Raw genomic sequence first — 206,146 nt, 5'->3', positions numbered from 1 at the left:
AGTTTGAGATGCCGCAGTGGCATATTCAAACCACCTGGAAGCTTTAAAACAGGGATGGGGAGGGGCTGCACGGGGGTTTGTTTAAAGGTCTTGGGTGATCCTAAGGGTAACTAGAGCTGAGCACTACCATGGAACACACAAACTCCAACCTCTGCCAGCTTCAGGGCAATGTCCCCTCCTGCCACACGGCAAGCTCCATGCCAGCCCCCAGGTCATAGAAGTGTCAGAGGGATGGTGGAACTAGATGGAGGAAAAAGGTGGATTTCGGAACAGGGATAAAACATGGCACTCCCCACGGCCTGCAGAGCTCTAAGACTGTTTGACTTGCCAGTTTGCGAAGTCATGGTCCCTTCTTTAGAAGGCCTGGAGTGTTTCCAAAAAACTCACTATTGCCTTCTACAAAATGCTTTGATAGACAAGTCTGATTTTTTTAAACAGATTTTTAAATTGTGAATCAGATGGCAGGGGGGTTGTAACTGCAGACACTGTCCAGCTTTACCCAAAATTCTACTTTGCATCAGTTACCTCCTCATTCAAACCCATCTCCACAATTACCTACCCAAGTCATTCAGCAAGTTTTTGAGTGCCCAACATGGGCCAGGGACTGGCCACAATTCCTGGACTCTCCGTACCTGAACTTCTCGTGGCTTATCCATGCTTCTCCCCTCTTCTGGAAGCTCCAGGGCCTCCCCACATCCCTAGCAGCACTCACCTCCTCATTCCTGCCCTGGAGTATCTTCCTTCGCTCTCCCTCAGGGGCCCGGGTCAGGCCTCTCTTCTTCCGCTGGGCCTGCTGCCATTAGCTTGCATTCCTCCCATCTCAGCAGCACTACCTCGGTAAGCTCTTGGTGAAGTCTGTATTTTCCGCAAGTGTGGTTTTATTTTTTCAGTTTACCTTTCCTCAAAAATGCATGCAGAGTGCTCACAGCAAAGTGCCTGGAACACAGTAAACTTTCAGTGAATGTCACCTTCTATTTCAAGGCTTGGAATAGCACACACACCTGTTAGCTGGCTTGCAGCAGGGGTGGGTGAATTAGTGGGCTGATGGGTCACAAGGTAACAAGACTAAAGAAAGCATTGTCCTGGACATCAACTGCTTTATTTATAAGACTTTAATCCATGTCACAAGTTGCATTTAAGATGGTTTACTTCAAAGAAACACATACAGCAGTGTGACCACTTTTAATCATCATGTAATAAAACATTGCTTATGTCTTAAATGTCCCACAAAACACATCAAAGCAATTTTCAAAGAGCTTAAAGCAAATACAGAGAGCAAGTCCCAAGTCAGGAAAGGCAGCAATAGATGTTCAGACTCTACTAGTTTCCTAGAAACTGCTGAAGCAAAATGCCACAAAGTAGATGGCTTAAACCATGGAGATTTATTGTCTCATAACTCTGGAGGCTAAAAGTCCAAAGTCAAGGTATTGGCATGACTGGTTCCCTCTGCAGGCTCTGGGGAAGAATCAATTCCATGCCTCTCTCCTGGTTTCTGGTGACTTGTCACCCGTCTTTGGCATTTCTTGCCTTTCAGATGCATCGTCCAATCTCCGCCTTCACGTTCACATGGCATTCTCTTGCGTGCATCTGTGTCCAAATTTCCCATTTATATAAAGACAATAACCTATTGGAGTAGGAACCCACCCAGTATGACCTTATCTTCATTACATCTCCCACATGCTATTTCCAAATGAAGGTCACACTCTGAGGTCCTGAAGCTTAGGGCTTCACATGAATTTTTGGAAGACACGGTTCAATCTGTAACAAACTCCTAAAACACAAGGTACAGTCGGGAACACTCCACCAGACTTCACAGCCCTTAAAACCACCGTTGCAGATTCTCAGATCAAGGGGACCTCCACGTGGTGATCCACAGGGGAGCTTTCAGAGGAAATATTCATACAAGGAATGTCTAATCCTTGTTTCAGGAGTGTTGTTTGTTTTGAAGAGGAACTGAGATGCAGATCAGGACCCTGGGGGCCACAGAAATCCCCTGAGTGCCAGTGGGGGGGGTGGGGGAAAGTATAAAAGTTCAGCTCACCTCTCCTCCTTGGTAGGCATTTCAACAGAGGCAGTGCTTCCTGCCCGCAGATTAGCACTTTCAGACCATCGCCACCCCATCTATAAACTCTGTCTGACTCTAGGCAGCAGGGCAGGGCCCAGCTTCAACCTGTACACATTGCTGCAGTGCCCCCAGAAAGTTTCAGCAGCAATATCAGGACTTAGATGGTGAAGGGAGCTTAACACCTGCTCCCCGACTTTCCAAAGTAAGCTCTGTCATTTTCACGAATGTCAAAGGAATAGAACACCTACCCACTCTCAGCAAGCAACATATGGCTGTACACCCTCAAGTTCTTCCAAAGAGCTAGTGCCTCTGAATAGAGTGCGGTCACTCTTCCAACTTGTCAGGAGTGCTTTTACCTCATCGCCACTAGAGGGCAGGCTATTAAAACGTTCCTTTCAAACTAGAGGTTCTGCAAAAGCAAAAGCTAACTCAAGCTGACGAGCTGCACATTTAAAAGGCAGCTTTCTAGCTGGCCCTCTTGCACAGGAATTGCAACTACACAGTCAATGAAGAGCAACAGCATGCAAACTGCTGCCTTGTTTGTATGCTACAGTTTGCTTTTTGGAGTAGCTTTACAGGGTGAAGCCCAGGAACTAACCTGCTCTTCCTTCGGCTTTTTGGGAGTTCCTAGAAGTGAAGGGGTAAATTGCATGGCCAGGACAGGTCCTGAGGAGTTTGGTCTGGGTTAAAGGAAATCAAGATGGACTCACTCGGGCATCCCTCCCCTTGAAGGCCAAACTTACACAAGAACTACTCAGCATGAAAATCCCCCAAAGGAAGCTGTATTCAATTAACTATTCAATTAACTGTATAAGCTATATCCCTTAACTAAGTCTTGAAAACTTTAATGTTATAAACTCTTTTGTTGCAAACTCTTCCAAAAAAGAAAGGCTCAAGTTTACAGATGGCTTTGGTCCCTAAGCAGTCTGGCCTCCCTTCTCTGACCCCTGCCCCCAACCAGATACACCGGCTTTGTCTGTTGTCATGCCTAGACTTTATCATGTCACCACAATAAGGCCAAGATAGAGTATTTCCAAACACTGCATTTTCCTTCTCATTCAAAGCTTAGGCTTCCTCCTCCTCGGAAGGCATCACAAAGAAACAGCCCCCTGGCCTCCCTGGAGAGAGCTGGCCACCAACCCTGCTGGCCAGTGTTTATGGAGAGGTTCCCAGTCCTTCCTTGGAGGTCTCCACAGGATCTCCCTAGAGGAGGAGGGCTTTGTGGAATAAATGATAAAGGAGCTGGGGAGGGCCTTGCCAGGTCCCTGGGTTAGGGGTTCTCACTGTTCAGCCCACCAGCTTCCCAGGGCTCCAGTCCAAGCCTGCCGGAAACAGGAAACTGTGGAATTAGTGCATCCATGCCTGCTCTCCCCCTACCCCCACCCCCGCCAACCAGCACACACAAAGCCCGGAGGAGGAAGCGGGCTGCATAAGAAGAAAAAGCCAAGCAACACTTTTCAGCACCCCCTTGAGAAAAGGGTGGCAGGGACCTGGAGCAGGAAGAAAGCTGAAAGAGGAGAGGTTTATTTTTTGTGAGGAAAAAAAAAAAAAGGAGAAAGAACAAGGAAAGGCACTTCTTTTTCAAGTGCTTCATGACATGAAATTCTACTTTTGAATTCCTGCATTCATTAAAAAAAAACAAAAAACTATTAGATATTTGTAAATCACAGAAGGGAATGCTATTTGTGGGCAACTGGTCAAATGAGAGATAAAGACAAATCCAATAATCATCCTCCAATGTCTATCCCCCAAACTTGGAAGAAACTTCCTATAAATTCTAAGCTTTGTAGACAAAGCATCTTTTTTACTTCTGAGCTGTGACATTTCTCCTTTGTTGGCCCAGAGTTTGCTCTGAACAAAGAGATCCAATTACCTCACATGTATACATAATTTCTACAGCACAACTAAGAAAACTCAAGAAATATGAATTGGTTATCTCCAGTTACCCCTGATAAATTTCCTTATAGCCATAATAACAAAATAACATTGTCTCAAATATCCAGACAAGTGAGCTACACTGTATCTCAAACAAGTATGGGAACACAGCTTCAAGGTCTGAGAATACTGTATGAACTTTCAATTTTTATTTTATCTTTTTAGTAGTGTGCAAGACAGAAGCCTTCTGCAGAGATAGTTCACAATGAAAGGACATTTATCAATACACTAGTATTTTAATCTTAAAAGCTCAGGTGGGTTTTTAAGAATCCTGCTCAAAGAGACTGCTAGAAATTATTTTCCCATAAAGAGCTTGTGAAGAACTTATTAAGATTTACCTAGGTCTATGGGTCCTAAATCTTATTGTGTGTTAAATTTTCATGGGAGTTTCTTAAAAAAAAATATAAGCTCTGACTCCCACTCCAGGATTGCTAGGGGCAAAGCCTGATCTGTATTCTGCCTGGTCCCCAGGTGATGGTGACCGCAGACAGTGATTTCGGAGACAGATTTCCTACATCCTCAGTTCTGCCCCATCTCTCATTAGTTTGTGTCCAGCAGCACAAAGGACCTTTCCTTCCCCAGACACAAAATGTTCCCTCTCTCTCTTTTCACTCTGAGAGAACCTGATCAGAGGGGTGCCTTGACAAGTGTCTTTCCCAGACACGGAGCAACAGTTCACCTGGAAACTTGTCAAAAATGCACATTCTCAAGCTCCACCCAAGACCCACTAAATGAGAAATTCTGGGGATGTGGCAAACCCAGTAATTTGTGTGCTAACAAGCTTTCCAGGAGATTCCAATGCATGCTAATGTGTGATCACCACTGGATTAGAGAATTTCACAACCACAAGAGAGAATGAAGACAGATAGAACTCCATGTAAGGTAGAACCAAGTTTATTAATGACAGCCTTTATTATAACCACTCTCAAGTATATAAAAAAAAGGGTGATTAATTAAAATTTAGAACTCGGACTTGCTGTTTGGCCTTTTAATGCATGTGCCAAAGGAAGGGAAGCTGGCCTGATTCTGAATCAACTGGTCAGGTGGAGTTCACTGGAGAATGAATGAGGTACAAACAAGAGTGCCAACCACAGGGCTCAAGTCTTCTCCAGGTTGGAATGACAATCAACATGGAATGACAACAGTGGTGGGGACAGAGGTGAAATAAAATTATCTCACAGCCAGAAGATGGAATGAACATCTCTTAACTACACTGAGACACAAAAACACACGTGCAGAGTCATACACACCTTCACTCTGGAGACTAGATTTTCAAAGCATTTTTGTCCTTTCTCTGAGCAGACGGACACGTTCATCAGCCACAGCGATGCAACATGGGGCCACAATGGAAAACCTTGCTAAGCTTCCACAAGCTATGCTAGCTGGCTGCCCAGTTCTGTGTGGGCAAATGTGTCATCTCTGTGAGACATGCCTGCGGTTTTCCCACAGATTAAGATCTGCTCCCCGGGGTTGCTGACATCCTGGTAGATACCAGTTAGGATTAAACTCTGGGGGCAAAACTCATCCCCACCCCCCACCTGGAGAGGGGACAGGGCGAGCGGCAGTCTCTGCAAGTGTTTCCCACCTTATCACAGAACTCTCGGCCAATCAGCACTCCCCCTTGAGGCGTCTGTGCTTCGTTGCCATGCTGTTGCTGAGTCGGCTCTGAGGACAGAAGCAGCTCTGGTCTTGCACTCTGGGTTTGTTTTTGTTGTTGTTTCATAAAAACAAACAAAAACCAGAAGGAGAAAACCATCAGAAGCTTCTGACTCTGTCAACACCATTTCAGAACTGGGTTTAATTCCATTCCCAGAGAAAGAGGGAGCCTGCAGAAGAGGCCATGACGATCGATCGACATGGTTCAGACACTGAGGCCACAGACGCCCCGCTGGTCCCTTCCCAGATGGAGGACAGGACACACCACTCAAGGCTGCAGACCCACGAAATAAATCCTGACAGAAGAACGTTTATAAAGCCTTGTAGGAATAGACGGCATGAAAAGGAGCTGGTGGATTCAGATTCACAGGTCATGCAGAGAGATTATATAAAAAATTAATATTCGAGCTGAGTAAAAAAAAAAAAATCTAAAATTTAAGAGAAACTGTATCATAGCTTTCGCTTCTGGAAGACAAAAAAAGGGGGGCCCACAACAAAACAAAACCCTAGAGTATTCCAGAGTTTCAAAAAAACCCAAAAACTAATTTGGAGGGCTGCAGCATTCACTACCTCTTCGTTAACCTCACTTTCTCCTTGGATTTCATTGATAAATAAAGCCCAAGCCTACTTACAGAAAAGATCTGTCCTGCTAGAACTCAGCATCGTGAAATGTTCCAAAGCCCCTGCTCAGCACGCAAGGAATACACAGCTTCTACGAGGACACACGCCAGGAGAGACCAGAAGAGTCCACCCAAGCTCCTTGTCAAATGCAGTCACAAAATGGGAACCCAAAGGCAAGCTGTTCTCTTCCTGGGATGATGGTTGTTAACAGTTCCTTGAAACGTACAGTGAAGGGATGCTAAAATCACACCCCTCCCAGGTAAGGGGCTGACTTTCAGAAATAACACACTTCCTCAGGCTGTAGCACAGAAGACAGCCTTCCCATCACTGAAGCAGGAACAACTCTTCCACAAACTTAGTACATCTGGCTCCCCCACCCTTCCTTTTTTTTTCATTTGGTAAGTATCCAACCTTCCAGAAATTCATGGCTACAGTAGAGATTCATGGCGCAAAGACTTTCATACTGGTTATTTTTTAATTCTGTCAGTGAGCAGCATTTCCCAGTTTTACCCCCCACCAAAACTAAGTTCTTGGCAGCTCCATCAGTTGGGATTGCGGGATGCCTCTGAGGTCAGAGTCCGTGCAGCATGGGTGTCAGGTGGGCGCACTGGAGGGTCAGGAAGGCTGGGTCTGTCCAGTGTCTGGAAGTGGCTGTGGCAGGCGCTTTACCAGCTAGCCCTGACAGCCTCGATATCACTCACCAAGTTCTGGGCCAGGCAGATTCCGAAGATCTGAGAAAGGTAGGGATGGCGGAAAGTTTAGGCTTTTTCTTTTGGCTACTGACTCTCATTTTTTTAAATATAAATTTATTTAATTGGAGGTTAATTACTTTACAATATTGTATTGGTTTTGCCATACATCAACATGAATCCGCCACAGGTATACACGTGTTCCCCATCCTGAACCCCCCTCCCTCCTCCCTTCCTGTACCATCCCTCTGGGTCATCCCAGTGCACCAGCCCCAAGCATCCAGTATCATGCATTGAACCTGGACTGGTGATTCATTTCATATATGATATTATACATGTTTCAATGCCATTCTCCCAAATCATCCCACCCTCTTCCTCTCCCACAGAGTCCAAAAGACTGTTCTACACATCTGTGTCTCTTTTGCTGTCTCACATACAGGGTTATCATTGCCATCTTTCTAAATTCCATATATATGCGTTAGTATACTGTATTGGTGTTTTTCTTTCTGGCTTACTTCACTCTGTATAATAGGCTCCAGTTTCATCCACCTCATTAGAACAGACTCAAATGTATTCTTTTTAATGGCTGAGTAATACTCCATTGTGTATATGTACCACAGCTTTCTTATCCGTTCATCTGCTGATGGACATCTAATCTAGGTTGCTTCCATGTCCTGGCTATTGTAAACAGTGCTGGGATGAACACTGGGGTACACGTGTCTCTTTCAGTCCTGGTTTCGTCGGTGTGTATGCCCAGCAGTGGGATCAAAATTGAGATAGAATTCACATCCCACAGAATTCATCCTTTTAAAGTGTACAATGTAGTGATTCTCAGTACATTCATGAAAATGTGCGACCATCACCACACTATCTGAATCCAGAACACTTTCATTACCCCCCAAAGGAATTCTGTACCCTGGGACAGTCAGCCCACCATCCCCCTCATCCTGGCAGTCCTAGAAAACACTATTTTCTGTCTCTGTGGATCTGCTTATTTTGGACATATAAACAGAATCCTATAATACACAGCCTTTCTGTTGGTCTGCTTTCATGGAGTGAAATGTCTTCAAAGTTCATCCATGTTGCAACAGTAGCTTGATTCTTTTGATGGCTGAATAATATTCCATTATATGGACAAACTTCATTTTGTTTATCCATTCATCAGATGATGGACATGTGGATGGTTTCCACTTTTCGGCTATTGCAAATAATGCTGCTATGAACATGGATGTACAAGTTTTTGGGTAAACATGCTTTCAGTACTTTGGGGCACATACATACCTAGGAGCCAAATTGCTGAGTCATATGGTTACTCTAATTTTCTCATGAACTAGCAAATTGTTTTCCAAAGATACTGTGTCCATTTCATTCCCCTTAGTGATGTTTGAGGGTTCCAATTTCTCTACATCCTAACCAGTTCTTATTAATGTCTGTCTTTATCATAGCCAACCTAATATGTATGAAGTGGTATCTCATTGTGGTTCTGAATTTCTCTAATAATTAACGATGTCATTACAAAGAGCTAATGTGTATCTTCTTCAGAGTAATGTCTATTCAAATCCTTTGCTCACCTTTAAATAGGCTTTGTCTTTTTTTTTTAATAGTTGAGTTGTTCTTTATATATTCTATACACAGGACCCTGAACAGATGCACTGATATGCAAAATTTTTTCTCCCATTTTGTGGGCTTTCTTTTCACTTTCTCAATTGTATCCTTTTCAGCACAGAAGTTTTTAATTTTGATGAAGTCCAATTTATCCACTCTTTTTGGTTGCTTGTGCTTTTAGCATTATATCTAAGAAAACACTTGTCTAATTCAAGATCACAAAGATTTACACCTATACTTTCTTCTAAAACTTTTATAGCTTTACCTTTTACATTTAGGTATTTGATCAGTTCTGAGTTAATTTTTATATGTGATTAGGGATCCAAATGCAGTCTTTTGTATAAACAACCCAACACCATTTGCTGAAAAGACCATTCTTTCCCCACTGAATGGTCTTGGTTCCCTGGTCAAAAAAAGTCAGCTGACCATAGACTAGAGGGTTTTTTTGAACTTTCAGTTCCATTCCACTAAACTATATGTCCAACAATACGCCAGTATACACTATCTTGATTACTGTAGCTCTGACAAAAGTTTTGAATTGGGAAGTATGAGTTCTCCAACCTTGTGCTTTTTAAAGTGTGCTTTGTTATTCTGGGTCCCTTGAATTTCCACATGAATTGTAGGATCAGCTTGTCCCTTTCTGTAAATAAGCCAGTTGTCATTTTGGCAGGGGCCGCACTGAATCTTGTAGATCAACTTGGAGAGTATTGCCACCTTCACAATATTAAATCTTCCAGTCTATGACAATGGATGACTTTCCATTTATTCAGGTCTTCTTTAATTTCTTTCAATCATTGTGCCTCATTTGTGGCCCTCTCTGTTGAAAGTATCACATCTCCACAAAAAGAAAAGCCCAGTTCTTGGGGCTTCCCAGGAGGAAAAGTGGGTGCTCTCTTTCCTTCCCAGTACTTTGGAAAGATGATCCAGAGAGAGAAAGGAGCACAGAGTGTCTGAGAAACTCCAAAAAACCTTAGCCTGGGCCACTGGGCAAGGCTCTCCATCTGACCATTCCTGTCTGATCAGCTGTCACAATGGCACATCACTAACCCCATGGAAATGCTGGAAAGCCAGCAGGCAATTAGTGACCCCAGCAATTTTTCCATCTTGAAAAGGAAGAAAGGTTCCCTAAAGTCTTTCAGGATAGTAGCATCTAACATCACAGCCTTAACAAAATACAAACCAAATAGAGTTGAGGTTTGTTCCCCAGCCCTCCAAGGTGTCTTAACAACTGTGACGTGGAGGGACTAAAGCAAAGCCTCTGTCCTGGTGAGGGCTCTCCCAGGGCACCATCTCCCGGGACAGCCGCCTTACCTGCAGCAAGGCAATGCCTATGAAAATGCCAGCCACAATGGTTAGGTTGTCCTGCAACCACTTCTCAAACTGGGGCACACAGCCTTTCGTGTAGATTACGATCTGCTGATCAACTTCCTTCACAGGGGAAAGGAGAGCACAGCGTCACCACACGAATTAAAAAGCTCCTCCAACACCCTTCGTGCTAAGCGACAAGACGGGATTCCACTTACTGGTTTTTGCCTGGCATCATAGCCACACTGAGTGTTGATGACATCTTCCTGGTGGAGAAAAGAAAGAGAAAACTGAAATTCACTCTTGTCAGACAGAAAGTCCATCCACACTCAGCAGAAGATCCCTGCTAAATGTTGGTTACAAAATGTTTATTTGGGCACACAGATGTCCCAATAAACACTTTCACAGAAAATTCCATAGAATTATTATAACCATCCTCAGGAGGTATTAAATATTCCTTCCTTTCCAAATGAGGAAAACTGAGACTCAGGAAATATCAGAAAGACTAGCAATTCCATTATGAGGGAGTCTCTGAACTCAAAGTTGATAACCTCAAGAAGCTTATGGGTTTAGGGAACTGGAGACAGACAAAAACCACGGTTAAAAGTTTCTTCTAGTGACTTTCATAATGATTGTCTCCATTTATGCTCTCCAGTGGGGAATTCTATTTTTGAATCTATATACTAGTATACTTGCTTCTCTGGTGGCTCAGACAGTAAAGAATCTACCTGCAATGCAGGAGACCAAGGGTTGATCCCTGAGACAGGAAGATTCCCTGGAGAAAGGAAAGTCAGCTCACTCCATTTTTCCAGGCTATTCTTGCCGGGAAAATTCCATGGACAGAGAAGCTTGGCGGGCTACAGTCCATGGGGTCACACAGTGTCAAACACGACCAAGTGTCTAAGATACAATACATACACTTGTGTATTGTTTAAATGGTTTTTCCACGAGAACAAGTAATTCTGATAATTAAAAGCAACGCCCTGACCACACGTGTGTGGACAGGCGCTCCGACACCTCACAGGCCTGAGAAGAGATGTGGGTTCTGCCGTTTCAGGTTTGTGTATGCGTCTCCTCAGCAGGGCATGCGGGGGATTTTACTAGCTTAGCATTTATGGAATGAGACATCTCGTCCCAAAGGATCTGCAATTGATAGGTGGGGGTGGCATCTTCTGAGAATCTTCAGAATTCTGCTGGAATATTCACTCAGGGCAGAGGCAGGAGACAGACAGAGTGCAGCTGTGCCTGCTGCCTGGGCGGGCGGGCGCCCTGGACTCTGTGCTGGGTGCGCTCTTGCCTCCCAGTCCTCCCAGGGGAAAGGAGAAGGGAGCTGGTGAGGAAGGCTGGCTTTCCAGGGGAGGGTCCAGAGCGCAGTCCTCACCGATTCTCAGTCTCCTTCAGACAAAGAGAACAGCCCAGGCTGAGCCTAGGGAAGTTCTCCTTTGCTACCTGAGACCACTGTCCCCTTCTCTCTCTCTTTTCATTTTTTAAATTGAAGGATAGTTGATTTACAATATTAGCTTCAGGGGCATAGCATAATAATCCAGTGTTTTTACAGATGAACAACGGCCCCTTTTAAAGAGCCCCACACCACCCACCTTGCAGGGGAGAACCAGCCACTGAAATCAGCACTCATGTGGCCCTGTCCCTTGTAGGGAAGGGTGGGTCTGGGGGAAGACACCGGGGGGTTGACCGGTCAGAGAGAGGCTGAGGAGCAAGGAAAGGCCAAGGGCACCTTCTCTCTCACATTTACTGTTCTAACCTTCAATTCTGGCTTTTATATACAGCTGGGGAGTTGCACTTTAAGCCATACTATGTATCAGACTTCCCTGATGGCTCAGACAAAAGAATCTGCCTGCAATGAGGGAGGTCTGGGTTCGATCCCTGGGCTGGGAAGATCTCCTGGGGAAGGGAATGGCAACCCACTCCAGTATCCTTGCGTGGAGAATTCCATGGACCGAGGAGCCTGGCGGGCTACAGTCCATGGGGTTGCAGAGTCTGACTAGACTGAGACACATTCACTATACCAGACAAATAATTTGACTCAAAATACAATCAAACCCACAGTAAAGAGGGTGGCTTGTGGACAGGTTTTATAATTTTTCCTAAAATACAAACTGCAGTGACTGTCACCGTTCTGGCCAAGAGTGTGGGCAGCCACAGTCTTCCTGCAGTGGTCTCGTGCTCGCTTGTGTCAGACTCCTCTCCTATTCCTAGGACTGCTTCAGAGCTAAGTCAGCAAGAAAAGGGTTACTAACCCCAAGCAACGCAGTGTTTCCGTATAAGCCCATCCTTCTCATGAGGAAGGAATACAGGCAATATGGGCAGCTTCCTGAGTTTAGGCTCGGCCCCATTGCTCGCCAGCAGTGCGAACCTGGGGAAGCTACGTAAACTCCATGGGCCTTGATTTCACCTGAAAAGGGAAGATAATGGTAGTATCTGCCAGCGGGAAGGTTCCAAAGTGAAATGAGCCAACACGCACACAGGCTTAGAACAGGAACCAGCACGCACCGCTAAATTAACGTTGGGCATGAGTCGAACACGACTGAGCAACTAACATACACATATATATATATATATATATATATATATATGATTACTCCTATTGAGATGATCTGAGCTCTAACGCCCCACCCCCTGCAAGAGGAGCTACAATTAGGAATAGGTGGGTAAGAAGAGGTTTCCAGAAAAAAAAGAAACCGCTCATCCCATACACACTGTCGGTGTGATGCACGGCCAGCGGGTTTCTGGCAGTCACTTACCGCAGGGTCTTTAGTACAGCAGGAGAAGGGCACGCCGCATCGCTCTCGACTTGCATTGGAATCTGTGCAATTGAAGTAAATATTTAGGTTCCAATCATCAGCTCCAAAAGCCCCACAGCACTGCCACTAGAGCAAACAGGAGAGAATTAGAACATCTCAACTTGGCGGCGACCAGGTGCCTACGCTCCACCTGGCAGAATGACCCACACCCAGCTTCTGCCAGCTCTAACCTTCTCTCTGGCCCAGAATTTTACTTTTAAACCAAGACGGACCTAAAGGGCCACCGTAAAAGCTTCTGAGTTAAGGCTGAAGGTGTGTAGTAAGTCTGTGCTGGTGATGACCAAAAAAGCCACAGGACCCATGGTGGGAGGTGGAGGAAGGGTAGGGAAGGATTGTACAAGCAGGGCCCAGTCAGAGCAAAGTCTGTTTGGTTCAAGTCCATGAAGGAACACTCTAGGACAGCAAGCAGCAAGCAGTGTCTGAAGGCGGCAACTGGGGTTGTGGTAGGAGATCCATGGGTTTACTTCTTTTTAAAATTTCCATCTCTACACAGTTTTTATCTATTTTACTGAGATAGAATTGACATACAATAAAACGCACATATTTAAAGTGTATAACTTGGTACGTTTTCACATACTTATACATCATAAAAGCATCGTCGCAAGCAAGATAGTGAGCATATCCGTTACCACCCCCCAAGTTTGAAAGGCATACTTTTTATTCTGCATCTGTTTCTATTCTGAATTTTTAAAAACAAGAGCATGGATTTAGATTTTCAACCTAAAAACTGCAATCAGTTAAAATATAATAAAACAAGCTGTTAAATTCAGTGAGTCTTAAGGCTAGATTCCAGGGTGGCTCCATCAAAAGCCCCTCTGACACTCCCCCATGCTGGCCCAGTCCAACTTCTCTGAGTTAAATAAACATCATGCCTTGACCATCGTAAGGGTTTCAAGATCAATAGCTACTTCAAAGTATTAAAATCCAAGAGAGAAAAGTGAAATCACATGAAATAACAGAATTCCAATATAAAGCAGACAGCATCTCAAGAGAACGTGTATCCGCATGTTCTTCCAGCTCATTGGATCCTCCGAAGGCTTGGGTTGTACATCTCCAGTTGGCCTACAAAGCTCCATCAGATCTGTCATGCAAACTAGTCAGCAATAATACTTGGCAAGGTGTGAGCTTGCATCCATTATGACCCAACAAAACAGTCAAGTCTGCTGAGGAAATGAATCAGGGTTTAATTTCACACCTGAGGGACAGTAGGCTCCAGGACAGTCGTTGCATCATAAAACAAAACCAGCACAATTCAGCTCACTTCTGAGTGCCTATCAGGGCAGGGGGCCTCCCCCACGGCAAGCACCAACACAGCCCTCTCCTCCCTTTATCAAAGGGATCCAGCTCACTCTGGAAAACCAGCCAGCCGAGAGACAGCCACTGGCCCACTGAGTTTCTGTCTGGCCTCCAGTTCTGCCACATACACGACACATACATGAATGTCAATGGACACAGCTGATCAGGTCTGCTCCGCCATCTAGCTTTTCAGTGCATGCAGATAAAGGCTGTCAGTTTGCAGGACAATAACACCTGAAGCCTAATACAAACCCGTGTACCTCTTATTAGTGTCAGAACGTCCCCATGAGTTAAAACAGCGGCTACTATTATTTCCATTTTACTCTTAGGGAAACAGCTCAAGGTCCTTTTAGCTCAAGGTCCCTTAGCTGATGTGATTTTGGCACTTGCTGTGTGTCTTCTGGTTTATACCATGTTGCATTTTGAGTGGAACAGGGCATCTGTTGCCTCATTTGCACCGCAGAGGCCACTGTCTCACAGACACGTTGAGAAACTAGAATGGGAGGCAGCTCTACTCTACAGATTACTCACTCGTGACAAGTCACCAAGGCTTAGAAGTTTCTCAGTTTTCAGTTTCAGGTATTTGGATAAGCATAATTTTAGGAACTTGGTGGATAAATATTCTATTGCTACGTACATTATTATGAGATATGAAGCATGGAGAATGACCAAAAAGGGGACCAAGAATAGAAAAAATCCACATTTAACCTCCCCTCTGCCAAAAAAGAGGGTAAACCTATAGCAAAACAAGAGTCTTCAAATGTTGACAGGAGTGAGCACCCTTGATGATAGCCTCTTTGCCTAAGAGTTTTCTTCTTTGTTCTTAGTAGAAACTGAGATAAGTGAAAAATCAGACATTTCCCATTAGAATACAAATCATGTAAGTTATACAGCAAGTTAGAAAACAAGCGAACAAATGAAAAAACACATGCAGAAGAGTCAGAGGTAGGTTGCAACTGGCAGACGCAGAAGCCAGGAGGAACATTCATTGGGTTCATCCTTCCAAGAAGGCTTTCAACCTGAAAATAAGCCACATTTAAACTTACATATTCCTGGGTGAAGTCTATGAGGTTCTGCAAATCTATGTCATCCCTGTATGCTCTGATGTTGTTGTTTATAAAGAAATACAGCTGGTCTTTGATCCAGTCTTTGAAAACAAATGCCAGAACCCCAGCAGTGAGCTCCAGGAAGAAAATAATTCCCAGGAACACAGAAAACTAAAACAAAAGACACAGAGAGAACAGTTATAAGTGCTATTTTTGGTCATATATAGTTAAATGGTTTCTTCTAAAAAGGTTTGTAATTATACTGGGTTATTACCCATGCCCAAAGAAGATAACCTTCAATTTCTTAAGATTCATTAATAGAGTATTACACTCCAAAAAAGAATTTCTAAAAATCATTTCATAATCATATTTTAGGGGCTCTGGTGTTCCATTTTGGTAATTAACCAACAAAGCCCATAAGCAAACATGGATAATAGGAATCTCTCATTAGACCCACATTAACGCCTAATGAGTTTCTCCTGATTAATGCACTTGTCAGACGCTTGAACAATGACCTGCCCCTACCTCTGGTAAGCTTTTGTAATGTTGAAAGATAAATTATCCCAATTTTTTTAAGACTGTCTGTCATTTGCTACTGTGGCCTTGATTCTGGATGCAATATATTCCTTTTCTGGATTCAGGACACCATTTTTTTAATTCCCCTTTGCACCTGCTACATAGGGTAAAAGAGATGTGTTCATCTTAGATGAAGAGGTCAAAGAGGAAGTTGGTGGGGAGCAGGGGGTGGGGAGGAGGTAAGCTGTGACACGAACAAAATTTCCCATCATGAAAATAAAATGAAACCACTGGCTTGAGCACTTTCTTGGGAATGCGAGCCATGCCAGCCTTCCCTTGTGAAGCACCAGGCTCGTGATATTTTAAATAACATCAACACACAGCCAGAGGAAGACTTCCGGCTGACGTAGACAATAAGAATTTAAGAAGAAGGCTGGAGACCACAGGATACACGGTCATTGCCCATAAATCTGGAGAAATTTCCCTTTCATCTAACACACCCAGAAGTGCCTCATCTTAGTCATATCTACATCCCGCTCACGCCCATGCTTCTTTCCGCCTCCTCCCACCCCCACATTCTCACCCTTTGCAAACTATTTCACTCAAACGGATTATGAGAAATGAAGCTGTAAAGGACCAGAGGGTAAACTTCTGGTGACAAGGGAAGAGAGGGTAACACTGGGGCCACCCGTTCTGCTGGGCTCCTGCCACTCACTGAGTGGCTAGGGGGAAAGGCGCGAAAGCTGCCGCTGTGTCTGCATTCATCGAGCAGACAGCAAGGCGCTCAGGAGAGGAAAACACACTGGCGAGGGGTGCAAAGAAAGTGTCGTGATTTGCTTACAAAAATTTTAAAAATGCTTTTTTTAATTTAACAAACATCTACTGAATGGCCCCCGAGAGCGCAGGCCCTGGCCTGGGTGGGCCTTGCAGAGTCAAGGGCAGGTAGGACCACAGCCCTGCCCCCAGAGAGCCCACAGTCTTCTGTGATTGGGGTCGGGGGTTGCAGAGGACCGTGGAGCCAGGTCTTTCCATGTTAGACAGTGTTTATCCAAAATGCTTGGAGGAGGGGCAAGAGGGAGGGGACGGAGGGTTTCGAAGGAAGAAAGAAGGGCCTGCCAAAGTCTAGGACCCCATGGTTTAGGCCACAGTTCTAGACCTTCTAGCTCAGCCCCTCAGGTTCCACAGAGCTCTTGGCTATCGGTCCTTGGTGAGTTCACCAGAAAAGGAATCTAAACAGCTCTTAACAGTCGTCAGTAGTACCAATAATTTCAAAGTAAGCTCTCCTTAATCTAGAAAAAAGAGAGGAAAAAAATCCTATCACTTTTTCACACAGTGCCTACCCCACCACATAAAACGACTCCCTCCCTTATCAGGGAGTACTCTACACATGTAAATATAACAGACAACACACTATAGGAATGAGAAAGACCATAGCTGGTGCACAGGTGTGTACAGGCAAACCAGAGGCCATGCAAAGGTATCAATCAGATGTCTGTCCTTGCCTCCATCATAGAGGTAAGCTCACTTTCCAGTCACTCTGGTATGGTTTCCCATAATGAATCATATTGTACATAATCAGAAATTGAGTCCAAATAAAATTCTCAAGTATTTGGCAGAAATCTGCCTCCCTCAGATGCTAATTTCCCCCATTTCCTATGGGGCAGAGACTGACGCACAGGCTTCATCTCAGGGCCTCAGTCAACCAGGAAGCTCCATTCCCAGCTCCTGGATTTCCCTCAGCAGTTCTCTTAGCCTTCTGGCATCCAACCTTTGAGGCTGTTTGGAGCTGTGTTGACATTTACTTCCTGCTTCTGTCACAGCTCCTGCTCAAAGCATATTCTAGGCCAGTTTTGATTGTACTAAGTGGAGAGAGAGGGCATTTAAAATATTCTCCAAGTCTTAAAAAAAAAAACAAAAACAAAAAACAAGAAACAGAACAATTCTCTTCATTTTCAATGTGGGACTTCGTAAATTAAGATGCTAATCTAGAGAAATGTATGTATTTCTGTCTGTTCAGTTAACTCTGGTATCTTCCACTACAAAAATCATCACATCTACTAAAGATACTACCCTTATAAACTAAACCATGTGCAAGTAAATCACATTAAAGGGGAAAAGGAGACGAACACTGATAAAACAGTGGCCAGCAGTAAGTATGATCCGAGGCCACTGAGGCTATAGAAAAGCTGAGTGAGGTGAGCTCAAACATTTAGAAATATCTCATGTCAAGAAGACTGGTGGGTTGGTAGGGACAAAGCTCTCCTGAGGACTCCAGATATCAAGACTAGGTGGGGAATAAAGTGTGAGTGTGAGTGTGAGTGTGTGTGTGTGTGTGTGTAAAACTATTTGCAACATGTGGTTGTGCTGTGATTAGTCGCTCAGTTCACGTCTGACTGTCTGTGACCCCATGGATTGTAGCCTGCCAGGTCCTTCTGTCCACAGGGATTCTCCAGGCAAGAATACTAGAGTGGGTTGCCATTTCCTTCTCCAGTGGATCTTCCCAACCCAGGGATTGAACCCAGCTCTCTCACATTGCAGGAATAGTCTTTACTTGCAACACAGACCTACATATTAAGAACAGAGAACCAAGCGCTCATTAAATTGTACACAGGACCAAGCAATCCTTGCTTTTCCCTATTAGCATGAGTTATACGAACTTTTAAGTTAAACAGCCTCCAGAACCTTGTCTGAGGCAGAGGCGCTGAAATTCAAAAAGAGTTAGCCTGGGGGCACAGATGATGAAACTGAGTCTGCTTTTCTTAGGGAAATTCAAGAAAAGATGCCAGAGGCAACGTGGTGAAAGTGCTAAGATGGGAGTCTCAGGCAGCATGGCTGTTGGGACCAGCTCCAGCTGATGCTCTTGTTTTAGGTGAGCATGTCCCTAGACGATGCTGCATCAGCAGACGGAGAGGAGGAGCCAGGGACAGCGGCTGGGACACCAGTGCGGATCTCTCCAAGTCCCACGGTCTCCCCTCAACATGGAAAGATGGGTTGTTTTTTTTTTTTTTTTAATTTAAATTCATTTTTCTGTTCTTGGAGAGGGACGTGGATGCTGTTGTGCTATGAGACAGATACCCACCAGAATGCTAAGCTCCGGATAGACAGGTACACTCCTGACCACTGACTATACCTACCAAACTGACTTCAGAGACACAGAGGGAAGCACATGCCATTTTGATCTCCTGTGGAAGAAATCTCCAAAGGAAGAGGCTTTTCCTTTTCATTCTTGACTTTTAGTACTTACCTACCCCTGAGTCAAACTCCTCCAAAAATATTCATGCTAACAGATCACACCAAATATCCTATAAGCGATCGAAAAATTATGCTGGTCACACAAAGGCGGCCTTTGCACTAGCAGAGAACACAGGAAGTGTGTGTTTACTGTTTCTCTATAGTCACCAGAACCTACTGTTTAACAGATTTAATCTGGACAGGTCACAGCCACTGTGCTTATGTCTGGCTTCTCTGAACCGACCACCTGAAAGTCAGTCAGCTTTCTACTGACTATGTGCTTAAAAGAGGGGGCAAAAATCACCCAAAAGAAGAAAACTAGATACATATACAGGCCTACTTTAGTCCTATAGCTACTTTCGGGGCTGGACTGCAAACTTGTGATATCTATGTACAAAACCTCCATGGTGGTGCTGATGTTATTAAGGAGCCACGGGTAGAGGGAGCTTCCCAGGTGGTGTTAGTGATAAAGAACCCACCCACCAATGCAAGAGACATAAGAGACATGGGTTCAACCCCTGGGTCCAGAAAATCCCCTGGAGAAGGGCATGGCAACCCACTCACAGTATTCTTGTCTGGAGAATCCCATGGACAGAGGAGCCTGGAGGCTACAGTCCACAGGGTCGCAAAGAGTCAAACACAGCTTAGTAACTTAGCACGCAGGCACACGGGTAGAGGAGGGTGGTGCTGGGCATCCAAAGTGCTCTCCTAAAAGAGAAGCATTACCCAGGCCACAGTATTCCCAGTGCCCCCGGTTGTGGCTCACTCCTGCCTCGACAGGGTGTCCTCCTGATGTGAGATGAGGGTCTGGCTCTCGGTGTGTAAGTGGAGTACGATACTTACAAACTTGAGAAGGAAAGTGTTTTCTCGCAGAGCTCCAATGCACCCAGCAAATCCCAGGATGAACATCACTCCTCCCACCACGAGGAAGAGCCAAACCGGATCAAAGCCGCCGAGGTCGGTGATGGAAGAGATGTTGGACAGAACTCCCTGTTGGACAGACACACAACAGGGCATCAGGAGGCAGGGTCAGTTTTCCAGTATGAAAAATGATTGCCGTGGTCTCTCTCTGCCCCACCCCAGGAAAACCTTCACAGGGGATCTGATCACATCACATCACGTCAAGAAACACTACAAAATAGAGAAAAGAAAAGAAAAAGAGAAGAAAAACTACTTTCTTTCCAAGGTCTAGATGGGTTCATATTTTTGATAAAACTATATAAAGCGAAGACATGATCCCAAGAAACTCACTAGACCCTATATGGAAAAGATACGGTTGTTACCTTTGCTTTCCGTATCTCCAAATACAAGTGGTCTTGAGTAAAAACCAGATGTGTAGGAAAAACACCTTTCAACACCCAAAAGGAGTCATCCTTAAAGCCCTGGGGCATGCAGATGCCAGACCAGAGCCAGCTCCAAGCCCTTGGCATTTCTCAGGAAAATAAGGGTAGAGCTGCAGTCTTAATGCTAACATGGCAGCCAGCCCCAGCCCCAAGACTCTAAAAGTTTTCCAGGGAAAAACTCACCTCAGGCCTACCCTTGAACTTTCAGGAGATCCCATCAAGCTCATATCCCCAAAGCCCACTTGAGTGATTTGTACTGATAGGCTGCCCATGTTGAGTTACTAGGGTATTTCCTTACTCCCCCTTTTTTAAGGACTGGGATTTAAATGACTTACAAATCAGAGGTTATTCCCCAGCTTGTAACCTGTTTATTCTCCTGCCAAAAGAACCCAGAGTAATTTCATGTCTCCACAAATAATACCACTTCTTTACTGAAGTCTTTTCTTCCTTAAGTGTGATATCACATCAAATACCACCCAGAATCTATGTTAGAAATTATGAGATTTTTTTTCTTTTAAATGGAAGGTATATATTTAATATTCATTCTTACAGAGGCCAGCTACTGTTATTTTGAAACTGTGGAAGTCTATGAGTCTTAAATATCCAATATCATCAATATTTTTTTCTTATTAAATTTGTTTTGAGCTCTCAAAATACCCCCAGAGTACCATGATATAGTTTTCTATAAAACCTTTAAAATTAAACAATTTGTTTTCAAAGCATTCCCAACAACATGGAAGAATAGGAAGCAATCATCTCCTTTTATACTTGAAGAAAATGGAAACAGAGAGGTCTGGTGGCTTGCTGAAGGTCTCACAGCTATTGATTTTTTAGAACCAGAACAGGATACCTACTTCAATAATCCTTGTCTACCAAATGGAAGCTATGTATTTGCTTCCCAGCACTTCTCAGTCAGCACTAATCAACACTGGAGTTTAGGGTTTTGATGTTTTAACCAATTTTAAAGTTGCAGCAATGTTGAACAAGAGAATTTGTAAGGTTTTTGTTTCTTGTGGGGGGCGGGGGTGGGCAGGGATCACCTTAAGGACAATAATAGAATGTAATAATAGTACGCATGAGGCATAAAGGACTCTTCCAATGTTCAATTAAACCTTATGAAAAAGGCCAGAGTTTAAATAAAGTCTCAAATGAAGGGCTGAGAGATTATTAAACACTTAGGAATGTAGGGTGTATTCACTAATGTCTGGGGTGACATCATACAAGGCAACCACACCCTTCATGAAACTGCATAGACCAATGGTTTGATCCAATCTTGTGTTTCTTAGAGTTCCAACTTCTGACCTGTGAGTACTCCACAGGGAAAAAGGAGAACACAGAAATACCATAACCAATTGTCCACCTACACAAACGATGCTGAGAGGGGAAAAAAACTGCTAGAGAAGTCAGACAAAATCTAAGTGACAGTAAGTGGTGAGGGTCACGCAATGGGGAGAAATCAACCTCTCCCCTCAAAATGCCTATGAACATAAGTGTTAATACTTCAGGTCCTGATGTTTCAGACCCACTCAGCCAGGAGAGGAGAGGGCTTTGGGGCTATGTGATGACATTCTTACACTTTATAAAGTCAACTTAATTATGGGAGAAGTAGATTCAATTTACCTGGCACCAAGACTAGAAGAGACAGGAAGAGATGTCAGTTCCAGCATAAAGAGACCTTTCTAATGCCAGCAGGTCTCCAGTCATGGGCTGGAGAAGGCTGCTTGAGAAACCAGGGCTTCCCTTCATGGGGGTGTTTCCCCTCATGGGGGAGTCAAAGCTGTGAACCTCCATCAGCAGGACTCCAGGAGGGATTCTCAAGTGAAGGGGAAAGAGGGACTTACTGACCTTTAGGTTCCTTCCAACTTTAAGACCGTTCTATGATTTCATCCATGTTTAATGGGCTTGTTGTTTGTGATTCACACCAGAGTCTGAGCAAAGATCAGATTGTTCCCAAACACTCTTTGGTGATCCATGGCTGTTCACAAAGAGCTCCGTGGATAACAAGGACAGTTATCTGGGGAATTCAGCAAAACAAGCAACCCAGCACACACATATACACATACACACACCTGGGCCTGAAATACCAAGACATTCCCTCCCTTAAAGGCAAAAAAAAGTGTGATCCCAACTGTCAGTGGATTCCTGGGGCATTGTCCTCTCTGGGTTTAATTTGGAATATGAGAATTTGGCTTCTCAGACAAACTCATTTCCATACTTTTAGATTCCCCAGCCTGCAGGGGCAGTTTTAATTGAGAGGCCTTCAACTGTTTCCATGGAAACAACAATCATTTGGGGCCCGAGCTGGACTGCAGATCCTACTCATTTAATCCTACACTGTGGCCAAAGACAGGGCTGGAGCCAGATACTGAGAGCGTGGAGGAAATAAAATTCTGCAAAGGACAGAAAAGACGACCAAGAACTTTATTTTTAATGAATTCCAGGTAGTCATCTGCTGGAAACTGACTCAAATCTTAAAACACAAAGTGCGGCAGTCAATGCCCAGTTTTCTTTTCCTTAGGATTAGGATGGCTTACCTGAATGGAGATAAGTAAAAAAGACTTTTTCACCTGTGCAATGCCTCCAAATAGTCACTAAAGAGCAGTCGCACGGCTTCTAACGACACAGAGCGACCGAAGGGGAGCTGATCTTAATCGTGGCCACAAAGGCCGAGGATTACAGAAATGATGGGCCGCGGACAGCTCAGCCTCCCGCTGTCTTAAAGACGGGGTCTTTCCCTGGACTTTTTGATTGTGTTAAGCTCAATTTGACAAATGAGTAAGAAGTGCTAGAACATGCCAGCTGAAGAATAATTATAATTCAAGCTTGTAGTTAACAAGCCGCCGGAAGGGAAAAAAAAAAAATCTAAGATTACAGTTAAGTCAGCCAAGGGATTTAAAATAGACATTCAGATTCGTGGTAAATCCTCAGGAATGTGCAAGCCCGCCGCCGGCAGCAGACACCTAGGCTTCGAGGAACCTCGAAGAGGGCACCGCCCTGTTCTTCTGGGAATAGGGCCTCCTTCTCCTTGTAAAGGTTCACTCTTCCCAAACCCACTCCATGAGCTACTCAAGAGTTCTCTGGGTGAGAGAAAGCCTGAAATTCCCCTTTCTCAACCCCAGGATTTAGAATAAATATCTGTCTCTAGTGGCTGAAGCTATAAAAGATTCAACTCTGGAGCCCCGTGCTGTGTGATTTTCACTTTGCAGAGACAGTCAGTCTGCAGCGAGGAACGGGTAATGAGAGTAGGCAGAGAAATCCTGCTGCTATTCGATCCTGGCCTGACCATGAGTTCTGCAAGTCACTCAGGACCCTTAGACTCCATGACTGCACAAATGGGTTCTATCTGGAGCCGATTTGTACCTGAGGAGCTCCACACAACAAAACAAAGCACTGAAAACACTGTGCCTTATCGCTGCATGTATGGCTACATACACAGACACACACACACACACACAAGCACCACCAAAACTAAGGCTCTCTGGAGCAGCATGGAAACATACACGCTAACATGCGTAAAATAGATAGCCAGTGGGAATTTGCTCTATGATACAGGGAACTCAAACTGGGGCTCTTGACAGCCTAGAGGGGCAGGATGGGGTAGGAGGTGGGAGGGAGGTTCAAGAGGAAGGGGACATAGGTATACCTATGGTTGGCTAGTTCAAGTTGATGTTTGCCAGAAACCAACACAGTATTATAATTATCCTTCAATTTTAAAAAAAAAAAAAAGGAAAAAAAAGAAATAAAATTTATCCATTTGAATTTTTATTTAAAAAAAAAAACACAAAAACTAAAGCTCCCAATTTACACTGGAAAAAAGTGTTGGGGGTGGAGCGAGAACAGGCAGGAGGTGGGATGGGAAGGTGTTAGATTTAAGGATACCTTTCCTCAGCTAGTTGATATTTCCAGTCCACACAGCAACTGAGTCAGTGTAAAGAGCCTCATTCATGTTGACTCACTATCAAGTCAGCATCATTTATGAAACAAGCAGTTATGGAAGGAACTTTTAGGTTTTGTCTATGTCACCGACAATCCAGACATGATTTCAGCTCTAGTTCTCCATATTGACTTGAGTGTTCCGTCCTTGGGTTCAAATAACAACTTTTTAAAACTCAAACTTATTGAAAAAAATAAACTGATACAAAATGTTACCTGGCCGCCCTCCTTTGCACCCCAGACTACTGCTGATGTGAGAACACCACACACAGCCTGCATGTGCACCCCACTAGGAAGTCCGCCTCTTCCTCCTGTGTGTATCCTGCAGCAAAGCCCTTGGAGTCAAAGACGTCAAGGGCACTAGATTTTGTGTGTAAGCTCAGAAAATATCCTCTGAAGTGGAATCTAATTGGCATAAGGGAAAATGGGTGAGAAGCAGAGTAGTTGTCTGCATGTAGTTGCTCCTTTAGTCATTTGTGATGGCTGATGTGAAGGTGAAAATCTGAACAGCAGCGGCAAAGACAGGAAAGGAAAGAGGCAGAATGAGAGAGAAAGCCAGAGACCAAGACTGCAGCTCACAAGAAGAATATATTCAAATACCGCAGTCTCCAGAATATAGGCGGATTCCCTATATACATATTCTTTGTTAATACACTGCATGCATGCTAAGTCACTTCAGTCATGTCAGACTCTGCAAATCTCTGTCCAAGGGATTCTCCAGGCAAGAATACTGGAGTGTGGTGCCAAGTCCTCCTCCAGGGAATCTTGCCAACCCAGGGACTGAACCCCTCTCTCTTACGCCTCCTGCATTGGTAGGTGGGTTCTATACCACCTGCACCAACTGGGAAGCCTGTTAATGTATTAAGATTATATTAAGAAAAATTAGTATAAATGAGCATTCAAAAGAATTCTTCATATCCATACTATCTACATGAAAGTGAACATCGCTCCATCGTGTCTGACTCTTTGCAACCCTGTGGACTATATAGTCCATGGGATTCTCCAGGCCAGAATACTGGAGTGGGTAGCCTTTCCCTTCTCCAGGGGATCTTCCCAACCTGGGGATCGAACAAACCCAGGTCTCTCCCATTGCAGGTGGATTCTTTACCAGCTGAGCCACAAGGGAAGCCCAAGAATACTTGAGTGGATAGCCTATCCCTTCTCCAATGGATCTTCCCAACCCAGGAATCGAACCGGGGTTTCCTGCATTGCTGGCGGATTCTTTACCAACTGAGCTATCAGGGAAGCCCATACTATCTATACCTGTATCTATATTCTTGTGACTCTCAGTCATCTCCAAGTCTACAGCTTTTGCTGCAGCAGAAGCAAAAACAAATTGACCATAACAAAGTGCTGCTATAAAGACAAAATGAACAGCAGCCAATTTAAAAAGTTGAAACAAATACTTTCAGCAAATCAGCCAGTGCACAAATTGGCTATAAGACACCTAGCTCTTGGCATATCAATCTGGAGCTTTCAAGTGATGATTCACCAGTGAAAAGAGGAGATTTCCACTATCCCCGAAGTACTAGACAGTATCTTGCAGAACGAAGCAGTGGGACCAATAGGTGTCTAAGAAATAAGATACATTAATGGAACACAGCTGAGGCAGTATCATTATAGCAGAAGTTTAGAGAGTCAACAAACAAGAAGCGTACCGAGGTGCATCTGTCACCATACAAAGTGGGAAAAAGAAAGTAAAGTCACTCAGTCGTGTCCGACTCTTTGAGACCCCGTGGCCTGCAGCCTATCAGGCTCCTCTGTCCATGGGATTTTCCAGGCAATAGTCCTGGAGTGGATTGACATTCCCTTCTCCAGGGGATCTTCCCAACCCAGGGCTCGAACCCAGGTCTCCCACATTGTAGACAGACGCTTTACCGTCTGAGCCACCAGGGAAGTCCTACAAGGGAGACTGAAATTCCAGCCACTCAGACAAGCCTGCTCTAGGGTGTGCTAGAGAGCATTCCAGTCTCCTTCTGCACAAACCACCCTGTACTCAAGCTCCCTGGCTCACCTGCAATCTCCCCTGGAATCCAGAAAAAGGGGTGGTCTATAGACAAGAGCTGGGTTTGATCCCTGGGTTGGGAAGATCCCCTGGAGAAGGAAATGGCAACCCACTCCAGTATTCTGGCCTGGAAAATTCCATGGACTGTATAATCCATGGGATCACAGAGTCAGACACGACTGAGCTACTTTCACTTCAGACAAGAGCTATGACAGACCTAGACAGTGTGTTAAAAAGCAAAGACATCACTTTGCCAACAAAGGTCTGTAAAGTCAAGGCTATGTTCTTTCCAGTAGTCATGTATGGATGTGAGAGTTGGACCATAAAGAAGGCTGAGCACCATAGAATTGATGCTTTCGAACTGTGCTGCTGGAGAATACTCCTCAGAGTCCCTTGGACAACAAGAAGCTCAAACCAGTCAATCCTAAAGGAAATCAGTCCCGCATGTTCATTGGAAGGAATGATGCTGAAGCTAAAGCTCTAACACTTTGGCCACCTGATGTGAAGAACTGACTCCTTGGAAAAGATCCTGATGCTGGGAAAGATAGAAGAAGGAGGAGAGGGCCTCAGAGGATGAGATGGCTGGATGGCATCACTGATGCAATGGACATGAACTTGAGCAAACTCCAGGAGACAGTGAGGGACAGGGAATCCTGACGTGCTGCAGCCCATGGGGTCACAAATAGTTGGACACGACTTGGCAACTGAACAACAGACAAGGGTTAAATGTAGGACAGACAGAGAGGATGACTACGTAGAAGATTACGTTGTCTTGAATTTCAGTTACACTACTTACTACCTGAGTGATCTTGGTTCAGGTACCAAACCTGCCTAAACCTCAATTTCCACACCTGTGAAATGGTACCCTACATCATAAGGTTACTATGAGGATGTAGAAAATAATCCAAGTAAATTCAAATATTAGGCTACGTCTTTGGCAAATAAGAATTCAATCACAGTTGATCAGCATCATCATTTCATCACTACTAAACTGGACCAAGAGGATGACAGCGGATGCTACAGAACAGAGTCCCTGGCTCACGGCCTGTCAGGAACCGGGACCACACAGCAAGAAGCAAGCGAGCAAAGCCTCCTCGTGCCACTCCGCCATCACTGTGCTACCGCCTGAACCACACCATCCCCCGGCCCCAGCCCATCCCATGGGAAAACTGTCTTCCATGAAACCGGTCCCTGGTGCCCAAAATGTCGGGGACCGCTGCTATTGAAGCATGCTGGAGGGGCCTCTAACCAACAGCTTTGGAGAGAAATCTATTTCGCTCTGGCACTTGGCCTGCCTGACCCACTTCCAAGAAAGCCATGCCCACGTAGGATGATGTCTTAAGGAGGTGGGAGGAACTGACCTGCCAGTCAACCTTCTTTCTCGAGAAATGGGAAGTCACCTGAAAGGCACTCAGAGTAAAGGCAGAAGGGGAGAGAGAGGTCAGGAGTAAGCAGAAGCCACGAGGGGGTGGGAGCCAAGAGTACAAAGAAGCGGTGAAGCAGAGGAGCGAGCAGAGAGAAGCAGCTGGGTGCAGGTCAGCCGCCACGCGGCCGAGATTACACACCTCAACCAGGCCAGGGCACCGCTGCTGCTTAGAAACCCGGCCAGGCACCCTGGGCACCAGAGAGTCACGGCTCCCGGGTGACTTTTGTTCCTAAACCACGTCCCATTCCCTGTGAGGACTCATCCGTCAGGGGTCTGATCGGCCTGGTATGTCTCAGTGTGCTTGCGCTCAGTCACTGCAGCTGTGTCCGACTCTGCGACACCATGGACTGTAGCCCATCAGGCTCCTCTGTCCAGGGTTTCTCCAGGCAAGAACACTGGAGTGGGTTGCCGTGTCCTCCTCCAAGGGAACTTCCCTACCCCAGGATTGAACTCCTCTCTCTTACATCTCCTGCCTTGGCAGGTGGGTTCTTTACCACTAGCACCACCTGAGAAGACCCTGGTATGTCTCAGTCAGGATGTGAAAAACCAGCCCATCTTCCCTCCAACTTCCATCTCCTCAGCACCTCATGCATTCAATAATCTCTGGAATTTAAGTCATTTCTTTCCAGGGTTCTGCAATCAAGGACTATGTTCTGAGTGTTACTGTTTCTTCCAGTAAGAGGTTTCTACACATGTGCAGATATGAACATGCAAGCAAAGCTCCAGGAGGGTTTCAAACCCATAAACCTCAGGAGTATCTGTGGTTTTCCCCAGCAGCACAGAGCAGCCTGTGTGTGCCACCTGGCAAGCTTCACTTTCTTTTCTCTCAACTCACACAGCAAAAAAAAAAAAAGCAAAAATAGCATCAATAAGCCCCTAAGTCTGGGACTCTTCTGCTTTGGCATATACGAGCACATTCCTTCCAGCGGCTGGATGAGAAACAGAGAGACAAACCTATGGAATGTGCAGGCACAGCCAGGCCAGATAGGCCCCTCTGAAATTTATGATCCTGCGTCCCGCCTTGCCCACCCTCTCTACACTTCACTGGGTGAAACAGGCACCAGTTTTCCTAGAGTAAGAGAGGGAGCAGCATTTCCCTACTTGAGAAAGAATGCCAAGACAGGACAGTTTCAAGAAAATGAGCCACTTGGAGGGGGTGGTCCTGGAAAGCTGGTGACGATGACCACAGGAAGTCCAAGCTGGGCCACAGGGCCACCTGCCCCCAACAAGTCATCAGAGATCCTCTACAGATGTTAAGGACAAAGTTGCTCTGCACACCCCAGAACCCCCGTCTGTCTAAGCAACTGCTGCAGAATCCAAGGAGAGGATGCAGAGAGACAGGAGCTTGCTGGGACCTGAGCAGTTCAGGGAGATGAAAGGGTGCAGGGCAGCGTAACTCACAGCCTGGCAAAGAGACATGAGGTTAAAGGAAGACCAGACGCTTTCAAGACATGTGGTTTCCCGTATTTTTCTTGTCAGAAAAGGTCATGGTGAGATTCAAGTAATCCTTTCTTAAAGATAAAAAATGGCCATGACCTGCTTTTGTGGTGAGAAAGAAGAAGAGAGAGAGAGTCATGTCTCAGGGCTCCAGAAAATCCTGCAACCGAGCCTCCGATGGGGAGGTCAGCCATGTGGTGCCCTCGCTGGTACTGTGCTCAGGCCAGGAAACCACCACCGCCACCTGGGCGGAGCAACTGCCTCTTCGAACAAGGAAACACAGCCACCTGCAAAAGTGTCATTTTTCAAAAACCCAGCATGCTCCGAGCCACTCTCCAGGTATTTCATGTCCACGTGCAGAAGATAAGAAACATATCCAGAATATTCCTAAGTAAAAAGTTTAAACTGAAATATGTAATAAAGGCTCTGATCACAGTGTCCCTACAACTAAAGCAAAAAACAAAACAAAACAAAAACAAAAACAAAACAAACCCCAAACAACAAACGAAAGTCTAATGTAGTGGTAGGTGATCACTGTATCCTAGAGCTTCAGAGATGCACAACTCATTCAGTTCCTGAGCAAACAGTTTCCTGAGAATCACCTGAGAGGTGCCAGGTACTTGTGCAAGTCATGGATATTCAGAGTGAACGTATGGGGACACCCTCAGGAGCTAGTCTAGAGGGGGGACAGGTTAGTAGGAGGGTTCTGGGCAGAGGTATTAGTGTGTGTTACGTGAGTGTACACAGGAGGGGCAGGAGGTCATGTCAGCAAGGGCAGAGACAAAGTGGCAGGACCTGGCCCACCACGGGGTGTACGTGTGACTGTCACAAGTGGTGAGAGGAGACAGAGGCTGGTGGAGCATGGCTGGGTTTGACTCTGAAGGCCTTCTGAGCAGAGGAGGGTCACATGTGAATTCAGAAAGCTCACTCCTTGGGCAGCAGGTAGAGGCTGAGGAAGCTGCTGGGAGGTCCTGTGGGGATGCTGAACTGTGGGATGAAAGCCATGTAAGGGCTACACGACTGAGCGCTGACTCTGCCAGGCTCAGAGCTACCTGGATAATTTCCCCCTCACAGTTAACCTTCTAGGTACGACTATTTTCCCTGGCAGGACACAGACCCAGAGATGGAGTAACTTGCCAGGTGACCCAGGCGAGAAAGTGGCAGAGCAGGGGTTTGAGCCCAGAGCAGTGTTCCAACCACGATGCTCTACTGTCTAAAGAGAAAAAGCAGCAGTGGGCAAGACTGTTCTTGTTTCCAACGTAACATCATATGTGCGTGCACGCGTGCTAAGTCCTTCAGTCGCGTCCAAGTCCTTGCAACACTATGGACTGTAGCCCATCAGGCTCCTCTGTCCATGGGTTCTCCAAGCATGAATACTGGAGTGGGCTGCCAGGCCCTTCTCCAGGGGCTCTTCCTGACCGGGGATCAGACTCGTCTCTCATGTCTCCTGCACTGACAGGCAGGTTCTTCACCACTAGCGCCACCTGGGAACGTACACCTGTCTCCAAAATGTTAAGAAAAATGTGATAGTCTTATCTCACACTTTACCGGTCACGATCTGAAAACCCAAGTGAATAGGAGATGACCTCCTACTGTGTGTGCACACACAGACACACACACCATGAAGCGAAGAACTTCCTTCTTTGGCACACCTCAGTGAAAGCAAGGGGATGAGGGGCTGGGTTATGGAATGAGATTTCTCTGGAGAAAGCAACTGCTGTGTTGTGTGACTCCACTTCCTAGATAAGGGAGCAGATTTCTTTTCATCCAAAACCTAGTAAGGAAGTTTCAAGAGGATCCCTGAGGAAGCTCGGAGACACAGGGTCTAGGCAGGGGTACTGGGTGGCCACCTAGAACAGGGATGCCCACCCAGCGAAGGGGAACTGCAAGGCAGCGGGACTCTTGGGGAAACTTCAAAAGGGCCAAGGCACCATCCCCTTTACCACCTGCCAGGCTCAGAGAGCAAAGCTGCACCCACGTTTCTGCCCTGGCAGGAAGTGGGAGAGAAACCTCTGGGGGATCGGGGAGGGGGGACAGGAGGAAACAGGGGGCAAAGGCCTCACCCCTTCCTCTCTCCAGGGGCCCAAGGTTGACTGTGCCAGGCAAGGCAAACATTTTAAAGTAAAGTGAGGCTAGGGTTTCAATTTTTATCCAGCCCTGTCTAATAACTGGGCTTCCCTGGTGGCTCACATGGTAAAGAATCCGCCTACAGTGCAGGAGACCCGGGTTCAATCCCTGGGTTGGGAAGATTCCCTGGAGAAGGAAATGGCAACCCACTCCAGTATTCTTGTCTGGAGAATTCCATGGACAGAGGGGGACACCAGTCCATGGGGTTGCAAAGAGTCAGACATGATTGACTAGTATTTTTATTTCTAATAACTGGGTCTGGACTGGTGCCTAAAATGAGAATGTGTGTGTGCTAAGTCGCTTCAGTTATGTGCAACTCTGTGCGACTCTATGGACTGTAGTCACCAGGCTCCTTTGTCCATGGGATTTCTCCAGGCAAGAATATTGGAGTGGGATGTCATTTCTTCCCCCAGGGCACCTTCCTGACCTGGGGTAGGACTGTGGTATCTGAGGGTGGACAACAAAGACACTCAATTTTTGATCCACCTGAATTTTCATTCCTGATAAATTTCTCTGCAAAAAAGTTTACAGGGACATACAAAAAGAGAAAAATTAAGGGTTTTTCCCCTAACGTATTTCATGCCTCTGCTAAGCATACTGGTTACAGCACCTCAGAGCACAGGCTGACTTTCCAGGTACTCAACAAAAGCTGGTCAGTTTGCAGATTTTCAACGGCAACAGAGAACCTGTGGGGATCACATGCACAATTGAGAACGAGATGCAAACGTACATTTCAGTCCATGAAATGAAGCCGTCAAAAGTATTCTCGGCATCTCAGAAATGTCTCCTTCAAGTACTTTCTCAGGGGAGGCAAGCATTTTTCTCTTTAAGTTGCCTGGGTAACCGCTTCCACCTACCACTTCCCTCTGGCTACCTTGACCACCACCATTATGAATTGCTTGAATCACTGAATCTCCTCGTCTAACTTTTCCTTCCTGGGAAAATTGGGAAAGTTCTTCCAAGTTGAGCCTTCTGTACAATCGTGACAGGCAGCAACCGGTGGGTTCTGAAGTGAGACTGGCATTACAGATAGTGGTCAGGGGGAAGGCCTCCAGGAAAAAGACTCACCCTTGTCTCCAGGACAGCCTGGGAGAAAGCTGATAAAGACTAGAGAGCTCCTCTCATGGCCAGTCCACCTGCCAGGGTCAGCCCTGTGCCCCAGCAGTGACAGACGAGGCAGGGGACTCAGGAAGGAGACCCCATGGGGTCTGCAACAATGTACACAGCTCTCCCAGACATTCTCATTCACGTGGCCATGAGCACCCGGCATCCAAGATGCAGGAGGCACCCAGCCAGGCCTGGGCGCAACGGGCTGAAGAAGACAGGCTCCTGTCCTCAAGGAGCTTCCAGGTCAGACAAGCCAGGCCAGGTTCCCCCTCCACCCAGAAGGCTGGTGCTGTGTGAGAGGTGGCAGGAGGCGCAGGAGGAGCCAAAAGCTCACACTGAGGACCAGGGAAACCCACTTTTCCCACTTGGAAAAGCCGTGTCTCCCCCTTGCGCTCAACAGTGTTGGGGGCAGCAGCCCTACTTACGACTGTTAGCGATCTATCACCCAGCCTCTTGCCCCTACCTAAGAATTAAGTCAAAAGCATTACCATGGGAATTCCCTGGCCGCCCAGTGGTTAGGACTCCTCGCTCCCATTGCCGAGGGCCCAGGGTTCAATCTGGATGGGGGAACTCAAATTGCATAAAATCCCGCACAAAGCAGGGAAAAGGTATAAACATTGGGCAAAACGGAAAAGGGAAGATATCCCCAATTCTTCTGAAGTCAAGACAATCATACACAGATTACCACTTACATGCTAGAAATAATTTTTTTTCCTCTGGATGTTAGAAATCTGCTGTTTCTAACACTGAATGAACCCCTACCATATCAGATACCAGAAACCACATATCACTTTACTTCCTTTTAGGCTGTACGAACTGATAATATGCTTACTAGGGTCTGAATGATAGAGCCAGGGCGGAAAAGAATGCTTTCATCTTCCCTTTGCGCATTCATTCTCCCACGAGCAGGCTTCTTGAATGTCTATTACGTGTCAGCTAACGTTCTAAGCACTAGAGTGTAGTAGTAAACAGAAGTCCCTGTTTAGGGGGAAAAAAAAACCGTGTGAGTGGTAAGTCCTTTTACAACACAGAGTAGGGGAAAAGCACATGGAAGTGGGGAAAGGGGCTGGGACTAGCGTGAGAGTGGCTGCTTCAAATAGGCCAGGGAGGCCCACAGACGAAGGTGGCCCTGCAGCAGAGACCAGGAAGCAGAGGCAAGCAGCTGTGTGGACCTCTGGCGAAGAGCGCACCTCGCAGGGGATGAGTGGCACGAAGGCCCCGGGGTGGCGGGTCCATCCGAGATGGTGGAGGAACACGGGCGGGAGCGCCCCAGGGGAGGGAGCGCAGCATGGGAAAGGAGGACCCAGAAATAACACAGTACTGTACTCAGCTTTGAGTGAGACAGTAAATGCGCTGGGGGGCTTGAAGTAGAGACGCGACAGGATTCTGCCTTATGCTTGAAAGAATCACTCTGGAGAACTCCCTGGCAGTTCAGTCGTTAGAAGTCCATGCTTTCACTGCTGGGGGCCTGGGTTCAAACCCTGGTCAAGGAACTAAGATCTCATAAGCTGTGAGTGCGGCCAAAAACAGAGAAAGTAATCATAAAAATAAAAAATGAATAAAAGAATCACTTTGGCTGCTGTTTGGAGACGGCCAGGGCTGGGAGTGGAGGCACAGAGCAGAGGCTGGGGAACAACAGAGGCGTCTGTACTAACAGAGGCAAAAGGCGGCAGCTTAGACTAGTGTGTAGAAGTGGAGGTGGTTGGAAGAAATCATATTCTCAGTGCAGTTTCAAAACAGAGCTGACAGTGTTTGCTGACAGACTGGATGCGGTATGAGAAGAAAAGACAAGGGTGTCAAGAACACCCAGGCAAGTGAAGAGGACCAAGCCACCATCTCCTGCAACTGGGAAGAGAAGGTGTGAGGGGAGAAATCAGGAGTATTTCTCTGGGCTATAAAGCTTCAGAAGCCTGGCGGGCCTTTCAGCAGAGATGCTGGGCATGAGATTGGGGTTCAGAAGAGGTCAGGACCACAGATGTAAATTTGAAGTCATCAGTGATTATTTAGAGAAGGAAATGGCAACCCACTCCAGTACTCTTGCCTGGAGAATCCCATGGAGGGAGGAGCCTGGTAGGCTACAGTCCATGGGGTCGCAAAGAGTAGGACACGACTGAGTGACTTCACACCAGTGATTAATGATGCTTGAGGCCTTGAGCCTGAACGAGAACTCCCAGAGCGTGAGTGAAGAGAAACAAGGGGTTTCTCCAAAATTCAGAAGTTCAAGAGGAAGCTGGACTTTACAAACAAGTATGAGAAGGCACTGCTAATGAGGTATGAAACCCAAGAATGTGATGGATCTTGGAAGCCAAGTAGCAAAGTGTTCCTGGAAGAGAAGAATGATTAAACATGCCTCAGTCCTCACTTGACTGATAAAGGTTTCTGGGTACCTGGGCAAGAAAATGATGTTCAATGAGAAAGTGCCAGCCAGGTTCATATGAGTCCTAGGCTAGTTATTCAGAGAAAAGAGAAGAAGCAGAAAGACAGTCTGATACAATGACAAGTAGATGGATTAGAGACTCCTTGACTAATGACACCCAAGGGCACACACAAGTCAATGATGTCAACCCCAAAGGAAATTTCCAGTGACATGTCACTGGGTTCTGTCCTCAGCCTGCTCAATATGTCACTGCCTTCTATCAGTGATAACTATACTTGACTGCAATCAGAATAATACAGGAAGCTTGTAAAACAGAGCCTCCTGGTGTCCACACCCAGACCTACTGAATCCGAATTTGCCAGGTAGCACTGGAGCAAGGAGTTAAAGGAAGGTCTGAGTTAAAAGGAGGTCTTGAGCGAGGATATTGATGAAAACCAAGCTGAGCGGAGTGGGGAATGTGCTGGTTGATGGAGCACAGAGCTTCCAGCTCCAGAGCAATCTCTGCAGGTAGACAGACAGGTAGAACAGACCTGGGGCAATCTGGACTCTTGAATCTGCCTCTGAAAATCAGCCAGATGTGAGATGGAGGGAGGAAACCCAGCGGACCTGGACCAACCTGAGACCACTCAGTGATACACTGTGTGACCTCAAGTGGTACTGAGCGCAGACAGGAGAGGGGGGACGTGATCCGGCCATACACTCTACGGCCCCTAAAACATCCTCTCCCTGGAGAAGAGGACCCATAGGGAGGTCAGAGGAGCGAGATCAAGATGGCAGAGGGATCCCCCACCTCCACCAGAGCCTGGAAACTCACAAGGAAACACACCAAGGACTAAATACAGAGAAGGGCTTACAATGGGACCCAATGGGGCAGACCTACATTCCATGAATGAAAACCAGTAGGACATGATTCTGATTTGGCAGGAGGAAGGTCTTTCTAACAGTAAGAGGAACCCAGAGAAAAGTGGTGAGTGCTTTGCCCCAGGAACTGTTCAACTTCTATACACTCCAAATCAGCATGAATGGCAATGTATTACTTTATTTATAGATCCGCTGGAGGAGGAAATGGCAACTCACTCCAGTATTCTTGCCTGGAGAATCCCATGGACAGAGGAGCCTAGCAGGCGTCAGTCCGTGGGGTCGCAAGCATCAGACATGACTGAAGTGCAGTTTATGTATATCAGCACGCCCGTCCTCGAACAAACTAGCACTCATAGTTCATGTATATATGCACGCCCATCCTAGAACATGCACCCCCTGAAGAATTACATGCCCAGAATCAAGCACAAGCCATGCCCCATGCTGTGCGCTCAAGAATGTTCTTTGAATGGATGAGGTGATTTCTGCCGGACGCTGCCAAGCTTGTTGTGGAGGTAACTCATGCCATGTGACTGTTAACATTCCTTCTAAAATCGCAGATCCTATGATTTCTGAAAAACTGCACATAAACCAGTTTCCCCTGGAGACACATACATCTTTTGCATCTTGATGGTGATCTGGAAGCTAGATTAAATGTATTATTTAATTATTAAGTCTAATATTCAACTGTAATATTAGTCCTAAATCTCAGGCTGGTATTTTTAATGATTTTTGCCTCCAATGTTTCTGTGCTCCACATAAAAATGTGCAAAACCCCATCTATTAAAGAAATCTGATCCTTCCAGCCGTGACCCAGTTTGGGGATTTACCCTCTGGGCTTCTTTTCAAGTAAATGTCACCACATCTCCGTTGGGGGGATTTACTGATTCACAGGCTGGTGTGAGCCGCCCTGCAGGTGCACGCGGCCGTCACCCTTGGCTGGCTGCGGTTCACCTCAGAACATCATCCCAGCAGTGGCCTGGTCTAGGTTAGAACTTATCCCCAAGGGCTTCAGCGGAGCAGCCTCTGCAGCTACCAAGTCAATCAATGAACATCAAACCCTCCTTAAGAGACCCCAGAACAAAGCCGATTCTCAGTCCACAGATCAGAGCCTGGAATGCTCCTAAAATCTGAGGCAGCTCCCAAAGCCCCCATTCTGTGCTGGTGCCCATGTAGAAGTGGACACACTCCACCAGGGCATCCAAGGAAGGGAACCATGTCCCAGAAAGCATGTACCTTACACCAGGCTCAGTGTGGGGAGCCACCCTACTTCATCCTCACAGCAACCCTACAAGCTGACACGAGTGTCCTTTGGATAAACCAGGGAAGGGTACCCAGAGATGCTAAACCACTTGCCCAAAGTCACGCTGACAGCAAAGGAAGGAGTCAGTATTGAACTCTGGTCTTTCAGCCCAGAGCTGTGCTTTTTTTTTTTTTTCTTTTCCCTCATGGCAACCAGAGTGATCTTAAAACAAAAGCCAGATTAGGACACTCCCTTAATGCCCGGGCCTCTGCAGGGCCCTGCCCCTCCTGGGTCTGCCTGCCTCTCTGGCCACCTGCCTTATATCTAGCTCTCCCTTCCTACTGGCATTCTTCCTGTTCCTCGGAATCGCTATGTGCCTGACTTGGGGCCGCTGGACTTGCTACTCCCCCAGTGCTCTGCAGACCCCTCTTTACTTCATCCAGGTCTCTGCTCCAGTGCCCTCTTGTCAGGGAGGCCATTCCCAAGTGCTCTATCTAAAAGAGATCCCTTTCGGGGTTTCCTTGGTGGCTCAGTGGTAAAGAATCCACCTGCCAAAACAAGAGAAACAGGTTTGATCCCTGGTCCAGGAAGATTCCACATGCAACTAAATCCATGCCCCACAACTACTGAGCCTGCACTCTAAAGCCCAGGCGCCTTAACTACGAAGCCCACAAGCTGCAACTTCTGCAGCCCATGCGCCCTAGAGCCTGTGCTCCACCAGAGAGGCCACGGCACTGCAATTGCAGAGTGGCCTCCACTCACCACAACTAGAGAAAAGCCCGCACAGCGACAAAGACCTAACACAGCCAAAAATAAATTAATAAAAAGTAAGGGAGACCTCTTCCCCACCACTCTAAGCAGCCCTTACTCTATACCTTGCGTTTCTCAGCACTCATCCACACCTGCACATGTGTTCCTGGCTAGCTAACTGCTGGTGCCCCCACTAAAAACAAGCCCCATGGGACAGGGACTCAGCAGCATTTGCTGCAGCATCCTCACCCCCAGACTCAGGGCCCAAACACACGGCCAGTGTGCACCATACTGAGCTGTCACACGTCCTGTACCCTCCGCTACCTCCGCGTAGTCCCAGCTCCCAGAGTCCTGCTACACAGTAGCTGGGCAACCCCGGCCAGGTAACTCCAGCTCTGCAGAGAAGCCTTCCCTTTGCTGATACCAGCCCTGAAAACGGAGGGAACTGTTATTTCATCCCTCCCTAGAGACCACATCATCCCCTTGCTCTGATATTTGTATGATACTGTCGGTTTTAGAATTTTGTGATTTTATCAAAGAAGAGACATCAGGGCGACTGATGAGACAAAAGGATAATTATATTTCACAAAGAGAAAAACCTTCAAAACAACATATTGTCTGCTTATTGCTAGAACAGACAATTAGTTCATATAATGCCTTCTCGCACCTTTTCAGAGCAGACAGAAATAGACTGATTAAAGGAGAGTTATACAAAGCTATAAGATCTGGCCCTGAACCAAACAGAGGGCTTCTAAAAGCGGAATTTCTGAGATTCCACCAGTACAAACCTTCAGGCTTATAAAGGGATCAGCACAGAAACTGATCATAATCCACAAGAAGGTCAGTTATTCAACAGAAAAGTTTCTGGAGATAAAATTCCGTTTTTGGAACTTAATTTGTTTCCCTTGACGTACAGTCACCACTCTTCCTCATAAGGTTGCTGGAAGGTGGTTCATTTTCCATAAACATTTCACAATCTGTACAAGCATTCTGAAAATAAACAGATGGCGGTTCAGTTTCAAAACTCTGGATTTACTTTGAGTTTTACTGGATACAATCTATCTAAACATTGTTTTACTTGTGGAAATGCCTTCTTGCAGCTGAAGGGCTTTTGTTTGCTGGACTTTCTCAGTTTTTCTCTCCTTTCCTAATACATAGACCACTTCAAAGGAATGCCTGACTCCACGCCTTGGTCAAGCTCCGAAGGTGAAATGTCAATGTGATAAGAGAATGGTCTTCTGGGAAAATTTCAGCTAACGTCTTAGTTTACAACTTTTAACCAATCCATGCACTCCCTCACTCTCATAGGTGGGGGATGATAAAGCTTTACTGTGTAGCCAAATGCCAGAACAGATAAAATGCTGCCAATGATCTCATGTCCAAAGAAGGAAGAAAAAAGGAGTATGTATTTATATTTTAATTCCACTGCTTGGCATCAGAAGGAGAAGCTGCAGAAAAAAACTTAAAATGTGTGGATGGGAAGGGAAGTGGAGGAATGGACACAGGGCACTGTTGTCATGAGGATGTTATTTACATAATAAACCACCCAGAACACTGTGTCTTCATATAGCCTTCTCCATAGATCCAGATTTATTCTTTTACTGTGCGATATTTGATGACAAAGTTTGGATATTCCTTAACATTTCCAATCAGCACACAAGTGTTCACACTCTTGAGCAACACTGATAAGTTTATCTGATTTTCAAACATGAATTATATCTAGTTTCTTCCATACGTACCACACGCTGATAGCTTAGCACATAATGTTCACAACTCAAATATAATCTTCATGGCTTGAATAATCTTCCAAAGGGTTTTTTAAAAAGTAAAAGAGGAAAAAAAAAAGGCTCCAGGTGCTTATTTAGTATTGTTAGTATTATTTATATGCATTATTGAAATTCTTATGCCAGAGTGAGGCCCTGTTCCATGGGAACATGTCTCTCCAGCTAACTGATAAAATTCCAATTACACATTCTGTGTTATGCACGTGTGTTGTTACTTCTGTAATTATTTTGGTGCAATGACCAATTTAGGCTCCATTCTTGAGTCTTTGAACCGTGACATTATTTTGGGGGGGGTACTTTTTCGTTAAAGAGCCATGTTTCCATACACTTGGCAGTCATCAAAGAGGAAAAAGAGACAGCATATAACATGCAGCTTCTTACAAACAAAATGTGTGCATTTTAATGATGTTTGACTTACTTTTTCATTCCACGCCCAGAGTCCGATTCCAAGAAATGCTATTCCCAAAAACTGAAAGAAAGCAAGAAAATGGTGTAAGTATGAGAGAAAATGCCATATTTTTACTAGTACAAACAAAGTTTCAATCACTTTTGGGTTACTTTATCTGCTGAGAAAGTTTTCTCTAAAATCTAATGGTCTTCAACAGGAAAAGAAATACCACCATCTCCTTGATAAAATTATTACCGCATTAAGAACAGCACTTGCTTAGAAGTCATTCAGATTATAAAGAATAATAATTAGGTAGAATCTTGAATAAAATTAAAGTCATCAGTAATGTCTGATGCTGCCTTTCTGGACTGGAGAGGAAGCAGTGAGTACCCCATAAACCTAAGCATGATGTCACTAGAAAACAAAGAACTAGGGGCATGAATTTAGCAGAGTTGGAGATTTTCTCCTTGCCATCATGCCATCATGAATGGGCTGGGGCAGGGAGGGCCTGCAGAAACCCCCAGTGTCCCTCAGTCAACTCTTTATCACCCCTTCAAAAGGGAACAGGACCCTTATCAAGTCCAGGATGACCCAAAGAAAACACCTGGAATCTTAGTCAGAAACTTATAATACTTACATTGTAGTTGAAAGGGCTTTCATGACTTGGCCTAAACTCAGAGCTATAACTTCATGCATAACACAGAGCACACAAATAACATGGAAGGTTGAGCTGAAAATACATGGACTCAGCCATCCATCAGCTGCGTTGAGTACGGGGCGAGAGAGAGGAGCAACAGTAACCAGGGGGATAGTTCGTTTGAATCAGTTCTCACAGCATCCCATCTCCTTTAAGAGACACATTTTTCCAGCACACTTTAACATCTCTGAAATTGGGATGTGTCTTAAAAATGATGGTGTCTCAGTTTAATTGCTTTTTTTCCCCCTTGACTGTACCTCAAATAATAGTGTCTTATAACTGGAGTTCCACAGGTTTGGTAACACATAGCACATGGCTGTCTACCCACTCCGAGCTCAGTGATCAGGACTGGGTGTAACTGGCCACAAGGAAAGACATATCTTAGTCCTCGTCTTGATTATCCACAGCAACTCTGAGTTTCCTCTCCAAACAATGAGGTGAAAAGAGGCAGGTTGAGACTGAGGGTCATGGCGCACGCTATTTATTTTACTAACATCTTGATCAAGTTAAATGTCAGGGAAGCTGTCCACTGAGAGGGAGCCATGGAGAAAATGAGAGTGAGGGTGGTTACTCTCTCCAGTTTCAGGGAAATCTGAGAAGGGTCCACCTGGCGAGGTCTTTGCCATTTGCAGCGGGGAGTTACTGACACTTTGTAGGCAATGGCTAATAAATCCAAAAAGGGGCTGGGAAAACAGCAGGAGCAGAGGGAACGGAAAATAACACAGAGGAGTGACTGCTCGGAAAAGGTGGTGGTGTTTTTATAAGCAGAACTTCCGAAACCCTGGACATTTATCTGACACTGCAGTGATACTGATGCATTCTGAGTTCCTACACAGAAAAGCTCAGCACCGTGGCCCTGATGGAGCAAAACCGAAGGACCCCTTCTTCCAAGCTACCCTTGGTCACGGAAGTCTGAGAACATTTAGAAAAATGTATTTTCAGCATGCCAACAAAAAACCAGTATGCTCAGCCTCTCTAGTGCCCTGACCAGAATGCTATTTCACTTTACAGTTCCTATCAGAAGCCACAAATGCACCAGCCTCTCAAATGACTCAAAATGTTTCTGGGTCTCTATAGTACAAAAATAATGCCACTCAGCATGTCACTCTCCTTTTCATAGGTCCCAGCACAGTAGGGTAACAGAGACGACTGCACACACGGGAGACCATTAGACCTCCGTCCTTACTGACATCAAACTCAGCCCAGGGAAATCCGAGACTTTCTCATGTTAAAGCACTTTGCGGACAAAGGCAGTCACTCCCCTGACACAGTGAGTCCCAGTGTCATCACGAGCAATGCTGGGATGCTGTGACATGGCCTACCGTCCCTCTTGCTGAGGAGGGCAGACAGGTCATCGCTGAGGTCCCCTGCCTCATTGCTATCATTAACTTCTCTTTATTACGTGTCAGGCACTGTGCCTAGTGCTTTGTGTATGCCATGTCTCTCTTAAGCATCACAACTGTTTATTCTGAAAGAGGCATTATTATTAACTCCATTTTAAGAAAGATCAATTTGCTCAGAGGCACACAGCTTCTGAGTGCAGAAGCAGAGATTTGGACCAACAAGAATGAAACACCAACGTTCGTGTTCTTACCAGTAGTGATAAGTCCCCATTTTCCTCTGTGGGACAGAAAGTTGATACATTCAGATTAGAAGTACATGGGATATGATGAGGACCTACCCAAGGAAGCAATGGGAAGTTGAGAGGGTAAAAAGAGATGAGAACTTTGCCTTCACATGAACTGGTCATAGACCAGACATTCCCCATGCTGGTGATAGCAACAGAGTAACACAGAAAACAGAAATTCAGTGGGGAGTCAACTTTCTCCTCTTTGAATAATCTTTTTCTTTGAAAAAGAAAGATTATTTGTCCCTTTGAAAAATCTTTTTCTTTCCCAAATCATATAAACAGATTGGAAACAACATTTTTGACAAAGAAGAGAGAGAAAACAAAAATCAGGATCTGAAGAAGACTGAAAGACAATTTCCTTTACAATTTTGCTCCAATATTTCCTGCCTTAACTGTGACCTCCCAAACAAGGTATGAGGATTTGGAGAAAGACACTGAATCTGAAGTCTAGGAAAGCACTCAACTGCTAAGCGAGTGGTGTGGGGCTGGGACCTCAGCCCGTACATAGCTCTACGGCTCCATCATCAGCAAGCATCCTCCCAATGACTCTCGGCCCATGTGTTTTCTTTTAAAATCAAGTTGTTCCAGCTCCAACAATTAAACAGGGAAGAGCCAAAAAAACAGACATAGGCATGTAGCACTTGAAGGACACCGAGTTTCCCCTTTCCCACCTCCAGAAGAAAAGGCGACCTTAAACCCCCAAATTGACCTTGTTCTGAAACCCAAAGGCCACTTTACAGGGAACAAATGAGAACATTAAAGTCAATTCTTTATTCCTTTGAAATAGAAACAAGACCAGATCTGAGGCATCCTCCCATGTGGCAATATATGCAAACACACAGTCAAATGTTTGTCTATCCAACTTTGATGTTTTAAAATGAATATTAATTTTGCCAACATTTGTCAAATGCTAATTATGAACTAAGCACCATACTAACTACTTGTTTTATATGAATGAGTTAAAACAGCAGTGCCTAACACAGCAGGCTCCCAGCCACTGGGCACTTGAAACATGGGTAGTTCAAAGTGAGATGTGCTAGTAGGTGTAAAATATACTCTGGATTTAAAAGACTTAACATTCTGAAGAATGTAAAAGTTCTCATTAACAGCTGCTTATTTATTTTTAACTGGAGTATAGATGACTTACAACGTTGTCTGAGTTTCTGGCATACAGTAATGTGATTCAGTAATACATATATATCAATATATCTAGTCTTTTTCAGATTCTTTTCCACTGTAAGTTATTCTAAGATGTTGTAGTTCCCTGTGTTATATGACACGTCCTTGTTGTTTATCTATTTTAAATACATAGTACATATCTATTAATCTCAAATTCCTAATTTATTCACCCCCACCTTTCCTTTCTTGTAACCATAAGTTTGTTTTCTACTTCTGTGAGTCTCTGTTTTGTATATTATTTGTGTCATTTTTTTAGATTCCACATTAAAGTAATATCATGTGATATTTGTCTGATTTGCTTCACTCAGTATGACAATCTCTGGCTCCATCCATGTTGCTGCAAATGGCATTATTTCATTCTTTTTTATGACTTATTTTTTTACAGCTGCTTTATTTTTGATTACACATTGAAACGATAATACTTCAGCTATACTGGGTTAAATATATTAAAAAGTTAACTTCTCTTATTTTACTCTTTATTGAAGTAGTTGATTTATAAGATCATATTAGTTTCAGGTGTACCACATAGTGATTTAATATTTTTTATAGATTATACTCAGTTTAAAGTTACAAAATCATGGTTATATTTCCCTGTGCTGTATAATGTATCCATGAAGCTTATTTAATAGATTTTTTAAAAAAATACAGCTAGTGGAACATTTAATTTAAATTATATATGTGGCTTGCACTATATTACTATTGGACAGTGCTGTTCTAAAGTATACCACAACAATACCATGCAGTAGAAATATTATCCCCGTTTTACAGATAAGGAAACTGAGACTTAGACACATGGAGTACGTCTCCCAAGATTACATAGGTGCCTGAGCTGGGCTGCTCAGGCAACTTGACTCCTCGGTCCAAGCTCCAGACTATTATAGTATTATACTTTGCTAAGGTGCATAAAATGTCCGTTCAGCCAAACAAAGGATGGAGAATTATACTGAAACTCGCAGCTTGCTTGGGGCTGGTGCATGGGGATGACCCAGAGAAATGCTGTGGGGAGGGAGGTGGGAGGGGGGTTCATGTTTGGGAACGCATGTAAGAATTAAAGATTTTAAAATTTAAAAAAAAAATAAAAAATTAAAAAAAAAAAAAAGACTCAAAAGTACTTCTTTAATTTCTAGGTTTTCAAAGCAAAGCATGTTTTCCTGACTAGGCATGAGAACAGCACGTGGGTAGAAACAGAGAGGCGCGTGTGGCTGGAAGTCCACCAGGCTTCGCAGAACAAGAGCCAGCAGAGCTGATCCTCAAGGAAAGCTGGAGAGGACAGTGGCCCTGCGATGCGACTAGGACGATGAGGCTTCTCTGCCAGGAAGGTCACACCTGCCCCCTTTCCTCTTGCTCCATCTGTTGTTTTTGTCCTTGCTGAGCTCCCGACATACCAGAAAGGGACCAGTGTTCCATTATGCTGCTTGGTACAACAACGGGTGCTTCGAGAAGCCACTCACTCATCCATCTACAACCTTCAACAAACGTTTTTCAAGTTCCTACCTTGTGCTAGGCACTGCTTTTATCTTGTGATAAATGTAGGTAAGAAAACAGACATAGTCCCTGTTTCCAGAGATCTTAAAGTCTAGATAGGAAGATACATCTTTACCAAATAATGTGTAAAAGACAAAATCACCCTTGATGGTGCTCTAAAGGAGAAGAACATAAGACCAATACAAACGATAAGAGGGAGATCTGACCTGGAATAGTAGTCCAGAAAGTGCGTGTATGCCCAGTCGTGTCTGACTCTTCATGACCCCAGACTGCAGCCCACCAGGCTCCTCTGTCCATGGAATTTTCCAGGTAAGAATACTGGAGTGGGTTGCCATTTCCTCCTCCAGAGGATGGATCTTCCCAACCTAGGGACTGAACCCACATGTCCTGCCCTGGCAGGTAGATTCTTTACTGCTGAACCACTGGGGAAGCCAGTCCAGGAAGGCTTCCCTAAGTAAGCGATGTAGGAACTGAGGTCTGCAAGATGAGAAGACGTTAACTGGTAAAGAAAAGAAGGCAGAATGATTCCGGCAGAGGGAAGAGAATGTGCAAAGGCCCTGGGCTGAGAGAAGCACAGCAAGTGAAGGGTCTACAGGTGACTGGTATGCCAGGTGCACGGACAAGGGGGAAGCAGGGAGGTACGGCAGGTGTGCAACGAGAGATGTCAGCAGGACCAGCCTACTCAGGGTCTCGTAAGTCACATTAAGGAATCCAGTCCTCACCCTAAGAGTGACAGGAGGACATTCAGAGCTGCATGTACGTAGTTGGCTGAGATGGGGCGAGAAAGCAGGTTTTTATCAGATTTGGTCTTTGGGAAAATGACCTGAGTTGCAGAAAAGTTGAGCTGAGAGTTCAGAGCAGATGCATAGCAGCTAGGAGAGAGCTTTGGTCATGTAGGTAAAACCCAACTGCATCCTGGACTGAAATGTACTGAAGAGGCACATGGAATCGAGAGCATTTGGAAATAAAACTGGTATCTTCAGAGATGCCTGGATATGGTGACAGGATGGCGTGGGGTTAAGGGTGAAGGACAGGGAAGTATAATATTAAGGATAATGCATGAGTTTCTGACATCTTTTAAATGGAGACTATGGCTCCTCTAAATCTATCTTATGTCCTCTCTGACAGAAATAACACTCGGGTGTCAATTTCATAACTAGCTTGAGATGTGGCAGCATTTCTGAAGGACAGTTTTCTTTCACGGGTATTTTGGCTGCTCTCTGAATTCTCTTTGAAGTAAGTTTCAGCTTGCATACTTTTAAAAAATAAATTATTTAAAACCTGTATACATGTCCACCACCTCCTACAACTTTAATTCATAAAAGGAAGCAGTTATGTATAGCTGCATGTTAAAGTTCACAGGCAATTCTTTTTAATTCCCCCCACAGGCAGTTCTTAAATGGACATTTTTGATCCTCTTTGCTTAAAAAATAACAACAATGACATCTGTCTGGCACCCTATCAACAGACTCAAAATAACAATGCAGCAAGGCAAACACAGCAGGGGAAAATAAAAATCAGGTCAATTTTCTCACCTAACTGGAACCTGGAAAATACCATCCTAAATAACAATGGAAAGAACTTTGAATCCTTAATCATTCTGATGATGTTGTTTTTAAAAATCATAAGCTGTGCCTGAATAAACAGGAGAGATGCATTTTAAAACCTTTGGCACAGAAGAGAGGAAAGGGAAAGAAGAGGTGTATTTTCCCGGAGCACGTGTACGTTTTATGAAGATGTTTTTCTGACACCTAAGTCTGACCCAGACTCCAGGTCTGGCGGGGCGGATGAGCGGAGCAGTCCACACAAGTGTGTTAAATACTTCTGTTAACAAAATCTATATTGTCTCTATCAAACAAGGGCTGACGCAGGAATAAAACGCCTTTGGGCATAATTCTTGCCATGTCAGAGGAGTATAAACACGGGTTGGTGGAAAATTCAATACGCAGAAAGGCAATCCCAATTTTGCCACTGGGTCCCCATGTCCCAGTTTGTACATTCAAAGTGTCCAGAATCCTCATGATAAGATGGCATGGCAGATAAAGTCCAGACTTGTAAACAGGCTATTTCCCATCTGAACCAGGGTCCACCTCTCCCTTCACTTCGCCCTCGTGGCCTCCTCACGCAGCCTGAACACACGCAGCCGGAAGAAGCCCAGCCAGAGCTGGGCTTGTGGTTTCGTGACCTCGGAAAGGCTCCTTGTTTGTTCAGCACACATTTACTGAGCATCTGCTATGAGCCAGGTAGCCCTCTAGGGGCCCTGGATAATTATCATTGGGAAGTGAAACAGACAAATGTGCCTGCTCTTGCAGCTGACATTCTCATCAGGCCATGTGGGGAACGAAAGACACTGAAAAGCAGCATACATGAGTTAGATCACGTACAGCTGCAGAAGACGAGAAACACTGCGGGAAAAGAGAACAGCACGGGGGAGTGAGGTGTGCTCCAGGGAGGAGTGAGCTGTTGTGACGCTGAAATGGAGCGAGTCTCCACCAAGAAAGTCACGTAAGCAAAGACACGAGGGACATGAAGGAGCTGGCTGGTAGGTGTCAGGGAACAGAGTTCCAGGCAAAGCAGCAGCCTGGCTAAGGGCCTGAGCTGAGGTGTCCAGGTTTAATGGAGGAACGGGGGCCACACTGGTTAGGCTCTGAAGGCCGTGGCAGTGACTGGTTTCTCCTGGAGACAGAAAGCACCACGGGAGGGTTTCCTGATTTCCCAGAGCCCCCTGGTCCTAATGTGTCAAACAGAGATACTAAGGGCCCCTGAGGAAAGAGAGCAACTTCAGGGGTCAACGTGCCAGTGTAAGGACTGGGTGACTCAAACGCGACTCACATGCCTGGAATAGTTGGCACTCCCTACATGTCGGTTCCCTCCCCATCCTCAGTCCTTTCTCAGCCGCCGCCTCCTCTCCCCAGACCTAGGCCAGGTCAGGGTGACCCCTGCTTCCTCTAGGCGCAGTCCTGCCTCCTCCAAGGATGAGAAAGCATCCTCGTTCAGTGACCAGCGGCCCCTCTTCTCAGCTGCTGCACCTCTCGCACGTGGACCCTTACCTGACATTTACACACACAGGGCTGAAAAGGTGCCACGTGGCCCGAGGTCAGACTCTGGGAGTGATGGGGGCTGTGTTAACAGCACGGCATGTGCCTATTTAAGGGGCAGGAACACCTGCCTCCAATGAATCATCTCCTTCCTCTGCGCAGGCGGGAGGCTCCTTCCAGGAACAGTGTCTACAAGTACCCCTGCGCATTTACAAGAAACACTCCAGCCAGGACACCGAGACCGAGTTTAACCTCGAGTCTTTCCTCTTTCCTGTCTCGTCAGCCTCGTTCACGAATACTGAGAGTCACCGGCATCAGAACTTCAAAACCTGCTAGTTCTGAAACCCCACATTATAGGAAGTTTCTCCCCATCAGGGCTTCTCAATGCATCGTCCTTAAGCTTATCACTCTTCACTTTTACTTTATACCCTTCATGATTTGTTTTCGTTCCTTTATATCCATTCTTAAAAACGGAATCTTTGGGGAAGAATGTGGAATATAAATTATAACCAATATCGGGACTTTTCTGGCAGTCCAGAGGTTGGGACTTTGCCTTCCAATGCAGAGGGTATGGGTTCAAGACCTGGTCAGGAGGTTAAGACCCTACATGTCTCATGGCCGAAAAATCAAAGCATAAAACGGAAGTAACATCCAATAAAGACTTTCAAAATGGTCTACGTTTAAAAAAGAAATCTAAAAAAATTTTAAGTAATCTTGACTGGGGCAACATCTCCATCTACACCCCCCTTTTATGAAAACTGGCCACCCCCCTCAAGGGTGGGCCCCTGCAGTCACGTATGCAAAGGAGGGCCCACCCCCTCTCCACCCTCTATAGGCTGAGCAGCAGACTGCAGTGGGCCTGCGTCTCAGAAAGAGCTATTTATTCAATACGAGCCCAGAGTCTCTCTTGCCCAGAAATCAAGTGTTGGACATGGTGATTTTTGTCAGCTTCAGTCTCCCTTAGGCTGGAATAGACTGGGCTGCTATGGAGGGAGCATGCAGATACAGAAACAGAAAAAGGGGCTTCTGATCCTGCCCACTCTCCACTCCTCATCCCCAGCACCCTGGCCACATGTCCTGATTCTGAGTTCCATGTGATGCCCCTGGGTCCCTACTGGACATCTCCTCCTCCCATCCTGACTCAAGTTACTTTGGGAGCTTCCAGTTACTTGCTACCAAGAGGGTCCTAAGACAGAAATAAGAGACCAGTTTCCCTCACACTTAGTCTTGTGACAAGCTGGCTATAAACAATTAAGTGTGTGGGACAGGCATGAGCACGATGGGGCTCCAGAGACTAACAATGATCTGGTGGAGGGTGCTTTTCCCCATAGCTGAGGACAGACTCTGGTGGCTCTGAACTACCGGGAAAGCTGTTGTGACCTGGTGTGAGAAGCTACACGTGATTCAGCCATGTTCTTCCTCAGAGAAAGGGCTACCTTCTGCTTGCTGATTGAATTTTGGAAGCAGAATGATACAGCCAGAACCCCAGAAATGGTTCCCAGGCAGAGACGTGGTTCCCAAGCATTATAGATCTGTGTTTTCTCCTCTTGTTTTCCCAGAGAGGAGGGCAGGGCTCTCTCTGCCTTTGAACTCACTCTGCACCAGGAGACAGCCAGAGCACCTCTTGAAGAAATGTCTACAATCCAGGGACAATCTCATTCACAAATTCCTTTGTTAAGAGTTTGGAGCTTAACATTTTGGCAAGAACTAGTGCAATTTCAGTTTCTCAGTAATCTGAGATGGGAAGGGAGAGAAAGGCAGGGAGGGCTCTGCAGGCCATGTAACCCATATTCCTCTCGGAACTCTCTCAGGCAATGCACGCACACAGAAAGGAACACAGGGGATTGTGCAGTTCTGTATGGAAACATGGATCCTGCAAGTTTACAGACCACTGATCTTCGTCTTGGTCAAAGCCAGGCTTATACTGCCTGGATACTCCACCTATACTTCTCTGATAAGATAAAAACCAAAGCTAAGAAGAGGCCACACAGATGTTCTGAAAGCTGAGGAGGACCGAAGGACTCAAGAATTTCACATGACAAGTATGAGAAGTAAGCTGTCTGCAGACAAACATCAGCCTTGTGGAAATAAGCTCCTGTTTGCATTAAACAGCCAAGCAGTGCAGCTCCAGCGAACAGCAGCTTCAAAAGTTTAAGACTCTCCGATGTACACTGTTTTTGTGTTGAAACATTGTTAAGTTTTAAAGAAACATCTGAGGCAAGGCTTAATGATAAATGCAGAGAAAAATTAAAATAGGATTACTCTTTTTTAAAAGCACAAGTAGCATTATGTATTTCAATTCCCTCAATAAAGACATAGTTTCTATATACACCAGGCACTATGCTAGATGCCAGGGACAGGAAGGTCACAAGCATAACAGATGGTCTCTTCAAGAGCTAACTGTCGAGGGGCAGAAAGTGGGAACAGCTAAGGAAATCCAAGACTCAAGCACATGGAATGGCATGGCACCTGCCCGGAGATGCAGAGCTGCAGAAAGAGGGGAGGCCCTGGGCTCCGTGCGGGGCGGGGGCTCAGAGGAAGCTTCCTAGGAAGTGACAGGGAAGGAGAAAGGAAGTGTCTCCTGCAGAGGAAGCGTTGTGTGCAAAAGGAACAAAGCCTGAAACAGCCTGTCCCTCAGGAAACCAGAAGTGCTGCCCGGGCTGGAGCGGAGACATCAGGCCAGGCCCCGGGCCAGCAGCGGCTTCCAGTGTGGGTCCTGCTCCACAGACTTGTCAGAAATGCAGATTCTCAGGGGGTCCCAGGCCTACCTCCTCAGCAACTCTGGGAATGGAGCCCTGCAAGCCCTGTCTTAAGCAGCGCTCCAGCTAACTGTGGTACCTGGTGAAGGCTGACATTGCTAAGTAGGCTTTGTGTGTCCTGGGGGCCAAGGCACCACTAAGCTACTTGAAGCCAACCAAGGGTTTCTGGCGAGACGATGACGGGATCAGACTGCATTTTGGAAAAATCATTCCAGTACAGTACCGAGAATAAAGAGAAGGGAGGTGAGACTGCAGGTGAGATAGATAAGGAGGTTCCTGCAGTAATGCTGGTGACATGAGCCCAGAAAGGCAGAGGCAGTGGCAGTCTAGTGAAGACAGAAGATGGAGGAGGAGACTCTGCAGGACATGGTGACAGGAAGCACGGGGTATAAGGTCAAGACCACGGTTTTCTCAACGAGAACGCTTCGGTTCCCACCCTAAATATGTGCCAATATGGACAAGTCACTCAATCTCTCTATTCCTCAGTTTCCAAATCCATAAAATGAGGATACTGATTTCCACAAAAACACTTTTCCATGGAAGCAGAGATTCTTCCAGTTCCCTCTGTACCCCCTAAACTTAGAACAATGCGTGCTTCACAGTAGGTCTTAAACAAACACTTGTTGAGTGAATGAGTGAATTAGTGGTGGAAGATGACAAAGAAAGGAATCTGTGAAAATTCCCAGGATTTTAGCTGAAATAACTTAATAGCCTACTGTCCTTCTCAAAGTTAGGAATGTGGGTGAGGGAGAAGATTTTAGGAGAAACATCAATTTGTGAAATCAGTTTCAGACACGTTACCATTCAGATGGACTCAGATATCCAAGTTAAGGTATCCTGGCACAGTCGCATGAGGGCCAGGAGGACAGCGCACACACTCAGGTGAGAGATCCAGCTCCATCACTTACTGTGTGACCCCGGACAAACAGCTGACCCTCTCAGTTCTCTATTTCCTCCTCTCCAAATGTGGAGACAGCAGTATCCGTCTCATAGGCCCACTGAGGGAGACTGAAAGCAATAATGCATGAATGTGCTTTGAAAAGGGCCTGGCACGCAGGACTTGCTCAATGAGTAATTGTTCCTGTGGTTATCGTTAAGGCCACGCAAAGAGTCTGTAGAGAAGAGGACCGAGGCATCATCCCAGAGGACAGTAAGATTCATGGTGAAGTGCACAGAGGGAACTGGAGGGGGGATTGCAGAGGTAGACAGAGGGGCGGCAGGAGACCAAGACAGACAGCTGCCCCCAGAAGCAAAGATAAAAAGTCTGCCACTTGTGATTAAATGTTGAAGTGAAGGGTCAGCTGCTCAGTTGTGTCTCACTCTTGCAACCCCATGGACTGTAGCCCACCAGGCTCCTCTGTCCATGGGATTCTCTGGGCAAGAATACTAGAGCAGGTTGCCATTTCCTTCTCTGGAGGATCTTCCCAACCCAGGGATCAAACCCAGGTCTCCTGCATTGCAGGTGGATTCTTTACCATCTGAGCCACCAGGGAAGCTGATGGGGCTGCTCTGCTAAGCAAAAGAGCTGACACAGTGGAGACTGCTTGTGTTCAGCTAAACTGGAAATAAAACGTAGAGCAACAAGAAAACATTCAACACGATCACTTCCCTTATTTCAGACTCGTCCCTGCCCTTGGAGGCCAGGGGCACCATCACCAGACAATCCCAGCAGGATGCCTGAGCAAGACCCAAGATGAGCTGAGAGAGACAGCGACCGCCACGAAGGAACCTGGGACTGGCCTGGGCTCACCTCCGTAATGGCCGGTAATGCCCTCTGCCTTTGTAAAAGACAAAAGGGAATGAGTTAGGCAATGGGCCTCAAAGACTAACAGACTAGGTGTCAGGAAACCCCAGGTTTCATACTAGCGTGTGAATTTGGTCAAGTCACCAGACAACGGTCTCAAGTATAGATGGAGAATAACAACTCCTGCTCTAGATACACAGGACTGCAGTGACCAACACGAGGAAAGGGAAGACGTTTTGAAAAGGATATGTGATCCAGATACCGGATATAATTAAAATATCACATTTCACCCATCTGATAAAATTAGTGAGACGCACGCTGTTGCCACTGGCTGTGTTGTCGGAACATATGCAGCCCTTAAACGTCAGTGCACAGGAGCTGTTCATGGAATCTGTGCTTATTTGGGGTCTGTTTCCAGAGTATTTTATATTGGCAGATAATTTTCTTGAGTTTCTGCACTCCATATGAATCGATTGGCATTACAAGTGAGTCATTTGTGACAGACTCTCTTTTCGAGAGACGAGTGCAGCAGACAGCCTTAGAAGACGGAGACAGTGTTCCCAGAAACGTTGCAAAGGCTGCAGCAGGCTTGCGACCCATTATAAAAGTTTTGAGTTCCCTAAATTCAGGGCTCCCAGCCTATCACACAGCTCATTATGTGCACAGGTGTCAGCTGGCCTGCTGCACATCACCCTGTGGAAACTGGGGCGCAGGGAAAGAGTGAAGAATGTTGATACACTGGCTACTAACATTGTGTCCTGTATCTCTGACCCAGGAGTCTGGCATCTGCCAGCATCTACGACACTGAGGTAGGTAACTTGCTCGCTGGCGGGTAGGGTACAATCTCGGCTCCCTCACAGCTCTTGACATTTAGTGGTACTGTTTTACAGGAGGGCTGGTGTTCCCCTCTCACCCAACAGACTGTTCCCAAGGCTTGCCCTGGTCTACCATGTTGGAAGTCAGCTCGGTCAGAGCTGAGAAGGCAGAGAAGCTATTAACTCAGTTATTTCTGGTATTCTTAAAAAAAAAAAAAAAAACTAATACAAATACTCCCTTATGCCTGTGTATCTGTGTGTTTTAAATTTTTGTTATGCCTTTTAAGGGCTTCCCAGGAGGCACAGATGTAAAGAATCCACCTGCAGTGCAGAAGACACAAGAGATGCAGGTTTGATCCCTCGGTTGGGAAGATCGCCTGAAGAAGGAAACGGCAACGCACTCCAGTATTCTTGTCTGGAAAATGCCATGGACAGAGCAGCCTAGTGGGCTACAGTCAAGGGGATTACAGTCAGGCACAAGTGAGCACACAAAAAGCAGAGCATGCTTTTTTTAAAAAAATGTTTGCTTATTCCATAAAATATCCTTTCTTGGGAATTTCCTAGCAGTCCAGTGGTTAGGGCTCATCACTTCCACTGCCGGGGCCCTGGGTTCAATCCCTAGTTGGGGAACTAAGAAACCAGAAGCCTTGAGGCACAGCAAAAAGAAAAACAAACAATCAAATACACATATACATATATATCCTTTCTTCTCAGAGATATATAGTGACATTTACACATTTTCTGGTGGGGGCAGGGGGGAAAGTGACTCCCTTACTGAACAAAACTTTTTGCTATAGTCCATGTATAATTCTTTCATTTAAAAATGTTCTCATTTAACTGTAAGTATTAAAAATTCTTCTAAGAAATAACTGCGTATTTCAGGTGAATTTTAGTAATCATGTGTCTTAGTTAGAAATAATTGTTAAAGAACACTAGGGGCGTGTAACTCCAATTTTCCAGGCATTATAGACACAACGAGTGGAATGGTGGTGCCTACCCTCTCCGCCTCCATCACCCACTCATCACCCACTTGTACAGCCTCCTTCCACCCCACTTAGGCAAAACCCCTATAGGAAACCATATTCAGAGTATACTGACCTCGTTAGAATTCAGGATGTATAAAATGAAATCTTATTGATAACATCAGTAACAAAGGCATCCATGAAGTCACCTTGGAGAACCACTAGTTCATATTAAAACAGCACTCGAATTTTCTCCCAGTGGGCCTTTGAAATGCTAAGTTCTAAGAGAAACATGCTACACCCTAGAACTGCCATGTAGCCGTCTTAACAGCTATCACAGATGTTGTAATTTTGATCCAATTAAATATGCACAAAAAAGAGTAATAGTAGGTACCTTCATTTCAAGCTCTTTTTACATTTCCACGTACATGTTTTAAATGCCCTTAATGTTTTTACTGGATTGACAGCATCTTTCTGATGCTTTGTATTTGATCACAATCTAAGGCATCTTGAGAGATGAATTTAGAATACATAGAGCACACCCAGGAGATACAAATCCATTGATTATCATGTGAAAGGCGGCCTGGAGGCAATTAGGCCTTTGCCGTGGATGACAAATAAGCCCCACATAAAACGCTCTATACACTGAGGCGTCTTTGATAGGTCCTACTGGCTCAATGACTCACAAAGGATGGGGAGAGAGAACGTCTGAAAACAAAAGGGCAGACTGCCGGCACCATTTAGCTATTTGTTCTGTATGTTCAGCTCAGTTTTTCCCCTTTCCAACTTTTCATGAAACCATAAAAAGAGATGGGATGGATTCTTTTCAACCAGAAACATCAGCACTGCATACTAAGGAGGAAAGTATTGGCTTAACACAGGACCCATATAAACCACTAAATATCAATCCAGCCTCTCTAGTTAGGTATTTTTAATAGGGGAAGTGGGTTTTGACAAATCACTCTTTTATATGTTCTTTCATAGAAGAGTTTATTACACAGACTCTCGGAAATTAATTTACATACAGGACAAGCTGTAGCTGAACCATTCACAGCTTCAGGATGGAAGACTGTGTTCTCAACAGGCACTGCCTTGGAAACTATCCGTGTATGTGCACTCTGGAATTTTCCTTTTCTGTTGGAATTGTCTGGAACCATTTCAAGATGAACAACAGCATAAGTGATGTGTGAATAAGCTGTACCTATTTCCTCTGGTTTAAAGATGCCCACAATTTTTTTGTTCTCTGAACCAAAGCTGCAAGACATTAAAATGATTTGAAGACATAAAACAATGTGCTAGAGATCAACATGCTTCTATAAAAGGATTTATTAATCCAGATGAATGCAAAAAATGAATATGGAAATAGGAATTTTTTTTAAAGACTAAGACCACATTTTCCTTAAGTTAAAAGGGATAGTATAAAGGGACCAGATGAGCATGGCCTTTGATGACAAACCATGGTTCAAATCTGGGCCCTGGCCAAGATAGATGTGACCCTGGACAAGGGGACAGCTCAGTTTTCTCACCCATAAATGGTGGTAGTAACAGCATCCTCACAGGACTGATGTGAGAAGATCTAAGTTAAGGTAAGTGTTCTGTGTATACTATGCACCCAATGAACAAATCATTATTGCAATTTAAAATGTTACGGAAAAAGTCTCTTCCTTAAAGGTCATATAGGCTCACAACAAAAAGCAATGATCATGTCATCTGTGTGTTAAGTCAATCCAGCCGATTTTTTACTGGAACTGAAATGTATATATCGTGGGAAAAAAAAGATTATGAGGAAGATTTTAAACCTTCCTTTTTTTCCGCCCCCCCCCCCAATTTTTCAAGAAGCTTCTTCTCATTCTCAATATAAGATTTCATTTAAAGCTGGTTAACCAGAGAGGGTTGCCATGGGAAAGTAAACCGCTGACAGTATACATTATGTTCACACTAATTTATAAAGGTAGCATAATGCTTATGAAAAATAAGCTGGCTGGACGCCTATGGTTTGCCCTTGAGTCTCAGCCAACAAGGAAGTTTCATGCAATGTGATTAGTGAATGAGGAGACCCTGGGTGATTAATTAGTGCTCCACATCAATCCCATCAGACAGGCTTTCAGCCAGTAATGTAAAATAAGCCACCCGATTCTAACTTTCTCATCTCCATGCTGACTTCGTGTGAACATGACTTTGTCAAGCACTATAAATATTGAAGGAAGATTTCCTCCAAATCTCTTTTAAGACAAATCCCACTTCCTCTGACATATATCTTAGCTCTGATAAATGGCAGACTAGATGGGGAAGAATCAAAATAAGGAAGCTTCTGTGCAAATTCTCTGAGTGCTGAATTTAACTAAGCTCACTTCATAAGTCCCTACAAGTGTCTGATGCTCAAGAGAGAAAAACGTGCCTATGAACAGATTTACTATAAAAACCTGAGGGTCCATCAGCCTCTTAAAAAACAAAGTTATTATAAAAACTGCATCAGTAACTTCTACTAGATGCTTTTTATGCAGTTATCAGTGTGTTATTTACCTTTTTACTGCTTCACTGGATGTTAAGTAATTTGTTTTTAATCTATAATTCCCTAGATATTTCTGCTGTGTCCATTTCACTGTGGAAAGATGTCACCATGTCTAGATCTGCTGGTTTATACTGCTGCACAAACAGTTCTCTGCTATCTATTACTATTTCAGACAAGCTTCTTAAATTAGATTTAAAAGAGAAAAATAACTTTCCTGAATTAAATCAGTCCCTTTAAATGAGGTCGACCTTTGGGTAGATAATCTGTGTAAACATAAAATGGGTCCTGCATGGCCTCTAAATCTCATCATTAGTCAGGATCTCAAAACTGGGCTCCAAACATGAGATAATGGTGCATGGCTAAGATATAAATACTCTATTACAGTTTATATAATATTTTTTCATGGTAGATGAAAGGGTCTACATCAATAATACTATGTACGCTGCTGCTGCTAAGTCACTTTAGTCGTGTCCGACTCTGTGCGACCCCATAGACGGCAGCCCACCAGGCTCCCCCGTCCCTGGGATTCTCCAGGCAGGAACACTGGAGTGGGTTGCCATTTCCTTCTCCAATGCATGAAAGTGAAAAGTGAAAGTGAAGTCGCTCAGTCGTGTCCGACTCTCAGTGACCCCACAGACTGCAGCCCACCAGGCTCTTCTGTCCCCTCAATATAGGATCTAGAGAACAGTGTATCTACACATGGAAACATATCTAAAAATGTCTTATGTTATAAAATGCAGGTCTCATGGGCTAAAATCATTATCTGTTCCATGCTGCAAAGGCCTGAGGTTTAAAGATACCAGGCTGTGCTTAACCAGAGAGGAGGCTGTTACTGATCTTTGCTCATACACTGCTGGGGCTGACAGTCACCTCAGATCTAGCAAAGTCATGTCAGGAAACAGGAAATTGAGAATCTCCATTTAGAAGCTGGAACCCTGATGCCAACCTGTATCATTCTTTTCCAGAGACACAGGAATCCAAGGCAGTAGTCATGGCAAGAACCTCCTGCTGCTCCCGAGTCCACCCCAAACCCAGTTTTATGGCTTTCAAATGTCAGCAAAGCAGCCAAAAGACTGAAGCAGCCAAGATACCAGGCAATTTCTCAACAAACAGCTTGGTGTCTGAACCTCAGAGCAACGGGCAGAACTCCTGCTACACACACAGGCTGATAAATGACCACAGGGACCAAGCATTTGCCATCTAGTCACAGAGATAAGTCAATAATTAACCTAAAAACCAATTTGCAGTAAATTTCATAAATGAGATTGAGAAAAAAACGGTAAGTTCAGAGAAGGCCACCAGCTGCCAAGATGAGGGAAGATTACAAGGTGGGGCGGGGGGAGATGGGTATCAAGGGAGGGTGAGAATGTCAAGAAATGGAGATGAGTCTTCCTAATCTGTGAGTTTTCAACCAGCAAGTTTGAAAACCTGCTGATATCAGTTTAGCAGGTCAGACCAGCATGTTTTATAGGGAACAGAATGTATTTCATGTGGCAAGATGAAGTACTGCTTCATGAAACTTTTGTTTCATATATAAAATGTACTTCTTATTGAGGGTCTTGGTCAAAATGTTTGAGAGTTTTATGGAAAATGAAGAGCGAAATTGTCTATCTGGCTGGAAAATAACAACTTGGTAATGAGGTCACTGTAGGCCAGACTGTAGAAGGTCTAGAACATACTATCAAAGAATATAGATTTTATGTTTTAAAGGCAAAGAGGTCATTATAGGTTTTTAGCTTTTCACCTTTTTTATTTTTAGGTTTTGCCAACATGTACTATGCTTAGTATCTCACACACACGATCTCACTTAATCTCAACAACCCTCCTTTGAAGTGGGTATTATTATCTCCATTTCAGAGGAAGAAAGTGAGAATCAGACAGGTTATATAACCAGCCCATAAAATGAAGCCAGGTCTTTTGACTTCAAAGCTCATAATATTTAAAAAGAAACAAAACAAAACTATGAAATGATCAGAGCCTGGCTTTAGGCATATTAATCTTGTACCTTCAAACAGCTAAACTGAATAGACTTTAGACGACTATTATTAGTCGGGTTTCTTTTGATCATTCCGTTTCAGAATTTAAGATCAATTTAAATACACTCCAAATCTTAGGGGGGGGAAATTCACACCAAAATCAACAGTTAAAACTGCACTTTCTTAATAACCCTAAAAAGATTTGAGTGAAGGTTCTTATTTCTCAGTAGCTACATTAGTATACCTTTTATTTCATTCTGCAGTAATGAAGTTGGTGACTGTTGAAAAACTCTTTGAGGAAAATACAAAAATAGGTCCAAATGCAGAAGTCGGCCAAAAGCAGAAACACCGACATAAAATAAGTAACCCACTGAGTTCCTCAGACTCCCTCACTCTGGCCCTCTATCTCACACTCAGATGCTCTATCTGATCCTACCTCCGGGGACAACCGTGAGGACTCAGACTGTCATCTGCAAACAGCACAGAGCCCGGGGAAAGACAGGCTGGAGAAAGTCTGGATATCATCACGGGAGTGGGGGTGGAAGCGTGCGTGCTGAGAACCTGCCAACAGTCAACTTCCTAACACAAAAATGTAACGAAGAAGTAACAGTTGATGGAACAATGGTCTGTCTCATTTAACAGGGGGAAAATAAGAAGTGGCTGTATCTGATGAATATAATATGGAAGGCAGGAGTATTGCGTGGCAAAAGAGAAAATATGCTTCCCGTTTTCTGCTAAAAACAATACACAAGAATGAAAAAATACACACACACAAGAATTGAAAAAGCCCTCCACACAGTCAGAATAACCCAGTTACCCAATGCCCAGAGAAACCAGGACAGTAAAAGCACCGCCCTGCCCAGTGTGTGAACTGGACAGAGAACATGTACTGAGTGTCCAGGAGGCCAGAAAAGCCAGCTGAGCAAAGGATGCTGCCCTGCACACTCTGAATGAGCTAGCTGATGTTTCTTGACTGAAGTATGGACCCTCTTTAAAAGAAAAAATTTCTGACTCTGTGTTGACTTAATTTACTTTTATTAAGATATTCCTTAAGCGTGCAGAATCAGAAAACTTGTATAAAGTCCCGAATACATTTGGAAATCAACTCCCAACACTACCAAACTAACAGAACTCAAACCGGCTATGATAATTAAATGTAACAGATGATGTTTTTCGCTGCCACTAAAACACTGATGGAGCATCCTGCCTGGTTCCAGCTTTAATCTGTTCTGGTGTTTTGACTTTCATAAATGTTTACCTAGACAACACTTGTTTATCAAAGAATGTTGAATAAAATAACAAAAAACCCAGAGGGCAGATTGGGATAATCAGACCTCATATTTAACCCAAAGCCAGCCAATTACTATAATGAGGCGTCATGATAACTCCGCAAAGCTCTCCTATTCACTGCAGAGGCAGCATGTGTGTGCACGTATGTGTCCGTGTGTGCATGTGCTAAGTCGCTTCAGCCGTGTCTGACTCTGCCTGTGGACTGGAGCCTGCCAGGCTCCTCTGTTGGCGGGATTCTCCAGGCTAGAATACTGGAGTGGGTTGCCATGCCCTCCTCCAGAGGATCTTCCCAGCCCAGGGTTTGAACCCAAGTCTCTTACGTCTCCTGTGTCAGCAGGCAGGTTCTTTATCACTAGCGCCAGCTGGGAAGTCCTTCAGAGGTAGCCCTGCAACATTATTGAGACTTGCGTTTTTCCAGCTTTACTGAGATATAATTGTACACCTTAAACAGAATTTTTACTCAACAATGTGATATTTTGATACTTTGTGAAATGGTTACAATCAAGCTCATTAACACAGCCATCACCTCAAAAGGTTACCTTTTTGTGTATCTGTATGTTAACAACACCTAAGATCTGCTCTCAGCAAATTTCATACATACTATAGAGTACTGTTAACTACAGTCACATTACTGTACATTAGATCTCCAGGACTTATTCACCCTGCATAACTGAAACTTTGTACCCTTTACCAATATCTCATTTCCTCCACTCCCTTAAGCCCCCGGCGACCACCACCATTCTACTCGGTTTTTCAGATTCCACATATAAATGAGACTGTGTATTAACTGGATATCTAATCCAATCACTTCTAGAGTGAGAAACAGGTTTTTTTTTCCATTGCGTATTTCCCAGCTGTGCTCACTACCAATGAACTACAGTGCAAGGTGCACAAGGCAGGCTGGTCCTGCCCACCCTCCACAGGGCGTTGGGAGTACGGTGCTGACTGCTGCCAGTCCAGAGCGACCACAGTGCAAACCCTTCTCATTGATCTTATTCCATCTTTGCAGTTACCCCAGGGGAAAATGTACTTTGTCTACGTTTAACAGGTGATGAGACAGTTGAATTCAGTGGCTCACCCATGTCACCACGGTCAGACTGACAGTGGTGAAGCCAGGATGTGAAACCAGGAAGCCTTCCTTGGACACCAGACCCCAAGCTCTAAACTGAAAATGTTTCTTGACCACTGCAATCGCCACGTGGCCCCCATTCACACACTGAGAACACACACAGAGGCAGGTGCAGCCCTTGCCTCCAAGCATTATCTTATAATGTGGTCGAGCACGTGATCCAGAAGACGCTAACATCTTTAACTGTCCACTAGATATCTTCATTTGGTGGTTCCACATTCAACCAAGACAGGTGTGCCCTCAAACACCAGAGACTTGCCCTGCAAACTGGTAGAGTCTATTTTAGGATTTGAAATGATTACTTCTGATAAGTAAGAAATTGCCAGATGTGGAAGTGAGTGTAAAAATCATATGCCTGATATAAATAGAACAAGAGCTAACATTTACTTGAATCCCTGAAATGGCCTTGGTACAGGTGAGCACTTTCTCCGTGTGATCCCACTGACATTTCACAACAACCTTCTGAGCTGAACACCATTACCACCTTCACTGTGTAAGTGTAGAACCTGAAGATATTAGTGGCCTGGCCTGGAGCAGGGAGCCAGGCATCCCACTCCAGAGGCTGAACCCCATCTACATTACCACTGGAGAAGAACTGGGACTTCTGCAACCAGCTTCCTCTGGAACCTGCCTGCCCTGTTTGGTCAAGAGAGATCATTCTGTCAGAAGAACACAGATTTATGATAAATCAGAACCTTCTGGCTTTGAGTCCAAACACTAGTAGGACCCTAAGGAGTGGTGAAATTAAAGATGAAGAGTCTGAGAATGTTCCAGCAAAGAGGTCCACAGTGCTGTGGAAACACAAAGCTCAGCTTTGGTCAGAAAACTAGAGCGTGGCTGGTTCCTGCAGTCTCTTGCATTGACTGCCTGGTGGGAAAAGGACTGCTGAAGACTGCGGCTAGCCTTAGGCACCGGGCTCGGGTTCACCCAGCCATCCCCTCACTCTTTAGGATGTGCGCTGCCAGAGGCTGACGAGGCCACTGAGATCGGGACAGAAGACAGGGACAGGACTGACAGGGCTCATAAGCACACCCCACGGCACAGCCTCAGATGCCCGGGGACGGAAGGCCCTTTGACTCTTAAGACACAGTGACAACAGCTTCCTCATGTTGCTCACCAGTGTGTGCCAGGAACTACAGACCATATAGTAAGAATTCTCACCGCCCCATGAAGTAGACAGTGCTAGCCTCCACCCACCACACAGCCGAGGAGACTGAAGCTCAGAAGGCAGACAGCCTTAGGAAGCAGCATAAGGCCAAGGCCCCCTGAGCTCACAGCTGTTCCCACCTTCCCAGCTCTGCTCCTCTCTACCCGTGCCCCACTACAGGAGTGGGGGCAAGGAGACTGGGTGGAGGTTGGGCCTGGGGAGAAGGGGAGGGGAGTCAATCTGAGAAAGACATAGTCCAGTCCTTTCATTTATAGTAAACGTCCTTTGGAGAAGGCAATGGCACCCCACTCCAGTACTCTTGCCTGGAAAATCCCATGGACGGAGGAGCCTGGTGGGCTGCCGTCTATGGGGTTGCTACAAGTCGGACACGACTGAGCGACTTTAATTTCACTTTTCACTTTCAGGCATTGGAGGAGGAAATGGCACCCCACTCCAGTACTCTTGCCTGGCAAATACCATGGACGGAGAAACCTGGTAGGCTGCAGTCCATGGGGTCGCTAAGAGTCAGACACGACTGAGCGACTTCACTTTCACTTTTCACTTTCATGCATTGGAGAAGGAAATGGCAACCCACTCCTGTGTTCTTGCCTGGAGAATCCCAGGGACGAGGGAGCCTGGTGGGCTGCTGTCCATGGGGTCACACAGAGTTGGACATGACTGAAGCAATGCAGCAGCAGCAGCAGCAGCAGAGACATTCTTTGGAGAAGGCAACGACACCCCACTCCAGTACTCTTGCCTGGAAAATCCCATGGACGGAGGAGCCTGGTGGGCTGCCATCTATGGGGTCGCTACGAGTCGGACACGACTGAGCGACTTCAATTTCACTTTTTACTTTCATGCATTGGAGGAGGAAATGGCACCCCACTCTAATACTCTCGCCTGGAAAATCCCAGGGACAGGGGAGCCTGGTGGGCTGCCATCTATGGGGTCGCTACGAGTCGGACACGACTGAAGTGACTTAGCAGCAGCAGCAAAGACGTTCTTGGGCTTCCCAGGTGGCGTTAGTGGTAAAGAACCCGCCTGTCAATGCAGGAGGTATGATATGTGCATTTGATCCCTGGGTGAGGAAAATCACGTGGAGAAGGAAATGGCACCCTACTCCAATATTCTTGCTTAGAGAATTCCATAGACAGAGGAGCCTGGTGGGCTATAGTCCACAGGGTTGCAAAGAGCCAGACATGACTGAAGCGACTTAGCACAGCACAGAGAGGTGATTAGAGTCACACAGGATTACACGTTTATATTTTCAGCCAGGATTACTAAACCCTCACTACGTACCAGCAATGACCCTAGTGCCTCCCAGCACATGACCTAATTCAATCCTCGCCGTGACTCCCCTGGGCAGGTGCCCCACTTTATAGATAAGGACACGAAAGTGCAAATGAGGTTATGCAACTGATTTTAGATCTTTCTGCTGCCAAACCCTGTGTTCCCCACAAAGTCCTCGTCGCCCACCCAGAGCTGGCCAATGAACGAGCCAACGTTCAGGTCTGCCACACAGCCTCTCCCTGCCAGGAGTCTGTGAGGGCCCCGCACACGACAAGCCTAGCTGTGGCTCCCGTCTGCAGCCACGTCCCCCGGCATCCTGTCGCCAGGCCCGGGCTCCATCTTCGCTGCAGCTCTGTTGCTGGGCGCAGCACCGCTCCCCAGGGAGAGGAGTCAGGGTCTACTTTCTCGCATGCTCCAGCAGGGCTGGCTGGGTTCCAGCCGACTGCAGGACAAGATGGGGTGTGTGGCCGCCTGCAAGGGGCTCAGCTTGATGCCCAACAGAGAATCTTCTACAGCATAAGCAGTAACAGGAGCAAACGCGCCCAGGGGAAGCCTCAGGTTCCTCGGACTCTGACGGGGACCACATCTGGATCCATCATGGGACGCACAGAGCTCCAGGCCTGAAACGGAGGACGTGCAAAGGGCTCCAGAGCCAACTGCTGGTCATGAAGTCGCTCCATCTTCAAAACAATGCCTCTGGGCACTTCACCTCCCAGGGCCCAGCCCAAGAGCAGCGGTAGCGCCTCTGTGGCTGTCCTGCCTGCTGTCCACCCAGGGCCACCAACAGGGCTGGCCTGGGAGGAAGAAACCCAGGAGCCGCCCCTGGCTGAGGCATGCAGGGTGCGGAGGCCACACCAGTTTGCTGTTTTAGCTCCTAATCTGCCAAAGGGTCCCCAGATAGGCGGGGAGGGAGCCATGGACCACTGTGCTGACCGGAGGCCGGGTCTGGGTATCTCCTCACCCCCTAGCCTCCAGGAGTCACAGCTGTATGACTAGCGTAATACCCAACCCAAAGCAGCGGACGAGCAATCCTAGACACCAGGTTCGAGCCACCCTTGGAAAACTAACGCGGTTTCCCTGCTGTTACTTTGTCCGCACACACTACCATTCAGTGAAGTATTAGCTTCTCTTGAACAGGTAACCTAGGAATTCCTTCAAAATTCATATTTTGTTACACTTGTATCCGTTTACTTTGAAATTTTTATCAACATGTCCTGTGACTGCCTATGCAGGTGTTTATTCAAATTTATCCCATTGTGCTATTTGTTTTGTGCCAATTTTTACTTGCAAATTTCCTTTGACTATAAAAGAATTCATTTAAATGTACTCGATATTACAGTTTGCTTTTGTAATACCATGATTCACCAAAATACTATACAGGTATGTGCTTTTCTTTTTAACGCTCTGCATGTGTGATTTTAAAATGTCACATCTATTAGTATGTACTACCTACTGTGTACCCGTGAGTTTAGGAAGGGGTTATAGAACATCATCCAGATGTTACTTTCCTATTAAATCTCAGTACACTGTTTTTCATAAACAAAATTCTTTCCCCCAAAAAACACTTTTAAGTCACTTTCTATATATTTATGACTGAAGTGCCTACATATTTTTCTTCAAATAATTATCTATAAAAATTGGAGTATCTCTTACACATCTCTGCTTCTTATACTGCATCCAAAATAGGAGAGTGAATGAGGTCCAGGGGCCAAGACTCTCTCCACGTTTCAGCCTGGACAGAATCCTAAAGTTCTTATCCCACCTCCGAGGCAGCAAGACTCTTCCATCTCCCAACACACGAACGACCTCAGGATCAAGGCTTGTCCAGACCCTTCCATTCGTGCCACTCCCATCACTCCCCTCTCCCCAGACTACACACAGCTCAGTACTGCAGACTCAGAATAAAGTCAGCAAGTGTCTCAAGGATGGGGGTGCCCTCAACAGTTCATTGGTGCCTTCATCCCTCTACATCGTGTTCCCTTCGGGTGTTCTTTTCCCCAGAGATCTTTTCTATTTTGTAATACTCTTCAGGGGAACAGAAAGACCAGTGAGTAAAAACATACGTTATTTATTCTAACAAAATTTTAATTGACAAACAGTGGTAGGCAGCCTCGTGGTGGCCTCCAGCGATCCCCACCAGCTGGTGTTCACAGCCTCAGCTAGTCCATCCTACGACTTCATACTTGGGTTGTTATGTGACTGACAGAATTCAACACAGGTGATGGAAGGCCATTTCTAAGATTAGCTTATAAACAATTCTGGCTTCTATCTTGGTCACCCCCCAGTGCAAGCTTGTCTTTCTCCCAGATCAACTTGGTGCAGAGAGAAGCCAACACCGTGAGCAGCCCGAGGGAGAGGAGTGGTCAGAACTGAAGCCTCCTGCCAGCACACGCATGAGTCTGAAAACAGCCACGCCGGCCCCAGTCAAACCTCCAGATGACAGCACTCCATGAGAGAACTAAGCCACTGAGCCCGCTAAGCCACTCCCAGAATCCTGACTCTCCAATAATATGAAATAATAAGACTTGGTCACTCTAAGCTGCTAAGCTTTGGGGAATTTGTTTTACAGCAAAAGACAGCCAGTATGCATAGGTTTTCATATTCTTCCTTGAGCTTTCTTCGGTTGTCCAAGTTTCCATGCTAAACATGAACTATTTTTGTAAGCATAAATCTAAAGTAATGTTTTAAAAAGCTTCATCCTGTAAAAGATTATACGTGAGCATCACTTCCTGGCTGAGGATGGGGTCGGCTGTCTAAGGTGGTGAGTTCCCTTTGTCATACATCCCTTATTCCTGGACTGAAAGCTACCCAGCACAAGCCTGCTGGAGATGCTACACCACAGGTGTGAACACGAGCAGTGTGACCTGAAAGAAACTCCCTCCACCTTAAGATTCGACTAGCGCCCAGACGCTGCTAACTGGCCTTCCTTCCCGCCCCAGGCAGACTCAAAAATACCCAAGGTGCAAGTTCTCTCACGAAATATCATCAAGGCCATAATGAGGTATCACCTCACACCCATCAGAATGGCTGCCATCAAAAAGACAACAAATAACAAGTATTGACAAGGATGTGGAGAAAAGGAAACGCTCCAGCACTGTTGGTGGGAATGGACTCTGGTGCAGCCACTAGGAGGACAGGAAGCTGCTGCTGCTGCTGCTGCTAAGTCGCTTCAGTCATGTCCGACTCTGTGCGACCCCATAGATGGCAGCCCACCAGGCTCCCCCGTCCCTGGGATTCTCCAGGCAAGAACACTGGAGTGGGTTGCCATTTCCTTTTCCAATGCATGAAAGTGAAAACTGAAAGTGAAGTCGCTCAGTCGTGTCTGACTCAGTGACTCCATGGACTGCAGCCTACCAGGCTCCTCCATCCATGGGATTTAGCGTCCTCAAAAACTAAAGCTAGAACCACCATATGCCCCAGCAATTCCACTTTGGGGCATTTTTTCTGAAGAAAACAAAAACATTAATTCAAAAATATAAATATACACACACACACCCCCCGTGTTCACTGCAGCATTATTTTCATCAGCCAAGACACGGAAGCAACCATCAATAGATGCAGTTAAAGGATACGTAGCGAGTGTGCGTTTGTTGGTGTATATATATAAAATGTAGTATTACACAGCTATAATAAAGAAGGAAATCTTTCCATCTGTGACAACATAGATGGATCTCAAGGGTATTACGCTAAAGTTAAATAAGGCAGACAGACAAATGCCATATGATTTTGTTTTATGTGGAATCTAAAAACAAAACGAATGAACAAACAAAACAGTCATAGAAGCAGAGAGAAAACAGGTGGTTGTCAGAGGGGCTGGGGAGGGGGAGATGCGCAGAATCGGTGAGGCAGATGAAGAACAAATTTCAAGTTACAGAGTAAATGAGTCGCGGGGGTGAAGGTACAGCAAGGGGAATAAGTCAGCAGTATTGTAAGGGTTTGTATGATGACAGATGATAACGAGACTTAAGGTGGTGATCATCCTGAAACATACAGAAATATCAAATCACTATGATATGCCCCAAGAACTAACAGCGTTAAAAGTTGATTATACTTCAATTTTTAAAAGTTCAAAAAAAGAAAAAGCCTTAAAGCCATTTTACAATGCATGTGTGTATCAACTCATCATACTGTACACCTTAAGTGTATATAATTGTTCTTTATACAAGAATTAATTGTATACAAATTATATATAAATTGTTCTTTATATCCCAATTTTAAAATATATATATATATAAAGATTATTACCCAAAATACTATGACCAATTGCTTTCATTGTTACTGAGGACTGCAGCAGGATATACACACTGATCTTAGCCAAAAGGCAGAGAAGCGATTCAGAAGGATACAGATTGAAATTAAAGAGACATTTAGGAGTAGCTTTTATAAGAACTTCTTGCCAAGAGAACCTGTTGTCACATGACCGCCCTGCCCCATGAGGGGCATCACAAAGACCCTGGGCCTCAACCTTATCAGAAGAGGTCCACTCCCAGCTTCCACTCCCTTCCGGTGGTGTGATTCTGGATGACAACTTGTCCTCTCTGAGGCTCAGCTTTCTCAAGTGGTGAGAGAATCCTCTGCCTTGGAGATGTTTAGCTGGCCTCATTCCTTCCTTTTCTAGACAGGATGGATAAAACCACATCACTAGACCCTTTCCAGCTCTAAGAATCTCTGGTACAAGCTCTGCACTGGCTTGAGACAGATGTGGATTCGATTTAACACTAAGGTGTTCCTATCTACCAACCTTCCTCCTCCCTTGGCAGGCTCTGACTCATTTCCTGAATGTTTCTCTCAGAAAGGCATGCATCCCTTTCTTCCGGAAGAAAATGTGGAGCAAACCAGGAAGCTTAATTTCACAAAGAACCTGCCACTAACTAGTTGGATCCTTGTAAAGCAAGTCATCTCACCCTTTTGGGCCTTGGTTACCCTGTCAGGATATGTAGGTGATGGGATAAGTGATTATGTAGGTCATTTCTACCTCTAGAAGCCTAGATTCTAATTTTAGGCCACTGTGGAGAATGTTTTGGAAGGCTTTGTGTTATGACAGGGTTTCTGTTTAAGGGACAAATATCTGTACACAGCTGCACTCTCGCTCACCCTCCCTGCTCTTAATTGACCTCCATGTAAAATGTTCTCATTCCTTTTCCAAAATGAAATGACTAAGGCAGGTTGAGAGCTGGCAACTCTTAGAAGGCTACTCTTAGGCAAATCTCACAGCCTCTCCGTGCCTCATTCTCCCCATCTGGAATAAAGAAACAACAGTGCCTTACCCAATGGGGTTCTGGGAAGATTAAATTAGTCAGTCCACCTGAAGAGCTCAGAACACACAGCGACTCCCACACGAGTGTCAGTCACCAGCAGTCAGAGCACCAACACACCTGCTCACATTTGCTCCCACCGATAGAGCTGTGTGCTCATGCCAGGTGAACTGGGCTTCCTTTCTGTGCCAATTGCATTTGCTTCGCATTTATACTCTCCAAGCACCATGTAAAAGCAGTTAACTATGAATGTCAAAAAAGGAGTCATTTCTCTAAAAACAAAATTAAATACCTTGTAAAGGCTCAGTGAAGGCAAATCATGAAAAATTCTGCTGCTGAATTAGATGTGCAAGAGAGAATTCTTAAAGACTGGAAAAAGTCTAGAAGAATCCTAAACATAGATTACCTTTGCAAGGATTGCTAAACCCTAGGTCTGCCTTAAAGAAATATAAATGGAAGATGTAGGCAACAGATTATGGCTGAGTTTATATAACAGACACTACAGTCAGAGGATCCTTCTTCTAGGAAAAGGCCTCAAGCCAACATTAGAAAATTTTTGGTACTCCAAATTTTATACCAAGTGACAGAGCACTGGGAAAAAAATTATCAGGGTCACCATGTGTAAACTACTAGCTAGGAAAAAATCAAAATGCTAATCAACATGCTGCTTATAAATTTTTTCATTTAAAATAAAACGTGTCAAGTATGTGTCAGTTTTCATGTATCCTCATCATTTTAACCAACTCTCCAGGTTAACTAGTGACCATTTCTTCTGAGTTTGACAACAGGGCTGCAACCGTGTGTGTGAACGTGTTTTCACACAAGTGGACATGCCAGGAGTTACAAAGCTCCCAGTAGATAATACATCCAGGTCACATCTGTTTCTTGTCTGATATTTAATATACTTATGTTTTACATACACTTATGTATAAACTTACACATAAAAACTCTATGACTTTAAAAAGAATTTTAAAATATTTTTAGGGAACTTCCTAATTTTGCCCCAAAAGTAACACTTTGGGAATAAGTAAATTCATGTATTTGTGTATATCTGTACTTCTCAACATTTGGCTTATCTATCCTACACAGTCATAAAATATTAGAGCACAATATTGGGCTTTAAAAATAAAGGAATGCAAATAATTGCAAAAGAATTTGAATACACATCCCTCCAAAGAAGATGTACAAATGGCCAATAAGAGCATGGAAAGATGTTCCACTAATGGGGAAATGCAGATCAAAACTACAATGAGATACCATCTCACACCCAAAAGGGTGGCTATTATAAAAAAAGAAAACAGAAAACGACAAGTGCTGACAAGGGTGTGAAGCAACCTGAATCCTTTTGCACTGTTGGTGGGAACGCAAAATGGTACAGCTGCTGCAGAAAGCAGGATGGAGATTCCTCAAAAAACTAATGAGTTACCATACAACCCAACAATTCCATTTCTGGATATATACCCAAAAGGACCAAAAGCAGGGTCTCAAAGATATATTTGTACAGTAATATTGATTGCAACATTATTCACAATAGCGAAAACATAGAAACAACCCAAGTGTCTATCAATGGCTCAATGGATAAGCAAAACGTAGTATACGCATACAATGAGCACTACACAGCCTTAAAAAGGAAGGAAATTCTCTAATACGTTACACCATGGGTGAATCTTGAAGACATTATGCTAAGTGAAGCAAGCCAGTCGCAAAAAGATAAATACTGCATGACTCCAGTTATATGAGGGACTTAAAAGAGTCAAAATGATTGAGACACAAAGTTCAGTGGTGGCTTTCAGGGGCTAGAGGGAGGGGAGAATGGAAAGTCACTGTTTAACAGGCACACAGTTTTAGTTTTACAAGATGCAAAGCTTGAAGGGAATGGATGGTGATAATGGCTCCATAACAGTCTAAATATATCACTGAACTGGGCACTTAAATGGTTAAGGTGATAAAGTTTACACGTATTTTAACACAATAAAAAACAAATGAGTGCCTACCTTATTTCTAATTTAATTAGTGGGCTCAACATATCTTGCCCATGGCAGATGAAAGGCTCTGGGCTGTGACCTCCACTTCACTGGCTCCAGACCCATAACTCTGTTACACAACCTGGCAGACCCAGTTCACCATCTGGAGCCCCAGTGTCCACAGTGCCCAATGTCTCTGGCCCCATCTGTGTCTGTGTGCATGTGTGTCTGTGTGTGTGTCTGTGTGTGTGTGTGTGTCTGTGTGTGCATTATGCATGCAGGTACAGGCACTAAGTCAGGGGCTGTCCAGCAACTCAGAGGCCCAGCCTCCCGGAGTATGGCAGTGATCCTCACTCAAAGCCAGGGCTGAAAAGGGTACAGCAAACACGATCTGACCCTCAGACTGGTCAGATCACTGGTCGCCCACTGAAGAAATGGAGTGTCACATATCTGTGTTTGATTGTTTACCACTAGAGCAACAAGCGCTAAAAGCTTGGGAAAGCATATGAGAGAGGGAGGCATAAAATAAGACAGAAGGACATGATAACTTCTAAGCATCAACAAAAAGACTGGATGTCTGGGAAAGACTTTTTTTTAGCAGTAATCAAAAAAGAAGGGATGGCTCATCTTCCTACATAGCTGTACTATAACAAGTGGAAATAAAAGGTAGTTTGGAATGAGAAGTAAGTGATAACACTACTCTCAGCTGGATTAGTCAAAGACAATATCTTATGCAAAAAGTCCTACATTCCAAGAAGGAATGGTAGAGGTTCAGAGTGCACACCTGTTGTTATTTCCCTACGCAGCAGCCCTGCCCTGTTATTCCTGTGTGGTTTGAGTGGGGCAGGCAGGCACCACTGCCCACCTTGACTCAGTGACTGAGGTGTCAGAAGTCAGAGGGGTGACCAGAGTCCATCATTAATAGACCAAGGCGAGTTTAGCATGCAGCCATTGCTCTGCCTCATTACTTGGCACAGTTACTAGGCAATGGGTCCTGCTCAACCATTGGTTGGCATCACAATGGGCCCCACCCACAAGCTACCAACTGTCTATGGGTGACCATTAGTGGTCCTGCTCAGCCAGTGGGCAGTGCCACAGTGGGCCCCGCCCGTAAACAACCCACTATCAATGAGAGGACCATTAGTGAGGCAATTCAGCCATTGGTCATCAGGGGAGGAGTGAGGTCAGAGGTGAATCCTGGCCTTCTGCCCAAGGCTCTCCAGCTCACCCGGCCTTAGGCCAGTGGGTGACCTGGGGGGCTCAGGGAACAGGATGGGGGACTGGGTCCCTTAGGGCCCCAAAGCCCTTGCCAAGGTCACCCACTGATTGGGCCTGGACCTTGAGATGGCAGTGAACATCTCCCCCATCTCTGTCTCTGTAACTTAGCAGCAGCAGCCATCTGCCTAGGTCACAGTCTGAGGGACCTGGTCCCCGATGTTTGGGAGACCTGAGGAGTTGAGTCCTGGGTGCCTGGTTCCCTGAGCGATGACAACTGGGCAGGGTCTGGGGATCTGAGGGAGCTGCTGAGATCTGTCTCCTGTTAGTCCAGATTAGGACCTTGTAGGGTAAAGCTGTGTCTTGGGCTCTTGCCCTTCCTTGTCAGAACAGACAGTAACATTTGTTTGGTAGAGAGTTACAGGAGCATCATTACTTGATCACGACCCGACTTCAAGAACAAACTATCTGACACCAACTGCAACAACTCACCATGCCCCTCCCTCACTTTTCCTGTAAAAGGGCTTTGCCGAAAGCTCCTGGGGAGTTTGGGGTTCTTAAGGCATGAGCCACTCATCTTGCATGGCCCTGTAATAAACCTTTCTCTGTTCCAAACCCTGATGTTTTAGTATCGGTTGGCCTCACTGTGCTTCGTGCTCATGGACTTGCATTTTCAATTAACAATCCAATTCAAGGCCCATCAGAGTAGCACTAAGTCGAAACCACAAAAGAGACTTTCTCTTTTTGCTACTGAGATATATAAAACCAGAGCAGCTGGTGGCTGTTTCTGCCACTGCTTGGGGCAAGCATGCCTGAAAATGAAGCCAACAGGGAAAGGCAGAGCAAGAGAGGGAGAGAAAGACATTTCTGACATTGTCACAACAGCTGGATAAGGCCAACACCAAAAACAATACACCTAGACTTTTCCGTTATGTGAATCGATAATTTCCTGTTTTCGCTGAAGCCAGTTTGATTGGGGTTTCTGTAACTTGTAATTGAAAGCAGCCCTGACTCATTCAAGGTGTAAATGGTTGCAATATATTGTTTCCATTTAACTATATGGCTTATAACCCACACTTTGGAACATAGGGTTTATCCCTACACCTAAGCCACATACTCTAAATGGGCTCAATATAAATTATTCCAAAGGGCAGAAGGAAAATGCATGCCAACTGGGGTCCATGTAAATACTGAGCTAGAATATTGACAACATTCACAGCAAACATTTGTTAAACATTACTACATGCTTATGCTAAATTTTTTCTTATTAGCTCTCTTTTAAATATACAGAAACCAACTCAGGTTAAGAAACTTACCCAACAACAAAGACAAACGGTAATGTCATAAAGCCAAGAACAAACGGAACACTCTAACTGGAACATTCTCACTTAACTGCTATGCCTACTGCCTCTTAAGAGATCACAATTGCTCCTGCCAATATACAACTTGGTTCTGCTGTGCCACACAGAGACTCAACTGCTCGGTGGTGCCCTGAGCCCCCATTACCCCAGTGATATAACCCAATACATGGTAGCACCTCCCTGGGAAAGGTAGCTTTCCAAGTACAGATAGCAAACTATTATTAGCGAGTCATGATTCAACGAGAGGAGATCAGCAGTATGTCCCTCCACGGCATAGAAAACCCAACGTTAGAGCACAGTGTACAAGAGTAAATGTTACTTTCCGAAACCTTTTTAGATATATCTACACACACATTTATCAGCTCTGAATATTTATTGGAAGGACTGCTGCCAAAGCTCCAATACATCGGCCACCCAATGCAAAGAGCCAACTCACTGGAAAAGACCCTGATGCTGGGAAACATTGAGGGCAAGAGGAGAAGGAGCCAGCAGAGGATGAGATGGTTAGATAGCATCACTGACTCAATGGACATGAAACTGAGCAAACTCTAGGAGCTAGCGGAGGACAGGGGAGTTTTGGCGTGCTACAGTCCATGGAGTAGCGAAGAGTCGGATCTGACTTAGTGACTGAACAACAATAATACTCTGCACGTTTATACAGGTATATCCTGGGTCATGCTGCAAAATATACCTTATTATATTATACTATAGGTCACTGTCAAAAGAGTTTTAAGCCATTAATTAGCAAAAGGCTCTGTGCATGCTGGCTGTAAAGTCACTGACACCAGGACTCACAGGGTCCAGGTGGGGACAGAGGGAGACATGAAAACCAAATGGCCTCAAGAGTTGAGGAAAACAAACCAACTCACACGGCACAGCATTGCCACAGGGAACTCCTTCACCCGAATCCACTGGCCTATCTGGGAGAACTTCTGTTCCTTCACGAAACATGAGAGACTGAATCCTTCCACCAGACCCTCCATATCTGATGTTTATGTAGTCATTCAAAACTGAAAAGAGTGACGTCAGCGTGTGAACACAGAACGCCCTGTGCATGAACTAGGAAGCTTCGCGCCTGGCTCCAGGCAGCCCCACAGGCACAAGGCCGAAGCTTAGACTCACTGGGCCAACTTGAGTTTGGAGGGAAAAGCCCAAATTGAGACAAGCATAACAGCAGCCCTGACTGGGTGAAGTGAAACTTCAGACTCACCCCTCCTCCCTCTTTCTCACAAAGAAATGCTGAGGGGATTCGCCGCTGATGTTAACTGCCACCTGGACCTCCCTCCTCACCCCAGCAAAGGATGCTTCTCACGCCTTTATTAATCTGTTGTCATAAACAGCTTGTGAGAGCGTGTGTGCTAAGTGCCTTCAGTCGTGTCTGACTCTCTGTGACCCCCTGGACCACAGCCCACCAGGCTCCTCTGTCCATGGGATTCTCCAGGCAAGAATACTGGAGTGGGTTTCAATGCCCTCCTCCAGGGGATCTTCCCAATCCAGGGATGGAACCTGGGTCTCCTACATTGCAGGTGGATTCTTTACCATCTGAACCATCAGGGAAGCCCTATGAGGAAAGTAATGCATTTTATCATTTTCCCTTTACTTCCTAACGAGGAGAGGCGGTCTGTACCTGCTCCAGAGCCCTGAGCCAAAATCAGCTGGCAGCACGTTCCCTGTCATTAACCATGGCACTGTAGCACTGAGGAAGCCCATTTTATTACAGGTTCATCCATAATGTATTTTGCTTGAACCTTGTGCAGACTGAACTTATTAACACACGTGAACAGTTCATCCTAAGCCTGCAGTACTTTAGTGTCTCCAAAGTTGCATTATTCCTTTAACTTCTCCCCCACACAAGAAGTTGCTTAACCTCGGCAAACTCAGCAACTATCAGTCAGTGTAAGATATTTTCATTCCTGGGTCCTGAACTTTCTGTGGGTTAGGGATTCCCCTTTAAGGATCTACCAAAAGCTATGCATGCTCTCTCAAGGAAGTTGCACACAGGTATAAATGTGCACACATAAAAATTCGCTAGGATTTCAGAGGGTTCACAGACACCCAAAAAGTCCTCCATACCCTCTCAGAAATCATATTAACCTCAGGTTACTATTCTCAGTCCAAATCTGTTGCTTTTTACAGTATTAAATACATTTGCAGGGAAAATTCTTCCACATCCTTGTGGCAAAAAAATAATAATCTGCACACTTAGGGAGTTAAGTGACTTCTCTCAAACACATACCAAAAACCAAAACTAAACAATGATTTCAACATTTCCTACTGAACTCTACTTAAGTCTACTTTAGAGACTGATAATCAGTGAAGGATTTGGGGTCAGTTATTTAGGACCTGCTTAGTGCTAAAAGGAGATTCTAAAACAGTAGAAGTTTGGTTTTCATCTTAACAAAACCAGTGCAATGAAGCAATGGTGGAGAAAGAAGTCCACACACAGTTATATGCTAAGTCACATGGCATCCAGCGAAAGGTTTGATGGGAACTCGACTTTACTCTCTATTGATCATCAGATCAGACAGCCAGGGGCTTTTCTTCCTGCTTAGAGTCTGTTTCTTCTCTTCTAGTTACATCATCCTGATCTTCGCTGGGGCAACACACTGGGTGAGATGGGAGGGGCGTGATCCAGCACTGGTAATCCCAGCATTCCACCTACCCGACCACAGTGATTGGTTTGAAAAGAGCAGAGCTAGTTCAGGGAGACTCAATACTGGGACTTCTACTCAGGCATTTGGCAAGAAAACTCTCATTTGCTTGGGTTTTTAAACTAGTAGGAAAGATGCCAGGAGCTGCTGGTGGCCATCTTGAAACCATATGGGGATAGCCTGATGGAGAATGGAATCAACCCAAGAGAAAATGGAGCCAAGAAATGGACGGATCCCTTATGACGTGGTCTGTTCATTGGATGCAGCTGTGGCTAAAGCACTTTTCAAGCATTTGTGCTAATAAACTCCAATCTCATGAAGTACTCTAGAGGAGGGCACGGCAACCCACTCCAGTATTCTTGCTTGGAGAATTCCAGGGACAAAGGAGCATGGCAGGCTACAGTCCATGGGGTCACAAAGAGTTGGACACAACTGAGCAACTAACACTTTCACAGATCACCACAGTAAGACGAGCTTCCAGACTTCTCCACCCTTCACTCCAGTGGCTCAGATGGTAAAGACTCTGCCCGTAACGTAGGAGACCTGAGATTGATCCCTGGTTTGGGAAGATCCCCTGGAGAAGGAAATGGCAACCCACTGCAGTATTCTTGCCTGGAGAATCCCATGGACAGCGGAGCCTGGAGGGCTACAGTCCATGGGGTCACAAAGAGTCAGACACGACTGAGCAACTAACACTTTCATGGATCACCACAGTAAGTTCAGCTTCTAGACTTCTCCATCCCTTCCCTATAACTGGTTTACCTCTCAAGAACTAGCCAGAATTTATTAAGTATTTCATGTAAGATGGAAGGTTTAAAACAATGAATGGTTCATTAATTGTTACTTTACTTGATGCCACTACAAGGATAGTCAACAGCACAATGGTCTTTATTTATACAAGCATGTATTTTCAATATTTAATTTAATATGCATTTATATTTAAAACTTTTAAAAAATGAGTTAACATTTTAAAACGTCTCAGTAAGCAAAACATATTGCTAGATAACACTACTAGTATAAAATTACCTGATTTCTTGTCCAAAGTAATAAGAGTAAATTAAGCAAAGCTGAAACAATATAATAGTATTTTAAGACCAACCAAAATCTCCAAGAGGAAAAAAAAAAAAAGTCCAAGGCAAAAACACTCAAATTTATCTGGAAGTGAAAACAATGCATTAAGCTGTAGATAGTTGGAAAACTGTTATCTCTAGGTGGCGGTATTACAGAAAAGGAGAATGAAAAGAATCTTGTCTCTCCCAAACTGGCCATCTAAATTACATTGTTTTGATACGGGGTGGGGGGTTGCGGGGGGGGGGGGGATAAATTGAACTTTTAAAAATAAAAGACAAGATAATGATACGGAGTGAAAATAATAATATGCTTCTGCTTCAAAATGTCATAAGAATGGGTTCACTTCATTAAAAAATTATTTGTAAGCTTTTACTGAAAGAACCTTTAATGGTGAAATAGGCATTTGTGCATTTTTAGCGATGTCTTCAGAAAGTTTCTTGGAATCACCAGATCAGGGGGTCAAAATAACTAACCACCAGTTTGAATAAGACCACAGCAAACTAGATTTCACACATCAGCCAGTTTTTCTCCAAAAGTCTCCCAAAGAAAATGTCAAAAGCATTTTCAGTGATGTGTTAAATGCTAACAGGGTCTTACAATCAACAAGTTTTTCTCAAAATGTAACTTCAATTCCATTTTATACTTGATCCCTTCAAAAATAAAATTTTCTTTACATTAGAAAAAGAAACATCTTATCCCAAATCCCCAAAAGGATATAAAATATCTGGTTATGTAACTGCCTTTTGACATCTTAGCTGTCAAAAATTTGAAATTCATCTTGATTTGAAACATGAGCCTTTTGATTTCAAAAACCCTGCTATGATTTAGGGTAGTGCCTCATACTTTGTGTTTGCAGCATGAACCATTATAGAGAAAGCTTATTAAAAGTTCTCATCTCACATTACACATCTAACTAGATTAACTAGTATGTTAACCTAACATACTAGTTATATTCATTTAGTGACTGAATGGATGGTCCATAAGTGCCATTGTACACAATAACCATTAAAATTCACCGTGGAATCATCACTTTAAAATCTTCATCTTGAACACATGACTATTTGAAATTACTGCATTATCTTTATTTCTAGCTTAAATTCAGTTAGATGCCCCTGCAGGCTTTTTACGCAAGATTATAAATATAATGAAGCAACAATCCCCCAAAATTCCATTACCACAGAAAATATAAACTCTGTTAACATACATAAATTCCCAATGAAAACAAACATTTCAGCTTGGACCCAAAGGGCAGATTCACAAATCCTTTTGAGAAAGAATCCTCTGATAGAATAATGCTTGCTTTTTAAAGAGACTTTTGGAAAACATATGTGTATACTAGCTACCAAATAATTCCATGTCCATGCTCATGGTTAAGGCTGGTGGAGGTGGGGAGTAAATGTGGCACTGTGATGGGTTTCTCTGGTGTCTCAGACGGTAAAGAATCCGCCTGCAATGCAGGAGACCCAGGTTCAATCCCTGGGTCAGGAAGATACCCTGGAGATAGGAATGACAACCCACTCCAGTATTCTTGCCTGGAGAATCCCATGGACCGAGGAGCCTGGCAGGCTACAGTCTTTGGATCACAAAGAGTCGGACAGGACTGAGCAACTAACACTTTCACTTTCATGATGAAATCCCACAGAAAAATACCCTGCGTGCTGCTAAAAGCATTTAGGCATTGGGTTGTTATAAAAGAAACAGCCTGAGAAAACTACAAGTTTAAATCAAACTAAAACCCTGACACCTGATTGGACCATGCTGCTGCTAAGTCGCTTCAGTCCTGTCCAACTCTGTGCGACCCCATAGACCGCAGCCCACCAGGCTCCCTCGTCCCTGGGATTCTCCAGGCAAGAACACTGGAGTGGGTTGCCATTTCCTTCTCCAATGCATGAAAGTGAAAAGTGAAAGTGAAGTCGTTCAGTCATGTCCGACTCTCAGTGACCCCATGGACTGCAGCCCACCAGGCTCCTCCGTCCATGGGATTTTCCAGGCAAGAGTGCTGGAGTGGGGTGCCATTGCCTTCTCCGGGTTGGACCATACACACAAGTAACAACAGGAGTGAACTATAGTCCCAAACGATGCTTCCCAACAGTCCCAGTGGAAATGATAGGTTTTCAATCTGCGTGCTGGTTACAGTCATATTCAATTTGTAAAAACTCGTCACTGCAATCACTTTTCTGCAGACACATCATACTTCATGATCCGTGAGGACCTCCACGTCCTCCTTCCTACCACCTCTCCAACTTCACTTCTCACCGTCACTCCAGTAAGACAGGTCTGTTTTCAACTCCTTGACCACACCACAGAATTTCCCATTTCAACCCTTGTGCTAATTAAAATCTCTTCCTTTTCCTTTACAGAGATGCGTTATTTCATGACCTAGGGGTTCATTTCAAATGACATCTCAGAGAACTCTTTTTTGGCACACCCTTGCTAGTCTTGACTCCATTAGCTGTTTACTTCCCCCTTCACCTCACCACATCCTGAAATTATCTCTTTTGATTGTATTTGTAGCTGTTTTTTCAGCTGTTTCCCCTACTAGAATGTATGCTTCGCAAGAATGGAGACCATACATGTCATTTCCTCTTGTGTTTCCCCCACAGAGCACCTTGCACATAGGTGTTCAAAAACAAGTTGGCTCAATGAATAAATGCGACCGCACATCAAAAATTTTCCAAGTATTATGCTAAAAGGTAGATTTAAAAATAAGTAGATAAAAATTAAGAATTAGCTTGAAGTTAAATAGAATACAAACTATGTTTAAAGACTGCTTTCACATATCTTGCTTTACTCACCACCATCATCAGTATCAACACAATGCTGATGATCAAACAATAAGCTAGCAGCTTCTCAGTAGTCTAACCCTCCCTTTTTAAATTAGAAAAGATCTACCACACTGTTAGGATGTTACTAGGGGAAAGAAGCAACTCTATAAATTCATTTTTTTCCTTCCTGTAAAAAGATTGGAAAAACACTTCAGGCACTTGCATGAACACAGACACACACCCAGTGGAGAATGGTTCTCCAGCACTGAACTGGTATTTCCACCTACAGCTCAACCCACTGGGGACTTAATAATCCTTACACACAACCTTGGCCTGAGATACAGACATTTTATGCCAAAATTGTGGGTGGGAAAGCCAATTCTTTTCTTCCTGCAGAAGGATATACAGACAATTATTACACAACTTTAGGATGACCCATGCCTTCCTGTCTCAGGAAGCTCCCAGAGGTTCCCTAATTGCCTCTTATTCACCAGGGCAGTGGGTCTCCAACTTCTCAATGATGGTGCACCTCACAGCCATGCCGCCCACTGAGGAACAGCATGAAACACCGAAACTTGGCTGCTGCTTATGAACCAGGAGCAATTTCTCTGGCCGAAGAGGCAGAATATGAATACCATGTAAAACCACAGCCTAAACTCAACAAAATTAATAGACAGTTATTGAACTCATTGGCTGTCTGAGTTTTTCTGTTCATATTCCTTCACGACTTATTCATGTCTACTAATATTTAACAGGTATGTGGAGGCTGACGCCAAATGTTTAAGCTGACAAGATAAAAACTTGAAACTGAAAACCTATTTCTATTAACCCATTTTCTTCTTCTATGAATAGGAATAGGGCATTAGTCTTTTTTGGAAATAAAATTGCTGGGTTGGAAGAGCATCTGTGAATCACTACCTTAAGAGAAATCATCTCTAAAAGTCCAAATATTATCATTGTTTCATTCTTTGCTAAAGAAAAGATTATTCATTTTTATATATACATGTATATATGTATGTGTGTATATATAGGCTTCCTGGGTGGCGCTAATGGTAAAGAACCCACCTGCCAATGCAGGAGATGCAGGGAATGTGGTTTAATCCCTGGGTTGGGAAGATATGTTAATATTAAATATTTTAAAATGTTTTCTTTTTCTTCTTTAATAGCTACATAAAGATAATGAAATATACATATTATATATATATACACTTCTATGTTAGAAAGAAATTTCCAATTCTCACCAAGTGCATACTTATCAAAAAGTGAAATGGCTATTCTAAAGTAAATTTGTTAAAAATTACACCAATATTTTGAAAGAACTAAGAAGCAAAATGATCCCCACAATGACATCATATTAAAATGTGCATTAATGTCAAATATGAAGTAATTTGAAAGTTGATTACACAGAAAAATCTCTAATTATATTCTTTTACTGGGGATAACAAAAGTCAAAGCAATTAATAGAAACAAAAAGACGTCTTTGATGGAAATACCCTTAAAACACATACAGGTGTTAAAACAGTAAGTTTTGTCATTAATCGTTTTTTTCTAAACAGAGCCCACACTTCAGTAACACATGCACAAACATGTCTGTGGTCTCCAAGCATGACACCAGCGCAACTGAAGCCGCAGAAAATGCACAAACAGGATTAGATCTCGACACAGAAAAGAAGAGAGGGCGGCATCTGGAACTTCTGGCATGCTACTAAGAACAGACACTGGCGGAGACACACATTCTCCGATCAAGGCTGGGTGGCTTCAATTTGGGAAAGCTCTCTTTCCCTCTTCGTTAGAATCAAGTGTTTATCAAAACAAGTTTGTAGGTACCTATGATGAATTCAACAGTGACCATTCCACCACCCGACTAGTTTTCAAAGCCACACACTTAGAAATACATTTAAGAACCCCAAATAATATGTGTGATAACATATGCATGTTTAAGAATTTCAAATAACATATGTAGACTCAAAAGTAAAGTATGGTACACACTCTCCCCACAATGGTACAAATCTATTCCTTAAGTAAGGGTTTTATACAGTGACTTCTTTCCAACAAGAACGGGGGAGGTGCAGGGGGTGAAGAGTAACTTTACAGTGGGGAGGCATGACAGCCCTTTCCCCAGCCAAGTGCCAAGGCCACATCCACAGCGGGAAGTCACGCTGATAAGAGTAGGGGCCCTTGATACGACAGTAGCACTTTACTTCTGTGATCTTCCCTCAAAAACTGTAACCCTAGTGGAATCGTGAGGAAAACATCAGATAAATCCTACAAAATACCCAAAGAGCTTTGAGAAGCTCCTCAAGACCATCAAGGTCATCAAAATCAGTCTAAGAAACTGTCACAGACAAGAGGAGCCACAGAAACATGATGATTAAATGTAACGTGGTATCCTGGGATGACATCTTGGCAAAAAAAAAAAAAAGACATAAGGTAAAAACTAAGGAAATCTGAATAAAATGTGGACTTTAATAACAATGCATTGATATCCGTTTATTAACTGTAACCAATGTATGATAATAGCACGTAAGATGTTAATAATGAGAAGCTGGGTGTGGAACAAAGGGAACTAACTCTTTATAAAATACTACCTCTGCTTTTTTTTTTTTTTGGTAAATCTAAAACTCTTCTAAAAAATTAAGGTTTGTTTTTAAAACTGATTGAGCTTGATGTTTCAGTTTCCTTATACCCACAGACAAGACTGTAAAATGCTGATGAAAGTTCTGCCAACCTTTTAAAGGTTGTTTCCATTGTTGTGCAGAAGGCTGCTGTTCTAGGTTGAGAACAAGAGATCCTAACAAAATCATCCCAAGAAGGAAGACAAACATGAGCCCCTTGGACTTTCCTGGGGGTCCAGTGGTTAAGACTCCACATTCTCAATGCAGGGGGCACAGGTTCAATCCCCGGTTGGGGAGCTAAGATCCCATATGCCACACAACACGGCCTTAAAAAAAATAAGATGAACTTATTATGTACTTCCCTCTCAGGAAGCAGTGGTATCTCTTATATTGTTAAATCTAACAGGCATCTCCCAACTTCCTGTACAAAGTCGATGCAGGGCTGCCAGCTCCACAAAGCTATTATGGAGAAGAATCAAATGTGGGTGTGTGTTGCAGATGTTCTGTGCCAAAATCTCTTGGCAAGCTTAGTAACGTCAAGGTAAAATAGGCTCCTTTGTGGGTGAACATCTTAAGAGTCTACAATCCAAAGTACAGTGAAAAGGATGATATTTTTTGCATCATCTTCTAACCTTCTTCAACCAGAAAACTTTGAAGGGATGGAGGTGGGGAGGGGGCATCCCCTGAGAGTAGGTGTCATGGTCTAATTTTGGAAAGCATAGCTCTGAAGGCAGTGTTACCAGAGCTCTTCATAGAGTCCCTATAAAAGCCTCCTCTGCCAAGCTGCGCCTCCCACTATGGCACCCAGGACTTGCAGGATTCTTAGCTTCCTGACACTGCGCATCTACCCACCCCACAGAGTTAACAACTAGGTATTATTTTTATTTATTTAAGCAGATGGACTCCTATCTTGTGTTTAGTCTGGTCCAACTCTTTGCAGCCCCATGGACTGTAGCCTGCTAGGCTTCTTTGCTTGTAGGATTTTCTAAGCAAGAATACTGGAGCCATTTCCTACTCCAGGGGATCTTCCCAACCCAGGGATCAAACCTGGGTCTCCTGCATTGGTAGGCTAATTCTTTACCACTAGTGCCACTTGGGAAGCCCAGATTTCTAACTTTTTCACTTCTCTATCTAAGTTTATAGTTAAAAAGTCAGGGTGGGAGGGTTTAACATGTGCTTTTATCTGGGAGAAAGGAAAGCTTACAAAGAGTATATTTTCTCATTGCTATGCACCTCACAGATATGATTACTGACCTTAATTTGGAAGGAAGAGTTATAGGACTTTGGGAATATTTCTTCATAAATTGTGGATCAGTTACTGCAGATAAGAACAGGAATTTTTTCAGCCAAGAATCAGGACCCAGGGTTCCTTCTGAGCTGATCCTCTAAGGACTGTACAGCCAAACAGCTGAGACCATCAGTATATGGTGAAAAACCTAACATTTTTTTTACTCAAATTTATTCATTCTTCTTTAATTTCTTCATTAAACAGAATTTTTTTCATTTTAATTGGAGGCTAATTACTTTACAATATTGTGGCGGTTTTTGCCATACATTCATGAATCAGCCATGGGTGCACATGTGTTCCCCATCCTGAACGCCCCTCTCACCTCTCTCCCCATCCCATCCCTCTGGGTCATCCCAGTGCACCAGCCCTGAGCACCCTGCTTCATGCACTGAACCTGGACTGGCAATCTGTTTCACACATGATAATATACATGTTTCAGTGCTATTCTCTTAAATCATCCCACCCTCACCTTCTCCCCCAGAGTCCAAAAGTAGAATTAAAAAAAAAAAATCAAATACATATGTAGATAGAAGGTTTGGCATGGCACTCCAAAATATTAATTAGATTTAATGAATACTGAAAGAAATCATCTCCCTTCCTAGCCATTCTAACCATGGTTACAATGTAGAAGTTATACAGTATTATGTCAGTCCTTGAATGTGGCTGATGAAGGGTTTTATTTACCCAAACTTTGTAGCCAGTCCCTGAATAGAACACAGGAATCAGCCTTAGAATCCTCTTTGTCATTGAGGCTATTTTAGTGATCACTCAAGTATCAGTTTTAGAAACATAGCTGTTTGAAAAAAAAAAAAGACTAATAAAAATAAAAAGTATGTTTTTCTCAGAGAACTGAGCATAATCAACTTAAAAGAAAAATAAGCTTTTCTAAAATATTAAGCTACTAGAATACTATTCATGTAATATTAAAAAGCCACTGAAACATTAAAAGCATGTCAAATTCTACTGGAGTCTTTAAGACTAAAAAACTAAAAAGCTCAAAAAAAGTCTTTAAAAAGTTATTTTTAATGAAAACTAGCAATTAAAATTTATGTTTTGCATTGCCCCAGGATCTCAATCTCCTGGCTGACAAAGTCAGCCCAGACTGAACACAGAACTGAGCTTATTAAGCAAAAAGTTTTTCTAAAAGTTGCAGAAAGAGGACCAGTGCACTGCTGCCAGCCACAGGCCCGGCGGGGGCTTTTAAAGTGGGTCGACTTGAGAGGTTTCTACCGACTTAGCTTTGAGGCTGCTGATTAACATATGCAGCCTATTCCAAAGTGCCTTTCAAACCACCACCCGCCCCCCACCCCCAATCACGTGAACTCTTCAGTAGGCAGTCTTTGAATTCTGATGTTTAGTTTCAGCTTTTTGTAGCTTCTACCGTAGCCTTCTGTGTTTAGGATCACCCGTCCACGTGTATCCAGCTTCATGGGCAAGCTGATCTGATTGCAATAGACCAGAGTCTTGAGAGAACGCAAGATTTGTCAGACCATCATTTAGACAACAAATAGAAAACTTTCATTCCTTTGCTTTAGCCACAGGACAGAAGCAAGGCCCAGAGTTCCTGCTTACCCTTTGCTAGGTCCCTGTATGTTTTCTTATTCAGTCTCCCAGGACCCCATGGTGTAGGTCCTGGAAATATCCCCACTGAACTAACAACGACACAGAATCAGCAGTGGGAAGCAACTCCCTCTAGGAATGTCACAGCAGAATTCTAACCCATGTCTCTGTCCCAAACCTATATTCTTTCTGGCTGGAGTGTCCCCTTCCCCTAGTACCATGCAGCAGCACACAGATGGAAACAGCTCTTCAAGAATTCAGACAGCATCAGTAAAAACAGTAAGATCGTGTGTCTTCTACACTCCCTATAGCAAAAGGGCATCACTGTTTTGGTGAAATGTCTAACAGCCTAGAATCTCCCAAGTTTCTCAAATTTGAGAATTGTACAAGATAAGTTTAAAGACAACACAAATGGCTAAACACGAGCAGATATTCAAAATGTGTGGCTCGTATTAATGGTCTAATGAGGCAATGTTATACTGAAAGGGGGCAGAATTTATATCTATCCTTATTTATTCCTGTCCTTATCCAAAAAGGAAAGAGAATTTATAAATAGAAATTAAAATAGGATAATATGTAAATTTCGGCTTTATACATGCTAAATTATATACACACTATTTTCTTGAACACTTTTAAAGCAGTTTTTCACTATCCTTAGACACTGATTTTGCTTGCATTACTTCATAACAACTAGTTGAAATACTTCAAAACGTGGTAACTAGCTCCAAAAACTTTTCTGCCTTTGCTGAAACTTTAACCACACACAAGCCACAGCTATATTCCTTAGCCTTAGTATCTTTGTACAGAATTGGAACATTCAGGCACTCTTCAAATTGAGCCTGAATTTTCACAATTGGTAGGAATAAAAATTTGAGTCAACCAACGGTTACAGCTTACAGAAAACCAACCAGCACTTTCCGTTATTTTTTTCTTCAAAGTAAAATGAATTGACTGTATTGAGCTGTTTCTGTGCTTCCCTCTCGTGAGATGAGACTTCCCTGAAGAATTTCCACCAACATACAACCATCCTTTCAAAGGCATTCCCTTAAAAATTAATTTTAATCTTTTTATAATTCAAAGCATTTGAGGTGGAAAAAAGCAATTTTTCTAAATAGAAACATACTTTCTGCTTGTCCCCAAGTCGATTCTAAATTCTAATCAGATTCAGTCCAAATGCCACTTAATGACTACGTGTTCCACCCAGATAACAAGACATGCTGCTAACTTACCATTTAGTGACAAATGCCTCTTTATTCAAGTGTCCTCCGACTGGTGGTATTATTAGCAATGAAGAGACTGACTTAGAGGCAGACTTTTTCAAAGGCTAGAGCAGAGCACAGATTTTCATCCAAGTTTTTTTCTCATGATCTGCAAAGTATTTCACTTCAATTGCCATGAGTTTCTAAAATTAAATAATATGTTTACCACAGGGAGATTTTTTTTCCTAAGCATGCTGTTAATGAGTTTTTTTCACTCCACAAATATAAATACTTGTAAATGCTTAGCACAAGGTGAAAGATATACTGAATCAACGATATGCTCTAGGAGGAGAGGGGCTTCAATACCTTGTTCAGTATGTGTCATCAAGGCATGCCCAGCAAAAGGCAGCATCACTATGTAATTCTGAAATGTGAATGTCTTCAAGGAGTTCATAATCCTCGAAGCGTCAGGCACTATTCTAGGTTCTGCAGATACAGCTGTGAGCCAACACTTAGTGCCCTCGAGGCCCTTATACTTTAGGGGATGAGATGCCGAAGACAATATATTAAAACTATATGTAATAGGTATTATACATAACAATAACAAATTATATATAAATGTAAGCAATAAATTATATGTATGGTATGCTCAGATGCTCAGTCCTGTGTGACTCTTTGCAACCCTATGGACTGCAGCCCATTCAGGCTTTTCTGTCCAAGGGATTCTCCTGGCAATAATACTGGAGTGGGTTGCTGTGCCCTCCTCCAGGGGATCTTTCCAACTCAGGGATGGAACCTGAATCTCTTACGTCTCTTACATTGGCAGGCGGATTCTTTACCATTAGCACCACCTGGGAAGCCCATATGTGGGTTTCTCAGGTGATGCTAGTGGTAAGGGATATTTTATACAACACAGACACACATATATATAATGTATACATATACACATACCACATATATATAATGCATACATATACACAAACTCTCTCTCTATATATATATATTTATATATGTGTGTGCATGTATAAATCTAGTGTGCTTGACAGAGGCTCTACAGGGAAGAAAAAAAGCAGTGAAGAAGCCGGGGAGCCTCTCTAGACTGGGTGGCCTTACACTTGGAAGATCTTTCAGATGAGACTTAGATTTAAAAGAAATGAGGGGGCAAGTCTTGCAAATATTGGGGGTTAAAATGTTCTAGACAGAGAGAATTAACTAATATGCAGGCAACTAATGATAACCCAGTTTGTGACCAGCATAGTGACAGGTGTGGCTGGGATTGCTAGATGCCTACCAAAACCCCATCTCTTCTTCCAGAGCTTCAGCTGAGAACTTGTGACCGGTCTTTGTCAAAGGGATGTGAGAGTAACGGCGCGTTTCACTTCCAAGGCAAGGCTGTCCGAGCAGGCCTGGCTACTCCACGCCTGCTTTTCCCTTCTGCGAGTTGAAGTACAGTGACATCAGCAGAGCCACGTGGAAGGGGCTGGCCTCCTGCATCAGGACAGCCATCTGATGACCAAGCACGAAGAAAATGCTGTCTCCTGTTATACTGTATGTTCCTTGAAGACCAGGACCAGTCTTTCTCATCCTCATAGTCCTAAAACCCAGCATGACTTCTAGTGAATGGCAGGTTCCCAGCACTAATTGAACAAACACTACTTAAATAGTGGGGGGGCAGGGGAACAAGTTCTATGAAAAGGTAGCTAAGGAAAAGAATCTGAAAGGGTTCACAATAAGGACATTTTAAAGGACAGAGTGAGTGACTTACAAGGGGTGGGTGGGGTGTAGGGGTAGATATTCTGAGCAGAGGAAAGAGCCTGAGCAAAGAGAGGAAGAAAATAAAGGATACATTTGAAGGACAGGACCCAAAAGGTGCCCACACTTGTATACCTTTCATTCAATAAGCAATTATTAAGCAAATATTGTGTGCTGGGCACTATTGAAGATGCTAGAGGCACAAAGCCTCTAGCTAGGCTCTGCTCGAGAGGAATCTTGAAGGACAGGATGCAAAGACGACATAAAAAGGAATGGGGACTCTACTGGAGATGGTGAGGCCGTGGCAGATCGTGAAGCTGCAGCAGAACTCCCTGGGCAGACTGGTCACAGTGGGCACCCCAGAGGAAGGGGAGGAGCAGAGGTTTCCCTGGCACAGAGTGTTCATGGAACTGCAAACAGCTCAGCCCTCTAGAAAGTAAGCTCCAGGAGAGCGCGCCCTGTGTTCTTCACTGCAGAATGTCCAGTGCCTGGAACACAGCCTGCCCTGAGCAGATCAGGAGATTTGGGGAAAAAGGGTTAAGTTTAGAAACAAGGCTGGAAGGGGAGGGGACTGGATAAGAGAAGGAATCAGAAAACCCTGAGGGCAGCGACAAGATCAGATTTAACTGTCTGGTTAAAAGGTGCAGGAAGGGGTGTGCTACCAGAAGAGACCCTAAGGAGAGGACTCCAAGGGCCTGGGCTCCAGATGAGAGGAGATGGAAATCGAAACAAGAAGTGTGCTTGTGCGGGGGTGGGTAGAATGAAGATCACAGGATTCAGGAATTACATGGGGAGGACTCTGGGCTTGCGGTGGTTTTATATATACACACACACACACACACAAACACCAAGAAGAGTCTAAGATGACTCCTACATTTAAGGAACAGCAAGCTGGGAGAAAACAACAGTAATCTGATTTTGCATATGTTACATTTGGGATGCTCCAGGGTTTTTTTGAGAGGAAATGTCCAAAAGGCAGCTGGGCATGCAGGTGTCATGTTCCAGGAAAAGATCTGGTCTGGGTTCAGAAATGGAAGAACCAGCAGCATCCAGGTCACGGGAATGAAAGAAATTGCTCAACGTGGCCACCATGTACTGCTGCACAAGTTATGCATTGCACAACTCCTGAAGCATCAGCTGCCCCAGGTCACTGCAGTTTTGTACAGATAATACAGCACTTTTTTGGTAGATAACTACCATGCATCATTTTCTATCTCATCAGAGTTATTGTGTAGATGAGCAACAGGTTTTCCAAGCAAAAGAGCTGCTCCTAAACAAGCAGAGGCAAGAGGAAGAAAAAGAGAGAAGGCAGGTGGGGGAGAAACAGGACAAAGCAAATCCATTCCAAAATTGATCTATAAAAATCTCCTATATCCTTTACACTGAAGACTGCAACAACTGTATTAACCCTTAAAGCTTTCATGGTCTCACCGGGTTCTGTTACCACAGGGAATACCAGGAGCTTACTCAAAGCAATCCTCACCCTGCTTGCTCACTCATGAGATCTCAGTGTGGGTCTTCCTTCAGCTCACAGGCTCCAGGGCTGCATTTTCTTTGTTAAATGGTAATAACGATGATAAAGAAAACACTGCTACACCTATACACTTCGCTACACATGATTAACAATTTTTCCCTGGCCTAGAATAAAAAAAATCACTTCAAGGCATTTGAAAATGGTGGCTCAGAGGTTAAAGCATCTGCCTGCAATGCAGGAGACCTGAGTTCAGTCCCTGGGTCGGGAAGATCCCCTGGAGAAGGAAATGGTAACCCACTCCAGTATTCTTGCCTGGAGAATCCCATGGATGGAGAAGCCTGGTAGGCTACAGTCCACGGACTCGCAACGAGTCAAACACGACTGAGCGACTTCACCTTCACCTTCCTTTCCAAAACTAGGAATTAACATAAGTAACTGAAAATCTGGAATGGCACAGGATGCTGCTGAGTTTCTACAGCAAGATGCACTGAGTCAAACCAGCGGTTCTGAAGTGGGGTGATTCGGTTTCTGCCCCATGGGCTTTCCTGGTGGCTCAGACAGTAAAGAATCCACCTGCAATGCAGGAGACCCAGGTTAGATCCCTGGGTTGGGAAGATCCCCTGGAGAAGGGAACGGCTATCCACCCAGCATTCCTGCCTGGAAAATTCCATGGACTTACGAGCCTGGCAGACTACAATCCATGGGGTCGCAAAGAGACAGACTTGACCGAGCGACTAACACACACACAGTTACATGAGACGTTTAACCATTTTTGGTTGTCACAATAGGAAAATGGAGTGGGGTTCATTCTACTGGCCCCTGGTGCGTCAAGCCCAGGGATGCTGCTAAACACTTCACTGTGCACAGGACAGCTCCCGTCACAAAGAATTAGCTGACTCAAAATATCAGTAGAGTCAAGGTTGAGAAAAACTGTTAAACTATAAGCTTCTTGAGGCCTAGGTACCTGTGATGTCCAATAAATACCTGTGATGCCCAAAAGTGTTTATAAGACAAAGTAAAATGGAAGAAAGTGATTGCACTATATTGAAGAAATAAACAACAATTTCACCTATTTTTTTTCTCCTGCTATTATTGCCTTCCATTTAGGCTCCCAATTCAGATTACAAAAAAGCTGACAAAAAGTGTTAGAAACCTAAATGGTACATACAAGTGCTTTCTGATAAAGCAAATTCTATAAATTTCCATCAAATTCTTATAAATAATGGTCCATTTTAAAATACAAACACCTCTTCACCATTGTTTGCCACATTGAGAAATGCAATTCTGACAGTTAATTTAGATTAATTAAAAAGCCAGAGAGTAAAATACAAGTAGAAGCTTAATATGTGATCTAAGTTAATGTCACTCAGAGTCGTTTTATCCCATTACTAATCACTGCTTCCCATGCCTAACCTCAATAGCCATTCATTTGTTTTTCCTAAAATTTAAATGGAAGTGAACTACAGTCACAGATTTTTCCAATGAGACATCTGATTTACGTTCCACCATTTGCTTCGGTCCTGACACTGAGATTGACTGTGTTCCTAAATTTTAAGGTTCTATTTTAATTTGCATTGTAACTAAATGAGAAAGAACAAAAGCTATTTAAAAAAAAACAAAACAAAACAAAACACCTAGATAATCATGCTCCTGCCCTTACTGGAAAGGGAGAAAGAATATCACTACCCAAACCAGCACCCTTTGGTAACTGAAGCCTTTTTGTCCCTCCAAGGTCCAGACAATGGCTCCCTTAAGCATCAGATGCCCGGGGAGTGCTACAACTGCTGAATGGATTTCATGGAACATAAATCACTTTCCCACTACCTGCCACTTACAGACCTGCTTCTCATGAACCCTGGACCCTGCACAACATGGCTCACCATGTCCTCTGTGACAGCTAGGAATAAGGCAACTCTTCGCCTGAGTAGATAAAGGGCATTTCCCCCTTTTGACTCTTAGGGGGTGTTTCCTCCCCTTGTGCAGTGACATTTTTTAAATTAAATCACAGGAACATCCAATTTCCCCATGCCAATTAAATCTTAAAATATCTAAATATTTGCATGGTTTATATAACTGTTGAGCATTTTAATAGGATTTTAGCAACATATTTATCTGATTATTTCCTAATATATCTCCATGTGGATCAGATCTCCTGCTCTTGTAATTCTGCATGAGAACTTTCGAGCAATTTTGCTTCCCATTTGGCTGGGAGTTTGGGGGGTTGGGGAGGGGTGGGTCTTACAGGACTGCAGAGAATACAGACACATAGCAGACCTCACATTTCGTGGTCGAGAAATTTTTCCCCGTATGGATTTCCAGATTTACTTAATCCTCTTGAAACAGAATTGCTGAGAATCACGATGAAAGATTCTGTTGTTGGTGTGACATCATTCATATACATCTAATTCCATTGCTCCGCGTTAAATTCTGCCTGCTTTAAAGTGGGCAAGGTAAGTCTATGTCTGACACAGGATACAGCATGCTTGGGGCTGGTGCATGGGGATGACCCAGAGAGATGTTATGGGGAGGGAAGTGGGAGGGGGGTTCATGTTTGGGAACGCATGTAAGAATTAAAGATTTTAAAATTTAAAAAATAAAAAACTAAAAAAAAAAAAGAAAGAAACTATAAAAAAATAAAATAAAATAAAATAAAAAATTAAGTGGGCAAGGTATATACTTACCAGAGGGGTTGAAGTTGCCTGCTTTTTCGTGGCCTTTATCACAAACAGCTGAGGACCCCAGGGGGCTGTTTGAAAGTCACCTAAGCAACATCTCTGCTGAGTAAAATATAGCTGCCAATGGCCAGCTTGCTGTGTTCGCTCCTTTTCCACTGGCCCAGAGTGCAAGCCTCTCACCCGCATGCCCGACTTAGATATAAGCAGATGCCACTGCAGTGAAGTGGTCCAAACACACACACACACACACACACACACACACACACAGAGACACACACATAGACACACACACCACTTCTCTGAGCCAGGTTATGCCAAAGGCTCTGCAGGCATGAAATCATGAAGCAATTTAATACAAGCTTGGATAAAAAGCCAAGTGAGCAATTTAGAAGTCGAAAGGAAACACAGGGGAAAGTTCTTTGGCTTTTGAGAAGTGGAGGAAAGAGGCAGAGAGCATCTTGGATCCATCTGGATGGGAAACGAGAGGAGAGGTGGAGCTGCCTGCTCAGCTTGTTTGGGGAAAATGGTGCAGAACAGTTTTCCCTACTCTGGCTCCTGAGATTACAAGTGCTTAGCATCCCAAACCTGTAATTCTAAACTCTTTCTAGGGTCAGAAGCACGTGACATTTAATGGACCTAAAGAACAAGAGTAACATGTGCTGGCTGTGCTGAAAACAAAGCAAAAAGCCTTAACGCTTTTCTGAAGGTGGTTGGAAATCGGGCTTTGACTTGGCATGGAAAATCCCCAGGGGGGGTGAGGTTTGTTGACGCATCAGCCCAGACAAGTCTCAAAGGGAAAAACGTCTATTAATGCAAAGACCTCTGCATCAGAGAAAGGTGGCAGTAGGGAGGTATGCTGACAACGTTGAGAACAATAACGACGGCTGGAGCCAAGACATGTGATCCCAGTGTCAGGCCTCAGCCCAGCTGGAGCAGCCATGGGAAAGAAAGATGCCATACAGAGGAGAAGCCGGGGGCCAGCGCTGAGTGAAGTGGGTGACAAATTAGTGCTAAGGCACCACAAGCGGCAGGCTTGTTTTCTCCGGCTCTGAGGATGTAAGCTGTGAGAGGCTTTCACCCTGGAAGCCTGGATGCTGGGGAGGGCCGGCAGGCGACAAGAGACACAGTCAGGCTTCGCTGAGGCTGCGGGAGGCCATCCCCGCCAGCACAGCAGGGAAGACACGGTGCACACAGCGAGGCCAGCCTGCAAGACAGGTGGGTGCAGGGCCCAGGGCAGAGGCAGAGCCCCCAGGGCAGGAGATCCAAAATCCGACACAGCACATCCGTTTGGGCCAGCAAACACGCCTCGGCCGGGAGAGGAGGAATCGAACACTGGAGTCAATTGTCGCGGAAACAGCTGTGCGCAGCCTGGGCAGCCAAATGCGGGGCTGCCGGCACCATGTCCTCAAGAGGGTGCAGGCTCCTGAGCAGGGCAGACACAAAGTGCCCCCGGGTCCTGCTGGCCAAGTCTTGCCAAGGGGCACTCAATACATGACTGTCCAATTGGCTCAAGTCTCCTCCTCCGGCCCTCTCAGGTGAAAAACCCCATCCATCAGACCCGGCCAAGGTGCTCCTAACCTGTCAGCCTGTGACGGGGCAGACCGGGGAAATACTCCCTCCGCCCTCAGAGGGCTTACTGTCGTCTGGGCCAGACGGTTTTTTCCCAAACCGTGGGTGGCCTCCCACAGCGGGTAGTCAAAATCAATTATATGGGTCAAAATCAGCCTTGTTTTTCACCCACATACAAGAATAAAAGAGAACATGCTTGTGGAACTTTTGATTCAAACGTGTGCATTCACTACCACCATGTCATGCTGTTAAAATATACCCCTCACTGCAGGTCAAAGAAAAAAAAATGTTTGAAAGCAGCTGATCATTCAAACGATCACCATTCAAATGTCTGAACGTAGCTGATCATGTGAAATGATCAAACCTTTCAAAAAGTGCTTGAAAGTAGAAGAAGACAGGAATGTGGAGCCCTTTACAAAGAACTTCCACACATACTCGGTTATGAAATCATCCAGAAACCCCATCAGGAAGCTGCCCGTTTTTTTCAGTGACTCAAGAGATTTTAATCAACTTGTTCAAGGCAGCACAGCAGAGCCTGGATGTAATCCCAGATGGTTCTGACTCCAGTACATCCTTGAGGACCACAGGAGTTCAGGAAAAATGCTGAGCAAAGAGGGCTGGAGAAGAAAGGAAAGGAGGGAGAGAGACTTGGAAAGGTGAGGAGGTCTTGGCTGGGAAGGAAGGGCAGACAGGTAGAGATAGGCTGGGTTGGCTTGAAGGTGAGTGGAAGATTCAGCCTGATGTAGCAGAGGACCCTGGGAAGTTCAGAGTGAACTGAGCTGGACAGATTCTGGCAGCCCCTATCAGTGCTGAGACATTTGAGCTTTCCCTTCCTCATCTGTACAATGAGGACAATAATAGTACCTACTAAGTGAGGCACTATGTCCTATATAAAATGCTTGTGCTCAACATACGGTAGCTTTAAAAAAAAAAGAAAGGCACCTCACCCATGCACCGATAAATCACTGCTCATACATTATGTGACCCTAACAACAATCCTGTGATGTAGACAAAGTTTTAGAAGCTTAAGAAACTGCAGCAGAGACACAGAGCAACTTGCACTGGGGCTTCTGCTCTGGGTGGCTTATCCAACAAGGAGAACAGCAGATAATGGTGCCACAGTGGCCAACAGAACCTCAAAGGCAAAGCAGAGAAATCCAGACATCCACCACCAAGAGGCAAGGAGTTTGCAAGGTTTCTGAGGAAAAGAGCTATGAGGTTGGGGGTGTTAGGTGATATTAAGGCTCTGAAATTAGGGAAAGAGTGCTGCCCTCAGAGCTACAATTGGAAAGCCAAGATCCACAAAGACAAACACAAAGAGAAACAGCTCCAAAGCCTACTAACATGATAGCATTAAATCCAGGGGCAAGAATGACCGTCAGATGGGACCTGGTCAGATCTGAAAGTGGAGAAAAGTGGAGATCTAAAGAGAGCCACAGTGACCTTGCCACTCTAAGCAACAAACACGGAGAGCCATAGGCAACATTCTTGGGCCTTGGAGAGTGCAGGACCCACTGGCAAAGTCTGCACCACCGCCAAACAGGACACAGGCAGCTGTAGCCAACTCCCTCTGGGTGTTCCTGCTGTCATGCCTACTGACCGTGAAATGGACGCCTCGGACTTAACCTGATGCCATCTGACGCTTAACTTCTCTTTGTTTTCACTCCGTACTGGCCAACTAAGCATCTGATTATGATTTGGCTTCCCACACAGGCCACAGGAAGAGAATGTGTACCGGTTGTTCCCACACTGGAACTGCAGCCCATGAAATGCAAGTATCAACAGCTTGCTTCTCATTTTAAGTCAGTAAAGCTGGCAATCTGGTTTTCTACAGCCACTTTCTAAACCAGGTTAACACAATACAAAGATGAATTCTTGTTATGCTCCTTAAATCTGTTTCTGAGACATTAGAGCTTTGGGTCATCATAAGGACGCCTACTGGAATAGTCCGCTTGGCAAAACGTCCTGAGAAAACCCACTTTGACCATCTCCAGGGGTGACCTCATGGAGGGATACTGGGAGAAGTCAGTCTCCCTGGGGTGGGGCCAGCAAGGGAGACTGGTGTCAGCAAAGCTAGCTTGCAAGACAGAACCATGGCTATGTCCAATCCAATGACTGGCTGGGATCATAAAGGCATTTATTATGCTGCCGGCCACTCTTCTTATTCCACAAAGGTTTACTGAGTTCCTACAACATGCCAGATGTTACTCCACCATCCCCAGGAATCCCTGCCTTCCAAGAGCTTACAGTCTAGTGGTGTTAACAGGTTAATTTACTATTTTAGTAAATACAGGTGCTATGATGAGGGTACGCATAGAGTACATGCTCTGAAATAATGAACAAGGGTTCAATCCCTGGGTTGGGAAGATCCCCTGGAGGAGGGCATGGAAACCCCACTCTGATATTCTTACCTGGAGAATCCCATGGAGAGAGGAACTTGGGGGCCTTCAGGTTCTTTGTAACCTTAGGGTTACAAAGAGCTGGACATGACTGAAGCAATTTAGCATGCACACACATAGGGGAGGAACACCAAAGTTTTTCAGCCAAAAGAGAACAGTCATTTTTCAACGAGAAGAATCAATGCCCTTTTTCATCTTCTTGAATTTCTGAATCCAACGAAATGTTGAATTTTAAATCAGACATCAAATCATATCTAACTTTACTTCTGTCCATCCTATAAGTGGTGCAAAAGAAATAGCAAGAGGATTGAAAAATATGATCTTAGCTGAGACATGTGTTGCAACATGTGTAGAAAACTCCAATAATTAAATAAAGGTAGATGCCAGATCTATGACAGCCCGGGACAGTGCAGGCTTCCAATATTCAGGCCAAAAACCAAACTCGTAAGACACTGCCTACGTAAAGACCACACACTCATCCGGTTTCATCATCTGGTACAGAATTCCCCAATGCAATTCATACTAACAATTTAATGTTCCAGTCACTGAGAATTTTAGAGATCATAAAATCTCAGGGTTGATAAGAAAGACAAAATTAGAAAGCAAGACAAATCCAGGATATTATCATCATGCAACCCAACGGACTTCTCCAAAAAAAGTAATGATGTCCAGAGTATAAATCAAAGAAAATATTCTAGGGCCATAAAAAATTGGAAATGCTGGAAAGACATAGGATCTTCCTCAATCACCATGATAGAATTGACAGAGATACATAGAAAAATACATAACTAAGAGCACTGAATAACAAACGTTTTTTAAAAAATGGAGATGGAGGTCAAAAAGCAGAAATAAAGGCAGTATTGGTTAGAGTTCATAGTTCCTGCCTACATTTTTCCCTCACCCCACACTCCACCAGTCTCAGTATAAAGCACTAACATACTGTGTTATAATACACTATTTGCAGAAGGCTAAACCTGTAACATCTGGCAGCAAATACTTCCATCATACATTCTATAGAATGTACCTTCAAAACTACTTTGTCCCCGGAGGACTGCTCTTACTGAGATGGCATTTTTTGGCTGTCCCAGTGGCCAACATGGGCTTCCCCTGGTGGCTCAGCAGTGAAGAATTTGCCTGCAATGCAGGAGACACAGATGGAAAGAAATGGCAACCCACTCCAGTATTCTTGCCTAGGAGATCCCATGGACAGAAGAATCTGGTAGGCTCTAGTCCACGACGTCACAAAGAATCAGACACAACTTAGTGACTTCAAACAACAGAACATCAGTGGCCAATACTGAGGAATATTACAGGAAAAAAGTCCTTATTGTGTTTACTACAGGGATTCTGCTACAGCTATTTTCCACTTCGTAACAGAGTATCCAGGCTACCAGGCCCTGTGACTTCTCTAAGCAGTATCATGTATTTTGTAACATGAGTCTGGCATGTTTCCCTTTTTGCACGGGCTAACAGGAAGCTCAGAAAACATTAGCAGCACACTTTCAGCAAGTTCAACCACCTGCCAGTATAAAGCTATTACTTTTATCTCTAACCTTCCCTTCATACATTCTCCTAGTTAAAAACAATAAACAAAAAGAAAAATATATATACATAACCTTCAATAGCAAATATTGATCGAGTGCTGACTACCAGACATTCTAATATCATAACCTATCCATACATCTCTTATGTCATGACTCCTTAAAGCAAATAATATTTTTAATATATATTAAATTTTATATATTTAAGTACTTTGGAAGGAATGATGCTAAGGCTGAAGCTCCAGTACTTTGGACACCTCATGCGAAGAGTTGACTCATTGGAAAAGACTCTGATGCTGGGAGGGATTGGGGGCAGGAGGAGAAGGGGACGACAGAGGACGAGATGGCTGGATGGCATCACTGACTCAATGGACGTGAATCTGAGTGAACTCTGGGGGTTGGTGATGGACAGGGAGGCCTGGCGTGCTGCGATTCATGGGGTTGCAAGGAGTCGGACACGACTGAGCAACTGAACTGAACTGACTGAAGTACTCCCCTGTAGTACAAAGGCTACAATCCACGACAACATCTTATGTGTACCCCTCATTTGCCTTATTTTATAGGGTATACATCGGAGAAGGCAATGACACCCCACTCTAGTACTCTTGCCTGGAAAATCCCATGGACGGAGGTGCTTGGTAGGCTGCAGTCCATGGGGTTGCTAAGAGTTGGACACGACTGAGTGACTTCACTTTCACGCATCGGAGAAGGAAATGGCAACCCACTCCAGTGTTCTTGCCTGGAGAATCCTAGGGACAGGGGAACCTGGTGGGCTGCTGCCTATGGGGTCGCACAGAGCCGGACACGACTGAAGCGACTTAGCAGCAGCATAGGGTATATATAAATCCTGACTGCATATTTCAGCCTTCTACAGGGGCGAGGGGAAGCGTGTTATCTGATGAGCAACAAGATAGAATCTGAAACACTCAGGGTGATGGCAGCTTAGACAGAGGGACAGGGGTTGAGGCAGCATTGAGAACGCTGACTCGCCCCTTGAGTCCTCACCTCTTCCCAGGGCCATGCTCTTTCATCTCGAACCTCGTTTCGCCCTCTTTGCTTTTCCCAGCCAAAGTCCACAGCCCACGTCCCACATAACTGTTGGTGTTCAGGAAGTGTCCAAGCGACACCAGGCAGCAGGGACACTGAAAGGACCCAAGATTTGGGTCTCCCAGGGCCAAAGCCCGGCGTGACGTTAACAAACGCCAATTTCTTTCAGCTCACTCAGCCCACCTGTCCATTTTCCTCATTCTAAGAAGTTCCAGCAGGCTTGATGACCTGTCTTTCAAACCAGAGTCCTATGACAGAGCAGTAGATTAGAAGTGATGAGAAGGGTTGGCCATGAGCTGTACTGGCAGTCAAGGAGCATCACAGGCTGAAAGGCGGTAGAGACTAAACTAGTCCAGAAGTCGGCGGCCCTCATGGAGGGGAGGATGCCCAGGGGTGCAGAAGTGGCTACAGGACACCCAGGGCTGCCAGCAGGACATGGGGTTACTGTAAGAAGCTGGCCAGCTCCAGGGAGCACCAAGCATCGTCACAGGAGAGACGCTTCCCATGGAGTATGCAGGCTACTTTCCAAATTACATTAGTATCATTAATAAAACTATTAAATAAAAGCACTACTACTCTTACAGCATTTTTATTATAGAATTTTTCAATCAGATAAGTAAAAAATGCATCTACTATCGTGACGGATGAGTGTCATTATATGCACGCATGCTAAGTCACCAGCCGTGTCCGACTCTTCGTGACCCCATAGACTGTAGCCTGCCAGGCTCCTCTGTCCATGGGAATTCTGCAGGCAAAAATACTGGAGTGGGCTGCCACGCCCTCCTCTAGGGGAGCTTCCCAGCCCCGGGATTGAACCCAGCTCTCTTTAGTCTCCTGCACTGGCAGGCAGGTACCTTACCACTAGCACCACCTGAGAAGCCCCCACATGTCATTCTCTGTTTGTCCAAACCCATAAGAGTGAAACTGAAAAAGTGAAAATGAAAGTCGTTCAGTCGTGTCTGACTCTTTGTGACCCTGTGGACTATACAGTCCATGGAATTCTCCAGGCCAGAATATTGGAGTAGGTAGCCTTTCCCTTCTCCATGAGACCTTCCCATCCCAGGGATCAAACCCAGGTCTCCCGCATTGCAGGTGGATTCTTTACCAGCTGAGCCACAAGAGAAACCCAACCTGAAGGTAAACCATGGACTTCAGGTGATATGGCAGCATCAAAAGGCACCCAGGGCATGGCAGGGGGATAGGGCGTGGCGGGGGTGGGGCGTGGCGGGGGCGTGATGGGGCGGGGCGGGGGCGTGGCAGGGGGCGGGGAGGGTGAAATTCTCTGGTGGTCCAGTGGTTAAGAATACGCCTTCCAATGCAGGCGGGCATGGGTTCGACCCCTAGCCAGGAACGAGGTCCCACAGGCTGCAGTGAAGATCCCCCATGCCATAATGAGACCCAAAGCAGTCAAATAAGTAAACAGGAAAAAGTGTTTTGAAAAGGCATGCTAGAGAGCAAGGGGTATATGGGAGATCTTGGTCTCATCCTAATAATTTTATTATAAAACTAAGACTGCTCTACAAAAGTAAAATGTTTTAAAACAATAATAAATAAAAATAAAAACAAAGTACATCTGCCATCATGTGTGAGGTCTGGGAAATCTGACAATGAAAAGGAAATCCTTTTGCTTGAAAAGGCTGAGAATTACCAACATCTTCAAAGATGGGTTCTGAAATCAGACAAATCTGGATTCAAATCACGGCTGCTTCTCTCAGTTGATCATCTGTGAATGGGCGTGAAACCACCTACCTCATAGGGTTTTGTGAAGGAAAGAGCCCAAGGCAGTGACCATTTCCCTTGGTGCATTAGTTTACATAAACAGTCAATAAGCTAGCAGTATCACCAGGCATCGTGAATACAATGATGAACCTCTACAATTTCCACTGTCAAGTATGAGATAGTCCAACGAGCAAGACAGACCAGAAAAGGCATCAACGAGGCAGTGGGTGAATACGACAACCATAAGCACAGAAGCAGTCACGCCTGAGAGGGTCAGCGGGCCAGCACTCAGACGAAAGAACAAGGTACCGTGTAGCACCGTGGTGAAGAGTCAAGGACTGCTAACCAGTCAATTAATTTTATCAGTAAATATTTAAAAGCTGCTATGTGCCAGGGCTCGAGGTCACAGCAGAGAACAGTCCAAGACCCCTGCCCTCATGAAGCTTACATTTGGAGAAAGAACTGTAAAATGAACATAAGTATAGGTTAAAATATATATATATATATGTCAGATGACTGAAAAGCGTGGTGAAAGAAACTAAAGTCAGGGAGAGGGAGAGTCTGGGAGGGGGTGCAATCTTGGAGCCGGGCGGGGCGCAAGTGAACCGTAAGCCTCAGGGAGCAGCATTTGCTGCAGGAGGCAGGGGTGCCCGTCGCAGAACTTACTTCTGCTCCCGGTGCTTTCCGAGCACAACAAAGCCTTCAACAAGGTTCCATTCGAAACAATGAAAACACAAATGTTGATGTTTAAAACCCTTAGCTCTCCAGAAAGTTGTGGAGTAGGGAACAGCACCCCGCACCAGTATTCTTGCCTGGAGAATCCCATGGACAGAGGAGCCTGGTGGGCTACAGTCCATGGGGTTGCAAAGAATCGGACAGGACTGAGCACGCGCGCTCCAGAAAGTTAGCTGTCATAGTAGTACAAGCTGAGGTTTATTTTAACTGCCTCTCTCAACCTCTTTTCTTCCTTTTTTCCCTTTTGCCATGAAAATGAGTAAGAAGATGAAAAGGAGTTGCAAATATACTTCCCTGCTGTAGCACCTTTTCCCCATTCACCTAGAGCGTGCTTACCTAGTGTGACAATAAACAGCCCAGATTGTCTAACTCCCGAGAAAGCGTTCTGTCACCGTCACGGTGATTTGTTTGAACAGTCTTGCCCACTGCATAATTAGCCCGTAGGTCACCATCTGTCTCTCAGTCCTCACAAAACCAACCATACGTTGTTTTCATCAACGGCTAAGCCAGGGTAGCATTCACCCCACTTCAAGGAAAATGCTGTGAACCCTCTGGTGCAGGGGATTTTAGGGGGCACACTTACTCCTTCTTTACTATGCTTTTTTAATTTAAAAAATTGTTAATTTGTTCTGTTTATGTCTTGTCCATGGCTACCAACCCTAACAATTTCTAGAAATGTCTCTAAAGTCTCTACCAGGAAACATGGTAAGCAGGCTTAGAGCCCCCAAATTTTGGTTCTCTTCTATGGTTTGACCTGGTCCTGTGAAGAGGAACACACAGGCAAATGCATGTCACAAGCAATCCTTCTTATCTGATGTCTACCGCACTTTAGAACTCCAAGTCACGAAATATCAACTTTTCCATCAGAAGAACTCCCCTCTAAAGTGGGTAACAACTACAAGTGGTTTTTTTTTTTTTTGCTTTTCTTTGTTTTAATTAATTTATTTTAATTGGAGGCTAATTACAATATTGTAGTGGTTTTTGCCATACATTGACATGAACATAAGTGATTTTAAACCATCACTTGAAGCAGTACAAAAATCTGTCACCAAATGACTTTTGATTTATGAGCAAATTTTCAAAGTGCTGAATACTCTTCATATCCTCCACCAATGACTAAACAATCTTAATAAGAAGCAGCCATACAAAACATTCTGGAGTTTGGCTTAATTTTTTAAGTGAAATATGAATAAAAATGTATCCCCCAAAATGTACCTATGATTTAAAATTATATGACAGGGAACACTAAAGCATTTAGATAACAAAGAACATCAGAATCTCATGGTAGAAATGGGTCATTAACACTGTGGGTAAGATGTAGCGAAACCGGCTCTCCATTAACCAGCTTCCCCCAGGTCATCACAAAATTCATCTGACTCAAGGTCTACAGAGTCGAGCATAAATTATTATTTACAAAACTGACCACAATTTCATCATTTTTAAAAAAGGCCAAGACCTTCCTACAAGGCTAATGATTTCATTTGGCCTAAGAAAGTATTCGTTGAACTGAATTGAATGGTGCAAAGAAGAGAAATTTTAACTTTGCAGCTTTTTTGACTCATTAATCCTCAAGTTAACCCTTGTCACCGAAACAACCTATTAAACCTTTAAAAGTTTAGTACATCATATTTCATGATCTGACTGGAGTTGCGTTCTTTTATTTTCTTTAAATATACCAACCGTTAATGATGGGTAGGGTTTCTCCTCAGAGATCAGAGATTTTGCTAAAGATTATTTTCCCTTCTGCACCACGGTCATTTACCTTATACACATTTGGCATAAAACTAAGTTTTAGATTTTTCACATGTCCCTCAATGTTCTGATTATCAGCACTATTTGAAATAGCCAGGACATGAAGCAATCTAAATGTCCACCAGCAGATGAATGGGTAAAGATGATGTGGAGCAGACACATAATGGAATATTACTCAGCCATAAGAAGGAGTGAAATCGGGTCATTTGTAGTGATGTGGATGGACCTAGAGTCTGTCATACAGAGTGAAGTTAAGTCAGAAAGAGAAAAATATTGCACATTAATGCATGTATATAGAATCTAGAAAAATGATACTGATGAACATATTTGCAGGATGAGAATAGAGACACAGATGTAGAGAACAAACATGTGGATGACGTAGGGGGAAGCAGGAAGCGGAGGGCGAGGGGAACTGGGACAGTAGCACCGGCAAATACACCACCGCGCGTGCAACAGCTAGCTGGTCGGCGGCTGCTGAACAGCACAGGGAACTCGCCTCGCTGCTCTGTGACGGCCGGGAGGGGCAGGATGGGCAGGGGGCTGGGCGGTGGGGAGGAGGCTCAACAGGGACGGGAATGTATCATCACTCTTGTTCAGTCATGACTGCCTCTTTTGAGACCCCATTGACTGTAGCCCGCCAGGCTCCTCTGTCCGTGGGATGCTCCAGGCAAAAATGCTGGCGTGGGTGGCCATTTCCTCCTCCAGGGGATATTCCTGACCAGGGAGTGAACCCGCATCTCCTGCATTGAAGGGGGCTTCTTTACCACCTGAGCGGCTGCGGAAGCCAATATATGTATACACGCAGCTGATTCACTTTGCCGTATAGCAGAAACTATTGCAAAACAATTATACTCCAATTAAAAAAAAAAAGACCAATCCTTAGATTTTTAAGTTATTTCTTAGAGATCTTCAACATTCTCCCAGAGACCTCCTTAAGGTAGTTCAGGATGAGGTCTTTTAAAGAATACTATTTCCAGTCCAACAGGGCCTTGCTAATAGCTAACAGTTACCATGGCTGTGGTGGTTCATCAAGTGCCCTACCAAGATTTCTGCCCCCTGCTCTTGGCAATGTCCTAGAGAGTCACAAATAAAAGAAATAATAGGATCCAAGGACAAAGAGACAAAAGTGGCTTTCAGTCCTGTCTCTGCCTCATACCTTACTTTCAGCCCTGGTTTCATCCCAGCCAGGGTCACGATGAATGCAATGTGAAGGCATGAAGAGTGTTTAGCAAGGGGCTGATCCTCACAAGGGACACACAACAAATGATGATGGTATTGAAGAGGTTAGAGATTGTTCTGCCCAAAGAAGCTACTTTTCATAATCCAGTGAAAATGGTCTTTGCACACTTTCCAAAGCATTAAAATCCATCTAACTTTTTTTTAAAATAAGAGTACCATGTAGATTAAACGCACAGAGAATGCAGGAGCTGAGCACAGAGCAGCTGCTAGAACACTGAATCCGAGTAGAGATGGACAAGTTGGAGTTCACAGCCTACAAATCCCCTCTTCAGAGAGCATCTAATGACATGGGGGCACTATGTACTGCTACAGTGAAAAAAATAAACCACAAACAAAAGAAAAGAAGGTGTGGATACATATATACAAATATTTGGAAAACACAGAAATACAGAAAACTGTTTAAAAACATAGATCAACCGGACAACCAATATACCTACAAACACTCTCTCTCTCCTTCCCCACGACGCCGCTTCCCTCCCACCTCCTCTCTTTCTCTTATTCCGTCTCTCATATTTATGTTTAAGTTTTAGGGAATGATTTGAACACGGTATATCTATAATGGGGGGTGGGGGTATTTGTTTTGAAAGAAGAAAGAGCCCATACTGTCATTCCCCTTCCCAATGAGACAAGAGAAACGCTCATCTTTCAGATCTAAACCCTTCAGTACATGGATGACCTGAGAGTCTGTAAGCCCCCTGCACATCTTGTTTCCCATCTCTTTCTTCTTCTCTGCCTGCTTATAACCTATCTGTGATCACTTACTGAGTGACTTCACCAGCAAGAGCCATGGGGGTTTATCCCTGGGCGTCTTCATATTGAAAAGGCAAGTCAGTTAGAGTATCTGAACTCTTGTACATACCCTAATTAATGAAAAACATCTCCTGAGTGGCCACAGGACTGGAAAAGGTCAGTTTTCATTCCAATTCCAAAGAAAGGCAATGTCAAAGAATGCTCAAACTACTGCACAACTGCACTCATCTCACATGCTAGTAAAGTAATGCTCAAAATTCTCCAAGCCAGACTTCAGCAATACGTGAACCATGAACTCCCTGATGTTCAAGCTGATTTTAGAAAAGGCAGAAAAACCAGAGATCAAATTGCCAACATCCGCTGGATCATGGAAAAAGCAAGAGAGTTCCCAAAAGACATCTATTTCTGCTTTATTGACTATGCCAAAGTCTTTGACTGTGTGGATCACAATAAACTGTGGAAAATTCTGAAAGAGATGGGAATACCAGACCACCTGATCTGCCTCTTGAGAAACCTGCCTGCAGGTCAGGAAGCAACAGTTAGAACTGGACATGGAACAACAGACTGGTTCCAAATAGGAAAAGGAGTACGTCAAGGCTGTATACTGTCACCCTGCTTATTGAACTTCTATGCAGAGTACATCATGAGAAATGCTGGGCTGGAAGAAGCACAAGCTGGAATCAAGATTGCCGGGAGAAATAGCAATAACTTCAGATATGCAGATGATACCACCCTTATGGCAGAAAGTGAAGAGGAGCTGAAAGGCCTCTTGATGAAAGTGAAAGAGGAGAGTGAAAAAGTTGGCTTAAAGCTCAACGTTCAGAAAACGAAGATCATGGCATCCGGTCCCATCACTTCATGGGAAATAGATGGGGAAACAGTGGAAACAGTGGCAGACTTTATTTTGGGGGGCTCCAAAATCACTGCAGATGGTGACTGCAGCCATGAAATTAAAAGACGCTTACTCCTTGGAAGGAAAGTTATGACCAACCTAGATAGCATATTGAAAAGCAGAGATATTACTTTGCCAACAAAGGTCCGTCTAGTCAAGGCTATGGTTTTTCCTGTGGTCATGTATGGATGTGAGAGTTGGACTGTGAAGAAGGCTGAACGCCAAAGAACTGATGCTTTTGAATTGTGGTGTTGGAGAAGACTCTTGAGAGTCCCTTAGACTTCAAGGAGACCCAACCAGTCCATTCTGAAGGAGATCAACCCTGGGATTTCTTTGGAAGGAATGATGCTAAAGCTGAAACTCCAGTACTTTGGCCACCTCATGCGAAGAGTTGACTCATTGGAAAAGACTCTGATGCTGGGAGGGATTGGGGGCAGGAGGAGAAGGGGACGACAGAGGATGAGATGGCTGGATGGCATCACGGACTTGATGGACGTGAGTCTGAGTGAACTCCGGGAGATGGTGATGGACAGGGAGGCTTGGCGTGCTGCGATTCATGGGGCTGCAAAGAGTCGGACACGACTGAGTGACTGAACTGAACTGAACTGAGGGTTTAAATTTTTTTCCTAAGTAATCAGCACTTAAAACAGTATTTACACAATATTCTGAGAACTTCTTTCATTCAAAACTATAATAACCTGAATATTGTATCAAATGCCATCCCCTTGAAAGAAAGAAAATTATTTTGTTTCCAAAGACCTAGTGTATCTTCTCACTTTCTGGATATTTACATTATTTACAAGAGGATTTTTTAAAACGCCAAACAGTATTAATTTTTGCTTTTTCCCTAAATTTACATGCTCACATCCACTTTCCCAATGTTACTGCACCTTCAAAATATTCAATTAACTGAAAATCAACTTGTAATGCTACAAAAGTTATTTAAAGTTGTATTACCAAGTCAACAGTCTAGTCAAGGCTATGTTTTTTCCAGTGGTCATGTATGGATGTGAGAGTCAGACTATAAAGAAAGCTGAGCACCGAAGAACTGATGCTTTTGAACTATGGTGTTGAAGAAGACTCTTGCGAGTCCCGTGGACTGTGAGGAGATTCAACCAGTCCATTCTAAAGGAGATCAGTCCTGGGTGTTCATTGGAAGGACTGATGCTGAAGCCGAAACTCCAATACTTTGGCCACTTGATGCAAAGAGCTGACTCATTTGAAAAGACCCTGATGCTGGGAAAAATTGAGGGCAGGAGAAGGGGATGACAGAGGATGAGATGATTGGGTGGCATCAGCGACTCAATGGACATGGGTTTGGGTGGACTCCTGGAGTTGGTGATGGACAGGGAGGCCTGGCGTGCTGTGATTCATGGGGTCACAAACAGCTGGACACGACTGAGCAACTGAACTGAACTGAAACAAGTTGACAACGTGCACTGAAGTTGCTTTTTTAAAAAGAAGAAAAATAAGTCATACATCAAATTAGATTATCTGAATACATTGATTATCTTTGATTTTCTAGATACTTTGATTCAAATAAATGTCATGACTGATGATTTTTTTTCTAGCATAAACTTATTTATTGCTTTTTATTAAGTCTCCTGGGGGAAGCCCCAGGGGACTTATGAAAGAATCTGCCTGCCAAGAAAGAATCTGCCTGTCAATGCAGGAGACACTGGTTTGATCCCTGGGTCAGGAAGCTCCCTCGGAGGAGGAAACAGCAATGCGCTCCAGTATTCATGCCTGGAGAATCCCATGGACAGAGGAGCTTGGCGGACTATAGTCCACAGAGTTGCAAGAATCAGCCATGACCTAGAGACTGAGCACATTAAGTCTCCTATCCTAGTAACTCAATTACTTTATATTCTGCTTTCAGTTCAGTTCAGTCACTCAGTCATGTCCGACTCTTAGTGACCCCATGAATTGCAGCATGCCAGGGTTCCCTGTCCATCACCAACTCCCGGAGTCCACCCAAACCCATGTCCATCGAGTTAGTGATGCCATCGAGCCATGTCATCCTCTGTCATCCCTTTCTCCTCCTGCCCCCAATCCCTCCCAGCATCAGAGTCTTTTCCAATGAGTCATCTCTTCACATGAGGTGACCAAAGTACTGGAGTTTCAGCTTCAGCATCATTCCTTCCAAAGAAATCCCAGGGCTGATCTCCTTCAGAATGGACTGGTTGGATCTCCTTGCCGTCCAAGGGACTCTCAAGAATCTTCTCCAACACCACAGTTCAAAAGCATCAATTCTTCAGCACTCAGCTTTCTTTACAGTCCAACTCTCACATCCGTACATGACCACTGGAAAAACCGTAGCCTTGACTAGACGGACCTTTGTTGGCAAAGTAATATCTCTGCTTTTCAATATGCTATCTAGGTTGGTCATAACTTTCCTTCCAAGGAGTAAGCGTCTTTTAATTTCATGGCTGCAGTCACCATCTGCAGTGATTTTGGAGCCCGAAAAAGTAAAGTCTGACACTGTTTCTACTGTTTCCCCATCTATTTCCCATGAAGTGATGGGACCAGATGCCATGATCTTCGTTTTCTGAATGTTGAGCTTTAAGCCAACTTTTTCACTCTCCTCTTTCACTTTCATCAAGAGACTTTTTAGTTCTTCTTCACTTTCTGCCATAAGGGTGGTATCATCTGCATATCTGAGGTTATTGCTATTTCTCCCGGCAATCTTGATTCCAGCTTGTGCTTCTTCCAGCCCAGCATTTCTCATGATGTACTCTGCATAGAAGTTAAATATGCAGGGGGACAGTATACAGCCTTGACGTACTCCTTTTCCTATTTGGAACCAGTCTGTTGTTCCATGTCCAGTTCTAACAGTTGCTTCCTGACCTGCATATATTCTGCTTTACTAAAATCTAACTTTGAAAAAGTTCTTTATCTTTGGTGATTTTCACATTTCTGTTAACACAGAAGAAAGAATCAGTGTCATCTCAATGACACTGATTTATTGACCACAATGCTCACACATTATATTTAAGTGTGGTGAAGTACCTGGAACACCTCATCCAAAAATTACTGATGTACTGAAAGTAAAATGTTTACTACTCTGAAATGTTCCAAGAGACTAGACGACCAGAATCCTTCATCTTTTCCTCCTTGAAACTCCCAGGCTTCTCATCAGGGGACTTCTCCCAGCCCACAGGTCTCTGCTGGTGTAAATTACACACCTTTTCCTCATTGTATTGCTCCAAAACTCACCTCTAAGGCACTACTGTGATCATGGCCTATCTTTACACAGCGATGAGATCTACCAAAATCTTTCTTAACCTGTTTTATGGTCTCAGGGTCTGTTTATTCAAGACCTGTGCCATACCCACTCAAATGCTATTTATTACATTTGAGGGGAGAATTAGGATGACAGACAGAAGCTGTGAGGAAGCATTAAGGAAACAAATGCCCAAGAGAAAGCTGTGTTGCCTTGACTTTAGGAGCCCAACTATTTCAACTCGAATCTAATTCTACTATTTACTGGCTGTGTCAACTTGGAGTGGCTTCATCACTCTGAGAACCTGCTCCCACAGCTAGCAATGGAGATACTCATGGTGCTAATTCTTGGTGTTCGTGATGGTTTCAAAAAAAAGAGAATCAAAGGGAGTGATCAGGACAAGACCTCAGAACAATGCCTGGCCCATGGTAAACAACAAACACTAGCTTCTTCAGAGGCCTGTCTACCAACTTGGGAACGAAGAATGCCCTGAGACTCAACACCATTAACTATACCTTTTCGAGGAGCTCAGTGTGTTACATTAGATCACAAGACTCAACACACATCTTGGTTTTTGGCATTTATTAACTCCAGAGAGTTCATGAGAAAATGAAATTTATTTTAGAAAAGAAATGCAAACAGCTACATGGAGTTAATCAATTATGTAAAGCTGTATGGTCAGGAGGCAGCCCTCAGTCTCACTGAACCTCCCGAGACATGAACTTGGAACTAGAGCTGAAAACCCCACCCCCTTTATCCCTGCAGAGCCAATCCACCTGCGAAGGAAGCTCATCACAGTCCTTCCAAATGCTTAAAGAGAAAATAATCCTGAAATTATATGCAGTTTATCTACTCAAAAATGAGTTCCCCTGTTAGGTCTTCCCCAAATAATAACCCCTAGACTTTTCCCCTTCTTTCCACCAATATTTATTAGCACTTATTACATGCCAAACCCTGTGCGGGGCTCTGGGAATAGATACAAGCGAAAGAGTCACGATCCCTCCCCTTATTTGAAAATTCATACCACCTAGATTTAAGTTTTCAAAAATCTACCTCAGAGTAAGGTGAAGTTATGTGGAACAGACAGGGCTCCCAGGCCATTGGGTGGAACAAACATTGACAAAAGGGTCCTCATGGCATACAAAACTGTACATCCCAAACCACACACCCATGCACACTGGAACATTCTTCCCGAATCTCCCCTGTGAGTAAGGGAACGCTTCCTTGTTAAACACCTACTTGGTGGTGGAAGATTCTTGTTTCTGTCCTCAGGTGGCCGGTGCCACCTCTTTCCTTCCAAATCTGGTGCAAGATCTAGCCTCTTCTCCAGCCACCTTGTCCTCCTCAGAAATCCTTTCCTCCTATCTGAATACAGCACTTCCTTAAGGCACATCTCCCCCAACACACATCAGCTGAGAGCTTTGAAGGAGTAAGGATGGTCTATTTTTCACCTCTGTATGTCCCACAACATGGACCATGTGGTCCTATGTTCTTGCATGAAAGTAAAAGTCGCTCAGTCGTGTCCAGCTCTTTGCAACCCCATGGACTGTAGCCCGCTGGGCTTCTCTGTCCATGGGATTCTCCAGGCAAGAATACTGGAGTGGGTAGCTGTTCCCTTCTCCAAGGGATCTTCCTGGCCCAGGAATCAAAGCTGCGTCTCCTGTATTGCAAGCAGATTCTTTACCGTCTGAGCCACCACGGAAGCTACATCCCCGATATAGTTTAAATGCCAAGGAAAAAAGGAGATGTGTTGGCAGAGACGCAGGGGGAAGGGCAGCTTTCCTCCACATAGAGTGGCTGAAGCAGAACCACCGCCTCCCCAGGTCCCAGAAAGGGCACCACCAGCTGCTGCAGCATCTACAACGGTGCTGCTTTTCCAGGGAGCCGAAGCTGGCTCTGGCCCCTCCACACTCCTGGCTCCATCTTGGCACTCTCCATCATCCTCTTCCCAGGTCAGAAGCAACATAAACCCAACCGGAAAGGGGGAAGATAGGGGGTGGGATAAATTGGGAGACTGCAATCGACACACACACACTACTATATATGAAATAGAGAACTAATATAGAGACCTACTGTATAGCACAGAGAACTCTTCTCAAAACTCTGTAATGACCTACATGGGAAAATAATCTAAAAGAGAGAGGATAAATGTATAACAGATTCACTTTGCTGTGCACCTGAAACTACAACAACACTGTAAATAGGCCAAACTCCAACAAAAATTGGAAGGAGAAAATAAATTTGACTTATTGCATTTATTCAATAAATTGAATAAAACAATTGGAGGAAAAAAATAAATTATCAACCCCACACACCTATCCCAAGTGCAGCATTTCACACATGAACCAGGAGCAAGTTAAACCTCTGAAGCCCCAAACCAACAAGCAACCTGAGAAAGAGTTAACACCAATCCATGCAACTGTGCAAAAAGAAAAAAAAAATTCACAGAGAGCAAAGTAAATGAATGTTTAACCAAAGGCCAGAGCTCCATTTTCTATTAAATTTGATTATTTTTAAACCATGTCTTTGAATAACATTGTTATTAGTTTTCCCACTAAAATAGTAAGATAACAAGGAGGACGAGAAAATTGCTTTACAAGAACATACTTCAACATTAGGCTTTCACACACAGCTATCCTTCCCCATTACCAATCTTGCTTTTCAAGAGTTCTTCTAATCCTAGCTATTTTATGCGGCATCAGAATGGCATTTAGGCTTACCTGTAGAAAGCAAAATCTCCCAAGGTTGTGTTTATTCAAGTCAAATCTTCATAAACAATGTGAGAGACATTTTCAAAAAAAAGCAAATAATTTGGTTGGAATTATTATGTGAAGTTCTAAGTGAGAATTTATGTAAAATTGTTCATATATTTGTATTTAGTTGCCAGCAAAACATTTTTTAAAACAATAAATCCAAAAGGATGTTTAAATTATCCTTTTAAAGAATTTATATGTACATATGATAACTAGCTAGGATATCTGCTTTGTGACATTTTAACAGTACAGAACAGTATTTTTTCCATTAGCAATTTCCTCTATGTTTTTGTCTAGAAAAAAAATTCATACCTATTTGCCCTAGAAAATAGAAATAGTAGTGGAAACAAATTTCCATTACCCTTTTTAAGAATAGTAAGCTCTTGCCCTGGAGAAGGAAATGGCAACCCACTCCAGTACTCTTGGCTAGAAAATCCCATGGATAGAGGAGCCTGGTGGGCTACAGTCCATGAGGTCACAGAGTCAGACACGACTTAGCCACTAAACCACCACCAGCTAAAGTGGGATTCCCTGGTAGCTCAGACTGCAAAGAATCTGCCTGCTAATGCAGGAGACCCAGGTTCTATCCTTGAGTCAGAAAGATCTCCTGGAGAAGGGAATGGCAACTCACTGCTGTATTCTTGCCTGGAAAATTCCATGGACAGAGAAGCCTGGCGGGCTACAAGCCGATAGAGTCACAAACAGTTGGACACAACTGAGTGACTAACACTTCCACGTTCAAGCTCTTGCCCATCACAATTGTAAATATACATGCTTAGATATAGGTCTTACTTGCAGAAGTCTCTGAAAGATAGTATAGGTAGTAACCACCCACTAGGACCAGGCTAGTACCGATGGGGGCTGAGGACGTCGGCTACAGAGACAAGTCCATCTGACCCAACAAAACAGTCCATGGAAACATCATCTGGCTCGGACTGCTCGGGTCCAGGGAGGCTGAGCTGTCCAGCTGACCTCCTTGACTCTGATGTCAACTGCGGAAAAGATTTTGAGGGTAAAACTACTCTGGCTTCAGTCTTCCAAGGCAGGCAGAACGTCCTACTCACAGAGCAGCAGCGGACACTGCAACAACCAGCCTGGAGAAGGTTGCCTGCCGCAGAGCCATGGACAGAAGCAGAGCAGACAGCTGAACATCAAGACCATGCCCAGAAAGGCCAAGATGAACCGGAGGGCAAATAACTACAAGAAAACTAAAACTAACCTCTAATTCATCTGTGAACAAATTATTTGATTTTTAAGCCAAACCACAGACTTTTAAATAATTTAACATGAAAGCCTATTTTGTAATTCAAAAATGAGTCACCTGCCACTTAAGAATATTTACCATGTCAGCCTGGCTGTGAGGAAGGGCAAGGGTTACCTAATCCGATTCCTAGAGTTTTTTTCCCAAATGCAATTATTTCTGTGGAAAACAAGAAATTCTAGCTAGATCGGAGAAAGCAATGGCAACCCACTCCAGTACTCTTGCCTGGAAAATCCCATGTACGGAGGAGCCTGGTAGGCTGCAGTCCATGAGGTCGCTAAGAGTTGTACGTGACTGACCGATTTCACTTTCACTTTTCACTTTCGTGCATTGGAGAAGGAAATTGCAACCCATTCCAGTGTTCTTGCCTGGAGAATCCCAGGGACGGGGGAGCCTGGTGGGCTGCCATCTATGGGGTCTCACAGAGTCGGACACAACTGAAGAGACTTAGCAGCAGCAGCTAGATCTCTCCCCTTTCTCTAGTCTACTGTCTCCTCTTCTCAAACTGTTTCACTTGGGTCCAAGTTAATGATTTCAATCTGAAGCACAAGCTGACTGCTGGAAACTCTACAGCCAATAAAAGGGGCAAGAAAAATTAACTGGAACAATTTGTTGGCTCTGAGAGGCCCACCACGCGTGACAGAAAACCAAGCACTCATTGAGGGGAACTCCTCCTCCTGGTTCTCTAAGATCTATATAGATGAAACAATGACCCCAAAGATATTTTAATAACAAAGTAACAACATGTGAATTACAGAGATGAGAAAGTCTTTGAGAACATAGCAAAGCCCCAGGAGAGGGCCAGTGACCTGGTTGGAACATCATTCTTGCTGATCCATCATCTCAGAACTCTATCATTTCTAATACATTTTACTTGTCTCACCCAGCTGATTATCACTAGCAGATGTGAACATGTATAATTAGAGTCAGGAAAGCTAAAAATCACCCAAGGCAATTCCATGTCTCAGCACTTTCTAAACTCCCCTGTCTTCTGGACAACTCAGCCCTTTTATTCTTCTTGCACTTTTATCTCAATCTTTACCGCTAATCCCTCTGTGGGACATTAATTACCCTGTCACAATTACATTACTCCACAAACAAGGACAACACAATAAAGTCCAAAATGGATTAACTTTGTATTTATTGTATTAACTTAATATACTGTAATTGTATCATTAGTGCATATTTTGCTGGACATTAAAAAGAAAAATATAATTACTTCCCTTTGCCTTCAGCCCTACTGGCCTTCTGAATTTTTTTTAAAGCATTGAGCTATCAGGGAAGCCCTTCTGATTTTTTAAAGCACTAAAACTTTTTTGGAGTAACCTGCACAGACAGTAAATTTGCCTATAGATGTGATTTTTGTCTAGAAGATACGCCACATGGAACCAAATTATACTATTTTTCACAAGACTGGCTAGAAGTTGAGGTCACTTAGGGTCCCAGTGGGGAAAAATTCAAATGCTGATCAGAATGACTCAGATGCCTTGAGTGATTACCACTAAAATCTGGTTCAAATTGTGGTGCTACCTAGGACCAAATTCATCAAGCCAGAAAAGAAAATAAATGCACACTGCTGCTGCTGTTTAGTTGCTAAGTCATGTCCAGCTCTTTGTGACTCCATGGACTGTAGCCTGCCAGGCTCCTCCGTTCATGGGATTCTCCAGAAAAGAACACTGGAGTGGGTTGCCATTTCCTTCTCCAGGGATCTTCCCAACCAGGGATCAAGCCTGTGTCTCACATCTCCCGCACTGGTAGGCGGGTTCTTTATCACACTACATAAGCACTAACAAAGGAAATAATACAGAAAAGGGCACAGAAGAGACGTGCTTGCAGTTTTTGGACGGGGACCATTTTTTAAAGTCTTTATTGAATTTGTTACAATATTGCTCTGTTTTACGTCTTGGTTTTTAGGCCACGAGGCATGTGGGATCTGAGCTCCCCAACCAGGGATCGAACCTGTACCCCCTGCATCGGTAGGTGAAGTCCTAACCACTGGACGGCCAAGGAAGGTCCCTTGCAGTTTTGATAGTAAGTAAAGGAAGGCATCCACCACAGAGATCTGATCAGAAGACTCACTGACAAATCTCACATAATCAACACTAAATCACAACTGAAAATTACAAGTCTTATAACAAACAATTCTGCAGAACAATTTTTTTAGGAGTTCCTCAGTGAAGTGAAGTCACTCAGTCATGTCTCACTCTTTGCAACCCCCATGGGCTGTAGCCTACCAGGCTCCTCTGTCCATGGGATTTTCCAGGCAATAGTCCTGGAGTGGATTGCCAGTTCCTTCTCCAGGGGATCTTCCCAACCCAGGGATCGAACCCGGGTCTCCCGCATTGTAGACAGACGCTTTACCATCTGAGCGACCAGGGAAGTCAGGAGTTCCTCAAGCTCCTTGTAAAATGAAGTCCAAAATATCTTTCCACTAGCTTGTTTTCCACATCACTAAAGTTTAAATATGAATTCACACTATGTTTCTTGGTGCTTCCTCAGCACTAATCCCATTATATTGTAACCAGCCGTGCTCTGCAAACTCTCTGAAGGCAGGGAAATTATGTTGGTTTTATTGTATGAAAGCATGAGTCCCAAGAAGGAAGTGCATGGTACCCACTAAAAGGGTAAAATAACTACCATTAACTATGAGCTCCCCATGTGAGACGAAAGCAAGTCACACTCCTTAGTACCATACAAAAAGCAAAAGAGGGGACAGACCTACTTCCACCTAGAATTTGGAAAGCTGTATCTATCCAGAACTCACCAGCCCCTCCTCTCTCTATGCCTGTTACCTTAACCCAAAGGCAGCTTGTCGACTGAAATAATCTCATTGAGGCAAAGTGGGATGGAAGCCACGGATGTGATGCCTTTCCTTTCTACTACATTTTACCCCTTTGGTCCTAGATGCTTGCTTTTTTCTGGACACGGTAGTATAATTTTCCTCCAGTTTGTTGGTCCACAGAGACCCCATTTTAATGATGAAAAGGAGGGAAAAAATTAGCTCTGTGGTCCTGACAAATTTGCAATTCATTACAAGAGGAAGGAGTGTTGTATGAGACAAGAGCTGGTAGGCTCGGACAGCAGAGAGCGCTGGATTACACACCAGCTCCCTCACTCAGCCATAGGACCCGGTCTGTGTTGATCCTCACAGTATCAGTGTCCTAATTAGCAATAAGGGAGTACACAACAAGACCAGCCTCACAGAGTTGTTAAGAGAAATAGGTGAAACAATATATACGAAGACCCCAGCATGAAGCCTGGACCACGGTGGGTATTATAATAAGTTGTACCGAATATTGCCTTTCTTCACTGCTTCCCCACACCCTTTTCCCTCCACTGTTCTGAACTCCACTGTTCAGTCAACAAATCTTTGTGGCATTTACACACATACATTCTCTCAAACTTGGCCCTGGCCCTTCCCCACCCCACCCTCCAATCTCAAGTAACACCCTCAGCCAAAGGCCATAGGACCCCACATACCCTCTGGCACCAGAGCTTGTTTGAGGAAAATGATAGGTGAGCCCCTACAAAGAAAGACCTTCTTAATTATTCTCAGTATAATAAGAATGCTTGAACTACCACCGTCTTTTAAAAAGTTACTCAATCCTTCATACTAAATGTAAGCAGTCAAATGCTCATCTCTTTTTAAAATTTTCCAGTTCCTGAACAAGTATATGCCTCAGTATTACTGAAGCCAGAGATTATGTATAACACTCAACTCTGCTTCCCTAACAGCTTCAATGCAATGTAGCCCTCAATACAAGCCAGTACCTGCTGAATTAATGAATAACCACCAGGTAAGGAAACATACCAGGGCTTCCCTGTAGCTCAGTTGGTAAAGAGTCTGCCTGCAGTGCAGGAGACCCAGGTTCGATCCCTGGGTCAGGAAGATCCCCTGGAGAAGGAAATGGCAATCCACTTCAGTATTCTTGCCTGCAAAATCCCTTGGACAAGGGAGCCTGGTGGGCTACAGTTCATGGGGTCGCAAGAGTCGGACATAACTTAGTTACTAAACCACCAAGGAAACATAAATGAGAAATGAATACACAAAAGATATCATATATGGTTCCTATCTGACCTGCAGTCTTTCCTGTTCAAAGTCAAGAATCCTGTGTCCTACTGAAAATATCATTTCCTAGCTAGAAGTCTCATTTTAAAAGATTCTGTGTTTGCCTCAGGCTAACTTGTCCATATTCAAGTTTTCAAGAAAAAAAGCCTAAGGGACACCTTGTCTCCTCAAACCATGGGGTCCATGGCCATAGCAAAGCATGGTCAAGGGGACTTCAAAAAAGACAGGGTTACGAAGAGAGCAAAATGTGCCTTGAATGGCAAGGCACCCTTTTGACAGTTCATCCTCAGAGCACCCCACAGCTCCAGACTCACTCTAATTCCCTCCATTAACAACAAACACCGACAGAAAGAGATTTAAAATTTGAGGACACAGGGCCTCCTTCCTTCCCAAGGTGACTGGTGGATGCCTTTACTCAAGAAAAGATCATTCATCTCATGCTTGCTTCACACAACTTTACCTCAAACAGAACTCAGAGCAAGCAATTTAACTGGTCAGGACTGAGGTCCAAAGAGCCCTCCACCTGGAGGCAAGGACTCTGATATGAAGTCCAGACTCCGCCCCCAAGCAGAGGTGTGCCATGGGTGATCTAGTCCCCTGGGCGCTGAGACTGCAGAAGAATGAAGTTTCCCGCTGTACACACAGCCTACATATTCAGCTGCGAAGATGGGCCAGTTTTGCTCTCTGGCTACTGACTGAATACTATGTTTAAATTTTGCCTCTCAGTCTCCTGGAAAAGTTGGCCTGAGAAGATAAGACGCCACGAAACAATCTGGAAGAATAGTGCTATTAAACAAGCAGTGAGAGGCAAGAGTCCCTAAAGACGGGGAATCCAGTGTCGATTGGTAGCCGATCTTCCTATGTGCTTCCAGCACTGCCAAAGGCACTGGAAAGTTCTCTCAAAGCAGTCTCACATGATCAGAGGCCATAGTCTTATTTTCTTTTGAAATGCAGGTAAAACTGCTTCCGAGTACTTTAAAAGTATTAATATTATTCTGGAAATATTACCAGAAGAATAAACCTCTCTCAATATTCTTCTTCTCTCTTCTCTATTAACCATCGAAGACCCTTTGAAAAAATCCAATCTTTACCCCGTTAACTGCCTTCTCAGTGTGCAGAAGCCATCCTGAAGGTCTGCAGCATGCCTCACGCAATTCCTGAGCCAGGGCATAGTTGCCAAGGTAACAAGTAAAGAAAAAAAGCAGAGATGGGTCTAGCACATTTAATATGCAGATGAACTAGGTCACTTAGTAGTATTTCACTAATAGGCAAGAAGACACATTAAAGCCCTCTGTTCTGTCTTCTCCTTTCTATCATACTAGGAGGAATTAATTTGAGGCATTTACAACAGACACAGTGATCCTTCTTTGGCAACAAATACAAAAATCCAAAGAGAGTTTGTTACAGTTAATCAAGCGAAAAGTAGCTCCTGTTGAGAAAGTCTACATGGAGAAAGGAACGGGGGTCCAGAGCAATGGATCTAATTCTAGACGCGTGTTTCTGTGGTTTACTTACAGATAACAGACAAACAGCCCAGCACAGGACAGGCATCCTGGCCAACTCGGCACACAACAGCCAGCCAGAGTCCCCATCCTGACCTTCGCAACAAGCCAACGGCCTTCACAAGAAGCTCACAGTTCCCGAGCTGGAGGAATGACTCTGGCTTCCAAATAGGAAACAGGCAGGGAGTTGAACGCACTGGCAGTGGGGAGGCAGAGAGGGCCAAAAACCAGGGGTAAGGGCCCAAGGGGGTGCGGCTTTTCCTTTGACAGTTCTCCTCCGATGGCCAGCCTGCAGCGCTGCCATCACTCATACCAACGACTGCTTCGAGTCCTCTTCCAAGAAGAACGGAAGAAGCCAAAGAAAGGAAGGGCGGTGGGCACGACGGGTCAATTCAGAATACTGCAGTAACAGAACCAAAGAGATGCCGGGGAGGGACACGGGCAGAGACGATGAAGAAACATTTGTGTGCACCAGTGGTCCAATTAGAGGGCCCTGCATGGCCCAGGCGGGGCCAGGCTCCCCACAGTGACAGGACTGCCCCAAAAGCGCTGGGACACCATGATTTCTAATGTCCCGAACAGCTAACAAAGATCCATTGTGTTTCCCCGGGCATCCGTGCTGCCAACTTGTCCCATACCTTCCAAAGAGGCCTAATTATTAGTCTCTCCCTCGGCTGCCTGCCTTTTTCTCAGCTCCATGAACGGTAAACATATTTTACTACTCTAAAGGCAGTGGGCAGGGGTGGGAGAGACGGACGAGTCAGGAAGACAAACTCCTCTGTCCAGACATCAGGGAAGCAAGGCGCTCACACCATCTCCACAAAGACCAGGGCACTTGGACACAGGGCTCCAAGGCCTGGCCATTTCCAGCTTTTCTAATAATCATCAGTCCCTTTGGTATTTCCCTGAAGGCATTCTCTACGCTTCCCACCATGTTATTTATCTTATTTAAAGTTCCTAAATAAAACCCATCCTCCAGCGGAGCACAGACCTGTACTGCCTATTCTGCAAACTGGATATTCCGTGTCCCACTTTTGAGAGCCCTTTCATTTCCATTTTGTAAAAGTGGTTGGAAGTTGAAAAGACATTAGCTTCACATCCTGCAGGATAAAAAAAATAAAATAGAGTCATTAGGCTTCTAAGACATTAGTGAGTCTTCTAAATGAGCCAACTGTGGCAATGTCACCTGAATGCGGTGAGCGGTACCAGAGACTGCAGAGGATCACAAAGTCTGTTCCTACCATACGTTCACAAAGTAAAGAAAGGGCAGCCTGGGTTTCAATTTCATTTTTTTTTTTATAAGTCAACTCTATTCCCAAGTCTGTCACTTCTGAAAAAAGAAATTTTTAAATTAGCATTTTTCATTTTTAAAGAATCTCTTTTCTCTTTCCAGAGATCTTGCAACTTATTTTTCATTATTTGTAAAAATTTTCCAGTTTTCCCCATTATTCCCAATGACTGAAAATAAAGGACAAAGATAACAGGATTAAACATTGGAAAAAGAAAGCCAAAGAAAAGTCCAGTTATGATACTCATAAAGAGGACTGTGCCCTGTGGCATACTGATCCACCCTAAAAGGGCCTCACCTAGGGAAAATTTAAGCTTTACAATCATCTGTGTGCTCTTAGAAGACTTCAAATGTTGTTCCTCCAGTGTGAGCACTGAAATAATGTCATTGAATTTACATTTAATAACACATTTGTAGAGTGCTCTGATTTTTAAGGTGTCTTCATTTACAATGCATCATTATAAACGTCATGGTTCTTTTTTTGATAAAAACCCTAGAAGGTTGGCAGGAAAGTAAGCTATTACTATATCTTCTACAGATGAGGAAAGTGAGGCCCGGAACAGGTAAGAGGCCATGAAAATGAGACACAGCTGGAAGGTGACCCAGCTCCACATCCCTGACCCCTAACCCAGCGCTGGAAAATCCTATGAACGGAGGAACCTGGTGGGCTGCAGTCCATGGGGTCTCGAAGAGTCGGACACGACTAAGCGACTTCCCTTTCACTTTTCACTTTCATGCGTTGGAGAAGGAAATGGCAACCCACTCCAGTGTTCTTGCCTGGAGAATCCCAGGGACAGCGGAGCCTGGTGGGCTGCTGTCTATGGGGTCACACAGAGTCGGACACGACTGAAGTGACTTAGCAGCAGCAGCAACCCAGAGCTGGTTCTGCAGCCCCACCCCCACCCCACCCCAGTGCTCTCCAGGTGGGGAGGAATCACCATGCACTGGTCCATGATGTCCATCTTGCTGGAAACAGGTTGCATGTTACCTTTAATACTGACAACTGTAGGTCACCTCAGTGTGAATTTCTGCACATTAAACACTAACTGGAAAACTGGAGTGGGCATATATTTGCACCACAATATTTCTTAAGGGTTAATTAATCCCCCAGAACTAAAACCAATCCGGGCCTGGAAGCACCACGGATGATCCCTACCCCCACCCAAGTGGGTTTTAACAGCAGGATCACTGGCCTGACTTAGAGAAGAGGCTGGAAATACTCCCCAGGTTTTCAGTGAAGTCTCTGATGATGATGCTAACAGACAAAGGAAGACAACAAGCAATTATCAAAGAATTTAATTCCCTATAAACACCAATTTGGAGTAATTGATGAGAGGGTGAGGGGTGCCTTTCTTTCCTCCATAGCAGGATTTCTTTATATCAGCTGGATAATTGCTTCTGTTTTCGAATTGCCTAGACCCACAACTGGGGACTGGCACACCATCCACACACAGACTACCAGAATTAGAACAAAAGCCCTCATACTGTACTTAATAATTAAGTTTTTGACAAATACTTTACCCTGGCACAAAAGCTTTCATCACCTTGTGTTAAAGTGTGTTTTCTCTGACCAAAGTGTATAGTGTTGGAGCAAAATATACTGACTCTCTCTCTGGCACTGCAGTATCAGCAGAAACATATCAAGAAAATTGCCTTGGAAAGTGGGGTGATTTTTTTCTTCTCTTTTTAAGAATTTGCTGAGTTATTTCAATAGCACATCACGCTCCATTTACACAGTCACATCTCCCCTCTCTGGCATTGCAATCATAGGTAAATGAGTCTCCGATGCTCAGATTTATTCTCAGCATCCCAGCCCCAATGCCAGTCACATCACTGTACATTGTGAAGGTAAGGTTCACAACACAGGCCAAGAAATGAAGGTGCCTAGCTCCAATTCCAAACACGCTATGTACTAACAAACATTGAGCACACAGTCTCACATCCTCCTCGCCTCATTCTTATCATTCGAGCATTTTATGAAATGAACACAATGCTATCAGACATACAATCGTAGGTACGTAACATGGATAAGAGTCAGGAAGCTACCCAACAAAGAAAGGAAACAAACTCAGGCTCACCACCTGCCCGTTGTGTGCCAGGCACGATGCCAAGCACTATCCCCTCTTTCATCTCGTTTTCCAGAAAACTCTGTGAAGTTAACATCCCCATTTTACAGATAAAGAAACTAAGGCTCAAAAAAATGAATTAATTTGCCCAACGTTATGGTGTTGGCCAATGCCATGCTTTGAACATGGGTCAAACTCCAAGCCTTGTGTAATTTCTACTCATAACCTAAACCAGGATGAAGTGGTTTAACCTAGTGACCAGCATTAAAAAAAGACTAGTATTGATCTTGAAGCTCAGAATTGCCTGTGATCTAATCTGCTTCTACGAGGATAACTCTAGGCCATAAATAGTCTGGCAATACAGGTGGGGTTGGTGTTAGACTCCAGCATATTATCTAAGTGAGCAGACCTCACTCCCTTGAAAACTCAACAACGCGGCTTAAACCACTTCAACTTATGTTTTACACGCCCAGCATTCAAGATACTGATTTCTTCAGACCTTTCCTTTTAATTTGCAGGCCATCAAATTTAGGTTTACTTTGACAACATAATAGCTATGAAATTTTGAGATCCTAAAGTATGAGTTCTTCAAATAACTGACTCTCCAAATAACCAGCCATCAATGCAGGAAACAGAGAGGGCAAGAAGGAACATACATTTTGGGTAATTCAGCAAACCTCAAATATCCGTGTCCATCAGGTAGGAAATCAACTTTCCTTGCTTTTTGCCATCAGTGATAACTCATCAGAAACCAGCATCTTCATCCTGCTGGGTTTTCCTGTCTTTTGCGCTTTAATCTGAAGTATATGAGACATGGTCTATTTTCCTAAGTTCAAATGCAGGAGCTACAGGAACTGAAGAGTTACCCAACATGAAAGAATCAGGACAAGAGGAAAATGCGCCAGAAAAGAATTCTGTCCTGTTGTTATTTATACTCCTTAAACAATAAAAGTGTAAAGTGTGCCAAGGATATACGGGGAAATCCTGTTAAAACACACACTTTAAAAAGGCTTCAAAAGCTTTTTGAAAATAGCACATAATCCAGAACACTGTTCAAAAAGATTTAAAACAGACCAATAATATAAAGGACAGATAATCCTCAATTTCATACAGATTATAATCTAAAGTCACTTTTTAAATTGGTTTTTTAAACTTGGAAAGTAATGTGTCTATAGCAGCAAGGTAATAAGAAATAGCAGTATTTACAAAAAACAAAACAAAACACCAGAAATGTCTTTACTTTTTAACCGAAACTTTTAAAAAAGGCAATCCTGAGGTATAATTTATTTAAAATACAGTCATTCAGAAAGGACAGTGAAGGGTGTTTTGACAATTATATATACCACGTGGTCATTCCACATCAAGATACAGAACATTTCGACTACCCCCCAAAATTCCTTTGTTAATCTCGTGCCCAGCCCCAGATAACCACTGATCTGTTTTCTATCAATGCAGACTGCTTTCGCCTGTTCCAGAACTTCATATAAATGGATTCATGTCATATGTATTCCTTGCGTCTCACTGCTTTGACTGGGCACAACATTTCTGAGACTCAGGCATGTTGCTGTCTATACCCATAGTTTAGTCTTTTTTCCTCCCATCTCCAAACATTTACTGAGCACCTTCTATGTACCCACTGATAACTTCCTGGGAAGATGGCACTCATAGCTCCTTTTTTTGCTGCCTAGGACTCTGTTGTACGGATATACCACAATTTGTTTCACTGGATGATGACACATGGGTTGTTTCCAGTTTTGACCTATTACAAATAATGCTGCTATGAATATTCACACACGAGACTTTTGTGACCACGTTTTAATTACTCTAGAAACTCTAAATCGTTTTCCAATGTAACTGTACCATTTTACATTGTAATTAATGGTATAGTTTAAAAGCTGACCCACAAATGTCTTCTCAATCTGCTGTGTGCCTGAAACTATCACCACCGAGCTGGGTTTTTTTGTTTGTTTTGTTTTGTTTTGTTTTTTCAAAAAAAAAAAAAAAAAGCCCTGCAGTATAAGAGGATTGTTGAGAAGAAAGTCCCGTTTTTCTGCTGGCAAAACTAGAAGCATTTTGCCCATTCCAAAATTTTTTTGGACAAAGTCCCATTTATGCAGTTCTCCCCCACCCCTCCACTTCCACCCATGCCTCAGTGCTCCCAGCCCTCCCATTAATCTTATTCTAAATCCCTAATGAAGCTACAGAACTGGTCCATCTCTCTTCCAAACTGTTCCATTTTCTAAAGCTACCTTCTTCCCCTTGCCTTCCTCCTCCACTGCAAACCAAAACTTCCACCCCTCTGTTTACGTCTTCATGTTTAGGGATGAGGGAGGCAATCTGATTACATGGACATTAGCACAGAGGACGGGTTAAAGGAAAGTGTTCAAACAAAGGTTAGAGAGATGGCTGTCTACAATTCTACAGTATTACTCTTTTCCCAATGAGTCCCTAACATCCCAGACATATAGCAGTGCAGTAGACTGAAATAATGAAAGGTGGGTGTACAAGGTAAGGCAGGAGAAGATATATTTTATCACGTTAGGATAGACAGTTCACTGCGTTTATAGACTAGAGCTGCCTAGTGATATTCAGTCCCACACGGTTCTTTCTGTTCTTCACCATTTCTTTCCTTCTCCTGTACCTCTGAACTCGGATTCTTTTTATGTTAGAACCCATAGTAACGGAAGGCATGGTAAGGGCAAGATGTCACTTATAAGCTGGATGTTGCCATCTATACTAGAATAAGATCCGGGACAATCATTTTAGCCACTAGTTCCTTTAGCCTTCACCCTACCAGGCATTTTGCTATGTGACATTCTGGACCTTAGCAACAGATACACATGCACCTTGCTGAAGAAGAATTTCCCAGCCATACCGTTAACATCACACATTTTCACGATGTTGTGAAAGGACATTTGTCATCGGCCTATTGTAAAGGAGGATCAGATTTCAGAAACTCAAGCCAGAAGCAATTTTACTATCAAAATAAGTCTGCTGTCAATAGACTGCAAGTCTAAAATCATTCTTAGGTAGCCAGCTCACACTAGGGCATGGAAGAGAAACAAACCCCGTTGCCTTTGATTCATCCATGCCAATGTGGGTTCTGTCTTCTCCTATCTCAAACTCTTATGAATAAACTTCCCCACAGAGCTTAGCAGCAGCCAGGAAACAGATAAACCACTTTTGGCTTACGCAACATCTTAGAGTTCTAGTATAACACTTTCAAGTGGACGACAGCTCTCTCAATTAAGTAATGCAAAGTGAATGCACTACACGAGGGTCCAATCTAATGCGGTGGGCTAATCCTGTGGCAGGTCACAGACACAGCTCTCCATGACGGCAAAGCGAACCGGTGCCACGCTGACTCCTCAGCATCTCTCATCTCCCTCCCCTGCTACTTACGCTGGAGTCTGAAGCCAGCTCCAGCCACCAGAGGATAGAAAAGCCACAAAGCCCCTCTAATCACTTCCGAATTGTGCTGACTCTCAGGCTGCCCAATCCTAATAGGCCCTTGAAAAACAATTACCTTTCTTGAATTTCGGGAATTATTTGGCCATTTTGAACTACCACTCAGTTCGCCTGCCATTTCCTCTCCTGACACTTACTCAGCCTTCGCAGCTGTGTGAAAAATAGCGTGAGCCAGGATGAAGAGAGAGAGGGTATTAGCACTCTCCATCACGCAGCATAGCAGCAAGCTCGGGGCGCTCTGTGACTCGGGGGCTGATGGGGCACCAGGCCAGCTCATTACCATCCCTCTAGGAAACAAGGCCAAAACCATTCGCATAATCACTCTCCCCATCACCAATCACCCAAACTTCAAAGATGTTCTCGTCTTCATGCTAAACCAAAAGAGTCATTTCAGTCCATTTCTGGGCTTCCTGAAGATTTCTTTCCACAAAAATGAATGTTTTGTAATGCTCAAGCAGATTCTCACACTGAAAATCATTCTAACATGTCCTCATCAAAATGATAGTCACTGCAGCTTTGACACCATACCATCCTGGAACCAAAAAGCTGAGATGAATCAGCAATGAATCGACTTGCAAAACAGCTAACATGACCCGAGACGTATTCATAGAAGAAGGCATGTAAGGAATGGGAAGTTACCGCCCTAGCATCACTGAGGCAGTGGCGGGATTCGTCTCGCAACACCATATGTTATCTGAGCTTCCAAATGTCATCCGAGATTCCAACTTTCAAGATTTGTGAATGAACCAGGATGAGCCCAGGAGGCTTCCAGAAAGCTGTGTTCCCTAAATGCGTCAAAAGTTTTACAATGATCCTCAAAATCCAATAAGAAGGGAAATGGAAAAGAAAATATTTCCTGAATATATTCTATGTTCTTAGTACCTTTTATATGACTCCCTGTTTTATCTCTAATATGACCTTTAAAAGGGAGGTTTCATGCCTTTTGTGGAAACCAAGGCTCAAAAATATAAGGCAGCTTTGCCCAGAGATACCAGCTAGGACTCCTCACCCATCTCTCCCACTCAGATTCACTCTTACAACATCCAACTGCTCCAGGCACTGCAAAGGCAGCAGACCCAAAACTGAATTCACGTTCCATTTGCTCCACATTTTAAATAGTATATAAATATTTTAAATAAATTTTTCCATGACAGAAGATAGCTCACAATCATTTAACAATAACAGCAGGTTACTGCTTACTGGGTCTTCATGTTCCCTCCCTTTCGGTTTTGTGTGTGTGTTTGTGGGGTTGGGGGGGTTGTTGTTGTTAAAACAAAGGCCTATTCATAAAGTCTAGTGCTCTGCTGACATCATCATAAACCTTAAGGCTTGAAAGAGTCAAACATTTTAATGTAACCTTGAAGCAATAACTAGACTATCAGCATGTTGGGGAAAAAATATGCCAATTATCAAGCAACAACTTGGCTCAAGTTCAATTGTGGGGGCACTAACTAATTCACCAAAAAATGTTGCATCACCCTTCCAAAGCTAGTGCCAGGACTGACCTGTGGACAAGACTCCCGACCTACAACTACAGAGGTGAGATGAGCAAAGGTCCCTTTGCCCTTCCACCTCTTCACATCACCATGCCCTTTTGCAGGATTCTCTTGAGCCTTTAAAACAAGCAATGCCAAGAAGACAAGCATACAATTTTTAGCAACTACTCTACAGGATACTGCAGTTCATTTATAAAGCTAACTTAAAATGCCTCCTGTTGACAAAGCTTTTAACAAGTTCAGGCCCAAACGGTCAATCCCACTGAATACAGTTGACCCTTGAGCAAGGTGGGGGCTAGGGGCACTGACCCTCTGCAAGTTGAAAAAACCCATATGACTTCTAGTCGGTCCTCCGTATCCATGGATTCAATCAACCGTGGATCACGTAGCACTGTAGTACTCTACTCCATCCCTGTGAATAACTGTAGGAGGAACCAATTTTCAAGACTTCTGAACAGTCTTAAAATGGAGATACACACGTAGCTACTTAAAATTCACCCATTTTCAGTTAATGCGCATTGTGTATTTTGTTGTTGTTGCATTGGGTTGCTTGTTTCTGATATCTTAGCGGCTTGTCCAGGGTTGCTCAGGAAAATCAAGCATCCCTGTGAAATGCACACCTTCCCAGCTCCTCTCTCTGCTGTGCGGACGTCATGGAGTTGCCCGCAAGCAGCAGCTCCACTGCTCCTCTTCCCCTGGAATCGAGTGCGCCCTGGCTACCTGATGTGGGCTCACAATGAAACCACTATTGGTCGTCTCCATGGCATTTTTATGCCTTTGGCACGCTTCTCCCAGAGGGCGGGTAGACATGTGTCTCTTTGTACAGCGCTCTCAGCTGGTCCAGGCAACCAGGACCATCTAAGATTATGCACTTCACAAGAGTCTACTTGTGTTTTACATCAGAACACCCTAAAGGTACTCTCCAAATCAAGGGAAATCCACTGAACCATTTTCATGTGATATAGCAAAAAAAACAGACCCAAAGAAGTTTGATTTTATTTGTGCAGATCACCTGCACCCTCCAAACAGTCTTTACTACATAAAGCTAATTTGTCACATACAGTTCTAGCTTCACCCTCATTTTGAAAGGTTCACGCTCAGATCTGTACTTCTCAAAAGACAACAGGACAAACACAAAATACTCAGAGAACAAAACTTTCCAAAGCAATATCAGGTCACCCTCATGAGCTTCCCCAGGAAGACAAGGAAACACTTGACTGCACCACATATTATTTCAAGGCAAAATCATCATGGAAACAGATCCTTCTGAAAAACTATGCATTTAAATATTTCCCACCCCCTACTTCATTCTCTACCCCTCACTCCAGATGAAAGGCTGTTATCAAGGAAATGTAACTTGAAATACTTATGTATTAGAAAACTTGGTGTTCTTAGTTCTCCGAAACAACCTAAAAGCTATTATTAGTAACGCCTTAAGTGCCAAAGCTTACACAATTATTGAACACACACAGAAGAAAATGAGGAACCGAATAAAAAGCCTTTTCTATTCCTAAATTTTTATGACTTTTTTAAGGATGAAAAGGAGCAGGAAAAGAAAGCCTTGAAGTTCAGAAAAGAAACATAACTTGATTCTAAAGAGGCTTTATTACGATTCACATTCCAAATTTAAAAAATACATTTTCAACCTTGAGGCATGTATGAACAGTCATGAAGCGAATGCCCTTGGCAAGGTGGTGAGAGAAACAGTTCTTCGTAAGGGGCAAGCAGCGGACTGGCCATAACAAGGCACCATGCCGTAGCATAGCTCTCGGATATTTTGGTCAAGATCCTGAATTCCCATAGCAGAAAGTCACCACTGATGTTGCTAGGTCCTGAAGGAAAGCACACTATCCCTCATTAGCCACACACTTGCAGTTCCAGAGTTCAATCTTGCATTGTCAGCTACTACAATTGCTAGCAGCAAAGAAAACTAAGTTCTCAGGAAGATGAGAGAAAAACTCAGAGTCACATGCTGGGATCCCAATAGCTAAGTATTCCACACAAAGACTTTCCCTATAAAACAACTGTAGAAGTGGTGGGGAGCAGGGGTGGGGGGACATTTCCCTATATTTGGTAAAAGCATAGACGATGACACACACGGAGATATGCTATAAAATTTTAGAAATTAACCACAGACAGTATCTCACCTACCAAAATAATTTGCTTTCTTTAAGAAAGAATTATAATACCCAGCATGTTTCTCTTTTTACCTTGGTTTCCAGGAAGCTCCAACTTAAATGTAACGCTCATTTGCAGTAACTTCATCAGCCTAAAGCAATGGCACCCCACTCCAGTACTCTTGCCTAGAAAATCCCATGGATGGAGGAGCCTGGTGGGCTGCAGTCCATGGGGTCACTAAGAGTCAAACACGACTGAGCGACTTTACTTTCACTTTTCACTTTCATCATTGGAGAAGGAAATGGCAACCCACTCCAGACTTCTTGCCTAGAGAATCCCAGGGACGGGGGAGCCTGGTGGGCTGCCGTCTACGGGGTCACACAGAGTCGGACACAACTGAAGTGACTTAGCAGCAGCAGCCTAAATTATTCGGTACATTTATTTGTATTTTATCAGTCTTGTTGCCTATAGTTACATTGTTACAATCTTCCTTAAATATATTTTGCCTACAATTAGAGTACAGCTTGATAAATTTTTGTAATGCCTGCAGTAAAAGTTATATACACTGTAACTATTAATAAAATGGCATTTTATTGAGAAACCGTCAGAGTTTAACTTTGGAACCATATGCATTATAGAGTCATATGCTAGACATAAGCTGCTAGACTGTGACTAGGAAAAAACCTGTTTCAATTCATGGAATTCTCTACTACATTACATAGACATCCTCTTCCCCGATTGCAGACAAACGTACCTATGACAGGAATCCTTCGTTTCCTTTTATAGTCCTTGAACTCCTTCAGGATTCCGATGTTTAAAAGCCATGGGACTTCTCCTCCAGAAAAACACACACCCTCAAATATACACCATCTAACGTAATTTAAGGTGTTCACCGACCCTGCACCCCATCTGGGTCCCTTCTTGCTAGAGAAATGGCAAGGAAGATGGTTGGTTTCTTCTGCAGGAAGCCACATGGAGTCCTTCCTGCACTAACACGCCCAGCAGCGCAGCTCCACACAGAGCTAAAGGGCCCCAGCACCCCCCTCCCCGTCCCTGCCCCCTGAATCACCAGGAGGACCAGCCATCTGTGAGAGAACAGCTCCCAACACTAGAGGCTGACAGGGGCAGAATGAAGCTTGGGTCTCCTGACCCCACCCGGAACGCCAATGGTTTTCACTGTCTATATTAAGTGACATAGATTTTTCTTTTCCTGAAGAGAGGCATTCTAACACTTCACCGCTGTTACAGAGGAAACAGATTGTATAAATGCAGTGTCTTATTTTTACCCACTGAAAAATTCACACAGTGCTGCCTTCAGTCTCTCCCCTGAGTATTTCTCCCTGATGTGAATAGTTTATTTTCCAGTTTTGAGAAATAATGGACCTACATCACTGTGTAAGACCTACTTTATGGTGGTTTGATCTATAGACGTCAATGATTACCACAATAGGTTCAACTAACATCCAACCTCTCATACACAGATACAATAAAAAGAGAAGAAAAAAAGGGAAAAAAATTTCTCTTTGTGATGATAACTCCTAGTATTTACATTCTCAACAACTTTCTTATATATCATTCAGCTGTGTCAGCTCTGGTCATTCTGCTGTATGTTACATCCGTTACTACTTGTCTTATAATGGGAAATCTATGCCTTTTGATCACCTTTCTCCAACTCCCCTCCCCCCACCTCTGCTTCTGGTACCCACAAGTCTGACCCTTTTTCTCGAAATTTGAGTTTTTTTTTAAGATTCCACATATAAAGAGATCATACAGTATCTGTCTTTCTCTGTATGATTTATTTCACTTAGCATAATGCTTTCAAGGTCCATCCATGTTGCAAATGGAAGGGTTTCCTCATTTTTCATGGCTGAATAACATTCCATTGTACACATTCCTAAAAATATATTGGCCTGTAGCTTTCTTTCCTGGTAGTGTCCTTTTGTGGTTCTGGTATCATCAGTCAGTCAGTTCAGTCGCTCAGTCGAGTCCGACTCTTTGCGACCCCATGAATTGCAGCACACCAGGCCTCCCTGTCCATCACCATCTCCCGGAGCTCACACAGACTCACGTCCATCGAGTCAGTGATGCCATCCAGCCATCTCATCCTCGGTCGTCCTCTTCTCCTCCTGCCCCCAATCCCTCCCAGCATCAGAGACTTTTCCAATGAGTCAACTCTTCGCATGAGGTGGCCAAAGTACTGGAGTTTCAGCTTCAGCATCATTCCTTCCAAAGAAATCCCAGGGCTGATCTCCTTCAGAATGGACTGGTTGGATCTCCTTGCAGTCCAAGGGACTCTCAAGAGTCTTCTTCAACACCACAGTTCAAAAGCATCAATTCTTCGGCGCTCAGCCTTCTTCACAGTCCAACTCTCACATCCATACATGACCACAGGAAAAACCATAGCCTTGACTAGACGGACCTTAGTCAGCAAAGTAATGTCTCTGCTTTTGAATATGCTATCTAGATTGTGAAGTCGCTCAGTCGAGTCCGATTCGTTGTGATGTCGTGGACTGTAGCCCACCAGGCTCCTCCGTCCAAGGGATTCTCCAGGCAAGAATAGTGGAGTGGGTTGTCATTTCCTTCTCCAGGGGATCTTCCCGAACCAAGGATCAAACAGGTCTCCCGCATTGCAGGCCGATGCTTTAACCTCTGAGCCACCAGGGGAGCCCGCTATCTAGGTTGGTCATAGCTTTTCTTCCAAGGAGTAATGGGGCCTCATAAAATGAGTTTGAGACTTGGTGGAAGAGTTTAAGAAGGATTGTGGTTAATTCCTCATTAAATGTTTGTTAAAATTCACCAGTGATTTGAATTTATTGAGAACTCTTTCCACTAAGTCCAAAACCTTAGTTCTTGCCCTGAAAGACAGATGCTTTTTTCTTTTCCCCCACCACTGCCTTAAAATCCTTCCTATTGTTCCCTCAGATAAATCTGCAGTCATCAATACACTGTATTCATTCTTTTTATTCAAGAAGATATCTCTTATTGTAAATCACACCTTGTATCACTCCCTTGTGTAAGACATAGGTAACAGTTTTTATATAGCATGTCAGTGTAGACTAGAAAATCACAGTGATCTTGAGGGTAGTAAAACAAATGGATGCCAAAAAAAAGAAAGAAAGAAAAACAAATCCCACCAACACTGAGTAGTCCACCTAGACCAGAATTTTCAATCCCAATCTTAACATGAAATTCAACTAAAAACAACTTAAAAAAAAAAAAATACTGTTGCCCAAGCCTTATCCATAACTGATTAACTCAGAATTGCTGGAGGTGGGAGTTGGACACTGGATATTTTAAAGCTCCCGTGTTATTCCCCTACAGTGGCCAGCGAAGAGAAATACCCAAACCAGCCCTTCTGCTGAGTGAAGTGGCAGGCAGCAGAGAGCATCAGGAAAAAAGCGGAAGTGGTGCCTAGAATGCTAGACGGACAAAGCAGGCAGTGCCTGTTGCGTCCCTCTTGCAGGTCCTCCTGGTAAAAATCACCAAGTTGGTACAAAGTCAGGTGTCTGCAGGGCATGTGTTCCCTGACCAACAGTGGAGATGAACAGCAGCCCATGGAGCATGGGGGACAAGAACACGGCCCCCAGCCCAGTCCCCAACCTCTTGGGTGAAGATAATGGGTGTGTTAAAGGATAACACTTTTAGCACTGTGCACCATCACTACCACTTCTCAGTTCAGAGCACCCCTGATGCCCTCAACTCCTTCCTCTTCCCTGAGGGTCAAAGCAGAATTGGTTCCCTATCTTACTTAATGAGGTAGGAAGGGCCTGCCCCCTAAAAATCACGGGCCTAGGCAGACAGAGCTGAGCCAAAGTGAGCATGACAACCTGCTGCAGCAGAGGGTTCTGAGCAGAAGGAGAGCACACATAAGTCAGAAGAGGCTGACTATCTGATCTCCGTGGCTTTGTGAGCACCTTGCCTTCATGGAACAAGCAGGAGGGCCCCTCATTCAATACAAAACAGACTAACAGAATTTGCAGCGTCATTAGGTCTGCCGCTGTACAGGAAACGCCTGGGGCCCACACAGCCCTCCCTCCTTGAGCTCCGCTCAGTAGCAAAAATCTTTCTTTGAAAACTTGATGACAGGTAAGCCAATCTCCTTCTTGTCTAAGCGCAAAATTAGCCACCAAAGCAAGACCTTCATCATGAGTTATAGGCAGAGTTGGCCCAGGCTAGCTTACAAGTACCATCCACCACTGGACTGCTCAGGCAGAGTCAGTACTCAATATGTATTTGCTGAGGGAATGAACTGGACTCCAAGAAAAACATGAAAGTCTATGCATAAAAAGCAGTTTGGTAAATTGACAGCTACAGGAGAACCATCATAAAATGTTCTCCTGAAGTCATTCTTTATGTATCTTTATTAGCTAACCACTCACAGAGTGTCCCTCCGTCACTCTAGTATTAAGAAGGATGAAGACATGAAGAGACATTTTTTCCAAAGAAGACAAACAGGTGAATAACATGCACATGAAAAGATGCTCAACATTGCTAATTATTACAGAAATGCAACTTCAATCAGGTATCCCCTCCCATCTGTCAGAATGACCACCATTAAAAGTCTATAAGAAACAAATGCTGGAAAGTGCGTGTGGAGAAAAAGGAATCCTCCTACACACTGTTGGTGGGAACGTAAAGTGGTGCAGCCACTGTGGAAAACAGTATGGAGGTTACTTAAAAACTAAAAATTGAACTACCATACGACCTAGCAATTCTACTCCTGGGTATATATCCAGGAAAAAAAATCCAAACACACACACACACATACATACATACATACATATACATAAGCACATAATGGAATAGTACTCAGCCATAAAAAAAAGACTGAGATAATGCAATTTGCAGCAGTATAGATGGGCCCAGGGCAATTATTATGCTTAGTGAAATAAGTCAGACAAAGAAAGAAAAATACTAGATAATTATCACTCATACGTGTCCATGGAGTCACAAAGAGTTGGACACAACTTAAGTGACTGAACAACATATTTGGAATCCAAAAAAACAATACAAATGAATGTATATGCAAACAGACTCACAGACACAAAAAACAAATTTGTGAATACCGAAGGAGAGAGGGAAAGGGGGAGAGAAATTAGGGGTATGGGATTAACAGACACAAACTACTATACATAAAATAGATAAGCAACAAGGGTATACTGCTCAGCACAGGGAACTATACTCGTCTTGTAATAACCCCTAATGGAATATAATCTGCAAAATATCACTATGCTGTACATGTGAAACACAATAGCATCAGTCAACTACACCTCAATTTTTAGAAAAGGAATGAGGAATAATTTGGAGACAGTCCCCCAGCATCCTCTCTCGCTCCTTTTGGTAATAAGTCCCCCTAGGTGGTGCAGTGGTAAAGAATCCTCGTGCCAATGCAGGAAACCTGAAGGCTCAGGATGAATCCCTGGGTCGGGAAGATCCCCTGGAGTAGGAAGTAAATACTTCAGAATACTCCTGTATTCTTGCCTGGGAAGATCCTATGGACAGAGGAGCCTGGTGGGCTACAGTTCATGGGGCTGCAGAGAGTTGCATGTGACTGAGCAGGCATACACGTTAGTTTCAGGTGTATAGCAAAGTGAACCTGTTATACATATATTCTTTTTAGATTCTTTTCCCTTATAGGCCATTACAGAGTACTGAGTAGAATTCCCTGTACGATATAGGAGGTCGTTATTAGTCATCTATTTTACATGTAGTAGTGTATATGCGTCAATCCCAATCTCCCAGTTTATCCCTCCCTCCTTTCCCCCTTGGTAACCATACGTTTATTTTCTACATCTGTAACTCTATATCTACTCTACTCTATAAGCTCATCTGCAGGCTTTTTTTAAAGATTCCACCTATGAGCAATATCGTATGATATTTATTTTTCTCTACAGGGTCACTTTCTTAAAGACACAGCCACCTGAACCACTAGCTGAGACATGGGGGCAAGCAGAGCTATGTGGGTCAGGGGTGAAGAAGGCAGAGCCACCCCTCCAGTCTTTACTGCTCCCCTCTGGACTATGATCTGAGGACCACTGCACTTGGAGGTACATGCATCACAAAAACAGACAACTCTACCTCATGACTAAGTCCAGAAAGAAGCAGAGAACTCCTCTTTCAGCCCTAATTCCAACCTTTAATTTGCTTGGGGACTCCCAAGTGGTGCTAGTGGTGAAGAACCCGCCGGCCAATGCAAAAGACGTAAGAGACCTGGGTTCGATCCCTGGGTCATGAAGATCCCCTGAAGGCAGGCATGGCAACCCACTCCAGTACTCTTGCCTGGAGAATCCTGTGGACAGAGGAGCCTGGCAGGCTGCCGTCCACAGGGTCGCAGAGTTGGGCACGAAAGAAGACATTCACCACGCATGCAGCACGGGCCCCTTAACATCTCCCATTCCACCGTTTTGTCCTTTATAAACTGAGGATAAAAGTATCTGCGCAGTCTTATCAATAAGAAGAATCAAATGCAATATTAATGTACAAATGCTTTGGAAAGTTAAGAAGCAGTGTCTGAATGAATTATAACTATAATGAATTGTAACTAATTCAGGCCCCACACACTTGTGGAAAGTACTGCCTCAGAAAGAAATTAGGTTTGAGTTATGCCACACTACTATTATTCTGGACAAGCTAAAATGAGAGTTCAGCATGATGATGAAAATATTTTAAAACACAATGCATACTTACAAATGTGATTCGTATGCACTAACTGCACAATTATGCCCATTAAAAACGGCTGACACACCAAAAGAGGAACGTGAGGCAACCCAGTGTGGTGTAATGAGGACTAAGCATGGTTTAGCCACCAGGTCAGGTCAGGGCAGCGCATCCCTGGGCGGGAAGGCAGAGTCCTGACGTTCCTCCCAGGCAGGGTCACTGCCAGCCCTTATGGCTGGGACATTTTAGAAACAGGCTTGGCTTGCTCAGTTGCTTTCATGACAAATTTGCAAAATGACAACCCCTTCCTCCAGGCTGATCCATCGCCACAGCCTTGGAGGCAGGGAGTGGGCTACATTTCAGGGGATTCAGCCCTCGGCCATGTGGCCCTTCTGCCAAAAACACACCCTACAACTGTACACAGGGCCCTGTCCCAAATTTTAAGTGCATACGGCATCACTGGGCTTCGTAGGTGGCTCAGTGGTAAAGAACTTCCGGCCAATGCAGGAGTCACAGGAGATAAGGGTTCAATCCCTGAGTCAGGAAGATTCCCTGGAAGAGGAAATTGCAACATACCCCAGGACTCTTGCCTGGAGAATCCCATGGACAGAGGAGCCTGGTGGGCTGCAGTCCGCAGGGTTGCAAAGAGTCAGCAAGACAGAACTGAGCATGCACGCATGCGCAGCATTATCATCAGCAATGCACTTGTACCTAATGTTTCCTGGGGATCCCAATCCTGTCCAAAGAACCCACTCCCGGTCACTAAATCCACCAGAACTCCTTCAGTGGAAGTGGAGGTATATTTCACTTCAAAGAAGAGCAGCTAAGTGAACTCGTTTTCCCATCTCTCTTCCATGTGCTAGGAGGAGGAATAAAAAAAAAAAAGAAAGCTGCAAGCATTACAAAAAGACAGGTTGGAGGAGAAGGCTTAGAGCCCTGTACTCCAAGCAGAGTGAACATTGAATGAAAAGGCTAGGAGACAACAGCCAAGTATCAGAGGATTTGCAAGAACAATGATGCGTCCTTCAATTAAATTCTTTTGCTTAAACTAATCTTTCAGTTCTTGTAATGTTCTCAAGTGAAATTCATTTACAACTCCCAAAACAAAGCCAACAGACACCTGGGATTTTTTTTTTTTTTAGCAGACCTAAACAGTGACACCGCTGTCACTGGCAAGGACCCCACTGCCTTTAAAGGGACATTCAAGCAAGTCATCTTGAAATCTCAAGGCCAAAGGAATGCAGAATAGACACAGAGCAGCCATCTCCTCTAGAAACACACTCCCCCCTTCCTCCCTCTCTCTCCCGCCCGCCGCCCTCCCGCTGCTCCCAGGCCTCCAGCTCAGCCCTTCCTCCCTGGGTCAGCTGCAGTATCACTTCCTCAGACAGTCTTTCCCTCCCACCTACACCGTCCTTTCTGCCCTTTTCTTTCATTCTCCCCCTGGGTTTTGTTTCTCTGTCCACAGAATTGGAGAAATTTGTTTCCTGCACTATTTATACATTTATTCCCTACCCCCTTGCAGACGTAAACACCAAGAAGTTAAGAATCACTTTGGTTTTGTTTGCCATTTTATACCCATCTCAGAGACAGTCAGCAGCTCCATATGTATTTACAGAAGGAATGGAAGCCGGAAGGAGCATTGGAATGAGAAGGACAGTGATGGGCCCAGGACTAGAGGCCGAGGCACAGAGCTCAGGGCTGAGCCCCTTTTTAAATTCCACAGGTGACTGAGACGCACAATGCCCTATTGAGAGGAGTACTGAGCTGGCATTTTCCTGGCAAAATAATACACTGGAATACCACGCCAATTGCTCTATATGAAAGAAGTCTGAAGAAAAATGTACAGTAACGCAACAATTCTGATAAGCACAATCTGCCCAGAAAGCAGCAGGCTTGCAGACATAGCCGTCGTCTGTGCTCTACTCTCTTATACTATTTCCAGATACGTTGACTGCACCACAAATGATTGTAATAAAACCCATCCAGGATATTACAATTTCCACAAGCACACAGAAAAGCTATTTTTGTGAATGAACAAGAATCCACATATACTGACTAGTTGAGTAGTTACAACCATTTTGCCCCTAAATAATCCTGTGCTCCCTAGTCATGCAAAGGTGCATGCAAGGTCCAAAATCCTTTCTCTCATAATGTAACAAGGTCCCAGACTGTGTACCTCAATGTCTATGAACATGCCAATCTTTCCCCATAAAGTTTCTCGTTCTAGCCCCTACTGCAGACATCAAGCCTTTGGTGTAACAACAGCATAAACGGTGACTGAGTTGGACTAGAAAGAAAGCTGAGCACCAAAGAACTGATGCTTTTGAACTGTGGCGCTGGAGAAGACTCTTGAGAGTCCTTCGGACTGCAAGGAGATCCAACCAGTTCATCCTAAAGGAGATCAGTCCTGAATATTCATTGGAAGGACTGAAGCTGAAGCTCCAATACTTTGGCCACCTGATGCAAAGAACTGACTCACTGGAAAAGACCCTGATGCTGGGGAAAGACTGAAGGCAGGAGAAGGGGACAACAGAGGATGAGATGGTTGGATGGCAACACCGACTCAATGGACATGAATTTGAGTAAGCTCTGGGAGTTGGTGATGGACAGGGAAGCCTGGCGTGCTGCAGTCCATGGGGTCACAAAGAGTCAGACATGACTGCGTGCCTGAACTGAACTGATGCAATCCAGCACTGCCTAAGGTATTTCCTGGTGATGGTTACAACATTAATCATTGCAGTTTGATACAGAGAAATGGGGGTAGGGATAGGGAGGCTCATTCATGAATTCAAAATGCATGGTCACTATTACTACTGAATACCAGTTTATCATTTCAGAGTTCCCACCAACAATGACTCAAGCTGCATTTTTTACATCATGTTCCAATTTTACCCCTCCCTAAGCACAACCAATTATCACTTCCAGCCTTCATCTAGCTGACTAAATGGCCCCTTGCATCTCTTTATCCCCTTTTTATTTCTGGAACCGTTTTTCCCATAGATCTCTGAAATTTTACCAAAACAACTGCCAACTGCCTGAACAATTACTTCATTTTTAATGAAGTATTTTGGTGCTGGCTCAATATCTCAAAGCACAAATGAGTTCCACAGTCTTCAGTTTTCAAAAAGTCATTTGGTGTCATTCATCTGTAGTTTATAAAAGGAGACGCAGAGAAATGAACTGAGCTGCCTAAAACTTTAGGAATCTCAAGCCTAAATCAGAGTTCTGCTGAGGGCTTTATTCTTCAGTCTTGTAAGTCAGACTCCCAGGTTCCTCATCTTCAGCTCAGTCATGAGCTTGTCACACCTACAGCACTTTTTGAGGTAAAAGGTCCCAGGCTGGTACCCAGGAGGCAAAGGTTTCTGTATCAGGTGACAGCCCCACTCCCAGCTGATTGGACCAGAAGCGAGAGTGAGACTCTGGACAACCAATGGGGAAGATGGTTCAGCAGGGCCTCTCAGAGTCAAGAGGATGGAGCCACTCTCAACCCTTCACGCTCCCAGTTATGTTAAAAATAAAGAGATGGCAAGACATTTTAATGCCTACATTGAATAAATTAACATTTCTAACACCCAAACACTTCTGACTAATTATGCTCTTCATAAGACAGTTACAAGATTTATAAAACATATTAATTCATAGGGCGCTACAGGCAGAATGTCTGTTAATGAGAAACAAATCTAAATTTGGATGATGAATGCTATCTTCTTTCAGTCTTGCCAGTTTTTCTCTGCAACTGAATGTATAAGTTCCAGTGAGGGAACACTAAAGGGATAAATTTGAAGCCCTTTATGAAGGCAAGGCCTGAATTAAATGGCCTTGGAGCTAACCACCTCCACCATCCTCCCTGACCACACACACACATACACACTGAGGCCCTGATGACCAGCAATAGAGGACAAAGCACCGAAGTCAAAGTTCTACTGACATGGAGATGCTGGTGATTAGCTAGACCCACAATAAGTCATCTTAGCAGGTTTCAAGCAGGAAGTGGTGATCTTGAACTCTTGCTGATGACAATCCCAATGCTGCCGTGGATCTAAAGCAAACCTGTCAGCCCAGTACCTGTGAGGCCTGGGACACCATCTGTATCCTCAGACAGTCCCAAGAGTCCCATCTCCTTTGTCACATGTAACCCATGACCAAGAGAGCCCAAAGCCATAATTCTCTGAAAACCCTTGCAAAGATATCCCTGGACAAAATGTACACAAGCCAGAGAACACAGTGCTCTTCCGCCTCACTTAGTCAATCATCCCCACCTTTATGGTTTTCTTGCCCTTTCCTTCTAATCATTTTGCTCTCAGCCCGCCAGATTCTCTCTTCACTAAGAAAGCCCAAGTCCTTAACTCTTGCTATTTCTGGATTCTCAGATACAGAGATTTCCTAACAGTGCTTTTAGGGAAAATAAAAACACCACATTAAATATACACATTGATTCTTGGACTCACTGGAATTTCAGACATGTTTTTTAAAGTTAAAACCTCAGAATATGGAGAAAGAAACGGCAACCTGCTCTACTATTCTTGCCTGGAAAATCTCATGGACAGCGGAGCCTGGGGTCCTCTGGGGTTGCAAAGAGTCGGACACAACTGAGCAACTAAACCGCCACCACATGGGTACCTCAAACTTAATACTACTGGATGACTTAACCCACACGCATCCACTGGAAGAGTTAAAATACATCTCAAGAGAAGGAGCTCCTCTAAAGTACCTGAGAAAGAATTTCAACAGTTATTTGAACAACAACAAGTTAATGTCTTAGAAGGGAGAAAATAATGTAAGTTTGGGAGCCACTAGCATGCAGCTGGTGTTTAAAGTCCAGGAGTGTCTGGGATGATCCAGGGTGGAGGAAGACAGCCAAGACTTAGTGCTAAATCTTTTAGATACTGAATCAAGAAGGCCAAAAGAGGATTAAAGTCAATGGGGACTGAAGGGAGATAATCGGAGGAGACTGGAAGATCCTCAAGGAAACCAGCTTAGAGACATGATTCCAGAAAGTGAATGCCATCAGAAAGCAGAAGCCATCTCTTGTTTTATCTTTCCTCCCACAAAGTTATTTCTCAGCTATCACATGATGGCTCAAAGTTAATTTCTTGATATAACTTAAAACTTAGCCACATTTAGACTATTCATTATAAACTGAGAGAACATACTCAAGTAATTAATCTGCTATTGTGTAGCATAATTACAAACCTTTTACCAACCTTTTTTTTTTTTTTCTATTACTGTTTACTGAAATTTATACTTGGAAGAAATGTTATACTTAGAACTATCTGCATCCTTAAGAAAAAAGGTAAATGTGTCCATTTCAATTAGGAAGAAGTGGTGGAATTAAAGCAGGAATGGCCAAATCTGGCTGGCAGCAGAGTCCTAGGAAATGGCATAAAGAGCAGTGGATAGCTGCAGCAAGGTAAGTAAAAACGACAGTCAAGAAGAAGCAAGACAAAGACCCTGAAACTCACTTTAGACAATGTGTATGCAATCTCTAGAGAATATTTCCAATTTCCCAGAGCTTTACACAAGAACTAGATCCACACACTAGGTAGATTTGCAAGGCTTTTCTGGCTGCATTTTCCCTTCACAATGATTTCTTAGTTCCTTATTAACCCAACCCACTTAGCTCTTCCTTCTCTTGCATTCCACAGAATCTGCATCACTCCTCAGAACTATACCTCTGCTCCCCTCATACAAATTAAAACCCCAGAGAAAAAAGTGATAGCAGAGGAGGAGGAGGAAAGAAGTGGCCTCTCATGAAGAGTATTTCCAGGGCTTGAGCCCAGCTGCTGAGAATCAGCCCATGTTCACCTAGACCATGCGGAAGAAGAGACCCAAGGCTCCTGGCACTGGCTCTAAAAACAGTACTTTGGAACATGGGTGACTTGACATTTTAGAACCTCATGAACCAGGTGAGAATTTATTTGAATCATCTTTACCTAAGGGCATTCTGACAAGCACTGATGGAGACATTATCTGGATGTGATGCCCAAGAGGCGCTGGAGATGTCAAGGCGAACCAAGTATAGCCTTGGTCCTCATGGGGTCCAGAGGCACAGTCTCAGGTGGTAAAACCCTTCTGGGTCTCAGACTCTCTCAACATGACAGAGTTGACCAGACAGCCTCTACTGCCATCGCAATAATACACCTCTAAAATTCTACACCATATACTAGATATGGGGAAGTACCACCTGAGTCTTTAGGGAAGAATTAAAATGCAAAAGAAAGAGTGCGTGTCTCACTTTGTACCAAAGCAAATTTGTGAAGCCCAGTAGTCAAAGAAGCAAATACCAAGATATATGAATATATACATAAAATGGTTTAATCAGAGTTGAACGTTAAAGGTCATCTCATACCTATGACTTCACCTAGCCCAGCTTCTTCATTATATAGATAAAGTTAGACACAGAGAGAGAAAGTAATTTGTCCAAGGACACCCAGCCAGTGAGTGGCAGGCCAAACACTAGGACCCAGCCAAGAATGATCTAATCATTCCAGAAAGGTATCAAAGGATGCTAGCAGAGTCTGGGATAAGCTCCTAGTCTCTGGAGGCTAATGTCAAAGAGGACAGCCAAGCCCTCCCACAAAGCAGCGCTTACTGTTCCACAGAAGCCAGGACACCAGGCAGATGGATGCAGGACACACGTATCTTCGGCTCCCACACTCACACATCTCCGTCTGCACAAAAGGTGGCACAAGTACCACAGGGCACAGTAGCTGACACTTCTTCCAAAACAGGCTGACAGCCCCCAAGTGGTTACGACCTTCTCGGATTCCAGGCTGGGTTTCCCACCTCATGGCTTGTTACTGAGCCGCACACAACGGCCTCACCAAATCTCGGGAAGCCAGTGCTGCAGGGCCAGCCGACCAGCTGAGTGGCAGCAGCTGCCCCGAACACACCACCCGAGGCCCTCGCTTCCTGTTCTGGCAGTCAGGACTACGTGCACATGTTCAGGGTCCAGCCCATCGTTCTCAAAGCTTAGAGCTGGACAGGCCCCAGATAGCAAGAAACCATCTGTTACAAAGCCCTCCCTCCTCCAACTTCACTTCAAAACACACCGTGGCATCTGCCACTGTCCCTGGTTACACAAGTGGGGATTAGCCACAGCCTTCTAAGCCAAATATGAGGCCTTCTCACGGGTGACCTTGCCCAGAAGCAAGGGGGCTGCCGGTTTTACATCAGACATCCTGAATCAAACCCAAGTATTCTGTCCAGCAGCATTAACCACAGTAGATGCCAGAAAAACACATTCCGTTTGTTAAAAGTCCTACAATTTTAAACCATTTCTCCATTTCAATTTATATTTAACAGTCACTTCTCAAAGCAAAAGTTGTAAGTACTAAAGATAAGGTAGAAACAATCACTCGAATAACACAAATATCTCAGACCTAAAAACAGCATAAACTGACTTTCCAATTAAGAACAAAACCAGAAGATGGAACATTCTTTGAAAGCCATTCCAACACCATTGCATTTAAATTCCAAGTAAACCCCAAGCAGCTCCATTTGTATAATAATAGTCATAAACTAACTAACGCTGATTGAGCATTCACTGTGTGCCAGACTGCACTAGGATCTCTGTAAGTACAATCTCACTGGATTCTTCTAAACAGCTCTGTTATTATCTCCTCCATTTTAAAGTGAAGGATGCATATGGAGGGTAACTATCTTGCCTAAGGTCACATCAAGAAAAAGCAACAGGGTCAAGGGTCAAAGCTGGGTCCACGTAACTCCAAAGCCAGTGTTCTTGACATTACTCCACTCAGGCTTGGGAGCTTAGGTGTGTGGGAGCAAAAACTAAAACTGCATTTTAATTTATCAAACTGTATCCCTCTGCATCTTATGAGCTCTGTGTAAATGACTTCCCTGAAATCTTTTTTTCACAGGCAAGGAAGGGAAATTGGCACTCATCGACCAAGTCTGTAGCACAGATGTCAAGCAGCTGTGCAGAAGCTGGGAGGACAAGGGAACCGTGTGCCTGGCAAAGTTACATGTGCATCTGTCTCAGGCTTGACATTTTTAAAAGAAATGAGAAGCCAAGGAGATGAGAGGGAGACTCTCATTCTAAATTCTGCAGAGAATGTTAAATAAACATGATCAGTACCATACAGCTCTGATAGGCAGTGGGTTAAAAAAAAAAAAAAAAAGGAAACTGTATTCCTTATTAACCTCCCCTTCTTCACCTAACAAGCACAGAAATCTGTGAACACACAACAAAAACCCTATTAATATTAGCCTATTTAAACCTTAAATTTTTAATGCTGTTTATTCTCTTTGGGGGGATTCATTCGGCAAACATTTGGCTTCACTTATACTACAGTTGCCATGCTTTATTGCAGACATCAATATGACTTTCTCCTGGGTAAAAACTTTCATGCACCTCATGCAATATCGATAGTCACAAGGCAGCCACAGATTTACTGCTCCACAGCTAAGATCAAAAGGATGGAACAATAAAGCTACAGGCCACAGGGCACACTTACTCAGGTGGCCGTGCTCGGATCAGCCACGAATGCTTGTGACGTTTATGATCTGAGCAAATGTCTTCCCCTGCTACCTTTTTTAATTTTTCACAGTCAACTTTTATTTCAGAGTCTTACCAGGCACCTATTATGTGCCATCTGTTGTGTTCGATGTTGGGAATATTAGGGTGAGCAAAATAAGCTGATTGCCTAGTTGGAAAGGCAGAAATGAATCAAATAAGGACACAAAGGAGTCATCTGCAAAGAAGCACTGTGAAGGGACATGGATCGGTGCGCACTGTAGCAGTCTTTACACACGGCTACGGATTCTGACACTCCTCCCATTGAGAGGTGAGGTCTGTGTCCCCTTGTTGTGAATCTGGGTAGGCTCCAACAGCTTCCATTATTAGAGTCGGGTGGAAACGATGCTATGTAACTTGCAAAGAGAGGTCACAAAAGTCATGTTGCTTCCTGCTCCTTTTTATTTAGTACAATAGTCAGTCTTGGAGCCCTGAAGTGCTGTGTAAGAAGTCCTACTACCCCCAAGGACTCCCTGCATGGGGAGGTCTAAGCCACGTGAAGAAACCCTGGAGGGGAGCTCTGGTCAACAGTTCCAGCCAAGCCTGGTCTTTGAGTCACACCAGTCAAGGCCCCAGACACAAGAGGGGAGATGCGCTCAGATGAGTCTAGGCCCCCGAGGCTCAAATCTCCTAGCTGAGGCTCCAAACATCACAGAGGACAAGCCGTCTTCAGTGTGTCTGAGGTTCAGGCCCACAGGATCAAAGAGCATAACAAAATGGTTGTTCAACACCAGGAAGTTTTGGAACGCTTTGTTACCCAGCGATAAGAGGTAGTGTCTGTAGTAAAACAGCCTGCCTTATACCAGCGAGTCCTACACACACAAGGAACATCAGAGCTGAGATCTGAAGGGTGAAAAGGCTTCCAACAAACACAAAGCAAGGGGATGGTCCAAAAGGAACAAAAGTAGGTTGCAGCACAGGCCCTGCGGTCAGAGGGAGCATGCCCGGCACAGGGGAGAAAGCCAGCTGGCCGGAGCAGAGAGAGAACAAGGAGCAAAGGGCTGACGAGGAAGGCAGGGGCAGACCATGCTCGGGGCTGTGGTCTCTTACTTGTCAGCAGTGAGAAGTTCCTGGAGGGTTGTTTTCAGGGTTATGGTTTTTTTATAATTGAGGCAAAAATTCACATAAAAGTCACTTTTATGGTTGAATTCTGTCTTTCCAAAATTCATATGAAGTCAAAACTAGGACCAGAAAATGTGACCTTATTTCCAAAGAAGGTCACAGTAGATATAATTAGTTAGGTAAGTAAGTGTTAGAGGCTCAGTAACGTCTGACTCTTTGCAACCCCATGGAATGTAGCCAGCCAGGCTCCTCTGTCCATGGAATTCTCCAGGCAAGAATACTGGAGTGGGTTGCCATTCTCTTCTCCAGGGGATCTTCCTGACCCAGGGATCAAAGTCGGGTCTCCTGCATTGCAGGTGAATTCTTTACCCTCTGAGCCACCAGTGAAACCCTAAAATCGAAATGGAAGTGTTCATCACTCAGTCATGTCCAGCTCTTTGGGACTCCAAGAACTATAACCCACCAAGCTTCTCTGTCCATGGAATTCTCGAAGCAAGAATCCTGGAGTGAGGTGCCATTCCCTTCTCCAGGGGCTCTTCCTTACCCAGGGATCGAACCCAGGTCTCCTGCATTGCAGGCAAATTCTTAACCATCTGTGCCACCAGGGATGTAATTAGCTACGGTGAGGTAATTAAGGTAAGTCTTAATCCAACAGGACTGTGTCCTTATAAACAGGGGCAATCTGGACAGATGAGCACACAGGGAGAAAGGCATGCGAAGATGAAGGCAGAGACTGGGGCGATGGAAGGAAGGCCAAGGATGCCAGCAAACGCCAGAAGCCCGGGAGAGGCGCGGGACAGTTACCCTCGCGGCCGTCAGAGGAAACTGCCAGACGTGTGGCCTCCAGAACCTTCCAGACAGTAAATGCCTGCTTTTTACATCATCCCGGTTGTGGTACTTGGTTACAGCAGCCCTGGGGAACCAAAATAGTCACCATTTTAAACCACTTTAAAGTGATTTAGTGATTCTTAGTCATTTCACACTACGGTGCAACAATTACTACTATCGAATTCTAGAACATTTTCCTATCTGAAAAGGAAATCCTGTTCCCTTCTCTCTCTATTGCTGCTGCTGCTAAGTCGCTCCAGTTGTGTCCGACTCTGTGCGACCCCATAGACGGCAGCCCACCAGGCTCCTCCGTCCCTGGGATTCTCCAGGCAAAAACACTGGAGTAGGTTGCCATTTCCTTCTCCTTCTCTCCCTATTAATGGCAACCATTAACCCTCTCCTTTCTGTCGCTATGGATTTGCGTCTTCTGGACATTTCACATAAGTGGTATCATATATTAAGCGGCCTTTTGTGTCTTGCTTCTTTCACGTTACATAATGTTTCCAAGGTTTGTCCACATTGTAGCCTGCCTTCCTCTATATAGCAGAATAATATTCCATTGTGTGTATTTTATTTATCCATTCATTAGTTGATGGTATTTGAATTGTTTCCATTTTTTGGCTATTACATGTAGCAGTGCTGGTGAACATTCCCAGCCATATCTTATATGAACACCAGTGTTTGATTCTCTGGTGAATATACCTAGGAGTGGAACTGCAGAGTCCTATGGCAATTCGTCATTTAACTCTTTGAGGAACCAAATGTCTTCCACAGTGGCTACACCATTTCCATTCCCACCAATGATGTCTTAGGGTTGCCTGGAAAGTTTTAAGCAAATGGGGTAAACATCAGATGTGTGCTTTGAAACAAATAGCAATCAACTTTTGTGAAAGAGTCTGAGTTCGTTTGGGACTCCTGGCTCTGACATGCCTTTTCAAACATTCAAGTGGAAATGTCAGCTAGGAGCGTCTCAGACAAGAGGACAGTCAGCTCGGAGTTAAAATTCTGAGACTCAGCAGCCTGAAGCATGGAGGAGATTCTCAAGAGAAAATACAGAATGCAGGAAAAGACAGGCTAGGTCCTGTCTTTTAGGAGCTCCAAATGAATGGTGGGAGAAAGGAAAACTGAGTCTGTGAAAAGGAGCATGATAAACCGGATATAACAAAACTGTAAAACTCACAGATTAAAAACAGAAAGGAGACAATCAAAAAAAAAAAAAATGACAACAGAAAAAGAGAGAGAAAACTGTAATAAGAAACAGAAGATCTGAAAAGAGTCTAAGTCCTTATACTTTAAGAATCAGATAAGCATCATTTTACTTCTTCCTACATTTTTCCTTTTTCCTCTACCGCACCCCCTCCTTTTTCAATGGGGAGGGGAGGTGGAGAGTAACAGAGAGGCACTGGTTTAGTTCCCTCAGTCTTAATGTTGTGAGAGGTTAAACTACTTGATCTTTTTATCAGAACTGGTGAATACATGCTTTTCAGTCTGGATATCAAACCTAATTTAAAATAGACCTCCCATCAGGGAGCCGCATGGAAAGAATCTGGTTATGTACTTAACAAGTTCCTATTGTTTCATCAAAGTGTCTGAAAGCCAGGGAGGACAGTTGCGCACGACTTCAAAGTAAGAAATCCTCAGCAATTCAAGTGGAAGAAAAATCCTTGCTCTACCCACCCTCCCAGCCGAGAAGTAGGTATTTAATTACAGAGGCAAATCAAAAGATGAGAATCCTAAGAATAAACCTGTAATAACATCTGTCCCATTTTAAAATTACAGTTTAGATTACTTTGTTCCTCAAAAGCCATAGTAGTAGTTAGTTGCTCAGTTGTATCTGACTCTTTGCGACCCCACGGACTGTAGATTCTCCAGGCAAGAATACTGGAGTGGATTGCCATTCCCTTCTCCAGAGGATCTTCCCAACCCAGGGATCGAACCCTGATCTCCTGCATGCAGGCAAACTCTTTACCATTTGAGCTACAGGGAAGACCTCAAAAGTCATATCAGAGATTATAAAGCTTTACATATCACTCGAGGGTGTAGCCAAACCTTTCAGGCCTACATTCCAAGGAACTGAATTTTACCTCTAACTAGTGAATAAAGATCTCTTGGGGTTAAACAAACATTGTCTCAAGTGGAGAGAGAGGAACCGAGTCTGCGACCCTCTTGGGGTACCTCTGGGTACAGACCTGTGCTTGGATAGCCTACTCCTCTGGTGACCCGCCACACTGATGCAAAATCGGGGAATGTAAAATCGCACTACACTGAATTACTTTATTTGAACAAAACACACAATTCCCTTATTCACTCTATATTCACATCCCTTTCAGATTCAATATTACCATTTGATAGAAGAGGTGTCCTTCCAGAGTAAGCCTAGAAATTAGCTATTTATAAGTCCATAGCTGGCAGAAATCCAATGGACATTAGGACCTAAAACATGTCTTCTGCTTTACAAGAAAACTAGGAAACTGGTTCCAGTTACATTAGACAACTGAATCACATTGGAAAAAGTAATAAAATCACTATGAATATTAGCCAGTTAGCCACATGCACTGGTATTTGTGCCTGGTATTTGACATATGTTATTCCAAAGGTATTATTATCCCTGTTTTACAGACAAAGGTCTGGACATGTAGACACTCCAAATCTTGCCTTTGGTGACACAGAAATTGAAATTCAAACTTTTTTTTTTTTAAATTTTAAACCAGAATACTACAACTGCCTCTACCATACTAGGCCTTCAAAAACCTGTTGTGGAACTTCTCAGAACGTTACTGCTAAGTACAGATGTAACCACAGCACAATGATGACAAAAAATAAAGTCAAAATTGAAAGGCAGTGATCTTCCAGAAGACAAACACTTAGCACTTGTTTACCAAGTAACATTTTATTACTAGAAGTTCTACGAGAAGTGGTTACATGATTTTGCTGTTGTTGTTATTGGGGAGGTATAAAAATTTTAGATATGGGGAGTAATTTCCATTATGTTTTAGATGTGGAAGTAATAAAACAGCCAATGTGTTATAAAACACCATCTCCCACAGTACATAAGAAGAGTCCTCTCAATGGCCCTGGTTCAGAGCATCAGCTTGATGATGGCACTTAGATTATAAAAGAGCAGTAACTAATGTTAATTAGCACTTAATGGAGTAGAGCCACAAATAGGAACTCATTCGTTACTTCTCACCACACGTCCGTGAAGCAGGTATGTATGCTCTCTCATAGCTGGGGGAAAGCAATGTTACAAAAGTGATGGTAACCTACTTCCAGAAAGTGTTGGTCATAAACACAAAGGACAAACACTGCACAGAAGCCTTTAAATTCCTCGTATACACAGAGGCACGGATGAACGTACTTTTAGCCACAATAACCACATTCATGCTAAAACAACTGAAAATCTGTAGTATGCTAGAAGGCAAAATATGATTTGAAAGCACTGAACTATAATATTCGGAGAAGGCAATGGCACCCCACTCCAGTACTCTTGCCTGGAAAATCCCATGGACCAAGGAGCCTGGTGGGCTGCAGTCCATGGGGCTGCTAGGAGTCAGACAAGACTGAGCAACTTCACTTTCACTTTCATGCACTGGAGAAGGAAATGGCAACCCACTCTAATATTCTTGCCTGGAGAATCCCAGGGACACGGGAGCCTGGCGGGCTGCCGTCTATGGGGTCACACAGAGTCATACCAGTAATAGAGGCTGGAAGAAAAATGTTAATTATCATTGAACGAGTCCAATATGCCCAACCTTGTTCTGCATACCTCATGAGGACTGACAGCTAATGCCCATAATGAGCTTGTGAGGAAACTAGGGCTTCCCAGGGGGCTCAGTGATAAAGATCTGCCTGCCAGTTGCAGGAGACACATGGGTCTGATCCCTGGTCCAGGAAGATCCCCCGGAGAAGGACACGGCAGCCCGCTCCAGCATTCTTGCCTGGGAAATCCCATGGACGGAGAAGCCTGGCGGGCCACAGTCCCAGGGGTTGTAAAGAAAGAGTGGGACGTGCCTTAGTCACTGAACTGAAAAACAAATGAGGAAACTGAGGTCTGGGAGTTGCCCGGAGTCACATGAGAGTTCGGAGGATTCAAAGCTAGTTTGGCTCCCAAGTCTGTGCTCTTGACCACAACATTAGACAGTTAAACAAGGCACAGCTTGTTTTCACGGTGAACCCGAGATACCCACGCAAGACCGAACATACTTCACCAAGGAGAAGAAAGAGAAACCCCTGACTGCTTTACACTCAACTCTGTTTCCAGGGCTCTTTCTGACACATGTCCTGTGAACCTCTAGGGCAGGAAAATGCCAAGCCAGATCTGGTTCTCTCCAGCTCTAAAATACTCATTCATGTCTGTAGTGGCTTCATCCAACCTACTACTCCCTGAATCCAATTTCCTCTTGAATGCACTTGATACTTTTTTTGTGAATGAATCCTATTAGCACAACTTATTCATTCCTTCTGAAACCCTGTACTTGCAGGCAGAAAAATAGCATGTCAGAATAGAATGTTTTATTTCATGAAACACACATCTCATCTTTAAAAAGAAAATAGCTTTGCCTAGTTAGATCCTTACCTGCTAGATAAGTTGCAAGAGGAAATTTATACTACCACGAATAATTTTTTGAGTAATGTTTATAAGAAATGAGTCAATAAGAGTGGAAACACTTCATATCCAAGTGTCTCTAAATGATATTCCACAAACCAATTATTCACTCATTCCAAAATCACTTGTTACTCTATTTATCAACCTGTGGTTCAAGGACCATCCACGTGAAAAGCACCAGGAGGCGATTGCTGACACAGGTAAAGGCTAAGGAATTTCACTCCTGGTGAAGAACTCGGCATCACTCACAAACAGTGCATGCAAGTCTTAGGTATCCTGAAGTTAGACAGGATTCAGACAACCATGCAAAGAGCTTATCGCAGCCCCTTAACTGGCCTCCCTGGTTCTACCCTTCTCATCCCCACACACCTGCTCTTCTCCATGTAACAGTGTGCGTGCCTGCATGCTCAGCCGCTTCAGTCGTGTCCAACTCTTTGTGACGCTAAGGATGGACTGCAGCCCACCAGGTTCCTCTGTCCACAGGATTCTCCAGGCAAGAATTCTGGAATGGGCTGCCATTCCCTTCTGCAGGGGAACTTCCCAACCCAGGGATCGCACCCATATCTCTTATGTCTCCCGCATTGGCAGGCAGATTCTTTACCACTACAGCCACCTGGGAAGCCTCTCTATGCGGCAGAGGGCTCCTTTCAAAGCATAAGTCAGATCACGTCACTTCTGCTCCAGCGTCACCCAGCCACCCTATCAAGAAGCACTCCACCTACCCACTCCCCCCAGGCACACTATTTCCTAATTTCACCCTCTTTAGCACTTATCAGTATCTGAAATACTTACTAGTTTGCTTATTCAATATTCATTTATTTATTTCACTGTGTCGGGTCTTAGCTGCAGCATGTGGGATCTTTAGCTGAGGCATGAGAACTCTCAGCCGCATGTGGGATCTAGTTCCCCAACCAGGGGTTGAACCCATGCTCACTTCATTGGGAGTGCAGAGTCTCAGCCACTGGACCACTAGGGAAGTCTCCTTACCAATTTACTTATTGTATCTTTCTTAGTGTCTGAAAATGTAAGCTTCAGAAGAAGCAGGCATGTTTTTTTTCAATCTCTTTTGATCCTAAATGCATCCCACTTGGCACATAGAAGTTAAAAAGTACTCACTGGATAGATGAATGAATGAATGAGTATCATAAATGCTCAAATAAAGACTAACGGAGTGCTGTAGGAAACTAGAGGAGAGACAACCAGCTCCTCATGGGAACAGCCCAGCTTCTCTCAGAGAAGGTAATGCAAGCCGGGTTTTGAAGGAAGAACAGAGAACACTCTCTAAGAAAAGGAAGGACACTCCCTGTGGCAACTGGCCTTCAATCTTCAAAAAATCATGAAAAACATGGAAAGAATTAAGAACTATTCCAGATGGATGGAGACTAGAAAGACGTAATAGCTGCATGTTGTAAGCTATTCTGAACTGGATCTTTTTGCTCTAAGGACATTATTGGGAAAACTAAAGAAACCTGGAGTCCATCAGCAAAGGTATATATAGCAGTTCTTTTTAGTATTCTTGCAGTTTCCCTTAAGTTCTGAATTGTTTCAAAAGGAGAAAGAAGGTGGTGGGGGAAGGGGAGGCGAAGAAAACACAAGTGAATGAGTGAATATAATGCATTAAATAATCTATGGATTAAATGCCTAATGAATAAAATAGGAGGAAAAAGGACTATTTCTTCCAAATATTTCTATTCCCCTTGCTCCCCCATTCCTCCAAGAAAAACTTTGGGCCCATAGCATCTTGGCTTAGAGTCAGGCCAAATATGGTCATTTTTCTTGAAGTGTAACATAAATAAAGCCCGCGGATTACAGTGGAAACACAGCATGCAGCGGGACATTCGTCTGTATAAACTCTGTAGTAAATGACATCTCTCTTCTCCCTACAGAGTAGAGGCTTGATCTCCATGAATTGCTGTAACTCAAAACATACTTCTCACATAAAAATAATGATGGGGATGGAAACAGAAAAAGTAAATCTTTGGACTGGATTGCTGTTGTGAGCCAAAGAGAATGATTAAATATAAAACAAGAGTTGGGGGGAAACAGCACTAGGGTACCAAGAAACAGATTGATATAGTTTTTTTTGGAAACTGGAAGTTACAGGCAACATGACTAGAATTTAAAAGCCAGTATTAAGGACTGAACACTCTTCCAAACATCTACAGCTCCGTTGACAGGTCAAATAGTATGACGACGAACACCACAGCCATAAGAATCTCTGAGTGACCCAAAGGGTGCCTAACTAACGACCTCCTCATCTCAAGCGCTATGTGAAAACTAACAGTGTTCTCCAATTGAAGCAACACTCTAGTACAAACATACAAAAGAGGCATGCTGCACAAAAAAGAACTCGCCAGAAGTTCCCAGACCTTCCATAGTAAGGGAAAAGGCTATTTTAAAATACAGGAAAGAAACGAAATTAGCTTACATACGACTTCTCAGGGATGCAGCTATGTGCAGTGCAATCAAGGCAAGAGAAAGCAGTTCAGGGCCACAGCAGGGGTCTACGCAGAGGTAGAGAGCACCTTCCGATTTCCTGCCATCCTCTGGATGCGGGATCCAGCTTGCTCTCTGAGATCGGATGGTTTTAAGTTTTATTCCAAAGCAGTGAAGTTGAGAAACTGCTCATTTTAAAAACGTGAAATTCTAACTGTTCCTGGGAACTGGTTAGATCTGGCAACCCAGGCTCATGTTCTCTGGGCAACCATCAGCTGCGGGCAAGCAGCCCCGCCACCACCCCCCACCACAGACACTGGGCGGAAGGGTGGCTGACCCTTCACCACACTCCACCTCTGACCCTCAGTGGCTTGTCCTTTGCCTGGTCCCTCAAAGTGGAGGAACCTGCAACCCCAGCTTTGAAAAACTCCAGAACACTGATGCCAAAACACCCAGCTTGCAAGGATACCAAAACTGAACCATGTCTTATATAATAAATTCTGCATTAATTAGACTTCAGAGAGAAAGCACACGTTAATAACATTATGCAGAATAAACTACGTTCACATTCTTCCAAAGACATTCTCACAAGCCTCACTGTCAGAGGCAAAGTTTATCATTTGAAACCATTTTGCTATGGGAACAGGAATCCTTTGAAAGTCTCTCAGCTTATCAAAATGTGACGCTGTTTGTTTTAGAAGCCCTCTACATGAGCTCGAAAACTAACCACCACAGTTATATCTTACTACACTTTAGAAAACAAAAAGGAAAAACATCATACATAGATACTGTAATGCAAAAAATTTAACAAATGTTAACTACCCTAAATTGTCAAAAGAATGAATATTTTAACTTCTTTTCAAATATTTCCCAATTTCCCAGTTGCATTCTATATGTAATCAGAATATCTTTAGTCCCAGAGTAATTGTGCATGGGCACACAACCATGCCCACAGGCAAGCCATACACTTTCTGTCCCCCAGTGTTCTCACCAGTAGTGTAAAGAACTCAAAGACTCCTCATGGGGTCACTTGGAAGATTAAATGAGTTAATATACAAGCAGCACTTGGGAACAGTGCTTACCACATCATAAACATCATACAAAAATTAAAAAGAAACAATCACTACTGCCCAGTGTTACATTACTTGATACAATAACCTAAATTATTGATGTTATATTCTCTTATCAGAAACTCATCTCTGCCCTGGTTTGCACAGTGAAACACTGTCTTACGTCGTTTTCTACTCAAAGGACATTCCACTATTATCAACTTAAGTTAAATCTCAAGTCATTAATAAAAGCAGTGATTTCTCAAATGGTTTATGGTCAACCACTCTAAAAAGTACTTGGTAGAAAAGAATTCGCTCTAAGCCAGTATCCAAGAGATAGAGATTTAGCAAAACAATGAAGTTTGAAGAATAAAACCTCCAGCACAGTAAAAACATGGCATTAAAAAGATAAAATAAAAACCTCAATGCAGGAAAAGACAAGTATTATTCACAAAGGTAGAGCCTTCTAAGTGAATGAACAAATTAAACAGATAACCACAAATGAACAAACTGGAGATATGAAGCTGATCACAGATTTGTAATTTCTTTAAAAAAAAAATCTAATATGCTTATACTTAAGAGTCAATGCCGAACTGCCTTGTCATACTTACAGAGCCAGGTAATAATGACATACGGAAATACTCAATTAGCGTTGCCTCAACACTCTGTATGCATTGATGTATTTGTGCTCATATTCACAAGGTGGTCCCTGCCCTGCATCTAAAATCTAGTTGGGGGAACAAAACTAACAGAGATAAACCTCTGAGTGGTCTAATCTGATGGTTCATTGGTAAAGAATCTGCCTGCCAATGCAGGAGATCCAGGTTCAATCCCTGGGTCAGGAAGATACCCTGGAGAAGGAAATGGCAACCCAGTCTAGTCTTCTTGCCTGGGAAATCTATAGACAGAGGAGTCTGGCAGGCTACAGTCCATGGGGTCACAAAACAGTCAGACACGATTTAACAACTAAACAACAACCTCTAAGTATACAATCTCTAAGTATCTACTATAAGGCTTCACAGAGAGAGGCACCCAGGGGACACTGCAAGTGCCCTCAAGTGAAAAGAACAGGACCCAGAGCAAGGAGAAGGTCTTTAGGGCGTCATCACTGCAGCCGTGTCTGTCCACCATGCGGCACACACCCAAGTGCAACAGGCATTATACACTCTGCATCCTAGCAAGCTGGGGCGGGTGGTGGGGGGTGTTTGTTGTTTTGGGGGAAAAAAAATAACTGAAAGTATTCTACTCAGTTCAGTAACTCAGTCATGTCTGACTCTTTGCAACCCCATGGACTGCAGCACGTCAGGCCTCCCTGTCCATCACCAGCTCCTGGAACTTACTCAAACTCATGTCCGTTGAGTCAGTGATGCCATCCAACCATCTAATCCTCTGCTGTCCCCGTCTCCCCTGCCTTCAATCTTTCCCAGCATCAGGGTCTTTTCCAATGAGTCAGTTCTTCGCATTAGGTGGCTAACGTATTGGAGCTTCAGCATCAGTCCTTCCAATGAACATTCAGGACTGATTTCCTTTAGGACTGACTGGGTTGCTCTACTTGCTGTCCGAGGGACTCTCAGGAGTCTTCTCCAACACCACAGTTCAAAAGCATCAATTCTTCGGCACTCAGCTTTTTTATAGACCAACTCTCACATCCATACATGACCACTGGAAAAAAGATAGCTTTGACTAGACAGCCCTTTATCAGCAAAGTAATGTCTCTGCTTTTTAATATGCTGTCTGGGTTTGTCATAGCTTTTCTTCCAAGAAGCAAGCATCTTTTAATTTCATGGCTGCAGTCACCATCTTCAGTGATTTTGGAGCCCAAGAAAATAAAGGCTGTCACTGTTTTCATTGTTTTCCATCTATTTGCCATGGCAGCACATATACTAAAATTGTTTTGCTCAGCAAATCCCTAATCCGCCTCAAAACGCACAGTGACACAGCCTCCTGAGAAGCACTGCCTGACCACTCCTTCCTCGGGCTTACACACTGCTTCCCGTGATGCGTATTTATGTCTTTCCTCCACTAGGCTGAGAGCTCCAGTCCATCTTGTACCGCAGCCCTAGGCCTGCAGGCTCAGTGAACACCCCTGGAGCGAGAGAGTAAGGGGAGGATGCCTCAGCCAGGGGCAGGACCCCACAAACAGTGAGGCACTGAGGTGGAGCCCACGGATTCCAACGCTATGCTCCCTGGCACACGGGTGCTCCCCAGAGAAGGGGGGACCTCTGTCCTCAAGGAACTCAGAGTCTACCCAGGTTCCAGAAAGCTGTCTTAGAAAGCACCTTAAGCTCTCTAATGACACACTCCTTTTAGCCAGAACGTGAACCCGCCCGTTAAAATGAGGAGTGGTGGTTTTTAAAGGCCCTGCAGGCCTGAGCACTTTGGGACGCTGGTACAGAGAGCGAGCAAGAGTTCACTGGGTCACGCGAGGAAGGGCATTAACTTACTCATAAATCTCCAACACAACACTCCCTCTTTCGCTCCCTGGCTGAGCAACTGCCATCTGGAAGGCTTAGCACATGAAAGGCATTATCACGGTTCTGCTGGAATATTTCTGGTAGGCAGAGAACACAAGATGCCAGAACTTAAAAAAAAAAAAAAAAGAAAATCACAGAATTCCGATTACCTCATTTCACCTTTCTTTTTAGCCAATCCAAATTCCGCCTGTTGTAGACGGTTAACTAACAGAGAAACTTGCAAGGGCTTTGCTGAACCACTCGAGCGGCAAAGTCTCCGCAAGGCCCCGCTTCTACCTGCTGATAACGGGGCCTGAGCTGACTCGAAGCAAACAGAGACCCCCGATCTGCACGCAACCTTCCGACTGAAAGGCAGCAGAAGAGCAAGGCAGGCTGCATTCAGCTTCGTGGAACCCATCAGGACTCGAGGTCCACCTGCACATCCCAGAAGCTTGGGGCCTTAACACGCACTTCCTGCCCCAGCTTCCGGCCGGTCGAGTCGACATCCTGGAGATGACCCCACCTGTGCTCTCATCAGCGCCTCCCAGGTGGTTCACTGATAATACCTATGGCTGATTCACGTTGAAGTTTGAAAGAAAACAACAAATTCTGTAAAGCAATCAATCTTCCAATTAGAAAAGAAAGAAAGAAAGAACCCACCTGCCAATGGAGGAGACATAAGAGACATGGGTCCGATCCCTGGGTCGGGAAGATCCCCCGCAGGGGGGCATGGCAACCCACTCCAGTGTCCTTGCCTGGAGAATCCCATGGACAGAGGAGCCTGGTGGGCTATGGTCCATGGGATCACAAAGACTCAGATATGACTGAGCATCCACCCACACGCTCTCATCTGTGGTTCTGCTGTCTGTCTGCTTCTCTGGTACCTCTGCCTGCCTGGGCCTCTGAGGGTCTTCTGGGGGCTCCCCAGCCCTGCGGGAACAACACGAAGGAAACCACCTCTCCACTGTCTGGCTGGGCTGCTGTGCAGAGAAGCCAGGTCTAAGAGGGGCTCCTGCTACTGTCATTGTTGTGAGAGCGCAGGCGATGGTATCTGATAAAAATCATCTTCAGGCTGGTGCCACAAAAGCCCGTTTCCCCTAATGGGACCCAGCAATTTGAAAGTGTCTCGCAGAGCAGGTTCCTGCTCTGATCTTCAGTCTTCCCTGAGGCAGACACAAAGAAACTGCGTCTCCGGGGGCCTGGGCCACAGCAGACCTCACTAACCTGGGTCTTCCTCATGCTGCCTCTCAGGTTTTTGTATTTTTTTAATTCAACAAGATCACTTGGCACTGTCCGCATCACCTTCTCTGAGTCTACAGATGGGCAGGGCAGTTGGAGCACAGATGAGCTCTGTGCTTCCCACCAGGCACTCCCAGACACACTGCCCACTGGAGACCAGCTTGCCCGTGTCTGAGGATGGCAAGGACCTCACTGGCTGGCCCCAAAAGATGCCATTAGCATCTTCAACCCTTTCCAGTCAAAAGTTTGTCAGCCTCTGATACAGGAAGCACCTACCTGCCACTGTTACTGTTAAGTCACTTCGGTCGTGTCCGACTCTGTGCAACCCCATAGACGGCAGCTCACCAGGCTCCCCCGTCCCTGGGATTCTCCAGACAAGAACCCTGGAGTGGGTTGCAATTTCCTTCTCCAGTGCATGAAAGTGAAAAGTGAAAGTGAAGTCACTCAATCTTGTCCGACTCTTAGCGACCCCATGGACTGCAGCCTACTAGGCTCCTCCGTCCATGGGATTTTCCCTACCCTGTGTTTATTTTTCTTTTCTTTTTTTTTTTTTAACAGCCTCAATGCCTCCACTGTCACATTCTAAAATCCCAGGTGCACAGGGAATGTTCCCAACTTCCAAATGTTAAAAGCATGCACGTCTGTACAGGCTGCCAGGGTTTCAAGAGTGTAAATTACCTTGGGACGGAATCAGAGCCCAGTGACAGCCTCTCCCTCCCCCACCCTGTGGGAGGGCCTCCTGCTTTAAAGACGCCCGACAGGGGAACCCTTGACCAGGGTGATTAACATCCTTGGGCTTTCAGTAGGATCACTATGTAGCCTGTCATCCAAAATGAATAATTTCCCAAGTCAAAGGGGACATTCTGAGCAACAGAATGTTGAAACGAAACACAAATGCTAAGACTACCCTACCACAATTATCCCTCTTCCACAAACCAACGAATCCTTCACCACATCTAAAGAGAGATTCACTTCAACAATCCAATATTCTCGGTGTCTGTCGTGACCTCTTTAGTTAGATCACCCAATAATACAATTGAAAATGAAGTTATTAAGAGCTCTGAGTGATACAGGAAGTTTGCCTTTTATCTTTAGAGATGGTATTCAAATCGCAAATCCTAGGATTTGAAATCTAGGATTGAAAATCTATAAAATCACATCTGGTCCCCATTTATTTCATCACTTTGATGAACAGAACTAAAAATGATTAGTAGTCACCCTTTGAGAGGATATGATAAACAAATGGAAAGGAATCATTTTGGTTACAGTGGTTATATCATCCCATATCATGACCCCTAAAAGGTTAGCTTTTCATGAAATATATCACAAATGAAAAATAAAAGTGTCCAGCCTCTCTTGAATGTCAGAGTTTCCATGCACATAACTAACAATGATCCTAGTAAAAATTACTTACCACTTACATTCGTATCACACCCTCTAGTTTGCAAAGCTCTACCTTTTCTCCCCAGTGACCTTGAAAGCACAAGCAGGCAAATACACACAACTGTCAAGATTTGTCACAAGGGCCCTCCATAAGCTAACAAAGGAAGACTGTCTGGGACCAAAGTCTGGGTGACAGTATGTACAGTTTCCCTATCTGAGAGTGCTGTGTTCCAGATTTCAAATATTGTCAACTGATACACACATATGGGCACTTTTTTTTTCCCCTTTTTCAGTAAATGTATTCTTTGCAGTAAAACCAGTTCATTCAATGCAGTTTAATTTGTATGTGATTACAAAGTGAAAGTGTTAGTCGCTCAGTCACATCCAACTCTTTGCAACCCTATGGACTGTAGCCCACCAGGCTCCTCTGTCCATGGGATTCTCCAGAGAAGAATACTGGCATGGGTTGCCATTCCCTTCACCAGGGGATCTTCCAGACCCAGGGATCGAATCTGGGTCTCCTGCATTGCAGGCAGATTCTTTACTGTCTGAGACACCAGGGAAGCTGCTTATAAAGCGTTTGCTATGAAAGCAGGCCACAAACAGAGGAAAATCTGTTCTGGATGCTTTGCCCCAACAGGACTTTTTAAAATATACAGTCACCTCTCTCTTATCTTACCAGACATATTCCAATTCACTCAAAAACAGAAAGGTCCTAAAACACAAAGGAATTGTCTGTGGTTCTGGGAGGAAATACAATTTTGCATGTCCAGGAGACTGTATCAGAGAGAAGTCTCTACAGATGGAGAAGGGAAGAGAGGCGGAGAGAATTAAGGAATTAAAGAAGTTATCAACCCAACTGGAGGGTGTGGGAGAAGCAACAAAAGACACCCAATCTTTGGAAAGCCCTCTAGGTTTGAGCTGAAACGGATCACAGAAGTCAGGGTGACGGTACTGAGGGCTTCGTCCACAGCCACGCCTGCTCAACTTCCAGGGAGAGGTCAAGCAGGATGGGAGCTCAGCAGAGAAAAAGCCAAGAAAAACAGGCATTTCCCATCGCCCCGAGTCTCCACCGTCAGCCCCTGCTCCCGCACCAGCACATCTTTCCACATCAGCGAAGTGGGAACAAATTAGTCTGAGTTGGGCTAACAGTTAACCAGACCCTCTCACATTCTCTTACTTAGGCATTCATGCATGCAGAACAATTTCTGGAATGCCTTCTAGGAGCCAGGCCCTGTCAAGACCTGGAATGAAACCTCATTCAGGTCCTGTCCACAAACACCTCAAATACAGTGGCAAAGGAACCCCCCTCACTGAATCAGACCAGAGACGACCCCTGTGACGAGGGCCCCATGGAGGTGTAATTCCACAGACAGAATCCCTACAGGAGGAAGGGATTTACTGCCTCAGGTTTTCATATTTTCACCATTGTTTAAAATGGTTCCAAGGACAACCTAGCTAGATAGAACACAATCCATATGATCTGACAGCCTGTAAAACTCACAATAGCCAGCTTGTATTTTAACTGTTTAAACCCACCTTTGATGTATCCTTTTAAAAACAAACAATTTGCTGTGAATCAAAGACTGTGAGGTGAAAAACTGGGTGTTAAAAGGAAGAAGAGAGACTACAAAACAAAACAGATTGCCCAGAACCACTCAAACTGAGAAAAGCAGAGTGCCAGGCACGCTGTAGCTAAGAGCATCCCACAGTCGCCCTCTATACATGCCGTCCAACTGGCCAGAAGCAAAATATATAACCTCCTTCTTTTCGGTACTGTAGTAGATGTTGATGTATTTTTCATGGTTTTCAAAACATTTCTGAAATATATGCGGAAGGACAAAATGGCTAAATGAAGTATAGCTAAATGATGGGGTGGGATAACCTAGCGGAAGTTTAGCAAAGCATTCCCAAAGGTTGTAATTCTAGAAACAGCTCTCCGAAGAACAATTACAGGAGCTCCAGCAGCAGCCCCCCAGGCCCTGAGATAAGTGCTTTGCACTCGCAGCCTCTTTGTTCTTTACAACTTTTTAAGGTAGATACCGCACCATTGCTAGAACACAGAAATGGCAGACAAATCACTGAAAGCAGAGCTAAGTGCAAAGTTATAGTCAGCAAACATAAATAGGTTCACAATCGAGGGCTAGTTACCAAACCCCTATTCCCACAGGATGCTGCAGAGAGAACCTGGTGACACCTGCAAACACCGCAGACTGCATCACAGCAGAATACTCTCAGGGAACCTAGAATAAACCTAGGGAAACCAAATACTTTATAATGGACACCATATTTGCCTATGTCTTTGCTCCATACAGGTATGGTTGGGGAACAGGATGCCGATGAGAGATGAGAAATAAGCAAAGTCCCTACAATGGAGTTTGACTTTAATCCCATCCAAATTAAGAGTCATTTAAGTACTTAAGGGCTTCCCAGGTGGCACTAGTGGTAAAGAACCCACTTGGCAACGCAGGAGATGGAAGAGATGCAGATTCCATCCCCGGGTTGGGAATACCCTCTGGAGGAGGAAATGGCAACCCACTCCAGTATTATTGCTTGGAAAATCCCATGCACAGAGAAGCTACAGGCCATGGGGCTGCAAAGAGTCAGACACGGCTGAGCAGACACACACTAGTAAGTACTTAAAGCAGGTGATGTGACAGGATCAGATTTAACCACTAGAGAAGGCTCTGGGAGATGGAGTGTGGGGGAAGGAAGGGAGAATTAGAGCCCTGCAAATGAAGATGCTGATGATCTGAACCAAGGCAAAGAAAGGTGGTGGAGAAGAGGATGAGAGAACCCGCTGATAGAGTTAAGACTGAGCAGGTATCAGTGCTGACAGTACTGTGTAGGTTCTGAGGTTTCAACCTATTAGTCAGCTAACAAGTCAGCCTACCACAGTTTCAGATGCCAGCAGGACCCGCGCCATCCCTGGGTCAGAGACAAAGGCTGGTTCATCACTCACAGCAATACAGTAGCCACAGCATCTGCGCCAGTCCCCCGGGCAACAATTTCCATAGGACCATGCAGAGACGGATCACAACATGAGCTGCACTACAAGACAGGACCCTTAAGTTAGGGAGCCCAAATATTTTTTTCATGTGCATCTATCTTCCAAGGCTTTTCCCTCTACAAACATCCTTGAAAAGATGATCCAGAACAAAGGTGGTCAGTACCTCAGCTTGCAGAATCCTGCAAGAAACATGAGATTTATGGAGAACTGTTTTCTAGTATCCTCACTTTGCCTATGAGGAAAGTAAGACTCAAAAAGCTTAAGATGAGTCAGGGTAACATAGCTAGAAGGTAACAGAAGTGAGATTCAAACCCAGACCTAGGATGCCAAGTCCCATTGCCCTCCCCACTATTCAAAATCCTATTACGTAAAACATAGGGACTTCTGCTAGTGGAAGGAGTATAGAGATGATAAATGGGTCCTTCAGGCTCTCCGGGAGGTTGTCAGCTCACCTGGAAGGGAACAGGGACACACTAGAGGCTGGTAACTTTGCTGTTGCTGCTAAGTCGCTTCAGTCGTGTCCGACTCTGTGCGACCCCATAGATGGCAGCCCATCAGGCTCCCCCGTCCCTAGGATTCTCCAGGCAAGAACACTGGAGTGGGTTGCCATTTCCTTCGCCAATGCATGAAAGTGAAAAGTGAAAGTGAAGTCACTGAGTCGTGTCCAACTCTCAGCGACCCCATGGACTGCAGCCTACCAGGCTCCACTGTCCATCGGATTTTCCAGGCAAGAATACTGGAGTAGGGTACCATGCTGGTAACTCTGCCCAGCTCCAAAGATGAAGGTTCTCCTTGGCTCATGTATCTCAAAACTTGAATGACAGAGCAGAACTAGGCTGCTATAGAAGTCAACGGTGGTGCATCTCCATGCGGTGGGGAGATCTACTCCCGAGTCCTTGGTTAGCCCCTTCCTAAATCCACCCTGCACAATTACAAGTTTTATGGGAGAATGCTATCAGAATGGTAAAGAAATTTATATATTAATACTAGGTCTTTATTCCCTAAAACTACTTGCAGAGGTATGAAACAGAATAACTTTCCATATAAAGATGATCTCTCTTCATCCGTGTATTTACATTAGCTAACACTTCACATACATAATTAAAAAGTAAATATATATGCTTCCCAGGTGGCTCAGCAGCCTGGTGAGCTATAGTCCATGGGGTGGCAAAAAAGTCAGACATGACTCAGCCACCAAACAATAGCAGCAAAAGTAACTGGATTAAGAAACTGAAAAGAACTTGGTTAGCAGACCCTTCATTTTGATAACAAACATACTGGATTCAAGAATTAAAGGTAACTGCAGAGTTATTTCATAAACAGGATTCATTATTTTGAACATGAATGATCAAGCTTATTCATTTATTAACATAAAAGTGAAAAAATGACTTGCTTAGCTTCAAGGGGACAATAAGAGATGTTTGGCATATGCAGGACTTTAGGTCTTCCTGGTGTCAGTGATGACCAGCTGGACAGCAGACTCTCTTCTGAGATTTCTTAGCTCAGTCTTCAAGGTCCTGAGACACCTGAGCAGTCCTTGTTAGTCTGGGGAACCCTCTCCCTCAGCAGAAAGTTCCTGCTCCCCATGAGAAGCCCCCACCATCACCACCAGGTTCCTCTTCAAGGGGTGAAAGGCACAGGTGGTGCTTATCACACTAACAGAAATGTCTGAATCCACTCCACTTAAAAGGATCACCCACTTTATAGGCCACTTATTTAAACCTTTGGATGGCTGCCCAATGCATGCAAGCTGCCACAGTGCACAATCCAGGGAGCAAGCACCACGCACATCCCAGAGGGTTGTGCAGTTCACAATCTGTGCAGCTATGAGTGATGGCAGCCCTCAGGGATAGGCAGTCACTCCCAAGATACTTCCCCATCAAAGTTCACTTCCTCATCCGTGGATTTTTTTTTAACCTAATCTATAAATCCCCCAGATTCTAGCAGTCATCATGGATTTCAACCAGTGACTGAAGGAAGTTAATCATTTTTACATATCATTAAGTGAATGAAAATTATTATTTAGAATTCGGTTTGGACTAGCAGCTGATGAGATTCACACTGGAAACAACAGGAGTGAGAAACATAATAACAACTTATTTCATATATTTGCATCCTCAGAGTCCTCTCTCCATCTAGAATCTTTATGGCAGGCCTCCCTGGACAGCAAGGAGATCAAGCCAGTCAATCATAAAGGAAATCAACTGAGATTATTAATTGGAAGGACTATGCTGAAGCTCCAATACTTTGGCCACCTGATGTGAGGAGCCGACTCACTGAAAAAGACCCTGGTGCTGGGAAAGATTGAGGGCAGGAGGAGAAGGGGTGACAGAGAATGAAATGGCTGGAAGGCATCACCGAATCAATGGACATGAGTTTGAACAAACTCCAGGAGGTGGTAAAGGACAGGGAAGCCTGGTGTGCTGCAGTCCCCGGGGTCGCAAAGAGTCGGACAGGACTTAGCAACTGAACAACAAACACCACACAGACATATTATTCTCTCGATGGATGAAGAAGTAAATATCTACTGCAGATAGCCAGTAAGTAGGCTTTTACAGTTCTATTTGAAAAAACACACCCCCAAGTTATTCTTCTGAACAAATGTTCTTACTTGGCTTTCATAGGTACACCACTGTTAATTAAAAGAAAGAAAGTGAAGTCGCTTAGTCGTGTCCAACTCTTTGTGACCCCATGGACTGTAGCCTACCTGGCTCCTCCATCCATGGGATTTTCCAGGCAACCGTACTGGAGTGGGGTGCCATTTCAAATGCTTCTCTAAATTTCCTATACTGGCTTGGAGGTGACCTCAGTGTCATTTTCCAAGAAGCCAGTTCACTGATTGCTTGAAAATAATTCATTCCACACGTATCAAAAAGCAAACAGAAAGTCTCTTCCCCAGTCCAAGTCAGCAGAGCCAGGCTGCTTCTGAGATGAGGACTTTCTGCTCCTGCTCAGCTCTGTCTTAGGCTTGGCCCAGGCTTTCCCATCTCTCATCTCTCAGGGCCAGATACCTGACAGCCTCTGCAACTTGCCCTGTCTGTGCCCTCTGGGGCTGCCGAGGCTCCCAGCACTCTGGGCCCTCCTCCACTGCCACCAATAATCCTGGATCCTGTTGCCTGGCGCTGTTAACATCAGCCATTCCTGTGTGTCAGCTCTCCGTCTTCTCTAACTCAAGATGCTACACTTCTTGGTAAAAGGTTGCCTTGGTCTCCTTTGGTTCCCTGGAGTCACACTGGCCAGCGGTACAGCTATGAAGCATCTGAGAAGCCCTCATCAGGTCTGAGAAATCGGAGAAGCCCTGAGATTTCTAAACTTGGCTTTCCTAACCACATTCTTAGTAGGTGAGGCCCAGGCGATTATGTCCTAAATAGGACACAGATGAACACATTTAACTGGCGATATATTCAACTTATACACAGCACACCTGTGTCTGGTCCTCATTTGCTTTTACCCTGCTTCCAAGGTAATAAATCAGCCTCAGGACTGTTTCATGGAAGCTGGCAGAAGACATAAAACTCCTGGGTCAGAGACAAAGGACTGTATTATCCACAGCACAGCAGGCAACACGGGCACCATGTTTGCCAGTCCTCCTCACCCAAGGTCCAACAGCAGTGACGCTGAGGCACCCAGAAGGAAGCCACAGAAGTGCTGCTTTATGTCCGAGTCACAGCTGTGGAGCCTCTGCTTTGTAACAAGCAGCAGGTGAGACTTCTCTTTGTCCCAGAGAGACATGATCTCATCTTTCAAAGTTGCTCACCACAAACACAACCCTAAGTAATGGCCCAAGAGCATTTCTAGACCACCCAGCAAGACAGGGAGGACACAAGAGACATGAGGAGGAGCATCTCCAAGCAACCTGTGTGCTCACGTCAATTTGAATGACTGTCCCTATGGGTTTCATGGTCCCAACAACTCCTCCATGGGAGGCCCCCTATACTCTTCATGCCATGGGTTGCAAAAGCAGCTGCATTATGACCTTCGTTGGAAAGGTGCTGTGAAACACCCCATACTTTAATTGTTGAACAGCACAGTCTGAGATCTCTCAAGCATATCCCTCCCTCAATACAGTAACCAAAACCACCTCTGCATCTCCACCCCCTTCCTGTTTCACCTCCCCTACTTTTGGAAACTTACCTATAGCTAGAAATGCACAATAAGTTTAAAAAATACAGTGTATATATACATATATGTGTATATGGGGCTTCCCTGGTGGCTCCAAGGTAAAGTATCCATCTCCCAATGCAGGAGATGCGGGTTTGACTCCTGGGTTGGGGAGACCCCTTGGAGAAAGAAATGGTAACCCACTCCAGTACTCCTGCCTGGGGAATCCCATGGACAGAGGTGCCTGGCGGGCTGCAATCCATGGGGTCACAAAAAGTGGAACACAGCGACTGAACAACAACAACTATATATCAATAGTGAATAGGACAGAAGCTAGTCTCAATCTGGGAAAAATTTTAGTTCCAGAAATCTTCATCCATATAGCTGAAGGAAGAGAAATCACTTATGATAACTTGGGAAACGAAAAACAAGACAAAAGTCCGCTTGACAAATGCTCACACTCTGAAAGGCACTAACTTCAGGGAGGGAAACTGCTTGTTTTTACTATAATGTCAGTGATTTTTCAGACGTATTTTTTACTTCCTATACAGTGGAAAACAATTTAAAATGCCAGATCCCTTAAAGTTCAACAGCTCATAAAACACCATTTGTAACAAAAATGTGTATCTAAATAAAAATTAAATTAGAAAATCTGTAATTATAATCAAAATAAGTTATATATTAATAAATTAAACTTCATACACATGCCTACTTGTGCATAACAAATTTTTTTAGAGGGGCCCAGGTGGATGCTAATCTTTTTCTGAAGCTAAGACAGTAATACATTTGGCCAACAGGTACATGAAAAGATACTCATTATTGCTAATTATTAGAGAATTGCAAATCAAAACTACAATGAGATATCACCTCACACCAGTCAAAATGGCCAACATTAAAAAGTCTACAAACAATAAATTCTGAAGAGGGTACCAAAAAAAAACAAAAACGGAACCCTCTAACTTCTTGTAGGAATGTAAATTGGTGCAGCCACTATGGAGAACAGTATGGAGGTTCCTTAAAAAACTAAAAATAGAGCTATCATATGATCCTATAATCTTACTCCTGGGCATATATCCAAAAAAAACCATAATTCAAAAAGACACATGTACCCTCAATGTTCACTGCAGCACTATTTACAATAGCCAAGACATGGAACCTAAGCGTCTATCAACAGATGAGTGGGTAAAGAAGATGTGGTATTTATATAGAGTGGACAGTCAGCCACCAAAGAGAATTAAATAATGCCATTTGCAGCAACATGCATGGACATAGAGATTATCATACTAAGTGTAGTAAGTCAGACAGAAAAATTTCATATGATATCCACATATAACATGGAATCTAAAAGAAAAGAACTATTTACAAGACAGAAATAGATTCACAGATTGAAAACAAACTTATGGTTACCAAAGGGGATGAGGGGACAGGGAAGGACAAAGTAGGATTTGGGGATTAACGGTTATAGACTACTATGGATCAAACAGATAAACAACAAGGACCTACTGTATAGCACAGAGAATTATATTCAATGTCTTACAATAACCTATAATGGAAAAAATGTGAAAAAGAATACATATATGTATAACTGAATCATTTTTCTGTATACCTGAAACTAACACAACATTGTAAATTAGTTATACATCAATTGAAAAATGGTTATTGAGAAAGAAAATTACTATATATTAACTTATTTCAGTTAACAATTACTGGACACCTGCTATATTTTAGGAATTTTTCCAGACATATTTCTATTATTAGAATTATTATTTTATTGGAACTGTAATGTTCTACATATACTACCATTAAAAAAAAAAAAAACAGGTAAGTCCATGGCCTCAGAATGACCCTCTAAGGCAAGCCATGAGAAATGCTGGTATTTGTGATTAAAGAAATGGAGGGGTGATCGGGTCATGCCAACAATGGATAAGATGAACAGCTGCAGCTAAACATGAGGGAGAGGAATTCAGGGTCCAGCAGGCAAGGGAACCGAGCAGCTAGTTGGCTCGAAACCTAAACTCTCAGACAGATCTGAGAGGAAGGAAAAGAAGGAAAGGAAGTTGCCAAAGGAAGCCTGGAGATACAATCTCTTCCAATAGGTGAAACACCAAAGGAAACAAAGTTCCGCCAGAAAAGTCCTGTCATACAGACAGCACTTCCCTAGCAGAGCAAGCTGAGGCTCCTGGACTCTGACAACACCTTTCCCAGGTGATAATGAATCAAAAGCCTACACCTGTCCCAAGCAGTCACCCGTTGCACACCTGATTCCAAGGTCAGCAGTCACGGAGCACTTGCGCCCTCAGGCTGTGCCTGTGCACCATCTCATTGAATCCTTATAATTATCCCAGGGGTAGGCATTACAGTCAGCCACTTTTGCCCATAAGAAACAGACCAGCATGATGACATAGCTGTTCACAGTCACAAAGCCTGGCAGTGCCAAGGCCAATGTTTGAACCCTTAACCCCTATTTTAAACTTCTCAATGTTCTCTGCATTGTTTGTGGGGCAGAGGGTAGGGGGAGTGGGAAGCTGGGGTGAGGAAGAAACAAAGAGTAAATGTATCATTTTTTAAAAAATCATCTTGTAATTTTATCTGGAGCACATCAGTGCAAAACAAATAACAAATCCCATGGGCATATTCGTTCAGTAATAAAAAACCCAAATAGGACATGTGTGAATTCGTAGGTTTAGTTCATCACCACAGAATCACCCAACACCTAATAGCTTGTTTAAATGAAACATGAACAATATTAGAGATGACAAAGAATTTCAGATAATACCTATGCCATCAAGCTTAATCTATTCAACGTGCAACTTTATGTGCAATTTAATTGGAAGCTTTTGCGTGTCTGCTGACTTAAAAGCCACATATGGAATCCATACGAAGAAGGAGTTTTTGAGTCTGCTCATTCCAAAGCACAACAGTAATGCATAATAAATAACCTGAATACTTACTTAACATAAGCAAGGTTGATGTTAATCAAAGTGACCGCCCCAAACTGTTTAGTAGAACCAAAGGCAGTCAGAGCACTGGGACTCCGGAAACTTGGGCAGTTCAGCCAGCACCCAGCTTCCAGGTCAAATGCCAACTTCATCCTCATTCAAGGAATAGTCGGTACACAGATACCTTCTCCATCGTCCTCAGCACGACATCAAATCCGGCAGGACGCCCGCCACCATCCCCTCCTCGTGCTCTCCCCACACAGCGAGGCCGGAACCGCTAAGACCAAGGAGACGCTCTGTGCGGAGAACACCAGCTGTCCCTGCTTTACAAACTGGGGGCTTTGAGGCAAAGGTTGATGGGAAAAAAGAAAGGATTCCATTAAGGGGGGAAAAAAGGTGGGGAAGGGGGCCAATACCTAGAGGTGGAACCGATTTTTCAGGTCCATTTCAGTATGTAAGTCTTGAGATTCTATAATCAAGAATGCAAAAGACCAATTAAATCGTAGTTCCCGTACCTGAGCACTGGAAATACTTGCCAAAGAACACTCGAATATTTGAACAGCCTCTCCTCTTCAAAATAATTTCAACCTTCCATGGTTTATCAGCAGGCTACCCTTTTTAAAGTATGAGAAAGAGATTTAGTTACCCCCAAAGCATAAAGTCCTATCTTCTCAGTTCTGGGTTACATTCACAGAAAAGGGGGCAGCGGGAGGAGGGGGATTCAATAGAAACAATGCTTGAAATGAAAAAGCTGCATTCTGAAAGGTTCCTAGCAATCATTAATGATTTGTTGGTGCCTCCAGCTAGGCTGTAGTAATTTCATACTTCAAAAGAGTTTATTTTCTAGTCTTCATCCAAGAATCAAAACAGCAAGAACAGTGTTTTTTCCTGCTTAAGTATTAGGTACTAAGATTGATCTCTTGAGTTTTAACTTAAAAAAAAAGTTTCATTTAGTTTGCATCTTTATACTGTTAGTTTTAATTGTTCAGTCTTGTCCAACTCTTTCCGATCCCCACACTGGACTGTATGTAGCCCACCAGACTCCTCTGTCCATGGAATTTTCCAGGCAAGAATACTGGAGTGGGTAGCCATTCCCTTCTCCAGGGGATATTCCCGAGCCCAGGAATCAAACTCACATCTCCTGCATTAGCAGGCAGGTTCTCTACCATCTGAGCCACCAGGGAAGCCCTTGCATCTTTATAGGAAACTATAATAAGAAAATTTTAATCTTTTATCACAAATTAGGGCTTCCCAGGTAGCTCAAACAGTAAAGAATCTGCCTGCAATGCAGGAGACCTGGGTTCAATCCCTGAGTCAGGAAGATCCCCTGGAAAAGGACATGGCAACCCACTCCAGTATTCTTGCCAATTAAATTATTTGGAGGTCATATAGTCATTTAAGTAGTGTCTCTTTCTTTATCCAAAGAAAGCACGTATCTACTTATTTAAAAAAAAAAAAAAAGACAAAGACATAAATCAACATTTACTATGCAAAAATTCCAAGGATACATATCAATTTTAAATGGAATATATGTATTTCACAAAATATAAAAGATATTTCAGTCCTCTTTTTAGTGAAACTAATCCTTTCATTTCTATAAAAGGATGAATAAGACATTATTTTCTAACTTTTACGCAGTTGTTTCAGGCCCTCACTGGAAAGCAAGTGTAAAACTCTCAGAGCATACAGTAAGAATACTAGGGGATTATTAAATCTTACAGACAGGAAAAAAAAATTAAAATGCCACATATAATGATCTTATCAAGTCACCTCTTCACTCAGTTTATTCTTTCAAAAACCAACGGACAAAGCTAAAAAGTACTAAAAAGAAAAAAAAAAAAAACTATTTCCCCAGGATTCTAGTTATGAGATTAGGAAAAAAAAAAAAAAATACTAAGTAGCTTTACTCACATGAGTTGCCATGTGGGCAGTTGCTGTCCATCCTTGAATAAGCAGATACCTTCAACGAACATCCAGTGGGAACAATGCAGTTCCCAGCTACATTTTTCTGCCCAAGTAAAGGTCATGCTGAAAAACATCTAAAGCTAAGAGCTCATGTTTGGAAGGCTTTGTTTTTCAGTTACTGAACACTATAACTCCTTCCTTTGAAACCACAGGGGCTTTCGAATGCCTAAAGCAGATTTATTGATTTTTTGTTGTCGTTGTTGTGTGAAATTGATGTTTATTCACAAGGTATTTGTTCTGTATGTTGAAATACTTATTCTAAATGTTGTCCTGAGGGGGGAAACACTGGTAAAGTCAGAAGAAATGCTTAAAAGCTAGTGATGGAAAAGCACATTTTTACTTCACAAAGTTAAGTAACTGTGGTTTGCTAAATCCGAGTTCTTGTAGATGCCCGCCACTAAAACTCTAAAATGGGCTTTTTGTGTATTTTGGGGGTGTTAGTTCACTGCTCTCAGAGGATTTGACTATGACTCTCTACTTTTAATAAAACTGAACTGAAAGTTATTATTGGGAATGCAGTACAGTTTCTTTTTCTTAAAAAAGTATATTAATGTTGATGTATTAGAAAAGTGTAAGTAAAGTACCTTATTCTAACTGAGCTGAAGCTGAAGCTCCAATACTTCGGCCACCTCATGTGAAAAAAATGACTAATTGGAAAAGACCCTGATGCTGGGAAAGACTGAGGGCAAGAGAAGGGGACGACAGAGGATGGGATGGTTAGATGGCATCACCAACTCAATGGACATGAGTTTGACCAAATTCCAGGAGATGGTGAAGGACAGGGAAGCCTCCTAGCATGCTGTAGTCCACGGGGTCGCAAAAAGTCGGACACAACTTAACGACCAGTTGGACACAACTTAACGACTGAACAACAAAAACAAATTATAAAAAATGCAGCAAATAAATAAATTCATTCCAAATTGAACATAATCAATAGTAAATCGAAGGAAGAGGAGACAGAGGAGTAGAGGAAGAAGCCCACTGAGATAGTTTTCCAACTATTTCAGGTTGACTTTCTGTTCGTCTAAATCAATTTCCCAAAGCATTTTCCCTTTCATACCTAAGATGTAATTATTCACTGGGGCTGGGGTTAGCATCTCTTCAGAAATTGGGAGTACCCCTCTTTTTTCCCAATAGGAAATAGAACCTAGAGTAGGCAAAAATTTGAACACATCCCCCAGTCATTTTCCCTCTAGAGATTCATCCATCTTACTAATAGGTTTCAGCTTATAAATGCATGTCTTCCTGCAAATTACTTAAAAGCAGTGTTCCCCAAAGTGGGATTCCCTGGTGACCTCTGGTGACAGAGGAGACAATTTTAGAATACAGCATTAAACAACCTAGAAGAAGAAAGTCATTTCCTTTTCAACTCTCTCCTAATCCTCTGGTCTAATCAAGGGGAAAGTCTCCATTTGATGCCAGGATGTTGAGCACTTGGTATACTTGTTAACCTCCACTGTCACAAAGGAAAATAAGTCTGCAACTCAGGCCTGCAGCAGGCACCAAGAGCTACCTAGAAGTTAACAAACCATATAGTTGTCATTGTACGCATCTGAATAGTGATATTTTTCAAGTTTCCTGTTTAAATAAATGTATTTAAGGTTTAAAAATGGAGTTGATTTAAAGGAAAAATAGTTTGAAATGGTCTAGATCCTTGCAACTGAAAATGAGATCAGTGAACCAGCAGCATCAGCCTCACCTGGGAGCGTGTTAATGAACCGGATCTTAGGCCCTTCTCAAGCCCACCGAACCAAAAAATGCATTTTAATCAAGATCCCCACGTGACTTAAAAGTTGAGAAACGCTAGGGGTAGCACAAAAGTCAGTCTGAAACCACGCAGGCCATTCATTTGGGATCTGCTGCTTTGGCTCATCAGCCAGCCATCCTTCAGACACTCACTGAAAACCAGCCAGCAGAGGGCAGGGGGACCAGGAGGAAACCCCAGTGCCTTCCCTGGCAAGTCACAAACCATCAATGGATGGTGAAGTCAGTGAGCGAATCTAAAGCAGCACTTTGGGGGTGCTGTGGGTAACCTAAAATGACTTTAAATACGCTCTTATGAATAGACTTGTGGACACAGCAGCAGACAGAGAGGGTGGGATGAATTGGGAGAGTACCTCTGACACATCTACACTATCAGGTGTAAAATAGTTAGCTAGTGGGAAGCTTCTGTAGAAGGCAGGGAGCCCAGCTCAGTGCTCTGTGATGACCTCGAGGGATGGGATGGGGATGGGGTGGAAGGAGGCTCAAGAGGGAGGGGATGTATGTATACATACAGCTGAGTCACATAGCTGTAAGCAGAAACCAATACAACACTGTAAAGCAATTACCCTCCAATTTAAAAAACAGTTTAAGTGCTCCTATAATATCCGATTGTGCCACTTAGATCATCTTTTTTACTAATGAATAATATAATGAAATTTCTACCTAACCCTCCCGTCATCCCTCCTCTCTTCCTTCAATGGCTGGGGCTTTCTGAACAACTTCAGCATGGGAATGAGGGACCAGGCTCCTTGTATCTACTGAAGTAGCATCCCCTGGCCCTTTCTCCTAGAGTTAAGCCCAATTAGAGAGAGAATTATGCTTGGAAATAGGGCAGCCTAGGTCTTCTGCATCAGGTGACACTGCTGCTGCTAAGTCGCTTCAGGCGTGTCCGACTCTGTGCGACCCCACAGATGGCAGCCCACCAGGCTCCCCCGTCCCTGGGATTCTCCAGGCAAGAACACTGGAGTGGGTTGCCATTTCCTTCTCCAATGCATGGAAGTGAAAAGTGAAAGTGAAGTCACCGAGTCATGTCCGACTCTTCGAGACCCCATGGACTGCAGCCCACCAGGCTCCTCCATCCATGGGATTTTCCAGGCAAGAGTACTGGAGTGGGGTGCCATCACCTTCTCCGTCAGGTGTCACTACTGGAAGAAAAGTGCAACACTCTATGGGCACCTCAGTGACACTTCAAAGGAGAAGTGAGGCGGTCACTCATTCACCAAGGGGCGGCCTATTTAGTCAATGATCCAGGGAAGGGAAGTGAAGTTGTTCAGTTGTGTCTGACTCTTTGCGACCCTGTGGACTGTAGCCCACCAGGCTCCTCCGTCCACGGGATTCTCCAGGCAAGAATACTGGGAGTTCTGACCAAAATCCTACTTCTTCATCAGCAGGAAAGACATCCAGGGAAAAGTCTGAATTACCTGTATCACCAACTCAGTGTTCACCTTCACAACCTGAAAAGAATGTGTTGGAAATACAGAGTAAAACAATGACTAAAATATACAGGACTTATGATACTGCAAAAGCTAAATACATATGTTTACAGCCATCTAGGTATTCTCAAAATATCCAGATTTAACAGATTTTAATAAAATGTTTCTATTTCTCCCAGGTGCTAGGCCTAACACCAAGATCCAACAACAGAAACTCAACTTCTCAGTACAAAACACCAACATGAGACCGTCTGGTTTTGCTGAGAAAATGAAGAGTGAATCCCATTGGGTAAAGAAAGATGGGAACATTAACAATAAACAATCAACAGGAATTCATGGTCTGGTATCCATGATAAGACTTACATGCCATTCACTACAATGAAAAGAACACTGTGAACATTTGTTAGATCCTTTTTCCCTGTAGTTATTTTGGGAATGTACTTATGTAGGCAGAACATTATAAAGAACAAAAAAATATATGTTACAGTGTAAGATTACTGTAACGGTTCTGAAAGAAGTCAAGAGAAAAAAACCCACCAAAATGAAACTATAGGCATAGAGGAAAATAAGAGTAATAATTGCTAATACCTATCGATCATTCCAAGCAGTTTATGTGTACTAACTCCTCTAAATCCTCACAACTATGAGATAGATGCTGGGTCTTAATATTACTACTAAAAATGCCATTTTGCAGACAAGGAGACATAACCGTAAGGTGAGTAAGTAGCCTAAGATCACAAGTCTGGGGATAAAACTGGGTAAAAATTCAGACACATTCAGAATCCAAACTCCTTACTACCAGACTTCTGCCTACCACCAGACCACGAGAATGCCCAACTCAGGGTGAACATTTTATTACTCTCTAATACTAATAGCATGACTACAAAGAATTCTTCTAAAAGGTCAATGACTGTGGAATTTTCACAAGTTAAGGGGCTGGGCTATATTGATAGGACTGTACCTTAAAACAGGAAAACTGAGTTTTGACATTAAATGCTTCAGAAGTGATTAGAACTACTCACTTGGCAGAATTAAGTTTTAAGGCTGCTTCAGGGAAATATTAACAGTTGGGGGAAATTTTTGTTGGAAGCAAAACATTATACTTTGAGAAATGCTTAAGTCAAGTATTCCTCTTTTATTAGGATGACTTAATTAAGTACAAAGCATTAAAATAGCTGGCCTGAATATTTATTAGAGCACCAGCTGTTCCCTCCAGATTTTTAGAAATTCAAGATGAAGTGCCAAGTATAATTTAGAAAAAAAAAATCAACAAGTAGAAAGAGCCCTATGTCTTGCAATACTTACCCAAATATAAATAGTAGTTGGAAGAGCTATAGAATATTACTATGCCTTTTCAATGAGAAGAGCCAAAATGTTTGGCCAACCACTTCCTAATGCTATTTTGTTACTGAGGTTGGTGATCACATTACTTAAATATTATACCTTATATTTCATAATTAATGATTCTTTATGTACAGATAATAACATAGTGCTAACCACAGAATGTGTATACCATTCTGGGTGTGTTTATGAGTGCTGATAACTATGCTCCAGTTAAACATCTCAGAGAAATCATTCAGATTTTAATTCAAAATTTTATTGCTATCAGAGACACATGGACTTAGGGAAAGAACTTATGGTTGCCGGGGCTGGGGGCAGGGGGAGAATGAGAGGAAGGGATAGTTAGGGAGTTGGGGATGGGCATGTACACCCAGCTATGTTTAAAATGGATAACCAACAAGGACCTACTGTATAGCATATGGGACTCTGCTCAATGTTTACAGCAGCCTGGATGGGAGGGGAGGTCAGGAGAGAATGGATACGTGTATATTATGGCTCAGTCCCTTCTTTGTTCCCCCGAAACTATCACAACATTGTTAACTGGCTATACCCCAATATAAAATAAAAGTGTTTTTTTTTTTATTTTATTTCTCTCAAAAGATTTCCACTTTAGGTGCCCAGCCATATTGAACACCTAATTCTTTGTTTCTTTCTTTCTTTCTTTCTTTCAAAAGGGAGTAGATAAAAAGGAGTAAGTCAGAAAAAAATGAAAAAACGTGTTATGCACACTGAAACTTTTCTTTCTAAGGAAAACTGGAAGATGTCTCCTGTTTGCTTTTCTGCCAGCTCTTCATGACAGTGCTGCAAACTTAGATATGAGAGAAGAAACGTCCCTGCTTGGCATGTTGGCAGAGGGAAGTCAACAAAACCGCCAGAGAGGTGCAGAGAGCAGCTCCCCTTCTCCCCACCCTCAGTCCACTCAGGGCAGGGGGCACAGGAAGAAGCTTCTGGAAACAGACTGAAAGGAACCCGAGCACCTTGGACAGGGAGGCAGGTGTGTGGAGAGGAGCAGAGTCTGCTGTCCTGCGTCCGTGGTTAGACCCAGTTCACTACACCGAAGTGTGCAGGGCCACAAGGGCAAAAGAACGAAACGTCTGCTTCTTCACTGTTCCTGCCTCATGAATAACTAGCTTCTACCCCTATACGATGCCAATTTTTAGCATACTAATTGCAGCACAAGAGGTTCTCTCTAGCGGAGATTTTCTCCTTCTGTTTTTAGGGTTTTCAGGTTTAAAAATAAACTGGCATTTTTGGATTAATAAAAAATTCCATGAGGGATAAAACAGGCCACATAATTTTTTTTTTTTTGTCATAAGCGAAGAACACTAGCTGTGTGTGCTGGTGAAGCCAGTCACCCTCTGGTCAGAGCCCTATACCACCCACTCCCAGCTCCCCCAGCGACCCTCCAGAGAGTAATAGCAAGAGATGACATATCTTGCCAAGAAAAACAAGCTAGAGCTTCTCCACTTCAGCTGGACATCAAAATCACCTGCAGGGATTTTTAAAAATCCCCACTAATACCAGGGCCCCATCCTGGACCTACGGAATCAGATTCCCAGGTGGGAAGACTGAAAGTTCCTAACAATTCACTGATTACGCTGCCGTTGTCTATAAAGGGGTGAAATATCAACCAACCTTATAGAAAGTGAAAAGTGAAAATGTGAGTCACTCAGTTGTGTTCCACTATGAGAGCCCGAGAATTGTAGCCCACCAGGTTCCTCTGTCCAAGGGATTCTTCGAGCAAGAATACTGGAGTGGGCAGCCATTCCCTTCCCTATGTGATCTTCCTGACCCAGGGATCAAACCTGGGTTTCTTACATTGCAGGCAGATTCTTTACCGTCTGAGACATCAGGGAAGCCCCTAGCCAGGGAGAGGGACTTCCAATGCATGAAGAAAATCCAAAAGAGAAAAACCTGTATGAGGAATAACTTTTTCTAAACATGCCTTGACCTTCAAGATTGAAATTTATCTGAAGGCTAGGATGGTGGTTTTCAATTGTGTGTTTAAGCAGTAGACCCCCTTTTTCAAGCAAAACCCTTCATGGTATACCAAAATACCAAACCTACTATCTGAGCTGCTCCAGGAGCAACAAAGGGCAGAAACCCTCCCACTCAGGCCCCATACACCTTAAGGAAGCCTACAGCTGCTGGAAGGAAGTGAAAACCACTGGGCCAGAATAAGACATTTAAATAGGATACATATATAGTACTAAATCTAAATGCAAATAATTAACTGGAGGGTTAGGGCTTTTGATTAGCACTTAGCCTAGGGAGCTGGGTTTAAAAGAAGTTCACTTGAAAAAGAGATGAAGGTTTCATTCCACTAGAAATTCAACTTGAGCCAACAATGTTCTCTGGCTGCCAGAAAAAGCATGTGCAGTTTAGCCTGCGTTAATAACTACTGTTTGTACCAAGAGAATGACCTTTTAGAAAGCACTTTCACATGTACGGAGAAGGAAATGGCATCCCACTGCAGTATTCTTGCCTAGAGAATCCCATGGACAGAGGAGCCTGGCGGGCTACCGTGTATGGGGTTGCAAAGAGTTGGACACAACTGAGCAACTAACACTTTCATGTGTATGATCTCATTTAATACTGGATAACAACTCTGTAAGCTATTGGAATTATTTTCACTGTATTTTAGATGAGCAATGCAGAAGGCCAGGGTTTGATCCCTGGGTCAGGAAGATCCTCTGGAGAAGGAAATGGCAACCCACTCCAGTATTCTTGCCTGGGGAATCCCATGGACAGTGGAGCCTGGTGGGCTACAGTCCCTGGGGTCACAAAAGTCAGACACGACTGAGCAACTGACACTTTACTTACTTTAGATGAGCAACTGAGGCAATAACGTGTAAAAGTAGCTTATTCAAAGATGAATCCAGGCTCTACCTCCTAACCTAGAACTTAAGGGGGACTTCAAGAATAACAACCCACCATTCTCTGAATGGTAGGAACAGTGCATGAAAAAAATATGTTCCATTCTGGTTGCTACATTAATAGGACCACAGGCAGAGTACAATAATCTGGGCAGATATGAAGAAGACATGAAAAACCTAAGCGCCTCTAAAGATGGAAAGCAAAGGGTCTAGGAATTTTAAAATAATGAAGGTCTATGCAGAGGCAGAGAAGTCTTATATCACACAAGAGTAACCCAGGCCCTTCCCCTTCTCCTTCCTGAAAAATTCAGTCTTAAAGCCATGAGAAGGGACAAAGGAAGATAGACCTTTGTGCAGGAATGAGTATGCAGATGTGAAAGACGAGAGCCAGGTATCAGAGAAAGGTGCTCACAGTGGGATGCAGGTGGAGCACGAACAGGTAAGGAGAGTAACCAGGTAAGGGTCATCGGCAGCAGTGGAAGACTGACTACATAAGGGGAGATTTAATCAAATGAGTAAATTGTTAAGAAAAATGGGAGCCAGGATTCTCACTGTCAAAGAGGTAGTTATAAATGTGGAAAAGAAGAAAACTAAAGTAAGCCCTGTGGTGTCAGATAGGGATTTGAGATACTAGCATGAATGCATGGTTTTGAAAATATATAGCTAGATACAGAAACACAGATGTAAACGTGAGTTATGTGTGCATATGTATATATACACATATTCCACAGTCCTGTCCATTAAAAGGGCCCAGAGGTGGTGACAGCCTCCAAGCAATGAGTATACTTAGCAACTAGATATTGGTTTCTACAGATCATTCTCTATGCAAAGGAACTAGGGCTCCTTGGAGAAATGACGGATATAAAACATGACACTAGTAAATTACAAAATGAGCTTGGAATATCTTTTTCTGAAAGAAAGCAAAGATGTGTTCAAAGAATGATGGGAGTCAAAGGGCATAAAGTCACTGCCACTGACTGTCAAACCTGGGACCAATGGGAACATTAAAGTAAGTAATGAGAGTAAGAGTTCAATTAAAACATACTGGAGAAAGAGAGACCAGAAGTTCCCACTGATATTAATTAATTAACTGAAATTTTGATGAGGAATGGGCTATTTACATAATTTCACAATAACTTGCCACAAGATATATACATAAATTACAAAAGGGAAAAAAATTCACTTTATGATGGAGAAACGGCAGGCAGCACTTCAGTCAAGTGATCACCATCAGTAATGGAACAAACACAAACAGAAATCAGTGCCGCCTGATGGATGCAATAAGAAGAACTCGGTACCACCTCTGTAATTATCCTGCCAGAGATGGACAGCCTGAATCTAAGAATGAGAAAATGGCGGGCCAACCCCAATTAAGGGACATTGTACAAAACAGCTAGTTTAAAATCTTCAAAAGTGTCAAAAATCTGACCAGTGAAAGACTGAAAAAGACTAAAAGACCCAACTAAATACAATGTGTCTTCTGAACTGAATTCTTCTGCTTTAGAAGACAAGATTGGAATAACTGAGAAACTTGAATGAGGTCTAAGATTTAGATGCTGGTAATGTATCAGATGGTGACTGTAGCCATGAATTAAAAGACGCTTACTCCTTGGAAGAAAAGTTATGACAAACCTAGACAGCATATTCAAAAGCAGAGACATTACTTTGCCAACAAAGGTCCATCTAGTCAAGGCTATGATTGTTCCAGTGGTCATGTATGGATGTGAGAGTTGGACTGTGAAGAAAGCTGAGCACCGAAGAATTGATGCTTTTGAACTGTGGTGTTGGAGAAGACTCTTGAGAGTCCCTTGGACTGCAAGAAGATCCAACCAGTCCATTCTGAAGGAGATCAGCCCTGGGATTCCTTTGGAAGGAATGATGCTAAAGCTGAAACTCCAGTACTTTGGCCACCTCATGCAAAGAGTTGACTCATTGGAAAAGATTCTGATGCTGGGATTGGGGGCAGGAGGAGAAGGGGACGACAGAGGATAAGATGGCTGGATGGCATCACTGACTCTATGGACATGAGTCTGAGTGAACTCCGGGAGTGGGTGATGGACAGGGAGGCCTGGTGTGCTGTGATTCATGGGGTCGCAGAGTCGGACACGACTGATGACTACACTGTGATTGTCTTGGAGAACATCCTAGTTTCAAGAAATATACACTGAAGTATTGGTATGTGATAGCCATTTGCCGGCAACTTTTTCTCAAATGATTCGGGATAAAAACAGATAGTACCACTAGCAATTTCTCTGCAGGTGTGAGACTGTTCCAAAATAAAAATAAAAATTCAACAACAGTAAATTAGGAAAATGGACACTCCAGGGGGAATGATTCCATCTAGTTTGCAGGAAAGATGAAACTCTCAAGTGATTAAAGTGGTCCCAAAGAAATCCATCCTAAGAAGGGTTGGCCAGATGTTACAGGGAAAATGCCTCCCTGAATAGTCAGTAGAGAGGAAGTCTATGTACTCTCCAATGATTTTGTAATTCATTCACTCAACAAACATTTATTAAATACCTACTGTGTTTCAGACAATATGCCAGACACTGCACTTACAAAAATAACTGAGAGTCCCTGCAACTGAAGCCTTTATAGTCTAATGAAGGATGATGATTCGGAAGTCTGAAGGTAGCGTTTAAAGACAGTCATCAGCGTTACATATGGAAAGAAGCAAGTGACTCAGGAACACTGTCTCTAATATTCCACTTTTCATTTATGAACGTCAATAGACTACACAATAGTTTATTATTCTATCATACTCTTTAACAACATTTTCATCCTAACTTTTCTGCACTTGTGGGTGGTGTTAATTGAGGCATATGCAAAAACCTTATCACTTTTCAATTATGAACAGATGTAAATGACTTACTTGATGTTTTATTTTAGAGTAACAAGCATCTTCTAAACTACGTTTAAAGTAAGAAGCTAGGGCTATAGATATTGCTAGAGACTTAACACTTTAAAAGTGGACCCTGGTTTGTTCATCACCTCAAAAGTCACTCCACGTCTCTGTTCTTCAATTTCTACATCTGTCACAAACATGTCATGATGTGCTTGTACGATGCTTTGAAATGTTTAGAAGCAAGACACCGTAATTATAAAGTTCTGTTAAAATACAGGTTGCTTTCACCTTTGGCCAGCGACTAACTACTACTGTGGACGTATTAAGACAGAGTGATCCTTCTAAATGAGCTCACCTTGGCAATTTTATGTTGGGTGAGACATTAGTTGGTTTTCCAACTCTTCCCCTTGGCTTCATTTCAATCTTCCAGGCATATCATCATGCGAGAATGCTTTGGTGCCTTCTCACTGACCCAAGAGTGAGAGGCCAGACCAAGCAAGTCAGCAGTCAATTACTTTCCCCACTGAAGTCTACACACCCTTCTTACACTTTTCCCATTTGACACTTTCATAACCATATTTAGCTTTCTTCCTACCATCTCCCTGTAATTCAAAAGGCAATTTAGGCTCCCATATGGTTGCCATCGAAGCTAACAGATGTCTAGCAAATTAAAACAAAAATTATGACTTATAAACTGCTGATGTATCATCATTCCAGAACATCTTACAATTTACAGTGAATCATAAGATAAGGCTTCCAACTTGATGCCCCCCACAAGGTTCTCTAAATCTCTCTTCTCTCAGAATTGGAGCCCTGTGGAAACAAATTAGATGCAACATTCTGCCATCAAACCTGGGTAAACCTACCCTTAAAGACACAATGTAATATTTGCAAGCACATCAAGGAGAAATTTGGCCTCAAGGATCCAAGGCTTTCTAATCTTTGTACAGCAAAGAGAAGATAAATGACTTGGCTCTCCTAAGTCATTTAAGGCTTCCACTGATCCACAGTGCTCTTTTCAAATAAGTGATGAATAAATCTGTTGAATCTATTCACCTCATCTCCTTGGTAGATATCAAGAGGAGCACCACTACCTGATAGTAATGACAAACTTCCAGGCTAAGGTATTCTAGAAGTTCTATAGCCAGGATGGAAATAGTATGAAATCTGGAGACAAGGACACAGACCATATCCACCATTTGTTAAATATTGAGACAATGTGCTTGGTAATATCTTATCCGACTGCATCCTCAAACCTACAATTCTACTGGATAATGTTGTGCTTAGTCGCTCAGTCGTGATCAGTTCTTTGCGACCCCATGGACTAGAGTCTGCCAGGCTCCTCTGTCCATGGGGATTCTCCTGGCAAGAATACTGGAGTGGGTTGCCATGCCCTCCAACAAGGATCTTCCCAACCCAGGGATCGAACTCAGGTCTCCTGCATCGTAGGCAGATTCTTTACCATCTGAGCCACCAGTGAAGCCCACTGGGTAATGCTACCTTTCCTTTATAAACAAAAATGGCTCAGTGGTAAAGAATTCGCCTGCTAATGAGGGACATGCAAGTTCGATCCCTGGATCAGGAAGACTCCCTAGAGAAGGAAATGGCAAGTCCAGTTCAGTTCAGTCACTCAGTCGTGTCCGACTCTTTGGACCCCATGAATCGCAGCACGCCAGGCTTCCCTGTCCATCACCAGTTCAAGGAGTAGTCTACTGGCTGGAAGCTGCTTCTTCCAGTCTTAGAGAAAGGAAAAAAACACATTGAGGTACTCCAGCCAACAACACTGTCTGAGCTCTCAGCTGGCACCAACTGCCAGTCACGTGGGGGCGTCATCTTGGGTATCCCACCCCAATGAGCCTTCAGTTAACTCCAGCCAGCTCCATCTCACTGCAACTGAAACAGACAGTTCCAAGTGCAAACTGCCCAGCAGGGCCTGGTCAAATCCCAGAATTGTCAGATATAACCAAGTTTCATCTGAAGCCACCAAGTTTTGAGGTTGTTTGTTATATAGCAATAGATAACCAGAATACTGATATCAATTTACTTGCCTAGTAACAGTTTTTAAGTATTAGAGTCAGATCCTAAAAAGGTCCAGAACAAAATGTCTATTAATGCTGGGTGATGGGGTGTGGAGGTTCATTACCCTAAAGAAGCTCTCTCTTCCCTCCCCTACCGCAGAGCAGTCTCAGGTTTTCCAAGAAATGTCCTAGTATGGTGACACCCTCCACAACGTCAATTCCCTTCTGGCTTGAGTTCTTCCAATATAAAATAGGGTGAATAAGAGTCCCCCACCACCACCTTGTGCTAACTAATGCGAAAGGAATCTACAAGATGTTGACTTTGTTACTCAGAATACCATTGCAAGTATTATATAAAAGGATCCAGATTTTACACATGAAACTCTAACTCCAATAGTAAAAAATATATTTAATGACTCATAAGACTACATTTGAGATTCACAATGGGGACACAAAAGTATGCATATTACACCAATAAGTGAATAAGCTAAGAAGTAATTAGGGAAAGATTTTTTCAAATGAAAGAATCCTTGAGGGAAAAATTAATTAATTAATAAAAGTTACTTTCAGGCAAATCTCAGTGAGAGAAAAAGTCTATGTTTCCCAATATATGCTATTTTCATTATATTTTAGTGCCCATCTCTTATATTTTTCTTCCCCAGCATATTGGAGCTCAAAAGACCCATTCTTTTTTTTTTCAAAACTAGAAAGAAACTTACAACTTGACTAACTCTTCATTTTTTGTTTTTTTTTTAATTGGAGAATAGTTGCTTTACAATCAGCCATATCTATACATATATTCCCCCCCGCCTTTGTTTTTTCTTTTTTTTCTTCCCATTCAGGTCACCACAGAGCAATGAGTAGAGCTCCCTGTGCTATATAGTAGGTTCTCATTGGTTATTATTTTATACATAGTAGCGCATATGTCAATCCCAATCTCCCAATCTATCCCTCCTTGGCATCCATATGTTTTCTCTCTACATCTGTGTCTCTACTTCTGCTTTGCAAATAAGCTCATCTATACCGTCTTTCTCAGAGAAGGCAATGGCGACCCACTCCAGTACTCTTGCCTGGCAAATCCCATGGGTGGAGGAGCCTGGTAGGCTGCAGTCCATGGGGTCGCTAGGAGTCAGACAGGACTGAGCGATTTCACTTTCACTTTTCACTTTCATGCATTGGAGAAGGAAATGGCAACCCACTCCAGAGTTCTTGCCTGGAGAATCCCAGGGACAGGGGAGCCTGGTGGGCTGCCATCTATGGGGTCGCACGGAGTCGAACACAACTGAAGCGACTTAGCAGCAGCAGTAGCAGCATACCATCTTTCTAGATTCCACATATATGCATTAAGATACAATATCTGCTTTTGTCTTTCTGAATTATTCACTCTCTCTGACAGTCTCTATGTTGACCCACATCTCTGCAAATGGGACAATTTCATTTTTTTTTATAGCTGGGTCATAATATTCCATTGCATACGTGCACCACATCTTCTTAGCCATTCCTCTGTTGATGGACATTTAAGTTGCTTCCAAGGATATACTGCTGTAAGAAACATGGAGTGTATCTATCTTTTCAAACTATGGTTTTCTCAAGGTATATGCCCAGGAGTGGGATTGCTGGGTCATACGGTGGTTCTAGTTTTAGTTTGTTAAGGAACCTCCATACTGTTCTCCATAGTGGCTGTGAATATACGGAATGCTTCGTGGATTTGCATGTCATCCTTGTGCAGGAGCCATTGTCTGTAACCTTCTCTGTACTGTTCCAATTTTATTATATGCGCTGTCAGAGTGAGAACTAACTCTTCATTTTAACAGTTGAGAAACTGAGGCCGGGGCAGTTAACTGAGTAGTGAAAAGTCAAACTGCTCATTACTAAGAGAACCAAACCCTTAGCACTAGGGCTACCAAATTCTCAGTTTTTATTTTACCAGAACTTTATTTCAAAATGTCTACAATGTTTGAAAAAATTTTTTTTCTAGAGTTTCGGTGTGGAAAGATTAGGAAACCACGTTCTCTGTAATCAATGTCTTCTTCATAACTGTGTTAAGAGCAGCCCCAGTCTGCTGAATCCAGCAGTCACAGTTAGGACGGCAACTGTAGAGAGCAGAGATGTGTAACTTTACAGAATCAGGCCACCAATCCCAGCTCTTCAGTCACTAACATCTTAGTCTAAATTACTGTCATCAAATATCATGGCTACCTTCCTGCTGATCATCACTCTATAGAGACTGGGGCACTGCAAACTCAGAGATTCCATAATTCCCAAATAATTCCCAAACTTATGAGGTAACCTTGAAGCAGACAGCAGGATAGCAAAAGTATGAGGGGGCAGATGAGTGGAAGACTTTAGGTACAGTAAGGAGAGACAAGGTATGTATACAGACAGCAGAGTCAGAGAAGGGTCTTTATATCAAAGGCATCTACGTAACTATTCTGCCTGGGACAGATGGTTTAGTTCCACAGCGCTATGTCTCTTTTCAGGCTTCCCATAAAACTCCTCCCAAGAGATGAAGACCTTCAAAATCAGACAAAATGTTACTTTCTTTTGAAACTCTCCATGCAAGCACGCTGCAATTCTTTGCAGCTCTCTACAATTCCAGAGGTTTTGCTACAACCTAAGCCATAGAAAACACTAAATGTGCCTCTGTACACACTACAAAATTGCACCAAACTGTCAGGAAAACAGGCCCAAATCCCTTTATTTCTTTTCCACCTCCTGCTATGAAACTGCAGAGAAAGCCCCTGGGTGCTTTTTGTTGCCTGGTAGCTGAAATGTTCAGCTTTTGGAAGTAAAATCAAGAGGCTTGAACTCACCACCCCAAGAAGATCCAGTTCCAATTCGGTAGTCCCTGACTCTCAAAGTCATGAAAGTTTCAAGTTCAGATAAAATCAAAACGCCTCACCCAGGAATTTGACTTTTAAATATGTCCAACAAGGGTTGAAAAAAAGGAAGCAAGGAAAGAAAATAATGTCTTCTTCCCACATTTGTAGCAGTGTTTGACTGTGCTGGGGGCGGGAGGGGGGTGACTGCTAACAGGAATCACATTCAATCTCTGTCAAAAAGTGGCTTGCGAATGACTGGATCTGATATTCATTCATGTGTCGCCACCCCATTTTCAGTCCTGAGGCCAGATGACATGCTGACACAGAGAGTGGTCTCCAATCACTCTCATTCCCTTTTGCAAAACATGCAAGAGCAATGCAAGACACTCCTAGAGAAAACAGAGAATAAAAATAAAATAGCCTAGTAAATGTGTGGTAGGAAGAAAACAATATAAAGAGCTGTATTGACAAATCTTCTCATCAATGTATATGTTCAAACAAATGGCCAAAACTAAAGGAGAATCAAAATAAATACACCCCATGTTGAGACTGCTGTGGATTATCATTGATCCCACCACCACCACTGGATTATTGTTGACCTCACACTGAATCCACACTAAACAGCAACTTGAAGAACAGCCCCCACTACCCCAACCAGCCACCATCTTTACTTTCCATGGGGGGAATAGTGGGGGCCAAGGGAGTGCCCAGTAAGGAAGAGGATGGAAAGGGATGGGAAGAAGAAAAAGCACACGGTCTTTGAAGCAACGTTTCCCCTTGTCCTAGTGAACTCTTTGTCTGGGTGCTGAACATGTTTGTGAGATCAAAGAAGAGAATCCAAACAAAACAAAAGAGTAGGCATCCCAGCCTAATTACAGTAGGTGCCCAGCGTATTGTGGTGCCAGCAGAGCATGGATGAACCTTTCATTCAAGCATTTGCTCTGCCGGTACCCCCACAAAACAAGTCTCGTACGCCTTCTCCTCTGCATTTCTCCAAGGTTTCCCCCAAAACGGCCCGCTCTATGTGTCACTCCTCGGAAAAGCAGGTCGTGAGGTGCGAACACACTGAAACATATGTTGACGGTGACTTGTTATTATCCTGACAATAATACAGACAGAGCAATAAACACCTCCACCCCGCACACCCACTGGTCAGTCCATTATGCAAAAGGAGCGCTTTCCCGAAGAAGACGAAGAGAAGAGCGTGCAGGAAGCGTTATTTACGTGCACATTACAGAACCATATACCGCCGCATCTGCATCCTACACAAAGCCCGAGATGGTGCAAGAAGATACACGCTGAGCATGGCACAGACTGGCCGCGGCAACACGGAGCCAAGCCCTCGTCCAATCAGATCCCCGTTAGAGGTGGACCTCAGGGTCGACTCTGTCCGATTAGCCTTCCCTATTATGACACCACGCTCTGCCCAACATCCATACTCCACCGGGAGCAAATCTCATTCGAGTGGTTGCTCATTTCTCCAACTGCCGAACCCTTTCTTTCATCTGCATCTACGTTATTCGTCCCTTAAAAAGCAATCTCAAGGCCTGGGTGCCCCCTTTCCGGCTCCGTTTTTCTTTTTACCTTTTCGCGTTCCTAGAAAGGATTAAATGTTTATTTCTCCAACGCGCAGGCTGAAAGGGCGGAAGGCAAACGCCTCTGCGAGCTCCGACAAGCGCCCGAGGGGCTGCGAAAAGTAAAGGCTGAGAGCAACGTGCGCGAAATCGTCGCGAATCGATCAGCCACAATAGTTGAAATCCCAGAAGCGCTCCAACTTACCCAAAATATGACATTGAAGCCAAATATGAAATACTTGATGCAACAACTGACTTCAGGGCCCTTGTAATGCTTCCCGGACATCCTCTGGGTTCATGAAGACACTTGCCCCGGCAGCCCGAGTTTGGAGCCCCCGGAGCACCGTTGCTCGGAGCAGCCGGCGGGAAGCAGGGGATCCGGGACGGCGCTCGGGGCCGCGGCGCGGCGGCCAACCCGGGCTGAGCAGCGCAGGGACCGAGCAGCGGAGAGTGGCTCCCGCACCTCCAGCCCTTGGCGCGCGCCGAGGCCGCCGGAGCCGGGGTGGCCGCGGGCGGGCAGGGAAGCACGCTGCAAGCCCCGAGCTTCGCTGAGGCTGGCCCCCAGCACAAGGCGAGCTCCCAAGCCCGTCCGCTGGACGTTGGTCAGCCTCCGGGTTTCGGGCAAACGCGACCGCCGCAGATGCTGGTGGAGACGCTACTCGCCCGCCTGCCCGCTCGCGCGCTCCCTCCCACCCCTCGCTCCGCCCGCCGATCGCTCCGCCCGCTCGACCGGCTGCTCCTCCGCCCGCACCGCCCTCAGCTCCGCCCGCCTCCCGCCGCCCGAGCCTCCGTGAGGTGCGCGCGCGCGCGGGCTCGGGCGCTCCCGGGCGGCGGGAGGCACAACGCAGCCGCGCCGCCCCCTCCTTCCAGAGCTCTCCGCTCCTCCCGCTCGCTTCATCCCCGCCCCTTCTCAGGCCAGCCCGGAGCGCCGCGGACCCCCGAGCACTGCGGGTAGGTAGGGAGGATGGCAGGCCGAAGGGAGGGGTAAGGATGCCGGGAGAGCGCGCCCAGTGGGAGCAGCCTTGGAGGAGTGACTGGAGTTGACGGTCCCCGTCTGCCACCGGCGGCAGCAGGCAGCTTCTGGAGGGACCTGGGGGAAAGGATCGCTTCGGGGTGAGAGAGCTGGTTGAGTTGGGATCCTCAGGACGAATCCTTCCCCCTGCGCTCCACTGCAGGACGAGCATCCTTCTGGGTGCAGCTTCACTCACACCCCCTGCTCCACCACCTGGTTTTGTAGCAAGAAAAGACGCGGGGCCACCGAGGCGGAGAGGAAAGAGGTCACAGACTTTGCTAGGAGCAAAGGGGAAGGATGAGATGTCAGGGAAGGGGTGGGGGAAGAGACAGGAAATGGGAACGAACCCGGAGGATTGCATAGGAAAGTCCCCTGAATTCCCCTGAATGTGGCTCCAACTCAGCCTCCCCACCTGCGAGAGAGAGAGAGAGAGAGAGAGAGAGAGAGAGAGAGAGAGAGAGAGAGAGAGAGAGAGGCTTATCCTGGAGACGGGGACGAGGTAGGAGAGATGGCCCAAAGGAATCCGACGCACGACAGGATCCTTGCCCTAGGGCCTGCCGGCGACAGAAATCTGAACTGCAGATGCCCCAAGACGGAATAGTGCCGAAGGACCCTGACCGGTCCTCACTCTAAGGAGCAATCCTGGAGTTCTAGGATGGTCTTCTGGGGAATCTGAATTGGGTTTACGGATCATGAAGGACTAAGCTTTTGACCTCTGAGGAAGGAGAGAACGAAGCTGGATATTATTTTGGAGCCCTACCTGAGCATGTGTGCCCATTAGTTATGTAACTGCCTTCCTCCTGGGGCACTGTCATAGGTGCTGGCAAGCAGGTATCAGTATTTCACGAAAAAAGAATGAAGAACTGCTCAGAACTGTGTGTAAACATCTGTGGGTGTTTCAAGCCTTAAAAAAAAGGTTTGACAAAGCTGCAAAGAGATGAGATCAGGGAAATTTTCCAGCACCATACCAGTGAAACCTGGTACTGGGCACAGAAATCTGCATGCTTCCTAAGCTCCCAAGAGATCCTTTAATAGGCTTGATAACATTTGGCATAGGATTTCCCTAGTTAACCACCCCCTCACTTTTCTCAAAACCTAGCTAGCGAGTTGACAGCCTACATGGAGGAGCAAGAAGTTACTTTTTCTTGCCATAAACCACACTTAAACAGGCTTGGTCTTGAGAGGGATTGGGGCTATACTGAGGTCACAGGTAGGAGCCAGGGTCCCCACAAAGGTGGAAGAACCAGAAGATCATAGAATTATGACACTGGTAACAGTGACTTCAGCCCTTTGGATGAAATAACTGTCTCTACCTCGAAAGTGTCCTCTACCCACCCAAAGCACACAGCAGACTACCACCAATCTGGTGGGCTTCAAAGGCAGTCTGCCCTTAGTAGCCGATTCCCCGCTAACAGGAAGGTGCTGCCACACTTTACATAAGCTGTTGGTGCCATATTGTAATTCTTCGTATATGTAAGTAGAGCAGTTATTGCGGATTCCTGGGTAAGTCAGAGGAAATGTCTCTCTTAAGATGATATGACACAACTCAGAAAAGTACTAGAAATCAGATCCAGCTGATGACTGAGTTGATCCTACCCAGGATTTGTCTTTGAAATAAAACCCAACAGAGAAGAAATTCAGATAACTCTGGTAATTTGGGGCAGGGGGACTAGCTGAATTCTCATTTCATATGCCAAAGCCAAGTTCAAGGAGGATTTATGAGTTAAATGTATTTTGTAAAGCAAACCAGAAAATGTAATTGTTATTCAGTCACTAGTGAAAAGTGAAGTCGCTCAGTCGTGTCTGACTCTTTGCAACCCATGGACTATAGCCCACCAAGCTCCTCCATCCATGGGATTCTCCAGGCAAGAATACTGGAGTGGGTTGCCATTTCCTTCTCCAAGGGATCTTCCCAACCCAGGGATTGAACCCAGGTCTCCCACATTGCAGGCAGACGCTTTAACCTTTGCGCCGGCATGTCCAGCTCTTTGTGACCCCATGGACTGCAGCATGCCAGGCTTCCCTGTGCTTCATTATCTCCCAGAGTTTGCTCAGATTCTCATTCATTGAGTCTGTGATGCTACCTATCCACTCATCCTCTGCCACCTCTTCTCCTTTTGCCTTCAATCTTTCCCAGCATCAGTATGTTTTCCAATGAAAATAGAAGACTATTGGTTAAACCTCTGGCTAGAAGTATTTCTCAACTTAGAAGCAATAGAAGGAAATAATCAACAGAGATGACTGGGTAATAGCTTAAAACTTCTATGTGTCAAACATTGTTTTAAACAAGAACATAGAGGACCTCTCTGGTGGTCCAGTGGCTGAGAACTTGCCTTGCAATGCAAGGGAGCCTGGTTCAATCCCTGATCAGGCAACTGAGATCCTCCATGTGGCGGGGCAAGCAAAGTGCAACAATTACTGAGCCTAGATCCCGCATGACCCAACAAAGATGTTGCATGCTGTGACTAAGACCCAACACAGTCAAATAGATCAGTATTACATAGAAACCTAAACCAAAAAAATGGTGACAGCAAATATTAAAAAAAAAGTATGAATATCTTAGTAGAGCTCATACAGTAAAGTAAAATACAAAATCTCAGTGATTGAATAAAAGCAGAAAACAGATCACATACAAAGACATCAGATAGTAATAAATATGGTGAAAATTAACTTTACAGTAATTAAAGAAATAGACGTTAACTCAGTGGTAAAGATATAGTGATAATAAGCAATGGTTTGCTCATACATTGCTGGTGTCATTATAAACTGATTCCATCCATTTGCAAAGCATTTTGGTTATATGTCGTAGGTCAGGGTGCTCCTACATTTTGACTCAGCAGTCCCACTTCTGGGAATCTAGCCAACAAAATACTCCAAAATATGAGAAAAGTCTTGTGCCGCAAGTTGTACATCACAGCAGTATTGAAAACTTGGTGACAGCTTGAAGATGCTAGAATAGGGGCTATACCCAACTCCCTGTCTCTGGACCACGACGTTGCTTCGTGTTTCTCTGCTTTGCACACATCATTGCTGCTCTCTCCCTAAGCACTCTCCTTGCCCTGTGTCTGTGAGTTGAGCCCTCTTAGTTATCCTCAACACTTCCAATCAGCATTTTCCAGGCTCCCTCTTTATCTCCTCAGCACCTCCTACATTCTCCCAATTTGGCACGTGGAGGCTACCTGTAATTACTTGTTTACCTGCCTGTCTCCTCCACTCTGCTGCTCCCTCCTTCAAGGGTGTGGTCCATCTCCTTTTAATCTCAGAATTACTAGTGCCCAGCCAGTGTTTCAGGTGCTTAATAAATATTTATTTTAAAAATGGGTGAGTCATTTACTCAAATCTTTTACAGGCATTAAAGATGATTATAAAGAGTATGTGGTAACATGTGACTGTATTGTAATGTTCAATTTTATTTTTGCGGAAATATCTCAAAGTAATAGGAAAGTTAAATGAAACAAGCAAGATGCAAAATGGTATACAGTGTAGGTTGCCATTTTTTTAAAATAATAATAAATTGTGTTGACAAAGAAGAATGGAAAATTTATATATGCACACTTTCCCTTGTTAATGAGTAGACTATGTATGAAAAAAATTTAGGTGTTACTTGTTTCAAAATGATAATAGCTGTTAGACTATGGAATTGTGGGTGATTGTGTTTTCCTGTTTCTGGTTTCTATTTAATGTGGTTATATTGCTTTCACAATGACAAATATAAAATTATAAGTAAAGACAAACAGATAACTAAGTAATCATTATATTTATTTCAGCACTACCTTTCATGACTCAATAAATTCTGGCCTATTTTAAGGGGGAAAAAAAACAATGAGAGTAATTTTCTCCCCTGAGACTCCCCTACAGCCATCTCCTTTATAATTCTGAGGTTGAAAAAAATGGTTAATAAGTTTAATTACTGAAAAGATAATTAATCTTTCAATGGCAGTACAGATAGGTAAAGCATGTTCTTCTAATAGTTGCCTAGCTAAGCAGCAAGATATGACAATAGCTTTTTAACCTAAGACACCAGATTTAATGAGCTTATCTCTCTCTCTGTATTTCGCTCTCCCCACCACCTTTCTGCCTCCCTCCTTTCTGTCTTTCACTGTCTGTCTCTCTGCTCCTCTAGTCCTATATTTTTCTTTTCCTTCTCTGTGGCCAGCACTGACGACTGCCTCCCCACCCACTGTTCCAACGTCCCTGCTCTTTTCAGGTCCGTATGCTTGGGGAAATGAGCCCCGGCCCAGCTCCACTGGGTGAATCTTGACCTTCTGAGCCAGACCTGGCTCTGACCAGTGTTTGGTTCAGAAATGGGCATGAGACACACTTCTGGTCAATGAGGAGAATCTGCTGGGTGTTCCCTCACATCTAAGAGAAGTTTTCTTTTTGGCCTTGGGTGTAATTGCATTTGACAATAATAAAGACCGTACCAAGCCAGGCAGAATGAGAAAGAGAAAAGAACCTGGGCTTCTTGCCGCTGTTGCCTCGCTGACTTAACCTCTCAGGACTTCCTGTCACAGGAGAGAACTTGCTGGGGAAGGCACTGTAAGAAAGGTTTTCAGTTTCATGCAGCTCAAAGATTCTATTTTATTAAACACTCTCCTCTGGTATTTCCTCCCGAACCCTTTATTTCTCTTCTTGAATAGCCACCAGTTCTCCACGTTTCTCTCAGTACCACTGTTCCCCTCTCCTCTTTTCTATTCCCCAACCATTCCTGTCTCTCTTCAACAGTTACAGAGGGAACCTTTAGCACAGTCTGCCCAACTCACACCCACCCCTTTCTCTCACTTTCTCAACCACAAAGTGCTTCCCCACCTCTGCCTCATTTGTACCTTAGGGTTGACAGGCCTGGGTTGATCCAGGCTGGGCCAGCCCCTGAGTGTGTCCCTCTCCTGTTGGGATTCATTAACAAAGGAATCCCTGCATAGTAGAAAGGGAGGTGAGGCTTTTTTAGGAGAGCTGGAGGGGCTTGTGTTTCCAGGAGGAAGCCAAGACTCACTGTCTGCAGAAAGAGGAAGGAAGCGCAGACATCAAGAGAAGCAGGGGCAGAGACTCGTAACAACATGGGCCGCGAACACAGTGGTGTGTTTTGTGCTCTGAAAAGCTTCCGGCCCTGCTTAAAGGCTTTCTATTTCTGGATTTCTTCAGGAGAACCCGATCCTTGAGGTTTCAGAAGTTTTTAGACAGAATTCTTCCATTGTACTCCACTGTGGCTTAGCTGCTTCAAAGTGGGCATCTTGTATTTGCAAATCAAAAAACTTGGATTAGGGCTTCCCAACTGGCCTAGCGGCTGGGAATCAATCCCTGCTCCAGGAAGATTCCATGTGCCGCAGGGCAGCTGGGCCTATGTGCCACAAGTACTGAGGAAGCCACTTCAGTGAGAAGCTCGGGCACCACAACAAAGAGTGGCCCCTGCTCGCCACAACTAGAGAGACCACATGTAGCAACAAAGAACCAGCACAGCCAAAAATAAAAGTAAATAAGTATTTAAAAAAAAAAAACAGATGTTATGGGGAGGGAGGTGGGAGGGGGGTTCATGTTTGGGAACGCATGTAAGAATTAAAGATTTTTTAAAAAATAAATAAATAAAAAATAAAAAAAAACAACTTTGATTAAAGCAAGTCATCTCACCTCAAATCCAATGAGATCAACTTAAAGCATTTTTAATTGGCCTAATATAAATTTGTTGTATTTAATGAATCAAATATTTTGCCTACTGTTCTTTAGTTGAAAAGTGAGTGAATTAAAATATTAAAATATTTCTCTAAAAAAACAATGGATCCCCCAGGATCAGTATCACCTCCGTACCCCTCTCATCCTGTGCCCACACATACCCATTAAAAAGACCGAGTTTTCAGGGCCCCAGGAAGAACATGAAGAAAGCATATCTGTCTCAGAAATATGATTTAAAAAGCATACATAGAACATAGTTGTTTCACTTTTAAAAATCAGTTATAATTGCTTATGTAATAAGATGAATTCTCTCTTTTACAAAATATGACGGAGCAGACATTGATTTTTTTTATTCCACCTTCTTTTGGAAATATCACCTCAATTTCCTCCTGATTTGGAGATAGCCAGCAAGGCCTCTAAATCAAGGTGCCAGGCCTTACCAAGGGCAAGCACGTGACACACGTTTGGCCATTCAGAAGCTCCCTACTTGATACCGTGCAGAGGGAGGCAAAGACCAAAAGCTACCTGGAGTTCATTGATTGTGCGCTTGGACATCCCGCCTGAGGCTGCCCTTCAGGATCCTCCCTGGTTCTTCTGGTCTCCCTCCAGTCCTGTGAACTACCTTATTTCCTCCTAGTGGATTTCCTTCCTGATTAAATCAGTCATTGCCTGTTTCTATGACTTAGACCAAAAAAATTCCTAAGCAGCAGCATGTGAACTTTTGAAACTGCACTTTTCAGAAAAAGATGAAAATGTTATCTTTTTTTCTGATTTCCAAAGTAGGATATCCTTATTATACGATAGTTAGACAATACACAAAAGGTTTTCAAAACTCACCCATGACAACAGTTCCAAAGGAAACTGCTGTCAACATTTTGATATATTTTCTTCATTAATAAATATTTTTATATGATTGATCTCATTCTGCAGAGGAAAAAACCTTAAACCTATTATATTTCCCATTTGCAGGTGCCCCCAAATAGTGCAGAGAAGCCCTCCATCAGAACAGAAGCAAGACCATCTCAATTTCCAGGTTGTGGTTACCAGTCAGGGTTCCAACCTCATTGCCCCATATCGCTAGCACTTGAGTGTTTTCCTTTTCTACCACGGATCAGTCTGTTTCCTTTCTTGCATGGCAAACATTCTCGCATGCTCCCTTACATTCCAAACTCACTCCTACCTCCAAACAATCTCAAAGTTCCATTTCCACCCCAAAACTCCACCCTTCCTTTCATCCATCACCAGTTCAAATTATTTTGCAGTTAAGTATTTCAGCTCCTCAAAAATCTGCCCCTGTTTAACACTAGACATGCTAATCCTATCTAGTAATTTCCTCTTTCACTATTTGGTTTCTTTTGCCTTCTAAAAACTTTGCTTTTGTGATATATCTGTATTGGTGGAGCATTGAACTTAATGTCCAGAAACAGGGAATATATATATTAGCAGATTCATCAGATATTCATTCAAGTTTTATTATACAGAATCAATTGACTCAACAACAATTATTTATTGAGCACAATTCCCCTTAAGGCACCTTTCATCATGGTTTCTGCCCTAAAAGTGAAATGGAAGAAATAAACAAACAGAGGTAAGGACACAGGTCAGAATAGACTGCTACAATTTCTACCAAGTACAGTGTGACGTAGAATCATGAAAAAAAACTCTTCCAGTTCTACTTTTTCTTTTCTTTCTTTTTTTCTTTTCTATAATAGTAGCCTTAAGGTGCAACCATAGGAACAAAAACTTGTTCCGTTTATGAAGACAGAATATCTTCTGTGTATCTGAGTATCTGAGTTATTTATTGGAATGAGTTCAGGAGTCTGAAAGAATAAGTTTTCATATTTATACTTAACCACACTGGTCTAGCCATTGTGGAAAACAGTTTAGTGGTTCCTCAAAAAGTATTAATATATGATTCAGAAATTCTACTCCTAGGTATATACCCAAAAGAAATGAAAGCAAGGACCTAAAGAGATACTTGTATACCAATGCTCACAGCAGCAAAAGAGCCGAAAGGTAGAAACAGCCCAATGTCCATCAACAGATGAATGGATAAACAAAATATAATAGATATACAATAGGATATTACTAGCCTTACAAAGGAAGGGTATTTTGATATATGCTACAAGGCTGAATCTTGAAAACATTATGTTTTGTGAAAGAAGACAGATATATACAGACATGTATTGTATGATTCTACTTATATGAAGTATTTAAAGAAGGCAAATTCATGGAGACAGAAAGCAGAATAGGGAGTAACAGGGGTTGAGGAGAAAGAACTATTGTTTGATAGGTACAGGGTTTCTATTTGAGATGATGAAAAATTATGGAAATAGATATTGGTGACGGTTGTGCTGCTGCTGCTGCTGCTAAGTCGCTTCAGTCGTGTCCAACTCTGTGCGACCCCATAGACGGCAGCCCACCAGGCTCCCCCGTCCCTGGGATTCTCCAGGCAAGAACACTGGAGTGGGTTGCCATTTCCTTCTCCAGTGTATGAAAGTGAAAAGTGAAAGTGAAGCCACTCAGTCGTGTCCGACTCTTAGCGACCCCATGGACTGCAGCCCACCAGGCTCCTCTGTCCATGGGATTCTCCAGGCAAGAACACTGGAGTGGGGTGCCCTTGCCTTCTTTGGGGGATGGTTGTAGAACATTGCAAATACTTACTGCCACTAAACTATACAGTTGGAAATGGTTAAAATGGTAAACTTTATGCTCTTTATATTTTAGCACAATAAAAAATTGTCTGCACTTACAACAAATAACAAACTGAAGAATGGTTCGAAATACAGAAATCAGTTGTTCACTGAAGTCTATGATCAAAATTAAACATCCAATATATGCATCTAAGGCTATAAGTTATGTGTGTCCCCACTTAGGGAAATCTAATAGAAGCATATAAATTATGGATCTATTTTATAGAGGGATTTATCCAAGAATTCCTTTAAAAAGGAGCTTCCCCGGTAAACTTTATTGTTTGCTAATGATCACGAGCAACCTAAGAAAGTCTGTTGAGAGCAGAAACACTCTGTGGAAAGAGGAATCAGGAAGCTGAGGTCTCTCTCTAGCACACAGTCTCTCACACAGGAGACCAACCACATGTGTTTCTCTCTCCCCAGAGGAGCTCTGGCCCCTTTCAAGGCTTCTAGGAGAATCCAACATAGCTAAAGTGAGTTGGGGTTACGATGGTGAGAATAGGAAAAAGTGAAAGTATTAGTTGCTCAGTTATGTCTGATTCTGTGTGACCCAATGGACTGTAGCCTGCCAGACTCCTCTGTCCTTGGGATTTCCCAAGCAAGAATACTGGAGTGGGTTGCCATGCCCTCCTCCAGGGGATCTTCTTTAACCAGTGATCAAACCCAGGTCTCTTGCATTGCAGGATACTTCAGCACCTGAACCACCAGGAAAGCTCCTGGTGAGAGCATTAGCTACCTTTTAAGTAGATGACCTGAGCTTTCATTTCAATCACTCAGCAACCTTTTCAATTGGACCACAAACTCCTTGAGGGCAGGGATCAGATTTCTCTGTAGTATGTTACCTTGCAAGTACGTCACCTTGCAAGTACGTCACATGCACTGGCTGCCTATTATTACTTACCTGATGAATTAGTTAATAACTTTAGTACAAAATGTCAATGAAAGGTCAAACAAAAACAGTCATGAGGCAGCTCTGAAATTATAATAGATAAGAAATCCATTGAGTCATAAAAGTTCAAATGACACAGGTAATCTTAGAGAACCTCTCCTCAAAGCCTAAAGTGAGCAAAATCTGTGTCCATGCTTATCCTACCTTCTCCTACAAAGGGGACCTATTTTCCACTGCATTTGTAACTCTGTCTTATACCCAAATGTACCACATTCACTGGGTTCACAATAAATACTGTTGACAGAATGAATGACAAGGCAAAAAATAGCTTGCAGTACTTTTCATTTTTTACAAGTGTGGAAAGCATACTAAACCATCTGCTGATTAAAAATATGCGTGTTTTGACTTGCATATGACTCAAATTAACATACATAAATCCAGCATCTCCACATCACTAGATTCACAGCCACAGCCAATAAAGTTCCATGTTTCTCCAGATTCATCAATCCCAGAGTGACATGGTTAAGTTATCAGGCACAAAATACACAGTAATGGTTTATAACTAAAAGCTAACTCATGCTTTATTTCAATTCAATGATCATTCATCCTCTAAAAATAAAATAGGCCTAAGATCATTGGGAATCTAAAATTTTATGTTCAGATTTGCTCTATAAATACCTCACGTCACCATGGGAAACTAAAATTTGAGGTACAGAACAGAAACCATCATCCCTCAATATAATGAATTAGGATTAGCCAAAGCTGTTGTTGGTGCTTCCCTCATAGCTCAGTTGGTAAAAAATCTGCCTGCAATGCAGGAGACCTGGGTTCAATTCCTGGGTTGGGGAGATACCCTGGAGAAAGAAATGGCAACCACTCCAGTATTCCTGCCTGGAGAATCCCATGGACAGAGGAGCCTGGCAGGCTACAGTCCATGGGGTCACAAGAGTCAGATGCAAGTTAGCGACTCAACCAACACCAAAGCCGTTGTTGTTTAGTCGCTAAGTCATATCTGACTATTTGCGACCTCATGGACTGTAGCCTACCAGGCTTCTCTGTCCGTGGTGCTCCCCAGGCAAGAATACTGGAGTGGGTTGTTATTTACTTCTCCAGAGAATCTTCCCAACACAGGGATTGAACCTGCATCTCCTGCATTGCATGTAGATTCTTTTTATCGCTGAACCACTAGAGAAGCCCATTAACCAAAGTATTACATGTTGAATCCTAGCACCTCGCTGCCTTACATAACCCCAGAAAGGTATATGGTCTCAAGTTGCAGCTTCTAGAACTTAGCTTCTACCTGCCAGTCTGCTCCCACTGGTCCATCACCACCACATTCCCTCCAAGACTGCCTGGAGCAGAGAAGATTCTCTGAGAAGCAGAGAAACAGCTCTGTATTATAATACTGATGTACTACTAATCCTATATACTGTACTACTAATAGACTTGTCAACCCCCATGGAAGGAGAACACATCCAAACTGCAAACCTAGGTCAGATGCAACATCAGTTCAGTTCAGTTCAGTTACTGAGTCCTGTCCAACTGTTTGCGACCCCATGGACTGCAGCACTCCTAGAGCTTACTCAAGCTCATGTCCATTGAGTCGGTGATGCCATCCAACCATCTCATCCTCTGTCGTCCCCTTCTCCTCCCACCTTCAATCTTTCCCAGCATCAGGGTCTTTTCCAATGAGTCAGTTCTTCTCATCAGGTGGCCAAAGTATTGGAGTTTCAGCTTCAGCATCAGTCCTTCCAATGAATATTCAGGACTGATTTCCTTTAGTATTGACTAGGTTGATCTTCTTGCAGTCCAAGTGACTCTCAAGAGTCTTCTCCAACACCACAGTTCAAAAGCATCAATTCTTCTGCACTCAGCTTTCTTTATAGTCCAACTCTCACATCTATACATGACTACTGGAAAAACCACAGCTTTGACTAGATGGACCTTTGTTGACAAAGAAATGTCTCTGCTTTTTAATATGCTGTCTAGGTTAGTCATAACTTTCTTCCAAGGAGCAAGTGACTTTTAATTTCATGGCTGCAGTCACCATTTGCAGTGATTTTGGAGCCCCAAAAAAGTCTGTCACTGTTTCCATTGTTTCTCCATTGATTTGCCATGAAGTCATGGGAGCAGATACCATGATCTTAGTTTTCTGAATGCTGAGTTTTAAGCTATCAGGCCTGTACAAATTAAGAGGAGGTTAAAGGAATTCCCTGGTGATACAGTGGTTGGAATGTCACACTTCCACTGCCAGGGGCCAGGTTCAGTCCCTGGCAGGGGAATATGGTCCCACAAGCTGTGCGATGTGGCCAGAAAGAGAGGCAGTCAGTCACTGTTACTGAGATACCTAGCCCTTTCCTCTTTACTCCTCAGCCTTTCGTGATTCACCTCCATCTAGAGTACCTGTCTCGGAGAAGGCAAAGGCAACCCACTCCAGTACTCTTGCCTGGAAAATGCCATGGACAGAGGAGCCTGGTAGGCTGCAGTCCATGGGGTCACTAAGAGTGGGGCACGACTGAGCGACTTCACTTTCACTTTTCACTTTCATACATTGGAGAAGGAAATGGCAACCCACTCCCGTGTTCTTGCCTGGAGAATCCCAGGGATGGAGAAGCCTGATGGGCTGCCGTCTATGGGGTCGCACAGAGTCGGACACGACTGAAGCGACTTAGCAGCAGCAGAAGGGGCAGAGTACCTGTCTACAGCCAAACATGGAGCCTGGGCTCTCTGGCATCAAACCTCCTTTAAACCCTGCTATTAACAAACCACTGGCAACATATAAATAAATGCCCAGCACTGTGGTCATTGGGTCCTCCCAGGACTGCTGGCACTGAGCCACTGAGGATGATGGAAATCTTTCCAGAGCAGTATTTCCTAGCCTTGTCTGGTGATAAGAATCATTTAGGGCTGTTGACCTAAATGCAGATTCCCAGACCTTCCCTGAGATGTTTGTTTTTAGTAGGTCTGTTTGGGGTCCAGGAATCCGAATATTTAACAAGGCCTCAGATAATGCTCTTCACCAGGGAATTTGGGGAGATTCAGTATATTCTTCAAGTGTGCCTTGAGTCTCCCGGGGGGAAGGAGTTGCCCTGTGTGGATTCAAGCCTTGTCATCTCAGGGGATAATGAAGGTGAGTATGCTTTGTTCACTGGGAAGTCTCTGTAAATCCAAGGCGTTGTTATCAGTATTATATATGATACTTGAACCGTTGCCACTGGGGCAGTGTGCAGCGCTGGGGTGAACGTCTCCTCAGTGTACAAGCTAAGGGGCCAGTCCCAATCTCTGTGGATGTGCTGTGCTATCGCGGTCGTTTGCGACTGCCTGGATTGTAACCCACCAGGCTCCTCTGTCCGTGGAGATTCTCCAGGCAAGAATACTGGAGTGGGTTGCCATGCCCTCCTCCAGGGGATCTTTCCGGCCCAGGGATCAAACCCAGGTATGCCACATTGCAGGCAGATGCGAAAGGTGGGAGGAGGAGCCCAGGATGGAATCTGGAAATGAATACCACAGCTGCTCTGGTTCCTGATATAAATTAAAGGAAGAAAGAGAGAGTCAGGGAGAAAATGTAAACAGCGTGAATTTTCCAGATATTAAAGACAGAATGTGTTTGCTGAATTATTCATTTATGGAACTTCCAATTTTATTTTTTAGTGCTACTACGTGTATAAATGTAAGCTGGCCTCTGAGATGGAACTCGGTGCTAACATAAGCAGCTGTATGGGGGTTGCTCTGCACGGCGGGGTGCCTGTGAGGTTTAGTCATCTACATGGGGTGGCCGCAGCTGGGAAAAGTCTCTATGCTGGCTGTTTTGCTGCTGACTTCACCAGAAATTAAAGATGGATCTGTAGTTAGAGCACTGTCTCCCCCATGGACACAAAGACCAAGTCCTTCCTTACAACACTGATGAGGAAAATTTGCAACGATGCCAGAAATGAAAGAAGGGCAAATTCTTGCAGGGTGTTGGGAGATCATTTGGAAATAACAACCACTCGTTTTTGTTTTTGTTTTTGTTTTTGAGATTTTTAACAAGAAGTTTTGAGTTAAATTGTAGATTCTAGAATCACCCGGCACTAAGAAAAGGAACATCATGCTCCAGGTCTCCTTAGAAAGATGAATCCTGTGATTGACAATGTTCCTGCATAGGAACAGAAATGGACCAGCTTTTCATGATCTCACCTAAAGCCATGTTTTATACTACTAAATAATAGCAACTCAATTCAGCAATGGCACATTGTACAAATAAATAGAATGAATGAGTAGAGAAGTTACCTTTCCTCAGTGAAATTGTTTGGGGAAAATCCTTCAAGTTTCTGAATAAATTTTTAAAGATATGAGAATTTAAAGGTATGCTCCTCAAAGTCAGAAATGTTTCTTAGTCTCTAATATAAAATCTGTATAAATAGTGATAAATTGAGTGAAATGTTCTTAAGTGACAAATCTTGCTGAATGGTGTATAGTTCTTTGAACAATTTAAGTGACCCTCTAAATGTTTGAAATTAATTCAAAATAAAGGTAAAAGGAATACAGAAAAAAAAAAAAAAAAAAGAATCTGTGTCTCCTTCTTTTGTGACAAACATTCCCAAGGAGTTGAGTTGCAGTCAGGAGATAGCTTTGGGATAATTGGGAAGTATGCGTGCGTGCTAAGTCACTTCAGTCGTGTCCAACTCTCTGCGACCCTGTGGACAGTAGCCCTCCAGGCTCCTCTGTCCATGGGATTCTCCAGGCAAGAATACTGGAGTGGGTTGCCATGCCCTCCTCCAGGTTAGAGGCCAAAAGTGTGTTAAATGCCAAATAAACCTCAGAGTAGCCTCTTTTGACCATCACACAAAACATGCAAGAGACACTTAACTGTTCTCATTTCCAGCTATCATTCTTTAGGTCTCATCGCTTTTTTTCTTCAGATAGGTATGAAACAGAGTTTTTCCATACTCACCCCGCTGACAAAATTTCAACCACTGAAACGCTCCCTTTAAGACTAACAAGGTTTTTATCTCCCGGAGCTGGGCAGATAACGATTTTGCTGGCCACTCAGAATTATCAGAGAGAGCAGAAACTGGAGCAGTGCAGACAGATGCTATCCCTGCAGATAAAGCGCATCACTCAGGGCAGTCAGAGCTCTGGCCTCCTCCCTAGCTTAGCCCTGCACCAAAGCGACTGGGGGTCATTTGATTCCCTGTGCACCTTTCTCTGTTGAAGCGGAATGTGAAATTTTAGGGTGACGTTAGAGGGGGTGGCGACACCCTGTGAAGGAAGGAAAACTGTATAAGGACTTAGAGAATCCACCCTAACTAATTCACCACCTTAGATCAGTTACGTCACTGCTGAAGAACCTGTTTCTCATGTCTGCATCTCCATTGCTGCCCTGCAAATAGGTCATCAATGCCATCTTTCTAGATTCCATATATATGCATTAATATGTGATATTTGTTTTTTTTTCTTTCTGATTTATTTCAGTCTATATAATAGGCTCTACCTACATCGACCGCATTAGGACTGACTCAAATTGTTTTTTATAGCTGAGTAATATTCCACTGCATATGTGTCCCACAATTTCTGTTGATGGACATCTAGGTTGCTTCCATGTCCTACACAGAAAACAGGCTTGTTGACAGAGTTGGGGAAGGAGCTGCTGCTGCTAAGTCGCTTCAGTCGTGTCCGACTCTGTGCAACCCCATAGACAGCAGCCCACCAGGCTCCACCATCCCTGGGATTTCTCCAGGCAAGAACGGGGGTAGGTTGCCATTTCCTTCTCCAATGCATGAAAGTGAAAAGCGAAAGTGAAGTCGCTCAGTCGTGCCCGACTCTTAGCGACCCCATGGACTGCAGCCTACCAGGCTCCTCCCTCCATGGGATTTTCCAGGCAAGAGTACTGGAGTGGGGTGCCATTGCCTTCTCCGAGGGGAAGGAGAGGGTGGGACAAATTAAGAGAATAGCATGGAAACATGCATTACTGTATGTAAAATAGGTAGCCAGTGGGAATTTGGTGTGTGACACAGGGAGCTTAGCCCAGTGCTCTGTGACAACCTAGAGGAGTGGGATGGAGAGAAAGATAGGAGGGGGTTCAGGAAGGGGACATATGTATACCTGTGGCTGATTTATGTTGATGTATGGCAGAAGCCAATACAATATTGTAAAGCAGTTGTCCTCCAATTAAAAAAAAAAATTTAAAAACAATTTGTTCCCTTGACTGAAAGGGGGCAGGTTAGATCTAACTTGTGATCTTGATCTGGAAGAACTCTCCCTGCTCAGGACAAGTGGGAAGAACAAGCGGGTTCTAGGCTGTGGTTTTCTCAGAATGGTTCTACTTTTTATCTGCTACCATGTTAGTGTTTCATATAAGATTTCATTTTCTGAAAAGTATCCCATGCTAGAGAAAGTTGGCAAACCCCTGGACTGGAACCACTGTTTCCTTTCAGCTCTCACACACTCTGATTCTTCAACATCCAGTGACAAGAAGGGTGAATGCCTGCTAAAGCAGCCAAAAGCTCCCAATTATAATACGTAGATGTGGATAGAATCCACAAAGTGAAAAGACGCTTGAAGGATGCAAAAGAGGAAACTTAGAGAAATCCAGACGGCACATCTCTCTTCGGGTTAGGAAAGAGACCTGTATCATTCCTTCTTCCTTCACTTCTTACAGCTAATATCTGCCCCTTACTCATGGTTCTCGACTCTGTAGAACAGATTCTCCTATGGACCTATTAAATTATGCAGGAGTATGGGTTCTGAGATTCTGAATTTACAGATATACAGATGGAACTTTTTCAGCTACCTCATTCTAGCTTGGTTTTAAGATCCACAGGTCATTTTGATGTGTAACTAGGGTTACGCAGAGAATCTCTGCTTGGCTTCAGCTCACCAACCTTCACTAAGATCATTCCCTAAGACAATTCCCTCCCACAATGTCAGTTGTTATTTTTAGGCAGATAGCTGCAATCTGAACTCTCAGGAGACATCCATTCCCTATCTGGGTGTTTCAGAAGCTCTTCACCCACCAAACAGCCTTGTCTCCGATGTCATTCTATCTGTTAGTGGCCAAGCTCTTCTTTCAGTGTCTAACACTTCCAGTGACCTGAAGGCATCCTTGATTCTGCCACTTCTGTGCTCCCAGCATCCTATCTGTACAAGCCTAACAAGCCCACCACTGTATCTGACCCTAAATTAGATCCCAGCCTCCTGTTCCTACTGCCCCGCTTCAACCATGCTCCCCTTATGTCTTGTCTGTAGGGGCTATAGCCACTTTACAGGGCTCCCATTCTCCCATCTTCACCCTCTTTGATCCACATTGACCTGGCTTTGTTAGCCCCTTGTTTATCTAACTACAATGATTCCCTGTGGCCTACCTTTTAAAACATAAACTCCCTCATCTATCTTTTAGGTGCCACAGTAGGAACCCAATCTAGGTTTCCAGTCTCATCTTTAGTTACACAGCAGCATGATCCACACAATCCACCAACCAAAGAGCATTGCCCTCTCTCTTTTGCAAACATGTCCTAGGCTTTCGTAACTACTTGCCTTCACTCTCAGTGCTCTCTCAGTCCAGAAGACCCTCCTCCCTTCTGTGCCGCTCCCTCCCTGAAGGCTCCCACAGCCTCCAAATGAATCTGAAGCACAATGGAAAACACTATGCATGGCCCTCTTTCGTGGCAGTCATTGTATCCTGCCTTGCAGTGTGGTTATCTATGGCGGTATCTTCTCCCCTTTACTGAGCTGTGGCTGAGCTCTTCAGAGCACTCTTCCATGAGCCTATAGTTGTATAGAAAGAGGAGCCAGAAAGCCCTGTGTTGAAACTACAGCTCTGCCACCCAACAGCTGTTTGAGCTGGTTCACATTACTTAATCCTCCAGTTTTACTTTCCCCATCTGTAAAATGGGAATATGCTGCTCCTAGGAGTAGTGTGAAGTTTGAATGATATAATACGTATAAGGTACCGAACACAGAAAAGTCTCTCATCAAAGGGTGGTTCTCATTAGCAATGTCAAACGGAGGCTGGACAAG

General features: G+C 44.0%; 1 protein-coding gene across 1 annotated transcript; it reads right to left on the bottom strand.

Moving 5' to 3' along the window:
- Positions 4,879 to 188,597, bottom strand: TSPAN5 (tetraspanin 5). The gene is made up of 8 exons (XM_005681395.3): positions 188,093 to 188,597; positions 39,596 to 39,646; positions 19,631 to 19,777; positions 15,041 to 15,211; positions 12,639 to 12,764; positions 10,095 to 10,142; positions 9,883 to 9,999; positions 4,879 to 7,008 (listed from the first exon to the last, which is right to left on the bottom strand). Exons 1-8 carry the CDS (start codon positions 188,171 to 188,173, stop codon positions 6,943 to 6,945), a joined length of 807 nt encoding a protein of 268 aa, XP_005681452.1. The 5' UTR covers positions 188,174 to 188,597; the 3' UTR covers positions 4,879 to 6,942.

This window comes from Capra hircus, chromosome 6, assembly GCF_001704415.2.
Source record: "Capra hircus breed San Clemente chromosome 6, ASM170441v1, whole genome shotgun sequence".
NCBI lineage: Eukaryota > Metazoa > Chordata > Mammalia > Artiodactyla > Bovidae > Capra > Capra hircus.
Note: the sequence above shows the minus strand (reverse complement) of the source record. Positions and strands in the feature narration are given on the sequence as shown.

Excerpts from the sequence above, each read along its gene's own strand:
- TSPAN5 (XM_005681395.3), bottom strand. The coding sequence starts at position 188,173 with ATGTCCGGGAAGCATTACAAGGGCCCTGAAGTCAGTTGTTGCATCAAG. Across the intron at positions 10,000-10,094 it reads ATGATGCCAGGCAAAAACCA|GAAGTTGATCAGCAGATCGT; the intron begins GTAAGTGGAATC and ends TCCCCTGTGAAG. Across the intron at positions 7,009-9,882 it reads TAGGCATTGCCTTGCTGCAG|ATCTTCGGAATCTGCCTGGC; the intron begins GTAAGGCGGCTG and ends TACCTTTCTCAG.